The following is a 288,358-nucleotide window of genomic DNA, read 5'->3' on the forward strand; positions in this document are numbered from 1 at the left end:
TCAAACATGAGAAAGAAAATATACTTTTTGAGACGGTTTTGTGGCCTTAATGAAGACGATGAATATGCTCTTCATCATGAGTTTTCGAAGTCTAACAATTCCAGAGCAGCAAAATATTTCAGAGATGATAAGTCTTGTGCTTGAGAGAGGAAATCCCTTTTCGAAAGTTGATAGTTGTGGAATTTCTAACATTATAAGTGGAACAAAAATTGATCAAGTAATAGCTGAGTATTTTACTTACTCTCTATACAAGGAAAAGGAGATACTAGCTACAAAAACTTCGTTCAAGAAAGGCTTATTGACAAATCCAAAAGTATTCTAGATCCCATACATAAACAATTTCCAAAGACAAAGAAACACATATCTGGAACCGAGACGGCACTCCAAGAAACAAATAATGCTATTAGGTTCATATAAATAGCATGTTCAAGAAATTTCGATATTGAGACAGTACTAAAATACGAGCTTATATCTACATCGTAGTATCTAACAGATGATGGGTTCAGAAGGCAGATAAAGCACAACTCAGCAAAGAACTTGAAAAACACTTTTTAAATAAGAATGATGTAGTTAGTCATCTACCAACGCAGGAAACGAGAACAGCAGTGGTGATTGACTTTATGATGTACGCGCGAAAAGTCTATGTCAAACGACTTATGTGTAAGACGTTTGGAGACTACTTTGACTATTTGTGGAAAATATTTTTAAAACTCTCCGAAGGTTGTTTGCGCACTGACATGTACCAAGATAAAAGTATCAACAACTGGGAGCGACTGAGGCGACAAAAAAATGTTGATCCTATTGATGTGATTCCTAGTAACCCAAATGCACCCCTTCCTGTCAACATGGATACTTTTTGGGCTTCAAGCCAGAACAAAGCACGTTTGCAAGAACTCTTCATTGAGTGGATTAACGATCAAGGAAATTCTATAAAATCTTTGTATTTGGGAGGAGGTCACAAACATAACCCAAAGCTATGCCTGAAATTAACCGAAGGATCTGTTAATTTGGTACCAGGTCTTTAATGTGAGGAAGCTGATAATAGAATCATGAAACACATCCAACACATGGTCGAAACTGATTCCATTGAAAGAGTTATGATTACCTCAGTAGATACAGATGTTATGATTTCCGCACTGTATCATTTCAAAAAGAGTTATAAAAAATGTGGCCTGAAAGAACTGTAGGTTGTCAAAGACACACGACCATCTATGAGGTACATACCACTTCACAAAATGACGGAGAACATGGACGACACACTTTTATATGTTCTTCCTGCTGTTCACAGTTAACTGGTTGCGATACCACAAGTAAGGTTGGGACAAAACTTATGGCACTTAAAACAGCAATGACATCAGGAACCCTGTTGAATAATTTTGGGGTTGCTCCCTTGGATGAAGGAATGATACAAAATGCCGAGCTTTTTATTGCAAAAGTACTTGGTTCATCAAAAACAAAATGTGATATGGTACGATTTGAACAATACCACAAAGCAAAAGTTATCAACTTTTCTCAACTATGTTCACCATCATCAACGATAGTCTTTCATATACAGCGTGCATATCTTCAGTGCTTCATATGGATGACTGTGCTGGATGAAGCCCAACCACTGAATCCACTAGAGTATGGTTACATAGAAGAAGCAGGATATCTTAAGCCAATAATAACGACTGGATATTTCAGACCTCCTGAATTTGTCTCTCCTTGTATGTACAAGACGTGTAAAAGTTAATGTTTGTCCTTGCAGAGTGAAACAAATACCGTGTTGTCCACTCTGTAAATGTAAAGTGAAGAATATGTGTAAATGTGGGATGAAAGTGTCAGTTTATCAGACATTTGTGGACTGTTATGTAAGAAGAAGAATAAGTTGCTGTTTGAAAATATTACTTGATATCAAATTTGGAACGCATTTCTTAATTACGAAACATGAAATGTTACGATTTTTTTTTAAAAAAATATGTCTTCACTTGTGAATTAAATATTGAGTATTAACGTTTAGCACGACAACAAGCATCATTCGATGTAACGTCATGTCGATATAACAAGGGGTAAACTTGGGAAGACTGTCAAGGTCGCGTATGTTATTTTTCCTGTTCTTGACACACAAATCCGAAGTGAGTTGTCTGCTGTTCAAGAACGGGCAGGTAACATACAAGACCATAAACTGAAAACAATAACTGTTTGCAATAGTACACGTATTCTAATACTGAATAAATACGTCGATTAAAGGATACTATCAATAAATTATTTCCTTATTATACTGTTTCGGTTCTTATTAACATCAAAGTTATACACTTCCAATAATGTTTTGAAAAAAAATGGGATGGGATAGGATGGGATTCGATGTGGTGTCAAAATAATAAAATATCCACGAGTCCGCCACTCTATCCACCTAACCACAGAGGCTACGTTGTGTTTGTTCTTTTTTCTTAAGAAATAATCTTCATAACCATGGTGCGTATCGCTTCGAACCATAACATAAGAGTTTTTCTGTTTAATTCTATATTTTCGTACGACATCTTAGTTACAGAAGCTAATTTATATTTGGCAGGCAATCTACACACTAGGTTTTAACCAATAAATGCAACATTTTAGTTCAGTATCAAGTTCCTTGATCCATCTCCTCGACTTCCCTACTGAATTCCCTCCGCAATCGTGCTGTACTACTGAAAAAAATCCCTAGAAATCATCGTTGCCAGTATACACAAAACCCAGCATAATTTTGTTTTTTGTTTATATTTTTATTATTTTATTATATTTTTTGGAAATATCTCCTTAGATGGATTGCTCTCTATTATCTCCACATACTAATAACTCAATTTTACCCATAAACGTAAGGAAAAAGGAATAAATACGGAAAATCGTGAGTTACAGTATACGCGCATTTTTTTTTTTTTTTTTTTTTTTTTTTGCGCATGAGAGTACAAAGCCAAAATAATAGTCTATATTTACAAACGAAGTTAAAAGAATTGGAAAGCAAATATAATAAAGAATTAATTTCAAAGACCGGTTCTAAAATATAATATTGTGATCGTTTCAATAGAGTGGTTAATAACCGGTGGTGGATATATTACGAAAAAGTTTTATACAGGGCCACGTAAATATGCTAATAAATGGCAAGAAAAAACTAAGATGGACTGATTAAGATATTATTCGTGCATTAACACAACGCGCCACAGTGATAAATTATACAATCATCTGCGGTTACATGTTCTAATCCGCGTACCCAATGTGTCAACATTTCGACATTGCATACAAAAATAACCATTTTATCGTGGTATTCTTACACCAGTTTTGAAAATTTTGACGGAGCGAGGGCGCTGCTTAAAGAGTGTGATCTAATTTTCAGTGCTTATATTTGATTAAATGAATGATAATGGGTGCGTGTCCTATGACGAACAGGTTTACTTAATTTTGGAATGACACAGAAGTGTCCAGGTGGCAATGATTCGAGGCTTGATAGATGTGTGGAAACAGTCAATGTATGAAGATTCCGATAAGACTATGAGTAAAAACTTAAACATCGAAATCATATCGAAAGTTGAAGTCTTAGGATTAAACATAGTTGCAATTCTTTCCAAGTTAAATGATGGCCATGTGAGGCTATGTTGTGGTCTCATTTTACCTTCTTCCCGGTGGATGGAAGCAACAAAAATAAGATGTATTTTGAAAATTTTACAAAAAAATAAATAAATAAATAAAAGTCGAAAACAAAACAATGTGATTGGCCGACCATTTGATGTCCTGAGAAAGACACTTATATGTTGAAACTATTCGACAAGACTAGGACATTCTTCAGAATTCGGTTTTTGAATAGAAAAACACGGGAACTTCGGAAGAAGGATGCTTTCAAGATAGTGGATGCAAAGCTATTCTTCAAGTGCTGCACAATCCTAAAGTAAGTACTGTAGCGTCCGCAAATATCATTCAATATCTGCCTCCCTCATTTTTTCTTTTCTTTGCATTTGATTGTAACAGAATTCGCGTCTCATTCACTTCTTTTAAACTCCGAATTCTGTTGGAAAGTTTTGCTGTTATGAAGCCAGACATTCTGTCTGCCTTCACGTCTCGCAACCGAGTTCCCCCTTTCTGACCTCTGGTCAAGAGCAGTTAAGATAAACATTCTCCCCTTTTGGTTCGATACAGAAGCCTGGTTCTTTTTTCTATATTTATGTAGTCTTTTAACAAGTTAGATTATTATTATTATTAGTGGTAGAATACTGTTAAGAAAACCCATATAGTTTTGTGTATCATTTAAATATCATTTTCTGCTTCTAAAAGAAGATTCTTTTTCGTTCTTCGGAACATTAAATATATATGTATGTCTTTGGTCGGAAACAAGTGGATAAACTGTCGAAGGGTCTTGAGTTCATTATGTATAAAACCTTTCAAGTTTATTACTTGAAATCTTTTACGTTTAGTATATGTTTTATAGTTTAAGATACTGTTTGTACAATTCTATGTAAAATCTCGATGTAAAATCATTCTTCCAGAGAAAGGGGCTCACACACCTAAACTCAAGGACTACACATCACACGCACACACAAAATCTTATCTTTTGCCTGGCTCCGCCCAAGGCACCTTGTTCTAGCCAATCTAGATGTTAATGGCATGGCTTGTTAAAATAGCTAGTATCTCCGCCCCTCAGAGTGGAACTCTTCCGAGCTCCTTTGCACCCGCAACCGTGTGCAAAACCAATAATCTTCCTTTTCAGGATACTGGTCCCCCTCGAGCTCCGCCCTAGGTACTTTTTACATCTCCACGCATGCTCAACCTCTGACCTTACGGTCTTGGTGCAACGTTTGCTCACGTTACTATTTTGCACACAACCGTAAATTGGTGCCGGTTGCACCCCCGATCGAGGCCCTTAAAAACGCATGTTTTGGGCTCTCTCATCGGACAACGTCCCTCTCCTGAACCCCTCAGAGACGTGCGGCCTACGAGGAGTACGCAATTCGTTAGGTACGTCTCAGTTCAGGAACTTATCACGAAGAAGTCTCTAGTTGTCCATCCATCTGCCTTCCAACCTCTCTGCCTCTACGGAGGCCTGCCTACTCACTCTCTTTGTTACCTACCTCACTCTCTTGGTTTACCCAGTACTTGGCAATCTGTTTCTGAAAGCTCGATGGCTCAGCCAGGGTTCTCCCATAATTGCTGGTCGGCTTAGGAAACTGACGGTCAAAGTACTACCCTACCTAATCCTCACGGCAACTTGGCAATCTGTTTCTGAAAGCAAGACGGTTCAGCCAGGGTTCTCCCATAATTGCTGGTCTGCTTAGGAAACTGACGGCTAAAGTTATCTCCTTCCGAACTTGGCAATCTACTTCCGCAAGTTTCGCTTCAGCCCGGACTCGCTCCAGAAACTGCTGGCAAGCTTAGGAAGTTGACGGCTAAAGTTCTGTCGCACCCCTGTTTGATGTGTGTTTTGACAGACTCTAAGTTTATTGCTTAGCTGGCCTAAACACACGGGTAATCAAATAGTTACACCCTGTTTGATGTCTGTTCGCAGACCGGTAGATCAAACGGTAAACCCTTACACCTTCCTTGTTTGATGTCTGTTCGCAGACCGGTAGATCAAACGGTAACCTTAATTCCTTCTGGTAACCAACTTTGATGTCTGCTTAGCAGACCGGTAGATCAAACGGTAACCTTTACACCTACCCTGTTTGATGTCTGTTCGCAGACCGGTAGATCAAACGGTAACCTGTTCCTAACCTCTGGTAACCTACCCTATTTGATGTCTGTTCGCAGACCGGTAGATCAAATAGTATACCTCTTACCTACCTACCCACTAGGACTGATTCGTGCCCTCCCAGTCTAGTGCAGTTTTGTTTTATTTGTGAACAGTGCTCTTTGAATCAGTGAAGTTATTTAGTGAGTTTATTTTTTGAGAACTATCTTTTGGAACACCGCCACGTAAGTTAAACTCTTTTATAAATATAAACAGTACTTACACTATCGCCCCGGCTCTGGTTCTTGTAATTTGCTTAGAGCCAATAAACTGCAGGCTTACTGCAAGGAACATATTTGTCGAGTTTTGTTTCAAGAGATATCCCAAAGGATTGTTTGGTTATCAAACCTTAATCAGGATAACGATTCCATTGTTTCCACTAGAAGTTAAGTCTTGGCTCAGGCAACGCTACCGTGTAATACTAAGATTCTTCAGACTGTTTTGTTAGCTGAGTTCCTGTTTCCAGTATAACTTTGCCGCTCGAGTTATAGTGGGTGTTTTGCAGAAACTTTGGTTGACTAATTAGAAGTATTTTGGTAAATTACAAAACTCTCTTGTGTGGGTGCCGGTCTACGCAAACGCATACCGCCGGCCCGCCACAGTACGTATTGTATCTCTATGTACTCTATTTTTTTATCGCATTTTAAAATTTGTTTTCCTTTGCAAATTACTATGGCGGAACATTGGCTTAGCCTACGATATTTGTCCCTGCTTCACCGCGGTGACGTCACACTACAGCTGGAGAAAGTGGCTACGCAGAAACATCGAGTTATGAAGGGACCTGTAAAAGCGCGGAACAGTAGGGTCGACGGACCTTGAGGTATAACTGATAACTTTGCGACAATTACAGCTTGAGCTAGATGTATTTAAGAAAAATGTAGTGAATACGAAAGGAATATTCAAGATGGCGGCCATTGCGCAATAATGACCATGATTCAGAACATGTGACCAATATTTTTTAAACACTAAAGATAGTAGAACTCGGTAAAACAAACAAACCTTCTGGCTCTTAAACTCCCAACAAGACTCTCCTAGCTGCTAGACTAATACCCGTCTCTCTTCGGTCCGAATATTCGCCTCAACAATTTATTTCCAAATACTTTCGTCCAAATACGTTCTTCCCTCAAAGTAAAGCGATCATGTTTCGCAATCATACAGTACAACAGACATAAATTAAAAATTAATTATGCATTGGTCATTATTTTAGACGTAGTTCGTCATAATTAATTTTTCATAGTTCCTTCACCACACAGGCAGAACCACATTTTTAGAAGATTGATTTCCTATTTTTTCATATTTAAACCGATATAATGTTTATATCAATCCTTTCTTAGGTCGTTTTGTTTGAAATGATGTGTCCTCTGTTTGATTGCATGAAATTTGATAGTCCTGGGTGACCGACAATGTGAGTTACACTTTAAAAAATCTTAAACAAAGGCAGAAGCTATTATGAGAGATGTTAATGAGTATCGGAAAATATTATCTTTTGTTTGAGTAGTTGGAAATATTGTCAGTGACGAGTATCTTATGCTGCGAGTGATAGCATTGTAATGATATATTTACGAAGAGCTGCTGTCCTTAGCTTTCCTAAGAAGAACAAGTCGAAGTCAAAATCTTGTGATGAATTTATTCAACATACTCCCTCGGTTGGGTGTCAAACCATGCATTCGTAATTGCAATCGCTTCAGAAATGTTGATGAAGTTTTGTCCCTTCAGGTACTTCGTTAAATTTGGGAATATGTGGTAGTTAGATGGGGTTAGGTCAGGTGATTTAAGGTTTCAAATCCTAATATACCAAATTTATCCATTGCAACATTGCTTGTGAGGAGACGCATTCTCATGAAGATAGACATTTTTTGGGGGGAAAACTTTCCACGGCTTTTTTCTTCAGTCCTCAGTGAAGCCTAGATAGTAATGATGCATAGTAAGCTCAGGTTATGGTGTTACCTTGCTGTGAATATCAATAAAGATTAACCTACCCTGATCCCAGAAAATAGCAGTGTTTGAACTGGACCCTTGCACCCGAAATTTCTTCGAATCACTGTGACGGTAGATATTCTTTTGGCTTTTTTCCATCTACATCATACAAATACATCTGTTTCATCTTCCTCAGCCAAGCATGCAACAAAATTAGTGGCATCCTGTCCAAATCGTTTTTGGAAGCAAGCACCCTTGCATGCAAACATTTGGCAGAAAGTTTTTTCATATCAAGAAAATCACGCATAGATATTAACGCGTTCAAGGAAAATGCCTAGATCCTCTACTATCTTTTTAGCAGAAATGTATCAGCGCGAGAGAATAACTTTATGCACATTTACAATTGTTTCGCCGGGCACAATCATTATGAGGATTTTCCACAGCGTGTTCATTTTCAGTGCCAAAATGTTCTATCCAAAATCTGACAATCAATTCTTAACAGTGACATAGCACGACCTTACAAAGGCCAAAATCTAGCTGCTAGTTGAAAGACGCGTTATCAGAGCATCAACATCCGTAACAGTTTTTGCTTATCTAATGTTTTGCTGTTCCTAGGTCGAAAGGTGTTTGCCGCCCTTGATCCTGACGTACAAAATTTTAACTCAATAGAAAATAAAAGTAATGAACTTACATAGCGTTTGCGTACCTTTATGTGATCTTTTTTTTTTGTATAGATTTTAATGGATTATCATTTTGAATTTGCTGCAAAGAAAGATTGCAATTGTTATAATAGAAATTCAAGTTTTTCTTTTTAATAAAGTTACAGAGAATGATTATTTTTATTTTCGAGTGACGATAGGAGACAAGTAAAATGGTGATCGTTAAAATATCTAATCTTATTCGAGATTTCAACGGTTTACACGTTTTCAATATTACTACTTTTTATTCACAGAGAATCATGAAAGTAAATGAAAACAGAAGGAAAGGGTATTATGAAACAGTATAATAAAATTATTCAACTTTTGCATTTTTTTCTGATTTGCTTATTAAATTTTCGTCCAGCGTGTGCCCCTAGGCCCAAGCCTAGTAGTAAATCTGGCCCTAATCACAGTCCGGTATTCGTTTCTAATCCCTCCATCTATTTGTTTCCATAAAAGCAAAAAAAAAAAACAATACTTGTATTATTTATTCAAGATTAATTTACTTGAATCTACGTACAATTGGAAAGTCAACGAAAACCGTAAAAGGACTTCGAAATTTTTTTTAAAAACCTTGATTATAATTAGAGACCGGATGTTAGGCAAAATGCCTATTCTTTAATATTAAAGATATGGTCAAAAATAATATTTTAAAGTTTATATGGCGGGTTGAAGTTTCAATTTAAGCCAATTTTATTTTGCCTATTTCGCCCATTCCTGCCTAAATAATTGCTTTAATGCCTAATATTCTCTATTCTATGCATTTTCTTCAAAATAAGACTTTATAGGGGGAAATATATAGTTTAGTACTTCAATAAAGGATTCTGGCTCTCCGAGAAATATATGTGCTGTTCGTAGTGATAAGATGTAAAATTTTGGACTACTAACTGTACTGAGAAAGTACTATAACACTTTGGACTGCTGTGTGTACTGATAAAGTGTATAAAATTTGGACTGTTATGTGTAGTGATAAAGTGCTGTAGATAATGTATTTACCAAATATATATATATATGGAATACATGTGAATTTTCGTTTATCTATATCTATCTATCTTTGTATATATATAGTAAAAGAAAATATTAACAAACACGTATTAGTTTATTAGTTATGTTTCTATATTCTTTGAACATTATCTGTGGCTTATCTTTTAATTGTATTGAGTACTTATCTTCATTATTTCGAGTTACATTTTAGTGCCTATTTCTTAAATTTTAAATGCCTATTTGCCTGCCTATTTTCCATGTTTTTAATGCCTAAACATTCGGGGCCTTATGCAGAGTCGTTTTGAAGCGCGATTAGTGCCATACTAAAGAGTTCGACTAACATAAGTCTCCTGCAGTAGTCAGTGTTTTAGTATGATGCTAATCACACGTCGAAACGACTCTGCATAAGGCGGTCGGTCTCTAATTATAATACAGTGTATTATTTGTAAATCGATGTTTCCAATTCGGAAAGTATCACTGTAATCTGTTCCAAGAAACTTTCGTCGATCAAGTACAGAAGACATAAGTATGAAGAATTTTATTATGAACACTTTTTAATTTTTTTTTTTTTTTTTTTTTTTTTACGAAAAATAAAATTATCTACGCATTAAAGTGTGCTTACGATTTATGTAAAGATTTAGAATTTAAAATACACTAAACGCTGATATCAAATACAAATTATTCCTACTGCTATACTTAGGAACATATCTGCTTGGTTCTCGAGCAAAATAAAAGGTGAAAACGTTTTGCATATGCATTCCATATTGAAGCACACTGCATTATTTTGCTCCTTAATAATAAATTTTAAATGTCACCATAGATTTAAGCCATGAAGTGAAGAAGAAAGATCCAGGTCTTCATTAATTATTATTTTGCAGGTCCATAGAGTAGAATCTTCTGTAAGATACTCCATATATTAAGTGTACTGTATACTATAGTTAAGAAAAAATCTTAAATCATTTTGACACGTGGAGCCGAGCCGTCCTTAAGATTTTTATACTGTTTTGGCAACTCTATATAACATGTTATGTGGACAATCCTCTTTCTCAACGTTTACAATAAATTATTGTATTCTTAATCCTTCTCGCTTTGCAGTGTCCCTGTGACATTCACAAATTAAGCAGAGACCTCGTAAAACCAGTATTCATGATCTTTAACCAACAGTTGCTGAAACAGGCATGACTTTCTGATTTATGAACATGATGTTTCAGTTTATTCTTCTTTCTTCATTTTTAAACTCGTATTCTAACAAAACATTTTCTGTGCGTAATAGATCGTGTTAAAACCGGAATATTAACAGTAAGAATTAAATATAGGTTATCACAAAATCTTATATTATGACGAAATAGCTTTCTTCTCATAAACTCAATTTCTTTTACTCAAAATATTTTCATTCATGAAATAATTAAAAAGTAGCAAAAAGACTGACCACACATACACAAATGAACACTAAATATTTTATGCACATTTTAATCGTTGCAAACAAAAATCATCTATGCCTATGCTTTCAGAACCATTCTCTCAATACTTTTGAGACCTTCATAATACTTAACTCAAGGATAAACGCACTCCTTTCTCGCCTTTTTATAATGTTCTTATTAGGTTGCTTTTCTGCTTGTTTGTCAGAGTCAAATCTTGCAACTTAACACACAAGTACTTCCATATTAACTAAAAATCTGAAAATTTGTACAGATATCTGAACGCCATGACAATTCAATATTTCTACATAATTTTCACTCTAGCTTATCGTTTAACTGTACAATTAATTAAGTTATTACAAATGTAGTTCTTCTTCTTTCTCTGTTCAACCATAGGTTGATGGGCAACATGGAAATTTAAACTTTTTCACCGTTGGAAGAGCTGTTTTATACTTTGATAGGGTCTCTTCTTCGTAATTGCATCTAGATATTATATTCTTGACCTTCCTCTTCCGAAGTCCTTTTACGGCTTTCCTTCTGCTTTTCCCTCTATCAACACGATGATCCAATAGGAGTGCCGAATAAGATGGCCAAGCATGTTGTTTCTTCCTTTTCCTCTTGCATTCATGATCTGTCATCCTTCAGTAGCTTCCTTTCGTACGTCTTCATTCCTTTTCCTTTCGGTCCACGATATGTGCAGCATTCTGCGCCACCACCACATTTCAAATGCTTCCAGTTTGGATATTTCAGCTTTTCTCAATGTCCACGTCTGTGATTTGTAAAGCGCCACGCTCCATACCAGTCTTAATAAATCATTTTTGAACGTCCAACGATACATTTTTTGATGTTAGCAGTTCTCTTTTCCTATTGAATGCTTGTTTGGCCAGCACTATTCTTGAACTTACGTCTTTTTCACTTCTTCCGTCCTAGGATATTATACTTCCTAAATAGGGGAACGTCTTCGATAGGTTTTGTGTATGGGCAGGTCACGTGAGCTAATTAAGCATTACTCCAACAGTTTGAGAAGAGTTTCAATGCTGGTTTGAGACCTTTATGTAAAGCTTTTAACGGAAATGGTAAGAACTACTGCCTTTGTAAAATGTCCTTAAGAAATAAAATATATAAGCTGATACACTGAAGTTATGTAGTATTTTAAGTTAAAGAAATTAGGTGTAAATAACCAGGTCTGCAACCAAAAAGCTGTTTGCATAAATTTAGCTGATTTTTACGCTTCTGAGTGCACCGAAGTCGAAAATGACCCACGTTTCTTCCTGGGACGTCAAGTTTGTGCACAATCGAAATGTAACGTGATCAAACAGGTAACAGGTCTAATAAATGGGTAAGAACATCCCCTTCCGTCCGTTTTTCTTTGTGTTTCTCTCGGCCTTTCTCAGATTGTAAAAGCGCACTCCTGCATTTTACATGAGCCAGTTCGAAAATACTGTGAGGGAGGTGCCCAGTCCACCTTCCCAAAAATTTACAATTCTCTCCACACCGAAAATAGTAATATAGGAAACAGAAGTTTATATGACAAAACCAAGATCACTTGCTTTGTAAACTAAGTTTTATTCAATGTCGGTACTTTTTTCTGTAATATTTTCCATTTTACAAGTTTTGCTTTCAACAGAAATCTGGTTTAAACTTTTCGCTGATCAAAACAATACATCTATTGTAAAAATATTAACGTATAACCGTTTCGGCGACTATCCACTTTGGTTTCATCAGACACTATGAATACACAGGTAGTGACCGATTTAATATAAGAGACAGCGAAAACAATCCCTAATTCCTGATTGGTTACCATAGGCTACTGCAGCCAATCTTTTATATTTTTGTTTGTAATGAAAGTTGATTGACGGCAATTAACCAACCAGGAATCAGGATTTTTTTTTTCGCTGTTTCGTATATTAGATCTGTCACTATCTGTGTATTCATAGTATCTGATGAAACCAAAGTGGATAGTTGGCGAAATTGTTCACATTAACCATTTTTACATAAAACATATTGTTTAGCTCGGTGGATAATTTAAATAAGTTTTTCTTCCTTTTTAAAAGCATTATTAGGTAGAATATAATTAAAGGTCGATTGTGTCATTTTCAATGAAAAATTATCCCTCTTCCCTCGAAAATATCTTTGTCCTAAAATGCGCCTGGGACACCACTGCATGGTGAGTAAAAGAGAAGGGGACGAAAGAAGTTAAGAGTTGATGGATGTATTTAAAAAAACATAGATATAAAACATTAACTTATGTGGGAATTACTAATTATTACATCCATTCTGTATTTACGTTGTTTGTTTCTATCCATATTTGAATACTGATGAAATATATTAGGGGCTTTATCGCGGCCAAATAGTTAGTTTTATTTGTTTTTGATGCAGGAGATTAGTTGGAATTCCTCATCTGATCTCATTTTATTCCGCAGTAGGCTGTAGGTTTACACTTCATATACCGTTAGTGCACAAAAGTGAACAAGTACATTAAAAGGATATTTTGTAATTAATTTATTTTTTGGTAGGTTAAAGTGAATAATTGTGGCAGACGAAAAGCAGTGAGGGGTGAAGTTTTTGCTACGCAAAGAATCCCTTTTCGTGCATTTTATAAAATCATTGTTTTTCTCTTTTTTTACAGATATGTACTTTGTAGTCCTGTAATTAATTACACAGGTCTGCAAAAATAAAAACACTGCTCAGCTGTTTCGGTTTAGTTAACTGATTCGTATGTGTTGGGGTGCGCTAAATCCAGGAATGACAAACGTTTTGTCCTAGGACGTCTGGGTTTCGAAAAAACGGGTGATCATTGTTGAACAAAAATATGAACACAAATATGCCATTTAGAGAAACACCATTAACAGCGTAACACAAATTAATGTACAGAAACTCGCACACGCGGGAAGACTAAAAAAAGTAATGCCACCCTCAATCAAACTGTTTGTGAAATCGTCTCTTTTTAAAGGTCAAAGTTCGTTTGGAGCTTCTCTTTTCATAGGTGGCTGCCGGAAGATCCTAAACATTCAGCAGTAGCCTGCTATCATCGTAACACTTCAGTTCCCTTGATACCGTCGTTCCATTTCTTTGATATCTTGGTGGAAACGCTCCCCCTGCCCTTCACTCACTGCTCCACATTGTCAGGAAAGTAGTCAAGGTAGGAGTTGAGAAAATAGACTTTTAAGCTCATGGAGCAACCAAGCTTTCGGAACGCGTGCAACATGTTTTCCACCATTTTCTTGTACTGTGGGTCCTTTCGGTTTCCCCAAAACGTTTTGATGACCACAGTAAAGGCAACCCAAGCCTCTTTTTGAGTTGGAGTCATTGAACTGATGAAGTCTTTGTTGGATATGAGTTTTCTAATATCAGGGCCAACAACAAAACGCGTACTCGTAGTATTTGAGCAACAAACAGTGTAGACAGAACTATTTACCAACATTTTACAAATCTAAGATGTGATCTTACTAAATTCGTTTTATGAACAGATTTATTGTTTTTTGGTTTTTCTTTGTAATCTCGTACTCTCATTCATGACACATTACGATATGTGTCAGTGATCCCCATGCGGACAAATATACAGTATTTTCATGTTTCGGGGAGCACAAATACATTTAACCCTTTTAAATTATGACTTTTTGAGGTATTTTGTAGACTTTCACTCAATCATCTATTGCGTCAAGACTATTTATCGTAAGATCATGGTTCATACCCCGTTTTGTTTCTAGTAAAGCAGTGTTTCCAACTGCGTCCATAAAATTTCCATAAAGCGTACCATATGCGGGAAATTTCCGCTCAAAGTGGGGAAAAGGGATTTTCTTTTTTAAAAAATCCCTTTTTTATCGCGAATATTTCCCCTTTGGTATAGGATACGATCATGGGAATGCTACTAAAAAAACTTTGCTTTATGGTGAAGAGAATGAGATACAAAGAGTGGTCCTGGGATGAATAGTTTTGATGCTACAGCCGATTTACATATTTTCCCGTGATAATGCCTTTTTAGTGAATTTCAATACTATCATCATCATCAAGACTTCATTGTGGGAACATGAATTGTACCGTTTTCTTTGCCATGAACCAGTCTTTCAAACGGCACCACTCGCATGTCTCTAGCATGTACCATAGTGTAGAAAATTCGCGAAAAAGGGAAATTTTTGTCAAAAAATCCTTTTCCCCGATTTTGGGCCCCTCTGGCTGGGCCTTGTGTCAACCCACAGAGCCCCAAAAAATCTCAAACATACTACATACTATGTGTAATAACTGTACGAAGTTTCAATGTTATATCTTGAAAAATAAGAGAGGAAAAAAATATTGCCCCATGTGCAAACAGTATCAGCTTTCCCCTATGTGAGCAATGGATAACCCATTTTTATATAAAAATTTCCTGACTCATCCCTAATTATCGTAGAGACATGACTGATACACCGTTTTGTTTGGCCAAAACTAGTCTTTCAAACGGTACCACTCGCATGTCTCTAGCATGTACCATAGTGTAGACAATTCGCGAAAAAGGGAATTTTTTTGTCAAAAAAATCCCTTTTCCCCCATTTTTGCTTTTTTGCGTATTTTCTCCACTATGGTACATGCTAGAGACATGTGAGTGGTTCCGTTTGAAAGACTGGTTCATGCCAAAGAAAACAAGGTACGTATCATGACTTTAGAATAAATAGTGATAATACTGTAGACACTTTACTAAAGTAATTGACTAAAAATGTGTAAAAAATGAAAAAATAAAGAAATCGAGATTTTTTTTTGACACACGTCTGTTGACTCTAGCAACATGATTCATACCTCATTTTCTTCAGCGTATGGCAGCCTTTCAAATGGTACCACTCAAATTTTGCTATCGTGTACCTGTGAAGAGAAAAATGGGGAAAAGGGAATTTTTTCTTTAAAAAATCCCTTTTTCCATTTTGGACGAGATTTTCCCGCTTCTGGTACACGATAGGGAAATTTGAGTGGTACATTTCGAAAGCCTGTCTCATAAAGAAACCAACGAGGTACAAACCATGATTCTAGGGTAAATAGTAATGTGTCAGAGATTTTTTTAAAGAACTCAAATATACCCCTTTTTTAAACCCATCGTCCATGTTTGTGATGTCACAGCCCCCAGATAGAGCACGCGAGGCTGCAAAATGCCCATAAAATATGTTCTATGATGCTTCCATATTTGAATGAATGCAAAAACCCCGTCTAAAAAGCTTCACTAGAGACTTATAAAGCAAATTTCGAAGGTCAACGCCATGGCACAGGTGTTGTGCCATCATAATTGAAAAGGGTTAATGTTCCATGTTCATTTTTATTTTCGTGTGATGCATTTGTAATTTAGCGATTTCCAGCTACCTGTTTGACCCGTTACATTTCGATTTGATGATTTTATAAGCTTACTACTTGTGTATCCATGGGTACGCGTACATCGACAACATTTGCTATATTTCATTCTACCTCATTTTAAGGTGGAATTCGAACCACAGTAATGCGTTCAAAGGGCCCATCCTGTTTGCCATAAGCACTAGACTGTCAAGTGATAAGGTCAAAAGCCACGTTGCGTGCTAAATCGAGTCTGTAGATTCCAAATCAATATGTGAGATATTTCAAGCACGTAACCTCCGCGTCGGGCGCCCTGGGTAATTCGAAGAAGATACATAAACTTTATCATTATTATTGATTTCACTTTAAAAACTTGGCTTTTGACCATGTTCTATCCATATTTACTTTACGTGCTATACGTCGTTTTTAAGCTCTTTATTATGTCTTTGCAATAAGTTTTCAATTACCCATCTTCTTATTATAGTTTTTGATATACAGATGGTGATCAGAAAAATGAAAACACCTGAACTAAATTGCAACTTACCAGATTAATATGGTGTCGGGCCACCTTTCGCCTTCAGAACAGCCTTGATGCGACGTGGGATGGAGGCATAGAGGTCGTGAATGGTAGCAAGTGGAATTTTACACCATTCTTCGTGCAGGGCATCGGCCAGTTCTTGTAAGAGAGGATGGAGGTGGAAATCGTCGCCGGAGTCGTGTTTCCAAGACGGACCACAGATGTTCAATTATGTTGAGATCTGGGGATTGAGCGGGCCAGGGGAGGTGTTGAACTTCATCCCGATGTTCCTCAAACTACGCTGCAACAACGCCAGCTGTGTGAATGGGTGCATTATCATCCTGAAAGATGGCGCCATTGTCCGGGAACAACATCCATACCATAGGATGCAAGTGGTCTCCTAAAATTGCGACAAAATCGTTGGCAGTGATTCGTCCGCTAAGTGTGACCACAGGACCCAATGAAAACCATGATATGGCGGCCCACAGCATCACCGAGCCGCCGCCATGTTTCACAGTTGGGCGGAGACACTGCAGATCATAAGCTTCTTTGGGCGTTCTCCACACATAAACACGGCCCGTGGTTGGGAATAGGGTGAAGGATGACTCATCCGACCATATCACGCGTTTCCAGTCCTCAACGGTCCAAGTTGCATGGTTTGCGGCGTGCGAAAGCGTTATGGTCCCTGATGAGCGGTTTGGCCCGTGCAACACGACCACGTAAGTTCATGTCATGTAATTCGCGGCGGACTGTGATTGTCGAAACAGGGTGGGGGAGGTGCTGATTGAGTTCCTCCGTCACTTACTCCGCAATAGCACGACGGTTCTGCGTGACAATGCGCTTTAATACTCGGCGTGACCTGTCACTCATGACTTTCTTTCGTCCACTGTTCCGCTTCCCCGATGTGGTTTTCCCGTGTGTTGTGTAGGCCGTCATCACCTTCGACACTGTCCCACGCGACACACCTAACACAGTAGCCACTGCCGTCACACTCACTCCACATAACCGCGCACCAACAATTTGCCCTCTTTGAAAATCTGAGAGGTCTCCCATTTTACACTACCTCCGTCTGCTGCAGCCACTGGACAGTGCTGTTGCACTGCGCCTGACGTAGTTATTTTCATTCATTCGCTCAGCCGCGTTACTGTCAGCCGGTGCCTTGAGCATTCAAAACCGGCGAAGTATCATCATTGCGAATGATTTCTCTTTTGGGTTTATTTATTTCATAATTTTGAAGAAGGAAAGGGAAGGGGAAAAGGACGTGAAACCTAAACAAGGGATTGGACAAAAAAAAAAGATGAAACGAACAAAAAAAAAAAAAAAAAAAAATTAACTAAACTTAATATTTGCTTAACTCTACTCTCATTTCTAGTCTTGTGAGATTTTGTGTGTTTTTTTGTTTTATTGAGTTTAAGTTTGAGTTTAAGTTTGTTACGTGTGTGTTGTTTTGAATGTCGTATGTTTTGTGTTTTCGTGTTTACCTATTGGTCATCTTCTTCTTTCTTCTTTTCTTCAGGTTTTCACTCTGTATGTTTGGTTTCTCTGGTTTCTGCCTGCATTTCTCTTCTGTGTGTTCTATTTCACATTTGCACTATTTACACTGGCTTTTCACCTTTATATTTTACCTCTTTTCACTATCCTGCATCAACACTACACTACACTCACTATTGACACTGACTGCTTTTGATGAAATCACTAACCTTCACCAACTAGTACTTACACTATGAAACACACACGCTACACTTACTTTTATCTAAATTTTCACATTTTCAAAACTTTTAATTTTCTGATGCTTCTATATAAGCGTTTCCTGTTACTTTTGCTTTGATGCTTTAGTGTTCTCAGTTGCGTATCAATGCCAGTTTCCACCCATTTGTGCTGGCTTGAGGTCCAGGGCCCACTCAGAGCACTTAGTGCAGGCCCTGGTCCGTTTTATCCTTCGGCCGGCACGCCCGGGATGGGCCGTCCTATTGGCGAGAGTTGCTCTATTATTTATCTCTGAGACACTATCCTCGCTTCACCTCTACTCATGCACTCACGCAACATTCACTCTTGCACCGGAGTTCCTTTCCAAACCGAGAGGCTGGAGGTGCAGCACGCATTCTGGTCCTCGGCGAAAGCACGGTGATCCAGTGCTTGGATTCCAGGAGTCTTTTCTCCGGTCCGAGGACTTCTTCACACATTCTTCCACTTGCACTCATCCTTCTATTCTTCTTCTGTAAGTTTTTCGTCTTAGTTCGGAGTATTCATTTGTCAAATTTTCCAATTTCTTGCAGTCTTCCTCTACTTCTATTATTTCTTTCAGTGATTTTTCTCTTATTTGAGTTCTTAGTTCTAAAATTTCTTCTAATAATGGACACCACATAACATGGTGCTCAGGAGTTCCTTCTTCTCCGCATTCACACGTTGGGCTGGGTCTTAACTTGATTCTGTGGAGGTGTTGTTCGTATGGTCCATGGCCTGATAGATAATGAACCAATCCATATGTTGGATTTAAGTGGTTTATTTTTAGTCTATCGACGATGCTAGGAAAAATTCTATGTAATCGTTGCGCTCCACTGTATTCCTGCCATTCTTTATCCCATAGTTGTATTATGTTGTCGTTAATTTCTTTCTCATCTTTTAGATCCCTGTTAAAAATTTCTCTAATTTTCCTTTTCTCTTCTTTCCTTAACCAGTAATTAATTGCCCTTTGCAATAACACATAGTTCATTGGTTGGATACCAAGGATTATACAGAGTGCGCTATGCGAAGTAGTGTTAAAAGCTCCAGACATTCTGATTAATAGGTTTCTTTGTGGTCTATTGATTTGATTTCTGTAGGTCTTATTTCTTAATAGTCTATCAATCCAAACGCTGGATGCGTACGCCATGGTAGCTGACAAAATAGTTTCTTGGTATAGTCTTAGTATTTTTAATGGTAGCCTGTATCTGTTTCTTGCAATAGTAGTCAATTTATTCGCTACACTGTTTCCCCTTTTTACTATATATTTCAAATGTTCATCAAATTTTAGTCTATCGTCTAGCATTATGCCAAGGTATTTTATGCTTTGCGCTCGTTCTACTCCTAGCCTGACGTAGTATGGAGACCGACCTAACACACCACCACCTGCGGTCCGGCGCTGCGGGTACCACGACACCACTGCCAACCCATACATCTGACGTGTTGCCAACTACAGGTGTTTCCATTTTTCTGATCACCATCTGTATATGTGAACGACTTTATTTTTTCCACTTATTTTCCATTGACTTTAATGTTTATGTTTCGTGCTTTTAGATTATGTTCCATCCATTTTAGGATAATTTGCTTTTCCAATATAGAATCTACATAGTCTGTTCTACATTTAAGCTGAATTTCAGCCATCTCCCCCAAGTCTGTTCACATCATTGCAACCGGATAGGCCCTCTTCAGACGCTCTTCCACCGAGAATTGAATGCAGGATTTCTGCATCAAAGGGGCACGCGCTGGCCACTAGATCAACAGGCAGGGCAGTCTACAATTTAATAACATCGGTTCTTCATTGCGATAAACTAAACAATTGGCTTAAATGAATTATAACTAAGAAATAACGACATATAAGAAATGAAACATACAAGTATCTTAATTCCCCTTTTAAATTTCATTAATCTACCATAAACTTCTGAACACGTTGTGATTCTGTGCTTTCAAGTCACCGGATAAAGACTCAGGTAGATAGAATTATCTAAAAGATAAGAGTTAAGGCTGTTTCATCTCAAAGAGATATCATGAAAGTGATGTCTCACATATTGGAAAGTGTATCTCTTTCTATTGGAAAAGCTATATGTTGCCTCGTGCGCACCCTACAGGTAAGATTCATGATTCAAGTTAACACGTGAACTATGCCATCATTGGCTACTATACAGTGCGTTCCACGAATACGTCTGAATTCCACGAATACTAAGGCCCATCTTCTGAAGAAACCAAGACAGATAGAAACATGAAACTGTTTGTAACCTTCAAGGGGCATAAAAGACAACATTATGCTGATATGGAGAACCCCCATGAGGTGCGCTCAAGAGGAAGGGGGGTAACTACAAAATTTTAAATAGCAATTTCCACCGTGTGGTATCTCGTTTCAAAGGTAATCATATGTAGATACCAGTTTTGGAAACTACATGTCGCTAGCGTATCCCTATCCAAAGTCGCAGCCATCTGTAAAGTGGGATCGAAGTACGTTCCACGCATAATACTAAGGCCCATCTCCTGAAGAAATCAAGGCAGATAGAAACATAAAATCTTTCGTATCCTTCAAGGGACATAAAGGACATTATGCTGATATGAAAAACACCTCATGAGGTGCGCTCAAGGGGGTTACGGGGGCTAACTATAAACTTTTAAATAGCAATCCCCATCGTGTGGTACCTCGTTTGAAAGCGAATGACGTGTAGAGACCAGTCCTGGAAACTGCTTGTCGCTATCGTGTCTCTATCATGGCGGCCATCCGTAAGTACGCTCGAAGTACTCGTAGTTATTCTTCGTAATTCCCTTAGGCTCTTCTCTTAGGGGATTCTCCTTATCAGCATAATGTTGTCTTTTATGTCCCTTGAAGGTTACAAAAATTTCATGTTTCTATCTGCCTTGGTTTCTTCAGGAGATGGGCCTGAGTGTTATGTGTGGAACGTACTTCGACCCTACTATACGGATGCCCGCCATGTTGGATAGGGACATGCTAGCGACATGTAGTTTCCAAAGTTGGTCTCTACATGTGATTACCTATCAAACGAGATACCACACGGTGGGGGTTGCTATTTAAAATTTTGTAGTTAGCCCCCGTAAACCCCTAGAGTACACCTCATGGGGGCAGGTCCCATATCAGCATAATGTTGTCTTTTATGTCCCTTGAAGGTTACAAAAAGTTTTATGTTTCTGTCTGTCTTGGTTTCTTCAGGAGACGGGCCTTAGTGTAATTCGTGGAACGCACTGTATAACTAAAATACAAAATGGTGAACACATTTATGGTATGCACATACATTTATTCATTAACAGCCAAGGACTTTCACGAGTTTTATTTCTCCGTCCAGAGATGGAGTTAGCATCGCAGTCGGTCTTGCCTCCGCTCGCAAAAACGTGTGTGAAAATGTTTGTTGTTTAATTCGATGTTGCCATCTCAATAATGAAAAAGTGTTAAATACAGTCAAATCAGTTGACAAATAATGAACATAAAGAACATAATTGTTTTATATATACACAATTCTTCTGTATATTTATACGTGTATGTTTGTGTGTATTGGTAAAATAAGTCATAGTTTTCGTCTAATAATAAGAAAACAGTCTATAACATGTCATGAAATCTCAAACACCCTCCAATCGCCCCTTTTTGTTCCAAGCCTCGTTTAGAAAGGAAAACGCCTGTGGGGGCGTTAAGTCATTGTTAAGAACCAGTGATCGAAATAATGAAAATAATTTCAAGATTCTCATCATTATTCGGACCCCCTTGAAGTCTCAGAAAAAGGAAAAAAAAAGTACTGGAAGTTTTTGATAAATGGGAATTTCTTGTTTTATCTTCATTCTTGTACATTTTCAGAATACGAAATACCAGTAAATTAAATACATTTAAGTAGAGAAAAGGAAGAAATGAAATGATTACTTGTTCTGTATTGCTTGGTATATAATGTGTTTCTATGGAGTATCTGATACGTTTTATTATTATTATTATTATTATTTCTCTGTGCACGAAAACGCGTACCAATGAGTGCAATATCGCGCTAATACACTTACGTTATTTTTATTTTTGTAAGTAACCCTTTAACTTCTTCCTTCTGTTCCCAATATTTATATATTTTCAACCCATCAAGTCTTTTCTTCTGTTACGAAATAAAATACTAATGTATTTAAAAACAGATTTTGTTCGATTTAGAGATGGAAATTGTACAGTAATTTGGCTGTCCGCAGATGTACATCAAAACCCGATTACCGTACGAAAAAGTGCGATAATTTTAAATCTTGAGCTCTTATTCCTCAATATAGTCCCAAAAACTATTACTGTTTGTAATAAAACAGTAATACTTCTTTTTAAAGAAGGTAAACGTTCCGTTTAGCTGATTTTGAGGAAAAAAGAAAACACTACTCAGCCGAGTAAGGAAGTTTAAAATGTCGGGGGAAACCTATTTTATTACGCTTCCCTAACAGATAGATAAAGGGAGTAAGGCATATGTTTACATCTCCCGTGACTGCAATATTACATAGAATTATTTATTCTTTTATTCATGTTTATTTATACATTATGTTTGGAGGGTTCATTTCACATATACAGTACAAAGAAAATTTATATAGTAACTACTTTATGTACAAAAAGATTCTACCGAAGGCGGACCGTAGTCAGTCAGCGCCGACAAAAGAAATAACTAATATACTTACTTTTTTGTTTGTAATATTGCCTCCTTTTTGTTTTATTGAGGGCTGCAAAATGAATCTTATGTACCTTTGACGCCCCTCAAACTCTATCAGAATTGAGGGAGGGGCACCTCTCTTGGTCCTTCATCTTGTTACGCCACTTATCCTGCTGGACAAAATATTTTCTATTTATGTCACTGAATACTTGTCAGAATAATTTTATTGAATAGTTTATTTCCCAATAGTATATGCCACACATAAGCGTAAATTGCGCCCCCACAAGCCTTGCGGCCCAGGGGGCACATAACCAAGGGCTATGGGGACTCTGAGGCTTCAAGTTACGTTACTGTTGCCACATATGTTATAACGTTTAAAATATGGTGGTATGTTTTTAGCTGAATCTAATATATCATCTTATAAATCAGAAAACAATCTTAACAAATCATGAAACTGTTATTCAAAAGAGTACAGTAATGTTAAATATGCCTATATAAAATTTTGTTTATATTATTTATTACGAGAAACCGAATTCAGATATAGTCTTCACCAGAGACGTACGCAGGAATTTATGTCGGGAGGGGTCGAAAGTTTTTGGGCGGGTTCAAATACAATTTGAGGCTAAATTATATTAAACTTTGTATTGCCCCTAAAATTAGACTAAATTTACAAAAATGTCGGGATATTGGGGGGTCCGGACCCACTCCCTGAGTACGTTCCTTGTCTTCACAATCCTGATGTGATGTGATGTGAAATTGGTCATCTCAAAATTTTATCTTGTAGAACACGTTATGCTCTCCTGGTCTGTAGTTTGAATACATGTATCAAGTTCGGATACATGAGAACTTATTTGATTTGATGGGAATTTAATCACTATATATTAAGCACTTATCCAGGTTTTCTTTTCGCGGAGGGGTGACAAGGGGAAGACTCGTAAGCACGTAATTCTAATGTTTTAAAATATCAATTTGTTTTCAAAATAATAATAATAATATAATGCAACAGTTCTATTCTTGCTTAAACTTTTCCTTACTTTTCATTATAAGAACCAGTTTAGTTTGAACGAACTGTATTGTGGCACAAAGAAAGTCAAACAAATATTTCCGAGAGATATGTAACTAAGGAAAATGTCTGCGATAGCATATAACAAGAATAACAAGAAAACACTGAGTGTATACTTCTAGTACATTTAAAGTTGTAAACAGAACAGAAACGAAATTTTAATCCTATTTAAAAGTGTTCTTTTTTATTCCCCCAAGGGGCAATGGTATCACGGTATGTTCTTGGACTTAAAAGAAGACGACAACACATTGACCAAAATTTTGACAGACTCGAAGTAATTTGAAACAAAAGAGTCTCAAAAACGTAAAAGTATGTTTATTAAAAACGTGCTTCAGTTTCGGAGGGGACATGAGCCCCCAGGTCCCACCTGGATACGTGCCTGTTATATATACTTGCTGTGGTGGAAGCTTCACGTTGATCTGTTTCAATAGTTTAAATGGTTGTTGCCATAATTCATCGATCGATACAGAGAAAAATACATAGCCTTTCATATCACCCCTAAAGATAAAGTATCTGTATTTGCCTCAGAGACGTACGCAGGAATTTATTGTGGAAGGGGTCCAAATCATTTCGGAAGGTCCGAAAACAATTTAAGGTTAAATTATATTAAAATGTGTAAAATTACCCGTAAAGTTAGACTAAATTTAGAAAAAAGTCGGAATTTCGGGGGGGGGGGGGGGTTCCGGGCCCCCAGTACCCAACCTCTTCGTACGTCCCTGGATAAATGTATGAAGAAATGTTAGAAACTTTAATTGAAAATTCCAGGGGTACCCTGTAGAGATAGTCAATTCTGAAATAGCCCTCGATCAAGCCATGAAAAGTATTTTTTGGAGAAGGTGTACTTGTCAGAAAATGTTTTTTCTGCCTTATTTTATCACACATGTAATTTCGTTTACATTATGTTGTTCCTCCATGCATCAATATCCAAACTCCCCCAGCAAAAATACAGAATCCGAGACAAAATTCTGGGAAAACCCCTGGTTGGGGCCGGTGCAGGGCCATACACCGTCGTCTGGTTACTCTGGTTTTATATATATCATTTGTTATTATTTATCAAATTTAATAAAATTTTGAAACGGCAATATAACAAAAAAAAAGCCATAGAAACCTCTTCTGTCGCCTTGAAATACAAAAGCATCAAATACGAATTGAAAGGATGGGATTTCAAGGAAAAAGAATGGCCCAAAAACTTGTCTTGAGAACCAAGTAATTAGAAGAACATGTTTGGTAGCAGCAGTCTATATCTATAGCACTAACCGTGGTGGGGGAGTTCTTTCAATGGTGGTATACCCATCCTTCTTCTGTTCAACGCGCGATCAGTAACCCTCCCCGTGTAGAAGCTGTCACTCACTCCAAAAAACTCGTCCTATAGAGCGGAGATGTTCATTCTTCCCTGACGTACTTCGCGCTCACTGACCCTACTGGTCGATCTCCCCTTCACACTTCTATCCTCTCTACATAAAGATATACACAAAATACAAATGACAGGAAAAGCAATCGGCAACTGTCGCTCAGCATTCACCGGGCTTGTGACCGCCAAGAATGTGTAACACAGTGATTCTCAAACAATTTACCTCTAGACCCGCTTTAGAAGTCAGTAAAAGTTACGACGTCTCCTCTTTGTATAATACTAATGTCACAAAGTCATTTACGAATGAATATTTTTAAACTTACAAACTCCTTGATATTTTACCGATTTTGGGAGTTGTTACCAAACAGTTTGAGAAACACTGGTACAATGTCTTCTTGGCTGCTTTCCCAGTTACCTGGGGCTAGTCAGACTAGCGATTTCTTTATTTATACTAAAATACAAATAATGGTATGATTGTTTGGTTATTCAGCGCAAGAATACAGTTACTACATTATAAACTACATTTAAAAACTTGGAACTTGGAAATAATGTTAAGTGGTTATTTGAGAGTAACATAAGTACATAAGAGTCTATGTGAATAAAAAATATGTAACAGAATATTTGAGTAAAAATAAAGTGTTGCAATGATAATTTTCATTTTATAAATTATTTACACTATTTAGATCATTCTTAGTTCTCTATTTTGAGTCTTTATATCATATAATAATACCCTAAGTTACTTTATTCAATATTAACAAGTACATCAACATGAACAAATTCAAATACATACACAGCTTAACTATAATACAAAAACAACAAATAAACACACATGGTTATATTTCCTAACCATGATCCAGTAAATCATGGCATTTTCCAGCATTTCGAATAACACGATACAAGCAGTATTATAAAACATTACAAGAGTAATTAACGAACTGCAAATATACAATAATAGTAACAATAATTATATACACATGCTAAACACGATTATTTAGAACACAAATTCGTTGCAGTAAGTATGTACATTATTACACCTATTTCATCTTTGCTCGATCATTGTCTTTTTTCTTGGCGATCTTGCTTTGAGCACTTAGGATATATTCCGGGTCTCTGCAGGGCATCCCACGTTGTACCATAGAATCTACTATCTCAGGAAGAATACACTCTTTAAAAAACCGTATAAGTTTCGGTAGCATAACATTTTCCCATAATTCTTCATCTCTTCTTACCTCCACAATGTGTAAAGGTGACTTATCATCAATGTATACAACTAAAAAGCATTTGTCTAATTTTGTAATATTCAACTGGCCCTGAATTTGGTAGTAGTAGTCGCTGTTAGTATTTAGTCCTATAGTTCCGTCTGGAAGGGCTCTAAGAAAAATGCCCCTTTCTTTTTCTTTATCTCTTCAGTGACATCCTTATTTCTGAGTGAAGGAACACACTTTACTTCCACTAACGCATCATCTTCTACTACTTATCCTGAAATATGATTAGGAGGGAATTAATTGATAGACTAGAATGAAAAGATTTTTTTAAAAGTAATATAATAATCTGTCTGTCCCTTTTCCATAAACAAAAAGGAAGTGGTTTGGTTTCGTTCAGATTCAGTTAATACCTCTAATTATAGCACACTGAACAAACAGTACTTATTAGAGTTAAACAATTATTATATTATATCAACAAAGAAGTTGAAAAATATTTCTTACCATCTGGACTAGTAGCTAAGAAACTGTACTTAGAATCAATATATAATCCTCGTTTCTCTACTGTCACATTCTTCTCCTCCGCAAACTTTCGTAGAGCAACATCTTCATGATTTCTTCCGTATTCTATTGATGGTGTCGATAGATTTCTCTTGTGTAAAATGTCTTTCACCAACACATGGCACGAAGTGTGATCTTTACGTTTCACAACTTTACCGAACGTGGATGACGTTAGACGGTTGCGGCGATGTTCTTCATAAATCGAATTCCCATGCTGTCCGCGGGAGGATACTTCAATAAAGTACTTTCATCTGAACTGACCTAATATGAAAAATAATGTAAAGTATTCTTGAAACAGGATAGGGTGAACTGAAATTTGTAAGCGATATTGTAAGCACAAATAGCTACTTTTCCTACAAATATTAAAAGGAATGTTTATTAAACATATCCTTCAAAATTATCTTTGTCGAGGTATATGTTTGCGAAATATGTAAAAATGAAGTTTCGAGACAACCTGGAATCGTAGAGTTGAAACATATTTTATAATTACATGAATCCACAAAACTGATAGGCTCCCAGAAATTCTCGTAATTTTCTCTACTTACTCAATGTGTATCCATCCACACATAAATTATAAGAATTTTAAAAGAATTTCGCTTGATTTCAATTAGTGGAGCATGACATATCAATTCTGCGATTGACGATTGTCTCTGAAAGAAGAAACAAGTGAGTATCGTTCCACAGTGTGAAACTACGGTAGACTTCCAAACTATACAAATTACATAGTAAAACTGAAAATAGTAGAGACCGGAAGTAGTTGATTTCTACCACTTTTGGTTTAAATAGAAGATTGTCGAAGGAGATTGTACCTATTCTTGGAACGATGAATCGATTCTCAGAAACCTCTTGTCGATACCTCTTACCGTTTTTGACTTATGACAAATACTGTTGAAACCGGAATTGGCCGATTTGTATAGCTTCCGTTTTAACTTGAAGATTGGTGAAGGAGATAGGACATATTCTTAGGATGCTGAATCGATTTCTGAAAACTGCTTGTCGATAACTCTTACAGTTTTATGTCAATGAAAATCAATATTGAAACCGGAAGTAGTAGTGAATTTCTACCACTTCCGGTTTTAGTGGAAATACAGAAGTCGAAGTGTTTTGTTTCCTTCACACCTTGAATCGATTTCTGAGAACCGTTTGACGCTAGATATTATCGTTTCTGGGTTATGACTATTACTGTTGAAACAGGAAGTGGTAAAAATCGACCACTTTCGGTTTAAGTAGGAGGTTTTTGAAGGAGATGGAATCTGTTCCTGGGATGCTGAATCGATTCCCGAAAACCACTTGTCGATAGTTTTTACCGCTTAAATTGTATGAAAATAGCTCTTACCGTTTTTGCTGTGATACCTGTTGACAGATAGACAGACGGACGGACACAGCCGTTCTAAAGGACTTCAATTTCTTATGCATAGCATAGTTTGGAAATCTAAAATTAATCCAGAAGTTTCAGAGGCATCATTGTGATACAATGATAGCTACGTGATATATATAGAGACGTGCAGATGGACGGGGGTCTTACCCAACCCATCCCAGAAAATTCTGAGCAAATGAAAAAAAATACTCCTATAGAAAAATAAATAGCAAATTCCACATTTTAGAAGTTGGAAAAGTCGGATCTCACTGAGGAATGAATTTTTTCTTCTATCATACCACTTTTGTGATGCAATAATCATCAAAGCTGGTAATTGCGCGTCAATTTTTTTTTTTTTTTTTTTTTTTTTTTTTTTTTTGCGAATCACGTTTTCGGACTTTCAAAATTCTCAGCAATTACATTTTTTTTTAGTTTCTACCAGGAACGTAGCCAGAGCTCTGATTTGGGTGGGGGGGCATATATACTAAACTAGTAGTATAAATAGCAAACTAGTATTTATATACTAGTTTAAATATTTGGAAGGCAAGTCAAGATTTGGACCCCGTGCTCCCCCTAGCTACATCCTTGGTTTCTACACAACTTTTTCCGCTGTAGAATTAAATAGTAGCCAGTACCCAAGTGAATTAAATAGCTGCATAAATTGCTTGCTATAGTACAACATGTAAATAAATTCTAGAGAAAAAAAATCATTCAAGTCATAGCCTACGATGCGGGAGCTTGCGAATATGATTCCCGACTGGCGTTTTTACCATGCCTTGAAAGAAAGAAAGCGAAACAGATACCCTACTATGGCACCTGAAATGCCCGCGGCTGAGTCAACACTTACAAGTTAGAAACATTTTGGCGGAACAAGACAGGAAAACCAATCCGGCAGGAGGGGGAGTAGAAATGACATGCCAATTCCAATGTGAAAACCCTCTGTGCAGCACAAATGAAAAAAAAGTCTTATCAGATCCCCTCGTTTGCTTGCTTGCTTCTCAATTCTTGGAATTCTAACCCGAAGCTAGTCAGTCACGTGATGTGCAAAGCAGAGAAATTATTCGTTCATCTCTTCCCCACCGTACCGTTTACGAGATAGGATGTACTCATAACTGATAGATGACACTTATTATTATTATTATTCAAACTAATGAAATAAGGAACTTCACACTTACCCGTCCGATTTTCAGATTTTTCACCTCAAATCGTTAGTTTAGGTTAGTTGCTAAAATTATTATTTCCGAAAGAGTTCTTTTATACTAGAAATAATTTAGAGAGAGGAGGGATAGTGTGAAGTTGTCCACCCATGAACAATATCCATATAGTTATACTGCATTATATAACTAGTTGCTCATCAGTTTACGCAGTTCTGAAGCTGCCTATCTCAGTTTTGCAAAAGTAAATATTTTATTTGACAAATATGTTTGAGGACCAAGTGGCATGTAATTATAATCGTACTTCTTCTCTTTAATCAACATCATATTTGTATACATCGCTCATTGTCATGATATGTATCATCATAATTAATTCCACATAATCTCTAGTCCATTAACAATAAATTATTATTATATTGTGCTAAAGATCCAACAAAATGACATGCACAAATTTTATACGTACCATGGAATATTTCAGAACGAAAATGATTCTCACATGTGAATATTATTATATTATTTAATCGTCAACACTATTTATATCTTGCTTACTGTCCGATCCTAATTGACAAATATTATACCTACGTAAACCAAGATTTCGAAGATAGACCCCCCTCCTGGTATGGCGTACGGTTCACGGGTATCCTTGCGAGCCACTGTTCTTAGCACTCTAATTTATTGAAATAACTTACAGTACAATGGTACCCTTATTTGGTTCACAGTGAGAGAGTATTAAATGTAATACAATATTCCGTCCCAGTCTAAATAGTGAGTCAGTATATTAGATTGTATATAGAAACTGGTAGGTACTGAGAACAGATGCTAAACAACGAAAACAAAACATAATTAAAAACCAGAGACAAAAATAATGTAAATATACATTAAATAATAAGTAAAACGAATATAAAGAGTTATTTACTAACATACTCCAGTAACACGAAGCTTATATATATATATATATATATATATATATATATATATATATATATACAATCTTACCTTTCATCATGCTGTATTGAATCTTCAGCGGTTCCTTGTTCTTGATAACATGGAAAAGAATCATCAACAGAAACAACAATTTCAGTTTTGCGACGTTTAGCTGCGGCTCGAGCAGATTTTGAGCGCTTATTTCGTTTTCTGGTTTTTGATAAAGGTCGTTTACGAGCCATTATGTATTTGCAGTATAACAGCTCACGCCTGATTGGTAACACCTTCAACTCGTTAGCTACACTGCGAAATAGGTGATAGTAGGACCTTGTAGTTGTAGAACATCCCGTCGAAAATGCGAGTGGCGCTAGCGTACAGATGTTCCTTTTAAAATGTTAACACTTTGTGCATTTATTCTCGAAATACATAAAGTACGTTGGTAGTACATGATGAAGTATAATATCGAGAGGAAGAAGACATTTCAGTGTTTAGAACGATATATAAATGTTGAAGATCGCTGGCCTCTTTCGACAAATATAAGTGATCAAAAAACGGATTTGCGCTGTGGTGTGCAGTTTAGTTGCATTTTTTCATTCCAATATCTAGTTCTTAAGATAATTGAAAACAAATCAAGCTTCAAGAAAAATTTAATACCATTTCATTCTAATCAATAATAATCAGGGAATAACATATTCAAGTTTTGGAACGAAATTTTTATTAATTATTGCTCTAAATTGGAACAAATTTTAATTAATTATTAATTAATTATATAAGCGCATATTGATTATATCAACATAAAATTAATCATTACTACTTTTAAATATATTGCTATAATGTTATATACTCAGATCATTTCGATAAATTGCGTTTTTTAGTAATTCTGAGTAGAGTGCCAACGCCCTTAATAGCAAACTTTAGAAACATATTTCACAAGAAAAGGATTACTTGTATGTTTCACATCCGTATTTAGTATTTTTCCTTTGGAAACTTCAGTTAGATGCCTAATTTTATGAGTATGTATACAATATGGAAATCAGTTTATGAAGTAAACTTGAAGAAAAATCAATGTCTATCTTATTTTATTGTTTCCAATAATAATTTATCCACAATGATATTCTTTATACATTCATTCTGAAAAGTGCACAAGAAAAAAGTGAGTGTTTATACACTGCCTTTCTGAACATCAACAGAAGCTAATCTAATGAAAACAAGCTCCGGTTCACCAACCACGCACAAAGACAAGCGTTACATCGTTCCATGTATCTTGTCATGCATGCTTTATAGGTGGCCACTGCACATGAAGAACCCCCCTTCACAAGTTGTTCCAAAAATAGTTCCTTCTGTTGAATTCAAAACAGTGTTATCTTGAGAACTGTCTGTTATCTTTCTTGTAAGTCTTCATAGGTTTCTGCCTGTATATCGTTGATTTCTCCACTTGTTTATTCAAAGTTCTGTACGATCCATATCCACCACCACCTTTCCTCTTTCTTGGTCTCGCGCCTTTGCTACTGTTCACATCTGGGATTACATTAAGGAAAACTATTTTCTCATCGAACTGAAAAAAAAAAAATCTTTGGTTTAAATGAGAATCCGTAATAACAGATCTGCATCATATCCGTATTTAAACTATTCACAATCATTATACAATAAGTAATAAAATTCAAGTGAATGTCTGCAATTAGAGACACTCAATTTCTTCAGGGTATTTCTTAAAAAACAAGTTACTTTGTCTCTTGTATGACAACTGGCAATAACTAAAGCCTTTCTGTTTCAAGTGTGCCCTCGGAAAATATGTGAAACATATTTCGAACCCACCTCCGCTGCCCTCTTATGGAGGAAAACTTGCCTTTACTTTAGGAAAAGAAGTGAATGACCTACTAGGCTTTGTTGCCAGTTTGTCATTCAGTCATGTGATCTTGACGAGTGGAGATCGTAGGCTACTTAGAATGGCTAACAAGACAGTGCACTGCGAAGCCAGTGAAATAATTCAATGTGCCAACCGTGTCTGTATCCAACTATTAAAGGTTCTCGGCCACAGCAACTTGTCCCACCTCTTTCGAGGGAGACATGGGGCAACTTACATCGACAACAGCGTCGGCAGGGGCACACTTGAAACAGAAAAGGCTCTAGAAATAAATCAAATGAATTCTTCTTGTATTGTCTCCAGACCTTTTTATTACGTAGAAACCATCTGGATTCTAGAAAAATGATAAAACTGTTTGTGTTTATCCGTACTATTTTGTGTAAAATTTTGATTGCCATATGGATGTCCTCCATTATGTCCGTAATTCCAATAATGGAAAATCTGAAATTTCTCGTATGCTAAGATTTTCCTTATCAATAATGCGTTTGAAATTGGTAATAGAATGTAACTTCCAATACAAATAAAATAAGCTATCTTGTATTCAAGTACTTTTGCCTACTCTCGGCAAAGAAGTTATCACTTTCGTATCTGTACTTTGTGTATAAGACTATAATGTACCTTTAAATTTGACAAATATTATCTTTTTTTTTTTTTTTTTTTTCAAAAATCTAAAATAATAAATTTAATATTCTACCCAGTAAACTTACAACTAAATTTATAATACCTAAGACAAGTTCCCAAAAGCTCCACATACATTACACAGAAAGAAATATAATCTTCACGTGCCAAAGGTACTTCTCCTCAGTTGTAAATGCTTTCTTGATTGCCACACAGAGTATGTGCTCCACTTGAGTCTACTAATCTTCAAGATTTAAGAAATCGAATAGTGAAAGCTGTGAATTTAGTAACTCGAAATCAGTTAACTCGTATGTGGCAAGTGTGAAATAATGGACCACAGACCAAACTTTAGACTTCCTTGTATAAAGTCATGTGCAAAACGTGTTTTTGCGTTATATAATTCACATGGGAAAAAAAATCTTGAAATTTGCTCTTTCTTTTTTAAACACTCGGTACGCAAGCTAATCCATACCTATATGAACCTCAAAAATATCTAAGAGGAAAGAAACGAGATTAATTGTTTAGCAGTGTGTGATAGCATTTCAACTAACACTTATATCGAAAAAAATGGGAAAACATATCAGTTAAAATCTATACTTCTGTTTCATTATCATCATATGTGAAGCTTACTGCACTAAATTGGTCTTACTTCAAATTTAAATAACCTGTAAGTACGATTATGATCTTTTAGAATAAAAATAATAATTCAAATCCAATTATCACCGAATACGGTTGAAGTGAGCTGTTAAAAGTACGCATACCTTAGATTCTAAAATATTATTGTTTTTATTCTATTTTTATCTTCTCTGTCTGTTAAAAGAGTACTACAAATATGAAAGAAATAACGTGTGCAAAAATGTACCCTGGTTGCTCTCGATGCTTCATTAAGACAGTCAACGAAATAATACCATACAAACATGTAAGTAAAGTTTGGCTCTACAGCATTTGGCTGCTATGCAAGTGCCAACTGATCTATTAAACTATGCAAATAAACCATTCCACTTTAGATATTATAATATTTAAAGCCAAATATAAATTCTGCGAGTATTGTTAAAATAAATATCAAACCACCCATTCACTTTAGGATGTTTTCAACATTGAAAGGATACTTAAGTCAACAGCTGGTGGTACTCGGAAGCCGAAGGAAGCAGCCACCTTCGTCAAATCCAACGTTTGAACATCAAAAATATTCTTCAAATGATGGGAATCATATGCTCGGACATAAGCTCTGAAGGCATCACGAGCTGACATGTTCAAGAAGTAGTTTTTGCCTATCAGTTTCTCTAGCTGCAATGAAACACAAAACAAGGCGATTACTACATGAGTATAATATTTTGTTTCTTAAAAATTCATATTAACATTTTCAGGGATCTACATTTCTAAGAGAGAATATTAAATAGAATCTGACATGACCTGTGGAAAATACTTATCCTTAAATAAATAAATCACAAATTTTAACAATAGAACAATGAATGAATATCAATTTCTGTGCGCGCTTAAAGAAAATTCTAACATAAACATTTGAGACGTTGGAAAATATTTGTGGGCACAATTGTCTTTCTTGTTGCCGTACTTTTGAATAGCATGGAAGTGCTGGCACAGAGTCTGTGGAAGATGACGAGCACCCAAGTCCAAACAACTGAAATGATTGACAAGATCGGAATATTATTTTAATTTGCCGAAATGGACGTCTCAGGGTAATATCTGATTCAAACAGAACGAATAAAAAGATTGTGTATCAAATAATAACGGAAGATTTAAAGAAACGGAAGCTGTGTGCATGTTTTGTGCCCTATCCCCAGCATATAAAACAGTGATTATTCGTGAGTCTTTGCCTCAAAAAGGGTTTGTTATCTCGACCCGCACACTCGCCAGATCTATCCCCATGTGATTACTTTCTTTTCCCTACATTAAAAGTTTTTTTTGACGATGCCGGGTTGTTTTTTGACGATGTTTTCACTATCGAGAAAGTAGTGATAAGAACCATGAACACCGTTAAACTCCAGGACTTGGGATCATGAAAAAATGGAGTGGACAAAGGAGACTTCTACTCTGAATAAAGCGAGATAAGTTCACTCCACTTGTTATTATTTTTTTACACACCCAGTCTCGTTTTTTTTATTGCCACACTATGTAATTCATCACAAAGTACATCATTCGTTAAAATAAAAAAAAGAATGAAATCTTTAGTTTAACGTCAGGCAATTACACCCTTTTGGTTAAAATAGACGGATATAAACCCAGTTGAATCGTCAATAAGAATTAATGAAATGAAAACAGGTTGAAGAAAACAGGAAAGCTGTGATAAAGGGTGATATCAATAAAAATAAGTAACTACTCCTGAGAAGTCCTGCTCGAGAATCGGAGTAACTACGCCTGGAGTAATCTCCTCCCTCAATTTCGTATCAATAAAACAAGCCACTACTCAGGTCTAGTCTGCTCCAGATTTATGAACGTTTACTCGCGCTTCCTCTGCACGTAGCACTGAGTCGTATCAATAAAAGAAGTGATTACTCATTTCTCCCATTCATCGTGCAGTCATTTCGTTGTTTTTAACCTATGGCGTAGTATCTTAAAAGCCATGAAACGGGCAAGTAGCAACGATAGCTTCAGCCAAAGTGCATTTGTGGATATTTTAAGAGAGTTTCCAGTGGTACTTTCAAAGTCACAGCTACCAGAAAGTAAACGAAGGAAAGCCGAAACTTTGAAGGTAATTACAGTGAAATGCAACGAAATATCAAATACATCTACGACTGAGACACAAATTCAAAAGAGAATCTTTAATATTGGAGCGAGAATAAAACAAAAATAAAAAAGAAGAAAAAATAAAAAAAAAAGGAAAGAAGAAAGTAATACTGAAACCATGGGAATGAACCTATTTGAGCTGATGGATGTTGATTGGAATCCAGCAATATCAAGATTAACACGACAAGCACATATCACGTGTTGTCCAAGGTCTTTGTAGATTGTTTGGCTTTAAGAACGAAATCAGACACTTGGCTCCTTTGTTTTCTTTTTTAAAAAAGTCCAGCCACCCACGTCATAAATCACGTCCATCTGATTGCATTTTCCACACCATACGTGTCCCCTTTCGCCTTGACATAAACAAAATACATTCTCATGTATACACCCTTTATATCAACGTTGAGTTGAGTTGATTGTTAGTTTAACGTCCTTTTCAGTAGCGTGCCTATATGAGAAAGAACCCACTGATTAACGTGGAATCCAAACCACATGAGCTCCTGCCGGGAATCGAACGCGGGTCTCCTATGCCAAAGGCATGTACGCTAACCGCTTAGCCACGAAATAGCTCTTCCTATTAACGTATTACTCTCCAAAATACTAGGTTTCTTTAATGCCACTTGTATATAGTCAAGTGCTCCGATAGCACCCGGAAATGTATATTGTTCTTGCCACTCTGCCTTTGCTGTTTGTATATTACGCACACTTCCGGAAACAATCCATTTTCAGGTAGTCATAGACAGTACTTTGAGCCACACCAGAATCCCCTGACATTCCGACATGGAATCCCGGATCACTCACGTAACGCAAGAAAACCCAGGGCACCGATTTCTCTGTAAATTTGGGGGGGGGGGAGGGCATTCAGATGCAGAAGGTCTATATATCGGGATTTTAAGACAAATTGCACTCTAATTATGCCAAATATTGTATATTCATAAATACAATAGGGGGCCCACATGAGCTTTGGGGGGCCCGGGCCCCAACAGGATCGGCGCCCTTGAAGAAAACCCGCATCTTTTCATCATTACGTAGTCCACCACCCCGAATTTCGGTTGATTCTCCTTAAAAAATGTTGTGCTAATCACTACATTTTCTTTCATAAACTTATAATGCTTTTTGTAATCTCCATTTCCAACATTTCTATGCAGTTTATAAATTTTTCTAAGTAGTAAAACAATCATATACTCTGCCATATTTCGCACGGAGTCACCTATTTAGCTTGCTCCACAAATTTGGAGAAGTTACTAGCATCACAGAGGAGTCTTTGATTTTTATTGATATCAAACGCGTAGTAGTTACTCGGCTCGAGAACAGAGGTGTGGTTACTCTAGAGGGGCGGGACTTCTTCGAGGTCAGCCGAGACGACTAGTGCTCAGTTCTCTTTTTATTGATACCAATGCGAGTAACTACTTCAAAATTGGGCGTAATGAGTAACTTCTCCGTTTTATTGATATCACCCAAAGTCTACCATGATAACGTTCACAAAATGACAAGATTAAAATCGAACCACAGACCCTTTGTATGAATGGTAGGCGTCCGAGTCATTCAACGCAGAACACGAATATACGTATGAAATTTTCATATCTCTGTCGAAGCTCTCAATATTCAACGGTTTCATCTACGAAAACAGTTAAAAGTGAGTTAATAGGTCGAAGACCCTTGAATTAACCACCAGCTTCATAATGTTTCCAAGTTATATTTCATCCTTCCAGTAAAATTACACAAATATGCCATCCGCATGAAATGATGAAATAAAATACAGTGTTAGTCAATTGAAACTAATTACTATGTTGGTTGCCAAATATTAAAGGAAAAAACTGACATTAGTTTCAAAGGGTAACAGATCAAAAGTATTGTTGACACATGCTTGAACGTGTGGATAGAACTTTTCTTCACACCCAACAAGAAACACTTCAAACTGACGAACGGAATACTGAGATGCTTTGCTTATAACAGATTCCCAAAATACTTACTCATGCTTAACGGTTCGTTACATTAAAAGCACGTGGCATGTTATGCTCTGAAGCTCGTGAAAAGTAAAACAACATGAAAGTTATGATACATTTTCAGCTTTTATAGCCTATGATTCACAGTTCTCTCGTACCAAGAGAAGTTTCATCTGGCGTTACCAAAATTATATATTCACTTAACATAATTTAACCGAGGTTAATTATAGAAACTGCAAATGAATCAAATAAACTGATCAGTTTCTCTGATACAAAATGCATTTCCTGAAACTTTCTCATTTTTTAAAAAAAAATTAGTCTCACTTCTTCTTTTAATTGAAAAAGGAAAGAAAGAAAAACCTTTCTATGTCGTTGCTTATTACAGCAGAGAAGTCCCTACTCGTACCGAGTGATTAAGGCATCTACTTTCTGTGCATGTGGTTCGGACCTAATTTTAAACAGTAGGTTTCGTCTCAATAGCCTCGGTGCTAGAACTCAAATAAATTAATAAAACAAGTTGCAGCAAATTTTTGGTTTAGGTTCTTCTATCATAAAACAATTTACAGGAATTTTTAGTTTACAGCGATTGAATTGTCCTCTGTGTAGTGTCGCAATAGATCACCAGGTCACGACTTTCGTCCGAGTCATTCGGGTCTGGGTTTCGTTTTTCAAACTCGGTCTGACCTGGTGACCCAAACTGATCTGGCGACCCAGAAGCAGCCGAAATATCAGCCCCGTAGCATTGCAGCACAATTTTATAGCTGATTAATGACGTTCACTGCTCGAGTTCGAACGTTCATTTGTTTGATTCTTGGTGTGACATTTCTTGATCAAAATACTACATATTGAATATTTCAAATATATTTTACGTTTATTCGTCTTCCCATGCGTAGTTTTTCAACACAGCCTATACAAAAACGGTTAACAAAACCCTGTTTGACAATATAAAAATGGTACATATATTTTTAAATATTTAAACGACGAGTTTTACAGGTGATTATACTCTGACAATCCCGCATCAAAGAAACATGGAGCTTATCTTTCCTGTGATTCTAACATATTGATATTCTGATAAACTTTGTAATTATCTTTCAGTGCAATGGCTGAAACAGACAAACCAACAAGCGAGAAAGAAAACGACAATAAAATGAAATCTTTCAGATTGACGTCCCACGATTGTGCGCTTTTAGGCTAAGGGACACGATGATTAAAGCAAGTGAATAATTATACAATCGGTGGAATGAGAAAGAGGAAGAAACGGGAGTAGCCCCAGAAAACCCACGGACACGATGTTGTCTTACCACAAATTTATTTGCCCGGGAATCGAACCAGGGACCCCACGTTCTAGCAATGAACCGGAATAAAAAAAAAAATTGAAAGATGTGTCAAACTTGTCGCAGAGACTGCAAGAAGAGTGCAGACAGGAAAACAAGAGATAGCTACACTAGAGTAATTTTGTTCTCAAGACTTACAATAACAAACTTTGATTTAAAAAAATGAATTTAAGACAATGTCTTTGACTAAATCAACATAATTTAACACACACTAATTATAATATGGTTGGGTAAGGTGTGACTGCAACTCGAATTGCAGCCACCTCTTCCTGGTGATTTTTGGACGCGTGTCAAGTTAGACCAACCACCAACACTAAAACAACCGGAACATATCTCAGAATAATGGACTATTTAAGGGCTAATTAGTTGCTCTAATCCCAATTTTTGGGCTCCTAATGTTTAGCGGTTAATCGGAATCAAAATGAGCGAGTCTACCTTGACATCAAGCTAGAACCCTCCAATCGGTTACAATGGTCCGATCGAAAAAATTCAAGCGCCAGAATTATGGGCTAATTAGCTGCTCTAATCCCAATTTTTGGGCTACTACTGTTGAGTGGGAAAATGGAATCAAAATGGGCGAGTCTAGCTTGACATCAAGCTAACCTCCCCATGCGGTAACAATGCACCGATCGAAAAAACTCAAAAACCAGAATTATGGGCTATTTATGGGCTAATTGGTGCTCTAATTCCGAGTTTGTGTATGCTACCGTTTAGCACGAATTCATTATCAAATACGGCATAACCGTGGGACGTAAAACTCAAAATTTCATTTCATTTTTTCATTATCAAATTGTGGGATTTGGCTTAACTTCTAGCTATAAACCTAGTGCTATAATACTTTGAACAAATAATTAATATGTCGGAATTATGGGTTATTTGTGTGCTAATTAGTTGCTCTAATGTCGATTTTGGTTCTTCTACCGTTTGCAAGAAATCTCATGCAAGGTTGGAATTGATTTCTAGATAACGTGGGATTATAATTTCAAAGTTGCAGTGAGAAAACGTCGATGTCTATTGACTGAAAATTGATTTATTTGCATTCTCCTCGAATGCATATATATATATATATATATATATATATATATATATATATATATATATATATATATATATATATATATATATATATATATATATATATATATATATATACAGGGTGTTTCAGATAAAACGTCCAGTGCTTATAAATCCGAAACGGCTGAGAATAAAAAGATAAAACAAAAACTGAGATAGGAAAATGTCATAGGGCGCATTACATGGTGTTGTTGTGGTGACCCCCAGGGCCCTCCTTCAAGGGGGCAGGGGCCAACTTCAAATTTTCAAATGGGAACACATATTGAATCATACCTCATTCAATAGTACTTGAAAAACGAAACAACTTTTGTAGGAAACAATTTTCGATTTGGGGCACCGTTTTCTAAATGGCGCCAAAAGTCCTGTATCAGTTTGAAGGTAGGACCTGGGTCCCCTTCACGGAGTTTCCTGAGGGTCACCACAACAACACCACCTGATATGCTTTATCATCGTTTCTATCTCAGTTTTTGTTTCATCTCTCTATTCTCAGCCGTTTCTGATTTAGGCCTATAAGCACTGGACGTTTTATCTGATACAGGACCCACTTTTTGCGGCCAATTTGAAAACGGTGGCCAAAATCGAAAATTGTTTCCTACAAAAGTTGTTTCGTTTTTCAAGTGCTATTGAATGAGGTATGATTGAATATGTGTCCCCATTTGAAAATTTGAAGTTGGCCCCTGGGCCCCCTTGAAGGAGGACCCTGGGGGTCTCCACAACAACACCATGTGATGTGCCCTATGACATTTTCCTATCTCAGTTTTTGTTTCATCTTTTTATTCTCAACCATTTCGGATTTAGAAGCACTGGACGTTTTATCTGATATAGGACCCACTTTTTGCGACTATTTAAAAACGGTGGCCCAAATCGAAAATTGTTTCCTACAAAAGTTGTTTCGTTTTTCAAGTACTCTATTGAATGAGGTATGATTCAATATATGTTTCTATTTGAAAATTTGAAGTTGGACCCTGGGCCCCCTTGAAGGAGGGCCCTGGGGGTCACCACAACAACACCATGTGATGCGCCCTATGACATTTTCCTATCTCAGTTTTTGTTTTATCTTTTTATTCTCAGCCGTTTCGGATTTATAAGCATTGGACGTTTTATCTGAAACACCCTGTATATATATATATATATATATATATATATATATATATATATATATATATATATATATATATATACTGGCAAATCCATGAATTCTCTTTTCACGTGTTTATGATCATTATGTTTGGAAGTAAATAGTGTGTATATAGAATTTATATAGTGAAATATATTATTTTTAAAATATTTTTTTGTTTAAAGGAAATGCCTCTTCGCCGTTGCTGGGGGCTGCAGTGGCACAGCGGTAGAATGTTTACCTCTTGCGCGTGTGATCGCTGGTTCGATCCCAGATCGCGCCAAGTTGTCTTTGTGGTTGACAAACACCGTGTGCTTGGGTTTTATCGGAGTTCTCCCGTTTCCTCCCACTTTATTCATTCCACCATTTCATTCATTTCTTATTATCACCGTCTCCGTTAGCCTCGGTTAGTAATCGTGGATCGTTAAACTAGATATTCCATTTCCTTCCCGTACCTCTTTTTTTTTTTTTTTTTTTTTTTTTTTTTAACATTTGTGGAGGCTTTAGTTTTTTAAGAAATATACAGGTAATCTCATCTATGATAAAGATATTGCATAAACCGTAACTCTATTTGGAGTAGTTTTCGAAGAGTAGGGTAAAGTTTGTGCCCCACTTGCATTTTGGTAAAATTTTTATTAAACTAATTCAAAGTGGAAAAGTAAAATGAGCGATGCCTTTTTCTGTAGGCATGGTGCAGAAAAATCACAAGACCATTTCAAAGATATTATTTCTGATTATTATTTGTTCAATGTTATGCATAGTTTAAGTTATATTACGAGGCTCATTCCGAATGTAATGCCTCCTATTTTTTGTGTTGAGTGATCTATAAGTTAAGGCAGACGGTGATAATAAGAAATGAAAGAAATGGTGGAATGAATAAAGTCGGAGGAAATGGGAGAACCCCGATAAAACCCAAACACACGGTGTTTCTCAACCACAAAGACCACTTAGCGCGATCTGGGATCGAACCAGGGATCACATGCAAGAGGTAAACGCTCTACCACTGTGTCACTGCGGCTCCCAGCAACGGCGAAGAGGCATTTCCTTTCCACAAAAAAATTATTTAAAAAATAATATGATTTTGACTATATAAATTCTATATATACACACTACTTACTTCCAAACATAATGAACTTAAACACGTGAAAAGAGAATTCATAGATTTACTAGTATATATATATATATATATATATATATATATATATATATATACACACATTTGCGGAGAGTGTAAATAAATCAATTTTCAGTTAATAAACATCGATGTTTTCTCACTGCAACTTTGAAATTATCATCCCACCTTATCTAAAAATCAATACCAATGTTGCATGAGATTTCTTGCTAACGATAGAAGAACAAAACTCGACATTAGAGCAACTAATTAGCACACAAATAACACATAATTCCAACGTTTTGAATTCTTTTGATCGGCGTATTTTAGCCCTAGGGTTATAGCTAGAAGCCAAATCCCACAATTTGATAGAGTTCATGCTAAACGGTAGCAGCCCCGAACTTTGAATTAGAGCACAAATTAGCCCCATTGTAACCGTATGGTTTTTTTTAGCTTGATGGCAAGCTAGACTCGCCTATTTTGAATCCGATTTCCCGCTAAACAGTATGGGTCCAATAACTGGGATTAGAGCAATTAATTAGCCCATAATTCTGGCGTTCGAATTTTTTGTCAGACAATTGTAACCGTAACCGTATGGGGGGTTCTAGCTTGATGTCAAGCTAGACTCGCCCATTTTGATTACGATTTCCCACTAAACAGTAGGAGCCAAAAAATTGGGATTAGAGCAACGAATTAGCTCATAAATAGCCCATAATTATGGAGTTTGAATTTTTTCGATCGGACCATGTAACCATATGGGGGTTCTAGTTTGAGGTCAAGCTAGACTCGTCCATTTTAATTCCGATTTCCTGCTAAACAATAGGAGGCAAAAAATTGGGATTAGAGCAGCTAATTAGTTCATAAATAGCCCGCGTTTGAATTTTTTCGATCGGACCATTGTAACCGTATGTGGGGTTCTAGCTTGATATCAAGCTAGACTTTCCATTTTGATTCCGATTTCCCGCTAAACGTTTGGAGCCCAAAAATTGGGATTAGAGCAACTACTTAGCCCATAAATAGCCCATTATTCTGATATATGTTCCGGTTGTTTTAGTGTTGGTGGTTGGTCTAACTTGACAGGCGAGAGTTTTGGGACATTTTATTAAAAAAATAAAACGTTGAGAAATGGGCTCAATATGAAAATCATTATGAAAATAAAATGTACAAAATCAATCACACTAACTAATTATTAACAAACATCATCTCACACAACTAAAATAAAGTACTTAGACGCTAAAGAAATGAAAAAAGTAATCTGTATATTTTTTTACATAAAGGTAAATTTTGATGTTTTCTGTATTTTTTTTTTTTTTTTCAAAATTTAGGCCGTTTGTACAAACTGAAGATCCACCGTGTAGGCCGTTCGTGCGAACTGAAGATCCACCGTGTGACTCTTTTCGTTACTTTTCCATTGATTAGCACACGAATACGCAAATTCTGAGTCCTATTAAAATTCGATACTCGAACATCTGATATTTTCGCTCCACTCTACTATCTGGGTTACACGAATCTATGGTTTCCGGTTTCAACGCTGATCATCATAGCGAAAATCAGTAATAGATAACGAGAAGTAATTTATATATGGTGTTCTAAAAATGGTGCCCACGGACTACGCAGTACTATACTACAAATCAAAATAAGGGGGAAATATATAAGTCAATACCTATCCTGAAGATGCGAATTGCACTATGTGGCAACGTCGCAGATAAAGAACCTTAGAGAAGATTACCAATCTACCAATTAGTTAGATCAATTCTTTCCATATGGAAATTAAAGTCGATACACGTTGACACTAGCATCACTTATTAACATAACAATCGATCTAACTGCTTGACTCATTCGTAGAGCAATGCTAATGGTTCCAAATTAATTTGCGACGTTGCCACATAATAAAATTTTGATTCCCTATAGTGGCTGAAGGAGGCCCTATAGGGTATGCCATTATATACGATTTTCGCTTTATTTTGAGCTGCGAAATAGTGCTCTGGTGTTCGTAAGCGCCATTTTTAGAACACCCGATATTAGAGAGAGAGAGAGAGAGAGAGAGAGAGAGAGAGAGAGAAAGGGAGTGTTTTCAGTACCGAAAGAATAGTTTCAATCACCGACTTTACTCTTTTACTGCAACCAAAAATGGTAGAACACTACTATTAGTTCAGTTTTAATATTGATACCCATACAGCGAAAACGGTAATAGAAGGCGACAAACTATTTTTTTTTTTTTTTAAATATGGATTCTTATCCGCAGAATAACTTGTTTTGTTTTTCTAGTGAAACCGGAACTAAACCGGAAGAACTTTGAGTTTCAATTTTGATTCCTATAGAGAATAATTTTAAGACATAATAAGACACCATTTTTGCTATGTATTCAGTGTTGATGATGAACAGGTTCCATCTCGCACATTATCAATCTACTGCAGCAGGAAGTTACAAATCTCTTTCAATTTTTAGTTTGCATAGTTTGCAAGTCTACCATAGTTTCAAATTATGAAACAAAACTCGCTTCTTTTCTTTATAATTTTTGCTTCTCAGACTGTTTCTTATGCATTTATCGCTATTATTGCAAACGAAACAGCTAGTTCTCAAAGCTTTTTCAGGTTATGAAGAAAAAAAAAAAAAAAAGCAATGAATTCCCGTGGCAACGAACAGTGAGATCGGAAAAGTTTATTTTTGGCTCTGTCACTGCTGAAAATTTACGATGTTTCAAGAGCATGGAAAATTTGAAATATGCTGCACACGCCTGTCTAAAGTTCTGATCAGAGGCCTTAGAGAAAGAAGGTTATAAGAATTTTCTAGTTAATAAGTAACCGGAGTCACACACATACTCATGCATATCACAAATGCACTATTTAAAAAGTCGACCTAAATTTCTATCTACAAAATATGTATACCTATATTTTTGACAAAAATCCAACAACTTAAACAGAATTGTTAATTTCCTAACTCATACTATAGCCAAATGAATACTTTAATAAAAATTTTTTTCTATTTATTTTTATTATTACTATTATTTTTTTGAAGTTAAACCGAACACTACGTTTCTTCTACCATTTCAGCGCAAAACAACAGGACGTATCAAAACAATATTTCTGGGCCAATACTATGAAATAACTACGCAGATATGTCATTTACAAACTCTTTACCCCAGACCCTAGAGCTTGAAACAACAGGACAGAAGAGGAAGCACTGCTAAAGCCTCGTATTTTCGCTAGTCACCTAATTTCCGAAATGTAAGATGAGAACCATGAAAGCGCTTTATTTCCATATGCTATAAAATATCGAATTATATATGGCCTCTCTGTGTTCAATTCTACGGCCAGTCTTTAGTAATGTTGGTCTAGTCCAGCATTTCTCAACCGATATGTCGCAACATATTGGTGTGTCTAGGAATGCGCACGAGACAAGATTCGTGGCTGTCTCGTCTCGAAAATATGCTGAAAAAATGATGTCTCGACTCGAAAAATGTATAGTTCTCTATTGGAAGAACCGTGTCTCGACTCGAATTTTGTCAGGAAAATCCTGTCTCGACTCGTCTCGTGCGCATCCCTAGGTGTGTCGTGAGATTGTTAATGTCCTCTAAGATCTTCCGCAAGAAAATTATCTTTAGGATAAAAATAAAAAAATATCGCCAATCGACTTGATTTCACACTTGTCTTCCAAGTTTAAAGCTGGAAAGTTTGCTTTTAACGCTGTTCATGTTTCTTCGGAAAGAAACACTGGATACAGAAAAGTAATTTCAATAACACGATTCTTGGTGTTTTCTTCCCAATTAAAGTCATCTCACTAGTTTTAAGTTTGATGTCTTCATATATTTCTGATGGTAATACTTCTTTCTTATATTGCTGCTTCAGAGCCATAAGTTTCTTTTATGTTAATATGTATTCATTCAAGAGTCTTACGAAATTTGCTTGTAAGATTTGTATCTCATGGTCACTCCATAATTTTAAAAAACGTTCTGTATGTATTTTTTTTTTTTTTTTTTGTATTTGCTTTTTTGCATTCATGAAAAAAATCACATGCAGGGGATGTCGCGAAAGTTTGAAATGTACTTTAGTGTGTCTGAAAGGAAAAAAAGTTTGAGAAACGCTTGTCTAGTCCACAGTGAATTGGTATGATGATAATTGAGAGCCAAAGAGGCACCTAAAGTGGAACGCCAAATTTTCGAGGGAAAATTTATCACAACTAGCCTATATGAGACCAAAAGAGAATCCTCATGTTATGTAGAAATATTATATATATATATATATATATATATATATATATATATATATATATATATATATATATATATATATATACTGCTTTCTTTTGGTTATGATATATATAGACATATCGTATTTTGTGATGTAATATTTCATTTGTATCGCAATTCTATGATTTTGTGTAGCAAAACAGGGTATGTCGTACGTTACATAGTTTTGGGGTAGCCTTTCACCACAAACACACATCTTAAGGTATTTCCAGCTTATCTTAACTCAATTAGTAGTTATTACCTTCATAATATAAGTTTATTAGCTTAGAAGTGTCTTTCCAATGTACCTTTACCTCATGTTATATATTGTAAATGGATTTAAAACTTTAGGTCGCTTGGGGCACCATTCAATGGAGCTATTTTTTCTCACGGGTTACTTTGTTCAAAAATAAATATTTACTATGTTAAGATATGTATATACTTAGGTATAATTAGTTTGGCCTGAAGGAATATGAGAGTGAATACTTGACTCCTTCTTGATCAAATTCTGTGTACGCCACTGGTGAAGATTATTGTGTTAATTTATAAGAACCTGAGATAGTATGCTGTTATTATATATTAAGGTCAGGATGCAAGGTAAGATTTTTTTTCTGATATGCAACAACACTTTTGTATAAATTCTTGATGTTCATTTTGACAAATGATCTGCACAGATTTTCTTACATTTAGAATCATATGTGCAACACGCGCATTTGCACGGGCCGGTAAGTTTTGAGAAACGGTAAAATCTGTCATAACTATATAACATAACTATTTAAAATAAATATTTCTTACTGGAAACATACTTCATGATGATGGTAGTTAAATTTACTACGCTGGCCTTCTATTTGAATACTACATCCTAAATCCTGTTTAGGTCGCATTAGTTTAAGCTCTCATGGACAGTGCTAAATCAAATGGTTAAACAAATCCCAGCATGAATTGCTTCATTGTTTTCAAATACAAAAACTCAATTCTAGAATAATAGCGAATATGTGTTTAATTTAGTTAGTTATCAGAGTTTTGGTATGAAAACTAGTCTTTTCTTTGTCACGGAAGTTCCTTATCACTGAAGGTGGAAACATTTTTTTTAAAATATATTTTTATTTTAACAGATGTAGAAGGAAAATCAAGAAATACAGATGAAAGAGCTAGTTGCACTGGAATTGCAAACTGATATATTGAGATTGAAGCTCGATACTGAATTCTATAAAAAGGATTTCCATCTTTCCTCTGCAGGTGTTTGCTTTACCAGGATATCTTTCACTATCATAATAGATTATATTATATATATATATAAAGACAACGAGATTGTACTTGTAGTGTAGGCCTTCCTGAGTGTGAGTGCTTTTTCTCTCCGTTGTTCATAATGAGAGTATCATACTAAAATCGTGGTTTTTAAGGTTTGTTCTTCCTGGAGAACGGGGGGCCGCAAATGAAGCCACTGCAGGACGGCAAATTGCCTAGGGTCGGCCATCATTTAGATAATCACAATTTGGACATTCCATCTTCCGAATCAGTCCAAGATCTAGAAAGATTATTTGGGTACTATACTGCAGTTTGTCTACCATTGTTCTTGACCCAAGGAGATGGCTAGTAATTGAAAGTGAACAATTAATGATTTAAGAAATAATGGGAGAAATCAAAGTAGGAGGAAACGATGTTCTGGGATCAAACCGGGAACCTTTGGCACAAGAGGTTAAGTGCCCCCGCCAAATGCTTCTCCTTTACAAAATGAAATGAAATGAAATCTTTGTTTTACGTCCCACGTTTATGCTGTATATGCTAAAGAGACGGTGATGATGAGAAATGAATGAAATGGTGGAATGAAGAAAGTGGGAGGAAACGACAAAACCCCGGGAAAACGCACACACACGGTGTTTGTCCACCACAAAGCTCACTTGGCGAGAAATGGGATCCAACCAGGGACCTCACACACCAGAGGTGAATGCTCTACCACTGAGCCACCACGGCCCTGCTTCTTTATGTAACGATGGGTCTTGTGGTTCCCTTTCCTAATATTCTGTCGTGTACCTAGGCCGTGACTCTACACGGAAGATGATATACTCTAAGAACAAACAGTAAATAAGGAAAGGCTTACAAAAAGAAAAGGTTCTTCTTTTACTGAAAAAAAAAAGAAAGAAAAGGAAAGCTTATTTATTATGACAGATGAAATAGCTCGTAAGCGCTTATATGTTGAGGCTTGAATGGGTCCCGAAATAGCTCCGCTTCAAGTATCGTTTTGCAGGATGAAAATAACTTCCTTTGCTTAACTCGGATGTCAACATCACTTTTCGTTGGTATTGGTAGCGTAAGTTTCCAGCTTCACCAATAGTGAAACTTCGGGAAGAAAAGCTACACTTCCCTGAAGAATATTTTCTCACGTATTTGAAATACAGAAACAGAATAACACGATGCAATGTAAACGCAAACCGTAATTTACTGAATGATTCACCGAAACTTGGAATAATACCTGACTAAATATCTAAATATTAGTCTTGGAAGACCAGTCATGTTAGCAGTAATTTTTCATACTATTTACGTATAAAGTAGAATACGATACATTACACTTTTTTCAAGCTGACCAGATGTTCCTGTTTTACCGAGACATTACCGTTTTCCGCTAGTTGTCACAGTGTTCCGAGAATATTTATCGGGATATGGTAGAAGTTCGTTTCTCTTTTAAGGCACTTTGTTCAAAAATACTTAAATATTTGAACAGTACTGGAACCTACACAACACTGCTGACATTTGCAAAATGATGGAGTTTGTTTTATGTGTTCCTGGAATAAATCCTTATGTGCAGTACATCTATAGTCCAATGAAGAAGTACTGGACTGAGGTATGGGCGCCCGAAGAAAATTTTCTGGCGGGGGGGGGGGGGCATTCCATGGTTGCTATATTACATTTGGTTTACTACGAGGCACGTCCAGAAAGTAAGTTCCGTTTGGTAATAAAATTAAATTGTGTACAGATACAGAAACATTATTTATTGCACAAAATTCTACAACTCTTAAACTACTTTTCCACATAACTGCCGAAATTTTGCAGGCATTTGTCATAGCGTGGCACAAGGTTTTGTATACCTTCTTCATAGAAGTTTGCCGAATGTGTCTTCAACCAGTTGAAAACAGTTTCTTTCAGCTCGTCGTCATCGTTGAAGTGTTGACCGCCAAGGAAAGACTTGAGATGTAAGAACACATAAAAGTCGCTAGGAGCGAGGTCAGGCATTCAGCGCATTCAGAAAACGAATCACCGCTCTGATTTCACAAGCGGCGGGATTTTCAATCAACACCGACATTGTAAACAAGCACAACAAAGCGTACGTGACTGACAGCGATCTCCAAATGGCGCACGTTTCTTCTCCTTGATACAGAGCGTCTACCGCGTATGTGCGGAACTGCGATCGCAGCGCTGCAGCGGAGATAAATTGAAACGGAACTTACTTTCTGGATGTGCTATGTATATTGCGTATACATTTTCGTGAGCCAGGGGGCGGGCACCTTGTCCCTCCTTCGGGCACCCATGGACTGAGGAGAAAAATCTCCTTAATGTGAAAACATTAAAAACTGTGCTAATAATGAGAACACAATTTCGTCACTCCTGCTCAGAATTTTACGATTATCTCAAGCAAAACACAGAGCTCTAACAGAAAATTCATTCGTCTAAGAAATATTTGTAAGTCTATGTAAATTGTGAAGTAAATGTAATAATTTTCATTACTCATTTATAACAGGTAGTCTACAACGTAGTACGACTTTTGTGCACAAGATGGCGTTACTATCCCAAATCTTAGGGTATACGTGGTAGCAAGTAAGGTCTAACGTCATTTGACAGCTGACAGTTAAAGCTAGTAATGTGCAAGAGTAATATAATTCTTAGAATCAGATGAAAGGTACTGCGCCGTGAAGATGAGTGAACCTTCCGCAAAACTGGGCTACATTTTACAATTTTATTTCGATCAAGGTGCAACTGGTGCGCAGGTATATGAAAATAGCTGTAATGTTTATGGCCAAGAGACGTTATCAAATCCAGAAACCAAAACATGATTCAGTCGTTTCGTTCTGGAAATGGGGCCGCGGTGGCTCAGTGGTAGAGCGTTCACCTCTGGTGCTAGGGGTCTCGGGTTCAAACCCTGCTCCCGCCAAGTGAACTTTGTGGTGGACAAACACCGTGTGCGTGGGTTTTCTCGGGGTTGTCCCGTTTCCTCCCACTTTCTCCATTCCACCACTTCATTCATTACTCATTATCACCGTCTCCTTTAGCCTAACCGGCATAACCGTGGGACGTAAAACTCAAAATTTCATTTCATTTTCATTTTCGTTCTGGAAATTTCGTTGTCCTAGATGATCCCCGCAGTTAGCGACCAATTACAGCAAAAGTAAATCATGCCTTGACAAAAGTCGAGAAAGAGCATCACCCTCTCGAAAATGATCTAAACAATCATCAGCAAACATTGTTAAAAAATCTGGAGAAAGCTGGCTGGAAAAAGAAGCTCAATGTTTAAGTTCAACATGATTTGACTCAAAAATATTTACTCGATCGATCTGCGAATCTCTACTGAAATGTAACGAACTGGAGCCACTTCTGAAGCGGTTGATTACGAGTGACGAAAAGTGAATAACCTTAGACAAAAATGTGCGATAAAGATCTGGTCGAAGAGAGAAGCAGCTCCATAGACTCCAAGCCTACACTGATGCTCAAGCAGGTTATGCTGTGCGTTTGGAGGAATTTGAAGAGCACTGTGGATCACTAGCTGCTACAGCCGGGCAGACGATATACTCGGACATGTACTTCCGACAATTAACACCAGTTCACTCAACAATTCAAAAGAAATGGCCGAACTGGTTAACAGAAAGGTTGTCATATACCATGCTGACTACGCACTCCGCATACATCTTAAGTGACCCGTCAGAACTTCATTAGGAGATTTTAATGTATCCACCACATAGCCCACATCTGATCAGACTATTACTTACTTCGGTCTCGCCATAACTCTCTGAATTGTGTTAAGTTACTTTCAAAAGGGCCCTGTGGAAACTATGTGTCACTTAAAAAAAGAAAGAAACTACAGAAGTTCAACAACGACGGAATTATGGTGTTGCAGCAAAAATGGCACAAGGTTATCGAAGAAAATGGATTTTCAGTTTTGACCTCCAGGCGCTCATCCCGAGTGATTTCAGTTTATCGTCCCTGTCACCAGCAAACCTACATGAAACGTGGGATCAGAACATGAGCTTCCTCCAGGAATTAAACCCGGGTCTCCTACGCCGTAGGCCCGTATGCTAGCTGCTTAGCCACGAGAGAGCTCGGGTGGGTTCAACAATTTTGATTTCGACAATCTGTAACAAAACATGGAAGACCTGTATTGTATTTTTAATCCTTTTTCAGGCTTTGGTGGTTTTCAACATTTGGGTTATATGACACGAGGATGAAACATGGGATCCAAATCACATGAGCTCCCTCCGAAAGTCGAACCTGGGTTCCACTTCCAAGATGTAGGTTGTATTTCCTTGAAAGATTACATTTTCTTTTAAAGAAAAATAATTGGTAATACTGAGCTAACCGCCAAAGGCGGTGTTAAGTCTTGAAAAGTGCACCGCTAGGTACCATGGGCTCCCTTTTACGTACGTAGTTACTGATGCAAGCAAGGTTTCTTTCGTGAATACTTCCAAGGCGGAGTTCGCCAATCGTCGCCGGAGCTAAAATAAAATAAACTGCCAATAAATGCCTCTTGTGCATGGGAAATACTTTAACAAATAGTATTCCAGTGTAGTCCTCTCCCATTATTTACTTTGCTCCCCCTGGAGAAAATTTTCTGGAAGAAAGCCGGACGGAGCGCCATAGGCTCGCACCTGGTTGTCAAAGGATACTCTTCAAATGAATTAGAATGCCATAAGTTTAGATCTATTGTATATACGCAAAGAAATGATTTTTTTAAAAAATTACCACTGTATCATCTTGAAAACAGTGACAAAGTGTTGGAAAAGCTGACAAACTACTAGAGGCGGATTTAGAAGATAAAAACTCACGGGGAACCAACACCCTAGACTATGATAGGTATAAGTTTACTATAAATTTTCAAAAATATATAAATAGGCTAATAGCTTAAATTATTTTTTCACTCAAAAAACTAGGGGGCTTAGGCCCCCCGGCCCTGGCCTAGATCCGACACTGCCAACTACCATAGGTGGATTCAGAGGAGGGCGAAGAGTCGTCCGCCCCTTTCCCTGGCGGCATAGACATCAGTGCTGCAGAAGTCCGGTGAAAGAAAGAAACGGAATCTTTCACCACCTCCCAGGAATCCGTCCTGGATCCGATCCGGGGAACTACTACTTCCTTAAATAATAACGTTTATTTATAATTTTCCCCAACAGATGTCTCTTGACTTCAATGGCTTAGCTCCCATTACTCGCTTCCGATTTTTCACCCAGCCAACTAACCTAAGCATGGAAGTAACGACGCACATCTCATTGAAACACGCGAACTAAGAATGAATTTGCATTAATGATTGTTGTCACGAATGTCAAATGATACTTGCTGATTAGAGTGTGAAGAATGTAAATAAAAACATTTGGCACGCAGCCGAAATGAACAGGATTCCACTGAATCCCCCTGTCCTCACTCAACACCACCATACACTATTAACACCACTGACAAACAGACAAAGAAGCACAAATTTCCGAACCCGACAGAACGAATTGCATTTTAATGACTTTGATACTTCTACGCACACAGTTACGCCCTTGCGTGATCGAATTTCTTCTAATTTCAGAGGTTAAGCAAACACTGACAACGCAACAAATCAACAATTGGCAACACTTCAAAACAGTAGCAATGATAAAAATGTTTTCGGAAGAAAAGACAGCGAAATATAAACACTTATTTCACACTCCGTTTCCAGTGTGTAAAAAAGCCTCTGGTAACATTGGAAAGATTTCCTTACAGCTGTTTAGGGGCCATGCCGTAGAATATAAACCAAATGTTTTGATGGAGAACCACGACGGTTCAGATGACAACGACCTTTCATCCATCGCTTCACAATATACAAATAAGATTTCTTGGTACGATTTCATTCCAAACTGTGCGCATATACAAATCAAATTCTATAAAATAATTGTTATAAAACAAGGTTTCATTACAATGCTCCTAAGCAAGCGTAGTTAGTTTTCTTGATTCGCAATCGGGAGGTCTCACGTTTGAATCTGGGAGTTTCTCTGAATTCAATCAGTCAAATGCCGGAAAGATACCTTCAAACATACTTGCTTGCTTCTTCGATTTCCTGTGGAAACTCATATGATTCGGATTCCACTTAAGCTGTACGTCCACGTCTCATACAGCCTCGCTGTTGAAAGGGACACTAAACTCGAATCCAACAAACCAACTTTCTCATTGCCGCTATTAGACCTATTACTTCTTAATAACACTGTTCTACAAATTTTAACTTTTTTTTTCTTTCCAAAACGAAAGTAGGTGTTCTTTATGGTTTCTGACCTGCTGATCACGAATCTGAAGTCAGATATGCTGTATCAGGTCTACCTTTTGAGAAATGTTTAAATGAAAGTTAGAATCAAACTCTATATTTGGTGAATTTATGCATTTTAATAATATTATTACTTTTATGTACAATAGAAACCATTTTTTAAAAAAAATGTAAGCATGGCATATCTGGATATCACAAAGATAAAAGAATGCTTATACATTAGTATTTCATGGAGTTTTTCATTAACAATAAACTAAAATAAAGTTTAAAAAACACTAAAATTCCACATTTGGATTTGAAATGCCTTTATACATTGCCACCCAAACAAAAGTCATCTTTTGATTAAAACGTAGAGATAGATTGAGACATCGTAAGAAACGAAATACCTACGAAGATTTCCTCTTGTGTGATGTGGGGACAGTATCACGGGCCAATGTCCAGCAGTAGTCTGCGAGCATTGAAACACCAGATTTCCCTTTGTATCGCTGCTCCAGGATCTGAATTGATTGATGAAACCTCTCACCATGCTCATCAGACACATCTCCTAGGTTTTCGGGAAAGAAAGACAGGTGACTATGTAGAAAATGCACTTTCAGCGACATATTGCACCCCATAGTGTGTAAGTTTGACAACAACTCCTCAACTAGTTGCGCATAGTTCGCACTTTTGTTGTTTCCTAAAAAGTTTTCTGAAACACTCTTAAGAGAATTCCAGGTTTTCCTCTCCACTTCAGTTAGTTTTCCATCGAATACGTCATCTTTCATCAATTGGCGTATCTGGGGACCAATGAACACACCTTCTTTTAGTTTAGCATCTGAGATGTTTGGGAACTTTGTCTGAATATACTTAAATCCTTGTCCTTCCTTTTCCAACCCTTTAACAAATACCTTCATAAGCCCTAATTTAATGTGGAGGGGAGGCAAAAAAATCTTCTTGGGGTCTACAAGAGGTTTCTCTTTCACATTCTTAACTCCAGGAGTGAGGGATGCACGGGTAGGCCATTCTCGTTGTATGTAGTGCATTTCCCTGGCTCTACTGTCCCACTCACAAAGAAAACAGCAGTACTTTGTGTAGCCTAACTGTAACCCTAACACCAAACCAATCACCTTCAGGTCCCCACATATGTTCCACTTATGCTCATCATACCTCACTTTTTGCAAAAGGAGTTTCAAATTTTGGTAAGTTTCCTTCAGGTTTACGGAATATCCAATTGGAATCGAAGGGTAAGTATTACCGTTGTGGAGGAGAACACACTTCATGCTTGCTTTCGACGAGTCCAAGAATAACCGCCACTCATCAATTTTATACGGTATTTGTAATGCCTGCATCAGTCCTACAACGTCAGTACAATATATGCAGTCATCACTACTGCTGTAAAATTTAAGAAAGTCATGTTGTCTTTCACGGTAGAATGTAACTTTGGTTCCTTTTTGAAGAAGGTTCCAACCTTGCAGTCTTGAAGCTAGAAGCTCAGCTTTTTGTTTGGGTAAGTTCAAGTCTCTAACAAGGTCGTTCAGTTCCTCTTGAGTTATCAAATGTGGTTCTGTGACACGTTCACTGTATGTAGGATCTTCATTCTCACTACTCACACAACATTCATTCTCATCATCACTACTGTCTACTGTCCATACTGCTGGCGGCACAGGCACAGGAAAACCTTCGCCATGTGGGATGGGTCTTCTAGCTGATTGTAGATTTGGGTATTGAACCGACTTTTTACCTTTGGACGTTATTCCCTTTACATTTGAAAGACAAAAGTAACAGTCATGTAAGTGATCATGTGATTCAAACCATAACATTGGTGTAGCAAATGGCATACACTTATGAGAACCACGTAACCACCCCCTTAGATTCACAGCACAGGATTTACAACAAAATTTCGGTGCCCAGGGCTTCCCTACGTCGACCTTTGATGAGAAATACAGTTCGTATGCTTTCTTAACAATAGGCGTTATCTTGGTGAGTTTCTGTTTTGGAGTTATTCGCCCACACACATAACAGAAATTGTCACGATGATTCTTACATTTCCTAGGCATTTTCAAAATTGTAACACTTAATTTCACAATACCAAACGTTTCCAAATGTTAACTACTTTACAATGAAACATCTACCCGTTACGGGTCACAAAAACACACCTTTCAATGTTCTTTGTCTGCTATAGCATTCAAGAGGAAATAAAGCTCACCACACCAACAAGCAAAAAGTAAATATTGATAGTCAGTTGTTTCACCGTCATCCGGTGTTGCCAGGTCTATGTGGGGAAATTTCTTTCCGACGTCCAATTTTCCACTTTTTCCGCCAAATTTCTTTACCTTTTGTGTGTGAGAAGGGGTAGTCATGCGTTTTATATTAATAAAGGCTTGCATTTTATACATCAAGATGTATGAATAATGTATAGTGTCTGAAATATATACATATAAAACATTATTATAATAAAGTTTTTAAAATATATATTTCCCCGAAATAGTTCCACAAAATAGAAAATTTTAACTACATTTCCCCATTTTTCCAGTAACTGAGACCTGATACGCAAAAATGGATATTATTTTCAGATTCAGCAGAAAAAAATCTTTAAGAATCACCTATTAGTTTACAGGAAAGAAATTCAGTGTTGAACAGTGTAATTCTATTGTAAATAGGCTTTGCAAGTTTGTGTTAGGAAGTAATAGTAATAATATTGTAAAATCAAATGAAATTTCTTGTTTGACGTCCCATGTCCCACGCTTATGTATCTAAGCTAAGGGAGACTGTGATGATGTTAGAGAATGAAATCGTGCAATGAAGAAAGTCGGAGGAAATTGAGAAAAAAAAACGAGAAAACACGTGCACACGGTGTTTGTCCACAACAAAGCCTACTACGATCATGGTGTTTGAGGCATTAGTACCATTCACTGACGAGGCCACGTTTCGAAGGGATGGTATCGTCAACATGCGTAAGGCTAGTTTTAGACGGAAGCATTTATCGTAGCATTTCTCGTAGCAAAAATCGTATCATCGATATCCTACCGTGTAAAGTAGCAAATGCTATAGCATTTCCTATGCCATGGCATATCCTATAGCATTTCTTGTCGATAGAACCTGCTCTATTTCGTAGCATTTTCCCCAGCATTTCTGTCCGATTGCAGCGCCGTGGTGTGTTAAAAAGAAGCGAAAGATTTTCTGCCAAATGTCCATGCTCTTTGTTTTGTGTGGGAAACTGAATTATAGTAAAGAAAAATGAGTTGGAGTAGGGATACTCTTTGCCCACATACTTTTTTAATATGACCGGCGAGAACTGTTGTTACAATTACTATAAATTAGCTTTCCTCACGCTTAATTCGGAGTCATAATTGGCTCTTTCGCTTTTTTTACCACGTCACGACAGATGCTTATCAAAATGCTACCGTTTAAAAGCACCACATACTTTTGAAATGCCATAGAATATTATAGGATTTGTTATCATTGGTCTAGGATGATATTCGATGAAGATTTTGCTACGAGAATGCTACGATAAATGCTTCCGTCTAAAACTAGCCTAACATACACGCGTGGGCAGATGCACATCCCCATGGTACGGTTGTCACTCATCATCAACATTTGATGATCCATGATCAACTGATCGCCCGTACATGCTATCCCGAAAACTGAATGGAGCACAGCATTTGACATTCCGAATTATAGGGAAATGTTCTTCTAGCGATTTGCCGTAATGTAGTACATGCATGATGGGGTTCCCGCGCACTCCAATATAAATGTCCACCAATGGTGGAACAACTTCCCAAGATGTTTGATCGGGCGTGGTGGTCCAGTTCATTGGCCTGCCCGCACTCCGGACCTGGATTTTTATCTGTGGGGACACATGAACAGTGTGGTATATGCTACTCCTACTAACGACTTGGAACACATATCCATAACGCCTGTTAAACTGCTATGACCTAGATATTTTCGAACAGGTATGCCAATTTATGATCCGGTGTTGTTATCCATGCACTCTCACGTCGGACAATTTGAACATCTTCTGTGATGTGCCAGACGAACGTAGGTTTGTCTTTCTCTGCACGTCGATATTTATGACTCCAAACTTCCTGTTACTACGCTTTTGGCTCTCGCTAACTTTGCCAATATGCCCCCTATGCTATATGTTTATAGTAACTTTTTTTTTTCCTTATCTCGGTGTCAAGAATCACCTCCAGACCTTTTCTATATTAATTAAGTTACACTCTGCATATTGGCTGTTTCAATTTCATTATACTCCCCCACGCTGACATTACGAAGAAATAAAATTGATTATAATTTACGCATAGCGTTAACTAGACTAACTATCCTACCCTATGATTCTCAATTACGAATTTTGACCCAAATTCGATATGGCGATTTTCAAGATGTCTACCAAGGACTTCATATGTCCTGACAACAAAGTGCTTGTCTTTTGATTTTAAGAAATCACCTCATTTTCACCCATCTATTGAACCCGAGTACCTACGTCCAGGGCCGGCCTTAGGTGGTGCGGGGCCCGATTGGGAACATTTTGCGGCGCCCCAGGTTTATAGCTAACTTGTACGAAGGTCTGTGATTCCTATATTATACATAGGAATCATATACGTGGATTCTGGAATCGATTTAGGATTAGGAATTAGATTTCTGTGTTTTCAGTATCTATGGCCATGTTAGCCCATCACACGTATGAGGGATCACATACTCGATCACACTGCCCAGGGAATTTGAGGGAAAGAAAGGAATGAAAGGACTGGGCCCATTATGTTACGTACCATCCCGACATTTACTTAGTGTGAATGAGGAAAACGCAGGAAAAACCTCACTCAGAATGGCTGGCTTCAAAAAGCTATTATTTTTTTTTCGATCGAGTGTCTCCACCGGGAATCGAATCCCTGAATCGATTTTACGTTCTTAATAAATGGATACCATCTTTTCTCATAATTCCCTAATCAAATCGAAAATAAAGTTCTCTTGTTAGCATGTGCTTAGCATACGAGCCTGCATTTGGCGTGGGAGACCCGAGCTCGATTCTCGTCGAAAGCTCATGTGCCTCACATCCTACGTTAAGCTCTAGGTCTACGTCTCATATAGCCTCGCTGCTGAAACAGACGAAAAACTCAAAATCAACTCAAATCAAACGGGAAATGGGAGAAACCAAGCACTTTCAGTTTTAAGATTAATCACTATAGAATAAAAACCGTAACAGATAGCGAGAAGCAGTTTTCTGTAATCATTTGAGTGTTCCAACAACATATTCCATCATCACTCTAATCTATCTACGAAGATCGGAAATAACAGAAATCTGACAATTCCGGTTTCAATATTGAGAAAATGTCACGGCACACATATCGAACTCATTTATGCACACGTTTCTCTGCTACTTTTAATATTTGTGCCAAATTTAAGTAGTAATCAATTTGTATCTAATTTAAATCAATTTTGACATTTACGAGGACTTGAAAAAAATGAAATCGTTACGTTTAACGTCCGACAGTTATGCCGGCTAGGCCAAAGGAGATGGTAATGATGAAAAATGAATGAAATGGTGGAATGAAGAAACTGGGAGGAAACGGGAAAACCTTGAGACACATGCACACAGTATTTGTCCATCGCAAAATTTACTTGGCGCGAGCTCGGATCGAACCAAGGACCCCATGCACCAGAGGTGAACGCTCTACCACTGACTCACTGTGGTCCCGTTAGCAGGACTTGAACAGATTAGTAAAATCAGATTACAAAATGAAAAAGGAATTGAATCTTTCAGTTTAACGTCTTTATGCCCTTTAGGCCAAGGGAGACAGATGATTAAGACAAGTGGATTATGATGATGATGGAAGAACTGGTGGAATGAGAATGTGGGAGGAAAACGGGAATATCCTGAGAAAATCTACATACACCATGCTGTCCAAATACAAACTTACTTGGTCGGGGATCGAACCCAGTATCCCATGCATTAGAAATAAGCGCTCTACCATTGAGCCATGGTGCGTCTCCATCAGACCATTCCAAATCCCGTTCATTGCCATATGAATCAATATATTCAAAAGCAAAGTTGGCACCTGTATTCAATACCCCTTATGCAAGGGCGCCCATGTTGTGGTTTCCAAGGGGGAGCAAGTATAAGCACCGTTTCAAACATAGTTTCAAATTTTGCTGTAACTAATGTAAAAATTCTATTGGGTTTTCGATATTCCTAAGTACAATTTCCTCTTGGGGGAAGCGCCCCACCTTGCCCCCCCCCTGATGGGCGCCCTTGCCCTTATGTACTCAAATTTAGTCTGTGCTAATATGATGACATGCTCATTCGTTGACGCTTCGGTAAACCATTTTGTGAAGAAAGAAAAAAATCTGTGAATTTTAACTAAAATGATCATTAAAAAAAAGGACCAAAGCAATCGCTTAAAATTACTAATCTGTGCAACATTTTCAGTTATTGTATCTTTATTAGGCACATTATCTTACTTGCTTTCGTCAGATTTAGGGCGATTCTCTAGCAAGTGGTCCGTTGTCAGTAAATTTTCAAAATTAATTTGAAACTATGATGTTTATGTTTTTCTGTTAAGAAATAGTGTAACTATATACTGACATTTATTTATTTTTTTATTTTTTTTATTTATTTATTATTATTATTATTATTATTTTTTTTTTTTTGTAAAATATATTTACTAGGTTTTGACCCCACAAACTTTATCTGTTCTACACCATGCTCAATAATGTTCCATATCCCAATTTTCAAATAATTTTCAAACTAAATTTTAAATCTGTAATTATATGAACAATAGCAAAAAATATAAAGTGTACCTTTGGCAAAAAATTGACAATTTTGTTTTAATTAATGTTTTATTCTGGTAGGCAAAAATCGTAGTTTTCTCATGTCATGTTTCGCTGTCCCGTGCGTAACGGAAAACATGTATTTTTCGTCTTCCCTTTGTAATTGCAGAGGATAAAGTATTGAAACTTTTGCTCCAAAGTAGAATTATTATGAGCTTGTTAGTGGTACTTATTAAATTTGTTTATTATTCTCCTTATTTATTTCATGAAGTATGGAATTGTTGTCCCGTGCGTAACGTTACGCACGGGACATTTACAGATTTATGCAAGGAAGTGAATAAAATTAAGATTTCAATACGTATTCATTGTTATGGGGATTAAACAATGAAGAATAAACTTTTATATTAACTCAAAGAAACATGAATTGGCTGAGAAAAACTAAATCAAATATAACTAAACATAACTACCAAAAACGTTTACGTTAAGTTACATTGAAACATTTACCACGAGGCTTAAAAATAAATTATCATGGTAAATCGCACTTTTTTCTTTTCATTAGAAAGGTAGGTATCTAAGTTGGTTTGACAGTATTGCAGGGGGCAAATGGATTCGCAACTTTTTACTATATTCTTTCATCCTTTATCAGAAAATTAGGTGCTTGAAGTATATTTAAAACTTGATCAAATGAGACATAAAGATCTGCTATTTCATCAAAACAAAACTTTGTACAACTGTTGTCCATGCATTTCAGATTTTTTACTCTAATGTCCCCATCTTCTTCTACATCACTTTCAGACACACATACATACCGATATTTAATCCTATTTCTGGAAGAACCACAATCAAATTTAACTAGGAGAAATACACGTGCTCTAATATTGTCCATTCTGAGCCCGACAGTTGAAGGATTGGAATATCATTATGAACATCGTCTTCAAAGTTGTATTCTGAATTAATGTCGCTCTCATCACTTGGTGAATATATCATTATATACACTGGCACTCTTTTCGTTTTCAGTGAATTAATCTAACTTGAATTACCTTGCTCTTCACATTTTAGAGTGTTTTCCTCTTCTAAATGGCCAACAACGAAACAATGCGGATTGGGTTTCGCAAAAGGAACATGAGAGGAAAAGAGTTAATCTTTTAACTTGCCTATAACGCTGCATTCTCACTTTATTTTTCAGTCTCACCTTGTTGCTATGTTGAAGTCTAAATTTTCTAACCCTTTCAGCGCCACTCATTGCTTTTATTGATCGATTTAGTTGGTCACTGATAATATTACTTGGAACAGAGTTGCTTCCATGTGAATCCATATTACTTATATAAAAAACACACTAAAGCAAATCTTCACTATGAAGTAACAATCATACCAAATAACCAAAAACCAATTGTTTCCTTTCAATTCACTTTCCCGCATTTCACCTGACTATGGCAGCGTTCAAACGACTCAACGTTTGGTGGATAGCACAGAGGATTGAGCAGCTCAACAGTTGTACAACATTATGTGGTTTGAACGCCACCAATCAACACTCAGACAAATACCCTAAAGACATGGTAATAACACTAAGCGAGTTGCCTAGCAAAGTTCGACTTTGATACTTTCGAATGTAATTTAATTCAATTAAATTAAATTATGGATGCAATTTTTTTTTGTGTTTGTTAATGTCCAAATGTTAATCTTAAAATATCATTCTTTTTAGTACGGATATTGCATAACAGTCTTAGAACAACCAAACAATTGCATGGTTACTTTTCTGTCCCGTGCGTAACGGCGAGTCAAAAAAGAAAACATAGTGTGAAGCTAATTAAATTCTATTTTCCAATTTAAAAATTATAGTGCACAGTAACAAGAATGAATGTAGAACATAACTGATGGCATATAAAATAAAACTGCTGCCATAAATCGCAGAAAATGTCCAATGAAATTGAGATTGTCAAATGAGCTTTTTGTCTGAGTCCCGTGCGTAACGCTTAATTTTGGCTTATAACTCAAATTTGCAATTGTTTTGTGTGTTTCATTTTATTTAACTATGCACTAATAATTTTTCGCCTAATTTTGACATACTTTTTATTTTATTTGAAAGTACATTTTTGTTTAAAAAAGCAGTTTCTGTGTACGAATGTCCCGTGCGTAACGCTGAAAATCGCCCTTTAGTTTTTATTTCAGCTGAACGTAATTCCGAAGCTAGAATGACCAACACACACTGAATTTTCTCCCCGAACTAAAAAAAGAAAAAAATCCCTAGTGTAAACCTGAAAGTCATAGGGTCCTTCCATTGCTAAAGGAAAAACACATGGTTCAGGACCTACATACAGTGATACCAACCCATGGGAAAAATAACATTTTGTGAAATTGTTTGACAATTATTCGGAATGGGATAAAGGGAATTTTTGTTGATATTTGAAAAATATATGGGATTTTTCACTATATGTATAATCCACGCCAACGAAATTCTCTAGGAGCGCGAAGCAGTCATAATGAGTCATCAATAAGTGTGTCAATGTTGTCAACTTTTAGTCTCAAGTCTTTTCTTTGTCATTGGCACAGTTCATGCTAGTGAGGAGTGACTTATTCACATGTGATTCTTAACAATCAAGAACCAAGAAACGAAATTTGTGCTCTGATATTTGAAGAAAGAAGAAAACAAATAAAAGAAAGAAAGTAAAACATCAAACTAGAAACAACTAATTTGCAAACTTTCTACACGAAATGTGTAGAGAACAAAACTTTTCTAATATTATTCGCCTCAAAATGCATATCTGACATATATATATATATATATATATATATATATATATATGTACACCTGTTCTCGGTCAACTAAAATAGTGACAAACAAATTTATAAATATAGAAGATCGAATTTATTGATAATTCACCCAGACTGAAGAAAGTAGCATGCAACATAGTTTCATTTTCATATAATAATAATAATAATAATAATAATAATAATAATAATAATAATAATAATAATAATAATAATACAATGTGGAAATTAAAATGGGATTTTTTTGCCTCTCGAGATGGGATTTTATAGCATTTTTGGTTGGCATCACTATCCATATAGTAAGCAGTACATCTGTAGGCTTAGTTAACTCCAATTAAACATAAACCAATAAACAAACTGTGATCAGTTTGAGGAAACAAGGGGCAACGTAATAGCTTCCTTAAAAGAAGCGAATATCAGAAAAGCTGTTTACATTTTCCCTTAAGTTAGTGTATATACATATAATTTTCTTACATTTCATAGCCATTCTGGTCCTAAGGCCTCACTCAGCAAACTTCGGGGAAACAAATAGAAAAATTGTTTCTCAAAGTTGAAGAACGGAAAGTTTTCTCAGAATATTTGCTGAACTTCACTTACACTAATACATACTTGATCTTACATATATACGTATAAATATTCTATTTTCGATTGTAATGTCTACTGTTTACATTGAATCGCTGGCTTTAGATTCTACTTACATGACTATAGTAATATTTTATGCCAATTATTATTATTATTATTATTATTATTATTATTATTATTATTATTATTATTATTATTATTATTATTATTATTAAAATTGGTAATACGTTTTGATGCAGATAAAATTTCTGTTGAGAAGGTTGTAAAATGTTGCACTTATACACTGATCAATATGAACTACATTGTTCTCCCAGATAATGAGACAACAAATTAAGGTACTATCCCGCATTTCCCTATTTAGATAAAAGCTCGCCGCATTTCATGCTCACTCCGGTCCAACCAGTTATTTTTAAAGCTACTTCTACAATGCTACTTAAATACATAAAACGTGTATGTATAGACCTACTCATAGAATTTGTAGTGAACAACATCGTGCCTGCAGGTTTCTTTTGGGCCTCCCCCGTTTCCTCCCCCATCATCATTCCAACAATTCTTTCACAATCGTTTACTTTCAGTAATCATACATTTCCTATAGGCTAAAGAACATAAACGTGGGACGTTAGACTGAAAAGTTTTATTCTATTTTTTGTATATTCATATAAAAATAATGATCTGAACCTGTAAATGAAAATCATTAAAAAAAAAGTGTTAAATATTTTCAAAATCGCTTTAAATACATTACATGATTTCTTTGTATGATTTTAAATAATTATCAAATGCCAATTACAAAATTTGAGCTGAAGCCTAAACCTAGAAGTACTTTTACATTTTCGAGGTCTTTTAATGCCTATAATATGAGCATAGTTTTCTGCATCAAATGTAACATGAGAGAACTTAAATGACAATATAGATATTGAATGATACTTGAATACCAACCAAAACCTTTACAAGATACCGGATCCAGGCCAAAGCTTTTCCGGAACTCAATGTATTAAAGTACAGGACTTCTCTCTTTTTTAAACCAACCATACATTTCTAAATATATATTTGTATTGCATGACACTTAGAGAACCGCTTTAAATGCTTTCTTTGTACTTAGCACAGGAAACACGAAATAAGGCAGCGTACTCCTGAAGAGAGAATGAGAAAGTCATTAATTTTTCTGGCATTTTTATCCTTTCCTCAACTGACATTCTACCAAAAATAGCACCTTTCCGCAGACCTTAGCAGTTATATTTAGTGAGCAGACAAATAAGTAATGACATCATCCCCAGTTAACAGTATACAGGAACGAAATGATTGTTCTCGGGAAATCACGTACCACCGTCTCCATTCTTGAAAACAGAGGCTTTTAGCCTTTGCATAAACGACTTTGGAAGCCCTATTTATAGGCGCAAGCTCACCCCACTACGTGAAAACGATGACGAAATTAGACAACGAAACGTTCAAGGTTTCACCGCCAGAGGCAGCACATATCACAAGCACGCTTTTCTAATTTCATGCGCTTCCTAGCATAATACAATAAAGCGTAGAATAGCAGCTAAAACTACGGAATTCTCAATAAAACTACACTCGCCAATGTTCTCATGCATATATATCACCATAAAATCCAAAGCCAAAATATATAATTGTTTATCGAATTTAAAAATACTCTTTGATGGACTTGGCTCTTATTATAATCGCATGTCAACACGCAGAAGCAGTAATTGGTTAGAAATGGACATTTGGAAACTCAAGTATCGGGTTACTTTTGGCCAGATGACTAACGCTTGAGTTCCGTTATCACGCCAACATTCCTAAACTTTAAGCAAAGATGAAACTAAGGCAGTCGTTGGAATTCCAACATTTTGTTTTCTCATCTTTATTACAGACTCCATATAAAAGTAAGTTAGGGAAAATTATGCTAGTATATTTATGTAATGTGTCTATACTTTAATAACGTTAGGAAAGAAAAATGAATATTCATAAAACAGCTGGATTAACCCACCTGGAGGACCGTGGCTAGAAAAAAATATGTGGCCCCTGCTGACTTCACCTAACAATACATTTCTGTGAAAGTACAGTAGGAAAGTTAAGGGAATAGGTTTCATATTTTTTTTTTATCATATTTTATTTTATGATGATGATGATGATTGTATCTTCATGATTCTTTTTAGATAGTCACTTAGAGATTTTGTTCAAATTGGAGCCCCTGTCCACATGGAGGCCAGAGGCTATAGCCCCCCCTAAGACCCCCCCTTAATCCGGTCGTCATAAAAATATAGGGTCTTATGCAGGGTCGTTTTGATGTGCGATTAGTCCATACTAAAGAGTTCGACTAAGACTGTTTCTGCAGTAGTCAGGCCTTTAGTATGACGCTAGTCATACGTCAAAACGACTCTGCATAAGGCTTTTACTGTTTGTCACGATTATTTTTTAAAATAAAAGGTACGGGCCGCTGCACTAAACTTTTTCGCTCCAATTTCTTAAACTAAATCGTATTATGCTGTAATTACTACAACATTTATTTGTGAAATGCGAACAAAATTAAAAGGCGTTTTTGGGGAACTTCGTTTGAAGACAACTCATCCCCCCCCCCCAAATAAACTACGCTTTGTAGATATTTTGATAGAAATAATTTACGCTACATTACAGGTTATTAAGAAAATATTTATTTACGAAACATGAAGAAAATCGTGTAAGTTGTTTCTGAGAAAAATGTTCGAAAAAACTCACCCCCAAGACTAAACAACCCCTTGTGGACTGTTTCATAAGAAATGATTTATACCGGATTGTCTGTTTAGTTACGAAATATGAACAAAATCACCTGAGTCGTTATTGAGGAAATCAATCGTAAGAATAAATTACGATATTACGATAAATTACTCACTCTCAAGAATAAATTAGTTCTTTTGGATGATTTCAGGACATGACCTATGTCATATTGTCAGTAATTAATATGTATTCATGAAATATGAACAAAATCACTTGAGTCATTTTTGAAAAACCGTTCAACAAGAATTGATCTCCAAGAGTAAACTAAACCTTTTGTATTTTCTTAGAGAAATGACCTACTATAATACAGGATTGTTAATAAAATGTTGATACATGAAATATAAACAAATCGTTAGAACCGTTTTCCAAAAAATCGCTATTTTCCATTTTTACCCTCTTGTAACCTGCCTTTATTTTTGGGGTTAGGAAGAAAATTCAGACTCATTTCCTTTCTAGAAAACCTTACGTTTAGGATTAAGTTTAAAATTTTGGTGCACATACATTGAACGGTACTAGGTCAGTAGTTCCTAATAGGTGTCGAGCAGTTCCATAGTGTGTGTCGCGAAATTTCAGCATTTAAAAATCGTAAAGCATTTAAATTAGTTAATATATCACCAATCATCACCTCCAGAAACACCAATAATGCTCAGTAGTGTATAGAATCACTCCTTTCTAGATATTTGCACTATTAGAATTCACGAGGATGATTCAGAAAGTAATGTCCCCAAGATGATACCTTTATTTGTGTTTGACAGATGGCACCGATACAGGTATCACTGGAAAGCTTGCAATGTCAGCTACTAATGGTGGCATCATTTTTCAACATAGTCTCCATTACGGACAACACATTTACGCCAACGCGAAACAAGTTTTTCACGCCGTCGGCGAATAAGTTTGGGGAAGAGACCAAAGCCGCAAGGTGCAAGATCCGAACTATAGGCAGGATGCCAACATATGGAACTTGCGGAGGAGAGGACATGTGGCGGTATTCCATCGACTAACACTTCCTTTCCGGGTCGTAATGGTGTATCCACGACTTGTCGCCTGCGATGAATGTTCCTGGGTGCACAATCTTCCGCAGTCAGAAATTCACTAACAGAACGCTATTTCAACCGGACGTCACCAGTGGATGCCATGGACTGCTCCATTACTCTGGAACGAGAAGAGATAGGAAGGCGACACAAGTGACATTTTATAGCCCAAACATCAGTGCATAAATGATGAACAGTTCAGAATGTTTGCAGTGATACTGCTAAGTATTGGGCTTGGAGGCATTACTTTTTGAATCACCCTCGTATATTATTATTAATAAAAAGCAAGCAAGTGCCTTGTAGTGTCCTTGGCGTTCAGTAGTGTCTTCAGTAAAAAAGAAAAAAAGGAACCAATGCTCTAGGCGAAGGACCATGTTTACATCGAGACGAACGCATGTGCAAACAAACATTTAAATTTTTTTTTTTTTTTTTTTTTTTGGCCTTCCAGAATTTGAATCTTTTCACGATTACCATACTTTATTCTCTCCTATCGCCACCCGAATGTAAAAACGGTTCCAAAAAGAAGTAGCAGTATTAAGTGTACACCAAATAAAGGAATTAGGCTTGTATAGCGTGATATTTTGTCAATGTTAAAACCAGGCGTGGTGGTACATTTATACCAGTTTCGGTTTTAGTAGACAAATTACAGTGGAGGTGGGATATATCCTTGAAAAATGAATGAAAACTTGAATTTTACATTTTTCACTTAATTCCGACGAGAAATAAGTAAGTGCCATATATGACACACTTACAACTCACAAAGAACATGCCAGATGACACCAAAATCTCTTATTCATATAGGTCAATATCTCACACAGCAGACAAAACAGTCATTTGATGTAGGGATGGCCAGAACCGGTTCCTGGTGGAACCGGTTCTCGAGTCTGAACGGATCCGGTTCTAGAAGATCTGGGACCGAAACTGTGACCATCTCTATGCTAAACCCGAACTGCTGGCAGACTGTGAACAGTGTGCTAGATGAAATGGTGGAAGCGACAGGCAGGCGCCCAGGCAGCGGCCGCTTGTCTCATTTGGCTAAATAAACTGGGTAACTGGTAAACTCATTGGCTAAACAGGCAAATTGGCCAAATCATTTGGCTAAACACCCACTGGTGGACCAAATATTTTTTCTGGAGGCACAAGCGGGTCTGGGCGGGGAGGGCACAAGCGCATGGTCCTCTTTACAGTGTTTTGAAGATGAACTTTGTGCCTACTTTACGGATCTTGGGGGGCTTTCGGATCCAGGTCTGGAACCGGTTCCAAGATCCGGTTCTGGAACCGGGTTTTCAGATCCAGATCTGGAACCGGTTCCTAAGATCCGGTTCTAGAACCGGGTTTTCGGATCCAGATCAGGAACCGGTTCCTAAGATCGGGTTCTGGAACCGGGTTTTCGGATCCAGGTCCGGAACCGGTTCTGGAAACCAGATTTCCGAGAACTGGTTCCGCCGGAACCGGATCTTTGTGGCCATCCCTAATTTGATGCCTTTGATAAATCACAAAAAAGCTAAAGTGAGAAAAGGGTATGTGCCATATATGGCACGGCATGCGGTAAGGGGTTAACACCGGAAGTCCTTTATTCTACCACCTCCGGTTTGAATATCACTTCCATCAACGAACTCGATTCCTAACTTTTGACCCTCTACATCCTGGTCAAAACTGGTGATGATTCATCGAGTAGCCCGGACGGACGGACGGACAGACAGACTGACAGTAATATACAAAGGATTAGGGTTAGACATTAGATTTCTGGGTTTTCGGTATAGCTGTTAGCCCGTCACATATGAGGAATGATATATCTTGGCGATCACACTACCCGGAGATTTGAGGTGGAATAAAGGAATGGAGAAAGAAGGAAAACGGCCTGGGCCCATTATGTGTGATACCATCTCGGCATTTGCCTGGTGTGAATGAGGAAACTCAGAAAAATCTTACTTTGGATGGCTGGCCTGAAAAAAAGAAAACCTAGGCAAGAGGGTTAGCAGCCACGCTACGCGGGGCCACGAAATATATAAAGGAGTTCTGCCAAACTAAACTCCTTAAATACATTACTGGTACTAAAATTACAATTGGAGTTACGTATCTATTAAACCTTCAGTCCTATCAATATAAATACACATCAATCCTCGCGAAGCTTAAGGATGAATATATCGCTAACTTGAAAACTCGAAATAACATTTCATGGTTCCAGAATTATTGTTTTATGACTTAACCACTCATTTTCTACTTTTTCTGACTTGTAAATACCATAAATTTCAAATACACGAAGGACATCTAGTTTTTTTATGTACACTCATGTCCAAAATTATTGACGCATGCCTATAAATATGTTGTTCTAAGAATATAATTTGATAACGAATTCGCCCGGTATTTCTTATAATGTTAGTATGTGTATAATCAGCAAAGACATGTATGTGGTAAATTTCATGTCAAAAGAGCAGAAAATAAAACTTTCTTGTCCATTTAGCAACATTTTGTTTTACTCATTTTACTGTTCGTATTTATAATTATTTTCGTATGAAATTTACCACAAATATACATTCCCCGATGATACACATAGTATCAGTATTAAAAGTACCCTGCAAAATCATTATCAAATTACATTCTCACAAGACAGTTATAAATATGCGACAATCATTTTGGACATGAGTGTACATACGGTGATGACTCTTTATCGCATCACGTTTTTTCGTCTTTTTGTTTTTCTTCTTTTTCAATCAGAATTTTCATCTGTCCATGGAAATCCTTGATAAATTGAAAAAAAATATACCAATTGAAAAATGAATTATAAGTTAATCTGTTTTTCACCTGTTTCCTTTTAGTATAGTTAGATATTTAAGCCTTCTATTACTACTACTAATCTTCTATTTTAATAAAAAAAAAACTAACAACATAATAGTAACATTTGAGATTAACATTATATATATATATATATATATATATATATATATATAATGGAGTTCAGTGTTAGATAACCTTCTGTATTAATCCGTTTGTCGTTCTTCTCTTGATCAAATAATTTAAGATTTGTGGTCATTCTGCGAGAGGTTGTCTACGATAATTAGAATAAATTTAGGAGCAAAAAATGTTTTTCTGAAGGAGAGAGGGATGGAATTTTCTAAGTCTTTGTAAACATCAGGCGTTATTCGTAGGAACAGGAAAAAGAATGTTGTTTCTTCGGCGTTGTATTTGTATTTTTCAACTATATTTTGAAATTTTTCATGTCAATACTTAATCTAAGCTTACACACATTTAAAAGTTTAAGTTAAAAGTTTATTACTGCTGTTAATTACGGTTAAAACCAAAAACTGATATAGAGCTTCGGAAAGCGGTCTCTCCAATGTAACAGAATACCTAGGCAAGGGAAAACGAGCTCTGGCGCAGGAAATGGATGTTGTAGGTCCGCCATTAAGCTACCTATGAATGAGGACTTCCGCTATCACTCCTATACGCGGCGTAAAGGCCAACCCCTGATAGAAAAGGCTAGAGCAAACTACCTAGTTAGATCAAAGTGAAATATCCCACTGAACCAGGAACAGTGTAGTTTTTCTCTGACGAGGAAATTTGTCAAGACTGGGTACATAATCCCCAGAACAAGGGATGGTTTGCCTACAATCCATCGGGCGTTCCTCATGTCAGGCATACTAAATTTTACCCAAGTCTGATGATGTTTGGACTTTTGATGTGTCTCCAGTGACGTTGGTGGAATGTTACTACACGGCTTTGAGGGGTTCAGGTTCAATTCGAATGGCTATGTTGTCTGCTAATACCGTGCGCAAACCTTGAGTGGAGAGTGGGGATGCTGGAAGACCTCAGGTGTGACAGCAAGATTCAGTTCTCTGCAATACCGCTAGGTAAACTCCAAAATAGTTATCAAAAAAATATTTATGATTTTACCAGTCCCAACATGTGGCCCTCTTATTCTCCTGATAGTAATTCTATGTATTATTGTGTGGGGTGTGGTTGAGCAAGTGATCAGTAACAATGCCTCAAACAACAAGACCCAGCTGATAAGACACGATTCAGGCGGCGTTTGAAGTTCTTCCCCGGGAGACCATGCGTGTCGCACGTGCCAAGTTCCTAAGTCGCCTTGAGGCAGTTGTCCGCTATCTTTGTTTTTCCTAATTCACATGATATGTGTTTTTGCTGAGGTGAATGCTGAGTTTTTTTTCTTCTATATTCTTTGAATTGTTGTTATGTCACTTTTCCATGTTTCCAATATATATTTTTTGTCACTCAGATATTCCTTGTTATTGTCTTTCACCACCAATTTTAACGAGTCCTGTATACCTATCTGTCAAATCCTATAAATCCTGTGTGCATCAATTATATTATAGTTTATAAACCATTGACAAATTTGTAGACATTCGTTGCTCGACTCTTCACCTTAAATGAGGTTTCGTATCTTCAGGTACAGACCGAAGTGCCAATCACCTATATCATTACGTACTGTTACAAATATTGTCCTGTAATATCGTAATTTTAACGTAAAAATTGATGAATGATGATGAATCTCCAATCTGAACAAACAATCTTACAACACAAGTCACAGCTACAAAAACTGCACATATAACTAAACCACTGTACAATTTCCTTTCTTCTTTTAATCAAATTTCGACATTGCCATAAGTAGGTACTTATCAACGCAGTTTCTCTGAACAATATTTCTCGACTCGACTTATATTAGTCTGCTTACCTTTATTTGATTATTTTTAAATATTAGGATATGCAAACCCATTGCCAATTCATACACACCAGGAATAATAAAACTTCAGTAGAGCAAATCTCGCATTATGTAAAGTATTCCCATATTTAATTTCAAGCAGCTAATATTCTAGTTCCCTGTATATTATCATCTGTATTCGTATAGGATTCGTATCACGTCCTATATTCTACAGAATTCTCCCTTATTACGTAGTTGTGTCCCGGCGTTCCGACAAAATTCGAGAGGCAGAATTGAAATGTAGGTTCATGTCTTACAATTATGCACCAAGGATAAGGGAGACGGTGACGATAAGAATAAATGAAATGTTAGACCGAAGAAAGTGGAAGGAAACCAGAGAACCCCTAGAAAAACCATGCACATAGTGTCTGTCCACAAGAAAACTCACTTGGCGAGAACTGGGATCGAACCTGAAATCCCACGCGTCAGAAGTGAGTGCTCGACTACTGTCACCGCGGTCTGGGACGCTGAATTGTTCTGTAATTTGTGGATTTGTGTTTAACGTTCTCATTCTTAAACTTAAAACATGTAATTGCTAAGAAATCGATAGTTATCGTCATAAAAATGTCTTCCAATTGACGATAATGTTATATTCGTCAAAGCCACTACAGGAGACAGGAATAACTAAGGCCGATTTACTTGAAATAACACTGAATTGCTATGAATCGATTTTTTTTTATTTATTATTTATGCCTTCAAAATGGTAAAGAGAATGTGTGTTTTCAAAGAAAGTCTAAGGATTAAATACCCCTTTGTTATAGCACGAAATTGTGATAGAAAAGTGTCCCCATCTATGTTTTTTTTTTGTCTAAAAAATATATATATATTAACTCCACCTTTACATATTCTCATAAGCAAAAGCCTGACAAAAACACTTTTACCATCCAAACGGCAGGCTCTTTAATTCAAATATTTAAATACTTCTTGAACATTCCAATAAAATATCTTGAGTAAATTACATATAATTTCCAAATCACCGATTCTGATAAAAGACGAGAGGAACATGAAAATCTTTTGTTAACGTTTAATTTCACAATGGGTAGAAAACATGACAAATGAAGAACTGAAGCATAGTGGCCTTCAAGGAACTGGCTCGCACACAAGTATCTGCTTGTCAACATTTATGTCATTCAGAAAAAAAAAGAAAGAAAAAAAAATTCCAATTAATATTGCAAGTTATACTGCCTGGAACCGAAAGATTGATTCTGGAAATCCAAAGCCCTATCAATCTTGGAATACTGGAAATGTTGAACAGTATAGGAAATCTAGAACTTCGATTTTCTTCAGACAAGGATGAAGAATAATGTAACTAAAGGAAACTTCGGTTTATCAAATTCTAATTAAGTGATTTTTTCTTTCTTTGCTATTTTGTAAAAATATTTTCGTACTTTACAGTGATTATTTCATAATTTAGTTATTAACAGACTAAAACCATATTCATGGATAAATTAAATGTCGACTAAAAGCAGGGAATTCGTGTTATTATTCGCGAATGCTGATGAGGAATTTGAAGCTTAAAATATATAAAACGATAATATGCCTGTTGTTCTGTATGGTTGCGAACCATGGTCGCTTACTCTGAGGAAAAACATAGACTAAAAGTATTTGAGAACAAGATCCTGAGACGAATATTCGGGCCCAAGAGAAACGGAAATAAGGAACGGTGGAAATTTCATAAACTTCATATACGTAATTTATATCGTTTACCAAATATTGTTAGGATCATCAAATCTAGTAGGCTCAGGTGAGCAGGTCATGTAGCCAGAATGGAAGCTAGTAGGAACGATTTCAAAGTTTTCACTGGAAGTCGAGTCAGAAAACGACCAGACCTAGGCGCAAATGAGAGGACAATATTAAGATGAATCTCGTCAAGAAGCTGGATCCAGTTGGCTAAGGATAGAAGTCGATGGAGAGCTTTTGTGAACGCGGCATTGAACCTCCGGGTTCCATAGGCCATAGAGTGAGTGAATGAGTTAGTTAGTTATGCTCTCTCTAAATTTGTAATGCGTATGTATGTACGTGCATCTATATACTTCTGTACATATAAAATGTACTTTCCAATGTACTTCTGTAATTTGTAATATATTTATTGTAATTTTTTCTCTTTTAATAAACTTTCAAAATTTCCAATCTTGATATTTACATCTAATGAACATCCAATTTTTTACTTGAGTCTACGAAACTTCTTTTAAGTTTGAAAGTCTTTCTTAAACGATAACATTCAGTTGGAGTACTGTGATTACCACCCATAAACCTTTCCAATTCATGCAAGATCCAATCCATGCAAGACTGCACCCTTACGTAAACACCACTACTAATTTACCTACACTATTTTTAATCAATTTTCAAGAAAATCGTACGACTGCTTATGTAACTAACAACTTTGAGACATCTTCAATTTTCTCTTTGTTATGGCTCCTGGCTAGTTCTGAAGTATTTGGGCATTTTATTGTGGTCTTCATGCTATTATGTACTTATTCTTTACTATTCATTTATTCATTTCATTGTAATCTTTTACGGTCATATCCTAAGGATTCGAAAACTATATTGTTATAGAAAGTACACCGTACCATGAGTATAACATTCAAGAATACTAAGATTTGACTTCTCTGAAATACTTAGGAGACTCATTTGAGTTCTTGCACGACGAACTAAAAGTCAATACGTATTTCAAACCATTTGGTTATATTAAGCATTACCAGCATGCATAGAACAATTCTGAAAAGTAAATACAGTCGAAACCGGTTATAATGAATCCGAAGGGACCGCAGATTAACGGTCGTTACAGCCAATAGTAGCGCAAACCGGATTTTGCTTTCCTTGCTCAAAATTTCATATCTAAGTTTTAGGCTGAACACTTACATGGTTAATGAACAGAATAAAGCTAAAACTTAAACACGGCGTCTACTAAATTTCAAAAATGAAATTTCCTGACCTTTTCTTTACCAAACCGTAAAATTTCGCAACATTTTCAAGAGCGAATTAGGCCAAATTTTCATGCAAGCAATAGAAACGTCCTTTGCTTGCGATTTGGTGGCGTCTAAAGCCGACCATAGACATTTTCGGTGGTGATTTTTGACGTTTCATGAAACAAAATTTTCCAGACTGCACTTATTTTTGTACAGATACAAAAAATCGTAACCCAAAAGCTAAATTTCGTGACTTTTTCTTGATTTGCATGACCGTTTTCTGATTTCGTGACCGATAGACACCATGTTACAAAACTAAAATACAATACATACAATACAATATTTGTGGAGTGGGAATGAAGTGGATTTCTTCTTCTACTGTTTATACAGTACGCACAGCAATAATACTGTATGGCAACAAAATATGTACAAAAACTTACAATAAGTGAGGACAAAGTAACAACAATGTAAATTGTTCAATAATGCCGTACACAAAAATCAACATTGAACGTTATAGCCGATACATTTCTCCGATAATGTATAAAAATAAGTTGTTTTATACGATATGTCGTAATAAACAATGTCGTACTAAGCGATTTTTTAAATACAGTTTTTATATAAGGTTTAGACGGGACCGTTAGATTTCCCCGTTATACCTAATACGTCGTTAAAAGCGATGTTGTTATAAACAGTTTGCTTCTAATAAATTTAACGAAAAAAGTCCAAAGATGAGATAATTACCAACTAATTGACCTCATTAAGCTGAACAAAATTATATGGGCGAGTAAATCCTTATGCGTAATTTCCGAGAAAAACAAATTCTTATACTAACCTAAAAAATGATGCTGTACGACAACCCCGCCACCTATTAAGATGAAACTGATCCTCAAGTACGAACTTATTAATCAAGACGTTCCATTTTGGCATTAATGTAATGTAATCTTTAAGTTTAACGTCCCACGGTTATGCCGGCTAGACTAAAGGAGACGGCGATGATGAGAAATGAATGAACTGGTGGAATGAAGAAAGTGGGAGGAAACGGGAGATCCCCGAGAAAACCCACGAGCACGGTCTTTGTCCACCACAAAGTCCACACGGCGCGAGCTGGGATCGAACCAGGGACCCCAAACACTGGAGGTGAACGCTCTATCCCTCATTTTGACATTAGCAAGATAACAATTTAGGATATGGTTAATGATGTGGACCTCAAAATTATTATTGACACTTAACTTTAATTTTTAAAGAGTTTGGTTTATCAAAACTACTTTATATATTTACTCTGTCCGTCTGTCCGGAACACAAAAAATTTTTCAAGAACTACTACACAAATCATCATTAAATTTGGAAAAATGTAGGTCAAAGGTTAGGAATCGAGTTCTTTTTTGAATATGATACTAAAACCGGAAGTGGTAGAAATTAACATTTTCCGGTATTAACGTTGATCGCTATACAGCAAAAACGGTAATAGAGAGATACGGTTTTCTGCAATCTATTGAGCGTCCCAATACTACATCTCCATTCTTTACTCTCTATTAAAACCATAAGTGTTAGAAATCTACTACAAATTCCGCTTTCAATACTGATTTACATAGAACAAAAACGATAGTAGACAACGACAAGCAGTTTTGTGGAATCGATTTAGTGTTCTAAGAATAAATACCATCTTCTCTCTTAACCTTCTATTCAAATCGGAAATGGCAGAAATCAACTACTTCCGGTTTTAACGTTGATTGCTTTACAATAAAAACCGTAATAAATAACGAGAAGCGATTTTCAGTAATCAATTAGAAGTCCCAAAAATAAATGTCACCTCTACTCTAATTCTCTACTGAAATTGGTACAAATCAACCACTTCTGGTTTTAGTGGTGATCGTTATACAATGATAGCGCTCAATAGTGAGAAGCAATTTTCTGCAGTCGATTAAGCATCCCTAGAACGTATTCCATCTCCACTCTGATCTCTCTATTAGAGCCAGACGTGGCAGTGGACTGTAAACATATTAGCGACACTGGCAACATAACGAAAAGAAATCACTTTGTACAATTGATATTTAAAGCAGAAAGTCCTTACGCTAAATAGCCGCAACAGTGAATTGCCCTTGCAGAACAACCTCGAGTATGTAGTTAGTTAAGATCTAAGGAACAAGAAAAGACTGGAAACAATCAACGGTAGAGCATTCATTCTAGGGGTGAGAGATTGGAATTCGAGTTTCGACCAGCTCCCTATACAGTTTTCTGGTTTCTTCACTTTGGTATTACCAAAGACAGAAAAAACATTATAGAAGGTTGTTCCGCTTTATACACAACCATTTTTGACAGGTATTCATTCATCTTAAGAGATATCGCGCAGCCACCATCGATCATGTTCTACTGGACCTCCAGCACTGTGGATTATCATACGGCATCGCAGTTTCCATTGCAGCAGGCTCCGGCGCAGGAGAGCCATGGGAATTCTGTCCCACACTCCCTGCACGCTTTCCATAGACCATCCAGGGTGCGCGGGCGGGGATGTTGATGACGACGTTTCAACAGTCTAAATGCACAAAAATCCATTGGGCTGATATCTGGGCTTTTCACAGGCGTGTCTTCAAACGGAATGACATGAATTCCTAATTCCTCTGCCATGTCCCGATAAAAACGTAGTGATGTTCTAGCGTATGATTCGAAGCCTTGTCCATATGAATCATCACCTGGTTCGCGTCCATTCCATACAACTGTGGGATGTCTCTCCGATAGATAGGTGTCAGATTGGATTCTTGGAAGTATCTTGCGTAAAACTTCATGTTTTGTCCACATTGTGTATCATCAACTTATCCGAATACCATAAAGCCACGAGGGAAACTTTCCCTGCACTGACAAAGTTGATGCGCCCCTTACCGTCAATATCACAATATGTGATCTCCGAATGTAACTACCAGCAGTGAGATGGACATATGATTCATCCATTGTGACAACTTTCTTCCATTTGAAACTAGCCAGGTACTTTTCATAGTTTCCTGCAATTCGTTTTACGTTCTTTCGGTAATGTGACGCGGTAGCAGGTGGTGTACACGGACCTTCCGCACATACTTCAATCTAAAGTGCTTGCGAATTGTTTTGATCATAGTTGACGGTGCGATGTTAAATCTGTGGCCTATATCAAGTTGCTTCTGGGATTCTCTTGGCATGCCAATCGACGGATCTCCCTTAGCACTATGGGTATAACTTTGCTTGCAGTCCTTCTGGTTTTCGTGGGTGAAAGTTTCGTAGTCGGATTTACAGCGAATTTCGGTCCTGCCCGAATCGAAAATAGTCGGATATACAGCGAACAATCTTCTGTATAACACTCACAACAACAACAAACTTTTTCCTAAACGCTATATCAGATACCGAGATCAAATTAAAGGGGAGACAAATAGGTGTACAGTGTACACTTAGATGTCCAATCTTCAATATCTATAAATATTGGAAATAAAAATAATAATACTCTACTCTCATCCATCCGGAGAGAATACACAATTTTAAGTTTTGACAAAATCTTGTTTATACTAGGTCGTCTTAGTATTATGGATATAAGCACTCTAGCATTGAGTGAACACACTGGGAGATTCAAACCCTGTTACGATTAAAACATCTCGAACAGAAACTCCGAGAACCGTTTCCGATTCCATTTAATACCACGTCTTGTCCTTGATGACCTTACAGTTTCGTAAGTACACACTTGATATTGGAAGAAAAATGCGAGACAGACACTTTATAGAAAATAGGAGCTCCCTTAAACAATTGAAACGAAGTTTAATGAAATTTGGATCAACAATAGTTTTAATCGATTTGAGTTGATTTTGAGTTTTCGATAATCGATTTGAGTTGAACGTCCCTTTCAACAGCGAGGCTATATGAGACGAGAGCTACTGATTAACGTAGAATCCGAACCACATGAGTTCCCGCTGGGAATCGAACCCGGGTCTCCCACGCCAAAGGCGCGTACGCTAACCGCTTAGCCACGAAGGAGCGCAATAGTTTTAATTGAGATATGTTTCATCCATGTTAGATTTTAGGTCCATTCTAATTCGAAAAATTACAACTGCGTTTCTTCTACTTTTTGACAGTCCGGATGAGGAAAACCTTTATACTTATAGTCTCTCAAAACTTACCAAAATGGATACAAGCCCAACTAAAAAACGAATGAAACATCAAAAATTATCGGAATTATTACATATATCCTAGAAGTTTCAATTGTTTGGTAAAAAGAGAGAGGAAAGCGATTTGTGAGGGAAAATTCTTTTCTCATTATTTATTTCTTAATCGCTTGTTTAGAGTGTTTATAAAGAACTCAAAATGACAAAAGAAAACCAAAAAATACAAACTAATCAACACGTCTCCGGCACATTTCTATGAACACCAATGTGTCGTATGTAGCGACAACGTATTATTGTTTTCTTCTTTGATAGAAAAATGAAATTTATTGACGGCCTCGTACAGTCTTCTGCATTGTATCGCGCATAGCTGGGCATAATCAACTGACCAGGTGGAGGTGCTTTATTTAGTTGAACTACCAGCTCCACTGCTCTCAGATATCATTGCCGTTGTCACTTTGGGACATTTATAACGGTGAAACCATAGAAGTAAATGGATCTAAGGACATTATTTTAGTTGTTTGGAATTTAACTGACTACATCTTTACTCGGAAACTCTGGTTTCTGGAAAATCACGTCAGAACTTTCAAGTTTCTAGGTCGTCTTCGATTTAAAAAAAATCTTTTTGTTCAATCTGGCGTAAGAAATTTCTAATTGACGATCTCCCTGAACCCTCTAGTTTGAAACTAGAAGTTTTCTATGAAAACGGGGGCAAATAGCCTCGGTGGTGATGTTACAATCAATCAATTGTATCCAAAAGAAACCAAGTTACTAGACGTCCAAGTTCCCTGCTTATTTTTTCAGTACTTTTTGAATATTCGTTTCAAATTCAAGTATCCAATTAAACCCTCTCTGGTCATATATCGAGTGGCACTTACGATTTCTTTTTCATTGCAGTTAAATTTCCAATCACGTTCGATTCAGTTGATGGTTTATACCACTGGCTCACTAGCTGTATGCGACACCTTTGTAGCTGTCTTATAATTCCGAAAGCATTACTTTTGCTGGCGATTGAACATGGCTAGTCATATTTAAAATAATAATAATATCATTTCCTCCTCTTCCTTCACAAGCTCTATATAGAACTGCAGCAAACATTCTTCATCGGTTTGAAGTCATTCTTACTGCTCTTATATAATAAACGATACTACTCATACGTGAAAAAAAAGAGAGCTTAGTGGATGTTCACTCGTTTTATTTTTCCTATTTTTTATTTATTTATTTTAAGGGGCAGCAGTGGCTCAGTGGTAGAGCGTTCACCTCTGGTGCATTGGGGCCTTGGTTCGATCCCGGCTCGCGCCGTGAACTTTGCAGTGGACAAACTCGTGTGCGTCGGTTTTTTCGGGGTTCTCACTTTTCCTACCACTTTCTTCATTCCACCATTTCACTCATTTGTCATCAACACCGTCTCCTTTAGCTTAGCCGGCATAACCGTGGGACGTAAAATTTAAAGATTTCATTTTATTTATTTTAAATATGAGTGTACATTACAGGAGCATTGTACTTAGAAATGACTCAGAGTAATACTGTGACCGCACTATTTCTTTTTATAGGAATTATGCATCCTATATCTTGCGACCATCTTTTCAATATACATTAACGCACTACACTCATTGCAGGGCGCAAATTTCCGGTCGCCAGGTCGCCATTGGCGACTAGAAATTTAGACCTTGCGGCCAGTGTTTAGTAGGAATGGTTTCTGCCTAAACTCACATGGCATCGCAATTTCTGTTCCGCACGAAAGTAATTGTCACTGATAGGAGAGAAAACGCAGAATGTGAAATCTTCACAACGTTATAATTCGCCCCTCTTTTTCCAACCTCAATCGAAATGGTTTGTCTCCGTGGGTGGGGAGACCTCTCGTAATTTGTACGCTAGAAATAATTTGTACGAAGAGTTATTGCTGATACTTTTATATATATAGTTCCACGATTGTGCATCACGGCTAAGGACTTTTTTCATTATTTTTCTTCAGAATACAATAATTGTCTTCTTTCGTGTTATAGTCGGAAAAGAAGGGTAGAACGTACTGCTATTTCTTCACCAGAACTTAAATATTTAAAAAGTCTAAAATTTCCCAGGCAAAAATGCTGTGGAAAAACTTGCTTTTCCGAAAAAAAAAAAAAAATTCTTCTTCCGAGCCCTTGCATCTCTACTTATCAGTAATCTACAGTTAACTTGAACTTACCTGTGGCTGAATATCTGAGATTTTACTCCACGAAAACTCAAATTCATTCAAAGGTACTCGAGCTTGTTTCAAATAGCGAAGAAATCCTAATTCTTCTGGACGAAGGATAAGCAATGCATGTCCTCTTCCACCTTCTCCTCGCGCTGTTCTTCCCACTCGGTGAATGTATTCCTGCAAGAAGAAATAATGGTGTCTAAACTAAAAATCTGCATATTGTTTATGAGAACAAAGCTTTGACAATACGATACTGAAAACAACCAATTCAAAAATATGGTGTTCGCCTCACCTTAAACAACAAAGTATGAGCCATGGTCAGCAAATCTTCGAAGTAATGGACGTCACCCGGTGCAACAGTTGTCCGAAGTTCGCTGAAATAAACTGGTCAATTTTAACAGTATATCTCTCAAGCCATCAGCAGACTGAGCTTCCCAATCTTCTCTGTATATCTTTTGCTTTAACTGAAATCTAAAAGGCTCTTGATGGGTCGGAACTGAGGAATATTTACAATGATAATCTCACGGGAAATGGACTGTATATCGTAGCGCGCCATCGTAGCAATAGTGCCTGCTACGTAATGTAAACACCATATCCAACCAGAACACACATTCCTGTTATTATGGTATTTATTGAGAGAGGGCATCAGTCTCTTTCATAAACACTTCTGAAGTACACGTTCTACTTGATAAGAAGGCACAATGAGAATGACCCTTTGGAATTACTGCAATCCAGAACGAGGCTTCGATGGTAATTTGAAATTATGCTTAAATTTGACTTTGGGATCAATATTCATGCCTTCTTTATAGATGTTCTGCTTCCCTCGAAAATGAAACCAGATTCGTCATCCGCAACAATATCGATGTTATCTGATGACTTGAAACACCTTCGCAGAGCTTATGGAGGTGGAAATTCTGAATTGTTAGCCGTTTTCCTACGAAATTGGGCGCATCTTTAGACTGGATGACTTCCAATTACAATCTGATATAAACTGCAGTGGCGGATCCAGGGGGGAGCGATCTGGGCGATTTCCCCCCCCCCCTAGAAGAGGAAACTTTTTTATTTTACATTTGAATAAAACAGAGTTTGGAGCTCTTAAAAGTAGCTCTAAGTATCAGTATTACAACCCCCCTTCCCAGAAGTCCGTCCTGGATCCGCCTCTGATGGACTGAATGACTTCCTATTAATGACTCCCAATTATTCTAGAGACATAGATATGCCAAAATGCACTCTTTCGTCTGGTGTTCACGAAAATGTAACAATCGTGTACAGTAATCTGTGAAACAAAACAGAAAATCTGTTCAAGTAGAATTTTCTGCATGCGCTAAACTGCATATGCTCTGTCACTAACACGGTAACATAGAACATTTAAAGCCTACACTGCATTGATTTTAAAGAATTAAAAATAAAATAAAATAAAAAATAAACAGGAAAACAAATAATGTTATGGGAAAATAAAGAAACACTGAACTTACTACTGGAATTTACGGTATATTCATGTGCATCTGCTGGTATTTTTTTTTTTTTCCGAATGTAATTACAGTACAACACTTGCTTGTATCAGTTTCATAGGAATCCATTATCGGTATCATATTATATTATATTATTATATCATATCATATTATATTATACCAGTATGTATTTCTTTCATTTGCCACTAGCTTGTGGGCTAACTTTAAAGGGTTTTTATTTCGCGTGCTATTTTAGTTCTGCATTCTGTTCGTACACACAAAATAAACATTCTTTACAGAATCGTGACTAACACAATTTTTGGTAGAACTCCATCCAATCTGGTTTAAATTTGTATAACTCAAAAGACGCATCTTGATTTTGGCGGCAAAAAATTCGACAAAAAAAGTGTCTTAGAATCGCGTAAATACGGTATATGTATATGCAGTTTAAGTGTAACGTAAGTATAAATGATGGAGGCCTCCACAAATATTACTAAACCTTGAAACTGAATAATCGAATTTATTTTAAATGAATTGTTCAACCTACCTTCGGGTCATCTGGAGGATCATATTGTACTATCCAATCAACGGCTGGTATATCCAATCCTCTAGCAGCTACATCTGTACACAGCAAAATGCCTGACTCTGCATTGCAAAACTGGAAAAAGGTTGTAGTCCGCTTCATCTGCTTTTGTTTACCCTGAAAGAGAAGCAGATCACACGTAGAATTCCAATATATCTATGTAAGGTAATGCGCAGTGAAGATGTGTGAATTTTTTGCAAAACTGTGCTGTTTATCGGCATGATACATTATCAAAAGCAAAAGCCAAATAATGCTTCAGTCGCATTTGTTCTAGAAATTTCCAATGCCCACGATGATTCTCGAACTGTGTCGCTCTTCTTAACAGCTACAAAAATTATTATGTGGCTTGAATAGTAAATTCGGACGTATGTGGGGCAGTTTGTAATTGTAATTAAACATATATAAAGAAGATGAAAAGAAATACTGACACGTGAATTAAAGAACACATCAGGGACTCCAAATATGCAAATCAATCAGTTTCACGATTATCAATCCTCCTTAGTGGAAAGACCAGTGTACGGATCATATTTCATCAGATCTACAGTGAATTTAGACAATGCCTACACAGACAATGAAATTACCGTATATTATTAGTAATCGTAATCAAAAGCTATAAAGAATTTCGAAAACTTGAAGATCTAAAATTCAAAGTAATCATATTTAGTAATAAACTAGAAACAACTAAAAACCTTACGAATTCCAGGTATAGCAACATTACACGCTAGCGTGAAATACAAATGGTAGTCATTGTTGGCTGATGTTTTTAGTGTAAACTTTTCTTAAGTTTTATACGTACAGCTATACAATTATTCATTTGGTGATTTTATAAACACAAGTTACTACGATGGGAGAAGAGAAGAAAGTTAAAAGGATATAAATATAATTCAGTGGAATTCTCAGGAACTGGTTTCATGAAGTTTACACCAGTTGTGAGGACGAAATATTGCTAAGTATAAAGCAAACTACACATTGAAGTAAATACTTTATTATTCTCATTTCCATTCAAATACTAGAATAATATGTATATGTTAATACCCACTGGCACATAAAATGAATTTTATAAGGATTGACCTTGTCCTTATTACATGGGGTTGAAAATAGAAGTGCAGTATATGAGTGTTTAAGGTTGAATGAAATATCTCCATTAACAAACAATCAAACATCTATTTATCCTTCGCTGTCTTGCGAACTTGTTCTTCACAGAAATGATGCGTAAAGACGTTCTCTTATTCACTTTAAGATAATATGTCGCGTGTTCAGCTTAATGACGTATATTACCTTTCTGGAATATGACAGCCGGTTTCTTCTTCTACTTCTTCTTCTACTACTACTACTACTACTACTACTACTACATAATAATAATAATAATAATAATAATAATAATAATAAAAATAAAACTGTCATGAACCGATCACGAAAACACTAACGCAAAAAACAACTACGTTCCGTGAAAATAATTAAGCCGAAACTTACGTGTATGCTCATTACAGGCAAATCGATGTAGTTCAGCAATTCGTGATGAAATTTGACGGACATACAAGAACTGAAGAACACCATTACTTTCTTTTTCCTGTTCTTCTTCAAAAATGTAAACAACAGGAGAAATCTCTTCTCAGACGGACACACTACATACCCTGAAACACAAAAGTTAATTAGTAACAAACTGCGAACTCAAAAAAACATTAAATGAAATGAATACGTGGTTTATGTCCTATAATAATGATCTTGTACGATAGTGGGAACTCAACCCTCTTTTAGGATCGAACATGGAGTTATGAATACTGTAAGAGATATACTGTCTATATGCTTAGTGTATTGTTAAGAGAAGAGAGTTCGATTCTCGGTGGAAGCTCATGTGGTGCAGATTCCACGTTAGCTGTAGGTCCACGTCTCATATAATGTCGGTAATGAAAGGACGTTGAACTTGAAACCAATAAACGCATACCAAATACGTGAATGCGTTATCAGTTCAACTACTCGTTGAACTTACAGCTCACAGAAGTTCCGTCAATACATAGGGCTCTAAATTATAGTACATAATTGGATACTTGATAGAAGATGGTCATCTTTTTATCACATTCCGGCCCATATACCCAATGCCTCGTTCACAGTTACTACGAACTTCCACGTATCCCCTGTAAGATGGCATTTGTACAGCTTTCGACCATGAAAGACAGAGCATATGAACTCAACCATTATGGTTCTTTACCATTTGTAAATATTGGGCACCTATACGATTTACGATTGCGGCGGAACATTGTACTCCCCTTGCTATTGTTTTTTGAGACAGTGGGTTCTTTCTTCGCACAATGGAATTTTTTTTTTTTTTTTTTTTTTTTTTTTTTTTTAATATTTAAACACAACCGGACCTCCGGTATCTTCGATACCCTATATTCGAAGGCCCCGACAACAGCAGGACTGCCCGCTTTGTTGAAATTCAACTCAGCGTTGATTCCTTTCTCTGGCATACGGAAACCTTTTGTCACACACTGTTTATTTATTTGGCTGTAACTATAACCAATATTAGAAAGGACATATATCGACGATGTTAAGATAAAATGTCGTAAGCCTCATTTCCAACTTTTTTCAGGAGAGCAAAAAAAAACAACCTCTAACTTCCATTTACATCCTTGCAAGACACAAGTATAAAAAGTGGAATATTTGCCTTCATAATACACACACGCTTACAACATTTTTTAAACCTATAGCCTGACCTATAGTGAGCTGAATAAGATAAAAATCCACAATTTCAAGTTTTTTGAAGGTTACGACCTTTTACCTTAACACCGTCGATATGTAGCCCTCCCAAAAGAGCCATATGATTATTTTCACAGAATAAGCCTCCCTCTAAGTCAACACATAGTACTTCCGAACTACCCGATCACTTCTCGAGTGTGTTCACACGTGCCGCTATCTAGTGATCGAACTCGTTACCATAAATCTGAAACGACCTTCTTTACTAGTAAATCCCATTATTTTTATAGAATTAAATCGAAGTGAAAATACAATTGTAAAATTTGTACCGAGAAATTTCAGAGTTGAGTACTAGACACAATTTCCACATTCTTTTTAATTTGTTGAAAACTGTACTATTAAAGGAAATCACCTAAAATTCTACTACCATACTACTTCAGTTATTAATCTCGGATTGCTTTTTAGTATAAACATAAGGTATCCAATTTTCATATCGACCCAACAACCGACGAGAATCTTCTTACCTTGTTCTAATCCTTCAACAGTTGCTTTGTCCTTTTGATCATCGACACCAACATAAACTGGCTCCTTTTTCAGTGCCAACTTAGTCAGCATCTCTGTTTTCGCCGTTGTTGTAGCACTAAATAACATGGTCTGCCGACGCTCTGAAACCAATAAATGATTCCCATAATTAGTAATACCTTGCTAGATAGGTATTCATGTTATATTCCCTTTATTTTATTATTTGGCATTGGAGAATCCATTTAGCAGGTAGAGAGGCTAAGAATTACTTCACTCAATATGGACCAAAAATCATTAGCTCTTCATAAATAAAATAGTAAATTACAGTAAGAAAACGGCCCACGAGCGAAGTATGACAAAATAGTAAAAATAATTAGACATATAGTTTTCAACAAGACAATTCTTAAAACAGAAATGTAACGGTATTGTGATCTGCATGCAACAACATAGTAATATACACGATGCAATAATCCAGTGTCAATTCTCCGAATGTCAATCGAATATTTTTCTTTCTCTCTTCCAATTTGTGGATTATTTGCATACGATTTCCCTAAAAACTGCTCCACAGACAAAAATCTCAAATAAATAGGTCCTGCAGTCGCGACAGTCATAAACATAGGTGGTTCTCCTGTGAATACATCAAACTTGAGAAAAATGTGGCAGGTTGCTCCATGCTGCTGTAAGACAATGTACTTGCCTTCATGGGGTGCCTATTGTGTGCAGAATACCTCAAAGCTGTCCGTATACACAGGATTCAAAAAAATAAAGGACCTACAATCACCAAACTCCATCCAATGGAGACTATCTATTGACGAATATTTGTTGTAATATTTGGTCTAGGAATTAATTCGTGCGGGTGGACAAGAGATGGCGCAACGAACGGAGCGTCCCACAGTTCCGTGTATCCACACATGTGTTGCAAACCCCTGTCATCGCGTATCGTTCGTAGTATAGGGCAGTGGATTAAAGCGTCAACAACACCAGTTTGTAGTTAAGTGAACATGGCGCAATTTGTGCCTGATAAAGTGTTTTTGCGGGGTGTCCTGCTGCATTACTTTAACATGCCGAAAAGTGCGACTGAAAGTCATCGTATTTTGGTGGAAGTGTATGGTGACCATGCTCTAGCTGAGCGAACGTGTCAGAAGTGGTTTGCACGGTTTAGAAGTGGTGATTTCGGCTTGGCAGACCAAGAGCGAGCTGGACAGCCAAAAAAATTTCAAGACGAAGAATTGACAGCATTGCTCGAGCAGGATTCGTGTCAAACGCAGGAACAACTTGCAGCAGCATTAGGCGTTGATCAAACAACAGTCTCCAAACGCTTGAAAGCCATGGGAATGATTCAAAAGATGTCACATTGGGTTCCACATGAATTGAAAGACAGAGACGTTGAAAGACGAAAAACCATTTGCGAATTGCTGCTTCAACGACAGAGCAGAAAGGGGTTTCTGCATCGAATTATTACGGGTGATGAGAAGTGGATCCATTACGAGAACCCTAAACGAAAAAAGGCCTGGGTGAAACCAGGTGAACCAGGTCCATCACAACCAAAACGAGATATTCACTGTGCAAAGGTTATGCTGTGCATATGGTAGGATATGAAAGGTGTGGTGTACTATGAACTGCTGCAACCGGGTGAAACTATGAATGGAGAACGTTATCGACGACAATTAATGCGTTTGAAGCAAGCTCTGGCCAGAACACGACCAGAATGGGAGAACAGACATGATAAACTTATTGTTCAACATGATAACGCTCGCCCACATGTCGCAAAACCGGTCAAAACCTATTTAGAAAATGTCGGATGGGAAGTTTTACCCCACCCACCGTATTCACCAGACGTTGCTCCTTCGGACTACTACTTGTTCGATTGCATGAACAACGATTTGATTGGACAGCGGTTTATTTCTTCAGAAGATATCGAAACATGGGTCTCTGACTGGATCGCTTCCAAGGATGAGGACTTCTTTCGCCACGGAATCCGTACATTGCCTGACAGATGGGCGAAAGTGGTGGCTAGCGATGGACAATATTTTTCTTAAGGTATTTATGTATTTTGTGTTTGTACTACAGCTTCAATGTGTGCGTACCAACCGCACGAATTAATTCCTAGACCAAATAATTTACATCATCTAACAAATAAACCAATCATCACAGTCACAATACACAGTAGTAGATCTAACAGTTCACTCACAATTGTTTCAAGGAATCACATACGCAAAAATTTTGTCTACCTGCTTCAATTCTTGGAGCTCTATCTAGAGAGAGTACATTACAAGTTAGCAAGGTGTGCGAAACACTTTAATTTATTCCTATCAACTGGTAAGTTTTCCGATCATCCATACTTGAATAATCGGTGAACATGTGTGTACAAACGGACACGGCTCGATTTTTTCAAATGTTTCTGTTTTATGTCCCTTTTTCATCAAATCCTGCATATGCTTTTTGTCAGTGTGCCAACGCTAGGAAACTTACAGTACATTATATTTATATGCAAAGATCTCCGACGTTTCACTAATGAAACAAGTACATGTGGTTCTTCGTTGAAGAAAATACACTTTGTAGAGCTCTGCACACACGGTTATGAAAACGTCTTCATAGCGAAACCACTTCCTAGCAATGAAACAGACTTTTATATAACCAGCGAGACACAATCATGACAAGAAGAGATCGGTAATGGGGGCATAAATTTGTGAGAGGTCATCGGAGTCGGATTAGTAATTATCTGATTACTTTATGAGTTACGGTGAAGTACATTATATCTGCCCACGCAGACTTAAAAAAAAAAAAAAAAAATCCTTATAATATAAAACAAATTTACTATCAACATACTAGCTCTACTCACATGCAATTGTTAGCCTTGTCATACTGAATACGCGAAGAAAAATACGAGGGCCATTCGGAAAGTAACCTCCGATGTAAATAAGAATAATTTATTATCTGAAAACTACTTCTTTGCTCTATTTTTCAAAATAGTTTTCATAAACATTCAAGTACTTATATCTCTGCACTAGCTTAGAAATTCCATCAGCATAAAAAACTTCCGCATTGTGCCTTGAGCCAGCCTGAGACCGCATCTTTCAGCTCCTCATCTTCAGAAAGCGCTGAGATCATATAACACAGTCCTGGAAATTTGTGTAAATTCATCGGAAAGCTCCGAGATTGTGAAATGTCGATTTTCACGAACTTTTCCATCAATTTTCCTGAACGTGTTCATCAGTGACCACTGATGGCCTGCCACTCCTCTCTTCGTCATGAATGTTTATTCGTCCACTTTTAAATGGACAAACCCATTTACGAACAACTCCTTCACTCATCACACTTGGTCCATACACGACACAAGTTCCCGATGAATAGCTGCTGCCGAATACTGTTTTGCCGTAAGGAAACGTATAACAACTCGCATCTCGTAGTTGACGGGGTTTTCTATTGCAGCACACATTTTGAGACGCTACAAAAGTGGAACTAGTGATCAGACAACCTTCACTCTACCACGGCTGGATGCAGACTAATCTACCGCGTACGTCTGTGCGAAGATGGTAGCGCTGCCCCCACTACATCACGCAGAGTGACCAATCGGAGGTTACTTTCCGAACGCGCCTCGTATTAACATTGATCCTTTACTACGAAGATTTTGATTGAGTATTTAGTAAATGAACCAAACCTTTTCAATGAATAAAATATACGATTTTTACAATTTTAGCCTTTGGTCTCCATTGATTTCATTATTCGGATGCAAAATTTTGATATGTGATTCTCAGCAATGACAGAGACAGCACTTACTTGGAAGTAGGTTGATAATTTGTTTCATCTCTTCTTCAAATCCAACCTCTAGTATTCGATCTGCCTCATCGATGACCAAACACTGTAGATTTTTGTATAAGAAATCTGGCGTATTTTGAAGATGATCAAGAAGTCGTCCAGGTGTGGCCACAAGAATATTAATACCTGAAAAAGAATGTATAAATGTACATAGAAAATTAATTACCTACGAGAAAATAGTGAAAACATAATCACAACGCAAGAAAAGTACACTATGATCGCTTCTCCTAAAACATTTCACCAGACAGAGATATAAATGAAAAGAAAAAGAACAGATAAGAAGTTGAGAAGCGTTCAGGGGCATATTTCTCAAATCTTGTAATATGCTTTTTACACGTCAAAAATCTCATGAAGTAGAAATTCTAGAAAAAACAGCAAAGACATTTATACATACTAATGATGATACTAGTAAATTGTAATGATTTCATGGTATATACGGTTGTACAATATTTGACTTTTGGATCATTTTAAGTATTACAGGACCAGTACTTTCGAGAAAAGACCAAAGTGGACACTATCTTGAAATGCAGGATCACTGTTATCAGGCTGAAAAACAACATGGTGAGTAAAACCAACATGGTGAGCTACAGACATTTCGAATATATTATACAATGTGTTCAAAGAACACACAGTACTAATCTTGAAAGCACGTGTTACTATCTGAGCAGACGTTCTGGACAAGAAAGCAGTCGTACAGATGCTGAATGATTGTCTGGAGTATGGTATCCTACGTAGCTTACTTTTCAATTAGGGATTGTTTTGGATTTACGTTGGCAACGCTGCGTGCTTGGCACTTTGCGCCTGTGGGTTAGTTACACGTAACCAAACGTCATTTGCACAATGAAAGTGGTACAGGGTGAGAGAGACTATCAGTGATCACATTTATCACCGTGAAACTGTAAAAATGCAGACATTTATCGCCAGTTACCAGTACGTGAGATGCATGGCGAGAATGTCATGAATGAAGGCAAGTGCGTAGGTCTGTTTTAGGCCGGTCGTATGAATGTTCATGACGAACTATGATCACGACATTCTTCAATCATCACAGACTCATAGGCGCTGAGAACGCGATAAAGAGCCAAACATCGCTTGACACTATCAACGCTGTCCTATTTATTTCCAGGAGCTCCACGTACTGTACTGTTGAAGACAATCCCTCGGTGGGAAGCGATTTAACAACGCTGATGAAGCCAAAATATCACCGTCAAGGGTTGAAGCTGGTGGCAGATTTCCTTGATAATGGTCTACAGAAACTCATCTATCACTATGACAAATGTCTCAACAACTATGGAAACTACGCTGAGATGTAGCTGAATATACATACGAACAAGCGCAGAAGTAATTAAAATTCTTCCTTTGTATGTTTTCGTTTTATTTCAAAACGGTCCCTCATTACAAAATAAGCCTCGTACGTCTTGACGTAGAGGCAATCCAAATGAAATTGACCAATGACGGTTGCTGACAAAATTTAGTTTTTTATTAATTTTTTACCTAAGTTTGTACCACATTTAGGGAGTTGAAAACGGGTATTCATTCATTTTTTAGTCGCGCAGGTTTTGTCGTAGCGGCCATTTTGTATAAGCGCCTGAACACATTTTGAACTTTTTAGTGCATTCCGTTAAACACTATAACTTTTTAGGTTTTAAAGATAATGAGTTCAAACCAAAACCATATGAAAGATAATGGAATGGACAATATTCTATGTTCTATGCACATTGAGATGTGCTTCAGAACGTCGAAGAAAGAAGCTCTGAACATTGAGGCTGGAAACCTAGAAATTACAATTTTGGAAGTGTACAAAAAGCAAAAGTCTCTGTTATCTCTTTTCTACCTATAGCGATGCTGTTAAGACACCAGTGAGGTAAATAGTTGACTAATTTGTGTACAGAGTTTGGCACTGATATTGAAAGTACGACCTGTAGGATTTGCAAGCTCTGTGGGCGTGAGTTTTCGGCGAACCTTAGTGATTGGCACCCACACTTTGTCATCCGTACACAGGGCCGGATTTCCCAATAGGCCCGGTAGGCCCGGGCCTATGGGCGCAAGCTCCCAGGAGGCGCACGGCCGAGAGAAAAAAAAATTAAAAATAAATAGCCATAACTTAACATATTTTTTGAATTGATTAAAAAAATCAGGATAATAAAGCATTCTGATTTTGAAGTTCATTGGAACAAATAATTGTTGGTAAAGTTCACCAATCTTTTGTTAATACATTAACGGTATTTTGTTAAGCCCAAAACCAAGTAAATTCCTCAAAAAGCTTGGAATGAAAAAATTGCATCGTAGAGTGGTGTTTAAGCAATTAACATATAGGCCTCATATAATTTTTTAATAAAGGTTTTTAGGAAAGTAACTTTAACCAGACTAGGGGGCGGAAAAATTTATTGGGCCTAGGGGCGCCAAAATGCTAAATCCGGCCCTGTCCGTACATAGTTTAAAAGAGGTTCTTTTGCCATGCGGATGGAAAAAGTGATCAAAAAGATTGTTATTTTACTAATTGATGTCTTCAATTCCCCAATCCACCATTTCTCATAAATACAGGCTACGGTATCATTAGGTGCAAATGACAACATGCTATGTTCTGGAAGTACTGAAGTACTGCAATCAGTAAATTCATCTGATTGTGAATATTCATAACATCTGATTTGTTTTCGTCAGAGTACAAATCTATTAATAATTCTTTTACAAGTAGCAAGTCTCGAATTTCTTGCTGTTTGACTGCACTTCTTCTGATGAAACATAGATAAATTGTATGCCTGAAATGCTATATCAAGACAAAACCTACACATCTGTTCAGTTTTTAATCTCGTGAATTTCACACATCACTGTAACAACTTATAACTCAGAAACTACTCAAGTCTCAGTGATGCAATTTTACTCACTTGTTACTGCACAACTATCGTCTATTTTGTGCAAATTTGGGATTTTTCACTTCTGTTCTCCCTGAGATATTTGATGGTGAAAATACACGATTTTCAAAAATTCGCAAAGTTTAAAAATTTCCAAAAAATCAAGTATAAGGTTCTTAGAACTGAAACTTGTTTGAGACGTTGTTTACTATCTATTCTCTACGTAGACACAGAATTGAATGTGAGTCGTATTTATTTCGTTTCAAAATGTACATTCTAAAATGGTCATTTCTAGGTTTCCAACCTCAATGTTCAGAGCTTTTTTCTTGACGTTCTAAAGTATGTCTCAATATGCACAGAACACAGAATGTTGTCCATTCCATTATCTTTCATATGGTTTCGGTTTGAACTCATAATCTTTAAAACCTAAAAAGTTACAGCGTTTAAACGGAATCCTCTGGAAAGTGCAAAATACGCTTAGGCGCCTATACAAAATGGCCGCCACAAACAAACCTGCGCGGCTAAAAAATAAATGAATACCCGTTTTCAACTCTTTAAATGTGGTACAATCTTAGGTTAAAAAAATTCAAAAATAAATAAATTCTGTCAGCAACCTTTGACCTGGAAATTGGTCGATTTCATTTGAATTGACCCCGTAGCTAATTAGTCTTTAAGGTCTCATTTTAGTACTTTAGTTGAGGAAATAGGTACATGTAATAGGGATTTCATAAGTATTGAAACGAGCCTACCCTGTTTGTTCTACAACTACTTTTGTAAATTTTCTTCGATTTTAATGAAATCTGGTACGTATATTTCCCAAACCTTCTGAAATATGTCTATTATTTTGGGTTGCAATCTATGAAGAATAAGGAAGTAAAAGGGAGGTTAAATCCAACTCATGTAACATATTTGAATATATGCATACAACCTATTTTGCAAATAATGTACATAAAAATTATACGACTTAGATAAAATGTTGTATATATTTTATTTCGAGTGACTGTTCCCGTTGGCTGCGGTTGAAATCGCCCACGGATAAGCGGGTAAATAAGTTACTCCAAACTTTGAGGTTTTCTTATTTAAAAATGATAAAAAATAATTTTCTTTGATATCCTTCATCAAACTTATTTGTTTCTAAACAATATGGCTCATATTTTGAAGCTTTCAAATGATTCCCACTGCATGGAGTTAAAATTAATGAAGAATATGAGAAAGGACCCTCTCCTGCCAATCAAAAAAAAAAAAAAAAAAAAAAAAAAAAAAAAAAAAAATCACGATAACTGGTAAAAATATCGATTTTGGTGGAATATAAAATGTATGTGTTTCTGAGGCTTTCCAATTATCCCGAGTGTTTAGGTTTAGAATGAGTAGAGAATGAAGGACTGAATTTAACTTCCCTCCCCCATATGGTTTTAAAAATATGTCTCACGATAGCTTTCGTAAAAATTATTCTATATAATGTGATAATGATATATAGTATAATGTGTATGTTCTATGAAGTTTTCTACTGCTTTGGGATTGGAACGAATAATGGAGTGAATCCAAACACACTTTTTTTTTTTTTTTAAAGAAACATATACATTCTTTTAAAAAATATATACTCGCTTCTACAACGCAGTGTATCACTAGTTATTTTGTTTATACTATTAATGCGATGAGAAGTTATATGGAATAGAAATCAACATCGAAAACTCGAAAATCACGAGGATATCCCGTGAAAACACGCCCTTATGGGTCAGAGTAGAACAAAGAGAACTTGAGGAGAGTGATAATTTCAAATATTTGAGAAGTATTTTGACGAAAGACTCATACTGCACCAAGAGATCAGATCAAGAACAGGCAGAGCCAAAGAAGCATTGAACAAGAAAAGATCACTCTTAACTAGCTGGCTGAATATTGGACTTACGAAGAAGTTGGTCAAGTGCTATAAATGGAGCATCGAACTGTGTGGTTCAGGGACTTGGACATTACGGAAGTTAAAGAAGAAATACTTAAAGAGCTTCTAAATGTGGGTGTTGGAGGAAAATGGAGAAGATAAAATGGATAGAGAGTAACAAACTAAGATGTTTTAAAATGGATAGGAGATAAGAGAATGCATTTAACTGGCATCTTTCGTAGGAAGGCAAATTGGATTGGACACATCTTACGAAGAAATGTTCTTCTTCATACCGCCATAGAAGAAAAGCGAGGAATAGGAAGAACAAAGCTGATCGATGATTTGAAAAACAAGAAAATATTGGGAGTTAAAAGAGAAAGCTGAAGATCGAGAAACGTGGAAGAAAAATTTCCAGGCCCAAATCTAAAATTGAAGAAAAACGTCCCAGGACCTGCTGAAAGGTAGAATACTTAATAATAATAATTAATGCGATTTCTGTACAACTACCACTCTTAGCCTGAACTGATGTTACTTTGCTCTAACTACACACACATAAAAGAATTTGCTTATCCTGTTCTCAATTATAAAAAAACTTCAAAATATTCGAAAATAATAATAAAAAACAACATTTTCTAACTTATTCAGTAAAGTTAGAAATCGAACTGCATTAGTGTTATTTTCAAAAAAAAAAAAAAAAAAGTATTTTCATCTTTTTCTTATTTATGTTTCAACTGAGGCGTCCCCAACAACTAGACAAATTGTCCATGGTAAGTTGCCACTTATGATTTTGGCAATTTAAAAAGATGAATAATCGAACTCCGCAACATATTACAGTATGTAACTGGCAACTCCATTTTCTACATTCGGCAAACATAGCTGCCAGACAGTCCTGCGAATACAAATAAATTTTTAACTTTTCTTCAGTTATTTCTGCGAAAGAAACACCTTATTTGTGCAAGTGACACTGGTTAGATCCCTGGCCACTCAGTTTATAATGAACATAACACCGTGTTTGTGAAGTTTCTCGGGAACACTACCGTTTCCTCTCACGTTTTCATTCTATTAATTATTGCTTAATTATTTACTTTCACTAGCGTATTAAACTAAAGATGATACACGTCTGCAAGGGATGATATATTAATTTTCGTTGTATGTTAGAAAACTTGAGGAAGACCTGGTGAAGAATATGGGGATAAAAGTAAATGTTAAAAAAAAAAAGCCACGGTGATTGGAACGAAGCGGTCGGTATCAAACATAGAAGTAGGAGGGCAGAAAATAGAACAGGTGACTAGTTTTCGATAACTGGGTAGCATTATTAATGATGATATGAACTGAGTAACATACAGTTACAAAAGAGAAAAGATTAAGAGAAAACTAATTGATGAATTTTTGGTATTTTTGAGATTAAACATTTTTTGTGATATTTTTTCAAACAGACCACTACTGGCAGAGGCAGAAGGCAGCTCCCGCCATTCTGGTTTAATCACGGTGGTAGTGTATATCGACGAATGAGTAGAAGGATGAATGGCCCATATAAGCTTCAAACAGTTATTCGTTTCGAGTAAGAAAGAAGAAAATTTCATTGGAATAATTTCGTTTATTTAATTAGTTTATGTATGGAAATAGTAACGTTATTTTGCGATTCGTAAAACTTGCTTTTTTCCGAGTTTAGTTAGTAAGCGAAAGCACTAGGGAACTTGTCGAACAGAGTGAATGTCCTGAGTGAGTGAGCTTTGGTAAGTGTTACCTTTTGGTTTATATTAGTATTTGCTTCAGTTTCTTCTTCTTTTCTATTTGTTTTATTTCAATACCATTGTTCAATGTTGTGGTGTTTTTGTGATTGGCTTGTAGACTTGTTTGAATGGAGGAGTGTGTGCGTGTGTGTGATACTTGCCATGAAAAATGCATTGCTTTTTTTTTCTGCCTTTTGCTATTTAAAATCTCTGTAAGTGGTACTCAGTTAGTTAAATGACGTGTTATTGGTTTTCAATTTTCCTAATGTTAGATTCTTATTTATTTCGTTTGAGGCCCATTCATTCTTCCTTCCCATTCCTTCACAATATATTGTATTGACATATCACCATTTGAACAAGAAAAATTATTACTCGATTGAATAAAAGTTTGAGTGTGTATAGAATCAATATCATAAATGTATTATTAGATTTCAGTTAAAGAAAATACTAGTTTTTATTTTAAAATAAAGTTCAATACTCTCATCCTAAAGTAATGATCTGCACTAGGGTCGGCCTGTAGCCTCTTTTTCCGTTTCTGATTCCTGGTTGTATTCCTATTTCTCAGGTGCGGGTTTAGATGAACCTTGCTCAGGAAGGAGAGTACCACTTTGGTTGGATTGGGGGAGGGAAGTTGCAACTGTGAACGTTAAATAAAAGCAATGAGAGGAATAGTAAAAGAAGACTTTAGGAAGAAGAAAATGCTATTCTGGGGGACTTTGAATAAAGAGTTGAGAAAAAAAACTTGCTTCACGTGAAGTATTGTGCTGTATAGGTCAGAAACATGGATATTACGCAAAATGATGAAAAACGACTGGAAGCTTTTGAAATATGAGTGCGGACAAGAATGGAGAGGGAATTAGCTGGGTCGAGTGGAAAATGAATGAGAGAGCTTGAAGATGGTGAGGAAGAAAAGAACAATTTTAGATATTACTGAGAAGAGGAAGAGAAACTGGTTGGGACATTGGCTGAGAAGGAATTGTACGTATCATAAGGGACGTGCTAGAGGGTATGGTGGCAGGAAGGGTCGAAGGAGACTACAATTAATGGAAGATATCAAAACAGAAAATTCGTACGTGAAGACCGAGGTTAGCGGAAGATCATGTAGTATGGAAGATTTTCAGTTGCGGCAAGAGACCTGCCAATAATGGCAGAATACCTATGACGACATATTTTGTATCTCATAATCAACTATCTTCGGAATGAAGCTCTCTGAAGCTTCTTGTGAGTTTAACGTCCCACGATTATACACTGAGTCTACGATGGTGATGTTGAGATGTATAATGATGGTGGAATGACGAAAGTGGGAGGAAACTGAGAACCTTGAAAAAACCTACGCACCCGGTACTTGTGAACCACAGATGCCACGTGACAAGTGAGCGCTCTACCACTTAGTCATTAATAGTATTATAAGATGTATCGTACAGAAATACTGTATGCACATAAAACAGTATTTACTAAGCAAGCAGTTACCTTTAGACAGTTTCTGAGCTTCTGTCTGGCGGTTGGCACCTCCCATGATAAGACCATATGTATGATTGTGGTATTGCATTAATTCTTTCAGAACTCCAAACGTCTGCATAGATAACTCTCTTGTCGGAGAAATTATAATGCATCCCGTACCTGAAATGAAATACATCCAAGTTAATAAATAAACTACACGGAATTTAATAATCAAAAAACTCTATTATATCATATTAAGTTTATATTCTAATTTACTATTACTACTATATTAGAATATAAATTACTTTATCAGAAAACAGTGACACTACAATCACACACTAAAGAAATACACTACACGCGCTTTCGTTGAACTTATTAGTGCGTTTTTTATTTTTATTTTTTATTTATTTATTTATTTTTTTAATTTTCTGGTTACTATTGTAAAGGAACCGATTGGTATCGAACCAGGAAACGGACAGGACATCGTCCCAAACAACGAAAGAGGAAGATCAAATCTAATCACTTACTTAAGCCATTTCATTTAATCGGAGGATTTACATTACATAAGCTTATGTGACTCGAATGAAATATAATAGTCTGCAGAAACTTTCCTTTCCTAACCAGGTGCTGTCAAAGTAACAACAACAACTAATTTTCTATAAGTCATCACTTTCTTAATCCCAATCAAAATTTTCCCCACAGTCAGACTGGTTGTCATTACCAGAAAGGATACCCTCTAGAAGGACCGATCTACGCCGTTGTGACGCCCACAGAATCGTCTCTTAAATACACAGGTCACAAAAGTCAAGGGATCTTTTAGGCTTTCATCAAGTGGTCATTTGCCTTGCGGCTGTTATTTGTTTCTGATCGATGGTTTGACGCTGTTACTGATAGTCGCATGTCATTCTGCTTGTGGTACCTCTGTGGTAGTGAGTCCAATATCGAGCCAGCCGTCTGAGAGTCAGAGGAAGCTTGGGAACTCTGTCATTGGTCCATGAACAGCACGACCAACGGGAAGTAAAAGCTGAGGAGCCCGTAGTGCAAAAGGAAGCCTGATCCTGTTATTCTGAGATTGAGTACTGACTCTGCCATTACTCCCACACCTTGATCTCTGCAGGTAGTTTGAGAGATGATTTGAGACGTCATCATGCTAGTTTCTGGAACAGAGAGAGCGACGCTGTAACCCGGCAAGTAACAGGCAATCCTTGTAATCCTTCCCCCTCAGAAACCGTCATGTTTGTCTAGTCACCTATCTTCTGCACAGTTTCTAAATTTGATTGATGAGTATCATTTCCATGTTTATCATAAACTAACACCCTATCTATCTATTCCGCACACACAGCCTTCTGAGTTTTGTGTTCTACCTATTTTAGTGGTCACATATTCGTTGAAGTAGAGAACTGGTTCAGTACCTCCCTGTCAATCGGTCTCAAAACCTCCTTTCTGAGAACAGCTAAAATACTTATAATAAAAATCTGACATTCTCCTGATGTATCGAAATTAAAATCCAATCCCAAGCACTTTTAGCAATACATTTTCTCCATCACCAGTGAGTTCTTTATTTAAAAATACGTCGGTCGAAGAACACTATATATATATATATATATATATATATATATAGGGTGTCTCAAAAGTCCTCGGACATAAGGTAACTCTGTTATTATCAAAGTTAAAACAAAATGTAAAAGGGAAAATCGTCTCCAAATACGATGTTTTCAATCTAAAGTGAAGGAATTTTTTTAAATAGGATGAGCTGTTTGGGCTGTACACTCTTTATGCGCCCAATATAAAATGAAAAATGGAACGTTGCCATGACCCACAACATAAGTAAACTAAGTTACCATCTTTCACGCTAACGTGTCGATGGCCAGCTCCAATTTCAAACAGTAACTTCATTCACCATACTCTTACAAAATTTGTCATTCTCTTGTTCCGTCCTTCTCACCCCCAGCTCCAGGTAAGTAGCAACGTTGCATTTTCATTTTAACATTGGGCGCATAAAGAGTGCACAGCCCAAACGGCTCATCCGATTTTAAAAAATCCTTCACTTTAGATTGAAAACATCGTATTTGGAGACGGTTTCTCCTCTTACATTTTATTGTAACTCTGATAATAACAGAGTTACCCTATGTCAGGGGACTTATGAGACACCCTGTAAAATTGAAAGTGACTATGTTTGTGACTCTTAATCTCTTGAACCAAACGACCAATCTCGATCAAATTTTCAACATAGATTAGGTTCGTGCCTGGATATATATATATATATAAGTGACTATGTTCGTGAGTTAATAACTCTTGAACCACCCGACCGGTCTCGATCAAACTTTCAACATAGATAAGGTTTGAACCTGGGATGTTTTCGCTATTTCACTTTTACGGTGCTACATAGGGTAGGGGAAGGGGAGATACATATATATGTAAAAAATAAAAATGAAAGTGACTTTTTTTGTGACTTTATTACTCTTAAACTACCCAATTGATCTTAATCAAATTTTCAACATAGATAAAGTTCAGACCCGGGGTGGTTTTTATCATATCACTTTAACGGTAGAACTTAGGGAAGAGGGGAGGGGATATATATAACTTAATAACTCTTGAACCACCCGACCAGATCAAATTTTCAACCTAAATGAGGTTCGAACCTGAAATGGTTTCGTCATATCACTTTGACGGTGTAACTTAAAGGAGGGGGAGAGACATTTAAAAATTATCGAAAATGATCAATATTAGTGTCGAGTCTATAGTTTTCGGGGTCGCTGAAATGGTGACACTTTTGATTCCGTTTTAAATCCAAATTCAGTCCCGCAGCTTGGAAGAGGGGAAGAGGGAGGTATACAAAAGTTATCTAAAATGACCGGTATTCGTGCCATATCTATAGATTTCCAGATCGCTGAGATGAACAGTGACACTTCTGGTTTCGTTTAAATCCAAATTCAGCCCCGCAACTTGGGGAGGGGATATATATATATATATATATATATATATATATATATATATATATATAAATGATCGAAATTACCAATATCAGTTTCGAATTCATATTTTTCGGAGTTGCTGAGATGAACAATGACACTTCTGATGCCGTGCCCCGCAACCTGAGGGGGGGAGGGGATATATAAAAATGATCGAAAATGACCGATATCAAAGACCGGTTTAGTAATAGTGAAAAGTGACTGAATAACGAAACATATTACTATTTTTTCTTAATTTAACCCAGCGAAGCGAGTAATTGATGCTAGTATATTTATAACGGATTATTCACCCACTTTTATGTTCCTCAGACAATTTTCCTTCCGTATTCCGACTATTACACTCATTATCAGGGGTACAGAATGGCTTAAGTCCTTTGTTCCACCACAAAATCTTCACCTTTGTGTGTGTGTCAATGGTAGTAATTTAACAACTATTACAAAATGTTATCGGTACTCATGGTCACTTATCGTTGCCAGTATACTGTACGCTATTCTTATTACTTTACATTTATTACTTGACTATATATAACAATATATACATATATGTCTTAAGACTTGTCTAAGCTTATTAATACCCTTTTTTAACCCATTCTTTAAATACATATTCCAGTTTTTTCAGCAAATGGATTCTTTATTATGCGGATCGTGATCCTCCTTACTCACAAGGCGACTTACTTAAATCGAAGAGTTGTAAATCATTCTATTATTCTATTTTTGCATCCACATCCATACCAAAAATTTTAAAGCTAATGATGCAACTGGTAATGATACCATCCTAACTTCAACACAAATTTCATTTATCGGTGTTGTTTTGGATTTAGTGGATTTGGAAATGTACTATGCTTCAATCATGTTTCTTTCAATGTTTGAGGTAGCATAGTAAAAATCTTTCCTACCCAGGATCGAGTGTTTGGTTATTAAAAGATGCTTTGATAACCTTGAAATTGCATCTTTGTCCTCTCGGGATTCCCTTGTGTGTTATTGCTAATAGTTCTTTCAGTCATTTCTATATACCAGCTTACGCTCTTTATAATCAAAGACAGAGAAATCCATGAGGTCAGGTAAAGCGAACAAGGTGCCCACGAACCATTCCACCAGACCAATCCAAGTCAGCACTTTGTGACTGAGAAAGGTGTTATCTTCATGATAAAAATACAGAGATGTCCCATCTTGCTGGAAAATGAAATCTGCACATATATATCTTAACTAATTGTGGCAGTAGATAATTCTCAATTATGTCCAGGTTTGATATGTCATTGATAGTGGACTCAGTAAAAGAAGAAACGGTTATACATTTTGTTCACGCTTAAGGTACAAAACACATTTAAATTGGTGAGTTCCGTACATATTTAATTACTTGATATGGAATACGGCCTCGTCACTAAACACAATTCTGTTCAGAAAATCACTATAGTAATTTTAGTCTCAAACCTGTCCAGCATTTCCTCAAAATTTACTCTACCTTCTTTTTCACTGTAGGCAAAGATGCAACAGTTGCAAATTGCATGATTTAACTTCAGCTGCTCATTCAGTACCTTTCATATTGCAAATTTAGGAATGTTCAACTTTGGTCGTCCTTTACACGCCTTTCTGCGTGCTACACAACCAGTATTGATAACGACTGTACCATGCAATAACAGTTTGTCCTCGGGATGGCTCTTTGTAATAATGTATCCTAAAATTTCTCTGAACGGTTGTAGCCGATCGAGATTCATAAAACAACAAGCAATACTGTGCACGCTTTTCGTCCGTGTGAGACTCCACGACGAATGATATAATACTAATGCAGACCTACAGACTCGCGCACACCCAGTGACACGTCCAAAACTAATGAACTACGTGCAACATAAACCTTCACGATATGCTGATTTCAGCGCTGTATGAAGAAGTACTTCTGTTAAGTAACACAACTTCTTTATAATTAACGGTTACTTTCGTATAACTAACATATAGACATGCTGTATATCAAATTTACAACCATTTTTATTTAGTATTATACCAATTTGTAACATTTATCGTTTAACCTATCTTAATATCTTTGGAATATATATTTTAATCGGAAAACCTAACAACGAATACACAGAACACCTTTCATCCTACTGAAACAAATCAACGACATGGCATTAAATATACTCTTTTATCTACCAACTCCACCTACATCATCAACAATACCTAACTAAATTTCTCCACGTTATAGTTCAAGAAGGGATAAACGTGTCACAGGCCTTCAAATTGAATGATATGTACGCACCACATCGGATTTCATCAGTTTATTATTATTATTATTATTATTGTCTTCGAGGTTCACTATTATTTCTCACCTTCCTCAGGATCCTGAGTAAACATCGAAAATTTTGTTTTCTCATTGGGAACTGACCCCGTAACCATGCGTGACAAAAACAAAGACGCTAAACATTCGGTACTAAAGAGCTCTTAATTAATTTACTGATGCAATTTTCCACACAATTCTGTACTACAACTTCCCAAAATATAAACTACTACTTTAGGTTTGCTAAATTTATTTCATTCCTTCCAGATCATAACGTTAACGGTATATCATGATCCACTTACCATTTCGTGGCATAAAGTGAAGTTTATATATAAGCTCAACGGCTGGAATGAGGAATGCCAACGTTTTCCCTGAACCAGTTTTTGCCGACCCAACAAGGTCACGACCCTCCAGAAGCGGAGGAATAGCTCGTGCTTGAATCTCTGTAAGAGTCGTAAATCCCATATCAGCTATGGCCTTCAGTGTATTTTCACACACCTTGCCACTCAGCGAAGAGAACTTGGTGTCTGTGAGAATCTCCAAAGCCACACTTGATCCTGGTACTGCAAATAAATAAAAGTCGTATTAACTCCCAACTAATAACAATGAAACACCACACAACAATAGACCACATTAAGTCATTCTAGTTTGATACATATTGTAGAGCAGTTTTCGTTACATTAATAATAGAGGCAGGACTAATAGAAGCTTCAAGGAATGGCAGTTGGATAAGTAACAGTTTCGTACTCGCCTTTAATACACTTTTACTCTTTGATATACCTTGTTTTCTTAAATGAACTTCTATAATATGTAGATCAATTAGAATATATTTACCACTATAATAACAAATACTTTTGTGCAATTTACTTTTGACACAATTTCAACTTTAATACAGACTGTTGGACTTATGTTTGTGATCATATGGTTGCTGTAACGAATAAAAGAAGACATAGTGAACAATCTTCAACGTTTGGCGTAAATTGACTTGTTAAAAAATGAGATCATATGGGGCCAGAGTAAGAAAATGCGAATAACCTTTTCAGAGTGTAAGAGTGGACTTTGAATTCAATGCAGAAACAGTAAAATACAAGGGCTATAAAAAAAATCCAGGACCTTTCTCATTCTATTACCGAACTACGTGAAATGTTAGAAATATTCTAAATTATAGATTTCATAATTCTAGGGATATTAGTTTACTTATTTATTTTAATGCAATGGAACCCTCAAACCGATAATGGAAACCGCTGGATATGGCCTTTGTCCTAAATGAGATGTGTCTGTTGCAGAGAGGTTACACAGATTTATAATATTCACAGCCCGTGCGATAATTGCAAGCAGGTGGTAAATACGTTAGTTATCAATGTAAATATAGGCTAATATCAACATCCTGTATTCGGTATTCGAATTACTGGAGATTTTCTAACCCTTTTAAGGAAATTGATACAATTTGTACCATACAGGTGTTTAATGGTACTTTGCTTTGCGTTGTAACTCTCCTATTTGTGCTTTTTAGGTTTTTTTTTTTTTTTTTTTTGTTCTTCAGATCTAGAGGCATTGGAGGTGATGACGTCATAACTAAAAAATATTTTCGTTAGGCCTATTTTCATTATTTTCTGGCGGGTTTACTTTTTCACCTAGAAGACTGAAATTTTGCACAAACATTCAGTCCACCGAGTAGAATTTATCAGATTTTTTCAGAACTCTGTGTCCCCACAAGGGGTTCCAGAGGGGGCAAAAAAGGTTAAAAAGGGATATTTTTAACCAAAAAATCCCTTTTTTCACTATTTTTACGCCTCAGATACATGATGGAGACACGTGAATGGTACCGTCTGAAAGACAGTTCTATTCTGAAGAGAATGATGTGCGAACCATGATCCTAGGATAATTAGGGGTGTTTCAGGGAATTTTTACCCAAGAACCTTTTTTATACGGGAATGTGTGGTATTGTGAGTCACGAACATTCAGTACACCGAGTAGTATTTATCAGACTTTTTTCAGATCTCTGCGTTAAAACAGGGGGGGGGGGGGGGGCAGAGGAACAAAAAGTTGAAAAGAGGGATATTTCAACCAAAAAATCCCTTTCTTTGCCATTTTCCCACCTGAGATACACGATGGGAGCATGTGAGTGGTACCGTTTGAAAGTCAGTATTATTCTGAAGAGAATGATGGGCGAACCATGATTCCTGGATGAATATGGATGTCTCAGTAAATTTTTTTACCTGAGATCAGGGTCTTTTGCGGTAATCTGGGGCATTGTAGGGATTATAGATATTTTTTTTTCCCGCCCTTACTATTCAAGATAGAAGCTTGACATTTGGTACACATATTCAGTCTACCGAGTAGTATTTATCAGATTTTTTTTCAGATCTCTACGTTCACACAGGGCCATTCCAGAGGAGCCCAAATTGTGACAAAAAAAATCCCTGAAATTCTCCCTTTCCCATCAATTTTTCCCTCTTCCCTCTCCTGGTATACGGTATGGACATGTAAGTGGTATCATTTGAAAGCCTGCTCTATTCTGAAAAGAATAAGACATGAACCATGAGCCTAGGATAAATAGTGACGACGCAATAGCTGCTTGACTAGAAGTCTAAAAAATACCCCAAAACCCCAAGTCCTTAAAAGGGCTAAACAGGGTGAGAAGGAAATATTTCTCATTGAAATTGCACCGTGACTCTAACGATGTTTGATTCTTTATCTTCGAAGTTCTAGGGAAAAATCCAAAACTTCAAGACAAAAAGAAGTGAATCTGTTAGAGAAGGGAAAGGTTCCACATAAATTCTTGCATGTACGAGTCGCTCTCCACAATTGTGTTTACTCATTGAAGATTTCCCAGGTTTTTCACCACGTAGCAATTTATTGTGGACCGAGAAAATGAGAATCTCATCCTGCAACTGTTCTGTATGGTGGTTCACGAGTTAATAAAGGTATTCTGATATGGTGGCTTGGTGATTTATGATAAAGGTACTTTGCAGGGAAGGGATATTCTGTCTAACGTACTGCAGTGCAGATTTATTTCCAAATTGCAGAACGTATTTTTTGCGCTAAGGGAGGTTTCAATGTATTATATTTATTTTTCATGTATGCAAACGTAATTTTTGATTACTGTACAAAACTGTCAATTGAGCAGTTATGACATTTCTATATCATCTAGATAGAATACAGTGTATAAAATAAAGAAGAAAAAATGTACGAGCAACAATTTGCTATACTAATTTCTCTAACTACATAACAAACTGCACATAAGTCATTTTTATATGATTCAGTTCGGTATACTAAACGAAACATTGAAGGTTTAAAACTATGACAGACGGTACAAAATTAAAATAGTGATCATAAGAGGGTTATTACACCGAAAATCGCACGGTTTACCACAAATTGATTGCACAACCATTTTTAAAAATTCTGATAATCTGTACATACATTGGTACATGCTTCGTAAACACAATGGTATGATTAGAAATATCGGATTCTAGTCCGTATGTCCACGACAGCCATATTCCCAATATAGCGTGTGAAAAATCATGAGAAAAGTTTCCACGTAATGTACAAATAGACGAAATAGGAAATTGTAGAAATGAATAACGATAATTTTATAAGATATCAAATATGGCCACAAACGGAATGTCAATATCTGCACTTGAATATTTCCAGTGGAGGCCGTGCAAAAATTCTGAAACTTAGGTTAAACAACATTTAGTTCATTACTTATGGTAATAATAACAACATATATATATATATATATATATATATATATATATATATATATATATATATATATATATATATATATATATAGAGTTGGCAAGTATAGAAACTGCTAACTCTATGTAACGTTGGGAAGTTATGTGTGAAATGTTATTAAGATATACGGCAATGGCATGTATTTCTCTCAGCTATAACATGTACAATTCATGAAAATGGAACTAAATATGACTAGAACAGGAAAATACCATGTAACTAACAAAGCATAAAAAGAAGTTTCAAATGATACAAATAGATATCTCCAAATTCTGTACCTTAAGCCTAAATGGTGTCCTTGTTGTTTGCGTCTGTTTTTTCCATCAAAATTTCAAGAATGCGTCAGAGGGGGCACGTCCAAATGTTACCTTTAAGACTTGTTAGAACTGATGACATGTGATATACGTACGTAAGAGTGTATGATGGGTGTGTGTTTTAGCTGCCCTGGTGTAGAAATTATTGATGGTATGCTTAATATTGAAATGGAAGCAATGGATAAAACTGTCAATGTTAAACAGCGGCTGAGTACAGACAGGTCCGCTTTAACAAAACATTGTTTTGAGTTCCAGTCAATTCATTGGAAATCTCATATAGAAATTGTTAGCCCTCAAACAAATTTCAAATGCTCAATCTGCATATTTAAAAGAATGTAAAGCCAATCTCGGTGATATTGATTGCATAGTATTGGCTGATTTTGCAGAAAATTAAACGTTTGTAATTCAAGATGAGATTCAGAGTTATCATTGGGTAAATTCTCAAGACACTTTAAATCCTTTTGAGTATTATTGTATGTTACATGGTACATTATGCCCTGTGTACTATAGGTGATCATTTACAACACGACTCTATTGCTGTGTATACATATTCAGATACAACTCATACACGATCTGAAGAAAGTTTTGCCATAGGTCAAAACATTGATTTATTTCACTAATGGGATAGGTGCTCAGTAAAAAAAAAAAAAAAAAAAAAAAAAAAAAAAAAAAAAAAAAAAAAAAAAAAAAAAAAAAATAATAATAATAATAATAAAAATAATAAAAATAATAAAAAATTAACGAATTTGACTTTGGTACCTCTGTTGAGTGAAATTTTCTTACATCTCTTCACAGCAAAGGTCAGTGGCGATGTAGGTGGTACAACCAAACGCAAAGCATCAAAAGCTAGTCTTTAAAGAGCATACACAATCCAGATCATGATCGTTCTAAGATCTGTATGTCTTGTGAAAAGCATATCACAGGAATAAACTACATATCTGCGCCCACAGAAGCTGCACAAGCTAATACTCCTATCATTGAGAAAAGGTTTGCCAAATGCAAACCTGTACCTCATACTAAGTCAAAACACAGATTTGTACACGTATACCGCTTAGCACACGTATACGTCGAAGTTACAGAACTTTAAATTTACATGAATATGAAGAAGTACAGATAACATCAATGCCAACGGGATTGCACTGTTCTGATTTTCACATCCAGAACCTCGTTGTGTGCGTTTGTGATCACAAGTGGTGGTTGGCAGTGGCTGAAGATGTCAATCTGGGGCCTAATAATTTGTACATTCGGTTCTTTAAACCAGCGGGACCAAGAATATCATTTTCGAAGTCAACTGATGCATCCTGAGTACTTCTGTTACATGTTTTGAGAATACTTAAACCTTTTGAACTGACAACACATACATGGAGGAGTTACCGCATTACAGAAAAAAATGGGCACCTAAATTTGTATTACAAATGCTATTCGACAATCAGACGTGCTTTTTAAGACCTTTTTTCTTTTGTTCACGCTCTGTTAGTAATACAGTATTTTACTGTTCTAGTCATATTTACCATAGTTCCACTTTCAAGTATTGTACGTGTTATAGCTGAAAGAATTTCATGTTATTGAACTGTATCTTGTAATCTTTTTATACGTAACTTTCCAACATTACAGTTTGTATACCTGCCAACTCTAACACTCCGTTTTTTCTTTTTCTTCTTTATTTATTTATGAACTATAGGATATTCAGCTTAAGTTTCAGAATTTTTGCACTTCCCCTACCAAAGATATTAAAATGCAAACACTGGCGAAATTCCGTTTGTTTCCATATTTGATGCCTAAAAACCATCGTTATTACTTTCTATGGTCTTTTATTTCATCAATCTGTACATTATGTGGAAACAAATACGAAGTCCATATAAGACATTTTTTACTCAACTCCTTCCCAGAATTTTCCAGGCTTAAAAATGGTAATCGGACTTATGCTAACTTATGATTTTGAGGCATTTGAAACTGGAGTGGCAAAAGGTTTTCAGCACTGCATTAAAGATTACTTCATAACCTTTCCACTGATTTTTGTCTCATATCTGTACCCTTTTTCATTTCTGAGATATTGTATTTTGTGTACATACTGATTCTCTCATGATTTGCCACACGCCATTTCTAATCATATCACTGTGTTTATGAAACATGTATCAATGTTAATTAGTTAGTTAATGAGTGCAAATTATCAGAATTTGCAAAAATGGTCGTGCACCCACCGTCGTGCAATTTTCAGTGGAATGACCCAAGGGATAAAAGCATGTCTAAATTGATAAGTGTTTAAGTATTGCATAATTACTCACAACTTTGCGATTCTTGTTCAGTGTTTTCTATTTCTACTGAATCAGCTGAATCTCCTTCCATTTCTTCAGGAGTTTTGTCTTCTTCTTCGTTTACGTCTTGTTCCCTATGCTTCTTCTTCTTCTTTTTCTCTGGAAAGAAGATACATTTTGAAAGGATGTGAATCACAGAATCGAACACCAGTACAATTAGCAAAGAAAAAATATACTGCAGTAGCATGATGCAGAAAACTACTGTTATGGAAAATTAAATAAGTACCAAGCATTTCAAAAGATTTCCTCAAATACACAGGATTACCTCTCCAATATTTCGAATTTTGTCGATGAACTCTTTCAGAGAAAACGGGGTTGAAATGATAAATAGGCTAATAAACTCAAAATGTACTCACTTTAGTTCTCCAAATTACGTATTACAGACAAGTTGTTCCACCCAAGCCTTCGGCTCACTGCACACTATAGGTTAAAATAGAGCTTAATTAAATGCTCTAATTGTTCACATTCATTTATATGTTTTAGTCTGCCTGCCAACTACACCATACTCCAGACCATGTTTATGCAATTATTCGCTAGCGCAAATAGCAACTACTATTAGCGACAAGAGGCAAGCAATAGTACAGGTAGTGACATCTATTAGCGACAAGCAGGCAAGCAGCTGCGAAGGTAGTGATATCTATTAGCGTTAAGCAGGCAAGCGGCAGAGTAAGTAGCGACAAACAGCACTGGTAGTGACATTAGCCTCAAGCGGGCAAGCAACAGCGTAGGTAGTGACATTTATTGTCAACAAGCAAGCGAGCAACAGCACGATATCTATTAGCGATAAGCAGACAAGCAACAGCGCAGGTAGCAACATTTATAAGCGACAAGCAGACAAGTAACAGCGCAGGTCACAAGATCACTTAGCGACAAACAACAGCGCAGATAGCAACATCAGTTAGCGACAAACAACGAAGGCAGCAACATCTATTAGCGGCAAGCAGCAGCGCAGGTAGCGACATTTATTAGCGACAAGTAGACAAGTAACAGCGCAAGTAGCAACATTTATTAGGAACAAGCAGACAAGCAAAGCGCACGTAACATCTACTAGTGTGAGTGTTTATTAGAATTAACGTAAAACATACACTGAGACATTAGTGGTTCATTATTAAGAGTTCTGGAAAATCATATTAAACGAATAGACACACATATATAGGCATGAAAAAAGAACACAAACAAACAAAACTGAAAGAACATAATTAGTGCGCCAAGTATAATGATGCTCCAAAATCAGGATTTTTCGAAACGCTTTAAAGATACAAAGCACGACATCTATAAATTGAAATTGGTTAAAAAAAATCTTCATTATTCATAGATAGAAAGACAAACATACTGAGACTTTTTTTTTTCATTAGGACAAGGGGATCAAAATTAAAATCAGATATAGATAATTTAGTTTCTCAAAAATAGTAAAGAAGGTAATAAATCAGAAATGGTCAAGCATAACTGACCTACTTACTATCGCCAAAGGACACGAAGAGAAAACATGAAAAGAACAGATCACCAAAGGAGCTCTGGAATAAATGGATGAGAGAAGGAAATTGAACAATAACAACAACGAGACTAAAGAGCAATATAAAAGAATAAGACATGAGACCCTTTAAAAATGAAGACTTGCTAGGGAAGGGTAAACAGGACAATGTGAAGAAACAAAAAAGAATATGAACACAGGAAGAGTAGGTATAGCTTGTAAGAAGATTACGAGAAACTTCAAACTACGAAGACCAAAGAGCGATGTACTTAAACATCCAGAAGGTCAATGATTGAAGATAAAGTGATACCATGGAAGAAATATTTAGAAACGTTCTATGAAAGTGAATAGTAATTAAATGAATTTGAAACTAGACGAAGTAGAGCAAGTAACAAGAGGAGACTTCATAGTCAGTTAAGAGTACGACAAGGCAATTCAAGATCTAGAACATAGGAAAGCGTCAGGTGCAGATGAGATTCCAGCAGAATGAGTGCAGGACAGGTAGTACAAATTAACAACATTTAAGTGCTTCCAGAACAGGAAGACAGTGGCAATACCAAAACCACTAGGTGCTGAAAAATGCAAAAATCACAGAACAATAGGCTCGCTTAATCATGCTTCAAAAATCTTAAACAAATACAATCTGTTAGAAGAGTGTGTTTAAGACAGAAATAATACTAACAGAGAAACAGTTTGCATTCAGAAAGAATACCGAAACGAGGGAAGCAATGGAATTACATTATGAGGACTGATAAATGAAAGAATTCGCGTGGGAGAAGTAACATCTGTGGACTTGAAGAAAGCGTCTGATAAAGCAGAATGGAAGCAAATGTTCAAGATTCTAAAGGATCAGAAACTACAAGGAGTGAAGAATGGCATATAACCTATACAAAGAGCAGAAGATAACAATTGTGTAGAAGGAGAGAGCTGAAAAGCAACAATTCAGAAGAAACGACAGAGATGCTCATTGTAATCATATTGTTTAATCTCTACATTGAAGAAGCAATATAAGAAATCAAGGCCACTCACAGTCCAGGTATAAGTTTTCATGGACAGAAAATACACACGCTTAGATCTGCGGACGATATCGCAACGTTGGCAGAAAGTGAGAAAAAATACAGAAGGTCTAAACAGAATGGAACAAGTGCTTAGTAGCAAATTCAACATGGAGATCAACAAGAGCAATGTTATGAGATGCGCGAGAAAAGAAACATCAAGAAAAATTAAGATCAAAATAGATCACTTGATACAAGAGGTGCAGGAATTCTGTTCGCCTTAAACATCCGTCTCCCTTAGCCTAAAGGGCATAATCGAGGAAAGATAAACTGGAAGATATTTAATTTCTACTTACTTTTTACTGGAACGTCATCATCTGAATGCGGCCGCTTTTCTCCCAAAGTCACGAATCGACCACCGCTGCTTGTGCTAGCAATTTCATCCTTCGATCCACTCTCTTCCTCTGTACTTTCCGCAGTTGCGTTTCCCTCTGCTTCTAAAATGAAAAATGGATTCTATCACAAATTGGATTCTATCATTCGTATATTCTAAAATGACTTGTAAGGTATTCATATTAGACTCACTCACTCAGGGAGATACAGTACACAGAGTACAAATTATTGTATGGATGCCTAAATCTTTTCTATCCAGATGTTTATAAGAATAATTATATCTATATTTTGGATGCCAATCTGCTATATGTATGGAGTCCGAATCGCAATAGATAGCGTACCAAGGCATACGTATCGCAACAGGTAACCTACCCTGTATTTACCATTGGTTGTAGGTATGTACCACATTGGTGTAATTTAACGTAAGCATAAAGCGATATTAAGATATACTTTATAAGAAAAGAAAAAGTGTGGTAAAACATGTTACTTATTGGATGAAAACGAAATACAGAAACTTACAGTTCTTTTTAACCTTCCAATCATTAGCATTTAAGTAATATTGCTTATACAACACGATCTTTAAGGTTAAGAAAAATCAAAACCGGTACAGACATCTGAGTAGATTTACTTTATTACGAAAATCTTTGTGAAATGAGGAAAATACGACATCAATGCTCCATTTACTGCTAAGACTGCAATCAGCGTTATGTTATATATGATTATAGCAGTAATATAACAATTTTACCTACATTTCTACTGAATGTGCCGTGCTTGGTCTGAAAATTCATCTATGTTAAGTCACTAGAAGGGGGCCAATTTTCCAATGGCGATGTAAAAAATAAGTATACGTAACTTTTAAAAATAGTTTTTATACAAAACATACAATAATGCAATGTGTTTTCCATCTTGTTAGTTCGCTAATGTTTCGGTTTTCACTTTTGCTTTAGCGGAAGTAAATCACCAGGAAGGCGGTAGGTCATCTGTTACGAGAATTCCCCTTATTTTAATGGCCGAGTACATGGATAACTTGTATTTAGCGTCCAATTCAGCAATATAAGACATGTACCCACTGCAGCCATTTTCAAACGGTGTGCTGGGAGAAAGTTAAGACAATACGGAATAAAACGCACGCTTCACTTATTTATACCTTTCAAATCGATAACAATAACTATCTGTCGTTATTTGAAAGACAAGCAGTTGCAAGTCCGTAGGTAATGATTTCTTATGATCAAAAACACAAACTAACTTGGCAGTAGCTATGGAGAATATATATATATAGGTGTTTCGAATGTTCTTAAATTATACAGATACTATAGCAAAAGCTGAAAAATGCTTACCCACGGCGTAACGTGGAATCTGATGTATATTAGCTCTCGCCGGATTATGAACCCCGGTCTCCTACGGTATTTCAAACGTCTCATAGTCTTCGGTCTTTACTAATTTACCACACGAAGGTAGGATAATGGTTAGCGTTCTTCCTAGGTAATAGGGAGATTATTGTTAGAATCTGGTGGTCGATCACTCTGATTGATATTTTTTTTCAGTTCCACCACGCAAATGCAGGATGGTACCTTTATATACCGATTCTGACTAACTTGCTGTTTTGTTATTCTTGTTGATTGTTATCAATTTCAGAGTGAAGTGGCTTCGCAGGCATACTTAATTGTTCGGTCCGCACATATATTTTCAAGAAACGTTCCCTTTTGCATGTGCCCAACTATAAGCCAAAATAATTTCAAATACAATTCCCTCTCTGTGCCTTTATCGAATTAATTTTCTGTGCTACTCGCTATATTGTGCTCAGGCTCCCTTATTTTCCAGTGGTTATTAAACGAATTCGAAAAGTTTTGAAAGTATTAATACAAATTTTGTGTAAAAACACTATACTTATTATGACTATCTTTACACGGTGCACATTAAAAGTACAGAGCCATCTTTTTAAAAAAGGTAAAAATTGATACAACTAATTGAACGTATAGAACACATCAAAATTTAACACAATACTATAGAGAAACAGTCATGAAAAAATGATTCCTGAAGTTTCTTTCCACGTGCAGAGAGAAAAAGCAGCCCTACTTTGCTGCTAGTGTTACCAACCACGGTTACCTTGTTTAACATCATTAAGAAAACTATCATTACGGATGCACCGGAAAATCCTTGACACGTGAGTAGTGAGAACGTTGCTGCGAGCTGTCAGACTTTCTCTTGCTACCTCCCCTATAACCTCCTGTGACGATAAATCAATTTGTTGTTAGAACAACACATCCAGATTACTACTGCGTTAAAGTGTGCTAACTCAGAAAGAGGAGCAATGTCAAAGGGTCTTATTCATGAAGACGGAGAAAAGGTAAACCATCTGTTACAACAGAAACAGCATTAGTATGCAACTGAAATGCAAAAAGCTTTTTGCAATTGTCATCCTTCACATGCATGCCCACCATCTTTATCCAACTCTGAACCGTAAGACAAAAATCTTGCTTGCAGTGAGCACCTAGCACAGAATAATAACTAGTTTTTTCTCATGAATAATCGTTATAATGGAGTATTAGCTCGCAGGTGTACTGTTTATAACATGTAAGTGAGTAAGCAAGTACAAAAGTTTGAAAACATATCATAAATCTGTATGTTTGGTGGGCACGCGACATAAAAATAAAAGTCTAGAAGGCTTCAGGAGTGAATTACAGGTACTGAAAGAGCTGTAAGTTTTGAATTATTATTTCTGGTGTCGCCGCTCAAGTTTACTTGTTTCTAATGTGTATCGGCATGTGCTAACACAAGAAAGAACGTAGAACGTAGCTACAATGATTTCCACGAAGAGATGTGAGTTTCACTGTTTATAAATGATTCCCCGTATTCTTCTGTACCTTTAGGTGTCGCTATTTCTAAACTGCATATCAAACATGTAATGTCACTTTAAAACAAAAGTTCACAAGAGGTTTTGAGATTACCAGCTAGTAACTAAGAATAATCCGGCATAAAAATTGAAATTTTACGTTAAAATGAATAAGTGCATAAGAGAGACAATTGTACTACATTCTACATCGGGATAAGGGGGATTACATTCTACTATCGGAGGAAATTTTCACAATGCAGAAAACAGTATCTCATGTTTACAAATGTAAAACCATCATAAGGGCTGTATTAGGATTAAAACGAATGAATGCATATGAAAAAAGACTGTGTAACATAATAAATTTCACCAATGCAGGAAACATGCGTTTTATGTTTACAAGTATGCTGTGCATTATTTATGCGCATATCTTCCCTCGCTGACGCGCCTGTTTCCTGCGGACTTATCCGCACACCAGCGCGCAGCCCCTCCTGCTATGCTTCTGTCCTGAATCGGTTAGATAGCATGTGTATTGTTAGTTTCTCCCCCAAATCACTTGGTTATGACTCTGGTTCACTTGGTAGTGATTATGGTTCCTTATTCAGGTTAGGGTAGGGTTAACCTTGATTCCCAGTAGTCAGATTACAACAACTCACTGTAAGTCATACTGTCAGCTCCGGAGCCGCCGACGGATTTGAGGAACCCAGCACAAGTTGGTTCGTGCATGTTGTGCAATCGTTTCTGACATACGTCCGGACGTGTATTTATACCCACAAGAGGAAGTCCTCGTAAAGTAAATCTATGAATATAACTTACAAGAAACAATTTCTAAGGCACTACGAATAAATTCCGTAGTTAAATGATTGCATAAAATAGGATAGATGATAGTACAGCACGTAACTACTTCCAGGCCACATCAGTCTGTATGCATATTATCAATCTGTTCGCAATCATTTGGACATAAGGCAAGATAATAACAATCCAGAACATCTTAGGGGATCACTTAAAGGAAGAAAAGTGAAAGAAAAAATATTCTTTTAGGTAACAGTTTAGAAATGGGAGGCTAAAACTAGGCAGAAACAGGATGATTTACAGGAGTGAGTTGACAGCGGTGACTGGCAATTGATGTTCGAGTAAAGTGTTTTAGCGCTAGATTACCGAAGTTTAAACAAATGAAAATGAAAGAAGTTATGATCGTTCCTGAGTTATGGCGGTCTCTTGTGTATCATGCGACGTTTCTGTTTGAACTTTATAGTGACATGTGGGGAACGAAAGTGAACTGTTGTATTTTCTTCAAAGACACGGATTAACTCAATTTAACGTACTGAACCATAAAATGACCAAATGTGACACACACACACACACACACACACAAAAGTGAAAAAGCTGTCCCCCTCCCCCATCAGTAAACAAAGGCTTTTTTTTATTATTATTTGGGGTTAAGTTCCAAAGTTGGGCGTCCGTTTCCAACAAAATTTTGGAAATTTACAAGGAAGATTTGGATAATTTGGTCGTTTGTGTGCTTGATAATATATATGTCTCGAAAAATCTGTCTATTATATATAAGCGGTTATAAACATGGGACTATACGGCGAGCGAAGGGAACTACTTGGCTCAAGGTAACCGAACAGTTGCATTGTGGGGAAAGTAACGAGCATTTACGTTATCAACATGGCGGATGTAGAAAGGCTGTGAACTAACAGTTTTAACATTTGTGAAGCAATACGTTGATAACGAGCAAAATCTTTTAAAAGTTTGTGAAGAGCACGGACTAATGAACCTAATAACAAATTGCAGAAAATGTGGAAAAGAGATGACAGCGAAAAAACGTGGCGAAAGCGGACGTCCAACTTCGGAATAAATGCCATTATTTGAAAGACTATTCGTACCGATCACTTTTCTAAAAATCTCTACTTCGTTACTCTCTCTGAGGGGGTTTCCTCGGAACGGTTCTAGAATGCTAATCCGCGTCTCAACTACTGAGTCGTAATAGTATTAATTAAAAAAAGCAACGAACATGTCTGTAGAACCCGCCTTGACTCGCTATCGCTCGTTCGGCATTACTTGTGTAAATTGAGTATTGAGCATTGTTAAAGAAAGGAACCAACCTGGCTATTACCCCATCTTCATCAATACGTGCGGACCACCATTCTAGAACTTTCCTTTCGATGGTCATCAGCACGCAACTTGAAACACAAACGTCAGGCCTGTTCTTCACCGGAACCATATGGAACTTATCAACTTCCACGTTCCATGATTTTAACAAAGAGAATATGTATGAATTTTTATTGTAATTTTGGAAAATATTTTGTTTGTTTCTGCTGCATAGAGAATATCACCTAAAAACTAAGTTTGCATATGTTACTATGTAAAAGTTTTAACCATGGGAATCTGGGGATTAGTACAAGGGAGATTTATATACCACTTTTGAAAACAGAACACAGTACTGAAAAGATAATACAGTTGTAACAAGACATTTAAAAAAATCTACGTACCTTTCAATTTCTCTTCTTCTCTCATTTGAAGAAATTTCAATTTTTTCTTTTCGCGTTTCTTCAGTTTGCGTAACAACACTTTATCCTGAATAGCCATTGTATATCAACTTCAACTAATGTCTGAATAAAATATATAAAACCTGCTGTCAGCACTATCAACACTATGTTATCACTTAATACGTAATTTCACCCTCCTTTCATTTAAAAGATTCAAATTGGGGATAAATACACGTGTTTTACATCATCTGCCTTTCCTTCTGCGTCTCCCTTTGCTGTACGTCCACGTGTCGATAGTGTTTTGTTCGTACTCTGGAATAATCCATTTAGGCCAAAAAGTATTTAATAGCAGAACACAAAATCAGTAACCCAACTCAAGACATTAAGGAGGAGTTAGTGATCGACTCCAGTAACCCACGATAAACTGAAGTTGTCAATCGAACGTCGACAAGTGTTGGTTGATTATTTGTGATTATGCAACGCAACAAAGTCAGTCAGAAGAGGATGTTTATTGGAGTTTCGGGAAGAACGATGTAAATATTATTAAGAGAAAGTTTGTAGAAAAAACAGTAACATTTCGGGAGTGTGTATATTGTATTTGATTTACGTCAGAACGAGGAAGTAGTATATTCCGGGTGTTATTGAAACTGTCACAAAACATATCAGTGCAAAATAATATCGTAAGTACGTTATGTAACTAGCATTTGCATTAATTATTCCATTGTTTGAAGTATTTGATAATTGATAACTCAGTTATTTTTCGTGAGTAGTGACAATTAACATAGACATCGTTGTTTTTTATTAAATAATTTAGGAGGCCGAATTTCATTAGTTTAGATAACCCTAAGGTTCATTGCAAGTAAAAGGAAACAGAACAAGTAATCGAACATGATAAGCCTGTGCTCATTTTTTATGTATTTTGGACTGGAATTTTTTAAGGGAGTATGTTTAGTACAAGGGGTCCAGAAGCACGTAAAAAAAAAAAAAAATACAGAAGTGAATGATGCAAGTACTTGGACGTAACAACGTAACCAAATCTAACCTAACGTAACATAAACTAACCTAAGATACCCTGAACTAGCCTAAACCAACCTAATATTAGTAGAAATAAGCGAAATTCTATCATTTTTTGGAAAATTATGCAGGACACCTACACTAATATAACATAAACTAAACTAGCCGAATGTGAACAGAAATGACCAAGGCACCATGACCAAAATTATAACATTTTTTTAGAGACAAGAGCTGGACCCCTTCTGCTAAACATAGGCCTTTTTAAGTTGGTTTAATGGCAAGTCTTTACTTTGGGCAAGGCAGTGACAATAAGCAATGAATCTGAACCGGTTCCCTCAATTATATTTACAGTTCTTAAGAAGGAAAGACATAAAACAACGTGCCCTGCGGGGCTCTAACCCGCCTTCACTCGCTGACGCTCGCTTGGCAATATGTACTGCCAGTATATCGCTGCCTTGCCCAAAGTAAAGAGTTACCGGTTTAATTCCTAATGAGATATCCAATGGGGTAAACTTGAAATACATGCTCCAGCTGCGTTTCGATAAGTAGGGTCACTTCAGAAGGGTATAGTAGTATAGAGTAGAGTTAGATATGGATACAGGTAGGAACGGGTTAGCTTAAGGTTAGGTGAGTTTTGATACATTTTCATAAAATTAATAGTGTAATTTCTCGTTTCTGAGTGAGTATACCTGCTGGAGCGGGCGTTGTATAGTTAACCCTAATGGGGAATTAAAACTAAGGCACTGGAACTAAATAAATAGTGCTGGTCGACTTCATGCACATCGCTTGCAAAATCTACAGGTAAAATTCAATACTCTACATCGAAAGACATGTTGCGTTTATTCTAATTGCGGATAGGGGGGCAACGCAAGGTAAATACAGCGTACTGTAACTTAATCTAACCGCACTTTATGAAGATTAGGATATAGTTATCAAAAAAGGTGTTAACTTTACAACTCCCTCTCCAGTTAATTCTATGAAATTGTTTCAAAACTTCCCTGACTAGCCCAGCCATTCCTACCCCTACTCTACTTATCCCTATGTTACTCTGCTCTTCCCTACCCTTCTCTATTGTACCCTTTTTAAAGCGGCCCTACTTATCGATGCGCAGCTGGAGCGCGTATTGTAAAGTTTACCCCCAAAAAGTATGAATTGTTGGAAAAAAAATTCTGGCTCCCGTAATTAGAACTTATCGAGACATGTTTATAATGGGCAAATTTCAGTAGACTGCAGAACTTAGCATTAAATAATACAGATGTATTTTATGGATTTGTGTATTTTACAAGTATACGGTTACTAGTGTAAAATCATTGCAATTGCTTCGTTTTTCACATGAAAGTGGCTGTCCTTTATGTCCTTGTGCGAAAGAGCGTTATTGTGTTCGGTGTTTATAAAGTACAGAACTTATTGAAATTTTCAGATAACTTGTTGTTTGTTGCAATCTCTTTTCAGCACAGAGGCTGTATGAGACATGGACCTACAGTTTAACGGGGAATCCAAAACACCCTGTTGCGTTCATATTTTTAATGCTTTCTCACTGAGAATCGAACCCGTGATCACATGCACCAAAGGCGCACGTACTAGTCATTAAACTAAAGGGTAAGGGATGCTAGACGTTCGGCTTTTAGCCGGAGCGCTCCATTTTGAAAGAGCAAAATTAATGTCCTCCTGTGTATGTAAATCGGATATATTTTTTTCTCCTATTATGGTTTAAAAATAACTGTTAAAAATTGAAGATCCCAGCTTTGACGATTTCTGTGAAGAAAATTGCTTGGTTACGAAAATACGTAGTGTCATCTGAGAAGCTAAATACAACTTCTAAACATAACATAAATATAACATCAGACGGAGGAAAGAATAGATTTATATTTAGGTAATGTTCTATAAGTTTCAAAAAGAGCAAAATAATAGCCTCGTACAGTTTAGTTTTTTTTTTCATTTTTTTTTTTTTTTTTTTTTTCATATCCAACTGCAGAGCTGAATGTACGAGAATATTTTCAAAATCGAAATATTTGTGGACAGATACTAGAGAAAGATTCATTGATAATACATTGAAAGCAGGACTTCAAATTTGTACAAATTAAACATAAAGTGCTGCTTCTGAATTTGAAACCTTTTTGTGTGCTACAATATACCAAATCTTTAAGTGACAAGGCTCTAATTGAAACAGCTTAAAATAACAAAAGTACTACTGACTCTGCTTTCCTTTGGTGAGTCACAGATATATATATATATATAAATTGTATATGAAAAATTTCATGTTCGTCATGTTTGTTTCGTTCAGTTTTTTGTGTATTTACTGTTTTATTTCCAGAGGGTGGTGCATTTTACGATGGAGTTCGAAGGAAAATATAATATTAGGAGCCCAGGTAAAAAATATTCTTTTGAAATATTTTAAACTCCTAGAATAAGAAGAAAACAGAAAATTATTATTTTAAACTTTTAATTTTTAAAGAAAGAAGAAGGAAATGGGAGAACCCCGAGAAAACCCATGCAGCAGTGTGAACACTGTACACTTAGCCACCACAGTCCCGCTGACCTTTTATATTATTTATAGTTTATTACCCAGCTAAGTCATTTCTGTCATAAGGTTCTAGATTGTCCTGAAAGTGCTTCGTTATGCAGCCTTGAAAAAATTTCATTGCCAATAACTTTCGTAAGATTCACTATTAGGAAACTGGAGATACAATTAGGTATATCAAGTCTGAATTGCAATTATTAGCGGAAGCCATTGGCACTGTAACTCTTTCTGTTCGTCAAGAATTTAAACTTTTCACTGTCTTGAATCCTTTTGTTATGCTTAATTGGTAAAATGTTTGTATTTTCTTTGATGACATCTAATGACAGTAAGTCTGTTATGGTAGTGTTCTTGAGTTGTGGATTAAATAATATAGTCTTATACCCTGGCCGGTGAACGATGATTTCTGACAGCTTTGCACGAGGCCACGCCGAGCGAGCAGAATACAGCAGGTCAACCAACCTTAGGCTCAGAACATGTCGCGCCTCCATGGTAATCACCGCACATTGTCAAACTTTCACTCAGCCCCTTTCACCCTCAACGAAGGAGCAGACGATTCTCCCCTTGCGCGAGAAGCACATAGCAACACCGCACTCCTCAGTCGTCCTCGCGAGCTGAGCTGTCAGAAATTATCATTCACCGGCCAGAGTATAGCTATGAATATTTGGATGAGATTGGAGAGGTATAAAATGAAGTGCAGTGTTTATTTCTTTAAATGATATTGTACTATTCTGAATAAATGGTTCTGTTCTTTTTTACTTTGAGCATGATTTATATCAGATCTGACTAGAGATGCAAGGGCTCGGAAAAAAACCGGCTTTTTTGGAAAAAAACTCGGTTTTTTCTGCTTTGCTTTTTTGCTTGGGAAATTTTGTGCTTTTTTCAAAATTCTGCTTTAAATCGATAAAGCAGACTTTGTTTCGCTTCTCTATAACACAGAAAGTCATTTAATTAGTGGTTGATGCCGATAATAATATAAAACCTCGAAAGTAAACCATGAATTTCGAAAAGATATTTTAAACAATTTTACTTCAACATTTTTACATTATGAATTCCAAAGGATTAACCAATGTATATAATAAACACATTTTAACCTCCTATATACAAAAGTAAGCAAAGTTGGCAAGAACCATGGTTGTTTCTGAAAATGCCAAAAACCCGTTTTGGGGGGGCAGTTTAAACCAGGCTTTTTTGGGGTTTAAACCAGGTTTTTTGATTTAGATATTTTGCTTTATGTATTTGTAATACATATTCACAGAAATAAGTTTGTTTCACCTTGGTGTTATTATTCAACAACGGGGTTATGCTGGAAGAGGTCCCATAAGCTTAAAGAAGTCCGATCAGTAAATTTCTTAAATTGAGAAACTCCCACCCTAGCCATCGGGAAAATCCCGTCATTCTTTTAAATGTAAAACAATAACGGGAAAATCCTGTAAAATTTAAAGGTCAACGTATTATAATCAGTACGCTAAAACTGAGTGACACACAATCATAGTCAACGTCTTGCGAATAAAATCAGAAAAATAAACACACTGCTGAACAAGACTGCACTTATTTAATATAAAAACACATTTACACGTGACGTTTCGATCTTCTATCCAAGATCCTCATCAGACGTACACTCACGTCTGATGAGGATCTTGGATAGAAGATCGAAACGTCACGTGTAAATGTATTTTTATATTAAATAAGTGCAGTCTTGTTCAGCAGTGTGTTTATTTTTCTAAAACTGAGGTATTAAATTACAAATTTAGTATGTAGGTATCATTGAAAGTCCAATCCAAGCTAATGTTGGAAGCTAAGTAGGCAATCGATAAATTTTACCAATTTTAATCAATATATTGCTTCTTTATAAAACAACCTTTGCTTCTTTATAAAACAACAGGCATGCAGAAATATATAATTTGGTTTCGTTTTGTATGTTTAGGCTTAATATCCTTACGTAATACCGAGGTTATCAAGGAGAAGACTTTCGCTTAAAGTGACATCCAAAAGAGTACTTGGTTTACACATGAAAGAAGGGTTGTGGTTCGACCGAGAATTGAACATGGGACACCTTGATTAAAAGGTGAAAAGGAAATAAGACTAATGCAGATGGTTTGACATGTGAAACGTCACTATGAAGTTCACACGATTCGCATTTTTGTTCTTTTAATTTTTTTAGTTTAAACCAGTTATTTAAAAAAAAAACAGCTGGTGTAAACGAGCCAACCCTAAGAGTAAAAACTTCTTTCAAAAAATACACAAATAACTAGCAAAATTGTATGTAGTATTTTTACTTCAAAATATTCCATACCCTCTTTTTGAAACAAAATAAAATTAAAATAAAACATAAGAGAAATACTTAGATTTGTATGATACAATTAAAGGCTGCACATGGTTCTGTATATTCTTGAAATTCTACAGTCAAGTTTTTTATAACCACCATCAAGGGCGCCCATCAGGGGGGTTAAGGGGGCGCTTGCCCCCCCTAGAGGAAAATGTACTTCAGAATATTGAAATTCCAATAGGATTTTTACATTAGTTACAGCAAAATTTGAAACTATTTTTGAAACGTCGCTTATACTTCCCCTCCTTGGAAACCACAACATGGGCGCCCTTGACCACCATCACGGTTTACCCAGTCCTCAAGTTTTCTGAATTTTTAACAAGAGGGATTCAACATATCATTACGGAACAAAAAAGAAAAAAAAAAGACTACGGAATATATTTAAGTTAAGCTAAATACAACTGCACAACAAACGTGACTGAGTGGTAGGCTTTTGCGCTTCTATCGGGAAGTCCGGGATTCAACCCAGCATTCGACCATTCTGACAAAGCCTTCCTTCATTCCATCTGAGAATGTAGAAATAGTGCGTGTACTGGCCGACTAGGAGTGTAGCAGTTGGCCGACTTCCTTTCTTATTGTTTTTAAATCGTTATTATTACTAATTACCAGCAGTGACGGTTTTGCGAAGGTTAGAGGATCGGTCTTTCGGACTGAAGCCTGTTCTCCAAAGTTGTGGAATGTTTAAAACGAACGAAATATCTATTAGTTATGCCTTTACTCATAAACTTTAAGCTCCCGTCAAATAAAAATTACGAATATTTAGAAAAACTAAACATTAGTAGTAAGAAAACCCCTCCCAAAACACTTTTTTAAATTCGCCACTGATTCTCAGTATAAAATGATCTTCAAGGTTGTATCCGGAAGATTATTGCTAAACATATAAACGAAACGAAATATTAGTTATGCCTGTACTCATAAACTTCAAGCACCTCCCAAAGTACTTTTCTAAATCCGCTATTGATTATTTGTATAAATTGGTATTCAAGGTTGTATCTGGAAAATTATTGCTAAATCATTGCACAACTACAGTATAACAGAAATGTGGAAGTACGGTTTGACGGACATATTGAAAAACGTATGCTTTGACGGATATATAGGAAAACGTAAGTTTAACTTTCGTGTTAGAAGCTGGAGTACTAAGCTCTTAGAAATGAAACACGGATGACAAACTAAAATGATCTAGAGAAGGAAAAAAATGTCGATAACTCAAAAGTTAAAATAAAGTTAAATAACCTGTAAAATTGCCCTCAAATACTACATTCTTCATGTTAGCTTTAAATCGTAAAATATGTGCTCCATCCGTCTTGATGGTGAATTACAGAGCTAAATATGGCATTCAGGTCGTGGAAATCTTATCTAACTATAGAATATACTATAAGAAAGCTATTTGGATAGAAAAATCATGAAAATGAAAAAAGCCAAAATATCCAAAATTCTCGTTTTTTTTCCAAAAAAGCCGGCTTTTTATGTGAAAAAAAACATCGATTCAAAAAAGCCGGCTTTTTTGCATCTCTAGATCTGACAAACTTTTCTTTAATGCTATTTCGCTTTCGAGATGATAGGAGAGAGAGGAAGGTATGATAATCATGAAAATACCAAATGCGAGATTCGTACGCGCCTTTGATATGAGAGATCCGGATTCGATTCCGGGCGAAAGTTCATGTGGTTCGGATTTCACGTTAATCAGTAGGTCCCGTCTCATATAGTCTCGCTACTGAGAGGGGCGTTAAACTCAAAGTGAACTCAACTCAACTCGTATTCGAGGTTTCAGCTGATTTATATGTTTCATGGCACGTATCTAAAGTGAGATGTTGGTTGTATATTCGTCCGTTCGTTCTGATGATGCACACTCATTACCGTTCAACGATCTCGACCAAATTTTAAACTTAAGGTTTTTATAACTATCTCCATAGAGTTGATTTCGAATTTTGTTCCTACCGCAAAATTATGGATAGCATAATACGATTTCTCGTAGGTTTAATTTTTTATAAAGTTTTAGGTTTTTAGACTGGGAGAACAAAAGGATAAGCATAAACAGAAAATATCTCAACCGTCTTTGTTTCGCTGATGACATCATTCTGTGTGCGAAATGCACGTGGAACTGCAAGTCACGGTAGAAGAGCTTAATTTGGAGAGCAAGGAAATAAATATGAAATAGACAAAAACGACGCTTAACAACCTCAAGGAAGTTAAAGGTATATGTTGAGAATACTGAACTAAAGCCCGTGACAAACATCTTGGCATTTCAGCTAAACGAATAAAACACAAGTTCTGATGCGACGTTGCCAAGTGGTAAAGGGGTGCGGCTATGACTTGGCTAAGCAGACGAACTACAGCGCGAACAGGTGGCGGGGAATAGACTGAAGTGAATGTGTACGAAATAAACGTGGCAATACCGCAGGCCTCTCATTTGCTAGCAGCATTTAAAGGGAACTTGGAGCGCCGTCTTCAAATGCCAAGATGTTTGTTACGCCGTTTAGATGGAAATGAATACTGCTATATTCGTGACGAATTATTATAAATGGCTGCAAGAAAGAAGAAACGAACAAACTGATTAAGTTAATTGTAATTCGAAAGAAACTAAAATGTCTATGTTTGAAGCGGAAAATTGTCAGTAAACTTATTCTACCTATTTTGATACGTCGGTTCGAGGCAGGAACAATAACAGATTGAGACATTCATGTTCTGGAAACTACACAACAAACCGTGAATAGCATAAGTGGAATTACTTGTAAAAGTGGGGAAATAATTACATGGACCAGAAAAGTGATGGGAGCAATAGATACAATGAAAATAAAGATGCTGAAGTCATAGTGAGGCGGGGAAATTGCAAACAAAATGATAATTGCAAGATAAATCAATCTCGGGATACCAGAGAATGAGGAACGATTAGCAAATTTCCTCATGTAAGTTTAAGCTTCCACTTGACAGGCAGTTGCTGAACTAATTTAACTATTAGCGACACCACTGTTGGATTGCCCTGCTTATTGCAGGTACATGACTAGTTAGTTGGAATTTGAGAATTAAACACAGGAAACACAAAACTGGTTGTGCCACATGTAACTTGATTGCTAAAGCTTTTGATCTCCAAGGAGGGAAATCGGAGTTGTAGTCCCCATCAATCCATGTTTTTTTTCATCCTTGCTTCTTACTTGATGGTATAAAATACAGATGTAATAATTTAAATATTGAAATTATAGTTTTTGTTTAAAAAAAAAAAAAAAACCAGAGTTAGGCATTAATTTGAACTTTGTTACACGTTCATATATTTTCTTAATTACCAAAATTTTCGATGGTAACTCCCACCATTATCAACAGCGATTTTCTTTTCTTTTCTCGAATAATTTGCCATTGAGTCTTATCACATTTTGAGAACTTTACTAATGAAGACAAAGTTATTAGTAACGTTCATTCATCCATTAGTGGGACTGTCAAATAGATACTTATCATTATATATCTACAGAAAGGCCATTGCGTGTTCATAGGTAGGATAATGTGCTTGTTTCTTTATGTTTCAGTTTGTAGGTTATTTCAAAGTACAAATAACAAATAATTTTGTAATGACAAACTTTCCCCTCACATTTGCATATATTCCTTTGTCATAATGAACCACACATTACGAGATTCAACTCAGTGTGAAAACCTATAAATATATTAAGATATTTGTATCTATAATAATTAAGGAGTTGTTGACTTTGCATGATAATTGACACATCTTGTACATTAGAGACATAATTTCATACATTTCCATGATCCTGTTTTTCTTTGCCAGCTGTGAAACGTTTGATGCGTGAGGCGTGTGAATTAAAGGATGCTACAGAGGAATTTTGCGCAAAACCTTTGGATGATAACTTGTTTGAGTGGCATTTCACGGTTCAAGGTCCACCAGGGACAGAATTTGAAGGTGGAGTCTACCATGGTCGGATCTTACTTCCAGCAGAATATCCGATGAAACCACCAAATATCATTATGTTGACCGTAAGTTAAAATGTTTGCTCATTTACATTTTGCAGTTTCAGTCAGGTTGATAATTTGTAAAGGATTTAATCGTTTTCGTAAGCATAAACGCATAGGTGTATTGGGATTAGGAGGTAGAACAGGAAAAAATAAATAAAATGCAGTATTACTTTGACTCATAGTTCCATTACGAGGAGCTAAGAAAACTATGTGGGGGTATGTTTCATTGTCATAGTCGTCGTAGTTCTAGAAATTTTCTTCCGTTTGGTCTGAAAGTGAAGGGAGAGAATTTTTAGGATGGTAAATGAAAACATATATTAACTTGAATGGACAGTTTTTGAAGGACATCTTTTTCCTGAACAAGTGAGTTTCGTTTCACTGTGAAACTACGGTCGACTTCCAAACTGTGTATATTAAATATTCAAAACTTGAAGTAATACATCTATAACTATAGGTTGCAATAGAGAGACAAGATCAAAGATAGAACCTGATTTTCAGATGCCACCTTTGTCAAACAGGAAATGGTTTGCAATCTACAATTTTAGAAAATCGTTTACTCAAGCCCTTCCAACTCTCACAACTTCATTAAGAGAACTGGACTTTTAAAAGCCACCCACAATCTCCAGCGAATAAATGTGAGGATCTCAAAAGTAAAACTTGTTCTATATCCGACATCAGTTTCATCTTCTGGCTTGTCATTCTATTTTCGAATCACTTCAATACTTAACACTGTTTATTCTTTTATTTGTTTACTATAATGCTAGGAAATAAACCTTATTTGGAATTGTGCTAGATTACTACATGGAAACGCTGTAATGGGAATTTTTTGTTTTTAAAAATGAAAACTAACTTGTAGAAAATTTAGATGAACATAGTCTATTTGCTTAGTAACAGTGAAAAATGCACTCAGATTTGACGAAAGTATTCAGAAAGTTCCTATTATACAATCAATGTTACGAAACTTTAAAACTTCTCACAGAAGATACGAAGAGCACTTCAAAGAATCAAGACAGATTCAGTAAGAAGAAAAAGGCTGAAAAAAGAAAACCCCTTCAAAAATAAAGAAGCTTAGACCAAATTAAATAAAGTCAGTTGTTACAAAAAATGAAAATGAAATATTTTAGTTCTACTCCCCGCGGTTATGCCGGCTAGGTTAAAGGAGACGGTGATGATGAGAAATGAATGACATGGTTGAATGGATAAAGTGGAAGGAAACGGGAGAATCCCGAGGAAACTCACGTACAGATGTTTGTCCACCACAAAGTTCACATGGCGCGAGCTGGGATCGAACCAAGTACCCCTGCACCAGAGGTGAACGCTCTACCATTGAGCCCCGCGGCCCCTCAGGTGTAATATATATATATATACAGGGTAATAGGTAACTCCACCGACAAACTTTGGGAGGTGATTCCTTATATGAAATGAAAGAAAAAAGTTCTTATAAACATAGGTCGGAAAACGTCCCATTTCAGGGTTATGAACCGCCGAAAATTCGAAAAATCGTGTTTCGAAACGCCCTGCCTTAGAAACTATAGGACCTATAACAAGCGGTTTAAGGAATTACACAGGAACTAGTATGCGCACTATCTAAATATGCATGTTTTACCATCCTCCGTTATCGACGAAACGAACGCGTTATTAGTACTTATTAAAGGAGTATACCAAAATTTATTTTTTATAGTTCGTTTCACCGGTAACGGAGGATAGTAAAACATGGATATTTAGATAGTTCGCATACTAGTTCCTTTGTAATTCCTTAAACCGCTTGGGATCAGTCCTGTAGTTAAGGCAAAGCGTTTTCGAATTTTCGGCGGTTCATAACTCTGAAAGGAGGAGTTTTTCGTCCCATGTTTATTAGAACTTTTTTTTTCATTTCATATAATGAATCACCTCCCAAATTTTGTCGGTGGAGTTACCTACCTACTATATATATATATATATATATATATATATATATATATATATATAGAGAGAGAGAGAGAGAGAGAGAGGATTCATGGTTGTAAATAATCAAAGAGTAGGCTAAATTATGATATGTTTACTTGTTTATGTTCAGAATGCCAAGTAAATAAAGGTTAAAGGTATCCTTAGTGTATAATTATTTTTCGATACTAATGATTTATTGTATCTCAAATACAGGAAGTTTTCCTCATAATATTTACAGTAACAAAGTAAGCTTATACAGTATTTAAAAAATAAAAAAGAGAGTATTGGACGGCTATATGGATGGTGGAGACTGATTAATAAATTATTTTTTGTATATCGAACCATAAATGACAGTGTTCTCTAGTCAAAGTTAACTTACTTGCTTATTCATGGGAATTCAGGGAATCCAGAATACCAGTGTGAGCCCTGTATAAATTTTTATATTCATTTATTGCTCCTTCACTTTCCTATTGTTTTACCGACCCGTTAGTCTTATCATCACTAAACTCTCTACTTTCAACCTGATAATACTATCACGTAACTGTGTGTTCCAACATGGCATCCACCTAAGCACGTCACAACTGTTTTTCTGTTTTTTAATTATTCTTTCTTCCCATCTCTGTTTGATGATGCGTTTAAAGATAATGCTTTTTCTTCATTAGTCTTGTCGTTCATTTGATTTCTTCTTTTAAAACAATTAATCAAGGATAGTATATCGGCTGTTCTAAGAATGGCGCCCACGGACCACAGAGCACTATTTTACAAGTCAAAACGAAGTGTATATATATATGCATTTTTTTTAACTCAAGGATTTCATTTGGGTATAGAATTTCTAACTGAAGTCCGATTTTTATGTGCTTTATGGAAACTTGTCAAGGAAGGATGGAATATATATACACGGAACTATGTTTACTGGTTTAAATTCATCCAGGGTAATATCGCGCCGCCTTTAAAAAGAAAGCACGTAATCGGCAATGTACCTTACAATTGGAACGCCGTGTGGGGTGGAGATTTGAGTTTTCTCCGTTAAATGGCAACCTTGCCAAGGTCAATAAGAAACAGGAAACTAGGCCGTTGTATTGGGAATTATGTTGCACAGTTCTGCTACTGTGTATGATCAGAACACAGTGAGAATAGTGTACTCTTTGGAGCAACATTAGTTTATCGTTAAAAGTTTTTGAAGAACGAAATCTGTTGTTGCTACCTAAAGAGCATTTAGAAACAAATTTGCTTCACGTTCTGCCCCAGGCAGGAACATAATACGGTCGCTAGTGAATAAATTGGAAGAAACAGGATCGCTTCTGAGTGGGACAGGCAAGCATCGGATTCCGCAGGCGAGTGTTGTGGAAGATGTCAGTTATCGACTCCTTAGGTCGCCCAAGCATTCTCTCCGTTAAGCAAGAAACCGGCTATAGTTATTCAACATATGATATATGGGTGTTACCACTAACACTTAATTTGTATTCTCACTAACACAATTTGTATTCTCCAATTTCGCTTCAAAAATCCAAAACCTCATTCTAATTGTAAGGTATATTGGCGAATATTTGCTGTTTTTCTTGAGGCGTATCTGACATTAACCTTGATGAAATTAAAGTAGTAAACATAGTCCCATCCTTCCTTGATCATTTGCCACAAACCGCATGAAAATCGGACTTCAGTTAGAAATTCTGCAAATTATAGAACCATAGAGTAGATCTAACAATCCATCAAATAGGTACCTCGATTTTTTCCAGATGACAGTTAAAGTCGATAGCCGTTGACACTATCACTATTTATTAGCCCAACAATCTAAGTAAGTATTTGATGGATTGATTCATAGAGTAATACTAATGGTTCCAAGTTAATCTGCGACGTTGCCACATAGTGAAATTTTGATTTCCCATAGCAGTTGAAGGAAGTCCCGGAGGGTACACCATTATATAGTATTTTCGCTTTATGTTGGTCTGAAGAATAGCGTTCTATTGTCAATGGGCGCCATTTTTAGAACATCTCATATATTGTACGTGATTGAAGAACTCATCCAATCTTGACCAAATTTGGTATGATGGTAGTCCTTAACGACCTTAGTACGAAATATTATGTTGTATAGGCTTCTGGTTCTAGAGTTATAAGCCATCAAAGTTGGGTTTATACTTACTATAAAGCTTTGCTAAAATCAATGAAGGAAATAGGGAATCTAGTAGTGTGATAAGAGTTTATGTATATTGTATAGTATTTTTAAAAATATTCTTTTCATTTTAAATATTTCTTTGTTCCTATAGGTGTAAGTGTATATTAAAGTTAGGAAAAATGTTATTTTTTTTTTCTAGCCTAATGGGAGATTTGAAATTAACAGTAAAATTTGCCTAAGCATATCTGGTCACCATCCGGAGACCTGGCAACCTTCCTGGTCAATTCGAACAGCATTGCTAGCTCTCATAGCTTTCATGCCTACGCCCGGCAACGGAACAATTGGCTCTTTAGACTACACACCAGAAGAAAGAAAGGTCCTTGCGAAAAGGTAGGAAGTCCATGAGATCCATTAAGATTGTTTACTGAACTTCTCACTGTATTTGTAATGTTTCAAAATACTACGTAGGTTTTAAGAAACCACCAAACGAGTGAATTTTGTTCCACGGTGTAAAGCTACAGTAGTCTTCCAAACTATGCGAATTCAATACTCAAACTTGAAGTGGTACATCTGTAACTACTAGCTGTAATAAATTAATAAGGTTACAGATATAACCTGTTTTTCAGACACTAAATCCATATATTAAAAAAAAAAAAAAAAAAAAAAGCCATTACTCGCAATTTCTTACTGTTTTTCTTCTATAGAGATTAATATTGAAATCGCAAGTGCTAATGCTGTTTATCATTGCCGGTTGCAATAGCAGAATAAAGTCAGAGATGAGTCACATTCTTGTCGCTATATATTTCTGTTTTTATCCATTATGCGATCAGTGTTTAGCCAAAAGGTCGGAGATCTTCTACCTCCTTGAAACCAGAAGTGTCGAAAAAGTGGAAATAAAACTCATTGTTAAGACGCTAAATCTGTGTCAAAGAACCGCTTTTTGATATCTCTTACCAGGGGCGCGATGGCTCAGTGGTAGAGCGTTCATTTCTAGTGCGTAGGGGTGCTAGTTCGATCCCAGCCTGCGCCAAGTGAACTTTGTGGTGGACAAACACCATGTGCCTGGGTTTTCTCGGAGTTCTCCCGTTTCCTCCTACTTTCGTCATTTCATTCATTTCTCATAATCTCTTTAGCCTAGCTGGCAAAATCGTGGGGCGTAAAACTGAAAGATTTCATTTCATATTTTTCGTTATCATTTACCGGTTTTGCTCTATGAAAATAAGTATTGAGACCGGAAATACAAGTAAGTTTCAGCCAGTTCCGGTTTCGTAGTGTTGCGGGTGGTAATGGTATGTTGTGTTGAGACGTATAATCTATTGTTTGTCGTATCTATTATTGTATAGCGATTAATGTTAAAACTGGAAACGGTTGATTTCTACCATTTCCGGTTTGAATTGGGGTTAACGGAGGAAATTGAATTGTTCTTGGGACGGTGACTGCATAAAACTGTTTCTCGATTTCTCTTACCGTTTCTGCTGTAATGCCTATCGACAGTTGGACGGACGCACATCATTCTATAAGACTTCCGGCACTTATGCATAGTGTATTTTGGCATTCTTAAAAAAAGTGTTGAAGTTCTATAATGTAACTCTTTAGGTCTTACAAAATTATATACTATGAAATACTAGTGTTATTTAAAATAGTATATTTATTTAAAAGAGTACTTCACAAGTTAACGAGCTTATTTCTAACAATCAAAAGATTTTCGGTAGTACTGGCCAATAGAGCTATAAATTTATTTTCTGACATGGGAGCCAGTACCGGAAACAAAATACAAATTTAATTTGATATATATTTGCCTTAAATTATAATTATTGCTATAAAAAGTGTGAACTTAATTTATTGTATGAGCTATTCCTCGAAGATAACAATGCTAAAAACAATATAAATGAAAATTTTACCAAGCAACAGTGTGTGTGAATTGTGACCTTGTATATGCCTTCTAAAACACAGAAACACACAATATAGGATAAAGTGATATAGTAGTCAACACTCGTAATTCAAGGGAATTAAGTAGATTTTAAGGTTTAAGGTAAAGGGAAGCTTTGAACTTTATAAAGAATTTATTTGCATTCTATTCAAGCATAGAACCAGAACTACTTACTGGTAAACCTTGGGAATACTTACGTCAAAAATAGCCATGCACGAGACTCATATTCCCAGTTGTCGTGGCGAGTTAGCGTACAGGAGTTTTTGGGTTTTAGTGGGCAATTTAGATCCTAACTAGTGTTGTAAAGGCCTGGAAAGAAACCGGAAATTTTGGGTAAAAAAAAAACAGTTTTTTTTTTTTTACCCTTTTTTCCCGAGCTTTGAAAAAAAAACGGAAAATTTGAAATTTTCGAATATTTTACTACATTATGCTTTTAAAATGAAAACCATTTTATATTTACTAGTTTACAGTTAAGATCATTGAGTAGTTATGTTTATTGTATTAGAATAAGGAAATTTTGTGGTAACAAATATATTTGCACCACTCCTTAAGAGTTACTACCGTGAAGAATGGAATTATGGCTACAAAAGATACTAAAACATAATCCTAGTTTATTAATTAATATGGACACATTTAAATTATCTTAAGCAATCTTATAAAGTTCCCGTTTTATGACAGGAAATTATTAAAATAACAAGGCCAGAATCATTTTATCTAATACCAATATGTTAAAATCAAATATATATTTTATGGAGATACGTATCTTCCGGAAATTTTGAACCCATTAGGAAAATTCTTCTGTTCGGAAATTTTGGCAATACCCGGAAAATATAATTGAAAAACTAAAACTATGTTATTTTCTGTAACGTGTCTGCAACTACCGCAGAATTTGGATAAGCTCTCTTATTTTCTTAAGTGGTTAAACCGAGAATGGTAGTCAGATTACACTTCTGCACAATACCGATAAAGTTCGAAGACAGTAAAAGTTAGTGCGATGAAATGTGAGGTGGATTAACAGCTGAGATTACGATCTTCTTCTTCTAGTCAAATCACAGTATGTTACCTGAGATGATAAGTTATAATTTTGAATCTAAAGAGTGGGTATGTGCCAGTACCGTTAGATAGTGAAGTTAAATGAAATCCACTGTTCATTAGCAAAGTCTGTGATCATTAATAGTGGTTGATGTCACTATCAGTGGGAAAGTCACAACATATGCATTTAGCCCTAGCAAAATTTAAATTTTGACTATTCAGAACGATGCTGCAGTGTTTTCAAAACTACAATTAATTCAAGGGCGTAACCTGTTCTATAGGTGTAGACTAAAATTTGGTCGGAATCATCATTTGGCACTGAAAGCAATTAGATGCAAGTCAAATGCACTTTTATCCTTCTGCGCAACATTTTTTAGTTTTCTGTTTCAACCCGTGAGGGAAGGTAAGCTGTGAATATAAACATTATTACAATTTTATTTCTAAGAAAGGATTTTCAGACTCCCTCAGTATCTGTTCTACGTACCGGGTACATGACACTGGAACAAAATTATTAGTGGTTCGGAACACGAATCTTACGAACTCTCTCTTGTGAGTGAGCTCCTTTGTGTCTAAGCGGTTAGCGTACGTGCCTTTGGCGTGGGAAACCCGGGTTCGATTCCCGGCGAAAGTTCATGTGGTTCAGGTTCCACGTTAATCAGTAGGTCCGCCTCATATAGCTTCACTGCTGAAAGGGATGTTAAACTCAAACTCAGCTCTCTTATGTTAGTAACAAAGTAATAATTTCAACTCTCCTTCAGTTCACTGCTTTAACATTTGCATTAGATATTCGCCCTCCGTGAGAAGGCTCTCTTTATGGCCACGGCAGCCTGGTAAAACTAGAGGATTTGAGGCGAGGGAGTTATGTTCCGTCTCCTCTTTTCTTGAAAAGAGTTTCAAAAGAAAAACAATAATTTAAACGGAGTTACATAAATGTCTTCTAATTTAATTAGTACGAATGTAAATTGTAATTCATCCACCTTGGAGAATTATGCTGAAAGGATATTACTTTCTCTGCTAGAAGAAGTTCAGTCAAAGAGGTGGGAGGTTCTAAGAAGTGGCTTATTCTTTTAACTCCTTCTTTAGAGTTTGGCAAAGCATATTAAATATAAAATAAAAATAAATTTCAATGGTTCTCTTACGAGTAATGCTTTATACAATTATATCACTAGTGCAAAGAAAGAGAATAAAAGAAAAAATAGTCTGTGGTTGCAGCTACTGGAGTAATTTAATGTAAAAGTCGCTTTCAACAGAACTTAGTTCAGTTCCAGAAAATTAGTTCTCTTCTTACTGCACTGATGCTGAAAGTCTGTCGACTTCTCTTCTTACTGCACTGATGCTAAAGGTATGTCGTTATCTACCTGTTAGCCTATTGTATGCATACTGAGGTAATTGACATTTGGAAGCTGCAACGTAAGTCATTGTGTATTTAACGTATAATGGTTTAGGATGGATTTGCAACGTTTATCAGAATAGAAATCTTGCATGATTTTCTCCTTAGCTATAATTAAACCAAATAATCCTGTTGTAATGAATTTGCATAAGCAACGATAAGAATAAAATACATGATTATGATTATGTTAAAATATAATATTTGGTCTAGGAATTAATTCGTGCGGTTGGTACGCACACATTGAAGCTGTAGTACAAACACAAAATACATAAATACCTTAAGAAAAATATTGTCCATCGCTAGCCACCACTTTCGCCCATCTGTCAGGCAATGTACGGATTCCGTGGCGAAAGAAGTCCTCATCCTTGGAAGCGATCCAGTCAGAGACCCATGTTTCGATATCTTCTGAAGAAGTAAACCGCTGTCCAATCAAATCGTTGTTCATGCAATCGAACAAGTAGTAGTCCGAAGGAGCAACGTCTGGTGAATACGGCGGGTGGGGTAAAACTTCCCATCCGACATTTTCTAAATAGGTTTTGACCGGTTTTGCGACAAGTGGGCGAGCGTTATCATGTTGAACAATAAGTTTATCATGTCTGTTCTCCCATTCTGGTCGTGTTCTGGCCACAGCTTGCTTCAAACGCATTAATTGTCGTCGATAACGTTCTCCATTCATAGTTTCACCCGGTTGCAGCAGCTCATAGTACACCACACCTTTCATATCCCACCATATGCACAGCATAACCTTTGCTCAGTGAATATCTCGTTTTGGTTGTGATGGACCTGGTTCACCTGGTTTCACCCAGGCCTTTTTTCGTTTAGGGTTCTCGTAATGGATCCACTTCTCATCACCCGTAATAATTCGATGCAGGAACCCCTTTCTGCTCTGTCGTTGAAGCAGCAATTCGCAAATGGTTTTCGTCTTTCAACGTCTCTGTCTTTCAATTCATGTGGAACCCAATGTGACATCTTTTGAATCATTCCCATGGCTTTCAAGCGTTTGGAGACTGTTGTTTGATCAACGCCTAATGCTGCTGCAAGTTGTTCCTGCGTTTGACACGAATCCTGCTCGAGCAATGCTGTCAATTCTTCGTCTTGAAATTTTTTTGGCTGTCCAGCTCGCTCTTGGTCTGCCAAGCCGAAATCACCACTTCTAAACCGTGCAAACCACTTCTGACACGTTCGCTCAGCTAGAGCATGGTCACCATACACTTCCACCAAAATACGATGACTTTCAGTCGCACTTTTCTGCATGTTAAAGTAATGCAGCAGGACACCCCGCAAAAACACTTTATCAGGCACAAATTGCGCCATGTTCACTTAACTACAAACTGGTGTTGTTGACGCTTTAATCCACTGCCCTATACTACGAACGATACGCGATGACAGGGGTTTGCAACACATGTGTGGATACACGGAACTGTGGGACGCTCCGTTCGTTGCGCCATCTCTTGTCCACCCGCACGAATTAATTCCTAGACCAAATATAATTAATGGATTAAAGAAATTGAGTCTACTTGGAATAGTAAAAGATATATTGGGAATGGTCAATTCTGGATTTTTCCGAAATCCGGAAAGTAAATTTTACAGATTCCGGAAAATTTTGGCCATCCCTATATATATATATATATATATATATATATATATATATATATATATATATATATATATATATATTTGAAAGATGAAATGCTTAAAATACTAACTGAAATTACACTTAATTGATGCTTCAAGATGCTTTAAGTAAGAATAATAAACCTAAGCTATCAAGTACAAAATACATACACATGTAAACAATGTCACTTCATTTGCATGCTCATGAATATATTAATAACAGGAAGGCTGTCAAAGTTACTAACATATTTACTTATAACTTTCATATGCATTGACATTTACATTTAGCTAACTCCTTAATTTCTGTTTCAGCTAAGAAGAAATACTAACCACACTATTGGAACATCATATACTACTCTAGTACATATGTATCCACCTGAACTCTAAGCTTATAACTACTTAGTAAGAATATTTATCTTGTTGAATCTCCTGGAGCTAACTAGAACTGCTCTTCTATTCTTCTGCTTCATTCTTTTTCCTGGTACATCTGTGAACTCTAGAATATCTGAAAGAATATATTGAATATATATATATATAAAAAAATTGATTGTAATGAGAAAAATTACGATGATTTAAACTAAGTTTGTTGAAATAACGTAATATATTAACTATCTGTTTTGATCGAAATCCTGATTTGCAAGCATTTGTTTGTTACTGTTTCGATTATATATTGATCTTTTTAATTTAATTTGTAATGATTATAAGCACTTACTTACCGTTCATGTCCCCGAGCCGTTTTTCTTCTTTCATACCCTTGAAGATCCTCTTAAATCAAAGCACTTGGACACGTTAAATAATTTTCTAGGTCACAGGCCGATAAATTCGCCTATCCCCACGGTAAGCGTCGGTAGCACAACTTGTGATTTTCATGTTGATATACGTTGCAAACAAGTAGTGAGCGTTAACGGTCGCGTTGCAAGCTCTAATGAAGAAATTAATCCAAACGTTCAAATCTTGTTAGATATGAATGCGTTGATCTCTTCTTTCTGTTTGTCAAAATATGGTTCTTCGCTAAAGTAATCTGTGAGAAAAGGAAACGTTTTCGAGATACTTAAAATTGAAGAAGGTTTAGGAAGAATTTTCTTACCTGTGTCTAATTTAGCATTATTTTATTTTAATAGATCTCAGGACTGGGAATGCGCGAGCTGTGGAAAGATTGTTGCTCTGCTGGCTAAACCAAAGAGTCAATCATTGGCATCGGAAACTCATGCAGAGGAACCAACGTGTGTTGCTAAATTGGATAATGTTGATGTAAGTAGTTGATTGATTTTTATTATTATTATTATTATTATTATTATTATTATTATTATTATTATTATTATTATTATTATTATTCAGTTTTATTTATTGATCTACAGTGAACTCCTGATTAGCTACGTTATGACTAGCAATGAAAATCACTCATAATTAACAGTACATTTTAATTTATCTTTTTAATGAGTAATTAGTGCTGCTATATATTTTGTCCGACAGAGAAAGTAACGTAGTACATAAAGTCATTGACGAAACACAATATAATTTACGGTGTGGAGGACCTACCTGCATAGCATCCGCAGCAACAGATAGTTATTCAATATGTTTACCCTTGACCATCACACACCTGTGCAAACGAGCCGGATATTTATCTATCATCCCACGCACCACTTCCATTGATATGGATGCTGCTGTCTGTACCTAATCTGCTTTCAGAACTTTAGTATTGCGATCAGGTTTAGAGCAGATCTTCTCTAAAATGTTCCACTATCAATGATTCAAAGGGTGAAGAACAGGACTACCTGAAGACGAATCATCATTAGTGATGCAGTGAGACACATTGGAAGCTAACCAGTGTTGTGTCGTTTTTTGCCTTATGCACAGATACGGAATTTTGTTGGAACGTCCACGGCTGCCTAGCAGACAGTGTGGTACTTAAAGGCATTACAACTGTCTAATACATCACTTTTATAGTTGACAGCATATGTGTATTTTAACCAACATGTAATTGATGATAAACGGAATTCAGGAAAAACAGAATGGCTTTTTTGTGCCTCCTTCTTCATATATCCTTATCTTTAATATTTCTGAGCTCCCATTTTCGATGGGAGGAGCTTTTATTCTATTACGTTGTTGCCAACATGACCACACTACAGGGTCTTGTCACTCGGCTCTACTTCATGTGGTAACAGTGGTCAGGTTGAACACATTCTCTGTAACCTCGCTCCTTCTTGTGTTAACTGTAAAGGTTCTCATCCCATTTCGTTTCGAGGTCATGAGTCCTTTAAACTTCTGAAAGGCAATCGTGAATTGATAGTTACTAAGAAAATTTCTGCTTTTGACACGCACAGACAGTTGCAGCTCATCCATTCATTTGCAGTTAGTTTTACTTCTGTAATCGCTGCAACCAAATCCCGAGGTACCTCAGACAGTCGAGGCTCTGCTCAAACTAATTTTGTGACTATCTCTACATGTCTCAACCTACCCAGACTATAGAGATGTAGTACACAAACTAGTTCCAAACTCCATCTGCACGTGCTTCATATGTAGCTTATGCATCCTCATCATCAACTGGTACCGAAGAGCATCGAAAACAGAAATCCAAGTTTGATTCTCATATCAAATCGGTTAAGACTTCTAGTTCTTTACGGGAGACCTTCCTAAAACAACCCCGATATTTAGCTCCCAACCCATGACCACCTTCGAGGATCGCTCTTGGTCATAAGAAGGCTAAATCTAGTTCACCTGGCAGGCTTCAGCATAATGATTCCTCTCTTTCTGATGATATATTTTGTATTACCATGATCATTGTACTGTAGTTGAGAACAAGAAAAATCCAAACCTCATTCTTCCCGACCTTAACATCCTTTTGTTCTTGATGGATTAATTCTGATGGAATTAAATGTGTTTTCCACCCATTCTTCTGTCGTTTCTTGTTTTACTCTCTTTAGGCATAATCAAGTTCCCGATGGCCGTGCTACAGGAGAAACGGCAATTGGTGTCTTGAACACTTTCCATTCCTCACTTCTGCATCTTCAAAGTAATTTGCAAGTTGTTGCTGTTTGAGTTTTTCTCCCAGCAACCAATTATCTTTTGCAATATTTACGTTACTCATCATAATCACTTTACAATGGATGATCTGGAACAACTTAATCGCCACACGACCTGTAGTTCTTGGTGATTTTAATGCATACCGTCACTTGTGGGGTTCACCTCAGACAGAGGCTCGGGGTCGAGAAATTACTACCTTCCTTGACATTGTTTTATCTTTTACTTAATGATGGCAGTCCTGCACACTTTACCATGCCACAGGAACTTTCTCGCACTTGGACGTTTCCAATTGTACTCCCAATTAAGAGTTCCTCCCCTGGAGTTTATTTCGACTTGTGTAGTAGTGAGCATTTTCCCATAATCATTCGTGGTCTATCTGGTGTGCCTAAACCTCATCAATTGCAATTTTCGTCTTGTGAATTGAGGTCAGTCCTCCCCTTTTGACGATGTTCCCCATCTCTCTATTGATGAGCGTGCTACATTATTTCGGCAAAGTTTACTGGCAGCTGTTGATTTTTCTATTCCTTCTCCTCGCGGATCACATCATTGCCGAGTTCCGTGATAGTGTGATGAATTTCAGGGGACTATTTTTGGTCGGGGACTTTCGATACACTTATTGGAGCGAAGCAGGTATTTACTCAACTTAGGCGTTCGGTTATCGGGATACTCCTCTGATGCTCGAACCGTTCTTTACAAAGTTTGACATGCGCACTGAATGTCGTAAGGGGTCGCATGTTCCGATCGGACATTCCATTGAGGAATATCATCGAAAAACTGGATATCTAAGAGACTTGAACCGTTATTCACTAAATTTTACACAGTGATTCGAGAGTGCGCACTTAAATGTTGTAAGAGGTCGCATATCTCGATTGTACATACAGTTGAGGAATAATCACCGAAAAATAGAATGCCCATAGACTTAACATTGGAGTACCATTTGGCGTACGAGTTTCCATTGTAAACAATGGAAGCTAGAATTTTCAGCGTTAGAAATAGTAACGAGCAAAGCTCTTTAATCGACTTTTGCATTCGTTTGACCGGATACTCCTCCGAAATGCCTGGATCGTTCTTAACCAAACTTTTTGACATGATGATTTGAGAGCTCACGCTGAGTGTCATTAGGGGCTGCGTGTCCCGATTGAGGAATAATTACCAAAAGATGGGAATAATCCACGAATTTCGATCGCTTCCTAATTTGCAATTACTGTATATCTAGTTATATGTCCTTTGTTCCATGAACTAGGACGAACTACTACTATATTTTTCTGTACGAGTAAGTTTGAAATTTCTGTTGCAGGATAAACCAACAAAAAAAGAGAACGTTGAGAAAGAGGAAGCTCAGTCAGTTGGTGTTAATCTACCTCAGCCTGTAGTTAATACTTCTGACACTGCAAGAGTCTCAGATACTAATCCATTGGTTGAACCAGTTGAGGACCTTGTTGAAGCTCATGACGTTACCGTGTCACCAAATGAAGATGCACTACTAGGTATTCGACATAGGCAACTAAACGAGGCTCTTCGAGAACATTCAGTAGCTGCACAAGTCCAGTCAGCAGTTCACAATGCTCCAGAGGGTGTGAGTGGTAATAATCAAAGTAATATACTGATATTTATACTTGTGTGTGCAATATTATTATTATTATATAGAAGAATTTTTCTGTTATGATGGTATCGTGTGTCAACTGGATATTTTCTTGCAGTGAGTGTTAAATTGATTGTGTCGACTGAGTATTATGTGGAGAGCTGTCAGTGAATTGAATATATATTATAAAACAAGAGTTAAAGATCACATGCTCTTGTTGCGTGTGTCCTTCAGGTATATTCAGATCGTTATTGTTTGAAAAATTTAGTGTAAATTAAAATAAATTTTAATACGTGATTGAAATATTCGTTTCGATTACTTTATAAATGAATTTGTTAAGTGTGGATATGTATATAAAAAAAAAAGAGTTTGAGAAGTTACAAACACACACATATTAAGAAATGTTTCTTTTCATGTATTAAAAAGTGTTCCTGTTTTATAAATATTTTATACAAAAGTACCAAAGTTAAGATGTTGGTTGTTCCCTCATATTTATGAAGTGTTTGAACTACAAAGCACCAAGAAAATGGTCAGTAATTTGGTATTATATGCAGTTTTTCACTCTTTAAATTATTTGTTAAATATGAAATTAATTTCGTCACAGGTTAATTTGAAATCATTATTATTATATATGAATTTCTGCTGTAAACTCTGAGTAATTCTTCTTCTTTCCAAATTGGTCACAATTGTAATTTTCCCTAGTCATTGAAACTAAGGTGCAAGACCAATATTTTTTTGTGTTCTAGATTGTATATAAATTTGGTGTTCTTTAAGTTATCACCAACAATGATGATGATTGCAGTCCGTATTATGAATTCCTAGCAAATCAATTGAATTCCGAAATTTCAAAAGAGTACAAAACACATTTTTCCGTTCTTGATTTACCAAGGGCATTGTTGCAGGAAATAATGCGTCATTAGGCTTACAAGTGTACAATGAAAATAAAAAAACTAAAGAAATAGTTCAAATACAAGCTAATAATATGTTTAGGTTTATTTCACTATTTGTTACTACAATTATATGCCATCATATATATCTATACATGTATACTTGTATTATTTATTTCGTATATTGCAAAAGAGACCTATAAAATACTAAGTTAATGTAACGTCGCAGCATTATCCATATCCATATGTTTGTGTCTTGGTGGGAAAATTGTTTGTCAGTTTTATAATTTTCGTTTCTTTCTCTCTCTTTTTCTTCCTTTCTCTTCTTTCTTTCTTTCTTACAGGGTGATTTTTAAAAAGGTAAATATACATTGGAAAAAGTTAACTGATTTATGTTAAAATGAATTATTTAGGTTGATAAATCCTTTTACAATATGTATACTTAGGGATATTTGGTAAAGTAAACATAGGTGTCTGCGTTTAAATTGCAAATATTTTAGACTCTTGAACATTTTATGGTAAAATGCACAGAGCCATACTGAAAACTGCCATAATTACATATGATTGTGTAAGAGAAACCTGTAGTATTGTGTACAGATTTTAATCAGAACTTGGTTTCCACTTACGAAAAACAAAAGTGTATCACTAGTCGATAGAATAAAAAAAAGTATTACTTGTATCTACTGTGATAAAAAGTAGTTCAAAGAGGCTTCTGTCTGGAAAGATCCTCATTTAGTGTTTAATTTCGTGGTTTTACTGTTAATTCATTACCATTAGAAAAAGAAATAAATAATAGTTCATGTCCGATTACTTGCAGTGTTCGTTTTAGTGAAAAGAAGTTACAGAACAATGTCATATGAATTTTGTTAACTACTGATGTTAGTGATTACTTATTTATGTGTTCGTGTATGTATGTGTATATGATATCAGCATTTATATGTGTTAACCGGATTCAAAATTCACTACAAGTGCACAACATTTTTTTTCTGGATCAAACCATGTTTAGCATTATTTTATACTTGCATGTTTATTCAAACAACAAAGTAGTTCAGGTACATTCTTGCGCTGATAGACATTCTGAACTGGTTTGGATCAGCAAGTTCGTAAGATAGCCTGCTAAAATGTAGAATTTTTTTGCAGTCCAATTAAAAAGTTAGTTTTATTCTACACAAAACCTGACATTGAAGCACAAATTCTTACGTAAGTCGCATTCTTCTTGTATCAGTGTTCTAATCCAATACAGAGGGACTAAAATATTACAGTAAAACTAATTTCGAAGTGAAAGAGGCTTTTAATGAGTGGGAATAAAATTATAATATAATTCCCAGTGTGAATTGTGATCCTTGGAAACGGTGTTTGAGTAAATTGACTGAATATTATCATAAAATGACACGATTTCAGTAATTATTATGTAACTTCAGTAGTCTGTTCATGTTACATATACAGTACTTGTACAATATGAACAAGAATTTTAATTCATTCAAAAGTTATTTTCAATGAGTTTCATGAATTCAACGTTGTGAGCGGCCTGTCCAAATATACTTTATTTATAAATGTGTGTATGAATAAATAAAAGAAAAAACACCAGTTGAAGTTTGTTCAATATTTAGTTACAGAACGTTTCAGTTGTTACAAAGAATGGAGTTTAGTTATGCTTGACATATTACGTTAAATAGACACATTCTAGTAGGTCTGCAGATAAATTAAACGTAAAGAAAAGATTTATGAACCCTTTTTTTATTTAGTTCTTGGTGGTGCTATAGTTACTGTGATTGGAAACAATATTATTATTTTTTTTTTTTTTTTTTTTTTTTTAAGAAAAGGAATACTGTATAAAATCTTTATTTTATTACATAGCTTTATTATTGTTATCTATGCTATTGCTCTTGTTGATACATTTAATTTCAAATCTAAATGCATTATTAGTAATCATATATGTAAAATGTCGTGTAAAAGTATAATTTGTTACATTTTAAAACTAACCATTGTGAATCTTATGCTTGCTTACAGTGATCCAAACGATAGTTGTACTTTCTGATTCGAAGAATTATTTTAGTTTGTAACAGATTTATTGATAATGTACAGAAAGTACTAACAGTTTATTATCTGTACAGCATTTTTTCCTCCTACTTTCTTTCTTCCTTTCTTTTTTAATTCGTGAATGCCCACCTAACAGGTACATTAATATAATTCTGTTTTTGCAGTGTACCGGAAGAGAAACTATTTGATACCGGTTCGTGCAATTGAAAAGTGTCCCATACAAATGAAATCCTTAAGTTTTAGTTCATTCGGATATGCCCTTTAGATTCAAGGAGACGAATAATTATGAAGAATTGATAGAATAAGCATGTGGGAGGAAATGGGATAACACACGGACATGATGATGTCCAACACAAATTCTCAGGGCTATGTTCGAACCAGGGATTCTGTACCAGAGGTGAGCGCTCGGTCGCTTAGCTACTGTGCCCTCGGAGAAATGTCCAGCGTGAACAATACTAGAGAGAACGTCAATGAGAGAAAGATACACACTCAGATCAAGCAGGATGTTGAAATCGGGAATTTATGGTGATGCGTTCGCCTATGATGAGCTGATGCGTTTTTTTTTTTTTTTTTTTTTTTTTTTTTTTTTTTTTTTTTTTTTTTTTTTTTTTTTTTTTTTTTTTAACGTTAGCTGCCAAAAGTGAATTTTGTTGTTCACCAGTAGATTTCATCAAACGTACGTACTTATATTTTTCTTGTTTTGTTCATATTTTGTAACACAAGATTGAAACATAATCTAAGGCGAGGTATTGAATCCGCGCGCATGAAAGTTGGGGAGTCCGATCGGACCTACGTGTGTGTTTTTTGTTGGGGATAAGTTACAGTTGAACTGGCATCTCTGTTTGATATATATTTGTTCATTGTTATAGGAGCAAGCTAGCTTTGTGTGAAAAGTATGAATGAATTCCTCTTGCTTTTAATGCTGATAAGTAGTTACTTTGTGCAGTAAAAATCGAAGAAGTATGTGCAGGACTTGATCTTATTAGTAATAACAATATAGTGATCCAGACCTTTCTGAAAATTCAGCAAATGATTGGGACTTCATAACACTGGCAAAATAAATTAGAATAAATAATGAATCCATTGTTAAACTTTTAGCATGTCATTGAAAAAGCAATACGTAGGTCCGATTGACCCTACAAAAGCAGCAAATACCTGTTACTTTATATTCAGCGCTCGTAGCGACGTTAATCAGCAACATTTAACAACAAAACTTACAGTGTAAATCTCTCCTATATTGTGTGTGATAGAAACAGTATGGTTCGTTTACACTAGAGACAGCACTTTACAATACAAGTACTCTAACAACTCGACGAATTAGGAATTGTGGGTTCGATCGGACCTACTAGGACATTTTCGTAGACCACTCCAGTAGGTCCGATCGGACCCATATGGCAGCTACCGTGTTAATCGACTAATAAAATAGTCGAAACAAAATCGTAAAAACAAAATATTACACTATGTGATTCTTCACGATAGCTCCAGCAATAAAACTTCGATTTTCCAAATTCTAGGGTTATTTTCAATTGACCACTTCTGTTCATATAGATTTTTAGACATTTTTATTTTTAAAAATTGAAATCTAAATGGGTGGGTGTTTACGTATCTAATCCTTTACACTCCGTTTAATAGTAATGTAATAATATAAGCTCCATAACATTATCGTGAGTATGAATGCGTATGTGTTATGTCCATTTCAATTTGCAAGCATATATAAACATTCTTATTTGTTACTTGAATGAAAATTCAGTTATAGAATTTTTTTTTTTTTTAATTTAAAAAGTAACATTTCACTTTTTTCCCCTCTCTTTGTTAACGGTATACATTCAATGGACTTAAAATATTGTTTGTAAATATCCAAGACTTGATGTGTGATAATTTCCAGGCCAGTATATTTATTGTATTGTACTGTTTATTTATAAGATTCATATAATTAACTTTCCCAACTTCTTGCAATCAGGGTATATTAATATGTTCATTATATAGGATTATGTGCTTTGTAAATCGCTGCAAGCTTGCAAATTATTTTATTATGAGTTCTTGTAATGATGATAGTTAAAGAATATGATTCTGTATCTCCGAGAATATTGAAATACATTTTACACGATATCAGTAATAGTGTTTTATTATGTAATCTAAAGCAAACAAGTTATACGTTGAATAAATGTTTGAAAGTTTTGATGCAGATTTTATCTTCAAAACCTATTCTGACGATTTTCATGAAATTTGGTCAAAATCCTATTTTGGGGAACGAGAAAACGTATTAGTAGGTCTCAACTGTAGAAAAACTTTGTTTCAGGGCACCTCAAATAATTCTTGGAAACTTCAATTCTCATGTAATAATTGCCATTTCAGTTGAATCATTTTCTTGAAATTAGGTGCAAACCCTTTTGGCAGAGTCATTCAGATTTTGGATTAGTATGTTCTAAGATAAATAAACAAAATAAACCTCGTATTAGGTAGAACTGTTAGAAAGCAATCAAAATACCTTCCAGAAAATTTAAACAGAATAGGACAGATAATAAACATGGATTTGAACTATTTATTATTTATTTACGAGGGTCGTTTCAGTCATAGCAGCTGTCCTATAGCTGCTGTAATGGAAATATACTATATGCATTTGAAAGCCACACGAAGACGATTTTCATTGGCCTACAGTTACGTTTGTGTATGGGAGCTAATGGCAGAGAACAATCAAAAACTTGAACGTATAAGTTCATTCCTTGACCAGCCTTTAATACAAAGGCATAAAGAAAAATACGTTACATACGTAGCAAACATCTAACATCCTTTAAATAGTCTTGTATGGCGTTCACAGTCATGGATTGGCGAAACTGGTGTTATTTAAAATCGGAAAACCAGTGTCTCGTTTTTTCACCGAAACTTTTCTCCAAAACAGTTTGGATATTTACTGAAACCAGCGTGTTTTTGCCCAAGCTGATACCTGTTCTTGTTTTTGTGCTCATTTACACATACATATCGAACCAGTTTGATAGGGTAATGGAAAAACTGAACCGGTTTTTTTTTTTAAAGGTTTTCATAAACAGTTTCAGTCTTTGTAGCTCCAAAAAGCTTTTTTTTTTTTTTTTTCTTCACTACTATTCACAATATTTGCCGAGGATAGCAAAGGCACTGACGGTTTCTACACATTGTTGGATCACACATCCGATGTTATTCAACGCCTTTCTTCCTCGTTGGCAAAAGATTCATAACGCTGTGACAATGTGTTCGCTATTTGCTACATATGACCGCATTTTTCTATATAAGTTTGTGTTGTTTTGTGCATATTAAAGCCAGATCGATCAATAAATAAATATTTAGTTATCTACCGCTACCTCTGACACCATCTGGTGGTGACATTGAATAACATCTTCAATGAATACAGTGAATTTCTGTTGTTTAGCTTTTGTGGCGGTCGTAACACAGTTATGAAATCAACTTCATATTTACAGCAAGAAAATTTAAAAGACAAAATTACAGTCATATTCAATATATGTAACAGATGATGACAATTAATTAATCCATGATAGTGCATTGTTTCCATCAAATTTTGTAAGTAATTTAGTAATTTAAATGTATTCTCTATTGTAATATTTTATTGCTGTCAGTAAAAGAGAAAAAATATAGTTCAGCTCCATATTTAAACTTAATTATTCTTCTGCAACTCTGTCCGAAGTATTACCTGCGCTTAATTTTTTATGTATGTATGTATTTATCTTTTTGACTTGATTTCGTAGAACTGTTTACTGAGGTGATAGGGTTGATTGATTTAAATCGAATGATATTTTTTTTTTAAATTTACGATTTAAATCATATTTATTTTGCTTAAAACAGAGGTAAAATGCAATATTTCAGACCATTTTGGAATACTAATCTAATGTAAATCTGAAACTCATCTTAATTCCTGTGATGGTAGGATCTTAATAATGCATGCTTAAACAAAGTATAAGTATACCGTTTCTTAGATACTGTTAATGGGCCAAGAATTTTGCCAGTGTACTGACATAATCATTTCATATTGTACAGGAGACTTGAGGAGAAAATTTGAATTCATTTAACATTCAATACTCACAATTTTTACTTAAGAAATATACAAAATACATAACATGGTAATACACATCATAGCTTTTTATTGGAATTGGAACGTTCACATATACATTGAACTTGAACCATTTAAAATGAATTTTTGAACATGGTTGGTACCTACCTCAAACTAGGTCTTTATAATCTTATTTTGATTAAATGCGTACTCTTAAGGAGGCAAGGGGATCAAAATTTATGTGGAAAATAATGTGCCAGGTGCCTCTCAAGTTAAGGTAATGAAACTTGATATATGAACTCCTCATTAAGAATAATAATTTGACATGTGCCCCAGTGTGTTCAACAATTCCGATTTCTGAGGGAGGAAGGGGAAATCTCTATTTTCAAAGCTGTATATTTTTGCCTCCATATTTAAATCGACGTTGTCTCATTAACACGGGAACATGCCTAATTCGTCTGAAATGAATTTTTAACATAGCACTTGGATCGAGCCAATTTTTATTAAGTCACTTTCATTAAAATGTGTATCCTAATGGGGTAGAGTGGGGGTTTCAAATGTATTCAGAAAATAAAGTATCTTTGGAGACCTATGTTCGTAAGATAAAACTTCATATATCTATCTATATATCTATCTATCTATCTATATATATACAGTATATATATATATATGTGTGTGTGTGTGTGTGTGGTGTGTGTGTGTGTGTTTGTGTGAGAGAGAGAGAGAGTGTGAGTGAGTGATTCATGTTCATCTCCGTGAAACTTTACGTAGTACATATGTATCACACTTGGTTTATAGAGCATTTATCGAATAAAATCTTTCCATAATAGTGTTAGGAACAAATTGTATTGTTGTTCTTTTTCAACGTCTTTCAGAAACAGATTTATAATTTTAGAACAATCATCTTTACTGATAGGCATATAATGTTTACTACAATTGCTTCCAACTCTAAATCTGGGCCAGGGTCATCGTTTTGGAGGGACGGCAGCTCCTCGAGTTCCACAAAATATTAATAAAAAATGTAAACTCACGTTGGTAGACAATCTTCCGGCCTATACATAAACAGGTGTATATAAATTCCCATCTGTGCTGATATCGAGCTTGTTTAACTTCAGTTGTTAGTACATGACACCGCCGATGCAATTGGAGAATTGAGAACAAATTCAACGTAACTTACAGTAAAGAACAAACAATATACTTCGGAAAGAATTTCAACAGAAAGGAAAAAAAAAAAAAATATATGAGAATATATATTGATAACAATGAAACGAAGAACATTGTTTACAAAATGTTTCCATATTTACTGCTGTTTGTGAAAATTCCAACATCAAGAAAGAGTGCAATGAACTCTATCTCACAGATTCTTTGTGTGATTATACCTACATCGACATGATTACAATTTCACAACTGTACAAAAACTCTAATATTGAAAAATAAGTACGACGTGAAGCCTCCACGTGCTGTAATCAGATTCTTTCTACGTCGTGACGTCGGAACACGAATTGGATACGTACCTGAGGAATCACCTCTCACACTGCTTGTATAGAAGCTTTTCTGGTTCACAAGACATCAACACTGCTGGAGAACCATCATGAAGTCAACGACTGATCATATCCCACACTTTTCCATGGATGACACAATAGACAACGGTGCATTTGAGTCCTCTAAGAGGTCTTGCATATTCCAGAATACATGTGGACACTTATTTCCCTGTTGAAGTATGGCTTCAACATAGTTGTCTGAAGGAAGAGCATAACCTTGGTTTCTAGAACTACTACTAATATGATGTAATAGTCACATTGCATTTTAATAGTCATATTGCAACAACTGATGTCACGTGTTGTACCCAATGGAACCCCGTACCGATGACGTTCAACAACGTACGTTGGCAGATTTTACTCAGCATGAGGCATCTAACGTGTATATGACCATCACTGTAGGATGAATTGTCCGAAAATAAGATAGCTTGCGACTCAGCATGCTACTTATGGTGTTTATCAACAATTGCACCCCGAGTTGTTATGTGATTGTGGGTGACTGAAAACTGAAAAAAGGCTTACATCTTACCAACCCAGTGTTGAGCAGGCATCGTTGATGACAATTTGCATCTGTCATGGTTATGCGGACAAGATACATGTGAACTCATATTTGATTATATTATGTGGGCTGCTCGATCTTAGCTCTGTTCAGTTTTCTGTTCATTGCTTCCATACATGCATTATTGCCGTGGCGACATACTCTGTGCACCATTTCCGCTGTACAAGAAACCATATTTCATGTTCCAACAGTTATGTTACACGTCGACAAGGCAGTGAAGAAATTCAAACGTTTCCTGTTCGCTTCAGAACACTCAACTACCCAAATGCTGCCCTCTTGTGGTACCACCCAGAGTTCAAGGCCTCACGTATGATGTTTTTTCACCTGTTCTGTATTGTCATCATCGCCTTGTGTACTGTTACCCTAAAATATCGGCAATCTTGTATGCATTTGCTTCAACTAACAGCTTAGCTACAATTTGTATTATTTGAAAACGAGAAGGTTTTCCATTTTGCATTACCACTGTTATAATTGCTGCGTACAAGAGTCAACTTTACCATACCTATTGCCTGGCTTACACTAACTTTTCCTTTCTTTCTTTCACACAGTCATAGGGTTTTTTGATGATTTTCAGGCAGCCTAGCTGAATTCCCTATTACACTTGAGTTCGTTATACTTGTGGTGAGTTGAACAATTCTGACTTGATAATCCAAACTCTTAGTGATAATCCTTGTTAATGAGATTCCGTGTAATCCTTGAAACCAGTTATTTAAAAGTCTTCTCTGATTTTGTTATTGCCTGTTGATAGACATAAAGTTAAGATTGTTGAATTATATCTGTCTTGTTGGATTTACGCACTGGTCTGAAACAAATTAATGATTATATGTAGTTTAGTAAGTTTTGATTGTAATCTAGTGATTATGAGTTTTCGCTAAATGCTTCATCATATTCATTCTTTTATTTATTTATTTATTTTAATTATAATTGGATTTCGTTGGGTTGTAAGAATTCTATAATGGTGTGAATAAGATTCCAATTATTTGTTGCCAGAAGATATTGTATAAAGTCCATATCCAAGATTTCTAAAAATTTTATCCAATATCAATTTCCTTCCTTTTCCAGTGTTTTCACAAGCAAAAACTATGTGGTCAATAGAGCCAATATCTTTTTTGCAACAACATAGATTAGTTTCAATTTTGTTTATTTGATAGAATTTAGTGGATATTAGTACGGTATTAAAAAGTAATGGGTAAAACAGGATTACTTGATATCTTTTCCAGTTATGTATGCAATTCCATGGTTTAGGTGTATTTATATACATAATTTGCCAGTATTATTTGCCTGGACCTTGGCTATTATGTGATTTCCATTCATTTATTGATTGAATTTGTTATAAACACGCAACTGATTTAAGATTTAAAAAGCTTGTTTTTATTAAAGCAGGTTGTCCGTTATCACATCCCGATTTCGCAGCTAGGTCTGTTTCATCATGGAGTTTAATGTTTGAGTACGATTTTGTATATAAGAAATTAATTATATACCCTTTTTCATGTAACTGTTTGTTTAAGATTTTAATATTAAGTAGACGCCAGGTGGTTTTGATGGTCCAATTTATCTGTATATCTGTCTCTATCGTATCTGTATACGAACATATTCTTCAAGTCTAATAGATGATGGCGCACATTGTTTGTTCACAATTTGGAAATCGTTTTGAGTAAATTATTGTCGGATTTTAACAACGAGTACTTACAGAACAAAGAAAATAATGGATGAATTATGTCATCATTTAAGGGCAATTTCTGAGTAAATCCTTATGGAATTTTAAAAAAGAATAATGAATTGATTATGTTATCATGTAGTCCAGGAAATCTAGAGCAATTTTACCCTCAACCTGGGCAAAATTGCAACACAAGCTTTTTAAACAATTTTCGATTCAGGAATTACTACTGAATAACATATTCAAAATCCGACAAAATCGGACCACGGGAACACCCCCCAAAACGGTTTTCAAAATGGCGGATCATGGCTTTTCAAAAAAAATCGTAGACCTTTACGTTAGCGGCTCTAGTAGCCCTCTTAATTGACACAGAGACATGAATGATACCTCGTTGGAACGCTCATAGACAACAAATTCCAACGAAGTCACTTTTGTACCTATCATGCCCAACCCGTAGAAGAAGAAAAAGAAGAAAGTCGATTTTTGTTTTTTTAATTGATATTTCTTGGACCCTGGCAACACTGTACGTCCTCATACGCCTGCAGAAAAATTCCCATGCGTAGACCAGACATTGGTAACAACAATATAAAGAAATGAAGGACATAGGTTCAACAGTAAGGGAGATAAAAATTCGGAACTGGGGACCAAGGAGGGTCACTCTGAATATTTTCTACTGTGGTCTAACTTCTGTTTCTTAGATCTAGCATCCTCCCTAATTGTCACAGAGACATGAAGCATACCGCATTGGAAAGCTTATGGAATCCACTTGCCAACGACGTATCGTTTGTGCCCCCTGTACTCAACCTGTAGAAAAAGAAGAAGAAACCTTGAAAAAATTGGGAAAATCTACACTTTTACCTTTCTTGGGCTCTGGCAACCCTGATAATCGTTGGGTACAGGGGGCACAAACGATACGTCGTTGGAAAGGGGGTTTCATAAGCTTTTCTACATGTTATAGTCTTGCATGAACCTAGGCACTGAAGAACCATGGCTGATTCCCTTACACGTTTGTGTATCATCTGCAGAAGCCTAGATCCTGACGATAACCTCATCACACTTCAAGAAAAGGGAGCTGAAGGAGTGAACAATGCCAGTAAGGCTCGCGGTAGTAACATTCTCGCCGCTGCAGGTATGGTGGTTCATGTCTCTTGTCGCAAACGTTACATTGATAATAATAATAATAATAATAATAATAATAATAATAATAATAATAATAATAATAATAATAATAATAATAATAATAATAATAATAATAATAATAATAATAAAAGATATTGCGATTGCCCTAAAAAGAAAAACGTCATCGCCGATTCAAAAACGAGTTACTCGCTCGTCGGATGGGTCCTTCAACAGCAACAGTGACTGCCTGTTTTGCTTAGCGTCTGTCTTATTTGATGACCGTCACGTGTTGAAATCAGAAAATTTGCGAGTGAAAACACAAGCATTTCCACACAGCATTTTAAAGTGTTGCAATGAACGAAATGATACCTGGTCACAAACTGTCCGAGGTCGAATTGAGTACTTCTCTTCTGATCTTCATGCAGCAGATTGTGTCTATCACAGATCATGTAGTATCAACTTTCGAACAGGTGGAGCAATTCCTCAACAATACTGCGCCGATAGTCAGTCAGCGTCAAAAAAATTCCGGGCTGGGCGACCTACAAATGATGAGAGAATCCGAGCATTTCAGTGCATCTGTAGTTATTTGGAAGAGCACGATGATGAGCAACTAACTGTGGGAGAACTTGTTACAAAAATGGGCGCATTTCTCGAAGGGACTGATCAGATTGCATATGACAGACGGCACATGAAGCGTCAACTAATGGAGTACTTCGGTGAAAAAATTATAATTTCAAGTGACAGTGGTAAAAACGACTTTATTACACTTCGAGAAACTGCCAATCACATTCTACGGGCATATCGTGATTTACCACGGGAGTATGATCAAGAAAAGGAAAAATAGAATAATAGAAACCGTAGCTCGACTGATCAAAAGCGACATAAAATCCAAACTACAAACTGGAAGTAAAACATATCCTTCACCGCAGCGACTTGACCATTCAGGAATCCCTTCAGTACATGCCACCTTTCCTTAAACTATTCTGTTCCACACTTTTTGCCGGAAAGGACAATGAAACCAAAATAGCATCGATTGGCCAGTGTTTGATGCAAGCAGGCAGACCAAGAGCTATATTAACTCCTCTGCAGTTAGATGTTGCTTTGCAGCTGCACCACCACTATCGATCGAAACATCTGATTGACACGCTGCATCACCTGGGATTTTGCTCTTCATACGCGGAAGTGCAGCGGTTTGAACGCTGTGCTGCATGTACATTTGGTACTCATGTGATCGAAATGTCAGCAGACCAGACTCTCCTCTTTGCAGTGGATAATGTAGACCATAATCTCCAAACGCTGAGTGGTTTAGGCACATTCCATGGTATGGGGATGTTGGCGGCCATTACTCCATCCACTATTACCAGTCTAACCATTCTTCGGAAGCCCATCTCTGATGCTGATGTGAAGTCCATTGCCAGTGTTCCCATTCATGCATACACTGAAGCCAAAGCTATTCTTGAAAAGGTGAACTGTGAACTGGTAACAGCACCATCACCGAACGAAAGCTCCCAGGATATTTTTTGGAAACTTTCCTGGTACTTTCCTCACGCACACCAAACTGGTCAGGAATGATGCAGGCCATTCACGCAGATCCATCTCTTCATCATCTAGGGAAATCCACTGTTCTCTGCTTACCGATTATTGACCTCCATCCATCTGATATGTCATTCATCTATTCCACTTTAGTGTACCTGAATAATCTTGCGAGAAAATATAAAGTCACACCAATCATCACCTTAAACCAACCACTGTTTTGGAAAGTTATACGTATCCTGCATCACAGAGCACATAACACCAGTATTAAGGACACGGTTCTCCTGTTGGGCTTATTTCATACTCTGATGAACCTTCTAGGAGCAATTGGTTCCCTGATGGATAGTATAGGCTTACGTGAAATCTTGCATGAGGTTTATGGAGAAAATTCGGCTGTACATATGTTAAGTGGCAAATCCGTAGCAAGAGCCTTCCGTGCACGCATGATGGTTGGCCTCGCATTAAGTGCATTGCTTATGGTGAATGTTTTTCTGGAGACCGATAACGGAACACACACAACTATCAACGATGCTTACTATCTCTACCAGAGCCTGATGTCGGTGAGATTACTGTAACTGGAGCTAGTTCTTCACCTCTTCTTCAAGAAGCCCGAGAAAAAAATAGAAGAACGAAAGTAAAAACTTATTAACACATCAAAAACAAGTCAGTTGTGGCTTGCATATCAGGGCATGTTGACTACAGCAAGGAAACTTGTGGCAGCAAACCGAACAGGAAGCTGGGAGGATCACCTTGATGCTATAGCAGAGTGCATTCCCATATTCGCTGCAGCAGGACACTTCAATTATTTGAAGTCGACGTGCTTGTACCTGCAAACAATGTTAACGCTGTCATCGGTTAATCCAACAGTTCGCGAAAGCTTTCAAAATAGGTTCGGAGTTATTAGAAGAAGCAACGGTTAATTGGGCTGGGTTGTCCTCTGATCTAGTCATAGAGCAGGTTCTGATGAGATCGCTAAAATCTACTGGGGGTCTAACCCATGGGAGTGGAATGTCGGAGATGCAACGATCTCTGTGGGTGCTCTTAATGCCAGCATGCTCCGAATACAATCTGGCGATGCAAACTCTTACTCACACAGCATATGTCACTAGCGAACAACATAAAGAAGCCAAAACGTCAAGAATGTCACGTGATATCAGTGACACACGTCGCATTCTTGCACGACTGCAGCCCATCTCACCATTTGACGGAGACAAATCGTTGAGAAACATTGCCACTGGCGTCACAGCGGATTCCTCGGTCAACGTCCATAATTTATTTTCAGTTGGGGCAGAGCATGCGAAGAAACTATGTGGCAAAGACCTGTTCACTGTGAAGTGGAAACGTGAAGATAAAGTCAAAACTCGAGCATCCCGGAGTAGTGTTAATATCAGCAGCAATATCTCCGTCGATTCGAATATTTTGTTTCAAAGACTGTTAGTTGTCGCTAATGCAGGCAGCACATCTTTAGAGGAGACCTTAGCGCATGAATTATGTGCCTACCCACCAGCTTTATTTGAGTCACCCAGCATGATGCGTAAGGCAGACAAAGCCCCACTGGCCCATGCGATACTAGAGTTCAGCAAGCAGCAGACCGCACAGTTTGAGGAAACGGAGCCAGACAATATTCTGTATGTCTTAGACGGAGGATCTCTGTTACATAGACTACCATGGTGTAAAGGCAGTTCGTACGACAATATCGCTACATCATTTGCTGAGTATACGGTTCGTAAATATGGCACATCAACCATCGTGTTTGATGGGTATGGAATTAGCTCACCATTGTTCATTGCAACTGTGCTACCAGGTGTGCAAGAACGTATTGTACTTGCAGAAAGCATGACCTTCCATGTGCTATTGCTTGTGGTGTGTGCCAACAAACTGAATGTTTTAACTGTTTAAATGAATATGGTGAGGACAGTGTTAGCGTAGGCGATGACGAAGTATATGTGTAATTTGCCTCCCAAAGTCTTTCGTCTTCCCATTCTTTTGCTTTATATATAGGTGTTGTTTCTATAAAACGAATTGTCTTGTACACTGTATTATGTACTTCTATTTCCTATTGCTTGTGGTGTGTGCCAAGAAACTGAATGTTTTAACTGTTTAAATGAATATGGTGAGGACAGTGTTAGCGTAGGCATTGACAATGTAGATGTGTAATTTGCCTCCCAAAGTCGTTTTATGTATAGTACTTATATTAAAGCGACCTTTGATTTAAAGAAAGAAACAAGATTTTTTCATGCGTAGAACGATTATCAGGGTTGCCAAAGCCCAAGGAAGGTAAAAGTGTAGATTTTCCCAATTTTTTCAGGGTTTCTTCTTCTTCTTTTTCTACAGGTTGGGTACAGGGGGCACAAACGATACGTCGTTGGCAAGTGGATTCCATAAGCTTTCCAATGCGGTATGCTTCATGTCTCTGTGACAATTAGGGAGGATGCTAGATCTAAGAAACAGAAGTTAGACCACAGTAGAAAATATTCAGAGTGACCCTCCTTGGTCCCCGGTTCCGAATTTTTATCTCCCTTACTGTTGAACCTACGTCCTTCATTTTTTTATATTGTTGTTACCAATGTCTGGTCTACGCATGGGAATTTTTCTGCAGGCGTATGAGGACGTACAGTGTTGCAAGGGTCCAAGAAATATCAATTAAAAAAACAAAAATCGACTTTCTTCTTTTTCTTCTACGGGTTGGACATGATGAGTACAAAAGTGACTTCGTTGGAATTTGTTGTCTATGAGCGTTCCAACGAGGTATCATTCATGTCTCTGTGTCAATTAAGAGGGCTACTAGAGCCGCTAACGTAAAGGTCTACGATTTTTTCGAAAAACCATGGTCCGCCATTTTGAAAACCGTTTTGGGGGGTGTTCCCGTGGTCCGATTTTGTCGGATTTTGGATATTTTCATCAGGTGAGGTACCTAAACAAAATACAGATGTAAAACTAAAGGTTGCAATTTTGCCCAGGTCAAACCGTATTTTGACTCGACTAATGTAAGGATATCTTCTGGGTAAATTCGTAAAGATTTTCGACAAGATTTATTACAGACTGAATTAATCATTTTATCGTCTAAGGATATTTTATGGGTAACTTCTTATAAGATTTTAACAAGAGTTACAAAACTTCAAAATAATGTATCATCTGACAATGTCTTCTTGGTAAATTCCTAAGCAAAGTTTCTTACAAAACAAACAAAATAATTATTCCAAAAACCATGGTCCGCCATTTTGAAAACCGTTTTTGGGGGTGTTCCCGTGGTCCGATTTTGTCGGATTTTGGATATTTTCATCAGGTGAGGTACCTAAACAAAATACAGATGTAAAACTAAAGGTTGCAATTTTGCCCAGGTCAAACCGTATTTTGACTCGACTGATGTAAGGATATCTTCTGGGTAAATTCGTATGGATTTTCGACAAGATTTATTACAGACTGAATTAATCATTTTATCGTCTAAGGATATTTTCTGGGTAACTTCTTATAAGATTTTAACAAGAGTTACAAAACTTCAAAATAATAATAATGACTTCATCTGACAATGTCTTCTTGGTAAATTCCTAAGCAAAGTTTCTTACAAAACAAACAAAATAATTATTCCAACATTATTATTATGTATTATTTATGACAACATCCAAGGATATCTTCTGGCTAAATTTTTAGGGATTTTTAACACGATTTCGTACAAAACTTGGGGACAAGAATGAATGATTTATTTTATAATCTAAGGATATCTTCTGGGTAAATTTTTATAGGATTTTAGAAAGATTTCTTACCAACTTAAACTAAACAATGCATTAACAAGTTCATCGTTTAAGGATATCTTATAGGTAAATTCTTATGGGATTTTGACAAGAGTTCTTACAAAATTTAACAAAATAATGTATTAATTACGCATTATCTAAAAATAACTTCTGGATAAGTTCTTATAGGATTTTAACAAAATTTCTTAAAAAACTATCCAAAACTTAAGGAAAATGATGAATTAACTATGTTATAATATAAGGACATTTCGTGGATATATTCTTATGTAATTTGAGCAAGATTATTTTGCAAAACTTAAAGAAAATAATATGTTAATTATGTCATCACCTAAAAATATCTTGGTAAATTTCTACAGCATTTTCCGATGATTTCTTACAAAATATTGTGTTAGTACATCATCTAAGAATATCTTTTGAGTAAATTCTTGTGAAACTTTAATAAGATCTCTTTAAAAATTTAAAGAAAATAGTGGATTACTTACGTCGTCAACTAATGATATCGTTTGGGTAAATTCTTATATTTTATAGTGTTTACAAAACTTAAACAAAATAGTGCATCATCTAAAAATGCCTTCTGAGTAACTTCTTACGGGATTTTAATGGGAGCTTTTACAAAACTTAAGCAACGAATGAACTATATCATCTTCCAAGGATATCTTTTGAGGAAATCCTTACGGGATTTTAACAAAAGCTCTTGCAAAACAAAGAAAATAATGTATTAATTCTGTATCATCTACGGATAACTTCTGGATTGATTTTAACAAGATTTCTGTCAAAACTTAAACAAAATAATGGATTAATTATTTCATTACCTAAATATAACTTTAAAAAAGTATTAATTATGCCATCATCTAAGAATATATTCTAGGAAAATTCTTATAGAATTTTAACAAGAGTTTTACAAATCTTAAATAATTAGTGCATCATCTAAGAAAATCCAGGTAAATTCTTGTGGATTTCGCAAAGATTTCTCAAAGCTTAAGGAAAATAATAAACTAATTATGTCACCATCTAAGAACAATGGCGGCCGATGGATTGTGGTTTCGGGTGTTGCAGTACGAATGATCGGAGATAGAAGATATAAACTGTACTAACTGATTAATCAGCATAACTTTAGATGCAAATGCCATGTGATATGTGAAATTAAATAAAATTATGTTTTTAAAAAATAAAAAAAAATACTAATACAGAACATTTTATCAGATTAGTCACCTTATTTAATTAGTAAGTCCATTCTCCTCTCTTTGATTGGAGAAAATCTGCCTAATACATGCTGGTTGAACTCTGGTATGCTTATTATCAAGTCTTTTTTCGATGGAAAGCATAACCAATGTTGATAACCTTTATTGAAACATTCAATTCCTTGAAAATGTCAATTCTTTTCCATGTAGAAAAACGCTGTCTACTTTTGCTGACGCCATAGGAAAAGTTAGTATTAATTTCAGAAGCTTTGTAGATTCTCTAAATAATTTTTCCATATTATTGCGAACAATTCATTCTAGCAAACCCAGTCCCTGACAGTGATCCAAATTCCTCTTCAGCGTAGACTGACGACAGTTCGTGACAGAGATTAGTGTTATATAAAAAAATGTAAATTGAATACAATTTATTCAGAATTTATCTAGGCAAATTTAAACAAATTGTGAAAATATGTCTAAGGCAAACAACATTGCTGCCATAAGGTGTGCTGTGAATTTAAACCGGATTTTTTCGAACACTATCCTGAATTGCCCTTTGCTTGTTTTGTCTAAGCCTTAATTGCAAGTTTCTCCTCAGTGGAGAGCTGGGCAAATTGCTCTCTTTTTTTAAGTTATTTACAGAAGTTATGGTATAAAATTCATTCAGAATTTGTAAGTTATTTACAAAATTAGAGCACACACAACTCAAGTAAATCTTTAACTAAAAACCAAAACAGCTGATACAAGAGAGGTATATGAATCGCGAATGTCACATATACACCAACCCACACACGTGTAAAAGAAAATCTACATTCCAAATCATCCATCTTGGTTATAAATAATGCACGATGAACACAATATATTTCCACGCGAGAGAAAACAATGCTTATCAATGCGATACCTTCTGGAAAGCAAACTGTAACCCGTCAGATGTAGGATCAGCATGTAACAAAAGCCAAAGTCAACACAAACAGCATTGCCAGTTCTACACCCAGAAATGTTTGCTGGTAAGGGTCCAAAGTATTCGAGATGGCCCAATACGTCTATGTAATATCGAATCTGTCTTATTCTGCACCCGAAAAGACTATAAGTAATTAATTACTGTCACCTATATTTTTAGAAAAAATGATAGAACAATTATTTTTATAAGAAAATAAAGAGTACACGATGAGGCGTAAAATAAAGTATTTACATCAATCATTTCTCTGTTAAACAAGTATAGTTCGTTAAGAAAGTTACAAATGTTAGTCGAGTTTCGAAATTTTTGGGAGGTCTGAACCCGGTGGACCTCCCTCGTGGCTGTGCCCCTGAACATTGCTCACTAGTCTCAAATTTAATGTGGCGTTTCCCATCATACAGTTTTATGTGGAAAGTTATCAAGAATATAAAATACATTTGTTTCATAAAACAAATATGTATATACTAAAATACTATTCACAGAGGAGGGATTCTATATATTGACTTATTAATATTTGGTTCACAAATTACTGTAGAAGAAGCCTTCATTATCTATATAAGCTACTAATTAACTTGAAATGCGTATTTATTTGTTTTCTACATTATTACATATTTTCTTTTCTATTTTGTAATTCTGCAATCATTTTTGAAATTGTCATTATATTGGTTTCCTTCAGTATAGGCTCGTAATTTAAAAATATGAATGCATAAAAATAAATTCCATTTGTAATTGGTAGTGAGATAAAATTTAGAAATCTTATTTAACGCGAGAAACCTTCTCGTTCGCTGGAAACCGTGCCGTGTTGTTGCAGAAGCATTGCAACGACCAGAGCCTTTAACTTGTGATATAGGAGACTTAACATTGCTCCAATTGCCTCACTCTAGAAATCTGGTCGTTGTATGCTCGATGCAGCGCAATATAAATTAGAGACTCTGTGATGGATTGTTTTTCTTTTTTTGAAACTGCTTATCGGATGTTACAGTTATAGAAGTAAAAAAATATGTATTTAAAGTATATATGGGAGTATTAGAAAGTAAGTTTTTCCTGTTCTTTACAACTACTGCTAATAATATTTTTTTCTTGAAATACTTTGCTCGTTGCGCAACGCTGCAAAACTAACATTAGCTGCCACTGTCTAAGAATATTTTTTTGATAAATTCTTATGGGATTTTAATAAAATTTTTTACAAAACTTAAACAAAATAATGGATTAATTATTTCATTATCTAAAGATACCTCCTGTGCAAATTTTATGATTTTTTACAAGATTTTTTTACCAGACTTAAACAAATTAATATATTAATTATGTCATCATCTAAGAATATCTGAGGTAAATTCTTATAGGATTTTAACAAGAGTTTTATAAATCCTAAACAAGTTAATGAATCATCTAAAGATATTCTCTGGGTAAATTCTTATAGGATTTTAACAAGTTTTACAAATCTTAAACAAGTTAATGGATCATCTAAGGATATCTTCTGGGTAAATTTTTATAGGATTTTAACAAGAGTTTTACAAATCTTAAACAAGTTAATGGATCATCTAAGGATATCTTCTGGGTAAATTCTTATAGTATTTTAACAAGAGTATTACAAATCTTAAACAAGTTAATGAATCATCTAAGGATATTTTCTGGGTAAATTCTTATAGGATTCTAACAAGAGTTTTGCAAAGCTTAAACAAGTTAATGAATCATTTAAGAATATCTTCTGGGCAAATTCTTATGGATTTCAACAAGTCTTCTTACAATGCTTAAGTAAAATAATGATTTAGTTATATCACCATTTAAGGATATTTTTTCGGTAAGTTCTTTTGGAATCTTAAGATTTTTTTGCAAGGCTTTAAGAAAATTGTGGAGTAGTTGTGTAATTATCCAAGAATAACTTCCTTTAAATTCTTATGGGATTTTAAGATGAATTCTTTCAAAACTTAAACAAAATAATTTGTTAATGGGTTATCATCTAAGATTATTTTCTCGACAAATTAATATTGGGTTTTAATTTTAAAAAAATAGACAAAATTAGACATGAAAATTAGACAAAAGAGGGTAAAACTTCGAAGAAATTCCGAACAAGCTGGATTTTTGTAAGACATTTATTTTGGTGTCCCCAGCATACTCTGAAAACTATCTTTAATTTGAGCTTTTTTTTTTTTTTTTTGTTTCTAGGGGAAACGGAAATAAATTCTAGATTTTTTTAAGTATAGCGAAAAATTAATTTCGTTAACTGATAAAAATAATGGTAGTAGTTAGAAACGCTGAATATCTAAACTTAACCTCATCAAACACTGGATTACAATATCTTTTACAGTACAATTCTTATGTCCTTAAAATGTCAAAGAAAATTTCAATCTTTGTGATCAAGGCTGACAATATTCGGCCGCAATATTAAAGAAGTTACATTTAATCATACATAAGGAACATATTAAAATGAAACTTTTTTAAAAAGTAAAAAAAAAGGCGAAACTCCAAAATAATACACATCAGATCAATGTAGATTAAATTTAGCATGCTTTCAGAACCAGCTTTGTTAAATATAACAGAGTAACAAGACGAAATTCCAGATGGCAGTACACAACAGCCAACCTTCTATACCTATTCCTAGCAATTCTTATTCAATTTACCAGTGAATTGTGGATAGGATACTTCCTTCATTTCTCTGGAGGGACATGATTATATATCACAGAAGTGCTTATTCAATTGTTTTATATTTCGTCTTAATATCCCTCTTTTTGAACCACTTCCTGTCACTTAGAAATAATCTATCAAAGATAGAGAAAATAGTAGTATGTATGGAACAATGTAAAGGATATTTAAAAATGCTTACAGTAACTGCAGTTATTAAAATATTTATTAAAAGAACACTTTTAGAGTTCACAGTTTTAATTTTTCTATGAATTTCTCCCGAATATTACTCTTCAACAAATGTTGGTAGGAACTTACAATGAACTTTGTTCTTTATTCTAAATGTTCTCTGAGGTGAATATATAAAAATATAAATATTAAATAGTCAATATAATGAACCAAATTTTGAAGCAAACCACAAGTTATTTCTTCAAGTACACACACGAAACAAGATGATTATTTTCTACCTCTGGTTACCTGTTTTCGAAAGAAAAGAAATACTTTAGATATATATATGTATTAAATTTTATATAAAATATATTTCTAGAACAGCAACATTTTAAGCTGAAACTTATCATATTTAAGATTTTCGTTATAAGAGAAGATGAATTGTTCACTTGATATAACCTTATAAACGACCAGAACAGACCAAGACCAGAGCTCATCCAATACGTCTTTGTTTAGCGTCTGCAGAACATAAATATTACTAAACTTGTTCCCACTATCAATCCTTCGAAAGTAGAAGGTATTTAAATACAAATAGACAATGTAATATACTAATTTTGTCTTATCATGTAATAATTTTAGAAACTTCATTGCATGAACCAGTGATCTTTAACCTTTTTTCGCGTACTGCTAAAGATATTTTCCCATTCAAGTGTGTATTTCCAAATATTATACATGAGGATATTATACATGAGGATATTATTATATCATAAAAATTATATTCTAGATGTATTTTAAACAACTAAGAAAAGTAACATATACGTAGACTCATTCTCCAACAATGCAACATTGTCATATTATATTTATTATACATAATGTCCCAAAATGATGTTTACACTATTAGAACGTTAATAATAAAGTAATAATAAGGCAAGTATGACCTTTTTTGGTGCCATATACTCTAAAGTTAAAGTATGTTCAAAATCACCACAATTGGTAATAATACCAGTCTATAATCTACCAGTTAGACAAACTACATATGAGGCGTAGGATGGCGTAACTTTTTTTTTTCTTTCTTTCAAAAATGACATTAAGTCTTTTCCATAAACTTGAAACCATAAGCTGTTGGATGGCAAAGTTGCGTATCTCAGAGTTAAAAATAAGCCAAGAGATAGTAGCACAAAGAACGTCGCAAATTCGAATTCACGATGACCCTGCACGGCACAGTGGCGTAAGTCAGACAACATTTGACAAGAACTACTTTACAAATTGCCTCGAGGCTTCAGCAAACTAAAGAAGAAGAACGTAATTGACTTGTTGCCACTTATACCACCACCTATCCATCATCACTACTTCTTGTCTTTAAAGGACAGTGACCAGCATGAAGATGATGATGATGATGACGTGTACTGTGACAATAATGATGATGCATAATGTCCCAGTACGCCTTCCTTAATTCATGTTTTTGTTTGCATTGATGTTGCCACCTTGTTTTATATTACTTATTTTTTCGTTCATTTACTGTTGTGCATTGTTTTTGTTAACATACTGTTTCGTTACACAAGGGGTTGGATGGCAAAGTTGCGTAAGTCAACATTACTCGTCATTTTAGATACTGATTTTACGGGTGCTTAATTTGAAAAGTATTCAAAGAAAGCTGTGTCGTCAAAGTGAGATTCTTGGGATGTTTCTCAAGGGTAGAACGAGTCCTGGGACCGGACGACACCCGTCTGATTTTAAGAGAAATAAAAATGAGAATTTTAGCTTTTTTGGAGAGAGAGTGTGTGTGGGTAGGAGAGAGGTGAGGAAGAGGAATTTTTAACATATTGTCGAAATATCACTTGGTTGCCATGACTTTTTACCCAACTATTAATTTCTGATAATAAAAATAATTTTATTAGAATATTAAATAGCATATTATTTACCACATTCTACACAAAATGAATAATTCTATGCATTTGTACTTCCCTTTTATCGTACTCTGTTTAATAACAGAATACAAATGTCCATTAAAGTTGACATAATAGCATAAAGAAACAAAGCTAAGCTATTATCTTGCTATTCAATAATGACAATAAACACAGTATTTTGCATACACAAGAACTAGTAGAAAATTCAAATATGAGAATTTACATTTTAATCTAATGCAAAGAGTATTTAAGCTTGAAGTTAGTACACTATATTGAAATGATAAAACATAATTCTACGAACCCTGCTGCCTGGCCTTTTGGGAGAAATAGCCCTACGACTAATCTTTGCACAGATTTCAATATAACCCTTAGCGCTTTTTGATAAGAAAGGGGTATAGCTTGTAATATTCCCATCACCATCTCCTGTAATGAATCAAAACACGTAAACGAAAGTAAGAACAATTTATGTTTAACAGCCCATGGTTACTGTATTTTACTGACTATAAGATGTCCTTTCTTCTTCGAAAAATTGCTTCCAAAATTCAGGTGTGTCTTATACTCGAAATTAATATAAAAATGTTCAGTGTTAGATTCAAAATTCCCGCCAGTCTTAAAAAGGGCCATATATTCATCCCGCAAGAAACCTATCTCCATCTGGAACATTGGATTCAACTGGCAGCAGCAGTGAATCGATGTGACGAACATGAGTTGTGAGGATTCACAAGCTTGCTAACATTGTCTCCCTCCCGCCCCGTTATCACAAAATTGCTTTAAAATTGCTTAAAAATTAAGATGTCTTATAGTCTGTAAAATATGGTGTATCCTATAGGCTAAAGGGAATAATAATAAAACAATTGTGATTTATGAAATAAATTGTAAAATAATATCAAACACTATTCTTAGACTAGATTCAAATGCATGCATAGTTCTTTATTTATTTATTTATTTATTTATTTATTTATTTATTTTACCTCGTCATTCCAGTGTTTTCGATCAGTCAACTATAGTGCTAATCACGATCAAGAAAAAGATATTGAATTTTATGATCAAATTTTAATTATTCAAACCAAGTTAAAATTAAACAATCAATGGGCCGATATGCGGCCCCTCAACAATTAAACAATCAATGGGCCCCTCAACAACGTAGGGAGATATGCTGTATATCATCTACCAAGGGCGCTCATGTTGTGGTTTCCAAGGGGGGGGGGGCAAGTATAAGCGACATTTCAAATATAGTTTCAAATTTTGTTGTAACTATTCTAAAAATTCAATTGAGTTTTCGATATTCCGAAGTACAATTTCTTCTAGGGGGGACGAGCGCCCCACCTTGTTCCTCCCTAATGGGCGCCCTTGTCGTCTACCTGTGATTAAATTTCTTACCTATATTTACTCTGACATACTAACCTACAGATATCACGAACAGTAAGATAAGATAATTTAATTAGAATTTTTAACTTTCCGAAGAAACTTCTGTACTCTTCTAACCAGAGTCCAGAATATATGAATGCAATATATGGATTATCAATTTGTATTGAATTATGTAACATTTTAATAAAAAATTTTGACTATAATTTATTAAATATTCTATAGTAACAATCTATTACAATAAGTCACAATAAAACTTACAATAATAAGATTATTAACCGAAATGACATAATTACACTGCATTCATATAAATTACAATTTAAATATATAATTATAAGGTCAAAGAAAAACTATTGCCCAGGGATTAATATAAATACAACTATTCTTAACAGAGTTTTCTTAATTGCGATTACTTTTCCTACTTTTTAATGTACGTTGTCATTACTTTTTAATTGATTGCAATTAATACCACACAACTATGCTAGCTGGCTACAATATTTCTCAGAATATGAATCCCTGACAAATTTATACAGCGAAACCTCTACTAACGGACACCTCTATAAAGCGAACACCTCCCGTAACGGACATATTTTGTAATCCCCAAACACTGTAATAGGGGAAAAAAAAACATATTGGCAAACCTCTGTAAAGCGGACACTCTCTAGTGCGGACACGGACAGTCTTTTCTCTCTTTTATAGGTACTATTTACCAGGCCCGTGCTGGCCCACCGGGACACCGGGACGTGTCCCGGTGCGCCCTCCGAAACATAAACAGTATAGATAAAGTTACAAGTTTTTAGTAATAAATTCTTACAGTTTTATTGGTAAAGAACCCGTGAAAGGTGCAGTGCGCCCTTTACATTAGGCGCCCTTGCGAGTCCACATCAAAGATGAACGATTTTATTTACTCTTCTGTATATTACAGTTCTGTACAATAAATACATAGTTACCGGTACTATTGGTAAAGAACCCGTGAAAGGTACAGTGCGCCTTTTACATAAGGCGCCCTACGAAACATCACATTATAGATGAGTGGTTTTAGTTATCCTGTGTACCAGCTTTATATAGTAAATTCATATAATCATTGTTAATAAAGAAACTGTGAAGAATACAAGGCGCCCTTTACAATTCATACAGTTGCTATTGGCAGAGAACAGCTAAAGAGTATAATCACTTACAAAAATATTATAAAGTTATGTAGCTATAAAACGAAACAATGTGATACATCAAGAATAGTTCGGATAGTCAAACGTATGATGCATTCATGAAATACTACACTGACACTAGTCCCTAATTTACGATTTTTACGGCATCGAAGCTTTCACAGTCTTAATATGCGTCCATATATCCGAGCATATTGATTGTTCCTGTGTGTTTTAAATCAGTGTTCGGATAGTCAGTACCTATTGTAATTCTAAAATATAGCTATATTAATTTCCGTAGATTGTGGTCTTCCTGTCACCACGGCACGGCGCGTACTCAGGTTGTGGATCGAGGAGAAGGCCTCTGGGATATAGAGTTTAGCTGCGAATATACTCAATAAGCAGTCGCGAAGAGACAAGGGGCGATCCTCCAGCTTGGGGATTTGGTGTTGGGCTAACAATTCATCCTATGGAAAAAAGGCTTGTTCAGATATATTCGCAGAATCCTCGGATCAGAACTGATAACTTGGCACGAACTCAGCAAAGTAAAATCGACAAGAGAATTGGAACATGGAAAATAAGAAGTTTCTATAGGGCAGGCGCGTTAAAATGTGTAATGAATGAGTTTAAAAATAGAAGATGGAACTAATGGAATATCAGGAAGTTAGATGACAAGAAAATGGAGGAGTCAAGTCGGGAAATTTTACGTTCTTTTATGGAGAAGGAATTAAAAATTACCAACTAGGATCAGGGCTTTTCGTTCACAAACGAATACGTAATATCAGCAATTACATGGGTTGAATTTGTTAATGTTGGTTTTTATTTTACTTTTCTTAAGGGTCGGTGATGTAATATTATTGTTTCAAATGTACATGCCCCAACAGAAAATAAGGATGACAATAAAAAAAAGTTTTTACGAAAGAATAGAACGGGTATTTGATCATCTCCTGCAATATCATATGAAAATTCTGTTAGGGGGTTTCAATGCGAAGGTAGGACGAGGGGGTATTTTCAAACCGATTATAGGGAATAAATGTCTGCATAAGGAAGGTTGTGACAACGGCGTTAGACTCGTGAACTTTGTAACATCCAGAAATTTTATCGTGATGATTACAAAATTCCCATATCGCGACGTTCATAAATATACTTGGACCTCACCAGACGGAAAAATCATAATCAAATCGATCACGTTTTAGTAGAGAGAAGAAAACAGTCTAGCACAACTGATGTTCGGTCGTTCAGAGGAGTTGATTATGATAATAAGAGAGAGACTATCGTTGAATAAAGGAAATATTCAATATCTGAAAACTGAGCGGTTTAATTTAAAGAAATTAGAGGAGAGTCAGGTGAGAGGGGAGCCAGATTGAAGTGTCGAACAGATTCTCGGTTTTAGAATATTCGGAGTGCACTAGTGTTCAGGATACTTGGTTGAAATTACAGAAAACGTTAAGATTTCAACAAAAGAAATATTTGGACAGGCAGAAATACGTAGTCACAAAGCATGGTTCAACGAGGAATGCACTAAAGTAGCAGAGAAGAGAAAACAGAAGAAACAGCGTTGGCTACAAAATCCGAACGAAATCACTACATAAAATTTCACTGTCATCTGGCGGAAAACTTCCAAAACTTTTAGAACAAAGAAACGCGATTTTTGAAAGCTAAAATTAACTTGAAGATAATAGAAAAAATAACTTCCGGACATGTATAAATGCATCAACGGACTTTAAAAAGGCTATCAATGCCGTGCATATATATTAAAGAAAGCTAAAGAACAGTTCTCACTGATCAGGATAGCATTTTAAATAGATGGAAAGATTTCTTTGACGATTTGCTTAGCACATAGCCAAAAACTAATGTGCGTGGAGAAAGTGAAATGCATACAGCATAACCGTATATTCCAGAAAATAACCGGACAGAAATAGAAATCACTATTGAAAAATTAAAGAAACACACATCTCTGGGTATAGACGAAATTCTGGTTGACTTAATTTTAGCTGGGGTGGGGAATTGTAGAGCAAAATACGCAAACTCATTCTCCTTATCTGGAACAAGGAGGAATTACCACAAGAGTGAAAAGAATCAATCATTGTTCCAGTTCAGAAGAAAAGCAACAACACTGGTTTAATAATTATTGAGGCATTTCTCTTCTGTTAACATAAAATAAATTTTCTGAAACATTCAATCAGCAAAATTGACTCCATACGCAGATGAAATTATTGGAGATTATCAGAGCGGATGTAGGTAAAATTGATCAACTATCGACCAGATATTTATTATTCAATAAATACTTGAAAAGAAATGGGAATACAATATTCTGGCACATCAGTTATTGACTTTAGACTAAGGTAGGAGGGAAACATTGTACAACATGCTTACAGAATTTGCAATACCGAAAAAGGTAGATTAATTAAGATATGTTTAAATAAATCCCAAACTAAGGTTCAAGTAGAGAAATTCTTGTTCACGAGCTTTCACGTTGAGAATGGCCTGAAAGAAGAAGATGCGTTGTCGCCATTATTATTTAACTTTGTTCTGGAGAACACTATAAGGAAAATCAAAGACAGGAATCAGATCCTAGAGCTGAATTGTATTTACCAGGTTATGGCGTATGCTTATGATGTAAATTTAGTAGGGGATGATAGAACAATAGAAAGGAATGGAGAAATCGTACTTAATGCTTACAGACATAAGGGTTTAAAAGTAAATGCAGAGAAAACTAAATAAATGGAAGTTTGTCGGGATCGTAATACTGCATTTTATGGATGCGTTAAAATACTAAATAATATTTTCTATTGACAAAGTGAATACTTTCAAATGTCTAGAATCATTATTAACAGACCAAAACCATAATCACAAAAAAATTTGATGTCAACTGAAAGCAGGGATTTCGAGTTATTAGTCAGTTAAAAATCTTTTGTTGTCGCCAATTCTGTTGAGGAATTTGTAGCTTAAAATATAAGACGATAATCATGCCTGTTGTGCTGTATGGTTGCGAAACATTGTCACTGACTCTGGGGGAAAATCACAGACTGTTAGTATTTGAAAACTAGATTCTTAAACGAAACCAATATTCGAACTCCAAGAGGAACGGGAATGGGGAATGGCGGAAACTCCATAACGATGAACTGCATAATTTTATACCGTTTACAAAAACATTGTTAGGGTCATCAAGTCTAGGAGGCTCAAACGGGCAGGTTATGTAGCCAGAATGGAAGAAATTAGAAACGGTTTCAAAGGTCGAACTGGAAATCCAAATAGGAAAACGAAAATTAGGAAGACCGAGGCGCAGATGGGAGGACAATATTAAAATGGTTCTTGCAGAGATTGAAATATAAAGTAGAAACTGGATCCAGTAGGCTAAGGACGGAAATCAATGGATAGCTTTGGTAAATGCAGCACTGAACCTCTTGTGTCCATAGGCCATAGAGCTATATTAAGTTGTTGATACATTTAGCTTCTTTTTATTTAACAGAAATGTTACTACAGGAACTAAAAAGTTTTTCTCTAGTAAAGAAGATTTCGATTCAAGGTTTCCACAAATTAGCTATTTACGTTAATACTAAAACAAATCTGGTGGTGATTTTGATATAGAGAGGCAACTATACTTTCTTTCAATATATATATATATATATATATATATATTCCCGTTTGTATGGGCGCCCTTTTAGTAGACTTGTCCACCGCCCTCATTAGTATCCCAGCACGGCCCTGCTATTTACCTCCGTGTTACGACACTTTCTCTAGAAACAAGTTGAAAAGCACAGTAAAAATACATTTTTAATAATTCATACATGTGTCACCAAGGAAGCATTCTGACATTTTGCCTCTTCAACTGTTTGTTCAGAAACCCAGACGAAGCGTCTCTGTTTAATAATACTTTCATGTCCTTTGCCTGCATTCGACTCCCACCCAATCTGTTTTAGACGCAAAAGTGATTGACAGTTGCCCGCCCTTTGGGATTACACGTCATCCTACTGTCCCGCTGGAATCTCTAATCAAGCAGAAGACAAGTTTAATATTTTTTGCCCCCGGGTACGCATATTGTCTCAAAAAGACACTACTGGACTGCAATTACTACGCAAATTAAAGCAACATACTGAAAACGTAGTAAGTATTAATAAGTATAAAGTGCAGAGAACTATAACATCTTATTTCCATGTTGTGCCTCGAACATAGAATATTGGATGGCTTAGGATAATGCAGGTACAGTAACATTTTTGTAATATTCGTAAATACATGGTTCATACAAAATATTTTTCTCCAATTGTAAATTACCTTGTTTACTAGTTTACGTAAGAAAATATTGAGACCGCTCTAAGGCGAACACCTCTCTATAGCGGACAATTTTTGATTCCCCACATCTGTCGGCTTTAGAGAGGTTTCACTGTATACGTATATGTATTGGATTTCCTCGTATATGGAATTGGATTTCCAATACTTGAAGACGATAGACTATAGTTTGCTTGGAAGCTGCTTTTGTTTCAAAGTAAAGTTCGTAAAACGTACGATTTATCAATAAAATACACTTATAAACACTAAAGTTAAGTCGCTGGAGTTAAGTCACTAAAAATTACAATAATCATTGAAGAATTCATAAAGAGCATTCTTTTCCTCACTTCATAAAACTTTTCATTTTATATTTTTCACAATTATTATCATTCATTAAGTGGAATATTTTGACGTAACTGTCGGTAAATAACATTTACTAGTGTAATGAAATCACGGTAGTATCGGTAGCTTTATTGACAGTAATACTGATACTTCTGAACGGTTTCAAGATATCAAAAATTCCCTTGTGATGGTTTGTTCATTATTTTCAAACTTCTGTACAAACCCTAGTTTCAATTGCAGAAAATTTTGAGGATAGACGACATTATTGTCTAGTGTGCTACTAGATCTAAATGTTTCTGAAACGCCATTATTCTACTATCTATTGACATTCAAAACAATCTACAACTATTTGCACCAATCATAGATAATAGTAGTTTCGGGAAATATATTTATATCATAGTGATTAGGCCTTGAAGTGATTTAAAACATTAAAATTCATTAAGGTTTGATTGTGTCGATTCGTTCATTAACGATAATTCCTATTAGTATATCCTAATGTATCTCTAGCGGAGAAAGACAAAACTTACAGTATATTCATGTGAATATGGATAAATGTCAACCTAAATTTTGACAAGATAAATCATTAACAGTTGAAATCATAATGATAAATACCTCAAACATTCACAAGAACAACTGGGTTTGGAATAATATGAGCAATATTTAACATAAAAGTAGGAAACATTTACAACAAAGTAAAGCATTGAAATTTACGACAGTAACACACTACATTCTTAAGAGCTGCCATGTTCTCCTCGTGTGAAATTAAGGCTTAGAGGTAGGCAAAATTAACGCTGATACGGACCAAAAATAATTCGTAAAAAGTCATAACAAGCCGTAGAAGCAAATCATTAAATGCCGTAATTAAAGCATAAATTGCAGTTAAATCAATACTGTACTTCAAAACGAATTCATCTTGTAAAGCAATCGACATTACAATAATATAGAGACTAAATAAATAATAAATCAGACTTCAATTTAACAATTAAATATTGTTATAAATTATAGTTTAATTCAAACTGTTAACTATTTTCTTAATATTAATATTGCTTTCGTTCTTAATCTTTGTTTTCTTTTTCTTATGGTAATAAAATATTCCAAATTTGTTAATTTTTTAAAAAAAATCAGAAATTCGTAATTTTAAGGGAGGAAGTATTAAAAACAACACTACTTTGTTAAACAATCACATTTTTAAGGTAATGTCCATGCAGGAAAAAATAAAAATAGTTAAAGATTTGACGAAACTCTAGCTATCCTTGTATAATTCTGCTCAAGAGTGTAAATACTTTTCAAAATTTTTAAATTCTCCAGTAATTTTTAAATTTAGCACATTGTTGTTGGCTTTATACGAGTACATACTTTCCAATTGTACTATATAGTACACTCCTCTTTTCGGAAGTACATCAAGTGCATTAGTCCAAGATGCAACGTCATTTACCTGCTTCATCATACCAGTTTCGTCACATAAATCGAATTCAACTGGAAAACAAGATATTATAAATAGTAATTTTTGTATGTTCCGAATCCGACTCTATAAAATTAATTAACTCATATTCCTACGGATATATATAATTATGAAATGGTACATTATTCTGCTATACAACATCGTTTAAAGCAGTGAATTGTATATTTATTTATGTTTTTATTTTTTGATAGTGTTATTTCTATCATAATGATTATTATTGTTAATTTTTGCTATTTATTGCAGTGAAAATGATTATTCAGGCTATATTTGAAGATTTTCTTTACAAAATAAATGAAATACTCAAGGACTTGTATATAAATTAGTATGTACTGCAAGTAGAACGTAAGGAACAAAAGATATGTTACTGTGTATATTTAACACAAATTTCTTTTCTTTTCTTTTTTTTTTTTTTTTTTTAAATAAGCTTCATTGAATCCTAAGGTGTCTACTGCGTATACCACGTTGTGAGCTCTGAGATTAGGATAAAATAGTTTACATATCGTGGAACAGATAACGAGCTATAAATTATTATTTGGAGAATAGTCAGTAAATACGAAATAAATCTGTAATTAGCTCAGACCCACTCTGTTTTCTGTCATCAAACTTCATGTAGGTCTACGTAGTACTCTTAAAATTAAAATAAAATAAAGGTAAGCAGCAGCTCCTAAAATATATTGCGCTTTGTTCCTTTGTTTTAAATATACGAAGTTGAATTCTCTCTCTTTCTCTCTCTCTCTCTCTATATATATATATATATATATATATATATATATAATATTTCATGTAGATCTACATCTAAGCGGTTAGCGTATGCGCCTTTGGCGTGGGAGACCCCGGTTCGATTCCCGGCGGGAGTTCATGTTGTTCGGATTCCACGTTAATCAGTAGGTCCTGTCTCATATAGCCTCACTGCTGAGAGGGACGTTAAACTCGAAATCAACTCAACATGTAGATCTACGTGTTCTCTTAAAATTAAAAGAAAATTTATCTAATTTTAAAGACAAACGACGCAAAAAAAAAAAAAAAAAAAAACGTAACATAAATGATATGTTATTGGCTGAGGAAAACAATTTAAGTTGCACTTAGCACTCGACAGGAGGATCGGTTTCCTTGTCGAACTTCCAAACTATGATACAAGGAAAAACTATAAGATACAGCGAGAAATTTTATGTTGACTCAGTGTCCTTTCTTAATCTTCTTCTCAAACTGGAAATGGTTTTGAAATTAATAAGTTTCGTTTTCAACGATGACCATTATAGAGCAAAAAACGGTAATAGGTAGCAAGGTATGATTTTGTGTAGTGGACTCAGCGTCCCAAGAATAGGTTTCCGAGATCTTTCTTATATCTCTATTTAAACGGGAAGTGGTAAAAATTTATTACAATTTCGGAGTTTCAATATTGATCGTCATAGAGCAAAAACGGTAAGAGAAATGTCTTTTGATATGGACTCAGAGTTTTAAGAACTCGTTTTCTTCAACTCTGTCCATTCATTTAAACTGAGAAATGCATAGATTACTATTTCCAGTTTTATCACTAATCGCAATGCAATAACAAATGTTAATAGATAGCAAGGAGCAGTTTTTCGACATGGTTTCAGTATCGCAAGAAAACGTTCTATCTCTATCCTTACCTTTTCAGATCAAAACAGGAACTGTAGAAATCTGTTCCAACTTTCGATTTTATAATTCTCATTCTCTTAGAGCGGAAACAATAATAAGTAATGAGAAATATTTTTCATATGGATTCAGAATTTGAAGAACAGGTTCCATCTCTGACCTTATCCTCCTGTTGCAACCGAAAGTGATAGTATTATTACTTCTGATGTTAATATTGAGTCCCCATAATTTGGAAGTCTATCGAAGTTTCACGATACGAAATACAACTCACTTGTTTTGACTTTAATATCACAACAGACGCCACAAATTATATCCGTATGGAGGGAACCAAAGAATGCTTTTGTGATTCGGAGATTGGTGTAGTTTTCTTGGTTATCGAAGGTCGATGTTGGAGCGAAGTGGTTACATTTCCTTTAAAAAGTCTGCACTATATTTGTTATAATATTGTCACGAACTACGTTAAACTCATTTACTAAACTTTTGTCCATGATTGTACTTCTAGTTCATTACTCTTCAAAATGACTTGCAAAGGATGGTGAAAGAAAACTAAATATTTCAAAACTCATTTATGATTAGCTTAAGGACTCTTTACTTGTAAAAACAACTGCTTTATAATTCTGTCATTGAATTTGTTTTCACGTACAGAATTCAACTGCCTTACACAATGTCATAGTGTAACTTCATGGATTCACGAACATGATGATACGAATATATTCTATTAGGTACACGTACGTATTATTTTCACCACAAGTACCTCACCATTAGTCGAAGTACAAAATGTCTTGGATTCTCTAAATCGTGGCATTGCGACGTTAGACTATAATAAGAGGACTACTTCGTATCCAACTTGGAGCCGACCAGAAAATTAAAGTGATAGTTACGAATACTGAGGTGTTTTATCTACAGGATTTATACTATACAATCATCAATAAGTCTACAGCGTAAAAATAAGGTCTGTACTCACTTCATATGGGCCAATGGCTAGTCATATGGTAAATGGAACATTTCTAATCACACGAATAAACATAACTTACAAACATTAAAATCATTCTCTGAAACTCAATTCTTTTCATTTCATCATAAATAGAATGTTCATGAATATTGGTGTAGGAATTATTGATGTCTAGATTTCTAATAAATATTTGATTATTGCTATGACTAGGATACCTAAACCTCAAAATATTGGATTTGATTAGAGTTTTGTGTCCCTTTGAGCAGTAAGGCTATATGAGACCGTTGACCTACAGTTTAACATGGGATCTGAACATGACCTCCTACCGGGAATCAAATCAGGGTGTCCTGCTCCAAAAGTGCGCACACTATCCACATAGTTATGAGGGAGCTCATTCAAGGCAGGTTTTCAAACGCCAAGGTTGGAGTGAAGTGGCTAAATTTCCTTTTAAAACAACAGAGCGATCCCAGAAGCAGATCTAGGCATGTACGTATGCGAACTGAAGCCACATAGAACGCTAAGAGACAGGACAAATATTACCTCTCCGCAGGAGATGAGAGAAGTAGTGGTAGAAGTATTGAGGAAGAGTGAAGAGAATTCGAGACGGAGTTGTATCAGATCGGAAGAAGACGGATCGCGAAATGATTCAAGTGTCAAATGTATGAAGAAAGTCTACTTCAAATCACAATCGGGTCTCAGATCCAATAGATATTAAGGTTAAAATTGCAGTGAGCTAACCATAAGAAGAATATTTGACAGTGTTAAATTAAAGTACGCAGATGAACCAAGCAATCAAAAAGATTGACCTACAGACCTACACTCTATCAAGATTCAACAGACAGTTGATCACACATCGCTACAGTGAAGAAGAAATTATTACGAATTTCTTGTGACAGGCACTACTATTCTTACGGGTAAACAATGGACAAAAAATATATTCACGAGTAATTTTTTTGTTGTCTGTTGTCTGAACAGTGAAATTAGTGTCACCACATCTGAACTTACACTAGTAAACTGACAACAGGAACAGGTTTCACAGTGCGTGCTGTTTTTAAGCTGTTGAGTTTTAACGGGATTTTTCAGTACGCTAAACAAAGATTTAAAACTACCATTTTAGGGGCGAATTTATTCCCTTTTATGAGCACTTTTTAGGGGGTGTATTCGTTCTCTTTTACGAGCACATTTTAGGGGGTGAACTCGTTCCCTTTTATGAGCATATTTTCCAACCCCTATGTTAATTACGAACACATAGAAGAGCAGATAACACATAACACTACGTAACACACAGCAGAACAGATAACACATAAGAGTACGTAACATAACAAGGGTGTACTCGTTCTCTTTTATGAGCATATTTTTCAAACCCTATTTTAACATAGGAGATAACACATAAGATTACGAACACATAGAAGAGAAGATAACACATAACACTACGTAACATAACAAGGGTGTACTCGTTCTCTTTTATGAGCATATTTTTCAACCCCTATTTTAACATAGGAGATAACACATAAGATTACGAACATATAGAAGAGAAGATAACACATAACACTACGTAACACACAGCAGAACAGATAACACATAAGAGTACGTAATATAACAAGGTTGTACTCGTTTTCTTTTATGAGCATATTTTTCAACCCCTATTTTAACATAGGAGATAACACATAAGATTACGAACACATAGAAGAGAAGATAACACATAGCACTATTTTAACATAGCAGAACATAAGAGTACGTAACATAACAAGGGTGGACTCGTTCTCTTTTATGAGCAAATTTTCCAACCCTTATTTTAACATAGCATAAGACTACGAACACATAGCAGAGGTGTATTCGTTTTCAACCCTTTAGCATAAGACTATGTAACATAGCAGTTACGAACACATAGTAGAGCAGATAATAAACACAACAACCTCCATTTTAGGGGTGAATTTATTCCCTTTTATAAGCATATTTTCCAACCCCTATTTCAACATAACAGAGACTACAAAACAGGCGGACATAGCACAGGGGGTGTATTCATTTTCTCCACCCCTAATTGAACATAGCAGAAATTACACTGAGACTACGTAACACACAACAACCTCCATTTTAGGGGTGGACTCGTTCTCTTTTATAATTACTTTTCCAACCCCTATTTTACCATAGCAGAAATTACATAAAAAATTTTTTCAACCCCTATTTTAAGACAATGAATACCTATGTAACATAGCGATTCGATACGCTCTTTGAACCGATTTGGATGAAACTCGGCATATGGGGGTTTTCGGACATGCTGATTACGAATATGACACTTATTTTTACCTGGGTCTTATAGTTTATGTGGGATACGCCGTTTGTATGACACTTAAAAACCCAATAACTCGAAAACGAAGCAACGTAATGAGGTGGTGTTTCCACATCTAGCAATAGGTCATCAGGTACTACATATCCCAAAATTAGTGGTCATCGAGGTCAAAGGTCAAAATACTTAAAACCCAATAACTCGAAAACGAAGCAACGTATTGAGGTGCTGTTTCCAAATCTAGCAATAGGTCATCAACTAGTGCAAGTTCCAAAATAGTGACCATCGAGGTCAAAGGTCAAAATACTTAAAATCTAATAACTCAGAAACGGAGCCACATATTTAGATGCTCTTTCCACATTTAGTATTTGGTCATCAAATACTACAAGTTCCAAAAATAATGACCATCGAGGTCAAAGGTCAAAATACTTAAAACCCAATAACTCGAAAACGAAGCAACGTATTGAGGTGCTGTTTCCAAATCTAGTAATAGGTCATCAACTAGTGCAAGTTCTAAAATAGTGACCATCGAGGTCAAAGGTCAAAATACTTAAAACCTAATAACTCAGAAACGGAGCCACATATTGAGATGCTCTTTCCACATTTAGTATTTGGTCATCAAATACTACAAGTTCCAAAAATAATGACCATCGAGGTCAAAGGTCAAAATACTTAAAACCCAATAACTCGAAAACGAAGCAACGTATTGAGGTGGTGTTTCCACATTTAGCAATAGGTCATCAACTACTACATGTTCCAAATTACTGACCATCGAGATCAAAGGTCAAAGTACTTAAAACCTAATAACTCGAAAACGGAGCAACGTATTGAGGTGCTGTTTCCAAATCTAGTAATAGATCATCAACTACTACAAGTTCCAAAATAATGACCATCGAGGTCAAAGGTCAAAGTACTTAAAACCTAATAACTCGAAAACGGAGCAACATATTGAGGTGCTGTTTCCACATTTAGCAATAGATCATCAACTACTACAAGTTCCAAAATAATGACCGTCGAGGTCAAAGGTCAAAATACTTAAAACCTAATAGTTTGTAAACGGAGCCACATATTGAAATGGTGTTTCCACATTTAGTAATTGGTCATCAACCAGTGCAAGTTCCAAAATAATGATCATCGAGGTCAAAGGTCAAAATATTTAAACGCAAATAACTCTTAAACAGAGTAACGTATTGAGGTGCTGTTTCCAAGTCTAGTAATACGTCATCAACTATTACATGTTCCAAAAGTGCTGACTATCGAGGTCAAAGGTCAAATATTTAAGCTTTAATAACTTTAAACAAAGCCTGTGTGACCTATTCAGTTTTGTACCAAGCAGAGAGAAGTGAAGAAGGAATAAATTTGAGTGGCTTATTTACATTTGTATTAATGAGAAAGAAATCAAAGGAACACAATTTTATCTAGCGCAGACTTTCTGTACTTAATTCTTTAGAACGTTTTAGTCTCTTAATAACGCTAATTGCTATGTAGTCTGTTCTAAAGAATTAAGTTAAAATTCAATGTATAACGCAACTCTGGTTGGTTAAATCTTACGTTCAAATATGTAGTTAATGACCAGAAAAATTGAGACCAGTATAACACCACAAAGGTATAAAATTCTGAGCTGTTTTCTTCTAATTGTTACAAAAATGAAATAGAGTAATACAAAATGGTATAATGGACCTTCATGGTTGGTATAAAACTAAAAAGGGCTTTGCTATAAAAGTGAATAGGTTAGACAAATTTATTCCTTCCTTCGTTTGAGTAGCAGAATATGGTCTTTCTTTGTTTTTCTCTGGTTTGTACAGAAAGTAGACCTTCTCCGCTTTTTTAATTGCAAACAAAATTTATTCATTCTTCAATAGGCCACTCAAATTTAATAGCACAAAAAGGTATAAATTGACCTTCTTTGCTTAAGCCACTCAAATTTATTCTTTCCTTTTTCTGCTTGCTATAAAAGTGAATAGGTCACACAAATTTATTCCTTCGTTTGTTTAAATAGTACAACATGGTCAAGAAATTGGGTAGACCAAAAACACAAAAAGCTGTAACATGCTGAGCTATTTAAAATGGTATTTCCTTTAAAATGGTATTGCTTTTTTCGGTTTGATACAAATTTTACAAAAAGGCATAAAATTCTAAGCCAGTTAAAAATGGTTCTCGTTGGTATAAAAGGAAATAGGACACCCCAATAAATGGCACAAAAAGTATAGAATGCTGATCCTTCTTCTCCTTTTCTGGTTAGTACAAATTTATACCTTCGTTTACTTGATTAGTACAAAGTGTTAATTTTTTCCTTTTTTTCTGCTTGGCTAGTTAAAATGACCATTCTTTGATTTTCTTCTTATTGGTACAAAAAGTAGTACAAAATGGTATAAAGATCTGAGTTAGTTAAAATGGTCCTTCTTCACTTTTTTCTGGTTCATACAAAGCTAAATACTCCATCCAAATTTGAGAAAATGGTTCATGTCCGCTTTCTCAAATTTAGCTCTTCGTTTTGTTTAAATAATACAACATGCACTAGAAATTCTAAGCTAGATAAAAATGGCATTTCTCCTTGGTACAAAATGGAATAGATCACTTAAATTTATCCCTTCGTTTATTTAAATAGTTAATATGGCATATCTTTGCTTTCTTTCTTGTTACTCCATCCAAATTAATTTTTACGTTACAGAAATTCTGCGCTAGTTAAAAAGGACTCTTTTCGCTTTTTCTTTCGTTTATTTGAGTAGTACAAAATGGTATAAAATACTCAGCAAGTTAAAATGGTTCTTCTTTGTTTGGTATAAAAAAGTAGAACACCCAAATTTGTTCTTTCGTTCATTGGGCTAGTATAAAGGTATTCGATTTTTCTTGTTAGTACTTTGACCTTCGATTTTTCTGGTTAGTACAAAAACAGGTCACTCAAATTTATCTCATCGTTTGTTTAAATAGTACAAAAAGGCACAGAAATTCTCAGTTAGTTAAAATGGGTCTTCTTCACTTTTTTCTGGTTCGTACAAAGCTAAATAGCTCACTCATACTTATGCCTTTGTTTATTAGACTAGTTTAAAATAATATAAAATTCGCAGCTAGTTAAAATGGTCCTTTATTTGCTTTTTCTGGTTAATATAAATTTATTCCTTTGTTTGTTGAAATAATACAAAATGGTATAAGATGATCCTGCTTCGGTTTTTGTAATTAAATAGCTCACTGAAATGCATTACTTCGTTTAATTGATTTTGTGTTGACACAAATTATAAGTCCTTTGTTTATTTGAATACTCCAAAATGGTGCAATTTCTTTGTTTTTCTCGGTGGTACAAAACTAAATACTCCATTGTTTATTTGAGTAATAAAATTATAAAATAGTCCTTCTTCGCCCTTCTTCTTAGGTTGGTACAAAACTAAATAGACCACTCAAATTCTGAGCCAGTTAAAATGGTATTTCTCATTGATACAAAATTGAATAGGTCACTTAAATTTATTCTTTCGTATGATATAAAATATTCAGCTAGTTCATTTTTTCTCGTTGGTATAAAAAGTAGAACATCGAAATTATTCTTTCGTTACAGAAATTATGAACTTGTTAAAATGATCCTTCTTCGGGTTTTTCTGATTGATACAAAAATAGAACATTTCAGTATTTCAAAAGTTACATAATGGTCAATTTTCGTTTGTTTAAACAGTACATAATGAGCTAGTTAAAGTAGCTCTTCTTCTCTTTTCCAGTTGGTACAAAAGAAAATAATCCACCTAAATTTTATTCATTCTTCACTTATTTTTTTCTGGTATTCCTTCGTTTATTGGAGTAATACAAAATGGTATAAAATGGCATTTCTCGTTGGTACAAAATTTATCCTTTCGTTTGTTTAAATAATACAAGATGATTTAAAATTCTCAGCTAGTTAAAATGGCATATCTTTGCTTTTCTTCTGATTGGTACAAAAATAAAATAGACCACTGAAATTTGTTCCCTCTATTATTTGAATAGCACAAAAAGGTATAAAATGACCCTTCTTTGATTTTCTTGTGATTGGTACAAAAATAAAATTTCGTTTATTTGGGTAGTACAAAATTGTATAGAAATATTGAACCTTCTTCATTTTTTTTGTTTCATACAAAGATAAATACTCCATCCAAATTTGAGTAAAATGGTTCATGTTCGCTTTCTCAAATGTAGCCCTTCGTTTTGCTTAAATAATACATAGCTAGTTAATATGGCATATCTTTGCTTTCTTTCCTGTTAATCCATTTGAATAGCCCAAAAAGGTACAGAAAGTCTGTGCTAGATAAAATTGTGTTCCTTTGATTTCTTTCTCATTAATACAAAAGTAAATAAGCCACTCAAATTTATTCCTTCTTCACTTCTCTCTGCTTGGTACAAAACTGAATAGGTCACACAGGCTTTGTTTAAAGTTATTAAAGCTTAAATATTTGACCTTTGACCTCGATAGTCAGCACTTTTGGAACATGTAGTAGTTGATGACGTATTACTAGATTTGGAAACAGCACCTCAATACGTTACTCTGTTTAAGAGTTATTTGCGTTTAAATATTTTGACCTTTGACCTCGATGATCATTATTTTGGAACTTGCACTGGTTGATGACGTATTACTAAATGTGGAAACACCATTTCAATATGTGGCTCCGTTTACAAACTATTAGGTTTTAAGTATTTTGACCTTTGACCTCGACGGTCATTATTTTTGGAACTTGTAGTAGTTGATGATCTATTACTAGATTTGGAAACAGCACCTCAATATGTTGCTCCGTTTTCGAGTTATTAGGTTTTAAGTACTTTGACCTTTGACCTCGATGGTCAGTATTTTGGAACATGTAGTAGTTGATGACCTATTGCTAAATGTGGAAACACCACCTCAATACGTTGCTTCGTTTTCGAGTTATTGGGTTTTAAGTATTTTGACCTTTGACCTCGATGGTCATTATTTTTGGAACTTGTAGTATTTGATGACCAAATACTAAATGTGGAAAGAGCATCTTAATATGTGGCTCCGTTTCTGAGTTATTAGGTTTTAAGTATTTTGACCTTTGACCTCGACGGTCATTATTTTTGGAACTTGTAGTAGTTGATGATCTATTACTAGATTTGGAAACAGCACCTCAATATGTTGCTCCGTTTTCGAGTTATTGGGTTTTAAGTATTTTGACCTTTGACCTCGATGACCACTAATTTTGGGACATGTAGTACTTGATGACCTATTGCTAGATGTGGAAACACCACCTCAATACGTTGCTTCGTTTTCGAGTTATTGGGTTTTTAAGTGTCATACAAACGGCGTATCCCACATAAACTATAAGACCCAGGTAAAAATAAGTATGATATTCGTAATCAGCATGTCCGAAAACCCCCATATGCCGAGTTTCATCCAAATCGGTTCAAAGAGCGTATCGAATCGCTATGTTACATAGGTATTCATTGTCTTAAAATAGAAGTTGAAAAAATTTTTTATGTAATTTCTGCTATGGTAAAATAGGGGTTGGAAAAGTAATTATAAAAGAGAACGGGTCCACCCCTAAAATGGAGGTTGTTGTGTGTTACGTAGTCTCAGTGTAATTTCTGCTATGTTCAATTAGGGGTAGAGAAAATGAATACACCCCCTGTGCTATGTCCGCCATGTTTCGTAGTCTCTGTCATGTTGAAATAGGGGTTGGAAAATATGCTCATAAAAGGGAATAAATTCACCCCTAAAATGGAGGTTGTTGTGTTTATTATCTGCTCTACTATGTGTTCGTAACTGCTATGTTACATAGTCTTATGCTAAAGGGTTGAAAACGAATACACCTCTGCTATGTGTTCGTAGTCTTATGCTATGTTAAAATAAGGGTTGGAAAATATGCTCATAAAAGAGAACGAGTCCACCCTTGTTATGTTACGTACTCTTATGTTCTGCTATGTTAAAATAGTGCTATGTGTTATCTTCTCTTCTATGTGTTCGTAATCTTATGTGTTATCTCCTATGTTAAAATAGGGGTTGAAAATATGCTCATAAAAGAGAACGAGTACACCCTTGTTATGTTACGTACTCTTATGTGTTATCTGTTCTGCTGTGTGTTAGGTAGTGTTATGTGTTATCTTCTCTTCTATATGTTCGTAATCTTATGTGTTATCTCCTATGTTAAAATAGGGGTTGAAAAATATGCTCATAAAAGAGAACGAGTACACCCTTGTTATGTTACGTAGTGTTATGTGTTATCTTCTCTTCTATGTGTTCGTAATCTTATGTGTTATCTCCTATGTTAAAATAGGGTTTGAAAAATATGCTCATAAAAGAGAACGAGTACACCCTTGTTATGTTACGTACTCTTATGTGTTATCTGTTCTGCTGTGTGTTACGTAGTGTTATGTGTTATCTGCTCTTCTATGTGTTCGTAACTACATAGGGGTTGGAAAATATGCTCATAAAAGGGAACGAGTTCACCCCCTAAAATGTGCTCGTAAAAGAGAACGAATACACCCCCTAAAGTGTGCTCATAAAAGGGAATAAATTCACCCCTAAAATGGAGGTCGTAAAAGACCGTGGGCTCACGGTGTACGGTGCTCAATTTCCCAGGGGCTCGTGAGTTGTCCTAGGTTGTCCCAGATCGATCCATTTTCTACTACTCACGAGTAAGCAATAATTTTTACGATATGATTGCTTAATTGTTTAATTCTTATATTTTGAATGGGATGTTAATAACTTCGATAAGAACTATCCTAGCACAAGTTATGACAACTAATTTTAGACCTTAAATTCATTCTACATTTATTCGATATCCAATCATATCCAAATTAGTTTGTATATTAAAACTAGACAATGATTCTGCGTCCTTTTAGGCCAGGAGAGAAGATAATTGTGACGCATGTATTATAATTTCCTGTGGACACTTACTATCCTTATGACAATGTTCATAAATTAGGTAGATTTACAAAAAACAAAGTAGGAACGAAAGGGCAAAATTTCCTTTAAGCATTTTGCACCATATTTGCTATTATACGAATATTAGAAGCTCTAAAACGTATTGAGCCTCTTGTGTACGAGATGGCGTTAGGGCCCCAAGTTTCAGAGTATATGAGTCGCAGTGGGCCAGCTGTAACGTTATTTGACAACTTACAAATGAAGCAAGTAATGTACAAAAAGTATTAGAATTCTTATAAATAAACGTAAAGTATTGCGCCGTGAAAATAAAGGAACTTTCCGTAAAACTTCGTTACATTTTACAATTTAATCCGATGAATACATAAATGTTGCGAAGGCCTGTGAAGAAATTTGTGCTGTTTATGGACGAAATATTATCAAAAGCCACAACCAAAATATCATCCAGTCGCTTTCGTTCTGGAGATTTCGATGCTCAAAATGCTCCTTACAGTGGGCGAACAATCACAGAAAAAGTGGATGATATTCTGTAAAAAGTTAAGCAAAATTGGCATGTAAGTAGTTATGATATCGCCAATGACATAAATATCCATAGGCAAACAGTGTTAAACCATTTGGAGAAAGGGGGCTACCGAAAAAAGCTCGACGTTTGGGTACTACATAAAGCTGACTCAGAAACATTTATCTGCGAATCTCTGCAGAATCGTAACAAACTCGAGCCATTTCTGAAGCGGTTGATCACGAATGATGAAAAGTGAATAACCTACAACAACAATTGTAGGCGAAAAAGATTATGGTTGAAGCGAGAAGGAATTCCACAGTCTGTGGAAAATATCACACTGTCGCCCGGTAAGGTTATGCTGTGCCTTTGGTGGTACTGGAGGGCAACATTCATCGCCTTCTCTTAAGTCATCCGGTAGACTTGTTCAACCATATTTAAATTCTCTCTTCCTGTGTTTCACTATGTCATAAGATGGGCATTTCTTACCATCCATCTCTTCATATTTCGTTTCTGCCGATTTCCTTGAAGCTGGAGGAACATAATAACAGTTCAATATTTAATTTTATTCAACACGCTTACGCCACCTAGTTTTCTGGCTGTAACATCAATTCAACTGGACTTGTAGAGACGCAAATTAACATACATTGGCAAATATCATTTTCACATTACTAACACATTTCTATCATGGTAAGGATAGAACTTTTTGGCCTTTCCTCGTACATATTTACCATAGTTTAGATAGGACAACATGTAAGCAATATAACATAATTTATCACTACGTCTCATTTTGAGTTAAAGCGCAAACATAAATGCTTTTACAATATCTTCTATAAAGTTAATATAATATATGAAATAGGTAGATAATAACTGACAGACCAGGTTGGTAAATTAAGGATGCTCTTCTAGACTTTGGAACAGCCCAAAAATTTAGAATCCAAAATTCGAATGGATGTCACAACAAAGATGGCCTGGGAATTTACACCCCGTTTCGTATTCCAACTTTGGTGGGCCATTTTCGAAATCAACCTATGAAAGGGAAGTAATTTAGAAGAATTAGTCTCAAAGGAGTATAAATTGGGCCCAGTCAAATGAGTGAGTGAGTGGATCCAATATCAATACAAACTTTGTCCTTAATTTGGCCCAGGGTAATTTTTTAAACATTAAATAAAAATGCTAGAGATGTTCTGTACTGAATATTCTATTTAGATTTAGTTATTTTATACCAAATTCTACATTATATACTATTCTTAAGACATTCTTACTTTCTGGAGGTAATTCTGCTTTGGTTCGTATATAATCCAGTAGTAGTCCAACTATACAATTAGGATTTGCGTACATGTCTTGGTCGTCTAAGAAAACAAAAATAGATACTTTAGTACATGAAATATTTCAGATACCTTGCACATACTTTAAACATTTTGGATAATCGCATTTTTATTCAGTTTCATATACATATTTTCAACCGTAATTTATTAATGTTTAAAAAATAATTATACTTTCTTCCCACATGGCCGATTGAATAAATTTCTGTAACACTTATTAATTTTTGTTTTGTTTGAACGATATCCAGTTAGGAGCTCTTAACTGAAAAATGAATGGAATATTGCATCGGAAAACTACTTAAGTACTACAAATTTTTCCAAATACAAATTTTCAATTGTCTCATATTCCTTTGTTGCTCTCTGAATCATTTTAAATTAATGAATGAATGGATTATTGTGGTTTAAGGAAGGTGTCATCAAAGAGGCCATTTGTTCCCGTCTCAGTAAAACCATTAGCCGATACACGTACATTAAACATTCAATATAAAAACCTTGAAAAATGTAGTTCAAATAAAAGTATTACAAAATAAGTCATATAAACAAACCCTTTTCCCTTGCTGAAATTCTGTGTGCACTACTAGTAAACAACATTGCATGCATGGATTTTCTCTGGGTTTTGTCTTGCCATTTCAATCACCACGTAACCTTATATAAGACGTTCTGTAAACTAGTAAATGTAGTTATATTTTCTCAGTTTGCAATAATGGAAGTAGCATATACTGGTTCTTACTTCTTTCATCATACTAAGAACAGGGGAAAGTACCTTCCCCTCAACGGTCCGGGTGCAAAGGTAAATTTCTAACTTTTCAAGCTATAATTATTAAATTTATTGAATGGATGAATTATGCGTGATTGTACACAATGTGAGATTTATTTCATTTTATTTCAGTCTCTTGCAAAGAATCACATCATTAAATACAGATCTTAGGTCCTACTTGCCTTTGTCTTGGTATTGTAACTGTGCTTTCATTACTTGTCCTTAGAATCAATGGGGGTTCTCGAAAATAAAATGCCTTATTAGGATCATGCAATGAGACTTACAAGAGTGTTCTTGTAGTACATCCGTCCGTCCCTTACTCCAGACGATAACTTTTGAGTGGATGCGATTTCTTGTATTAAGAAAACATGTCATAAATGTTAATATTGATTTTAAAATGTCGAAGAAGAATAATACTATAATTAAAACATTATTTGGGAAGTTAGTTTGGGAACTACCATTTGCTACATAGTAAATGTGGATATATTACACATAGTTCATATTGCGTGTACATAGTTGAACTATGTATTAGATTTGCTACATAGTTCAAATATTAACATTAGCGGGGAGCAATTAAAACTATTAAAGAATTCAAGAAGAACTTGATAATATAATAAATAAAACTATTATACACATCAAAATCTAATGGGCCTTCAGGCCTTAAAATCTGGAAGAAATAAAGATTTTATTTGATTTTATAAACAAATGAACTGTTAACATAGCCAATAGAATTGATCAGCAAGATGCTGTAACATTAGAACAGCTTGAATAAATGATAGAAACAAATTTGAAAGTGTATTAAGATCATTATAGAACACATATATAAAGAAGGACATGTTTGAGATTTTTAACTGCCGTTTTAATATCTTTAAGGAATTAATATAGGGAAGACAATAATAAGATTAGGAATGAGTGTATAAAGGAAATTAAAAAATAATCATAGTATAATCCTCCTATTTAGCGCGAGAATTCCTGTTTCAGAGTTTAATAAATATAAAGATGAGGTAAGGAAGCAAGATATAATTTAGTTGGTCAGTTCAAAATTTAAAATATGAAAAAGCAACCTATCTTTAAAAGATTCAATATCTTTAATACATATATATTTTTGAATCATGAGAAAATCATTTGTATCGAACCAAAACAATATGCTGCATTTGATTGGTATCAAAAGATTATTTATCAATCTTAGTTTTGAGAAGCAATGATTTGCTATTAAATAAATAGCAATGATGACGTATTTGTTGACTGTAAAAAGAATATAAATACAAAGATACCATTGGAATAGAACTAACGGAGAAGGAAGTTATATATATATATATATATATATATATATATATATATATATATATATAATGAAAGGGGTGTAAGTGATATATGTGATATTATTAAAAACAGAACTTTTAAAGAAAGATTGACTTGATGAAGGTGAAGTCGTTAGAGAACAATTACATAAACCATCGCAAATTAATTTCAAAAGATTAAACGTTGTTACAAAAGAAATTATTAAATTGCGGAAAGCCTACTTTGTGGAAATGGATAGTGGCACATGAAAAAAAAAAAAGATTAAAAATAAATAAAAGTTTTAAGTACTTATTAACAATAATCGATGTAGTTTCTAAAGTTACGTTTGCTATTCCCGTTTTTGAATCAGCATTTAAAAACCACCAAACAATTTACAAACTAATGAGAGAAACGAATTTTATAACAAACATTTTAAAGAATTGGTGAAAAATATAACATTAATCATTACTCAACTTCTTGTGGTAAAAAGTTTCTGTCGTAGAACGTTTTAACCGAACTCTTAAATCAAACAGAACTTATTACTCACAAGGCAATGCTAAATGGTTAGAAATACTACAAGAATTGGCGATTGATTATAATAATAAAAGTTAAAGAACAATTAGTATGAAGGTTATTGTAGTTAATAAGAAAAATGAACAAATAATGTTGGAAAGATTGCATAAAACGAAAATTGACGATTATATTCGTGTAAGGAAATCCAAAGTCTTGTTTAAGAAAGGATATACACCCAGCTGCTGAACAGAAACATTTGCTATTAATGGGGTTAAACCTTCGATACACCGACATACAAAATGCAAGATTTAAACAACTACGAAATTGAGGGATTTTATCAACCAGAATTATTAAAAACTGAGTATAAAGATGAATATATTTTATAAAACATTTTATGAAAGAAGAGTAATAAAATACTATATATGTTAAATGGTTAGAGTTTGATGATTCGCATAATAGTTGAATGGATAAAAGTAATGCAGTTCTGTAATTTAATGTGTTTACCTTTTATGTACACTCATGTCCAAAATTATTGTCGCATGTCTATAAACATGTTGTAGAAATATAATTTGATAATGAATTCACCCGGTATTTCTTATAATGTTAGTATGTGTATGTGGAAAATTTCATGTCAAAAAAGCACTAAATAAGAACAATAAAACGAAAATAAAATTTTCTTGTCCATTTAGCAATATTTTGTTTTACTCATTCTAATTTTCCTATTTATAATTCTCTTCCTATGAAATTTACCACAAATATACATTTACTGATTATACAGATAGTATCAGTATTAAAAGTACCCTGCAAAATCATTATCAAATTATATTCTTATTATATATAATCAAATTATATAATCAAGAAAAATTATAGATATGCGAAAATAATTTTGGACATGAGTGTACATACATATAAAAGATTTGACAAAAAATAAATACATAAATAAAGATTTGCTATACAATAAAAGAGGATGGATATCACTTATGATATTTTAACTATATATATACTAAGAACAGATTCAAGAATTATAGGTACGGTATATTTAGTGATTTTAAATTGATTATCGATAAATTTGCAGGATATTTTACTGCTACAAAATTGTGTAAAAATGGTGATAAATGTTTGATCATTGATTAGAGAATAAACGTTCAAAGAAATTGTTAAATTATTACCAAAAGAAACTAGCCTCTCGGGTTTGCGGGAAACTAGAACCACCTTATTACATAGAAGTAGTTGGAAGATCAGAAACAATAAAAATCTCTGGAACTTATGTTCATAAGAAAATTTTCCTTGATATTGCAATGTGGTTATCTGATGACTTTATTGTAAATGTTGTGATGTTATTGAAGATTATTTTATTAAAGATTTGAAACAAATAAAAGAAGATAAACAAGAAGTCAAGATTAAATTAGAACAAGTTGAAAAATTTATGAAAAAAAATTAAAATTATAAAATGAAGAATTACAAATCAAAATTGATTCTCTCAAACCAATAGCATCCGAACATACAGAAGATCCAGAAAAATACACAAATTACACACTCTTAAAAAGAATCTATCGGAAACACAACTAAAATAAATACTTAAACAATAGGATGAAAATACAAGAGAATTAGTAGAAAAAAATACGAAATATATCATTTTTGATTTTAAGAGTTCAACAACGTCATATAATCATACGAGTTCAATACATGAAAGAAAAAAACCTAAATATACTATCAGAAACTATTTATCCTAATTCGATTAATCTATTGATTAAAGTTAAAGAAAAATATATTTGTATCATTTATTATGGTTGTCATGTATGTTTCAAAAATATTGAAAATGATGAAGATTTTTTATTGTAGATTTGTTTTTGAGTGTTCAGATTCAAATTAAGAATGATGGAGACTGATTTTTTGTTACATGAAAGCATCTAGTTACAACATACTGACGATATAAATTTGCCATGGTCACTCCAAATGCTATATATAACACATCTCCCGAATTCGGATTATGACGTTTTCTTACTATAGTCGTCCAATCTAAATAATGTCTAAATACATATATACACTAGAAATATCTCGATATTTTGAGATGTGATAGTTAAAAGCACTCTCTCTAAATTCTAAAATGAAAGGCTCTGATAAGTGTTGATACATTGAAATCATGATCCAATCTACTTTATCCGTATAAACTCTTACAAGGCTCTCGTCCAGAATACTTTTGTCACGAAATTAAGTAATATTGAAAACATTAGTAATAGGGGTGTGTAAGAACCAGAATTTATAAAATCTTTTTACGTGTTTGTACTACTTAAAGAAAAAATGGCTGTTGCGAAAACGCAACAATTGATTTTAAATTCTTATTGCTCTTGAACTTAACAAACTATAATATATATATATATATATATATATATATATATATATATATATATATATATATATATATATATTAAAAAAAAGATACGAATAAAAGTCGGGAGCCTTGCTGAACATGAAATGTAATTTTAGTTAATATCTGCTCAAATTAGAAACACAACATACATTTCTTCACTAAGGTGAACGGCCATTCCGCAAGAAAAATAACATGCATTCAGAAAGAATACTCTATACACAAAGCCGTTATGAGTAAGAAGTTCGAACTTCACTAGAAGTACCACCTATCCGCGTGCTGCCTAATGACTTCCAGTAGCAAAAGATCGTTATGAAAGGAAATAAAACGCTATTAATTAATAACACTACAAATGTTGCGAAAACGCAACTATGGGCATATATTGGTTAAGTTTGATGTGGTGAGAAACAAGACCAACACAGTTTATCACCAAGTTTTCGTAGAAATTTTTTACTTTCAAAAAAAAATAAATAAATAAATAAAATAAAATAATGGTTCAACTAATAAAATAATGTGGAATGATGTTCACTTTCCTTAGGACTATGGACTGTGTAAATGTATCACTTACTGGTGGTCGCGAACCTACTGGACTCCGTGCAGGCATGCTACCAACAATCACTAATTCATTCACCAGAAAATGGAACTCAAATTTAGCCCGAAGAAGATGGTCCCAAAGGATGTTCCATCACAACTCAAAGCTCGGCGTCCAGGCCTGCATTTTGATATCCGCAACCCGTCGTGAGAAAAAGTTACGAACCACAAACTACCAACACAGGATGTCAACCTCCCAGTTAAGTTGGCAATGATGACTACTGAAACTCAGATTTATGTGTGTGTAATGGCCCTACCCCCCCAAAAATCCACAAATTCCAAAAACAGAATTTTAGCGCAACGGAAAATTTTTTAAAAAAATCCAAACTGAAAGTTTTGAGAGAACTCAGACTAAAAAAAACTTCACAGTATTCGGTCGTATCTTACGTCGGTCGCACCAAGAAACTTTTTTTTTTTTTTTTTTTTGAAACTTGTGTAATCTCATTTTCCACTGAAAAGTTAAAATACCTCTGATACTGCTCATGCATTTTGCACCTTGACCACATATCTAGATTTTACTGTATATATTTTTCTAGCTTAATACACATTTTAAATTCCCAATTCTACTTGAAAAGAAAATTATCAGATTACAACTTCTACATTTTATTGAAGAAACCATTTTGTGGGTTTATACAAACGCTACAGCTACATTTTGAATAATATTGAAGAGAAAATGTTAAAAAAAAAAATCATTCATATTGATTGGTTCTACAAATTGATATTTGATTTCAGGTTTACAGAAAAATCTGGCAACATGTATTTAATGTTTCCATTCTTCTAATGTAACCAATTTTTTTAATTGAATCAAAACATTTTCGTGGAATAAAAATAATAAAAGAAAAATAAATAAAAACATGTTGACATTCGAAAATCAATATCACTCATGACAAAACTGGCATTAAACCGACATCAGTATACGTAATCATTTTTCTTTATGTAACTACTTAGCAGGTAATTGGTGGGCTAGAACTTCTCAAGTTTTCTGTGTTTTATTTTATCTTTGTGTCTTTGCACAGTGACTTCGGCGGCAGGATTTACGTACATTTTTCACTACCTGCGCTTTATGCTTCGTTGTCTTTTATTTCATATTTTTTTCATAGACATAGTTTGACACGGTAAAAATAATATATCAACACATAGTAAAACTTAACCTACACCTAACCTAATCTACACTAACTTAACCTACTACAATAGAAAATGTTATCACACATTTAACATTCCTAGCTCCCACATCACACCTGAGTCACAAAGACGTAGTAATGTCAACATTACGGATCAATCTGAAGAAGTTAAAAAAAATATAAGTATATATTTTTCCAGACGAAATTAATAAATACATATTAAATATTTTAGTTATATTCTCTTTAAACAAGATTGGATAACGTCCACGAGCTATATAAAGAAATGTTGTTGCCAGAAGATACCATGATGCACCCACAAAGTATACCAGGTTTTCAAAGTAAATATTGGGAATTTTAAATATTTTCATTCGGACTTACTGCTAACAGGATTTTTTAATTTTTGTAGTTTAGGAGCAGTATCTTTGCTAAAGCAAAATAATCTGTAATTTCTAGTGAAGTATTTTTCTCTTGAATTACATTGTCAGAATGTTACTAAATAATACTGGGAGGAGACTTGCATTCACAAGGAACACCAACCTGTCTATTGTGACAACCAAATTAAACATTTTAAAACCCCTTCCTCCGGCTTATCCGCGTAGATTCCGTGTTCACATGATAGATGAATGTGATCACAATCTCTAGGGAAACAGAAATATTGTTTTAGAACTGCATGATAATATCATACACGAACACTACGCACATGTAAGCCACCACTTTTGTCCAAACAAAATTTTGAGGTTAAGCACACCAAACCACAGATTTTGGCTGCATCTCTTCAGTCTCACTGAATAATAATAATTCTTCTTACTTGCTTTACAATTTGCACTGATTTTCTTCCTGAAAATCCCAGTGGTGCCTTCAAAAAAATACCTAACACCAAGCTATGTTTACTGGCATTTTTGATCATCATGGCTACCACCGCCAATCGGCTTCCCCAAGGAAATTTTTCTTTGGTACCCTGCTCCACTGTCCATTGAGCGTTTCAAACCAAATCCAACCACTTTGTTCAATTTAGACGAACACTAAAACACAGTTGACATTAAATTCAGTAATCTTGGAGGTAATTTTCTTAATTTCTGCACAATTTATGGACGAGGAACTAGATTGTATGTCTGATCTTCAACACGGCTTTTGGTAAAGAGACAAAGAATAACAAGGAGAAGAGAGCTAATTGGTTCTTTGGTGACGCAACAAAAGGATAACACCTAAAATCTCGACATATCAAAAGAAACCAAACCAATGATAAAATTTGGAATAAGCCTCAAACGAAACTGAGATTTCTTTGCTCCAATGAAAAATAATTTCTACCTAAACGAATGGATGTGCCAGAAAGACATCATGGCCGAATTTCAAAATGAAAATTTTGAAGAAATTACAGAATTAAATTTTTAGAGTTTTCTTGCAAAGATTCCCTACATCTAAATTCCCTAAATTCCCTTAAGTACAAAACCTTTAAGGAACTACAAAATATACACCTTTGAACCCACGTACCATAATAATAAGGACAAAATATTCAATAATAATAAAATATTATATTATATGTAATTTTTATAGACACTACTTCTATATTATTTTGGCGAAATATTACAATTTAAAGCTGAACCCTAAAATATAATAATTTACAAAATTTTCGAGTGTCTTTTGAAACTAAGTATGAACATGAATATACAGGTGGTTCCAAAAAAAATCACGTACCATGATACATTATACTTAGGTATAATGTAACAAATTCTTCTGAAAGTTTGGTTCCGCAAGATATATTCTCAAAATGATCCTTATTTATAAACTCAATAATAAAATTTTCGGACAAGTTTTGGTATAAATCCCTTATCCCAATTAACCTTACTGCGAATTCTCTAATAAATCTGATAATTCTGAATATACACAAAATACTTTCCAATTAATCTTATCTGCAATTTCTCTAATAAAATCTTCATGTAATTGCTTCTGTGATATGATTTTTCCAGTTGATCTTGGTTGATATTTACGTATGAAATCTGTAATATATTTAAATTTATATTCAACATAATATCCGTTATAACATATTTTGTACTATTGCTCTTCAGAGATTCTTACAAATAGTTAATGTGACAAATCCATGCTTACAAAGATCTTCTATAATGAATGCGTTATTTTCTTTAGTAGCTTTTGAATAAAGGATCTAACATGTTAATATAAATGTCAAAATTGATTATATCTTCATCAGCATAATCGTGACAACTTAAATGATCACATACACAATGAAATACAGGTTTGAGAGACAACATTTCTTTAGTACACAACATTCATTGTAATTCTTGGAACTTCTACGTATAAATGCTAATTAAATTCATTTTGGTATAAAAACATAAGAGCCAAGATTTTTATGTAATAAATATGGAAAGACGCTGATTTAATGCATAATAGTCTTAAACTAATTTATAACTATCTTAATTTTTAGCAACATTAATAGAAAAACAAATATGTGAGAAGAAAAAGAAACAGTGTTAAAAAAAGCAAAAATACTATCAAAAGAAGAAGAAATGACGGTAAAAGAAAGATATACACCAGAATCAAATTGGGATAGTAAAAGTTAAAACGAAAATGAGTTAATCAATGAAAATGAGGGTTATGATCAGGGAGATTCTTAAATGCATATATGTTTAGAAATGAATTACATTTGTATTAAATATTACATATTTTAGTGGGGCGTTGTCATGAAAATCTAGTTGCTAATACAACGCGTTAACAAACTAAAACTCAGAGTGTCACACAAATATTAATTGTAGTATTGGAAAAATAAAAATAAAACACTTAAATGAAGATTTTTCTATAATAAATATCAAATGAATTTTATTGGCGGTAGTGTTAAGAATGAAAATGTGAAAAAATGAAATTAAATCAAACTGTCAATGTAGAAAACAGTAAGATGAAAAGTTTAAATAAAAATATTGTAGTTGAATTTGAAAAGTTATGTAAAGAAAATGGGAACACAAGATTATTCTCGATTAATAAAAGCTGAAGTGATTTATCGTATTAAACAACACAAGATGAACATAACAGATTGAACTTAACCAGTCATTTCCATTTAGAAAAGATATATTCTCCAAAGAAGAGATAACACGAGAACTACCAAAATTAAAGATAAAATATAAGAAAAAGTTATTCCCATTTAAAGAAGATATTTTTGAAGAACCAAAAGTTAAAGAACAAATACCAATTAAAGTTAAACGTGAAAAATCGCATTAAAATCAAGATTAAAAACAAGGAAGTTTACATCAATCAATAAATAAGAAGGTTCGCTAGAACACAATATTAACTCAGCATCAAAAGGAATATTTAAACAGATTATAACTCAGGCTAAAAAAATAAGACAGTTCCTTAAAAAGGTAATCTCTTGGTAAGCTGTCAATATAGTAAGAGAGGAAAATAAAATAAAAATGTTTGCTTTAATACTTAAAACCGAGAAATATATTAATCAACTGATTTAAAAGAAATAATTATAAACATGAAAGAAGCATTAAAAACAAGAATAGGGGAGTTTTAGCGAGAGCTTCTGGCTGGCTTTTATGAGTATGAACTTCTTACTACTAGTAATCGTTATATACAAATATGAAACTATCAAAACAAATTAAGAATAAATAACCTGTTATTGATGTAAAGACTGAAAGAGAAAAATGTCTCTTATATTAAACATGTAGAGCTTTATACACTGTGAAATCACACGCTAGAAGAGTGCCTAAAAATGCTAAACTGAAAATTCTAGAAGATATCCTAAAAGATAAAGACTTTTTGTAAAATTTTGTACTATTCCAAAATTTAAAAGAAAACTTGATATTTCTATTAATGTGTAGGCTTATGATAAAGATAATTCAATCTATATATTATATAACATTCAAAATAAAAAAGACAAGCACGTAAATTAATTATATATGAGGAAAAAATAAATCACATTACTGCTGTATTTAAAGCTTGACCAGAATATTTTACTTTCGATTAAGTAATCATAAAGAAAGAAAAGGCGTATGTTATATAGATGCTTGTTATACTTGCACTCACAAAATTCATTGTGTAAAAACCTGAATGATTGTTCATCAAATGAGACGGTAAAGATAGAAATGTCAGGATAAGTTATTCATATTAAATTAAAGAACTGTCAATAAATAATGAAAATCCAATTTTTGATTTATGTTGATCTTTAATGTTTATTACATAAGGTTATGTGTTGTATAAAGTCATCCAGAAAATGAGTCATATACGTAGCCATATCAAAAATATAAACCATCTGAATTTTGTTATGGATATAAAACAAATCTCATACTATATGAAGGTAAAGATGCAGCTAAGAAGTTTAAAAGCAAATTAAAGAAAGGAGACAAACATATATCTAATATATACCATGAAAATAATGGATTACCTTTAACAGAAAAACAAAGAAAATAATTTATTAAACCTGATTGTTTTCACATTATAACGAAAAATATACCACGAAAAATCATAAAGTTAAACACCACGATCATACAACAGATGAATTTGTAGTTTTCTTAGTAATAAATGTAATTTACAACTTATAGTTCCAAAGTTTCTTCTAGTCATAATACATAACTTAATCCGATATGATTTGCACTTTAGAAAAGAGCTTGGGTTTAACAACGAAAAATAGATCTAATACATATTAATGAGGAACCATATATATCATTCAGTAAAAATGTAGAAAATATCATATTAAAATGTATAGATTCATTAAGATTTATGGCTTCTAGTTTAGACAAATTATCATCAGACTTGACAACAGAACAAATGATTCATATCTTGTATCCTAATCAAGAAAAATTTAAACTTGTAATTAGACAAGGTGTTTATTCATATGATTATGTTAATGATTGGGATAAGTTTAGAAGAAATATTTATTACCAAAAGAAGCATTCTTCAAAAGGATTAGAAATTAGTGATAAAAACCATGAACAACGATTTTGGGTAAAGTCTGGATCAAAAACCTTGGACAATATTGTGACTTGTATTCAAAAACAGATATGTTATCATTAGCAGATTTATACGAAAATTTCAGAGAAACATGTCCAAAGGCTTGTGGGCTTGATCCGGCTTGCTATATGACAGCTCCAGTTTAGCTTTTAATATGTTGATTAAAATAACAAAGAATTAAAACTATTAAGTGATTATGATATGGTTTTGATAGAGAATGGTATGAGAGGAGGAATTAGTCAATGCTCAAAAGATATATAAAGGCAAATAATGAATACACCGAAAATTATAATGAAAATAAAAAAGACTTATGTAGTGTATTTGAATGAATATAATCTGTATGGATGACCGATGAGCCATTGTCTACCATTCTACCATATAGAGGACTTAAATGGTTAGATAAGGAAGAAATAGAAACAATAGATTTCATAAATATACCTGACAATTACGATACGGGCTATATAATAGAAGTAGATCTTGAATATCCAAAAAAATTACATGACAATCACAAAGACTATTCTTCAGGTCCTGAAAATGTGTTCACCTGGCTCAAAACGATCTAAGCTATTAACAAGTCTATATGTTAAAGTAAAATATGTATCCTATCAAAACTTTCTACTATTCTATCAAAAATATGTATTCTATCAAAATTCACTATCAAAACTTAGAACATTGCCACTTGGATTAAAATTAAAGAAAATGCAAAGAGTAATAGAGGTTGAAAAGTCAGATTTCTTAGAGAACTATATTGATCCAAACACATAAATCAGAAACATGAACAACAAGTGACTTTGAGAAAGATTTTATAAGTTGTGAACAACTTAGTGTTTGGAAAGACAATAGAAAATACAAGAAAAATTAACATTAAACTAGTAAATGATGAAATAAATAAGACCTTGTAATGAAACCAAACTATAAAACCACCACAGTGTACACAGAAAACTTAGTAGCTGTGCATATGAACAAGATTAAAATATTATTTAATAATCCAACCTATATGTGTATTTCAATTTTAGATTTGTCAAATATTTAGGTATAATTTTCATTGTAGTGTGATGAAACGAAAATATCAAAAGAAAATTTAATATGCTATGCAGACACGAATAGTTATATTTATCATGTTCAAACGAAAAATGTGTATAAAGATATGAAAATTGTATTAATTACCTCAATGCAAGTGACTATGAGGAAAATAATACATATGAACTACATCAAATAAATAAAAAAATACTTGGCAAAATGGAAGATAAAATAAAAGGTGCAATTATAGACGAATTCGTTGGATTAAGATAAAAAAATGTACTCAATAAAAGTACCACAAGTCAATCTAGAAGATAAATTTGAAAATAAATTTGATATAGAAAAACGTAAAAAGCAAAAGGCACTAAGAAGAATGTTGTGTATAAAGAGATAATATTTAATGAATACAAAGACTGTTCAATCAGAAAGAATATTATAAGAAAATGAACCTAACTAGAAGTTAGAAAACGAATTATTTAGCGTAAAAGTGAATAAACACAACCTAAGTTGTGTAGATGATAAAACATAAATATTAGAAGATGTAATGAACACCTTGCCATAGGCTCATTATAAGATAAGAGAAAAGTAAATTCAATATGTATGTAGTTATAGTTTAAGATATGTTCCTTCTGAATAAGTATCTTAAAGTTCTATATCCTGTTTAAAATGTTCATTAGTAATTTATCAACCATATTTAATAATAAGCAATTTGACGCAATATTCTTCGTACAGAAGGAAAAAGAGGTAAAAAAAATATGTAAAATTTATATGTGAAATTGTATTGTAATGGCTTGGAAAAGTTCTTCCTCGTATCCCCATGTAATGTACCACTGTTAAAATATTAACAGATAACGGCTACTTTAACAGTTACTATATATAGCCCATTTCCCATATATATATATATATATATATATATATATATATATATATATATATATATATATATATATATATATATATATATATATATATATATATATATATTGTAGTGGACAACATTGTATCCGTGGATTTTCTCGGAGTACTCTTGTTTTCTCCCACATTCTCATTCCATTAATTCTTTCATCATCATTCACTTTCCTTAATTATCCGTCGCCATTATCCTAACGGGCATAAGCGTGGGACGTTAGCTGAAAGATTTCATTTTCCCATACATGTAAGGGATTTTTATTTTTTTTAAAAAAAAAGATAGAGCTATTATCTCTTCGGAGTTCGATAATTGAGTCAATCCGTTAACAACTTAGCGGGTAACGGCACTTTAACGGTGGCTATCTATATCTTACATAACATATATTTAAACAAATTGTTAACTCTATGCAATAGATAGCTAGAGTGATTATGTTGTCAGAATTCGTTAATGAAACTATCCATATCCTATACATATATTTCGCGTGATCTTTTTTACTGTCTTTACCACGCCATTTGCAGATTCAAGGTAGAGCGGTGAAAGAATAAAGAAGGCCTATATATAAATTGTTACACTACCTTACTCTGATTTGATTTAAAACTCCGTACTTCACTTCTATCTTAAGAACCCAGGACACGATTCGCCTCCTCCAAGTGACTCTTCTGGACCCAATGGTGGCCGGATATTATTACTGGTACTTTTGGTATTGTTTTATTTTGTGTAATTCTAAAGCATTTTATCAAGCTAAGAATGCGAGTTAAGAACAAAATTTTATCAACGGCTTAAAAACATTAGACTACCAGAAAGTTATTTACAATCAATGTACATGTAATTATTAATTCATTAGTTGTATATTTGTAAGTAATAACTTACCTCCAAATCGAATGCGTATATACATTTTGTTGTTACTTCTTTATATATGAACATACAAAATATCGGTAGTAAAAATTATTAGCTATAGAAGATTTATTTCCTTTCGTTATTTTAAGTTAAATGTTAATACGATATAGACAGCAACAATATCTTTAATATGTTCTTTTTCTATCAATTTCAATAAACAAAGTTTGTGATTGGCGCGGACTGCAATCCAGTGTGACCACCCAGCAAAAATATTTCGTTGCTACTATGAAAAATAGTACTAGATCTGGGGAAAAAGTACTAATATCTTGTCTGCTCCCTATGTATGACATTTTACGATGCTAATACTTTATTAGGTTTCCAGCAGTTCCTCCTCTCCTGAGTGGGGGAGTGACTTCCACATTCTTGAAGGAACCTCAAACTTTAAATTTTTAAAGTCAAAATTCAATACAAACCAATAACAAGCTCCCAATTTTGACTTTACACCCCCAAACTAAAAATCCTATTGGAATCCCTGCTTAATTGTCATATTAGAACTCACTGTAAAAATACTAAAGTAACACAAGTATGACAAATATAGAGGATGTCGGGAGAAAACAAGAAATATCATAAAATGGGCTTATTGAGCAAATCGAGTTTTATTCCTTAATAGGCTACTGTTTAAACGGATCACCAAATATGCAATATTGTTTACTGTGGTCATTTATTAGTTGGAGATGACCTAACGTCACCTATGTCCTACTTGCGCTCTTGTAAATACAATTGTTGAAAAAAACCGGCGGAAGAAAGTTACCAGGAACAGTGAAATTTTCGTACATTGCCAAATTTTCATGAGATTCCTTTTTCTCTCCCAAATGTATCTATGAGAAAAGAAGAGGAGAAAAATACTAGATTTGTTGAGGAACGTACTAGAACACTAAAATATTATAAAAGGTACTAGATATAGTACGAAAGTACTAGCGATGGTCACACTGTTCCAATCCAAGTTGCTTATATCTCTTCGAACTATTTTTTTAGCGAAGTTCTATGAAAGTATATGGATTATTGATAGATATGATAAGTATATAATGAAAGAAGTAACAAATAAGTTTGTTTTATAACTGTCTCAGACTACTATTCAGGTACTGGAAAGTGCGTGACAATGTGAAGAGTTGTGGAGAGAGATGCTTTCAGGAGGTGGCTCGATAACGAGAAATCCTTCCTGGAAGTACGATGTTTCTCACCGGGCATTTCTCCGATCGATCTCGAGTTAACAGTATTTGCACAATATTACCTTCACCCCTGTTTATTCAAGTTCCCTTACTGGGAAAGTCGCCTGAAATCAAAGCTGGTCGTGGCGTAGTCGTGTCTGTTTTCCAACCGGATGGCCCAGGGTCGATCTCCGGCAGTGTTGGGCAAAATCAATTGAAATCAATTGCAATTGATCAATCAATTGAAAGTAATTGCTCTGAAAATCAATTGCAATTGATTTCAATTGCAATTGATTTCAATTTGTAATTGACAATTAATTTCAATTGCAATTGAATTCAATCATAAAATTTGCAATTAAATTTTCGTCAATTGTTAATTGTTAATTGGTCACCAGGCAATTGAAACTTTTAATTGTTAATTGTCAATTGCAAAGGGTGCAATTGAAACATTCAATTGTTAATTGCAATTGACAATTGAAACTTGTAATTGTAATTGTTAATTGCAATTGAAATCAGCAATTAAAACAAGATAAGAAGATATGTGTATATTGTATTGTCAACTTGTTACTGTTTTACATATTTCAAATAAGGTACTTATAAGAAATGCTGGATACCTACCATCCCTTTCCCCCCCTGGGAAGAAAGCCGTGAAACTAAGTATTTTTTAAATATATTATGTTTATGGTTCTATCCCCCTCGAAAGAACTCTATATGCCCGTCATGCATACAATAGGAATGAGCACGAGCGAGTTCGAGCGAGTTTTCTTTAAAACTCGACTCGACTCGAAGCAGACATCTTTGAGTTCGACTCGACATCTCGGCTCGAAAAATTTCCTCCAACTCGACTCGAATTCGGATCGAGTTTCCAGTCGAGTCGAGCCAATTCGAGCTAAATCCTTTGTGTAGTTCCAAGTACTACTATCTTCAAGTATCCTACATAGACAATATAATTATCAATGATACTACTACTACTACTATAACTAATTATTATTATTATAACACCGTGTACCTGTATAAACATGGAATATAGGCGGTTTGTATCGGAATACTAAAAATTAGTTAACTGTCGATCTCGGTTGTCAAGAAATCTTCAGGAGGCAAGGACATCGGTCACGAGGTTCTTGGCTTGAGTTCAGGAGGAGCAAGTATTCGGGCTCGAGCCAAAAATTGTTAAAGTTATGGGACGCCAGCCAAACATGTTTAAAACTGCTCGACCCGGGTTTAGGGTTGTCAACGACTCAAGCGGCTTGCTCACAGTTCATTCACTTATCGAGCCGAACCGAGAAGTGAGCCGAGCCAACAGCTCATCCAACAGAGCCAGCTCGAGCCGATGGCTCACACGAGCCGAACCGAACCGAGCTGCTTGCTTACCCCAACCGAGCCGGTTCGAGCCATTGGCTCAGTTAAGCTAACTCGAACCCAGCCTATGGACTCGTTTCAACGGAGCTGGTTCAAGCCATTGGCTCCAATCGAGCCGAGTCGATAACTCGCCTTTACCGAGCCGGTTCAAGCCATTGGCTCAATTGAGCCCAGTCGATGGGTAATCCCAACAAAACCAGCTCAAGCTGTACGCTCAGTTGAACCGAGCCGGGCTGGTTGACATCACTATTCTGGTTGGGCTTCTACTTTGGCTAAAAAATTGGACCGTGCAGTTCTCAGCTTTGATGGTAAGAACTACAAAAAATTATATGAAATCTTTAGTTTTACGTCCCACGCTTATGCCGGTTAGGCTAAAGGAGACGGTGATGATGGGAAATGAATGAAATGAAGAAAGTGGGAGGAAACGGGAGAACCCCGAGAAAATCCACGAGCACGGTGTTTGTCCACCACAAAGTCCAAACTGCGCGAGCTGGGATCGAACCAGGGACCTCAAGCACCGGAGGTGAACGTTCTACCACTGACCCACCGCGCCCCCTGGTAAGAACTACAGTATATACTTATATTGGTGCTCACGGCGTCATTAACTTGTTCCACCACCAACGAATTTCGAGATACTTTGTTTTGCATCTTTTGTGCGTGTTTTGTGTCGCTTTGTGCGCCTATTCCCACATTTTGTGCATCACCGGAAGTGGGTCAAAATGGGCCTACAAATATGATGGAACAAATTATTGCTCTTCCGCCACCAATGAATTTCGAGGTCGTTTCCTTCACATCGTTTTGTGCCGTTTTGTGCGTCTACTTCCGTTTTGTGCCGTTTTGTGCGTCTACTTCCGTTTTGTGCCGTTTTGTGCGTCTACTTCCGTTTTGTGCGTCACCAGAAGTGGGTCAAAATGGGCTTCCAAGATGGGACGAAAATGACCAAGAGTTCCGCTACTATCGAATTTCGAGGTCGTTAATTTCACACCGCGTACCCTTTTGTGCGCTTATTTCGACGTTTTGTGCGTCACTGGAAGACGGTCAAAATGGGCGTCGAAGGTGGGACGAAAATGACCCACTTCTCCGCCACTACCGAATTTCGAGGTCCTTCCTTTTGCATCGACTACTGGATTTTCGTGCTGTTTCGTGCCCCCATTTCCACGTTTTGTGTCACCAGAAGTGGGTCAAAATGGGCTTCCAAGATGGGACGAAAATGACCCACTGTTCCGCCACTATCGAATTTCGAGGTCGTTAATTTCACACCTCGTACCCTTTGGTGCGCCTATTTCGACGTTTTGTGCGTCACTGGAAGACGGTCAAAATGGGCCTCGAAGGTGGGACGAAAATGACCCACTTCTCCGCCACTACCGAATTTCGAGGTCCTTCCTTTTGCATCGACTACTGAATTTTCGTGCTGTTTCGTGCCCCCATTTCCACGTTTTGTGTGTCATCAGAAGTGGGTCAAAATGGGCTTCCAAGATGGGACGAAAATGACCCACTGTTCCGCCACTATCGAATTTCGAGGTCGTTAATTTCACACCTCGTACCCTTTGGTGCGCCTATTTCGACGTTTTGTGCGTCACTGGAAGACGGTCAAAATGGGCCTCGAAGGTGGGACGAAAATGACCCACTTCTCCGCCACTACCGAATTTCGAGGTCCTTCCTTTTGCATCGACTACTGAATTTTCGTGCTGTTTCGTGCCCCCATTTCCACGTTTTGCGCGTCACCAGAAGTGGGTCAAAATGGGCTTCCAAGATGGGACGAAAATGACCCACTGTTCTGCCACTATCGAATTTCGAGGTCGTTAATTTCACACCTCGTACCCTTTTGTGCGCCTATTTCGACGTTTTGTGCGTCACTGGAAGACGGTCAAAATGGGCCTCGAAGGTGGGACGAAAATGACCCACTTCTCCGCCACTACCGAATTTCGAGGTCCTTCCTTTTGCATCGACTACTGAATTTTCGTGCTGTTTCGTGCCCCCATTTCCACGTTTTGTGTCACCAGAAGTGGGTCAAAATGGGCTTCCAAGATGGGACGAAAATGACCCACTCCTCCGCCACTACCGAATTTCGAGGTCCTTCCTTTCGCATTGACTAGTGCCTGTTTTGTTACGTTTTGCCCCTATTTCCACGTTTTGTTCGTCACTAGAAGTGTGTCAAGATGAGCCTCCAAGGTGTGACGAAAATGACCCACTGTTCCGACACTATCGAATTTCCAGATCGTTACTTTCGCATCGTTTAGTGCCTTTTTTTAAAAAAAGTTTTCTGCGCCTGTTTCTCGTCTTGTGCATCACCCGAGGTGAGTTAAACGGGGCTTTAAAGTGGGAGTTAAATGGCTCACTGTTCTGCCACTATCAAATTTCGGGGTTGGTTCTTTCGCATCGTTTAGTGTGTATTTTGTACAGTTCTGTTCGCCTACTTCCACGTTTTGAGCATCACCAGAAATGCGTCAAAATGGTCGATCAATGTGTGAGGAAATAGAGCCATTGTTCCGCCACTATCGAATTTGGAGGTCGTTTCTTTTGCATCGTATAGTGCCTGCTTTGTACTGTTTTGTGCTCCTATTTCCACTTTAGTGCGACAACGAAAATGGGTCAAAATGGCCTACAAGTATAGCGGAATAACTTAATACTGTTCCGTCACCATCGAATGTCGAGGTCGTTTTCTTCACTTTTTTTTTTTTTTTGCATGATTTGTGTCGCTTTATGCATCAGTGGGAGAGGGTCAAAATGGACCTTGAAAGTGGAATGGATATGTCTTTTTCTGCCATATTTGTAGGTCGTCTTTGACCCACTTTCGTTGGCCTACAAAACGTGAAAATATGCGCAGAAACGGTAAAAACATGCACTAAACAATGCGAAAAAGCGACCTTGAAATTCGATACTGGTGGGAGAGTGGATCATTTTTCTTCCCACATTGAATGCCCATTTTGACCCACTACCATTGATTCGCAAAACGTGGAAATAGGTTTACAAAACGGTAGAAAACACGCACAAGATGATGTGAAGGAAACGACCTCGAAATCGTTCCTGACGGAACAGCATTAACTTGTTCCACCATATTTGTAGGATAACATTGACCCATTTCCGGTGACACAGAAAACGAGGAAATAGGCGCACAAAACGACACAAAAAATTTCCATGTAATTAAGCTAAATTTCCATTTGTTTGTAAGCTTAATTATATGGAAAATTTTATACATTTTTCCTTTATGTTGGTCTACTTTACCTTGATTTGGGACTTTTAAATTTTATTCAGTTTTCCACTGAAAAGTATCTATAATTCAACAAGGAAATAATTATTAATTATAATTATTATCTATATAATTGAATTCATTGTAATTTGTTCCATAACAAACACTTTACCATTTCGTACTAGCTGTTATGCCCGTTCTTCGCATGGATCAGATAAAATAGAAAATATCAATGTAAACGAACTAAACAACGGGAGAACAAAAAGAAACATTTCTAAAATTGGATATATTTTGTGTGAATATATATCCAACAACGTACATGTGTTTTCATTGGGAAGGCCGATGGGGGCTGAATTTGAACGTATACACTATCAGGGGTGTCACTATACGTCTGAGCAGCCCCAATAAATATGGATTCGACACAAATTCTACTACTTTTACATGTCCCGGTGAACCACCCCTCAGACCCCCTTGGTTCATATTGTGAAAAAATCTCCTCTGGCCCCCACCAACCCCCAACCAATACCGCGAAAACTATGAATGTGACACTAGCATCTGCCATTTTCTACTACTTTTTACATATGCCGGTAAAAGTCCCTATAATCCTCTGGTTCCAATTAAAAAAAAAACAATGCCTCTGGCCCACAGCCGATGGGGGCTGTATTTGGAAGTCAACGCCTGTGGAAGTATCACCATTCATCTCAGCGACAGCGAAAACTATGGATTTGACACTATCGGTCACTTTCCATTATTTTTACATGTCTCGCAATTCCCCACCCCCGGTGACTCCCGGCCCGCATACAATGGTGGCTAAATTTGAAAATCATCGCTAATGAAAGTATCACCATTGATCTCAGCCACCGCGAAAACTACGGATTTGACATCGGTCATTGTGGATTATTTTTACATGTCTCGTGATCCCCTTTATAATCCCCCCCTTTCTTAGCTGATGGGGGCTAAATATGAAAGTAAACGTGGTCTTGAGTTTCACCATTGAGCTCAGCTATCCCGAAAACTATGGATTTGACATTAATATCGGTCATTTTCGATTATTTTTACATGTCTCGGAATTCCCCCCTCTGGTGACCCAAGGCCCGCATACAACGGTGGATGAATTTGAAAGTCATCGCTAATGGTAGTGTCGTCATTGATATCAGCAACCGCGAAAACTATGGATTTGACACTAATATCGGTCATTTTGAATTACTTTTACGTTTCGGTATCCCCCCCGTTGACCCACGGCCCGCAGCCGAACACGGTGAATTTGGAAGTTAATGCGATCGGAGTTTCACCATGGATCTCAGCGACCGCGAAAACTATGAAATCGACACTGATATCGTTCTACTTTTACATGTCCCGGCAAACGCCCCCCTGAGACCCCCTGGTTCGAATTTTGTTGAAAACGCTTTGCCCTGGTGTGGGACCTGGACCAAGGTATCTTTGACCAAAATTTGGTAACTCTCGATCGACTTTTCTGGTTCCCAGGCCGGTCCCGGTAAGCGTCCCCTGGAGACCCCCTAGTAAGGAATTAAAAAAAAAACTCTTCGTCTTGGTCTGGGGCCTAGACCAAGCTACCCGTGACCAAATTTTGAAAAGTTTCGGTCCACTCGTATCGTCCACAGGCCGCACAAAGATAGACAGACAGACACACGAACAAACTCTATTTTATTTATATTAGAAAGGTCAGATCCGCCGTTATTGTATTAGTGCGGTGCTTGAGCGATTGATCGTAGAAATTCAAACTCCGATGAGTGATAATTTTATAGGCTTGTTTTATTACAAGTTTAAACTCTTTAGTCAGTAGAGAAGAGGTCGTGAATCATGGGTCAGAGTTGATGACAATGGGTTTTGGTGGGTCTGTGGGTCACAGTGGGTAAGAGTGGTTTATGGTGGGTGGTGGGTCAAAGTGGGTCACGGTGGGTCGTGGGTCACGACGGGTGGTGAGTCAATTGGTCGTGGCTAAAGTTTTCATTGCCCCACGCCCTCTCTGAACTACAGTGTTGAAAATTAATCAGTGAAAATCAATTGCAATTGATCAATCAATTGAAAGTAATTGCTGTGGAAATCAATTGCAATTGAATCAATTGCCAATTAATTTCAATTGCAATTGAATTACAGAATTCAATTGCAATTACTTTCCACTGCAATTACTTTCAATCAATTGATCAATTGCAATTGATTCTCCTTTTTCAATGGCCAACTGCAATTAACAATTAACCATTACTTATTTCAATTGTTAATTGCAATTAACAATTAAATTTACAGATTAATTGTTAATTGTTAATTCAATTGAAATTTGCCCAACACTGATCTCCGGTGAAGGAAGGTTTGCTTTTCAGTTCTATCCTCGTGCAAATGCAGGTCAATGGTTCACTTGGCCTTTATCAAATAATAAATGGAAAAACCTGAGGGTAAAGATTACTAGAGCTTTGTGCTGAGAGCAACACTTACTGTGAGCACACCATCTTGTGATGGTAAGATTAAAAAAAAAATAATAATAATAAGGTGAAAATCAGATGTCTTTAGATATCTTGTAACTTGTATCCATTGATCACTGGCTTACGCAGAATTTTATCAAGAAGGTGATTCAATCCCTCAATCTCATTCCTTGCGGGCAAGCATGTATTATACAGGGTGTTTCAAAAGAACACCGACAACGTTGTGATTGGGAAGTGATTTCTGACAACGTTTGGGAGGTGATTTCTGACACCAAGAAAGACAAAAAGTATAGACAACCTGGGAGCATAAATGCTTCCTTTCGGAGTTATAGGCTGTCGAACACATGAAAAAAAAAAAAAAAATGAACTTGAAAAGTCCATAGCTCAAAAACTGTGGGACCTATCGTAGTCGCGTCAAGACTTCATTTAGGAACTAATAAGTGCGCTATCCAAAAATACAAGTTTCAGAATCCTAAGGTACTCACGCAACAATTTTTATAGAGGGAGTTTGACTATGGGCATATAATTTGAAGTAGGGCCTACTCACCAACCGCCTCAAAATGTCGGTGTTGTTTTGAAACACCCTATATATATTGATATAGTAAATATTTATTTGTCCATAACATTTGCTCAAGAGGGAGTTTAAAAGTTTAAACCACGAAACCCTCTTTGCGTTCGCCGCATCAAGGTGATCTCTCTCTCTCTCTGTTGTTGTTATTGGTTAGGTGGGGCGCCATTATATGCAAAAAATATAACAATTCTCCAAAACAACCATTTCTTTAGATGTTAGGAAATGCAACTTTGTGTTCAGCTTGCAGAGCACATTGAATGAATGATTAGTATAATTATCATTCCTTGTTGATTTTAATATAGTAACTCTTTATATTCCTTGGACGAGTGAGACTAGACACTTAATTTTGTTCACACCAATTCGATGTCGAGTCACGATTGACATGTCTTTTGTGGTTGATTCCGTCCAATGTTCAGTGTTAGCTGCTTGATTTTTTTTTTTTTGACTTCCAAACTATGTTATGCATAAGTATCGAAAGTCTTACAGAGCGGCTTTTCCCGTCCGTCTGTCGACAGATTTCGGAGCAAAAACGGTAAAAGATACGATAAGCAGTGTTTTCTTTTTTTTTTTTTTTGCAATCGATTCAGAATCCCTTGAATAGATCTTTTCCTCACTTAATTCTCTATTCAAAGTGGAAGTGGTTCAAGTTAACCATTTCCAGTCTCAACGTTTATCGATATAGAACGAAAACGATCACATATAGAGAGTTTTTTTTTTTTTTTTTAAAGTTTCCGCATTTCAAGACAACATACTAGAACTATTTCCAACACTCTATTAAAACTGGAAATGGTTCACATTTGCTATTACTTTCAGTTTCACAGAGCAAAAAAATGGTAAGAGATATCGAGACAGCTTTAAGATACTTCTGCTAGTTAACATATGAAGATACTGAAAAAAGTTACAAGTAATTTTAATAAATAAGAATATACTTTGTCATAAAACTATTAATTATTGGTTAGTGTTCTTTCGCAGTCTTTTTTATAGCATACATTCGGACTCGTAATTTCATCTGTAAGGAGAAGTCGTCCTAAAATGAATCTTCACCCATGAATGGAACTTTCACCTAAGAAACCGTTCCTAATGAATGAATTTCCTGATGAAATAATTGCACATAATACCAAAGAGGGTAATAGTATAGCACGTTATCGTTTCCGTGAAATTTCAGTTTGCACGCATATTATCAATCTGGGGACAGTTATTTGAGCATGCCCTAACCAAGTAAGCAAGCAGAATGGCTTGGAGGATCATTTAGGCCAGTTTTAGACGAAAGCATTTATCGTAGCATTTCTCGTAGCAGATGTGCTGCCAAAAATCTTGTATAATATTCTATGGCATCAAAAGTATATTATGCTTTTACACGGTAGCATTTTGATAAGCATTTTGTGACGTAGCAAACAAATCACTGGAGAAGAGCGCAATTATGGCTCCAAAACTAAAAACAGATATTTCAATCACTATTTCTTCTAAAGTCCTTTTTCGCATATGGTTATTATGATACAAAGGACTTTTAACGGTGCAGTTATACTATACAGATACATAGATTTTAAAATTTACAGAATAAATTTCTAATGTTTTAATAGAGTAGTGTATAAGTAATGGAAATATGGTGTGCACTTACATCTGAGATGCGTATTTATGTGGAAATATAGAAATTAAAGTCGAACCTGAAATGCACGTAATTTTCAATAAGCTGCCATAAAATTTTGGCAAGTCTGTAATTTCCCCATTTTGTATCGAGAACAACTCAACCAACCCCTTCGGGGCTTCTAACCCATTTCCACTACTGCTGCTGCTGCTGCCACTACTACTACTGCTACCACTACTACTCCTATTCCAACTACTACTACTACCCGTTCCTACTCCTATTCCTATTTCTACTACTACTACTACTACTATTACTATTACTATTACTACACCTACTGCTACTGTTACGATTACTAAGTACTCCTACTACTACTACTTACTTCTACTACTATTACTCTTACTATTACTACTACTACTACTACTACTATGAATACACCTACTACTACTTCTCCTCTCCTCCTCCTCCTCCTCCTCCTACTACTACTACTTATACTATGGATCCGTATAGTAAAACTACACGTTACCACCTCTTAAAGTGAACCTGCACCGGAGAGTGCAAGCGCACACCAATAAATGAAACGAAAAAGTTTTTTTTTAATGAATTTCTGTGTGTATCCGTATAGTGAAACTGCACGCTTTTAACTTTGTACAAACAAGGATGTTCCTCGTATTTATTAATCAACATAATAATAGTATCCCTACTCCAACTCATTTTTCTTTACTGCAATTCAATTTCCCACACATCGCTTCCTTTTAACACACCACGGCGCTGCAATCGGACCAGAAATGCTGGGGAAAATGCTACGAAATAGAGCAGGTTCTATCGACAAGAAATGCCATAAGATATGCCATGGCATGGGAAATGCTATAACATTTGCTACTTTACACGGTAGGATATCGATGATACGATTTTTGCTACGAGAAATGCTACGATAAATGCTTCCGTCTAAAACTATCCTTAGAAAGGAGAGAGAGAAGTAAATTAGTTTTTCACAACTTGACAGTCTATTGTAAATTTTCAGGGTACATAAATTTTCATTGAAAAGACAGAATCAAACTTTAATTATTGCTTTCTGCTTACATCCGTGATCACAGGTAAATCAATTTAAAACAATTTCTTGTGCTCAACTAAGCACAAGTCAATTTAGTTAGGATTCAAGATGGCGTTTATATGATTCATATATGTTAGTTCAGAAATATTGTGTTTTCCGGCTTAGAGTTGTCTGCTGTTTACTTCACCCGCAAGTCACAAGCTTTTGAGTGTGTTGTTATTTTGCTACGTTGGAAACTTTTTTAGTGATCAGTAAATGAGACAGATATATCTAGTGAGAAATAAATGATACAAATTTCAAAAGAAGATTATTTAAATACATTGCACTAAGATATTTGTCTTGTAATGTACAGTGAATGACATTAGATGATTAAAAAATACGATTCGTATCAGAGGAAGTACTAAATGTTTTATTGTGTAGAGTGTGAGATAACAAATCAGTTTAAATTTTTCTGTGGAAGTTAAAAGTCACTAAACTAGAAATGGTGTCAAAAGGAGAAAAATTCGTGAATGTGAGACTATCTTTCATTTTCATTGTCATATTTTCAATGCACTGCAGTTATACGAGCACGGAAACATGCAAGTTTTCTGCTGATTCAATACGTGGGAAAGTAAAATATGATTTGTCTGGGTAAGTAGCTTAGAAAGCTTAAAAACTATCATACTTGAGTTAATTTTCTAATATTATAAAGAAACTTAATTTATTAGGGAAGAGCCCCCCGGAATAAGTTGCAGAATCGAGTCGTAACAAATAACCCAGTACGGTTCCGTGTAGTTTTACGAGTGACCTCAGGTTATAAAATTGTGTTAAATCACTTTTCTTGCTTTAAAAATACACTAACACGTTGTAGTGTTATTTACTTGGTGTATGCCAAAATGTGTACAGATTGTTAATATATCGCACACTCGGTGGAAGACAACTCAAAAATTCACATTTGTGGGAAAATGACTTTTAAAGTTATTCTATCAAAATCACTCCCTGGAATACTGATATTTCTGCCATATAGGGGTTAATTTGTTTAGTTACGTTTATGTAAAAATACCATCAGGAAGAGCTCGCTTGTTCCTCTCTATTCTCTTTTGAGCGATGATAACTCAGGCATTTATTCCAAAGTTGGGCGTCCGCTTTCGCCACGTTTTTTCGCTGTTATCTCCTCTGCACACTTTGTGTAATTTGTTATTAGGTTCATTAATCCGTGCTCTTCACAAACTTTTAAAAGATTTTGCTCGTTATCAACGTATTGCTTCACAAATGTTAAAACTGTTAGTTCATTGCCCTTGTACATTCGCCATGTTGATAACATAAATGCTCGTTTCTTTCCCACAATGCAACTGTTTGGTTACCTTGCGCCAAGTAGTTCCATCCGCTCGCCGTATAGTCCCATGTTTATAGCCGCATATATATATAACAAATAAACAGATTTTTCGAGACTCTTATATATTATCAAGCACACAAACGATCAAATTATCCATATCTTTCCTGTAAATTTTAAAAATTTTGCTGCAAACGGACGCCCAACTTTGGAATTTAACCCATAACTCAAAATGGCCATTTTTTGAGTTGTAACATTCTTCCACCGGGTCTGCGATATGTTCGCAAACTAGTATCCGATACAAACAATTATTTATTACGAAAACTTGCATACCTTATGCTAGGTGCCCACTACAAGCAATAGTTGTATGTTCCTCGTTACGGCAGAGCAAAGCGTGGGCCTGCGTGGGGCCATCGAGGAAGTAGACGCTACTACTCATATTCTCTTAAAAATGATTATAGTCATGCGAAAAGTAAGCATCACCCTGTGCTAGATAGTCACTACAAGCAATAATAGATTAAGTGTCTGATAGTAGAGCCAAAAATATGAAACATAAATAAGTTTCTAGAACACAGGTTTTCCTTCCCATTGGGCTGTAATAAAGACAGAAAAGAACGTGCCCTGCGGGACTCTAACCCGCATTCACTCACTAACGCTTGCTTGGCAATATATGTAAATTAAATATTAAACTTTGGTACAGAAAGAAGCCAACCTAGCTACTTACCAATATGGGGAACCCGTGTTCTAGAACCTTCCCGAAACGTAACCTAACCTAAACCTTAACATCTTTGTCCCATTCTGCGGCGCAAAGGCCGCAATAATTTTCAGCAGGTTTACTATGGTTCGTAAAATTAAAAAAAATCCTGTTGTATTTTTATTATTATTTATTTTACATGGTTCCTCAAGACATCCTGTGCTCTTTAGCTTTGTGATTCATATCCAAATAATTACATACAGGTTGATAGTAAGTGTGCAAACTAATAACCGGTAGAATCAATTAATTTCAGTTACTTCTCCGTTAGGGGACCATACATGAATTCGTAAATTACGTAATTCTTTCATTGAAACATGTACTCCTACTACTTTATCAGTTATTTTTTATGGAAGAAGTTGCATTTCTGGTTGGAGATTTACTGTAGGAAAGCTTAACCTTGCCATGAAAACACAAAACCAAACCGTAGTAGGTACCCACTAAAAGCAAGACGTATATCTAAACAAGTTAAGGCATATCGAAGATGGTGGGCTCGCGCATTGGCGACGATGCATATGCACGTAAGCGAGGATAATGGAAACACACTGTGTTCCTTATGTTAGTAGATGCCACTATCTGTTAGACAACTTTATGGTTACTTAATACATTTGGTTATTATAGGAATTCAGTTCAAGGACTCTGACTATTTAAAAGCACTTTGGATTACGTTTTGAAACAGTATTAAGTATGTCAGAGGTAAGATTCTCATATATTTTAAGTAATTAGATTCCTCTTTTGAAATAACATGAGATATTTCATCCGTAAATTTTACAAATTTATGATTCTATAAATTGGTCCAGCACCAACGAGTATTCATGCAAGAAATCGTGTACCAACCTGTGTCAAGTGGTCACTAAAGCAAGAATTGTAACTGTTCTACCTCATGGCAGGAAGAAACTGTTTGGCTCGCTCATATGTGCGTCCATAGGTAGCAAGCACAAAGCGAGGGTGTATATGCGCGTAAAGGATTTTTTTTTTTTTTATATATATAATTATAGTCAGTACTCAAAACTCATATTAGAACTTGTTCAGTATTTATTCTTCTCCTGCGCTTAAGCAGTACTTGACAGTTCTTTCAGTAGGTTATATCTAAAATGATATGTTTGGAACGTGCCGATAGAATTACGGAGAGCTTTGTCATTATATATTGTGCAGTAGTGTTGTACTCATGACGTTCGGCGGATAAATTGGATGCATTGCGATCGTGTCGCAAGTTTGAACATGCACAATCGTGTATAACTTCCTTGATATTAATGTAAGTATTCAAAACTGCCAACAGTGATACGACTTCCAGATAGCACTTGTAATGACTTCACACTAACATTGTAAACATGAAATACATCTGTTTTATTTTGCGAGGAGGTATTGCGTTGGTAAAACTAATATCTTACAACATTCATCTTTCGTGTACACTCTCATTCTAACCATTAAATTACCAGTTTTTTGGACGACAGCTTCGGAAACCGATTCAGTGTTAGGATAAGAAGTGGTTTGAGTAGAGAATTTCAAACGAATCTCAGAATTGCTTAATACTGTTCCAAAACGTAATCCAAAATGCTTTTAAGCACGTAATATTTATAAGAAAGCCATGTTAAACTGAATTCGTATAACAGCTGCAGTGTAAGCCATGATCTCGTTAACAAATCTCAGAAATAGAATATCCTAAACTCTAAGGGACCCAACTTAATGCTGTTGTACCCATAATTAGAAACTATGACCTAGTCTAAATTACCATTAGTCTTGGGAAGCTTAGTACCAAAGCGCTCACCTCTGGTGAGAGTCGATCGTAGGCCGTATGAGCTTATGATGGGTAACAACATATCCTTGGGTTGCTTCGGGGTTGTCCCGTTTCCTCCCGTACTCTCATTCTATCAGTTCTTATCACTTTTATTAAATATCCATCTTCTGATGGACGCTGTGATACGTACAGTAAGTGCCAAGTCATGGGATAACTGTAGGGAACAAGTTGATGTTGCGGGAAACCAGTCGAATGGAGCAAAGCTGTTTCAGTGTTGCAATTTGGATATCTGTGAATACAGTGAAACGTTGTGTACCGTGGTGAAAGAAAGCCGATGAGAATTGTCGGTTTTTGAACACGGGGATGATGGGGTGTTCGATTTCAGAAGTCGCCCGGATATTGAACTTTTCTTGTTCCACAGTGTCAAGGGTGGACCGGAGTACCGCATTGGAAGCATTTTAAAACTTACCAGGGATAACACAGTGGTCACTCATGTATGCTGAATGATCGCAACCAGCGACATCTGGGCAGATTCATGCGGGTAAACAGACAAGCAACAGTGCATGAACTGACAGCACGAATCAATGCAGGACGTCCCAGTAATACTCAGAGGTGAATGCAACGAAATTCTGTTTCCATGAAGTATAGCAGACGCAAACGGATACTATTATCGCTGCTAACAACTGACCATCGGCAGCAACGACTCATGTAGTTTCGGAATCGCGTGGATTGAACCTCAGTTGATTAGCAACGTGTAACATGGTCATATGAATCACGTTTCTAGTTGGTACGCTTGGATGATAGAGTCCAGTTATGACCCAATTTGTCAACAAGGCATTCTCCAAGCTGCCGGTGGCTTTATAATGGTTCGGGGCTTGTTTACACGGCATAGTTTTTATCCTCTGGTCCACTTGGATCGATCTTTACTATGTTCATTTCCTTAGTGATCATCTCCAACTCTTTATGGATTTTGTGGACCCTTCCAAAAAATTGATTTTCCAGGATGACAATGCAACGTGCCACCGGGTCCCAGTGGTGCGCGACTGGTTTGACAACTTCCAGCGTTTCCCCTAGATCTCCGGATATGACCTTATCAATCAAATGTGGGATATCATCGAACTGGCCCAGGCTCCTCCACCTGCAGCAACCACCGAATTCTGGACAGTAATCTAGGTTACATCACTACTTATCCGTCTAGCTTATTACCAGCAACTTACCACGTCCCTGCCACGTCGAGTTCCTGCATTTCGCTGCGCTCCAGGAGCTCTCACACATTATCAGTTAGGTATTCCATGAATTTTGGCACTTAAATAAATTACTAAATTAAAATTAAGTGCCAATCTTGTATCCCAAAATAATTGTATTATGTGAAGTGATTTCAACCCTCTCTGGAGTTTTCATCAGTAACTCTTTTTACCAAGTGAGATCTTAATTCAAAAATGTCCCTGGCGTGGATTAATAATCAAGAATAAAATAGCCGCGGGAGAAGAGTTACTGATGAAGTTTCCAGAGAGGGATGAAATCCAATATTCTTTTGAGATACAGGTTTAGTACTTAATTTTAATCCATCTCATTTAGACAAATGAGCATAACTTTGGAACGTTAAATCAGCGACTTCTTTTCTATCGTGTTCTACTCTGATCTACCCTATTTTACTCTCTTATATACTTGTGTAAATCAGTGAATATATATATATATGTATACGAATACATATATATGAATGAATTTATGGAATGAAAAAAATGGGAGAAAACAGAAAACTCATGCACATGATATTTGTCCGCTGCAAAGCCTACTTAGCGAAATCATTCACATATGAGCATGAATCTGCTTGTCAATCCACACAACATCTGTTACATGTCCCTTTATAGACACAAGTGAAAAACGTCTTGATAAAAAAAAATCAACAAGGGATACCTTAAAGGAGAGACTTTTTTTTTCGATTATTTTCTCAATATCTTGCACTTCTTGCAAGATTTAAACCTACTTCCGGTTGGAGTCTGTAATTCATGTATGATCAGTGTTTTCTTTCTTCTTGGATACAGTATGTAATAAGCAAATACGTTACACACACAACTAATTGTAATGTCAGTGACATATGGTGTTCATTGGGCAAAACACTCCAAACAAGGCAGAGATTCATCTTACAAGGCAGAGTACCCTGGTGTAATACACCGATTTTGATAAGATTGCACAGACATAAAGAGCACAGAGAAAAAGAAGTGACACGTATTTTTTTATATATATATATATATATATCAGCCAACAAGCACATTGAGAGGGTCAAATAGGGGCATAAATATGGGGTCAAAATGAGATTATAGAATATAGCAAGAACGAGAAGAGATATCGGAAGAGGTTAAATGTACGAAATACTACCCATAGTCGACACAAGGCAATGAGATAGAACAGACCCATGTGAAGAAAGGAGAACATCCGGAAATGGGTCAATCACGTGTACAACATTCTCACAATGTGTTACGGAAATGAGTGAAAACGTTGGCAATGAGCAGGAAGAAAGAAGAAATGAAAACAGAAAATACGTGTTTTTACTTTGGGTGCATATGTCGCTCGTATGCGAAAGAGACGCAGATTCATCTCAATGCACGAAGATGAGAGAACAGACAGGAAAGATGCAAATGCTGGATGTTCTCCTTTCTTCGGATGGGTCTGTTCTACCTCATTGCCTCGCGTCGACTAATTTCGTACATTTAACCTTTTCCGGTATCTCTTCTCGTTCTTGCCATATTCCACATAATCTCATTTTGACCCTATTTTTATGCTCCTATTTGCCCCTTTCAATGCGCTTGTTGGCCGATATTCGATGTTCTCTATGTCTGTGCAATCTTATCAAAAAATGTGTGTTACACCGGGCTAGCCTGCCTGGAGAAATGGTTATCCTTTGTTTTTCATTATCATTTTGGCATGAAACAAACGTCTGAGAGATATACTACTCGCTATACAATTATGCAGTGTTGCTATGTATAACTCCTAGGATATGATGCTTTACTTTTTTAAACTTTCAACACTTCCAGTGTACCCCTAAAAATGTAATAAAGAAATAACGGTTAAGTTTTTTTCAAATATTCAATTAGAACTGGACAATCTACACAAAATTTTGAATCGACCAGCGAAAACGGCACGTTTCTAGCACGTGTGATTTTCGAGATCTCATTGTCGAAAGAATTGGAGGCAAACATAAGTTATAAACCAAGCATTTTAATATGTAGACTAGCTGAACCTGCGCTCTCTACACAGCGCATCACTCACATATGAACATGAATCTCCTTGTCATTCCTCACATCTGTACATGTTGCTTTACAGACACAAGTGAAAGATGTCGTGATAAAAATCGACAAGAGGTACAATAAAGGGGAGATTTTTCGTTTATTTTTTCAATATCTCGTACCGTTTGAAGATTAGAGCCTACTTTCAATTGGAGTTTCTAATTCATGTATGATCAGTATTTTCTTCCTTCTTGCATGCAGTATGTAATAAGCAATATATTACTCACACAATTAATTATCATGTCAGTGATATATGCTGTTCATTGGGCAAAACACTCCAAAACTAAAGATTCATCTTAGACAGGAAAAATAGTTATTCTTCCTTTTTCGTTATTATTTGGCCATGAAACAAACGCCTGGGATATATGCAACCCCTGTATACAATTATGTGGGTTTGGGATGTATAATACGTAGGATATGCTGCTTTAATTCTTTTCTAATTTCAACACCTCCAGTTACCCGTAAAAATGTAATAAAGAAATAATGGCCTTTTTTTAAAAAATATTCAATTAGAACTGGACAAAGTACATAAAATTTGCCATCGATCAGTGAAAACGTCATCTTTCTAGAGCCTGTAGCTTCCGAGATCTCATTGTCGAAAGGATTGGCCATAAACATATGAACGTCCATAAACGTATTGTTTAAAAGAACTCCAAAGATGGCAGATTCATTTGCATTGATTTTTGAAAAAGCTTAATAAAATATAAAGGCTTTGAACATTAATATAAAAAGTATAAACTTTATGAAAAATGGATCTATTTAAATAATTTATTTTAAGTACACATACTGTAAAATATTTGTCTTTATTAAACGTGAAATCACAAATAACCGTAAATCAAAGGTTTGAAATCCAAAGTCATAGGTTGGAACTCAGGCGCCTTTGTTGCTATTGTAGCACTTTAATAGATAGATGGAAGAAGCAAGTAAGAATGACTGCATGTCAGTCTCACATAGGAAGCACTCCTTCTTATCTTTGAAGATAATAGAAAATTATTGTCTAAGTGACACTCATACATAGTTCTTGTTTTTAGAAGACTTGTCTTGACAAGTCACAGAACCGTTCAGAGAACTCTTAAAGACGCAGTAATCATCTATATTGCATCAAGTAGATCTATATTGCAATTTTAAAATATGATATAACTAATTTTATACAATGACTGTTTATCCCAGCGAGATCATTTTGAGATCCGTTACTGCTCTCATCTTTCGTTGCTCCAGGTGCGAAGACAAATGAAGGCACTGAACTCACATATTTTTTGTCCATAATTAATACAAAACTCGTATCAACTAACCAAACATTACAGTTATATGGGCGCATGAGAGGATGATTCAAATTAATAAAAAAATGGCTACTTACTAATGAATCCTCCCTAAGAAAGTCCAAATATTTTTCAGACGTTTCGGAACTCAAAGCTGGTTCCGTCCTCAGTGGCATGGTGAAAAGGATTAAAACAGATAGGACATAAAAGGTGTAAAACAAGGAGTACATACCACTAAACAAATAAATATAACGTAAAGAGTAGATCCTGAAATGGACGAGCAGAACGAGGTGCAAAATGAGTGATGAATCGAAGATAGCGCGGTGTCTATGTTACGTTACTACTTCCAGACTCAAAATATGCATCAAAGGTTGTGTCAGCAAAAACAAAGAAACAATGGAAGATTAAAGAATCATTCTTTATTCATAAATACAAACCTGTTTTGAATCTGGATACTGGTAACATTGATAGAATTTGGTTACCTACCTTTGATGTGTATTTTGAGTCTGGTAATAGTAACGTAACATAGACACGGCGCTGTCTTCGATTCATCACTCCTTTTGCACTTCGCTCTGCTCGTCCCATTTCAGAATCTACTCTTTATGTTTCATTTATTCATTTAGTGATATGTATTCCTTGTTTTATACCTTTTATCTCTACGTTTTAATCCTTTTCGCCTTGCCACTGAGGACGGAACCAGCTTTGAGTTCCAAAACATTTGAAAAATATTTAGGCTTTTCAAGGAAGGATCCATTGGTAAGTAGTCTTTTTTTTTTTGTTAATATCAAAGTATTATTAAACACAATATAGCTCCTCTAGATGTTAACATTTTATAAACCTTATGACCAATTAATTGGTCCTCTATCACATCCCCCGGGCTTATGCATAATATGGAATAATGTAAGTAAATTGAAAGGTAATAAAGCTTAAATCTTTTGAATAAAACTATTGATACGACAGTTCCAATTCTTATCAAGATTACCGCCACTCAAATTTGGAGGACGTGGTGGCTCAGTGGTAGAACACCTACTTCTAGTGCGAGAAGTTCCTTGAGCCCATAAGTTTGTGGTGCGCACCATCATGTCTTTGGGTGTTCTCGGGGTTCTTCCGTTTTTTCCTACGTTCTCATGTTAGGAGCACATTTATGTTATTCATTATTAATAATCATCCGTCTCTAGCATGTATATGGCATAATCATGGACATTAAATTAATGGCATTTTAATTTCATTTCTTCATTCAAATTTACTTGTGCTTCTTCGTTCTTATGTAATAAGATTGAAATTCATTCTCCCCAAAGCAGAACGTTAAAACTTTCTGCGACGGCTTACAAAAAACCCAGAAACTTTATCCAAGCATTTTAGGAATAGAGTAGTAAAATTGTATCTTTCAAGCACAAAAAATAAAAAAAAGTTTTTATAATTTTATTATTCTAAACGTTTTCAGTCATAGGCTTTTTATTAAGAGATATGAAGAAATATATAGGGCTGTACAACAACTGAATAAGTAACAAATCAAGGTACATATTTCGTTAAAAAGCATTTAAAGGTACTTTATTGGTGTGTCTTTTAATTTTTGGTGTTCATTAACATATCTAATCATGATTTCAAATAATTCATTTTGAAAGCCTTTAGCAGAAAAGCCACCGATGTATCGAGAACAGACTCTCGGAAGGTAAAATGTACAGGTCGACTAATCCTAGTAAATTTGAGTTTAAAACTACTGTTTATAAACCCAGAAAATAAATACAAAAAGTTGCTTATTTTTTGGTAAAAATTAGGTGTTTCTCTCTTGATTAGATACAACTTATTCGTGTTCTGTTATTGATAACATTATGTTGCAGCTAGATATTATTTGATGTTGATATTGTTGCTTTTCGAAACAGTTTACTATTCAGTTGCAATATTTAGCGACATTTCTGTTAGAAGTTGGTTGTATACAAATCCGCTTGGAAAACAACTATCGATAAGAAATTAAATTTCAATATATTAGAAACTATATGCTTTTAAAATGAACGAAATAGGTGACAGCATCAATTTCCAGTAATAGTGAATTTTTGTAATTTTATTCTGTATGTGATCACATAAATAGGATTTTAATTTCGATTGTTTTACGGTTTAAAAAAAAAAAAAAACTTGTTAAACGAAACAGAAATTCAGAAGGAGATGTCTTTGCGAATTTCTTAATATTGATCGATGGAGGAGAAGAATTTGTTTAACGTTTGTACTTAATTCAAAATATAGTTTGGCTACTACATGTGTTTGAAATTATAGTAATTACTGAATTAATGAATAAAAATTCTGAATTTAAGGTTACTTATTATTAATAAAATATAAAAAAGTGCATTATACACACACACACACACACACACACACACACACGCACGCACACACACACACACACACACACATATATATATATATATATATATATATATATATATATATATATATATAGAGAGAGAGAGAGAGAGAGAGTGTCCCAGGAGGAAGGGGCAATATTTTAGGAAATGGCAGTATGAGTGATTCTAAGCAAAAAAATTCATATGAACACAGGTCCTAATCTCAACAGTTTGAGAGCTTCAGGTTGCGAACCATTTTTGGCTTTGTTACGTTTTGTTCGCCCTGTAACTATTTTACAGTGGTAAGACATAGCGGATTTGAAAGATGATGGAATGGCCTTTCCAATGGTATGCAGCATGTGGCAGTATTGTCTTCAGAAGGGAAGCTGTTGAGGGGAATTTGAGAAAGTTAAGGTTGTTTAAAGAAATTGGATGGCAACACTGATTCCAAAATATCCCTCAATAACTTCTCTTTCAAAGATACCACTGCCACATATTCCATATCATTGGAAAGGTAATTTCATCACCTTTCAAATCTGCTATGTACCACCTCTGTAGAATAACTACAGGGTGAGCAATAATCAATATAAAGTAAAAATGGTTCACAACCTGTAGCTCTCAAACCGTTGAGATTAAGACCTATCTTCATATGAACTCTTTTTGCTTAGAATCACCCATATATATATCACCCTCCATTCCAAAAGAAACCGAACTTTTGAAAACAAATAGTACTACTAGTGCCATCTGTTGTAATATTTTACCGGTAGATGGCGTAGTCCCTCATTGACAACTGGTATAAATGTCATGACATTTGGATGCACGGCAACAAAGTTATTGCGTTTCAACTGTCAGTGTGTTGTGTACATCGGTCGGAAAATGAGTTTCAAACAACGAGCCGCAATTGAGTTTTGTGTTAAACTGGGTAAAACTTTTAGTGAAACGCACCAAATGCTACAAAATGCATATGGTGATGAGTGTCTATCCCGTACGCAAGTTTACGAGTGGTTCAGGCGATTCAAATCGGGTAGAGAGACGCTGGATGATGACGAAAGATCAGGCCGTCCCAGAACCGGATTATCGGAAGAAAACATCGAAAAAGTGCGTGAATTCATCAAACATAACAAAAAATCGTTGGTGAAAGTTATTGAAATGGAATTAGGCATTCCTCAAACAACCGCATACCGCATTTTGACCGAAGTTTTGGGCCTTAAGAAGGTTAATTCGCGGTTTGTACCACACAAACTCACCGAAGACCAAAAAGTTGATCGAATTGCGCATTGCAAAGACATCGTTAAAAGTGCTCGGCAGGATCGAAACTTCTTGAAATCGATTGTAACTGGTGACGAGACGTGGTGTTTTGAATATGAGCCCGAAACAAAGCGGCAAAGTGCTGAATGGAGAGCGCCGGATGAAGGAACACCCAAAAAAAAGTCGCTTGGTGAAGTCTAAAGTTAAGGTGATGCTGATTTGTTTTTACGATTCAAAAGGAATTATCCACAAAGAATTTGTTCAGCCCGGCCAGACAGTCACTGGAGAGTTTTACTTGGGCGTCATGAAGCGTTTGCTGGCAAGAATTCGTCGTATTCGGCCCGAATATCGCGAAATCGGCAGTTGGACTCTTTTGGACGATAATGCATCATCCGCCCTATTCACCAGATCTCGCTCCGTGCGATTTCTATCTGTTCCCGAAACTGCATTTGGCGATGAAAGGAAAGTGGCACGCATCGATTGATGCCATTGAGAAGGCGACGACCGCCGTCCTAAAGACCATTCCAATAAAGGACGTGGAGAAGTCGTTTGACAACTTGTTGGAGCGTGCAAATATGTGTATCGATGCAGAAGGGGAATACATTGATTAATAAAAATGATTTGTTCCAAAATGTACATTGCTTTTTTGTTTTTTTAAAACGTTCGGTTTCTTTTGGAATGGAGGGTATATATATATATATATATATATATATATATATATATATATATATATATATATATATATATATATATATATATATATATAATATGTAGATAGATAAAAATATCACACAACTAGACAGGGATGCAAAAGGAAAAAAATCCTGGCGATACAAGTAGTTGGTGGAGAAACGATCCTAGTATACTCCTTCAAATTGGAAGCATTTCGTATGTCAATGGAATAACAAAAATCACTGGTAGTGATCAGTCTTTGAAATGGACGAAATAAAATGAAGGTTTGACCCCCTAATCCCTTCTTTTACAACTGCTTCAAGTTCGAAAATGTTATTATTCCCCTCGTTTACCTTCATTTTTGTGTCTGTCTTCAATCCTGATATTTCATACCTTCATTCTCGCCGTCGCGTCGTGATTAATCCTATTGCGTAGAAAGTCGTGATTAACTAACAAAAATCATCATCATCAAAACACCGAATACGTATTTCAGACTTTGACCGTTTCTGATTTTGAAAACGCTCCTGCGTACACTATAAGTGATTACTTGGTGGCGTGTATATCACATTGTCATTAAGAAAGCATTTATATAACTATCCTTAAGTAATAAGTAAAAACTTGTTGTGACTCTTATTCAAACGTTTGGATTGCGAGCGTAGTGAGCAAGAAAATGCAAACCGACAACAATATTGATTTAATAGGGGGTGCCAATACTTTTCGGGGTGACGCGTCGTTTACTCATTTCTAACATTTGTCTTTCTTCTTGCTTGTTCGGCGCCCTCTTGCTATCAGCACCCGGGGCGACCTTCCCGCTCGGCCCCCTCCCAGGCTATGGCTCTGATGTTTAACTAAGTTTCGGGGAAAATTCTTATAATTATTTTACAAACAAACGGTACAAACATACGGAAAATTTAACTTCGTAAGGGTGGGTTGACTCTTCTTTCCTATTTGATCGCAGCGCTGAACTGATGCCACTTAATGTTTTTACTTCGAATCTGTAGCTATTATAGTGTGATAATGATAAGCTATCTGTTCTTTCGAATTACGGTCAGATATGTTTCCTTTCATTCATCTGTGGTTCATTTTATTCCCTAAAGTATTATTTTCTTTGGAAAATTTAAACTGAACTTAGTGTCCACAGATGGATTTTAGGGCACAGGTTTCGACCATGGGAATATTTGAGGGGAGGGCATAATTTTACAATGAAAGTGGCACAACAATACTGGAGAAACATAAATTTTGTGGGGAAGAAAGATGCATTTGGGAGGTAGAATGGTAAATTCTGGCGGAAAATGATAAATTTTGGAGTAGAACGTTGAATTTTAGCGAAAAATCATAAATTTGGGAATGGAATGGTAAATTTAGGGGAGAAGAATACATTTGGAGAGCAAAATCTTATATCTGGGGAAGAATGGTACGGGGCGAGCATGGTATATGTGATACATTTGGGAGTTACGCCCAAGTCTTTTTTGGGGGAGTTAAACCCTTGTATACAGGTCAGCGTAAAATAACCATTATAAGTTCTATACAAGTTACGCCCATGGGAATATTTGGGGGAATAATTTTTCATTGAAAATGGTACTATCAAAGTGGAGAATGTTAAGTTTTGTGGGGAAGAAAGATACATTTGGGAGGCAGAATTGTAAGTTTGAAGGGCTGCGCCCAAGCCCTTGGGAGAATGGGTACCCCTGTTAACAGGTCAGCATAAAACATAACCATTGTAAGTTCTGTATGTAATACATTTCATGGAATTCAGTGAAAACAGATGATGCCGGAAGTACTGGCAGAATTATACCATATTTGATAACATTAATTATAGCATTATTATAGATTTTTTTTTCTAAAGAAAACATCCATTCTTTTCGGGTGATTTCCTCAAAAACGACTCAGATGATTTTGTTCGTATTTCATAAATGAATATTTTACTGATGACTCGCCCGTATATATAATTATTATAATGTTTCATAAATTACTTTTTACGAAAGTATTTTACAAGGGCAGTTTACTCGTAAGGGTGGATTTTCTTCAGACGAAGTTTTTATATTACATGCACCATTAACAACCGAATATCGTGTATAAGTCGTTTTTCCAGAAAATGTCCAGAAGAGAGAGTTTCCCTTGGGGGAAGTTCTTCTTGGGCGATTTTCTCTGAAACGCCTCAGGTGATTTTATTCGTATTACTTAAAAAAATTGGCATTAACAATCTTATAATATTCCTATAGTATATATAATTTCAAATTCCTATAGTATATATAATTTGAAATGGAAATCCACTAGTCTTTCGGATGAGTTTTCTGAAAACGCCTATTTTAATTTTATTCATATTTCATAAATAAAAGTTTCAACAATAACTGCAGCATGACTTAATTTATTTAGTGAATGGAAGCGAGTAAGTTAGTGCGGTGGTCCGTACCTTTTATTCCTATTACCTCCTTTCTTTCTTATCATTCATATTAGCTATTTACTGCAAGAAAATTTCAGTGACTCAGTGGTAGAGTAATCACCTGCAATATGAAATGTTTCTGCTTTGATCATAGATCATATGAACTTATTAATTTTTTTTTCATCATTTGTCCTAAAATGTGAGAGTGACTGTCTTTATCTCGTAGCACATAATCGTGTAAATAACGTTACATTGTAAATAGTCAGTTTCATAAATGATATACTTGTGTAATTTGTAGTTTACTGTGAAACGAACAGTCGGCAACTTACTCAAATTTTCTTAACTTTGCTCCCTTCCCTCACATTTCTTTTGTGTGTACTTTTTTCTTTTTCTTTTGACCGAGAACATTGTATATGATAACACATTGCTGTATCTGTTGAAGGACGAAGATTGGATAAGTACAGTTTGTTCCCTAAAATATGATTTGAAAAAAATAAATGTTTACAAAAGGTGGAATATCTGTGAAGTGCGGTGACAAGATGCTGTATTGTCGATTTCAGGAGAATATATAGCTTTCATAACATACTGTGTATTGAATTTATTTTTAGTACTTCGTACACATTATTATCAGTTGGAAGCAGAGTTCAGTAAAACTTAAGAAAAGGGGGGGGGGGAAAGTTTGTTTCGTTGACAATATACAGTGTTCTGCTAGTTAGCAAAGCATAAAGTAGCGTTTATATCATAAGGAAGCAAATATGTAATATTCACTTTAGAAAAAGACACATAGATGCAAATGTGAGAATTGTGTTAACAAAAGTCAATTGTATCTGTCTCTCGCAAAGGTGACGAAGATAATTTTGTCAGGTGTAGTCTTGATAGAATGAACTCGATTAACTTGTTACCTCACACAACCCTAAGTGAAAATCTGTGTGTCAACAGCTTCAGGGTATGGAAATTTATCTAGAATCTGTTTGAAGCTACGAAAAGTCGTCAGATTTCATAGGGCTTAACACGCTGGGTTTATTAAGATTATGTATACTTCTTAGTATAATTACATATGTTAATTTTTGCAATACTGATATAATAATACCTGGAAATCCATTTTCATCACATCATAAGTATTGTTCTATTATTGGCATCTCACTTGCTGCAACTGAGAAGCTTCCATGCTCCACGGTCTTCAGCTAACCTCTTCGTCTTCACGTACGATTTATTTTATTTTATTTTTTCTTTTTTATTTTACCTTCCATCTATTGTAGCCTCATTCGCCTCTCCCTCTCTTTCCTGCCACCATACCCTCTAGTACATCCCTTATGATACAGTTCCTTCTTAGCTAATGCCCCAATTAATTCCTCTTCCTTTTTTCAGTAATATCTAAAATTATTGTTTTCTCCCCCATAATTAATGTCTAGCACCCTCTCATTCGTTTTCCACGAGACTCAAGCAATTCTCTTCATTCTTCTCTACACGCATCTTTTGAAAACAGATTTTTCATCACTTGCGTAGTGTTCATGTTTCTGCTCTATATAGTACAATACTTCACACGAAGCATTAAAATGAATTTTTCTCAATTCTTTATTCAAGGCCCCACAAAATAAGACTTTTCTTCCTCCTAAAGGCTTCTTTCGCCATTCCTATCGTTATTTTTATTTCACGTTCACACTTCATATCATCACTAATAATATTACCCAGATATCGAAAACTAGTCACCTGTTCTATTTTCTCCCATCCTTCTTCTATAATTTGACCACGACCGCTTCGTTCCAATCACAAATTTGGTAACTTCAAAATCGCCTACACACTAACAAGATACATTCGCGAAGTGTCCCCTCGGGATTGATTCGAATGCAAAGTAGTCCGTGGCCCAATGTGTATTGTACTATTTTAACGGCCTGTACCGGTTTAAATATTTATGAGCCTTGACATATCCGGAATTCAATTATACACCATTATAACGCTTGGACACAAAATTGCTTTTAATTTCTTTAGATGTAACTGGACATTCTCCGGAATAGCCTTGAGAGCCACGGTGCAAGCTGCTTGGATCCCCTCTGTCGTCTCAAAATGCTTGCCTTTCATCGGGCGTTTCAGGCGAGGAAACAAAAAGAAGTCCGGGGGGCCACATCTGGGCTGTAGGGCGGCTGCGGAAGCGTTGGGATGCCGGCCTTGGTCAGGTAGCTGTTCACAAGAAAGGCGGTGTGAGCCGGGGCGTTGTCGTGGTGCAGCTTCTAGTCGGCTCCGATGTCTGGTCGAACCCGATTGACCCTTCGTTTGAGTCTCTTGAGCACTTCCACGTAAAACTTGGCGTTGACGGTTTGTCCAGGAGGAACAAATTCATGGTGGACGATGCCTTTGATGTCAAAAAAGACAATGAGCATCGTTTTCACTTTGGATTTGCTCGTTCTTCCCTTTTTTGGGCGAGGAGACGCCGGCGTGTGCCACTCGGAAGATTGCCTCTTTGTCTCGGGATCATACTCAAAGATCCATGATTTGTCACCTGTGATTACGTTATTCAAAAATTGGGGGTCACTTTCACACATGTTCAAATTTTCTTGGCACAATTCCACTCGCCGCAATTTGTGGTCGTCAGTGAGCACTTTTGGGACAATCTTCGCGCACACCTTGCACATGTTCAAATGCTCCGTCACAATTTCATGAACCACAGTTTTTGGTAAATTTAACATCTGGGCAATTAAACGAATACTTAGTCGACGGTCTGAGTTCAAAACTTCGCGCACACGAGTCACATTGTCGGTGTTTGTCGAAGTCGAAGGTCTTCCAGCACGGTCTTCATCGGCAACCTCTTCCCGGCCCTCCGAAAAGGCCTTGTGCCACCGAAACACACCACTTTTTGCTAAAGCATCATCTGGGTAAGCCTGCTTGATCATATCAAACGTCTCTGTCGCAGATTTACCGAGTTTAACACAGAACTTAATCGCGTACCTCTGCTCTAACGAACGCTGCATTTTCGGCTTGCACCACTCACAGAAACACGTCGCGCGAAAAAGCCTGTCCTGACTCTCCGTGTGCTCGGAGACAACTGACCAGCCGCTCGTTCGTTAGCTAGGAACGCCCTCTACCGGATCCAGTCGGTGCGCGCACGCTCCGAGGTACAGTCATGCCGGAGTAAAATCAGTCCTATTACTTCCCGGACAAACCCTGTATGTAATTTTTTTTACGTGATTTATCGTTATCTATTCTGTGAACGTACATGCATACTGACACACAGACGTCAATACGAAATGGTTGGCCTTCATCCAAATCTGGATTTATATTAGGTATTTTGACCGTAATAGAATACTTTCTTGTTATAGTAATCACTCACAGAAATGTAATAAGATTATGACACCAATGTTATAAAGAGTTTGTTTGTATCTACAGTATTCCAGTTAGAAATCGTTTTGATTTGTCAATATCAAAAACGTAAGTAACTAATATTACTCTGCAATGTCTGTTCGCAATTTAACATGCAATACCTTCCAAATGGTACAAGCTACTGTAAAATTCACTACACCAGTGAATTTCCGAGAAAATTGTACATGAATTTGATGTATCACATACACCTATTCCCATTTAAAAAAAAAAGACGAAAGTTAAATCCAATATGGCGGACCCAAGATGGCGGCCAGGGTGAGTAACATGTGTCAGAGAAGCAGTACTTGATCCACTTTGTTTTGCATATGCCCACATTCATGTCCAGTTACATCTAAAGAAACTAAAAGAAATTTTGTGTCCGAGCATTATAGTAGTGTATGATTGAATTCCAGATATATGAAATCCCATAAATATGCAAATTACCGGTGTGGGCCGCTAAAATTAGTACAATACACATTGGGCCACGGAAAACAAGTTCATACAAACATGTGACAATAGTTATGTATATATAAAAAATTTAGAGAAAGTCATTTGGATATGACAATAGTATATAATTTAAAACATTAAGATTTTTCACTTGATATCTTTATTGTGGTATATATCAAGAAGGTATCGATATCATCATATGACATAAGAATAAATATAATATGAAAGTAGACCCTGTAGTCTAGATATTGAGAATGGGAAACAAGCAATTAAAAACGACAAAGGATGTGTACGGTACCGAGGGATAATTTTAGGTTGTAATTGTGAGAAATGAGAAGGCAGCTGGGCTAGAATTATATCAATTCAGAAAATTAAAATTCGGGACCAGGAAACTATTTTTCTTTTCTACACGTATTTTCCTTTAATACTAGAAAAGACAGTCTAAGTAGTGAAGAGTACTGGATAATTAGTTAATTATCACACGCGAATAAAATTGCACTGCAAATATTGAAACGCAGATTTTATATACTAAAATAAACGAACAAATTGAGATGGGGAAAGGAAACAAGATGTCTTTACTTAGAGTAGTAATCTATAAAAAGTTTATATAAAAGAAAGAGGATCTATGTGTATGTAGAATGCATGTATATGATCTAAAAAAGTATTTTGATAAAGTGAGCAGAGGTATTTTAGGGGGCACGATGGGTCAGAGTAGTAGTCCCCCCCGTATGTCCAGCCGAGTCAGCAAAAATTTTTGTGACGTCATAGGTCAAAGGTCAATGACCTTGGCCCGGGGTCAATGACCGAGGGGTACCTAGGACCACCCCCTCTAAATTTTGGCAGGGGTACCTTGGCCCACCCCTTAAATTTTGGCAGGGGTACATAGGACCACCCCCCTTAAATTTTGGAAATTGCCAAATCTAAAAATTGGGTGTGGTAGCCTAGGACCAGGGTATGTACCTCTATTAGTATTGGGTGTCTATGTCGTTCCCTTTCATGGGTAAAAAATTGCCAAAAATTGAAATTTCGGGGGTTTTTGACCTAATTTATCCCCTTTGATGAGGTGTTATTACCTTATATAGTTATATAGGTGTATACAGGAGTCTATTATCTTTCATAAGATATGGGTACATTGGTGCACCCCTTTAAAAATTTGGGAGGGGTACCTTGGCCCACCCCTTAAATTTTGGAAATTGACCAATTTCAACATTGGGTATTATACTACAGGACCCTAATATGTATTATGATAAATTTGGGTGGTCCACCTCGTTCCCTTCTAGGGGTACAAAATTGCCAAAATATAAACGTAAGCAATACGTAGTACCACGTGTTTGGTTTTTGGTCGATTTTATCCCCTTTGATGAGGTGTTATTATCCTATATAGTTATATGGTTATGTATAGGGGTCCATTACCTTTCATAAGATATGGGTATATTTGTGCACTCCTTTAAAAATTTGGGAGGGGTACTTTTGCCCACCCCTTAAATTTTGGAAATTGCTCATTTTACATATTTGGTATTATACTACAGGACCCTAATATGTATTATGATACATTTGGATGGTCCACTTCGTTCCCTTCTAGGGGTATCAAATTACCAAAATATAAAACGTAAGCAATACGTAGTACCACGTGTTTGGTTTCGACATAAGTTATCCCCTTGGATGAGGTCCTATTACCTTATATGGTTATATGGTCATGTATAGTGGTCCATTATCTATCATAAGACATGGGTACATTTGTGCACCCCTTTAAATTTTTGGGAAGGGTACCTTGGCCCACCCCTTTAATTTTGGAAATTACCCATTTAATATATTTGGTATTATAGTATAGGACCCTAATAGAGATTACTATAAATTTGGTTGGTCCACCTCGTTCCCTTCTAGGGGTACAAAATTGCCAAAATATAAACGTAAGCAATACGTTATACCACGTGTTTGGTTTTTGGTTGATTTTATTCTCTTTGATGAGGTGTTATTACCTTATATGTTCACATGAGCGTATACAGGAGTCTATTACCTTTCATAAGACATGGGTATATTGATGCACCCCTTTAAATTTTTGGGAGGGGTACCTTGGCCCACCCCTTTAATTTTGGAAATTACCCATTTAATATATTTGGTATTATAGTATAGGACCCTAATAGAGATTACTATAAATTTGGTTGGTCCACCTCGTTCCCTTCTAGGGGTACAAAATTGCCAAAATATAAACGTAAGCAATACGTTATACCACGTGTTTGGTTTTTGGTTGATTTTATTCTCTTTGATGAGGTGTTATTACCTTATATGTTCACATGAGCGTATACAGGAGTCTATTCCCTATCATAAGACATGGGTATATTGATGCACCCCTTTAAAAATTTGGGAGGGGTACCTTGGCCCAACCCTTTAATTTTGGAAATTGCTTAATTTCATCATGTGGTGTCATAGTACTGGATCCTAATATGTATCATGATAAATTTGGATGGTCCACCTCGTTCCCTTTTAGGGGTACAAAATTGTCAAAATTTAGTACAACCACGTGTTTGATTTTTGACCTAATTTATCCCCTTGGATGAGGTCCTATTACATCATATAGTTATATGGTCATGTATAGGGGTCCATTCCCTATCATAAGACATAGGTACATTTGTGCACCCCCGGGAGGGGTACAATGGCCCACCTCTTTAATTTGGAAATTGCTCAATTAAACATTTGGTATTACAGTATAGGACCCTAATATGGATCACTATAAATTTGGGTGGTCCATCTCGTTCCCTTTCATGGGTACGAAATTGCCAAATTTTAGTACAACCACGTGTTTCGTTTTCACCTAATTTATTCCCTTGGATGAGGTCCTATTACCTAATATGATTATATGGTCATGTATAGGGGTCCATTTTCTATCATAAGACATAGGTACATTGATGCACCCCGGGAGGGGTACCATAGCCAATCCCTTAAATTTTGAAATTTTTTTAATTTAAGCATTCGCTATCATAGTACATGACCTCAATATGTATCATGATAAATTTGGGTGGTCCACCTTGTTCCCTTTCATGAGTAAAAAAATGCCAAAATATAAACATAAGCAATATGTTGTATCACGTGTTTGGTTTTTGGCCCAATTTATCCCGTTTGATGCGGTTCTATTACCGTATATGGTCATATGGTCATGTATATAGGTTCATTTCCTATCATAAGACATGAGTACATTGATGCACCCCCGGGAGGGGTATCTTGACTCATGCACTCAGTTTTAGAAATTGTTTTAATATAAGCATTTGGTATCTTCGTACAGGTCTTCAATATGTACCACTATAAATTTGGATGGTCCACATCGTTCCCTTTCATGGGTAAAGAACTACCAAAAATCAAATTTCGGAGGTTATTGACCCCTATTTAGCACGTTATATGGTTTATTACCTTTATATGTTTATGTTCTCTTTTAAATTTGGGAACTATAAAATAACATAATTTGGTAAACATTTTCTAGGACCCATTGGTGTTCCTCTTATGGCCAAATATTCAAAATTTAAAGGTTATTGAACGGCTTTATTATTGAATAACTACAGGATTTATTACTTTTTCATAAGACACAGGTGTATTTGTGTACCAATCTTAAATTTCGGGAGGGGTGCATTTCTTATTGTCATATCAATAATTGGTAATTGTTCTTAAAATTGGATAGTATTTCATTCATTGGGTAAATCATTATGATCACGTGATCAGTTATTGACCTATGATGGGATTAGGAGTCCAGGACATTGGTACATTTAAACTTTGTAGGATAATTTGAGAATGCGTCATTGGTATTGATTATTACAGCCAAATATAAACGTAAGCAATACGATGTACCACGTGATTGACCTTGATGAGGTAGTGTACAGGGATACATAGCTAACCTTATTGAATCTTATGACTCATAGTCTTAAGGGAATACATGCTACAACACTGACAAAGTTATTGTTGATGTAATTTGATTGGTTGATCACTATCTTTCGTGCAATCTGATTGGCTGATCACTATCTTTCGTGCAATCTGATTGGTTGCTGATTTTCAAATCTTTGCTGCATTCAGTTTTAAGTTTTGTTTAACATTTAAAAATCTTGGTTTCGTTCAACATTTTGCACTCACTGATAAATATGATCAAAACCGTTTATTTGTTAATCGAATAGTTAAAAACCGGATAAAGTTTGACGGTTAACCGTGAAACGTAAAATTTTTAGTTTGACATTTTTTTGTTTGAAACTTTTTGTTTGAAAATTCTTGCTTTCAAATTTTTGTTTGAATTTTTTGTTTCAAAATTTTGTTTGACATTTTTTTTGACAACTTTTGTTTCAAAATTTTTTGTTTAAAAATTTTTCGTTTGAAATTTTTGTTTGAAATTTTTTGTTTGAAAATTTTTTTGTTTGAAATTTTTTTGTTGCAAAATTTTTTGTTCGAAATTTTTGTTTTGAAATTTTTCGTTTCCAAATTTTTTTGTTTAAATTCTTTTTGTTTCGAAAGTTTTGTTCTAAATTTTTGTTTGAAACTTTGGTTTGACATTTTTAAAAGTTTGTGCACTCATTAGTAAAGAACCGGAACTGTTAGAACTAAAACCTCTGGCAACATTGTGGTGCAATAGTACACGTCAGAACATGGTGCAATAGTACACGTCAGAACACGATAATGCAACGTCATCAGTTTTGCATCATCGTTCGAGTTAGTATTCATGATAACGTCATCATGGCTACTTGTCTGCAGTTTCTAAACACACGTGATGTGATGAAATCATTTACCAAGATTACTGATTTACGACAGAATGTACCTTATAGAATCTTAGCTAGCCAAATGATCCCTACAAAATTTGGATTAAGAATCGTAGTGAAGCTTGAAAATGATAAGAATATAATTTTACCAGCAAGATATTTACCCATGGAACCATCAAAACAAGAAGAACTGCTGCGTTTCTTAAATACTGGATCTGTATCTTTATGTTACAAAGGATTCTTGGGTCGAAGTCATCAACTTGAATTTAGTACACAGCCAGATTCGTCAGCCATTGTGATGAAATCATGAATCATAGTTGTATGAATGTGGTTGGTCGGCATGACGTCAGCAACTGTGATGAAATCATGAATTCAAACGTCAGCACATTCCTTACCAATGACGTCAGCAATAATTATAAACCAGCAAATACAGTGTCATCCCACGAAATCATTTGAGCAAGTGCTTTTCAGGAGGAAAGATGTGTACTTCTAACGATAAAGAGTTCATCTTCGCAAGCTATTATCCAATAAATATATTTCAAACAAAACATGTGATGATTGGTATCAGTGCTAGAACATTTGAACCTGTGATTCGATTGGGCAAAGCAGAACAATTTGGTGTACAACTGACCTGTGAAGAATGGCACGAATCGACCAAATGAACGATTATTTTCATGATGAGCTAAATGTGACCATAGTCAAATCATTAGGCTCAAATCATGAAGTGGTGCTGCGTACAGTCCTCGAAGAGAAGATGATGCTGTTACGTAAAAAGAGTACATTTCATGTCCCTCGCAATATGGTGTATCTAACACAAACTGAATGGAACAAATTCATTAGCGTATTTCAGTGTGTGAAACATGCAGTGGAAGTGTGCAACAAAACTAGTATATTCCTGAAAAAGTACTATTTTGAAAAATGTGTTATGCATATTGTACAACATGTATCTAGATATTGTGATGGTTGTCAACATCGTTCGTGGGTGCATACCTGTATTGATAAACAGTTTATTTGTGATCAAATGGACATTGAGTTTCCACCAATTGATATTGCAATAGACCTTAAAAGACTTCAATTGGAATTAAAATTATATGCTAAAGACAAACTAGTGCAAGAAGTTCAAAATACATTGTATCGACAATATCCAGAACCACTATCTGGTATGGATGTATGTGGAGTGTAATAAAATGATCCATTTCAATGATTTGTGTTTTTTTCATTTCAAGTACAGCCCCAGGTTCTGACGTGTACTATTGCACCACAATGTTGTCGAAGGTTTTTGCTCTAAACAGTTCCGGTTCTTTACTAATGAGTGCACAAACTTTTAAAAATGTCAAACCAAACTTTGAAACAAAAATTTAGAACAAAAATCTTTGAAACAAAATTTTGAAACAAAAAATTTCAAACGAAAAAATTTTGAAACAAAAAATTTTAAACAAAAAATTTTAAACGAAAAAATTTGGAAACGAAAAATTTCAAACAAAAATTTCAAACGAAAAATTTTTAAACAAAAAATTTTGAAACAAAAGTTGTCAAAAAAAATGTCAAACAAAATTTTGAAACAAAAAATTCAAACAAAAATTTGAAAGCAAGAATTTTCAAACAAAAAGTTTCAAACAAAAAAATGTCAAACTAAAAATTTTACGTTTCACGGTTAACCGTCAAACTTTATCCGGTTTTTAACTATTCGATTAACAAATAAACGGTTTTGATCATATTTATCAGTGAGTGCAAAATGTTGAACGAAACCAAGATTTTTAAATGTTAAACAAAACTTAAAACTGAATGCAGCAAAGATTTGAAAATCAGCAACCAATCAGATTGCACGAAAGATAGTGATCAGCCAATCAGATTGCACGAAAGATAGTGATCAACCAATCAAATTACATCAACAATAACTTTGTCAGTGTTGTAGCATGTATTCCCTTAAGACTATGAGTCATAAGATTCAATAAGGTTAGCTATGTATCCCTGTACACTACCTCATCAAGGTCAATCACGTGGTACATCGTATTGCTTACGTTTATATTTGGCTGTAATAATCAATACCAATGACGCATTCTCAAATTATCCTACAAAGTTTAAATGTACCAATGTCCTGGACTCCTAATCCCATCATAGGTCAATAACTGATCACGTGATCATAATGATTTACCCAATGAATGAAATACTATCCAATTTTAAGAACAATTACCAATTATTGATATGACAATAAGAAATGCACCCCTCCCGAAATTTAAGATTGGTACACAAATACACCTGTGTCTTATGAAAAAGTAATAAATCCTGTAGTTATTCAATAATAAAGCCGTTCAATAACCTTTAAATTTTGAATATTTGGCCATAAGAGGAACACCAATGGGTCCTAGAAAATGTTTACCAAATTATGTTATTTTATAGTTCCCAAATTTAAAAGAGAACATAAACATATAAAGGTAATAAACCATATAACGTGCTAAATAGGGGTCAATAACCTCCGAAATTTGATTTTTGGTAGTTCTTTACCCATGAAAGGGAACGATGTGGACCATCCAAATTTATAGTGGTACATATTGAAGACCTGTACGAAGATACCAAATGCTTATATTAAAACAATTTCTAAAACTGAGTGCATGAGTCAAGATACCCCTCCCGGGGGTGCATCAATGTACTCATGTCTTATGATAGGAAATGAACCTATATACATGACCATATGACCATATACGGTAATAGAACCGCATCAAACGGGATAAATTGGGCCAAAAACCAAACACGTGATACAACATATTGCTTATGTTTATATTTTGGCATTTTTTTACTCATGAAAGGGAACAAGGTGGACCACCCAAATTTATCATGATACATATTGAGGTCATGTACTATGATAGCGAATGCTTAAATTAAAAAAATTTCAAAATTTAAGGGATTGGCTATGGTACCCCTCCCGGGGTGCATCAATGTACCTATGTCTTATGATAGAAAATGGACCCCTATACATGACCATATAATCATATTAGGTAATAGGACCTCATCCAAGGGAATAAATTAGGTGAAAACGAAACACGTGGTTGTACTAAAATTTGGCAATTTCGTACCCATGAAAGGGAACGAGATGGACCACCCAAATTTATAGTGATCCATATTAGGGTCCTATACTGTAATACCAAATGTTTAATTGAGCAATTTCCAAATTAAAGAGGTGGGCCATTGTACCCCTCCCGGGGGTGCACAAATGTACCTATGTCTTATGATAGGGAATGGACCCCTATACATGACCATATAACTATATGATGTAATAGGACCTCATCCAAGGGGATAAATTAGGTCAAAAATCAAACACGTGGTTGTACTAAAATTTGACAATTTTGTACCCCTAAAAGGGAACGAGGTGGACCATCCAAATTTATCATGATACATATTAGGATCCAGTACTATGACACCACATGATGAAATTAAGCAATTTCCAAAATTAAAGGGTTGGGCCAAGGTACCCCTCCCAAATTTTTAAAGGGGTGCATCAATATACCCATGTCTTATGATAGGGAATAGACTCCTGAATACGCTCATGTGAACATATAAGGTAATAACACCTCATCAAAGAGAATAAAATCAACCAAAAACCAAACACGTGGTATAACGTATTGCTTACGTTTATATTTTGGCAATTTTGTACCCCTAGAAGGGAACGAGGTGGACCAACCAAATTTATAGTAATCTCTATTAGGGTCCTATACTATAATACCAAATATATTAAATGGGTAATTTCCAAAATTAAAGGGGTGGGCCAAGGTACCCCTCCCAAAAATTTAAAGGGGTGCATCAATATACCCATGTCTTATGAAAGGTAATAGACTCCTGTATACGCTCATGTGAACATATAAGGTAATAACACCTCATCAAAGAGAATAAAATCAACCAAAAACCAAACACGTGGTATAACGTATTGCTTACGTTTATATTTTGGCAATTTTGTACCCCTAGAAGGGAACGAGGTGGACCAACCAAATTTATAGTAATCTCTATTAGGGTCCTATACTATAATACCAAATATATTAAATGGGTAATTTCCAAAATTAAAGGGGTGGGCCAAGGTACCCTTCCCAAAAATTTAAAGGGGTGCACAAATGTACCCATGTCTTATGATAGATAATGGACCACTATACATGACCATATAACCATATAAGGTAATAGGACCTCATCCAAGGGGATAACTTATGTCGAAACCAAACACGTGGTACTACGTATTGCTTACGTTTTATATTTTGGTAATTTGATACCCCTAGAAGGGAACGAAGTGGACCATCCAAATGTATCATAATACATATTAGGGTCCTGTAGTATAATACCAAATATGTAAAATGAGCAATTTCCAAAATTTAAGGGGTGGGCAAAAGTACCCCTCCCAAATTTTTAAAGGAGTGCACAAATATACCCATATCTTATGAAAGGTAATGGACCCCTATACATAACCATATAACTATATAGGATAATAACACCTCATCAAAGGGGATAAAATCGACCAAAAACCAAACACGTGGTACTACGTATTGCTTACGTTTATATTTTGGCAATTTTGTACCCCTAGAAGGGAACGAGGTGGACCACCCAAATTTATCATAATACATATTAGGGTCCTGTAGTATAATACCCAATGTTGAAATTGGTCAATTTCCAAAATTTAAGGGGTGGGCCAAGGTACCCCTCCCAAATTTTTAAAGGGGTGCACCAATGTACCCATATCTTATGAAAGATAATAGACTCCTGTATACGCCTATATAACTATATAAGGTAATAACACCTCATCAAAGGGGATAAATTAGGTCAAAAACCCCCGAAATTTCAATTTTTGGCAATTTTTTACCCATGAAAGGGAACGACATAGACACCCAATACTAATAGAGGTACATACCCTGGTCCTAGGCTACCACACCCAATTTTTAGATTTGGCAATTTCCAAAATTTAAGGGGGTGGTCCTATGTACCCCTGCCAAAATTTAAGGGGTGGGCCAAGGTACCCCTGCCAAAATTTAGAGGGGGTGGTCCTAGGTACCCCTCGGTCATTGACCCCGGGCCAAGGTCATTGACCTTTGACCTATGACGTCACAAAAATTTTTGCTGACTCGGCTGGACATACGGGGGGGACTACTACTGTCAGTTGGTAAAGTGTTTATTTTGGTGCGAGATTTCCGTGGTTCTGTCCAGCCAACATCACGTCCATAGGTTTCCTGAGGTTCTTCCATTTCCTCCTACTGGTTCATTCTACTAATTATTTCACTTTCAGTAATTGCACTCATGTGGGACTTGACATCATCTTGGGGGCGCGGTGGCTCAGTGGTAGAGCGTTCACCTCCGGTGCTTGGGGTCCCTGGTTCGATCCCACTTCGCGCCGTGTGGACTTTGTGGTGGACAAACACCGTGCACGTGGGTTTTTCGGGGCTCTGCCGTTTCCTCCCACTTTCTTCATTTCACTCATCTCTCCTCATTACCGTCTCCTTTAGCCTAACCGGCATAATCGTGGGACGTAAAACTAAAGATTTCATTTCATTTGTGGGGCCGCGGTGGCTCAGTGGTAGAGCGTTCACCTCTGGTGCTTGGGGTCTCGGGTTCGATCCCAGCCCACGCCAAGTGAACTTTGTGGTGGAGAAACACCGTGTACGTGACTTTTTTTTCGGGGTCTCCCGTTTCCTCCCACTTTCTTCATTCCACCATTTCATTCATTCCTCATCATCACCGTCTCCTTTAGCCTAACCGGCATAACTGTGGGACGTAAAACTCAGATTTCATTTCATTTTTTCATTTCGTTTGACATCATCATCATCATCTTCTACTACTACTACTGCTACCACTACTACTACTACTACTAAATCAGTGGCGTAGCAGCTGCCCCCGCAACCCCCGCAGTGCGGGGGGGCCCCGACGTATAGGGATCCCCGAAGTCTTGCGATGAATAAAGATTTAAAGAAGTAGAACTTCAATCTTACTTCTATCGGCTTTACAACTAGGGCCCCTTCTCTATACTTTGCGGGGGGGCCCGCAAAAGTGTGCTACGCCACTGTACTAAATAATAATAATAATAATAATAATAATAATAATAATAATAATAATAATAATAATAATAATAATAATAATAATAATAAAACTTTTCAGTAAACCAATGTGTGTCTCGGAGTAGAATTAATCAAAGCTCCATCTTAGATAATTTAAACTTCCAGGACCAAGCTGCTGATACATACCACACTTGCTGTTTCTTTCTTTTGGCCAGTTACATCTGATCATATTTTTAACAACTCAGCTTCTGTGGCGACCATAAGGTATCAACTGTCATGAACTAGTGTCTATGAACGCTTCTTTCAATTTAAGCGAAATCAACCACTGCTTCTATTTGACATTTTGAAGGTGGCCGCCCCCAATAGAAGTATTCCCGATCCCGAGATGTCACATCGCTTTTTTTTTTAATGCGTGTACGCAGTTTGTACTTCGCTTTAGTTTCAAATAATTATGTACGATTCCTTTTCAGAATTTCTCGCATTGACCTATTAATGAGCTCGTGTAGCTGCCAAACAGCAAAGTGTTTCCTCTCAAAGTTAAAGACTTACCTATTGTTTCAATAGGGCAAATCAACTCGTTTTCATTTAAAATTTTGGAATTTGCCCCCCCCCCTCCCCGTAGAGTTTTCCGAGACGCCTCTGGTTTCAGAAGCATCATCATATGATTCGGCGCATACACTTTGGCATTAACATTTTTTTTTTTTTTCAAAAGATTTTTGCTGCGTTAAGGCCTCTTACGAATGTCGTGAATCACCCTATAAAGTGATTAGGGTGAGGCAATACATTCTCAAACAGTGTGAATTAGCGAACTTAGACTATTGGTTAGTGTTGTTACTTCGCAATCAACAGGTCCTAGTTTCGAATCCAGTGGTCAGCTATTCTGACAGCTTTTTCTTCAGGTTCACCAAGCTAATAAATATAAGTACCGTTAAATATACACCCTGTTCGATTTTTTCCCATTTCATTCTTATTGGTGTTATTATTGGTTTTAGTTGTTAATTATTCCATTGTAATTTGTTTCGCAGGCTGTTTCTAGAAGCATACCAGTTAAATAAATAGTCCTTATATTGTTTATGTCTTACAAATCTTTGAGTTTTACGTCCTACGTTATGCCGGTTAGGCTAAAGGAGACGGTGATGATAATGAAGAATGAAGTGGTGGAATGAAGAAAGTGAAAGGAGACGGAAAAAACCCGAGGAAACCCACGCACACGATGTTTGTTCACCACAAAATTTACTTGGCGAGAGCTGGGATCGAACCAGGGACCCCATGCTCCAGATATGATTTATGTAATACAGTTTATTGCTTTAGGAAATAAATTTTTATACTGGAAAGGGTTGTTTTTATACTGGAAAGGGTTGCTATTTACTACTTCACCTCCAGTTTAAATAGAGATGTAAGGACGGATAATCTAATGTTATGACGCCGAATCCATACAAAAAAGACCGTTTCCCACTATCTATTGCTGTTATTCCTCTGTGATCAATATTGAAACTGGAAATGATATGTTTCAAACAATGCTGGTTTGAATAGAGGGTTAAGAGAGGAGATAGAATTTATTCTTGGGACACTGATTCCATACCAAAAAGCGTTTCTCGTTCTTACCGTTGTTGGTTTCATACCTATCAGCAGATGTACGGACGGACATGGAATCGAGCCGTTCTACGTCCTTATTTGGAAGTCTAATAATTCAGTACTTATGTACGTCCTTATTTGGAAGTCTAATAATTTCTGAACTTTGTACCGATTATGATTTTTGAAAATCGTTATCATCATATACGGTATATTCTACTACAAATAGTTGGTAGATCTCTTGCTGCAAAGTAAGGAACTTCCATGCTTCACGGTCATAAGTTAACCACCTCGTCTTCAGGAAGGGATTTTCTGTTTAAATACAGAACTGGCAGGATCTTAAAAACCTTAGTGGGTGGTAATCGGAACTGTCCGAACAATTGTATCCTCGTACTAGTGACATTGTAACTTAACTTATGTTCAACGACGTTGCCATAGCTTTGGTCTCCATCACACTGTGATTAATGGCTTACACATTGGGTTCTTTCTTTCTATATAGAGAAGGGGGAAATAAACAAACACTGACCAATTTGCCTGCATATATAGATCATTCCTTCTCAATAGAAAAAGAAATATTCTGTTGAAAGCAGGTTGAAAGTGTCAAATAACAAAGCAACATCAAACACTCGGAGTTTCCAGACTACTTTTTTCTTCGCCAAAACATTTGAGACATTCCATTCCATATTCATATGACGGAGAAGATCAGCTTTTGCTCACCCCATATTTTTGCCGAGAGCTGCTGTCCAGTTCGAATTTTGTTCCTCTCCAAAGGAAGAAGGAGGGTTTTTCCATTCAAAGTGTCAAATAACAAAACAAAACAAACCATTCGGAGTTTCCACGCTACTTTTTTTTTTCTTTCTTCACCAAAACCTTTCTCAAGTGACAGAGAGGAATGCGCACTCCTCTGGTCGAGAATTGTCAGCTAGCTTGAATTTCTTGGCAACACCGGATTTCGGAGAAAATATCGGTTTCACTACCATGTTGTAGGAGGAGAAGGTTAATAGGTCAATTTTCCATACCTCCCCCCAAGGTTTTTAAGATGTTTCAAAAAGTCTACCACCCTTTTCTCATTGTAACGTCTTTCGCTGCCTTACTCTTTTTCCTGCCACCGTACCTTCTAAATCATCCTTAATACTATAGTTCTTTCTAAGAGCTCCCTCTTGTCTAAGTAGCTTCGCGTGTTTGGCGTGGGAGACTCGGGTTCGATTCCCGGCGGGACCATGTCTCGTATGACCTCTCTGCTGAAATGGATTCTAAACAGAAAATCAAATCATTTTTTTTTCTAAGCCAATATCCCAACCAGTTTCTCTTCTTTTAATTACATCTAAATTTATTAATTTCTCCCGTACTACTTCTGACATTTTCTCGTTCATTTTTGTTCGAAACAGCCAATTCTCTTCATTCTTCTTTTCACTACATTTCGAAATTTTCCAGTCTTTTTTTTCATCGCCTTTTGACCTATATAATACAACACTCCTCACATACCATTTTATGTCTTTTTTCTAAATTCTTTATTCAAGGTCCAAAAAGACTTTTCTTTCTAAATGTTTCTTTCGCTGTTATCTTTGCTTTTATTTTACGTTTCCACTTCATGTTTTCACTAATAGTACTACTGATGTATCAAAAAATAATGCCTTCTACTTTTTCATCCCTCGCACTTCTATATATGGTATTGACCGCTTCGTTCAAATCATTACTGCTTTTATTACATACATATATTTATCTTTGATTATTTGAACTAAACGCATTTTCCACAATAATATTGTCCGGTTGTTTCTGTTTAATTTAAAGGAGCTGGAAAATAAGTATAAATTCGCCATTCAAATTAAGAATTTTCCAAAATTTTAACAGTATTACTTTTAAATAAGGAATTTAAAAAATAGCGAATAGCCTAAATATAAAGTTTTCTTACGGCGAACTTACTTATCTTCAGTGCGATAGACTCAGTGTTAATACATGTGGTTGAGTTTACATGTTGTGGATTCGCATTTAATGTATCAATAGTGCTAAAAAGGAACTTAAGGTACATAAACAGAAAAAATAGTCTTAATGTACCATTTAGGCACTCGCTTCATATGTACAGAGAATTCGAATAACCATATTAGTCACGATGATTCGCTCCGGGAATAAAACTAGAGTTTCTCGTTTATCAGAAGATACAACAGTAGTGTAAGTAGCAAACTATGTAAGGCTTTATCCTACGCTCCTTTCCACATTTTCTTTCTTTCTTTCTTTTTTTAAATAAGGAATTACAAGTGATGCTGACACATAAGTCTATTTGTGTACTATCTTGGAGAACATGCAAGCAAATCTAAAATAAGATTACTGTGTCTGTTGCATAGGGAGACCATAAGTGTCACAGTAGAGGGTCTTGACTGAAATTAAACAAAAGAAAACAAAATTTTAATTTTTGCAGATATGACTTCCCACAAGAGCAGCCACTGAAGGGCCATATACACTCATCGCAAAAACATTTCGGACTTCATAACAAAAGCACAATAAATACAGAAAATTCATGTGAAACTATTATTAACGTATCACATACAACAGAAAATACATACATTAATATTGTGTCATGTTACTTTTCCTTTTGAGAACTATTTGAATCCACTTGGGCATGAAATCAGTAAGACTTCGGAAATAATTAAGTCTGTCAGTACATCACGTTTTCTTCAATTCTTTTGGAGGCTCTGTGAGTTCTGAAGCTTCTTCTGCCCCAAGAACACCTTTATGCGATGCTAACAATTTTCGATTGGATTTAGATCGGGGCTATTCCCAGGCCATTCTAACACTTTGATATGTTGTTCCTCAAGGAAACTCGCCACCTTTTTAGCCTATAACTATTCTATCAGGCCTTATTTCCATATTGTTACACTAAACACAACACGCAGAGCAAGGCTATGTGATAAAAATATATAAAAACACAACCGCGTAACAGTTTCAACACACAAGCTGTATCTTCATCAGAGAAGTAGTGAAAGTCGGATTAAGACACAGCTAATGTGTTGAAACTGTTACACGATTGTGATTTTATTTATTTATTTTTTTTAAAATCATATAGCCTTACTGAGTGTGTTGTGTTTACTTTTTAGCTTTGTATGAAAGAGCATCATCATGCATGAAAAAAATCACACTCGTGGATGTGGAGCATATTTAATAAATGGTCCTTAAGAACGTTGATAAATCGGTCTACGTTCATCGTCACATTTTGTGTTAAGAAATATACACCTCTATTCTTTTCACCTAAAAAGCACTCCCACACCATTACAAACTGAGAGTGCCTAACAGTTCGAACCGTATATTTTGGGTCTTATACCTGAAGATGCTGGACGTCGACCCTTAACTGATTCCATTCGGAACAGTTGGAATGTACTTTCGTCGACATTACTCTCCTGCACTCTGCTGGTGTCCAGTGTGCATATTTCTTTGCGAAAGCAAGACGTTGTCTCTTTATGCGGTCGGTGTGAGTAGAGGCTTCTTGGCAAATCCATGTCTAGTACAAACGATGTTAAAGCGTACGAACACTAACGTTTTCCAACAGATTCGGGTACATTGCTTTAAGATCTGCCGCTATCAATCGAGGGTTCTTCCTTTTATTTTTTTCATTAGGAAAGTGTCTGTAGAGGGCGTTGTTTTTCTTGGCCTCCCACTGCCAAGGGCACCCATCTGGGGGGCAAGGTGTGGCGATCGCCCCCTAGTGGAAATTGTACTTCGGAATATCGAAAACCCAATAGAATTTTTAGAATAGTTACAGCAAAATTTGAAACTATATTTGAAATGTCGCTTTTTCTTGCCCCCCCTTGGAAACCACAACATGGGCGCCCTTGCCCACTAATGAATTTGTTTTTTTGGAACCACAATCGGAGTCAGTCCATTGGCGGCTGCCAAAACCTTCATTATGGTTGATTTTGTGCGACCTGTGCATTTGTATATCGTCTTGATGGAGACTTTCACTTCGTCATACAATAATGATGGAGACTCACTTTTTCCGCACCACTACAGTACTTTCCTGGCATATGACAAATGCCCAACACAAATACAGTTGAGCCAATCCATTCTAAGTGATCAAGCATGTGCCGCTCGACCATCACCAAAAAATCTAATTTGTTCATGAATGTTTATCCTATATCAGGGTACTTCAAAACCACAATTAATTATTTTTTTACAACATAACATGGAGACACAGGGGCTGGCGCCATTTTGCGTTTTTTCGATTTTAGGCGTTTACGTTGTTTTGAATATCTCAGCATGTCTTTGTCCTACCAAATTGAAAATTGCTGGATGTCTCCAACTCGCGCAGAGCTAAAACTTCTATCTCTTAACATTTTGGTCTAAAACCACTTGAAGGGGGTCTGCAGTAGCAACATTTTTGGACATTGAAAACATGTTTGGGAAGAGGAAACAACTGACGTAGAGGTCTGAATTTGTGTGTGCATGTAGTCCGGGGACATAAGTTAATACACAAATATTTACAGACCTGTAGCTGCTCTCATAGGCCTGAAAAAAAAAAATCGTGAAGTTGGGGAATCATGCCAATTTAGCATATTTCACTGTCCAATATCTCCAATGGTCCTGGAAAGAAAAGTCTGAAATTTTGGGAATAGTTAGTCCTTTTGTATGCCATAACACACAACAAAGAGTGTTTTGTGTTTTTGAGCAGAAGGGGGTCAAAGCATTAAGTAATGACGTCATACTCTAGGAGGTGTTTTGTTCATAAAATCTTTTTTGGACATTGAAAACATGTTTGGGAAGAGGAAGCAACTTACGTAGAGGTCTGAATTTATGAATGCATGTAGTCCGGGGTCATACGTTAATACACAAAAATTTACAGACCTGTAGTTGCTCTCATAGGCCTGAAAAAAAAAAAAAATCGTGAAGTTGGGGAATCATGCCAATTTAGCATATTTCACTGTCCAATATCTCCAATGGTCCTGGAAAGAAAAGTCTGAAATTTTGGGAATAGTTAGTCCTTTAGTATACCATAACACACAACAAAGCGTGTTTTGTGTTTTTGAGCAGAAGGGGGTCAAAGTATTATGTACTGACGTCATATTCTGGGAGGTGTTTTGTTCATAAAATCTACTGGAAATTTGTCAGTGTTTACAGCGAGTAAGTCAGTGGTGCCCACCCCCCCTCATGTCAATGACGCACCTCCCCTCAAATGTCTATCCACAGGTGTTCTTCCATAAAAAAAAAAATCTTTTCGATTAATTTTTACACACCCTCAAACATATTTATATAGATTTTTAACCCCCCCCAAATATTTCAATGACGCAGTTTGCGTCATAGCCCCCCTTGTGGGCACCCCTGAGTAAGTGTTCACTGACTTGAGAATGTAGATCAAAAGAAAGGACAACAGTCTCCTGCATGAGTTAACAGTTAAAACAAGAATAAACATGATTGAGTATCATTGATATAGCAAGCAGCAAGAGCAAAGAATTAGTGATGAGCGCAAGAGTCTTGCACAAATACCAGTACTACTTGAATTCTTTTATGAAAAGTAAAAAGGGGAAAAATTCATTATATTTTTCACTTGAATTTCGTGTCTTCAGTAAAAATGCCACTAGAGTAAATGTGTTCCCAGTAGTTTATGCAATCCGTGTAAATCGAGCTGCTCCTGTAGCATATACCTACAGTATGTCGTTTTCTGAATCGGTTGTTCGTGTTTTCTGTAGTTATTACTCGTTTTCAAGCCACACAGGTGTTATTCTAATCAAAGTTTGTTAAACACAAAGAAATGTGTCATTGGTGCTGGATTACGATGCATACCTGCGTTTTTTAAACAATGAGGATTACGTATCGAGAAATCAAACACTATTCTACAGGTGTGTTATCTGGAGCAAACTTAAATCTTCGATCTTCGAGCTGGTAAAGTTTGTCGGCTCATCCTCGGATAAATATAGCAAAAGAAGGATGTGTTTTTCATGTTCTGTTGCTTTGTCTCAGGCAGTCTACTGACTAAACGCCACTGCAAATAAAAAACGCAAGTGGCGAGCACAAAAAGTAAATTTCATGAGTACTTCGAAGTTGTTGTGGGAAGTGGGGAGTATCCTTATGGCTTATGCAAACTATGCAAAAATCAGAGAATAAAGTGGCAAAAAAAAAAAAAAAAAAAAACCAGAAACACTTCAGGACTGAAAAACATCTTTTGTCAGTGCATAAGAACGAAGCGCAGGAACTATTTCCATTAAAGCTGCAGCGTACTTCAAATATTGCAGATTTATTTAAACCTGGTTTGATTATAATCAATATTATTTTAATTTCACTTTCCTTTTTTGTCCAATATTGCTAAACTTATCATCATCATCATAGCTATTCTGCCGTTATTGGCAGGTCACTTGCTGCATCTGAGAAGCTTCGATGTACGGTGGTCCTCAGCTAGGCTCTTCGTCTTGACACAGCAATTTTCTGTTTTAATACTTTCCTTCAACCACAGTCTTCTTCGCCTCTCTCTCTTTCCTTCCACCATACCATCTAGCACGTCCTCCATAATACAGTTCCTCCTCAGCCAATGTCCCAACAAGAGTTCCCCGTCCTTCTCTAATTATATCTAAAATTCTTTCTTTCACCCTACTGCTGCTATTTCTAACACCTTCTCGTTCGTTTTCCGTTCAACCCAGCTAATTCTCCCCTTTTTTCTCTATGACCAAGTTTCGAAAATCTCCATTTTTTTTTTTTTTATCGCTTTTGCGTAATGTTCTTGTTTCTGCCCCATATAGTACATATTGAAATCAGTAAAACAATTGGAAGTTTGTTCAATACAAACATTAGGTTGAAAAAAATCTGACGCCTTTAGAGTGTAAAAGTAATTTTGCAGTTTATGGTATCTTAGTAATCTGTGCCGTCTTGATTTTCTTTTATGCGTCTCAGAGGTAGCCTTCCCAGTTTGGGAACAAGCGGAGTATTGGATCTGTTAAAAAATATAAAAAGATTACGAAACGTTGTGATTTATCTTAATAGTGAAGCGTGGGCATCCACTGAAAAAAAAATGAAGGTAATCGCCTATGTTGTACCTATCATCATACTTATACGAAGGTCCGTTCCTATTGGCGCATTGTAGAATTTATTAGCCCGTATATCCAAAGTAAAATTTACCTATGAAAAGCATAAGATTTCTTAAAAGCAAGACTTGCATGCGAGACCAAGACCAAGACTGGGTATGCAAGACCAAGACCACCCGGGTCTTGGTCTTGGTTTTGCATTTGCTCATCACTACAAGGAATACTTACGGACTTCTTTGTCAAGGGTGCATTTTGACTTTCCTCGCCTTCTTCTGATAGCGGCATTCTTCACAAGTGCTGCTGCGGGTCTGATAAGACAGTGTTACAACTAGAGAAAAGAAACGAACTTGACAGCCTTGACTGGACTAACAATTCATCCAACTTTATTTTACTTCACAACAACAAATTTTCAGTACATTTTATGAACAAGACATCTGCCTACTTAATAACAAGCAGCTCAGGGGATGAAGGAGTTCATAGAGAACTCAGTCCTCTGGCTACACCCTAGCTACGGTCCTGTGATTTAAAATATTATTTAAAATGCACTCGTCCATCGATATATAGGCCTATAATGCATTGACACTAGAGATCAGGGTGGATTGATTTAAATCAGTCTGATTTAAATCACGATTTTAATCAAGATTTAAATCACTTGATTTTTTTAATAAAAATCGTTGATTTAAATCAAATTCCGAAATGAATTAATTTAAAGTGAAAGTAAGTAAAATCCCGTTTGTCTTCTGTTATTTCGATTATGGAAGATAATAATCATAATACAATGAGACTCAAATGTATGTAAGCACAGTATGAAAACGAGTACTATGTAGGGAACGATCAGGGAAAATCCCGTTTGAACGGGTTACGGGTGAACCCTGCTTTCTTCTCTTTGTAACACAGGGTTTTAAAATTTCTATTCCAACGGGGAAATCACCATGGACATTTAAGATGAAAACTCTTTTGTGTCCACGTCTATTTGTTTGTTTCCAGATAATAGGGGCGTATTTAGAGGGGTCCGATCCCCTCTCCGAAACAAACAAACAAAAAAAATAGATTTTAAAATTTTGGGCGAAATTTATGTACTAAATACATAGAAGTTCCTCGGGATCGTAATACGACAAATTTTGGATGCGTTAAAATATCGAATAATACTTTTGATAAAGTGGATACTTGACCCCATTGCAGAACATGCCGCGATCTGCGATGTGATCGCAGAAAATTTGCCGCGCCTATGCAGGAAAAATTGTCAGAGGAAATAAAATAGCCAACAGAAAAGTATAAAAATGTGCCTGCAATGTATAGATGTCTTAAATGTACGAACAACTCGCATTTGAACTGTTTTTCACGTCACATAAAGCATATTTTTAACAATCACAAGTGTTTCTTCTGTTGGAACTGATCATCTTGATTTTTTTTATTTTGGAATTCCTGCAGAAAATTTTTGACGTACAAACGCTCATCGCATAAAGACAAAGGAAGTTCTGCCATCGGCTAATATATAGGATCAGAAAACGATATTCACGAAGAAATTAAATATCGACTAAAAGCAGGGAATTCGTGTTATTATTCAGTTCAAAATCTTTTATCGTCGCGAATTGTGTCGAGGAATTTGAAGCTTTAAAATATATAAAACGATAATTATGCCTAGTGTGCTGTATGGTTGTGAAACATGGTCGCTTACGCTGAGGGAAGAACGCAGACTGAAAGTATTTGAGAATAAAATCCTGAAACGAATATTCGGAACCAAAAGGAACGAAAATGAGGAATGGCGAACACTTCATGATGAGAAACTGCATAATTTATACCATTCACCAAACATTGTTAGGGTCATCAAATCTTGGAGGCTCAGGTGGGCAGGACATATAGCGAGAATGGAAGAAAGTAGGAACGCTTTCAAAGTTTTAATTGGAAGTCCAATCGGAAAACGACCATTAGGAAGACCTAGGCGCAGATGGAAGGACAATATTAAGATGGATCTCGCAGAAAGAAGAATACAAAATATAAACTGGATTCAGTTGACTAAGGATAGAAGTCAGGAGAGCTTTTGTGAACATGGCATTGCACCTCCGGGTTCCATAGGTCATAGAGTGAGTTAGTTAATTTTAGGTGAAGTTTATGTACTTTATATGTATTTCGTGCCGCTAGCTAGTTCCAATTGTTTAAAAATATGCCCCTGCCAAATATCAGTAACTTTCGTGAAAAGAAAAGTGTCATGTTGATATACATTGCTGTACTTTTTCCTTAATACTTAAGAAACATTATTTGGGATTGAAATAGGTTAACGACTGGGAATTAATTCAAAATTAAAACCCAATACTTTCACTTAAATGGCATAATTAACATTTAATACTGATTTCTAATGTTTTTTCTTCAGTTCGCGACTTGTATTATACGAAGAAAAAGATTTGATTTAAATCAAAAAAATCGATTTAAATCAAAAAAATCAACAAAAATGATTTTTTTGAAAAAAATCATGATTTTTTTCCACCCTGCTAGAGATGTATCGACTTCTTACAGTCTCGGTCTCGTCTCGATCGGTAAATAGCGATCTCAATCTCGGTCTGATCTTGAGTCGAGAATTGTCGTCTTACTATCGTCTCGATCAACTGATGCTTGTCTCGGTCTCGAAGGTCGAATCTCGATCTTGTCTAGGTAGTCTCGAGATAAATCATGTGATTTTTTTTTTTTTAAAAAAGTGTGTAAATACAGAGCCGTAGCTAGAGATTTCGGCGCCCCTACACTCACCACACCAAGCTTTTCTTTTTCTTTCTTTCTTTCCTTTTTTACTTATAAGAAAAGCAGCAACTATTGTTATACTACACTTAATTTTTATTAAGCTGTTTGGGCACACCAGTACAACAGCCAAAATCGATCATTATGTATTCTTTTACAAATAAGAGTTGTTTTCAAGAGGCTTTTTTGGACTTTTTGCTAAACTTGGCAAAGCTACTTTTGGTTGTGTACAAAACCACTTGAAGAACAGTTACGGATATTTACCGGAACAATTCTTACTGATACAGATAGCACCTTGAATAGATGGTAGGATATCTTTAACGATTAACTTAACACACAGCCAAAAACTAATGTTCGTGGGGAAAGGGAAATGCAAGGGCGTAAATAAGGGTCCCGCAGACCCCGCATTGCAAGGGGCCTCCAAGTCGTGAAGTGGGACGTAGAAACGGGCTCAAAACCACACTGTTTGCGGGTGGAACCCCAAGCCTTTAGTTACGCCACTGGGGAAATGCACAGCAGAACCATATATTTCAGAGCCTAGCTGAACAGAAATAGAAATTGCTATAAAGAAATTAAAGAAAAACAAAGCTCTGGGTGTAGACGAAATTCTGGCTGAGCTAATTTTAGCTAGAGGGAAAAATTGTGGAACAAGATACACAAACTCATCCTCCTTACCTAGAACAAGGAGGAATTACCACAAGAGTGGAAAGAGTGAAACGTTTCAATTTGCAAGAAAGGCGACAAAGCGGATTGTAATAATTTTCGAGGCATTTCTCTTGTGTCAACATCCTATGAAACTCTCTTAAACATTTTAATAGCAAGATTGATCCCTTACGCGGATTAAAATATTGGAGATTATCAGTGTGGATTTAGACGAAATCAATCAACTATGAGCCATCTATTTAGTTTTCAAAAAATAGTTGAAAGAAATGGGAATACAATATCCCGGTACATCAATTATTTATTGATTTTAGAAAGGTTTAGATAAATTAGATAAATATTATACATCGTTGCCGAATTTGGAATACAGAAACAAACTAGTTAGATTAATGAAGATATGTTTAAACGAATCTCAAAAGAAAGTCCGAATAGGAAAATTCTTGTCCACGAACTTCCACGTTGAGAATGGCCTGAAACAAAGAGATGCGTTGTCGACATTATTGTTCAATTTTAACGCTATGAGGAAGATCAAAAATAGCAACCAGGGCCTAGAGCTGAATGGTATTCACCATGTTATGGCGTATGTTGGTAATGTAAATCTGATAATAGAAGATAGGGGAACAATAGAAAGAAATGCAGAGGCATTATTAAATGCTTGCAGGTTTAGGAGTAAATGCAGAAAAAACTAAATACATGGAAGTTCACTCGGATACTGCAAATTATGGATGCGTCAAAGTATCAAATAATATTTTCGATAAAGTGGATACTTTCAAGTATCTAGAATCAGTATTAAAAGACCAAAATCATATTCACGAAAGAATTAAATGTCGATTGAAAGCAAAATCTTTTGTCGTCACGAATTCTGTAGAGGAATTTGAAGCTCATAACCGAACGATAATTATGCCTGTTGTTCTGTATTGTTGTGAAAATAGTCGCTTTCTAAAGGGAAGAACGCAAACAGAAAGCATTCAAGAATAAATCCTGAGACGAATATTAGGACCCAGGGAAATGGCAATCGGAATAGGCGGAAACTTCATAAGGAGGAACTGCATAATTTACATACCTTTTGTCAAACCATGTTAGGGTTATCAATTCTAGGAGGCTTAGGTGAGCAGGTCGTGTAGCAAGAACGAAAGAAAGCAGGAACACTTTCAAAGTTTTACCGGAAATCCAATGGAAAACGTGCATTACAAAGAACTAGATTCAGATGGAAGGACAATATTAAGAGGAATCTTCCAGAAATAGGAACACGAAGTAGAAACTGAATTCAGTTGGGTAAGGACAGAAGTCATTGGAGAGATTTTATGAACGTGGCATAGAAGCTCCGGATTCTATAGGCCATAAAATTAGTTAATTAGTTCTTTTACGGTAAAAAATATTTCTGGAAAATAACGAAAATTCAGACGTTGTATGTAGATAGATAAAATAGAGCACAAGTGATACGTATGCACAGAATACATACCCTGGCGATACAAGTAGTTGATGCAGAAATAATCCCAATAAATTCCTTGAAATTGGAAGCATTTCAAATGTCAATGGAATAAAAGAAATCACTGGTAGTGATTAGTCTTTGAAAAAGAAGAAATTCGCCCCTACTCTACGATTTCAAATGTTATTATTTCCCTTGTTTACTTTCGTTTTTAATATTCCCGCGCAAACAGCAGCTTGTGTGTGTGTCTTCACTCCTCTCATTTTCTTATCTTCATTCTCACCATCGCGAATAATCCGATTGGGTAGAAAAGCGTGATTAACTAAGCAAACTCATCACTATTGCAGCGCTAAACACGTATTTCGGATTTTCCGTTTCTGATTTTGAAAACTCTTTTGCGTACACTATATGTCATTACTCGGCACCTTGTATATCATATCGTCATTAACAAATCGTATATAATAGCTTGTTGTGGCTCTTTTTGAAAATTTTGGATTGCGAGCGGAGCGAGTAAGAAAATTTTTAACAAATGTATTTCGTTGCAAACCGACAACAATATTGATTTAATTGGGCGCCAATTCTTTTAGGAGCCACTCTTTTCCGACACCTTTTCTTTCTTCTTGTTCGTTCGGCGCCACCTTGGTGTCAGCGCCCGGGGCAACCGCCCCGCTCGCCCCCCTCTATCTACGGCTCTATATAAATAGTATCATCTTACAACCTCTATTACCCCCTTTTTTTTCCTTTTACTTCATCCTAGACCGTAGACCGCGTACTCCTTCGTAACAAAGTTTCGTATGATCGATCGTGCCTTCTGTACATGTATTTATGGGATCAGTAAGTGTTATCAAATGTATTCCAGTTTATTAACCCTTGGGTAACTCAAATAATGATTCCATTCCCACTTTAAGGAATAGGTGCTTGTCTTATTTAGTCTTGATAGAGAAAGGGAACAACAGAAATATAACCAATCAGCTCTAACATTATAGTTTAATTCCTGCCTGTTGAATCAGATAATATGCCAGATAATACAGTAGATATCACCAAAATTGTGTTTAATCTAATTATAATGAAACACTTAATTTTAATTATGCTTTTCATCGGCAATATAAAACTAAGGGAATGTTAATACTACTTGAAAAAAATACTGACTGATATTAACACGTATTCAAAACGTTAAAGAAAAAATAGCAGTGTCACAGTACACCAGCTGAAGGAGTTTAATTTATCACATTGTACACAACACGAAAATTAGAAATTTCAATTTTTACTTTTCCCCTCGCCATCCATACCGAACTCAGAATTTCAGTATTAGGTATAAGTGAATATTTGAAAATGGAAAATTTCAAAAGTCATTTCAAAAGTTTTGCACACAGCGCATGCGCGACCGTTTGAGATTGAGTGATGTTATCAAGTTCAATTTTATGTCAGTTGTGAGTCAGAGTTTGGTCTTGACGGTTGTATGTGTTTTTGCTGGTTCGCGTGGCTGTGTTGTGAGAAATTCAGTGTTAAAACGGAAGATGAACCCGACTCAGGTCGGATTACACATAGTGACCAGCGTTCGTATATCCAAATAGAAACTCTACGTGGAAGTAATCCAACTGATATTTACAATGCTTTGCGAGAGGTTTGTGGAAGTAATATAGTAAATTGTAACACTGTATCACGGTGGTCAACTCCTTTCCGTGAAGGTCGTGTAAGCAATGCGGATTTTTCTCATCTTTATCTTTTCAGTAATGATTCTGTAAACTGAAGTGACAGACATTCTGGCCTCATATGCAATTTTGTCGCATGTTTTTCGTCAATTCCCTCTCAAAATGTCATTCACAATAATCTCAGAGGTGTTGTCTGTTGCAGTTGAAGATCTTCCACTTCTTCGGTTGTTCGTAATGCTTACACGACCATCGCGGAAACAAGCTGATCACCGTGATACAGTGCTAGGATTCACTAACACTATTTCCACAAATCTTGCGCAAAGCATTGAAAAATTCAGTTGAATTCTTTCCATGTAGAGTTTTGATTTAAATATAGGAACGCTAGTCATTATGTGTAATCCGATCTAAGTCGGGTTTACCTTCCATTTTAACTCTGAATTTCTTACAACACAGCCACACGAACCAGCAAACACAGACACAACCGTCAAGCTCGAACTTTGACTCACAACCCACGTAAAATTGAACTTGAGCACAACACTCAAACGTTGCGTTGTGTCTAAGACTTTTGAAATGACCCTCGTATTTAAGTCTATATTGGTCAAGTAGAATATCATTTAATCTCATTTTAGCGTAGTATTCCATACACAGACTACTAGTATTTGTTATCCTGAGCATTATAGTAACCCGCTAATCTCAGCAGCACTGCAGGTAGTCTATCAGTCAGGGATTATATCCATAATTCAGGAGTACTCACAAAGGGGAGCTATGACGCAAACTGCGTCATTGAAATATTTGGGGGGGTTAAAAATCTGTATAAATATGTTTTAGGGGGTGTAAAAATTAATCGAAAAGAAGATTTTTTCATGGAACAATACCTACGGATAGACAATTGGGAGGTGCGTCATGGACATAAAGGGAGACACCACTGCATAATTACTTCCGTAACAATATATGTGGAACCTAATTTTGATTATTCATATCTTGGGACCAACTCCATGGATCACGTCTGTCAACGAACTCGATTCTTAATTTGTCACTCGACGTACATCATGACCAAAATTGATGATGCTCTATCAAGTAGTTCTTGAGAGTTTGTGTCTTCCGGACGGACACGCGGACAGACAAGAGTAAATATATATAAAAGAGTTTTTGGTAAACCAAACTTCTTTAGAAAATGTTTACTTTCGAAAGGGAAAAGAGTATTGCAATCTATAGAACATTCTGACTAATAAAAGTGGCCTTGACTTGAAGAATGTTTGAGAAATGCATGTCTATGTGTTGTTCATGAAAGCAGTGAGCAGCGTAATGAAGAACCTTAGTCAATAAGGAACTGCGTGTCCGTTCTTGAGATTCTTTTTATAGAAACATTTTTATTCACTTTGAACATTAAGATTCACTTTGAGTGAAGATAGAGTGAGGTTTGAAGGAATTTCCAGTGCATACTCATATTATATATGTGGTAAGTAAATGATGGATGAAACATACGTGTCTGCATTCATTGATATGACTGTGAGTCATTCATTAGGCCAATTAAGACGAAAAGGATGATATCACGTGCTGTTGTAAAGTAAGATAAGGAATCACGTATTGCTGACTACATCCCCGTAGTCAGAGAGTGTTAATATATTTCCTAAATCACTTCTCCATTAAATGGTACTGTTGCAAGACGTCTTTCTGGTCACAAACTATGCAAGGCGTAATATAGATGTGAAATTCGTAGGGAGGCAGGGCCAAATCCACGGGGGGAGGGGGGTTCACCGGGTCCGGACAATCTAGTTCTGTAATTTTTCCGAGAATATAGATGGAAGTATTTTACAATTACTTTTTGTCCTTTAGGGTGCAGAATAATACCCGTTCAATATTACATAGACGTAGTAGCTTGTAGTAGGGACACCGTAGTCTAGTGGTAGAGCGTGTGACTCACATCCGCGTGATCCCGGGTTTGATTCCCGGCCGGGGCCGGGGCTTAGAATTCATATACTTACATAGAAGCAACAAGAAAGGTTATGCACAACCAGATAGCTTTTGAGCTGTCATGTATGGCCAGCACGCCAGCTTTCTTCTGGTTTCATGTTTTTCGTCAAGCTGACCTACGTCTTTTTCTATAGATTTTAATGAATAACTTACAGTGAAGAACATAAACGATATAGAAAGTGAGCCAGGTAATATCTATAAAATGCTATTATATAGGACCTAAAGTTGGACCGTGTTATGCATCAATTGACTAAGCGCGATTTTCCGATTTTCAAGATTTTTACATCTGTGTGTAGGAGACAATGTAAATAATATTTTTAAAAAATGTTTGAAACCATACTATTTGCTTAAACGTTCATGAAAAGCTATTCGACCAAGCGCCAAGAATTGGATTGTAATGGTAACATGTTTCTGTTTCCTTCATTATCTCAGAACCATGTTTTGGCGCTTGGTCAGTTGCCTAACGCCAAAATTTGCTGCACATTTTTTGAGATCGTCATTGTTGCTGCTGGCACCCAAATTTATACATTATACCAGGGGTTTTCAAACTGTTAGGCGTGCCTCCCTGGGGAGGCGCCGAAGATTGTCAGGGGAGCCGCGAGGACTTTTAAGATCCCACAAAAGAACATACATTATGTGATCAAAACTATCCGGACACCCCCCAAAACACGTTTTTCATATTAGGTGAATTGTGCTAACACCTACTGGTAGATACTCATTATCGGCGACCTCAGTAGTCATTAGACATCGTGAGAAAGCAAAATGGGGTACTCCGCGGAACTCACGGACTTCGAACGTGGTCAGGTGATTGAGTGTCACTTGTGTCAGAAGTCTCTACGCAAGATTTCCACACTCCTAAACATCTCTAGGTCCACTGTATCGGATGTGATAGTGAAGTGGAAACGTGAAGTTACACGTACAGCACAAAAGCGTACAGGCCGACCTCGTCTGTTGAGTGACAGAGACCGCCGACAGTTGAAGAGGATCGTAAAGTGGAATAGGCAGACATCTATCCAGACCATCACACATGAATTCCAAACTGCACCAGGATCCACTCCAAGTACTATGACAGTTAGGCGTGAGGTGAGAAGACGTGGATTTCATGGTCGAGCGGCTGCTCATAAGCCACACATCACGCAGGTAAATGCTAAAGGACGCCTCGCTTGGAGTAAGGTGCGTAAACATTGGACGATTGAACAGTGGAAAAACGTTGTGTGGAGTGTCGAATCACGGTACACAATATGGCGATCCGATGGCAGGGTGTAGGTATGGCAAATGCCCGGTGAACGTCATCTGTCAGTGTGTGTAGTGCCAACAGTAAAATTCGGAGGTGGTGATGATATGGTGTGGTCGTGTTTTTTTTCGAGGAGGCTTGCACCCCTTGTTGTTTTACGTGGTACTCTCACAGCGCAGGCCTATATTGATGTTTTAAGCACCTTCTTGCTTCGCATTGTTGAAGAACAATTCGGAGATGGCGATTGCATCTTTCAACACGATCGAGCACCTGTTCATACTGCACGGCCTGTGGCGGAGTGGTTACACAACCATAACATCCCTGTAATGGACTAGCCTGCACAGAGTCCTGACTTGAATTCTATAGAACACGTTTGGGATTTTTTGGAACGCCGACTTCGTGCCAGGCCTCACCGACCTACATCGATATCTCTTCTCAGTTCAGCACTCCGTGAAGAATGGGCTGCCATTCCCCAAGAAAACTTCCAGGACCTGATTGAAAGTATGCCTGCGAGAGTGGAAGCTGTAATCAAGGCTGGGGGTGGGCCAACACCATATTGAATTCCAGCAGTACCGATGGAGGGCGCCATGAACTCGTAAGTCATTTTCAGCCAGGTGTTCAGATACTTTTGATCACATAGTGTATTTATAGTGGAAAACGCTGTACTTAAGTCTGCACTCTTCTTTAGTAATACATAATGGACTAAGCCTATTTATCACCTCTGTTCCACATACAATAGGGGATGACCCTTTCACCTTTGGCTTAAACGTGTATAACCCTTGCTAGATGGCCACTAACAATCTTCTACTTTATCTCTGTAGAATAGTATGTATTTTAAAATGTCTTTGGAATTTCGCGCGACGCCTTAAGAGCTGAATTTTTCTTACTCTTGATTTTATGTTATTATTTGGGACGATTCTTGAGTTTAATCTTTTCTAAAGTACTTCCGCCATTCACAAATAGTCTTATTTGTTTTATTTTCATTGGTCGAAGCCATCTTGCGTCTTGCCATTTCAAAATATGTGCAGACATGTAATAAATTGTGTGACTCAAAACAAGCTCATACATCCCATTGAGTTTGGTCAACACTTAAATGTGCCGGTTTTTATTATTTAAATTCCATCTCTGCTCATATTTTTCAATTTTAGTATAAATATCTGACAACCACAATTTATAAACACCGGCTAATAACATTCAAAGTTGTAGTCAGTGTGTACAATGTAGATTACCTGTGTTAATGAGATATTCCCATTAGTGATTAATAGATGAAACATAATTTCTCATAGTGAATAGTGATGGTCTTTCTTTCAGGGACACATGTATTTATGTTGTTGACACATTTAATTTTTGACAGGGGAGGTGCGTTTAGACTTAGGTGGTTGAGGGGAGCCTCAACTGCAAAAAGTTTGAAAAACCCTGCATTATACGAAAGGTCTGCAATCCAATTATTACTCTTTTCGAGGCCCGGGTTCGATTCCCGGCGGGAGCTCATGTGGTTCGGATTCCACGTTAATCAGTAGGTCCACGTCTCATATAGCCTCGCTGCTGAACGGGACGTTAAACTCAAAATCAACTCCACTCATTACTCCTTTCGCAGATACTAGCATGTAATAGCATTTTGTAGACACTAGCTGACTTACTTTCTAAATATTGCATGTTTCACGTTACTTTTTTTTTTTTTTTTTTTTTTTTTAGTGCAGATGTGCTTAACGAAGATATACCGAAATCGATATTTATAAGTACCGAAACACTGGGGTAGTTCTAACGGCTATACTTAACATTTGAACTTCATCACCCTGTAACCCTAGCATAATAATAGCGGATCAGTATTCTTTAGTACTGTAGAATAGCTAACACAAAGGGCTAACGAAATGTCCTGGAAAAGCACAGTTTATACAGGGTGGCCCAAAAGTAGGTACACACTCCTGCACTGATCAAATATAACATTCTAGCTCATAGGTTTATTTGCTTCGGCTGTTCCGAGCCTAAGATATAAGTAAAAAGACATTAAGAACAAATAATAAAGAAACTAAATCTACCTGATGGATAACAATAAGAAATGATATAAAAATCAACGAGTTGATTAGTACGGGACTGTATACCTACTTTTGGACTTCCCTGTACTATGTCTAACCTTAACCACACTTACCTTTTTTGGTTAGTAGGAGCTTAGCGTTCCTTTTCAGTTCCGAGACTATATGAGACGTGTTTTTACAGTTTGAGGTGCAATCCGAACAATTGTAATGTATTGAAATTCCAAGTATATTCCACTGGGTATCGAACCCGATACCCCTTACACTAAAGACACGTGTGCTAGCCACTTGATCAGCGAGGAGGGCTCTCTCACTTTTTGTCCAAACGTTAATTAACATTGAGTGAGATAGCAAAAGATTAAGGCATTTATAAGGTTGAGATTGTCCCTTAATTCACCTTGATTGCTAATAAAGAGATTGTGATTGTGGCAAAATGAGATAGAGATTACATGAGCATGGGCGCCATTATGTGGTGTTAAGATTGGAACTTAGGATCCACAAGCTTCTTACCTATTACGATAGGGTATTCAAAAGTTTTGATTATCACTATGGAAGAAAAAACATACAATTTTCACTGTAATTTGTCAAAGTTAGCTCTTCTCCACATAGTCTCCCTGCACAGTTATACATTTTCCCCAGCGTTTTCCCACCTTTTTTCAAGCCCTCTTTGTAGAAGTCCTCCGTTTTGCTCGAAAACCGCTGTTCCTTTCTGTCGTCAAATCGACGACCAGGAAGTGGTTTCTTCATCTCGGAAACCACTAGGAAGTGGTTTCTTTATTCACCTGATCTTGGCGCAAAATCAGGTGAATAAAGTGGATGCGGCAAAAGTTCATAGCCTAACCGGTGGGTCGTGGCAAAGTCGTGGCGAGTTTGCTTCTGAACGGGGTGTTAGCAAGCGAGGAACCCATCGCGCAGACACTATTCATGTTCAGTTCCTCATGAATAATCCTCCATGCACTTCCGTAACCTAGTAGTCTCCGCCATCACTATCTCCATGGTCGATCTTCGGTCTTCGAAGATAAGGGCCTCCACTTTCTTCACTATGGCAAGATCATCGTTGATTGAGGGTTACTTTCTTCACTATGGCAAGATCATCCTTGATGGTTACTTTCTTCACTATGGCAAGATCATCCTTGATTGAGGGTCTCCCCGCTTGTGGCTCGTCTGTGAGGGACATGTAACCACTTTGAAAGTTCCGCTTCCACCTCACTACCGTGTCATATCATGGTCTTTCATCCCCATAGACAGCTTTCATTTCGTCGTGCATTTGGCGTGCTTTGTTGCCCTTCAAATGGAGAAACTTTATGACATTTCGGGCTTCAATTTTTTGTTCATCGTGCTGCTGATGTCTCCTACAGGCTGTGGAAAGAAAAATACTTTAGACACATATTTGCACAAATATGCATAGAAATGGCATTGATTATGCACAAAAAGTATCATGTAAATATCTGTATAACTTCTTTATGATAATTAAAACTTTTGGATACCCCCTCGTGTGCACTAAGCAACCTGCGTATGATAATTTTGGCCATTCCACCTCTATTTTAGTTGTGAGATCGAAGTGTCACAAGGTTGCCATGGTGTTTTCTTATCCTTCTCTTCATAGAGCCTTCGCTAAATATGTAAAGACTATAGATTGTCAATCTGCAAAAGCCCAGAGGGTAAATGAAGGCGTAGGATGTTAAAGCCAATTCGGAGTTTGAAGGTGATGGTAGAGTTGTGCGCTACGTCAATATATCGAAGAATTTTACTGATCGATATTGTCGGTATTTTCCATTTTCTTACATAAACTTAACAAATAGTTAGGTTTCGATAGTGCCCTATACAAAAACCACTAATTCAGTTTCTTAATGATTCAATAATTGAACAGCGCTTTTGCTAGTTTGCTGGATCCATTTTGCTTTTGAACGGCGATAGGAGAGAAGAAAGTATGTTGATCGTGATCGAGATTTCAAAGGATTCGCGCTTTTTATAGTTCCAACATGCCGAAAAGATGATTTTTAGATGCACGTCTGTCCGTTCATTCCAATGTATGTACAATATTTCGATATCGAAAAATTTGACTGATTGATATTTTTATATTCTTCGACGTATCGATCATGTTTTGATATTTTGTCGATATCGATTTTCGATATCAAAACCCGGCTACCACACAACCCTAGATAAAGCTAAGGTGGAATCAAGAGTCAGTTCAAAGGTCGATGGTGATGCCAGATGCTATACTTGCCACGTTCAAATCGTCCCCAATTAGCTTCTTTTGTACTCGAGAAGAGAGTTTACCGTAACTGCATTCATAAATAACATGCTAAACAGCGCCATACCGTGTGTGTGTGTGGAGGGAGGCGAGCGGGGCGCCGAAGTAAGGGGGCGCAAAATTGGGAAGGAAAAAGAAAAGAAAAGAAGGAAAAATAAAAAAGAGGGAAAATTAATTGGAATATTTTAGATCAACAGCAATATTTTTCAATTTAATATTTAATTTGACCAGGATCAGATTTATACTTTTTGCGTCCCTAAAAAATGCATATGCTTATTATATAAGATGGAAGGAAAAAAGTAATAAAAAGTGCTCAAAATCAAGGAAAAGCTGGGCTTATTTTTGAAAATTTGGTTACGCTTCGCGCCAACCATGGTGGCGCTTCGCGGCTGGTCTCTCGACCTCACTCATATGTACGGGGCGCCGTTATATATTCGCCCCGGGCGCTGATTTTCCATGGCACGGTACTGATTGTAAACAAGCGTAAACAGCACGAACGTGGTGTCGACGGGACTCATTGTTACCATCGCCTAATTTATACTAAAATGAATACGTTTTGCTAATATTTATCAATAATAGTATCGCTAACATAAAAAACAGTGATATATATTGATTTTAAAGTAATCCAATATATTAAATACGGAGTTACAGAGATCAAACTACGCGTTGACTATACATCGCTTTCTGTACAAGAGGGTAGAAAGTTGCAACATCGCGTTCTTAACCAGCAGGTCAACCGAAAGACCACCTTCAGCTAGAAGGACTTGTTAAAATATTCCTCTCATGTAACAAAGAAACATATGTATTGTTTCAATGGTGTTCATCTTCCTTTGAAACTGCATGAGAGTGATTTTACCGCACCGACTTGTAGATGAGGGCGGCGGAGGGCAAGGGTTAGATTAAACCTGAAGGGTAAGAATGAAACAGAAACTGTACTGTTAAAATCGGAATAATTCAATATTCGAATAATGGATACTTCGAATATTCGAACAAAATTCGTTATTTGAATTAATGTCCCAATAACAGATAAATTTTCGAATAATAGAAGTAAAATTATTTGAATATTAGAATAATTTTAGCAGCACTAGAAGAAACACAGACACAAGGCCTCTTTGTGGCAGAAACCGCTATTAGATCAACATTTTTTATCACTAACGTATATAAACTGTCGCTGCAACTGTATCTTCTAGACTTGGACTGTCGAACCGTAATTTTGTTCAGAATAACTCTCTGGTGTTTTTCGACCCACGCGTAAGACACCTACCTTCCTTACACACTTCTTAGCAATATTGCCTGCTCGAGGCTAAACTATACTCATAAAACATACTACACTATTATTTCATGTTGAGGTAATAGTTTTTAAATGCATGCAAATGTGTGAAGTACTCAGATGTCCGGCAATTTCTTAAAAAAGCGAAAAAATAGTTATTGTTCTCGACTCATACTTTGAAGTAGGCATAAATCAGGCAGTAACTGAAATAACTATGCCATATACACCGAGAAAGCATTGATTGTACATCCATGAACAAAAATGTGTTCCCGGTTTCATGAAATCGCTAAAGTTGATAGCTTCATCAATATTCTGCAAGCAGCTATTGTCAGTATCTATAAAAACGAAATTAAATAAATTAATTAGATTAGATCTTTTAAATTAGATTTTGTACTTGAAATTTACATATCAAGTGTCTCATGAAAAAGAAACAAATTTTTGTACATGGGAAATTTTTGTACTTTTAATAAGCCTTATTTTAAAAAAAATAAGTCATTCATAACATTTCAGAAACCTGTAAATTGAGTGAGATTTGTATGTCTTGTTCCAAAGGCTTTCCCAAATGAAGTATGTATTTAGTTGATCGGTTGGTTGGAGTTTAGCATAATTGTCAGAATTGAGGCTATATAAGACAGGATCTAAAATTTTGATGAAAATCCGAATGCATTCAAATTACAAGGCTCTCCCACCGGAAATCCACCCAGGGCTCCGTGCATCAAAGAAGCGAACGCTAGGAACCAGGGACGTAGCTAAGGGGGGGATACGGGAGCACCGGCCTCTCCAAATCTTTTATTGGCCCCCTCAAATATTTATTTAAAATTATGTTACAAGTTGTTTTTATCCGGGGAATAAATGAAAATTTATCCACAGTAAACTGAAATTATTCATACTTCTAAGAAAATGTTATTTTTAAAATTAATTTATAGGCTGTTCTTTAACGTTAAGTGAAGAGTAATGAGAGTATAAGATCACTAACTTTGGAGGTCGGGCGTCATCTTCGTTAACATTGCGAGGTTCCTTCAACCCTTAGTGCGTTTGCACACGGCAACGATAATATCGGAGGAAGCCCCGATAATATCGGTGTCGGTGTCGGCGTACTTTGCACACGTCACCGACAATATCGGTGGAAGCCCCGACAATATCGTTGTCGGTGATGAGCGAAGTAAGCGACACACAAAAAATCTCCATATATGAAAACAAATAAAAATAATAATAATTGGAAAAATTATTTTTTAAAACAAGGACTACAAAAACTGTTCTCAAGAGGTGTGGAGGACGGTACAAAACTTAGAAAAAATAGCCCTATGCCTAAACATGTTTACATTTAACTGCCGTTTTAAATAGATGCTTTAAACGTCATTTTCGTTTCGATGAGAATTGATGCTGCTATACATTGCAAACTATATTAGTTTTAATTTTTGTTGGAACACTGCTATATATTGTATGCATATTATATTGTTTTCCATGCAATTAACATTAATGCCATAATAGATTAAATGATAAATCCCAGCCCCCGCCAAGTGAACTTTGTGGTGGACAAACACCGTGCTCGTGGGTTTTCTCGGGGTTCTCCCGTTTCCTCCCACTTTCTTCATTCCACCATTTCACTCATCTCTCATCATCACCGTCTCCTTTAGCCTAACCGGCATAACCGTGGGACGTAAAACTTAGAGATTTCATTTCATTTAATAGATTAAATGATAAGATTCGAATTAGTAATTCTGTTTTACATTGCTCCATACATACACTGACGCAAATCCCGGGGGGATGAAGGGGACATGTCCCCTCCAATCTTGGAACTGGGGAGATTGTCCCCCCCAATAATCCGATTTGAATTGTGTTTTTTGGGAAAGAAATTTAATTGTGTGCGATCGCCAGAAAGGAAAATGAGATGAAATTAATGTCCACTCAGAATAAGCCTGAAATCTACCCGCCTCCCAATGTTGAAGACAACTCTGCTCCCCTGATCCTCCACAGCATTGTTTCTCGACTACATAAATAGTTTGAACATCGCTATATATATAATATGGGAACGATCTTACCCGTCCCCCCAATGTTGAAGACAGATTTGCGCTGTTGCATACATACCTGTATATTCTCGTTTCTTTTTTTTCCATGAACTCAAAATCCTGGGCAAGGCTTGCATAAACTTTTCGCCATACTTTTTGATTTTCAATTCTGTCCTTGAAAGAGTCTGTTATCTTATCCCATATGCAAGGTCTACATTCCACAAGTTCAATAAGGGTTAAAATATCGAATGGAAAAATTCCTGCCATCTCTAAAAATCTAAGCAAAACTAGAAACATACGAATGCAATAATACACAACCTTTTCATTCAGTCACTGTAGCTAAACTGCAGAACTCTATCAGGGGGTCGATCCCGGTACAAAGGGGAGAGGGAAAACTTGGATACATAGCTTTGGTCTTTGTTTTCAATTGCCATTCCACAAATTATTTTTTAAAAGGGGGGATTTGGAATAGTTTTGGAAATGAGAGAAAAAATCTGCAACAAGTGAAGCATGAAGTCACATCCCTATTATTGAGATCACAATCAAGAAAATGCCAAATGAGTAACTTGTCCTTGGAGCTTTAGAAAGAGTGTTTGATTGTGCTGGTTTCGTTTCAAAATAATAATAATTCTACTTTGACTTGTCAACAAATATTCTATTCAATCATTGCTTATTGAGTGGAACCGGGAAAAGTGGTCTGCACACAATTCTGATGAAAATAAAAGAAAGTAATAATAATCAGGATTTTTCCATATGCTTATGTTCACACTGTATCAAACTTTGAAAATTATGCTTAAATTAATTTCCAGAATGTATTAAAATTTAAAAGCATTAATAGATTAAAAAATATACCATCAAAGAGAGAGTGTGTGTGTGTGTGAGAGAGAGAGAGAAAGAACAAAAATAAAAAAAGGAGTGGAAAATAATCAAGAAATTGGTTATCTAAATTTCCTATATTCTATTTGGTAATAATTATTTAGAGGGAAACCAGTACTCTTCAGACTTCCCACATTTTATATTTATTTAATAAAAGGAATTAGCTACTCCAAAACAGAGACTGTAAAAAAATAATAAGCTGTTCCGAAGTTGTTTATAGGACAAGATAATAATAATAATATTATACAATTGTAATAGAAAAAATGGAAACAACAAAATTCCAAAGACAAGAAACGAAACAAAAATACACAGCGCCTTGTCACTCACTCTCTTCATCTGATCCGCTGGCCGGCCGACATTATCGGTGGCGTGTGCATCCAATCATAAGAAAACACTGCCCCCGACAAAATCGGTGTCGGCGATACCGCCGACAGTATCGGGGGCTTGGCCGACAGCATCTGCATGTCGGAGGATCGGCCGATAATATCGGTGGCGTGTGCAAGCTACGATTTGAATACATTGAAGTCGATTTCACCGCCGACATTATCGGTGGTTCCACCGATATTATCGTTGCCGTGTGCAAACGCACTTAGAGTGATTCAGCCTTAGTGCGTTTGCACACGGCAACGATAATATCGGTGGAACCACCGATAATGTCGGCGGTGAAATCGACTTCAATGTATTCAAATCGTAGCTTGCACACGCCACCGATATTATCGGCCGTTCCTCCGACACGCAGATGCTGTCGGCCAAGCCCCCGATACTGTCGGCGGTACCGCCGACACCGATTTTGTCGGGGGCAATGTTTTCTTATGATTGGATGCACACGCCACCGATAATGTCGGCCGGCCAGCGGGTTAGATGAAGAGAGTGACATGGCGCTGTGTATTTTTGTTTTTTTTCTTTTCTTTGGAATTTTGTTGTTTCCATTTTTTCTATTACAATTGTATAATATTATTATTATCTTGTCCTATAAACAACTTTGGAACAGTTTATTATTTTTTTACAGTCTCTGTTTTGGAGTAGCTAATTCCCTTTATTAAATAAATATAAAATGTGGGAAGTCTGAAGAGTACTGGTTTCCATCTAAATAGTTATTAAATAGAATATAGGAAATTTACATAACCAATTTCCGTTGATTATTTTCTACTCCCTTTTTTTCTTTCTCTCTCTCTCTCTCTCTTTGATTGTATCTTTTTAAATCTACTAATGCATTTAAGTTTTATTATATTCTGGAAATTAATTCAAGCGTAATTTTCAAAGTTTGATACTCTGTGAACATAAGCATATGGAAAAATCCTGATTATTATTACTTTCTTTTATTTACATCAGAATTGTGTGCACACAATTTTCCCGGTCTCACTCGATAAGCAATGATTGAATAGAATATTTGTTGACAAGTAGAATTATTATTATTATCATTATTATTTTGAAACGAACCTAGGATAATCAAACGTTATTTTCAAAGCTCCCGAGGACAAGTGACTCATTTGGCATCTCTTGATTGTGATCTCAAAAACAGGGATGTGACTCCACGCTTCACTTGTCGCACATCTTTTCTCTAACTTCCAACGCTACCCCCATTTTTTAAAAGAATTTGTGGAATGGCAAATGGAAACAAAGACCAGAGCTATGTATGCGAGTTTTCCCTCTCCCCTTTGTACCGGGATCGACCACCTGATAGAGTTCTCCAGTTTAGCTATAGTGAGTGGGTGAAAAGGTTGTGTATTCTTGTGTTCTTACCTTTCTAGTTTTGCTTACAATTTTAGAGATGGCAAAAATTTTTCCGTATGATATTTTAACCCTTATCGAACTTGTGGAATGCAGACCTTGCATATGGGATAAGACAACAGACTCTTTTAAGGACAAAATTGAAAAGCAAAAAGCATGGCGAGAAGTTTATGCACGCCTTACCGAGGATTTTGAAGTTAAAATTCTATTCATTGTTGAAGATGATCTCTCCACTGAAACGGTACCGATTGGAAGAAGCACAGGTTTTGTTGCGAGAGCTGACAAATTATTAAACATAATGCGTTTATATTCTTCACAGGAAAGCTTCGTTAGAAATCCCTTGAAGAAAGTTATTCTATCAATCGTTTGAGAGTTCTATATTCAAATAGGACTTCTTCGCACAAAACATGAAGTAATTGTGAAAAATCGCCTATTCAGGCTCGGATCAAGGCAAAAGTTTGGAGGGTGTTACTCGAAGTTTAGGAGTGACACCCCCTATCGGGGGTCTGGCGGAATCCCTGACTGGATAAAACGCTTGTTTGTATAATTGTTCGTCAGAGTTAAAGCCCGTCGACGGGAAAAAACGTTCTTTTCCATTGAAAGTGATATTCTAGAAATTATTGCCATAACGTATACCCACTCTTGAATATTTTAAAATCTTTTTAATAATAATAATAATAATAATAATAATAATAATAATAATAATAATAATAATAATAATAATAATAATAATAATAATAATAATAATAATAGACTTACCTTATTGCAACTGCCAACATTTCTATGGGTGGAATACAGGGTCTCATTTCTGTATGCTGGCGCTGAATATGGTTTCCAATTCTTTCTATTAAAAAATCAAAAGTTTGTGTGGACATGCGATGGTAATTAAAAAATTTTGCATCGTCTTCGCATAATTTCTCATATAGTGTATAAAAAGCACCTTCTACATAACGCACAGTCAATAATGGATGAACCCAAAGCTTTCGCGATCTACATTTCCTGTTTCTACGTCGTAAGTACAACAAGGCAAGAAGATATCTCTTGTTGATAGCTGGACTCATCTTCTCTCTTTCACGTCCTGTCCAATACTAGTTTCAGCGCCGACATTATCGGCCACGTGTGCAAACTATCGCCGACACCGATATTGTCGGGGCTTCCACCGATATTGTCGGCGACGTGTGCAAAGTACGCCGACACCGACACCGATATTATCGGGGCTTCCACCGATATTATCGTTGCCGTGTGCAAACGCACTTACAGTCGCCTTGAGGTTCTAAGGGCTAAAAATCTATGCGAAAGCACCTTTTGTAATCGACTAACACGGTATGTACTTGAACCTGAACCCACAAATGGGGGTGATGCATATATTTCCTGAAAGCTTGGGTCAAGGTAAGATCAAAACCGGTTACCAAAATTGGGGAGGTTTCAAGCATTCCGCTTGAGGGCAGCACGTTACTCATTTTTATTAACACCTTTAAGCGTGTCTTAAAGTCCGTTGCAACCCCGAAAAATCTGAAACGGTGGGACAAATATGAAAACAGAAAAATATGTCTTTCATCATTTCAAAAATATAATGTATCAAAGTAAAATAAATTGTCTCAGGGTCCCCCGCAGAGTCCCAGATGGGGTCCAACTCAAAATTTTTAAATGGAAAGGGTGGCCAACTTGCATTGCGACTCTCTACGATAAGCCTGTGCAAAATAACAGTGGGTCAAAATATCAACCCAATCTTTATTGCATAGTCTATTATTTTACGACAAGGTATTGAATGTAGATTTATTTTCTTATTAGGGGGGCACGGTGGCTCAGTGGTAGAGCGTTCACCTCTGGTGCTTGGGGTCCCGGGTTCTATCCCAGCCCCCGCCAAGTGAACTTTGTGGTGGACAAACACCGTGCTCGTGGGTTTTCTCGGGGTTCTCCCGTTTCCTCCCACTTTCTTCATTCCACCATTTCATTCATTACTCATCATCACCGTCTCCTTTAGCCTAACCGGCATAAGCGTGGGACGTAAAACTCAAAGATTTCATTTCATTTATTTTCGTATTTTTATTATGCTCAACAACGATTCTCCAAAACAGAGATTAGAATATTCAACTATTTAGACTCTTATCTATCCCGGCAACACTGCGGCTAAGCGGGAAACAGTCCGCAAATTATCGCTAGTACACTATATATATACTGTGATGATAAATATTTATTTGAATAGCGTGTAAGCAAATATGAAGTTTTTTTTTTTTTTTTTTAACAACTTTCTGGTCATGTGTAAGTTTGTGATAGCATTGTTGCAAACTTCTTAAGTCGTTATTTTCATTTAATATTAAGGTGCACAACTTATTTCAAATCGCGAAATACGCTTTTGGAAAGTAAAATTAACAAAATATGGAGGAGGACAGATACCGAGCTATAGGCCCAATAAATAAGCACTTTTGTATCCACACGACAATTCCGTTCCAATTGACAGAATTCGATTGTCGATTCCAAGCTGGCACTCCTGTCGTTCGTACAGGACGCGCAATTCGACAACATGCAAGATGTCTTTTTTTTCTTCTTTTGATGTCACGAATCACCTCCCGAAGTTTGTGCACTCCTTTCAGGTTCACTCTGTATAATACTCTTATTAAAAGCAAGAGAGTTTCGTTTCACATTGAGAAACTATGGTAGACTTCCAAACTTTACGAATTCAGTACTAAAATTGGTCGTATTAGATTTATGACTGGAATAAGATATAAGGTAGAACTTAGGCTTGCTTATTCTTGGAACACTGAAGTCATATCAAAAAACCACTGCGTGCTGTCTCTTATGGTTTTACTACCTTAGGTATATGAATTTTAAAATCGGAAAGGGTAGTAAATTTCTACAACTTTTTGTTACTCTAGAGCAGGATTTCTCAACCTATTTCATATCACGATTTCTCTTTTATGATAGCGGGGCCGTGGTGGCTCAATGGTTCACCTCTGTGTTTGGGGTCCCAGGTTCAAACCCTGCTTCCACCAAGTGAACTTTGTGGTGGACAAACACCGTGTGTGTGGGTTTTCTCGGAGTTCTCCTGTTTCCTCCCACTTTCTTCATTCCACCATTTCATTCATCTCTCATCATCACCGTCTCCTTTAGCCTAACCGGCATAACCGTGGGACGTAAAACTAAAAAATTTAATTTCGTTTTTTCATTTCCTTTTGTGATAGCCTCATGCCAGCGACCTTACAAATAACATATGGTTTGTTTAAGCTATACCTTTCCTCTTGTATTTCAATTGTTTTTAAACGATTCTTTACTTGTTTATTAATTCTTTACTGGAGGACGCGGTGACTCGGTGGCAGAGCGTTCACCTCTGGTGCATGGAGTCCGTGGTTCGGTCCCAGGTCACCATTGCATTCACTTCTCATCATCACCATCTCCTTTAGCCTAGCTGGCATAAACGTGGGACATAAAACTGAAAGATTTTATTTTATTTTCTTTACTGTATTTGAAAATACAATATGAAAATAAAAATATTTATATCAAAATCATCTTTAAAAGTAGTATTTTGCGCTATTTTATCCTGATTGTATTTATCTTTTTAATCTCATGTAGTCGTCTTGCATCTCCTAGGTTAAGAAACCTCGCACTAGAGAAAAAAAGTCGTAGACGCAACATATTCTTCATACGCATAATCGATTACAGAAAACTGCTTCTCACTATCACACTGCTCTATAGAAATTAATAGTAAAACTAGAAGTTGTAAATTTCTACCTGTTCTTATTTTAGTAGAGAGATGTGTGTGAAGATGGCACCTTTTGTTGAGAATCGGTTGTCGCTATCTGTTACAATTTTTGTTCTATGGCGAACAACCTTGAAAACCTGAACGTTTTCTTGTCGCATCTGGTTGACTGATTTTCAATCACGTGACCTTCGAATGATTTCTGATTGGCTAATAATTGATTTCAGTCAGCCTCTGACCTAACTTAACCGAGGTATTTTATGTATATTTTGTAGTATGAATTTTACCACGTTTCAAGGTCATTGGCTCGGTAGGTTGAAGGTAATTAGTTCATTATATCACTATGATGTTAGGTTATTGTCATACCCTTCTTCCCGCCAGCTCCCCGTTCCTCCTTACCGTCAAGTGCCGGTACCGTCTCTTCCCTTCCTCAAGATTTGGTACTACTTGTACGTATTTGTATGTATAGGTACTACAGGGTGTCCAATGTACAATGCAACCCGGAGTTTGAGATAGTAGAACTTTTGAACCTGAAGGAATACACGAATAATGGTTATACCAAAATGAAGCCTTGTTCATGCATATATTTTTAATCTAGGAAGCAACGATTGAAGTCCACTAGGAACCACACAGTGTTGCCAGATGTAACCGAAGGTGTAGTTTTTTTTTTGGTGCAAAACATGTAAATTGACTCATAACTCATATGCATGGATGTTCTGTCGTTAATTTTCAGTTTGTTTAGTTGGAGTGGCTTGGAAACTATGAAGCAGAAAAAAAGAATTTTTCATTTCCACCGATAACTAATCGGATGAGGTGTCTGTAAGGAGGAACTAGGGAAATCGTAGTTTTCAATTAACACTCTGAATCGGCAACCCTGCTGATGTTTCAGTGCATCAAAAGGTGTGTTAAGGATCTGTCTACATTATACAATTCCTGAAAACAATGAAAAACAAACTTTGAAATTATCATGATAAAACGTTTACTTACATACACCCGGCAACTCTGCTACTATCAGAAATGAGTTACCAGCTCTACAGCGGATGCTGGGAGTGTCCCCTGTTTTGATTCAAACACTGGTTCACACGTTTCACCAGGTTGGCAGCAACTTTACTAAGATTAGGAGTGTTAATGTTCTCAATGGCACTGCGAATGTTCGTTTCCAGGTCTTGAATAGTTCGAGAATTGTTCTTGTATCAAGGATCTTATAAAATAGAGGATCTGCCCCATATATATCTTCATCCTATTAAATAATGAAGCCAAAAAACAACCGAGTATCGGTACGTCTGATTGGCTACTCTCGTTTCCGACATCGTCTGATTGGTTACTTTCATTTCCGCCATGTTTGTTGGCTCAAAATATTGCGATCCTATTGGACGGAGTGAGCAGAGTAGGGGTGGCGAAACTGTGACGTATGGCTTCAAGATTTTATTGTAAGGGCAGATCCTCTATTTATAAGATCCTTGTCTTGTATACCTCTTGCTTTAAATAGCCCCATAGAAATGAGTAGCAGTGTTGCCGGATGCATGTAAGTAAAAATTTTATCATGATAATTTCAAAGTTTGTTTTTAACTGTTTTCAGGAATTGCATAATATAGGCAGATCCTTAACACACCTTCTGACACACTGAAACATCAGCAGGGTTGCCAATTCAGAGTGTTAATTTATGAAAACTACGATTTCCCTAGTTTCCCCTTAGAGAGGCCTCATCCGTTTAGTTATGGATGGAAATGAAAAATTCTTTTTTCTGCTCCATAGTTTCCAAGCTACTCCAACTACACAAACTGAAAATTAACGACAGAACATCCATACGTATAAGTTATGAGCGATAAGGTAGCGTGAAGTTTTGAAATGGGTAGGCTGATATTAGATTCGTAGCTAGAGGGTGGCTAGGAGGGGCCCAGTCCCCTGAAACTTGCAATTGTTTGTTCTATGTATATTTGAGTGTAAAGTGAATTCAAGTTGCCCCCACCAAAAAAAAGAAAATTATCCCGCCCTTATTTAAACGATCACGTCATAGTGTTCTGACTACGGACCTGGCTGTAATGCTTGATTGAAAAATGCTAATTCATGCAGTATATTTTTCATACAATGGAAGAAAAAGTATAAGTGTGGTTCTACTTCTTATTTCTCTTACATATACGGTATCCTTACATATGCGATACTCGCATATCACACATACACTGTATTACTGTATTTGTTTCAAAGAAACAAATAAAAACGAATATAGAGCGATCTTAATTTTAAATTCCCCAAATCATAGACACAAACTTAAGCACTTTACCCACAACAACACATATCAGCATACTAATGGAAAACAGTAGTGCTGCAGCTCACAGTCAATTTATGCTTTTTACAGAAAAAGCTATTTTTAGATTGAAATTACAAAAAAAAAGAAAAAAAGAAAGAAAGAAAAAAGAAAAAAGAAAAGAAAAACTATACTTTATCTGAGGCCTCATTCAGTATCGATATTCGCAAAACCCGCGGGTCGCAACGCAACGCAAAAATACCAGAAACAATTATACCTGCTATGTCAATTATCGCCAAGTTAAACGCAAATTTTACGCTGCGATAACGAAAACCGGTACGCAATAAGCTCCCTAATGTATTAGTACTATTCATAATAAGATTTTTATTCACTTTTTTCTTTCTTTGTCAGAACTTGTGACTGAATGCGAGCTCCTAAATTTTTCATACATAGTCTCTCTGTTTAATACCTTCTTACAAGACTGCGTCCAAACACCCGAAATGTTAGCCTTTTGTCAGCATTCGTCCACCTTCGTTGCTTCGTGTTGAATTTTTGTATTGCTCACGGTTTTCGTCTGCTAAGGGTGACTGGAAAGCGATTGTCATCGCCCCATTGTGAAGATTACATGAGAAAGGTAGAAGGCTAGCGGCCCATAGCCTACAATGTGTTTTGCAGAAGCTTCAATCTATTCTCGCGTGATGTTTAAACAGCGCATCATTAAATAAACCCATAATCCATTTTAATAAAATTAATTGTATCAATGTCCAAAAGCAGCATTTCAGGCTGATATATAATTAAATGGATAGGCTAAGCTTTATAGCCTTAATGGACACTACGTCCCTGGTTATGAGTCAATTTACATGTTAAAAAAAAAAAAAAAAGGCTACACCTTCGGTTACATCTGGCAACATTGTGTGGTTCCTAGTGTACTTCAATCGTTGCTTCCTAGTTTAAAAATATATGCATGAACAAGGCTTCATTTTGGTATAACCATTATTTGTGTATCACTTCAGGTTCAAAAGTTCTACTACCCCAAACTCCGGGTTGCATTGTATATTGGACACCCTTTATTACTCGTACCTAATTGTGTTTACACAAAGGGTACTAGGAAAGCTTTGCAATACAGTTTTATTTGTTTATTTTTTTCAGAATAATTTCTACCACATTTAATACACCACTCCATCCTCCGAAACCAATCGTTAAACCAGATCTACCAAGTTTCACCAGGGAGTAAGGCGCACAGTTGTCCGAAGTCCTTAAAAGTATCTCAACACTTGAAAACTTAATCCTTTTAAGCTTCATTTTCAGATACGGGAACAGTGCAAAAGGGAGAAGGTTAAGACTGTAAGGAAGGTGCTCAAGAAGTTTTAGTCGTGTAGTGGTTAAATAGTCGGTTCAGGCTTTTGCGCGTTGAGCTGGGAAATTATCATGATGGAGGAACCAGGTGTCCATTCTTGAATTTGGTCGTAAGTTCTTCATAGATTCGATGACTTAACGCAGGCACTGTTCAGTGTACCACTCTGCTGTGACTGTCTTTTGTGTGTGTAAAACGACACGCTCCACAATTCCTCTCAATTTGAAGAATACAGCTATCATTTTCTTCTTTACTGATCGGAAGTTTCTAACAGCTACAGGTGTATCCTCATCATCAAACACCTAGACTTCGTTCTGCATCTTGGTCGGCACATCATAATAGTACAGTCGGGTCCCGTCAATTGTCAAGATATTGTTCACATATTGAGAGAGTCTCTTATCAGACATTTGCAGCATCTCCTGGCACCATGTCACATGTTGTGTCATCTGCTCTTCAATCAGACTATGTAGTACCCAGAGGCAACAAAGTTTCTTCACGTGCAAATGATCATGCAGAATCGAACAAATTGCTGGTGCGTTTCGGCTTAAAGTATTCTCAATCTGCTGGTAGGTCACTCGTCTGTCTTCGTCAAGCATTTTTCTAACAGCAGCATTGTTTTCCTCCGTAACTGACGTTTATGGCCTTCCTGCTCCCCGTCCCCATATATTTCCATAGTGGGTTATTGTAGATGAATTGCCACTTGATAGTATGCAACCCAACTGTAGAGGAAAGGACTGGTAGGTTGCATACCGTTCAGTTACTTTCAGTATTCTAACCAAAGCCCTTCACATGGACTACACGTGACAGTGGTACTTGATTTTCATTTATGTTTCTCGGTTTTTGTTCATTATCTTATCCTCTCCTTATATCTATTCTTTTGCCATCTGATTCCGCTTCCGTTCACAGTTTTTCATACTGTATCCTGGCATCTGTTCTTCGGTCTTCCTTGTGTCCGTTTTCTATCATTTTCATACAGAAAACTTTGTAACGCTTCCGGTAACGCTACATTGGTTTTATTATATACTGTGTTATAATTTGTTGGTGCCCGTGTTGTTTCACATTAACATTAATCCTTCTTCTCAAGGTTTGTACAAGCGACATTTATTCTGCCGGTGTTGCTTGCAGTTGTATCGAAGGATAACGCTTATAGTTTGTGTTCTATGCCCCATTTCTTCACTGTTTCGTAAAGAGCTGTAGCTTGAGCTTGTGCAGATGATGGTATTTCAGGGATGCTTAATAATTATTCTTTCCCGTTAAAAGTTACAAATATCGCGAGTCTGTCAACCTTCTCTCTGCTACTTGCAGCAGGGGTACCCACACCTTAAAACTTTCGACATTAGCGCATTCCGGTATCGTTACAGACAATGACACACATGTACATAGGCGCCGACTTTGGGGGGCAGGACACTTGGCCCCCCCAATATTTAGAGGTGGGGTCCTCGTCCCTCCAATAAAATCCGGCTGAGGAAAAATTATCAAAGAGGAGCAAGAATTTCTGTTGTAAATTTCGTCATTTCTTTAATTCAACGTTAGGAACAGCCTTCTAGGGATAGGCACGACGACTCGACTCGAATTCGAGTCGAGTTCCGAGTCGTGTCGACTCGAGTTCCGAGTCGAGTCGAGTTTGATAAATGGCTCACTCGTTCAGCTCGTTTTAAAACCATGGCATGATTAGACTGGAAAGCGAAAGCCGTGAGAAATGTAAGCAATGTAGTGGAATACTTTTAGTCGTCAGTCTTCGTTCTTTCAGAATAAGTGTTCCGGGGAGCACACTTACTAACCTGAAGGGTCACTGCTGGTACTATTCTATTTATTAATATATTGTAGACGTATTATTTTGGTCTCCTCTGGGGGACACTGTCAGAACTCCGGGGGGAGGGCAGTGACTTCCAAAAACAGGTCTGGAAGAAACACTGCTCGAGAGGGGACATTGCTTGCATCTCGTTTCGTCTCGATAACGAGACGGCAAAGGATTTTATAACAAGACCTCAAATGTCGTTAGCACCAATTTAAGTACATACTTTAGTTCTTACCATCAAGGCTGAGACCTGCACGGTCGAATTTTTGAACCGAAACAGAAGCTCAACCCGGGTAGTGATGTAAAGTTGCTCGGCTCGGTTCAACGGAGCGAAATGCTCGAGCCGGCATGGTTGGGATGAGCCATCTATTCGCCTCAACTGAGCCATCAGCTCTGTTCGGCTCGGTTTGTGAGAGCCATCGGCTTAGATCGGCTCACCCAGGCCGACAACCCTAAGCCCGAGCCGAGCAGTTTTGAACATGTTTGGCTCCAGCGCCCTATAATTTTTTAACAATTTTTGGCTCGAGCCAAATCCTTGCTTCTCCGGAACTCGAATCCACAATCTCGTGAACGATGGCCATGCCTCCTAGACTTCACGACTACCGAGGTCGGCAGTCAATTAGTTTTTGTATTCAGATAGAAACCACCTATCTTTCATGTTTATACACTGTGTTGTTATAATATAATAATAATAATAATAATAATAATAATAAGTTGTAGTAGCAGTAGTATCATTGATAATAATTACACTGTCTATGTAGGGTAGTTGAAGAGAGTAACTACACAAAATTTAGCTCAATTTGGCTCGTTCTGGCTCGACTCGGCTCGAAACCCGACTTGAATTCGAGTCGAGCTTAAATATGTCTGTTTCAAGTCAAGTCAAGTTTCAAAGAAAAGTCGCTCGTGGCCATCCCTACAGTCTTCTTATTCGATAGAAAAGGCGGTTTTCAGAATGGTGTTGAATAGAGCAGTGAAGCTTCAACCAACACTGGCTACACTGATCTGACAAGTGAAGATCAATGCAGTGTGAATTTAGCAGCGGAGTAGCGGATCGAGATTTGGAGGGGGAAGGGGGCCTTCATCAAGCAGTTAATTGGAAACGGTTGAATACAAATCGATTATGATATATTTATTCATTGTTTGGACCCCCCAATATTTTCTTCAAGTCGGCGCCTATGCACATGTATATTTATATTCCAAAGGTAATAACTATTACACGATCAGAGATAAGTCAAAAATAAAGATGTGTATTTGTGGTGAAAAGCTACCCCAAAACGATATGTCACACAATCCCATTTCTATTTAAAATTTTGGGTCTGAATCCAAGATGGTGGAATTCAAAATGGCCGCCATCATGGTACTACTCAGTTTCAGGTGTGGATCTATCTCCACTATCTTTATCCAGAATATAATCCCTTTTCCTTCAGTCGTTTCAAAGTTACAAGGGTATATTCCAGACTTTTGCCATATACTATATATTGTATATGTAATCAGAAGTTTGGTTGCTTGAGGGTCGGCTAAATAATTTTCAATTGAGCCAATTTTTTTCATGGATTAATCTGGTCCGACATGGAATCAATTTAGGGGTTGGGAGCAAAGAAATTCGGAAGTCGAAAATTAAGGACCATCCTAAATAGATATAGATAGATAGATAGATACCTCTTAATTTTGGCTTTTTGTATTCATACCAACGTAATTTTTCTTTCAAATTGCGCAAAGAATGTGCGAGTGGAAAACATAATTTAAATTCAAAATATAGTATTGTACTTATAATTTCATAGAATGGAAAAAAATTTTTATGTTATATTTCGGCTAAGATTATTTTAACCCTTTTCATCTTATATTTCTTGTCTTTTTGCCTTTGGTAATGACTGGCAGAAAGTGCAGTTAGAGAGAGAAACTTTTCATTATTCCACAGGAAAGTAAGTAATATATTTACAAAAAAAATGTTATTTTAGTTATCAATAGTATCATGCTTTCATATCATTTTAATTTGCAGGTTACGCCAAGGAGAACCATGGCAGGTAGCGATGGAGGATAGTAATAATCAGACGTTGTATATATCTGTTTGTGGCCCACTTGAAAAGGTAGATGCGTCTCTGTGTCCCGATTCTACATCATCTGTGTGTGTTGTGAAGCAAGAGAATGGTATATGGAAAAACGTCATCAGCAACGGTGGAAAATTTACACAAGGTATTAGATAAAGATCACAGGAAACATACTGTATATTTCAGATTCAAGATTCTCATCTGTTAAGTGATCTGAAAATTTGGTAGTGACGTGTTAAACTAGTATAATTTCAGATGCGGTATAGGTATCATTCTACATGTATATTTCTAAATTTTTGAGTAAAAGATGTAATATTACACTTGTTAAATTATAATAAATGTTGTAAAGGTGATAAGTCACAATTATTTTATATGTAATTTATTCTAATAATCCGAAGTTTCCTGGTCAACAGCGTCACTTTCACTGTTTTTTAATTATTATTATTATTTGCATAAACATTGTGTGCCCAAAACTGGTTATGGATTTGAGCGTTTAAGGTGCGACATATAATTGTGACTGAATTTTCACTTGTTTCTTACCCGTGGTTCTGAATGCCGAAAATTTACCCATACAACATAATACGATTACGGAACACTTCCAATGATACAAAGAAAAAACACATTACCTGGACAACAAAAATTTATTGGCAATCCTAGTTAAAAAAAAAAAAAAAAAAAGAGAACACAACACACACCCCCACACGAATTTCCATGAAACTTGAGGATACATCAAAATGATAATAATAAATATTTAACGACAATCTATGAAATGCTATCTTTATTGTGATTCACTTATAAAATTTCATGTTTTCCTTTCACACTTTTCTACACCATACTCCAAGGGGAAAAAGGAAGGAGGCAGCAGCTCCAAGGCATTATCTTCTTTAGAAGATGCTGTTGTAGACAGTAGTTCTCCCAAGATACTAGGTACATAATATTTCTTGAGATGCTGTTAAGCCATTCCATGTGAATCAACCAAATTTTCAGAAAAAAAAAGTCGTCTCCGAATTTGATGAAACTTTGTGTACATATTGACCCCTATGAGAGATGAACTTGCACCAAATTTTAGCCTTGTACCCCCTGTAGTTTCAAAGTGTAGAAAAGAAAAGCCCATTACTCTCCGCTTTGTGTATTGAATTATTTGTATTAATATGTACTTGCATTAATATTCACTGCATAAGCTACTGTACTCTCCATTTCACTATTGTGAGTTTTGAACTTACAGTTGCAATCCTGTTATACCTTCCTGTGTCGAAGTCGTGAAAAATTGGTGATTTCTCGTGGAAATGTCCTGGAAATTTTTGGGGGAAAGAGAGTGGGAACCCTGATATACTATTTTTCTCTCTAGCTCAATATTTTACGGGAGATATGACCAATTGAAGCTAAAAGATTCTACAAAAAAAAATCAAATTTCTCTCTCTCTCTCTCTCTCTTTTTTTTTTTTTTTTTTTTTTTTTTTTTTAACCATACTGTATTTTGAAACTACAGGGAGTACAGGGTTACAATTTGGCGCATGATCATCTTTCATAGGGGCCTACATGTACACCAAGTTTAATCGAAATCTGACACCATGAGGTTTGGGGCTTGATTGATTTCACATGGAATGCCCTTGTTTACTTCTGAATTCACAATACCTCATAGTTGAATAGCCACCCAACTTTAGTATGAAGTTTTCGGCGCACACGGTATTCTACAGAAGAGAACAACCAGTCGAGGTTACTTATTTGGAGTATGTAGACGCACTGAAAGTCAAGAGAGTGGTTTCTCAGGGTGACTGATGCGTTGTTCTTCCAACTGAGAAATTCCTGAAGGGTTGACAGCAGTTCATTTAAATATTCAAGGTGAGCAAATGAAATTACATGTATAGAGCATATGTAAACCATGCTCTAAGTAAAATATTCAGTTGTAACATTGATTTTGTTATCGGAGAACTACGTTTCTGACATGACCGCTGATTATAGTTTCTCAAACATATAAAATAGTGCTAACTCACTACATAAAAATGTCCAAAAAACACTGAATATTCATAAACTTCGTACATATAAAAATATTTTTGTTTAAATAAATTTCGATTATTAGCAGTATTGTCGACTGGTTTGTCTGTCCGTCTTGGCTACACCTGGTGCAATGAAAATATGCTTTGTTCTGTTGGCTACGACGACTTCAGGGAATTCATTTCTCATCAATATCCACCAACATACAGAAAGATATTTTCTTTCTTTTGAGCATACAAAAAATATATTAAAGTGGATTTTCCCTTAAGTTGTCTTGTATAGTCGGGAACTAAAGAATATATGGAACCGGGAAACGGTTACAGTTGATTAATCTATATTGATAATCCTTAAATGTAAAATGCACGTGCAAAAGATAATATTTGCTTTTTACACAATACAAACTAGTAAACCATCAAATTTCACTTATAGAAAAGCAATTTATGCACCACTAGTAATGTAACGCAATCACTATATTTGAAAACAAGTCACAAGAACATATTCATACCGTAGAAGGAGGATTCCGTACCGCATCTGAAATCATAGGTGTTCAACTAGCTACCACCAAATTTTGGATCACTTAATAGTAACAAACCTGAATACTGGAGGCATAACAAAGTCCTATGTTTGTTAAGAAAATATGTTTAGAGAATTTCTACTACATTTGTATTAATTACAAGTACATCTCTTCGTACATTTGTAGTAATTAGTTATTAACACTTCTAATTGTCGTACTGTTTCTTAACATATATATACGAGATTGTATCTGTATTTTGTCACTTAATTTTAGAGATCAAAATACTTAAGTTCAGTTCTTCCACAAAGTAAGAAACCAAACTATTAATTTAAGATTGATATAACCTATATTACTTTCTGTTACGTGTAATATTGTGTGCAACCTTCACTAAGGGCGGATCCAAGGGGGGCTAAGGGGCTATAGCCCACCCCTTGACGCTCAGGTATACAGTGGATAAAATGAGCTTCAATTCTGCTTTACACTGGATAAAACGGCAAATTATTTTTTATGGTTTAGCCCCTCCCTTGATCATATCCTGGATCCGCCACTATATATATATATATATATATATTCTTCAAGCAAAGTCTGGTATGGAATCTTTTGCTGCATGATGTTAACCCTATCCTTGTAATATTAAGTATTTTTATACGTATTTTATGATGGGAAGTGAAATTACTTAGGTAAAGCTAATAAATGTACGAGAATGTTTTGATAAGTAACTTAGTTTAATATTAAAGAAAACAATTTGAGTTTTTTCAGGTACGTACTTTATTGCTAAACATAGTCCCTTCGAAGTTCAACGCACTTACCCCAATGTTTCTCCATCGTCACTGTCCTTCACTAAAATGAATTTTTTCGGAGCTTTCAAATTACTTGTTTAACTCCTGTATGATCCTCTTCATTTTACTCAAATTTTCGTGCTGCCAGAAAAGTTTTGAGTTTCGGGGAACGTAGATCTAGTGAATAGGCAGAAGTGGATCAAATTACGGTACCTCGGCTAATTTTTGCTCAAAAGTCAGTAGCACTTTTTTTGTGTGTGCTCTGGAGTAAGTAGACGCCGCATCCATCTTGCGCAAATTTCTTTCATGTACAATTCTTGTCGCAAAATAAAGTGAACCCGTTTAATGGAAATGCTTGTGGCTTCTGCTAATTCGCGCACTTCGCTCGTCTGTCGGCTATAAATAAATCATGGACTTATTCATAATTTCGGGTGTCACAGTTGTTTTCAGGGCTTCATGACGTGGTGCATTTCCAATACTTGTTCTGTCACGCTTAAATTCATTTATGCAAAGTCGAGCAGTTTCATAGGAAGTACACGATATATCCAGTGTAGGTAAAATCCTCTCATGATTTTTATTCTGTTTTCTCTTCCAAAAAGAACTGAATCACACCTCGAATTTTATCCATTTTTCACTGTTACGCGAAACACTTCTGTCTAAGCAGCTGTCAAACAACAAATCACTGTCAGAATTACTTGAGACCACTGCTTATTTATTCATAGGAAGAAAACAACGCTATCTATTAATATGCGAACCAAGTTACTTATCAAACTGCTCTCGTAAAATCATTATCTTTAATGCTCCCAATAATTGAGAAGTCACTAACAAAAAACTGATATTTGGTCTGGCCACGGTTCGAAGCTAGGAAATAATAGCTGTGGACGGTAAAACTGGTACCTAACTTCACCTATATAGTATTCAAACTATATCAAACTATATAAATCGTGAATATGACTAACTAATAACGGTGGAACAGCTGAGTGCTGCTAGGTTCATTTCTTCAAGGCCCTTTGTGCATTTTATATGTATTGTGATACTACTTCAGAATATTCAATTAAGGAATTCGAGATTTGTTTGAACCATCCTTGGATTT

The 288,358-nt window shown here is 36.0% G+C and overlaps 4 protein-coding genes and 1 long non-coding RNA gene across 9 annotated transcripts in view; 2 read left to right on the forward strand and 3 right to left on the reverse strand.

The window, feature by feature from the left end:
- Window positions 1-25,709: 25,709 nt before the first annotated feature.
- On the reverse strand, window positions 25,710-31,432 carry LOC145663027 (uncharacterized). 2 transcript variants are annotated; one of them, XR_014127138.1, is made up of 3 exons: window positions 30,592-31,432; window positions 27,028-27,345; window positions 25,710-26,800 (listed from the first exon to the last, which is right to left on the reverse strand). It is a non-coding gene; the product is annotated as an uncharacterized LOC145663027 (long non-coding RNA). The 2 variants fall into 2 exon arrangements; XR_014127139.1 differs by lacking the exon at window positions 27,028-27,345.
- A 149-nt stretch (window positions 31,433-31,581) lies between these two features.
- On the reverse strand, window positions 31,582-118,924 carry pit (probable ATP-dependent RNA helicase pitchoune). 2 transcript variants are annotated; one of them, XM_081729159.1, is made up of 12 exons: window positions 118,608-118,924; window positions 113,246-113,383; window positions 110,394-110,522; window positions 104,356-104,616; window positions 98,843-98,992; window positions 90,876-91,040; window positions 87,098-87,238; window positions 85,353-85,513; window positions 83,844-83,996; window positions 81,852-82,022; window positions 34,111-34,288; window positions 31,582-32,037 (listed from the first exon to the last, which is right to left on the reverse strand). In XM_081729159.1, the coding sequence occupies exons 1-12, from the start codon at window positions 118,702-118,704 to the stop codon at window positions 31,880-31,882; spliced, it is 1,902 nt and encodes a 633-aa protein (XP_081585285.1). In that variant the 5' UTR covers window positions 118,705-118,924; the 3' UTR covers window positions 31,582-31,879. The 2 variants fall into 2 exon arrangements, with proteins under 2 accessions (XP_081585285.1, XP_081585284.1); XM_081729158.1 differs by having other exon boundaries at window positions 113,246-113,386.
- Window positions 118,925-119,007: 83 nt separating this feature from the next.
- Window positions 119,008-148,138, forward strand: LOC145663026 (ubiquitin-conjugating enzyme E2 J1-like). Of its 2 annotated transcripts, none has more exons than XM_081729162.1 (6): window positions 119,008-119,137; window positions 121,933-121,987; window positions 128,238-128,443; window positions 132,661-132,851; window positions 139,549-139,678; window positions 142,749-148,138. In XM_081729162.1, the coding sequence occupies exons 2-6, from the start codon at window positions 121,951-121,953 to the stop codon at window positions 143,115-143,117; spliced, it is 933 nt and encodes a 310-aa protein (XP_081585288.1). In that variant the 5' UTR covers window positions 119,008-119,137; window positions 121,933-121,950; the 3' UTR covers window positions 143,118-148,138. The 2 variants fall into 2 exon arrangements, with proteins under 2 accessions (XP_081585288.1, XP_081585286.1); XM_081729160.1 differs by having other exon boundaries at window positions 119,022-119,284.
- A 16,985-nt stretch (window positions 148,139-165,123) lies between these two features.
- LOC145662189 (uncharacterized protein CXorf65 homolog) lies at window positions 165,124-203,591 on the reverse strand. Of its 2 annotated transcripts, none has more exons than XM_081727520.1 (5): window positions 203,497-203,591; window positions 189,044-189,130; window positions 175,465-175,584; window positions 167,292-167,413; window positions 165,124-165,392 (listed from the first exon to the last, which is right to left on the reverse strand). In XM_081727520.1, exons 1-5 carry the CDS (start codon window positions 203,519-203,521, stop codon window positions 165,372-165,374), a joined length of 375 nt encoding a protein of 124 aa, XP_081583646.1. In that variant the 5' UTR covers window positions 203,522-203,591; the 3' UTR covers window positions 165,124-165,371. The 2 variants fall into 2 exon arrangements, with proteins under 2 accessions (XP_081583646.1, XP_081583647.1); XM_081727521.1 differs by lacking the exon at window positions 203,497-203,591 and adding an exon at window positions 203,202-203,300.
- Window positions 203,592-214,759: 11,168 nt separating this feature from the next.
- Window positions 214,760-288,358, forward strand: part of Lerp (lysosomal enzyme receptor protein) — a 502,993-nt gene continuing 429,394 nt past the window's right edge. The window contains exons 1-2 of the mRNA XM_081729164.1: window positions 214,760-215,495; window positions 283,930-284,123. Of these exons, the coding sequence (XP_081585290.1) occupies window positions 215,347-215,495; window positions 283,930-284,123 (343 nt within the window). The 5' untranslated portion in view covers window positions 214,760-215,346. The remainder of the gene's footprint in view (window positions 215,496-283,929; window positions 284,124-288,358) is intronic.

Source organism: Thermobia domestica, chromosome 10 (assembly GCF_964235325.1).
Source record: "Thermobia domestica chromosome 10, izTheDome1.hap1.1, whole genome shotgun sequence".
NCBI lineage: Eukaryota > Metazoa > Arthropoda > Insecta > Zygentoma > Lepismatidae > Thermobia > Thermobia domestica.

Bases quoted from the DNA above. Each gene is read 5' to 3' on its own strand.
- pit (XM_081729158.1), bottom strand. From the start codon at position 118,704: ATGGCTATTCAGGATAAAGTGTTGTTACGCAAACTGAAGAAACGCGAA. The intron at 98,993-104,355 runs GTAAGTGGATCA...ATTTCATTTCAG, and splicing joins TCACTTTATGCCACGAAATG to GTACGGGATGCATTATAATT. The intron at 87,239-90,875 runs GTAAGTGCTGTC...TATTGGTTTCAG, and splicing joins AATTATCAACCTACTTCCAA to AGCGTCGGCAGACCATGTTA.
- LOC145663026 (XM_081729162.1), top strand. From the start codon at position 121,951: ATGGAGTTCGAAGGAAAATATAATATTAGGAGCCCAG. The intron at 128,444-132,660 runs GTAAGTTAAAAT...TTTTTTTTCTAG, and splicing joins CAAATATCATTATGTTGACC to CCTAATGGGAGATTTGAAAT. The intron at 139,679-142,748 runs GTAAGTAGTTGA...TTTCTGTTGCAG, and splicing joins CTAAATTGGATAATGTTGAT to GATAAACCAACAAAAAAAGA.
- LOC145662189 (XM_081727520.1), bottom strand. From the start codon at position 203,521: ATGTATATACGCATTCGATTTGGAG. The intron at 189,131-203,496 runs GTAAGTTATTAC...TTGTTTTCTTAG, and splicing joins TATACGCATTCGATTTGGAG to ACGACCAAGACATGTACGCA. The intron at 175,585-189,043 runs GTAAGAATGTCT...CTTGTTTTCCAG, and splicing joins AGCAGAATTACCTCCAGAAA to TTGAATTCGATTTATGTGAC.